General features: G+C 37.7%; 2 protein-coding genes across 3 annotated transcripts; both read left to right on the forward strand.

The window, feature by feature from the left end:
• Positions 1 to 11,646: 11,646 nt before the first annotated feature.
• LOC145996355 (uncharacterized) lies at positions 11,647 to 163,092 on the forward strand. Its single transcript, XM_083132787.1, has 34 exons — positions 11,647 to 11,704; positions 14,764 to 14,882; positions 22,778 to 22,896; positions 31,849 to 32,026; positions 34,612 to 34,776; positions 40,654 to 40,800; positions 41,236 to 41,445; positions 43,556 to 43,623; positions 45,047 to 45,338; positions 48,596 to 48,851; positions 54,435 to 54,607; positions 56,046 to 56,185; positions 61,287 to 61,532; positions 62,710 to 62,941; positions 64,110 to 64,241; positions 74,926 to 75,138; positions 83,329 to 83,486; positions 91,098 to 91,283; positions 95,492 to 95,650; positions 105,279 to 105,407; positions 106,696 to 106,835; positions 107,555 to 107,698; positions 109,450 to 109,591; positions 122,613 to 122,745; positions 124,796 to 124,989; positions 125,819 to 125,984; positions 128,172 to 128,281; positions 129,535 to 129,798; positions 131,687 to 131,822; positions 136,459 to 136,675; positions 142,689 to 142,933; positions 144,180 to 144,353; positions 151,222 to 151,437; positions 162,797 to 163,092. The coding sequence occupies exons 2-34, from the start codon at positions 14,805 to 14,807 to the stop codon at positions 162,947 to 162,949; spliced, it is 5,715 nt and encodes a 1,904-aa protein (XP_082988913.1). The 5' UTR covers positions 11,647 to 11,704; positions 14,764 to 14,804; the 3' UTR covers positions 162,950 to 163,092.
• Positions 163,093 to 167,831: 4,739 nt separating this feature from the next.
• On the forward strand, positions 167,832 to 226,707 carry LOC145996361 (inactive pancreatic lipase-related protein 1-like). 2 transcript variants are annotated; one of them, XM_083132797.1, is made up of 9 exons: positions 167,832 to 167,901; positions 197,023 to 197,148; positions 203,514 to 203,776; positions 217,864 to 218,104; positions 219,454 to 219,687; positions 220,687 to 220,932; positions 223,121 to 223,235; positions 224,348 to 224,542; positions 226,527 to 226,707. In XM_083132797.1, the coding sequence occupies exons 1-9, from the start codon at positions 167,865 to 167,867 to the stop codon at positions 226,618 to 226,620; spliced, it is 1,551 nt and encodes a 516-aa protein (XP_082988923.1). In that variant the 5' UTR covers positions 167,832 to 167,864; the 3' UTR covers positions 226,621 to 226,707. The 2 variants fall into 2 exon arrangements, with proteins under 2 accessions (XP_082988923.1, XP_082988920.1); XM_083132794.1 differs by lacking the exon at positions 167,832 to 167,901 and adding an exon at positions 180,507 to 180,626.
• The last annotated feature ends 4,665 nt before the right edge of the window (positions 226,708 to 231,372 follow it).

Consider the following 231,372-nt stretch of genomic DNA (forward strand, 5'->3'; position numbering starts at 1 on the left):
AGGAACACCTTCCGCCTCTCCTGAATAATATAAATATGTGAACACTTATATAATTAAGACTTATTATGACTTATGTACCAACAAGAAGCATAAATAAAATTCATGCAAGTCTTCACATATTATTTTATTCCAGTTCATGATCATCAGTTATACATACAATCTTCCTGTTTTGTACTTTATTTATTCTATATTTGGTACAGAGTCTGAAGAAGACTTTGCTAGAAGGTTGAAGCGTAACGTTTAGTTTATGTTTTAAAATAAAATTAATTCTGCCTTGGTCAGCATATTGAATTTTTCGTTATCATGGAAACAAGGCTTAATGGTGTTACCATTTGAAAGATAAATATTTGCTATTTCACATAGACCTTAAATGCATTCGCAGTGGCGGCGATTACGGGGGGAAGTTGCCCCCACTTTTGCCTCCGCACCTTATCTACCATGGGAAAGTAAACTGTCCTCGCCCCCCTTTCTTTCAGCTTTGGAACCCAATCGTCTCCACTACTATGCAGTTGCTTGCCTTCGAGAAGTTTGGGTGCAGTTTTACTCTACCAATGCCTTCGTGAATCATCTTCTTTCCAGGAGGGTAGTGTTTTGTCCAGCATTTCTCGGAAAATCTTCATGCGGAACTTCTTGTGCTGGCCTTCCAACTTGTCAGGGTGAAGGAACCTTTGAAAATCACAATTGTTACTGATACATCGGTATCGATATCGGCTCAGACCTATTTAAAATCCTTTTTGAAATAATGCACAACATTTATTTCTTGAATGTCATATTTTCTCAAATCAACAAATCACACTCTATAAAGGTTTTCAACGTTTAAAAATGCCATTTCCTATATCTCTCTCTTCCCTTCTATCAGAATTATCTCCTCCATTAATATGGCTTCTCTATGCATATGCTCGAAAATGTAAGCTTGAATTATGACTTTTATATAATCGCATATGATACTGGTGAACTAGTGACTAATTTCAGAAGGAAAACATTAATACAAATTCAATAGCAGAAACGATGTCCAAAGTCGACAGGTTTTTGTTGACAGGGTCATGATAAAGAAGAAGAAGAATTAATACTGTCAACAATGAAAATGTCCACAGCAAAAATATATTGAAAACTGTTCCAGTGCCATTGGTACTATGACAGAATAACGAACCTCTTTTTACAATTGTACTTTACATAATAACTTGTTGAGTAAATCAGTAGATACGTGAAAGGATGGAGATGTAACACTAACACCATCTCTAAAATAAAAGAAGTATTACATCCTACTCTTGCACGTAGTTATTTGGCAAAATTCGACATTGCCACCAGGTGGCTCTGATATCGCAGACGAAACAGCGCATCCTAACCTTGGATTGGAGTGTTAAATTATCCATATACTTCTAATAACCTTGAAATTATCCATTTCATCCTCTACTTCAGAAGGATTGTTCGGATTCTAACGGCTCAACATTATTAAGAAAGCTTAACATATTTAATACTGGGATTATCGGAACTATATTGCATATGCTGTATATGAATACATAATGCAGCTATCAAGATCGTCTACTCCACGGAAACAATCGGTTGGAAATGTATCCAAAATGTTATCTTATACTAGATTTAAATCGCTTGCGTCATCTAGAACAACCATTTCTCACGATGAGGACGAAGAAAGCGATGATGAAGATGAGTTTATTGGTGGTGCATCTAATTGGACTAACGTTGTATTTACTCCATTTAATCCAATCTGGCAAGCACTAATTACCTTTACGTGTGTCATTAAAATTTTGTACATAGCTTCCCATTCTGTATCTGTTAGTGAAGAAGGTTCTCTTTTCTCGACTTCAGGAATATATATTGGGCTTTTGTGTGAATCCATATATTTGATAGATTTTGTGCTGTGTGTGCTTCACTATAACTGGACTTCAGTGCAAATTACGAGGGAATTTGAACCTAGAAACGTTATACATTTAATTATCGATGGTATATCTTTAATTCCCCTGCCTTACATATTAGGAACTAAGTTACCACCAACTTCAAGAGAGGCGAGAGTTGCACGTTTGTTCGCGGCATGGTTACCATCTATAAGAGTATATCGAATTTTGGACTACTTCCGTAAGTAAAATAACTTGAATTTTATTACGTACTTATATTTATAATTGTTTGCAAATGGTGTCAGAGTTGAGGGGCACATATTGGATTGATTGTTTGATTTGGTGTTTTAAGTCCACTTTATGCACAGTAAGGCTAATCGGGACTGGACCTGCAGTTTAAAGTGGGATCCGAACTACTAAGTGCTTCCATCAGGTATCGAACCCGGCACCCCTTGATTGCATATATTGGAATAACTCCATCAGTCCAAGAGGGGTTGGATGCCAGCCATCGTTAGATACAATACAAAGCTTTCAAGGTTGATTATGGAAGCACTTTTTCTGCTGATTTTCCCCCCAAGTGAGTCATACAAATTACCGTTGGAGCCTTTGGCCTCCCAAAAGGAATATTCATAGTACTTTTAGCATCTTCGGTTGCAATACCATTATGCTGCAAAAAATAAGTCATGAATCCCGTGAAAGAGGAAAATGTTCGAATTTTTTATCTAATCGAACTCTGAACAATAATAATAATGAATTATACCGTATACTCTGAAAGTCCTGCTACTTCTGGTTAGCTATACGTTGGTTCGGAGTACTTTTTCATCTGGGTGCTAAAGGATACTTTTGGTTAAAAAATAAAGCTTATAGTAGCCTACTTTTTTGACGAGATACAGCTAATTTCTTCAATGCATTAATGCATTGACAGTTAATACGTAGGCTATATGAAGGTCAGTACGCCTATAACACTAACAACTAGTTAGGTCCAGCCAGGCCTGCAAAAACATTAGGTAGGCAGGGCCTAACTTGAATTCCATCTTTGAACATACCCAAGCCTAGTCGCAAGAGTAAAATGGCCGTCTTGCAATTGGCGCCTACAAAAATGATTGTGATCAATGATCATCTTCCACGACATCTAAAATTAGCTGCCACCTCCTGAGACGCTAGAAATCTTCAACCTGTTTCCCGCGAGAGAAGGTCGTTAAGCCGCCACTGACTTAAGGATACAAATACTCTACATTAAATAAGTTGTCAACAATCCAATGTCATTTAAGGTCTTATTCGCTGCATTTCAGGATATAATTAACGTCCATAGTAAGGGAAATCAGGAATATTCTGCAACTTATACAAGAAATGAAAAGGGGTCCTGGGTTCGAATTCCCTGTCTGGGCATGGCTGTTCTTTGTGAGTGTCCCTTCATAAATTTTATCACAAAATCACCAGGTTTCGAAATGCACCAGAGCTTACCGGAACCAAGTTCTGGTTCGCGAATATCTGGAACCTTCCCTTTTCGTCTCTTCAGAAATGGCAACGGACCGTTCCGATTTGTTTAATTTTATAATTTCTAAGATATTTAATTAATTTACCTTTTAACAAAATTGTTAATACTCTTTAACAGTATATTATAGCATTCATGTAAGCTTCCCCGCTACGTGGAGATGGTTCTTGCAGCGAGGGAGCTTGGTAGGATATGATGGAGTCTATGGCTTTGTGGCTTATAATTTTCGATTTTATATTTTTTTATTTGTTAATTATTGCTATTTATCGTATCTTGGGGATTCGATTATTCTGACCAATTAGCTCAACAGAAAATTTCAGGTCAGTCAAAAATCCATTACCTGATCATACGCAAATTAACAATATGGAAATATCTTTCACTTCCACAAATTGATTCTTTTAATAAGTATTATTAAAACACACTGTTCAGGATATGTACATAAGTAAAAAGTGATTCCCCTGTTGGGCGAAATGACTACAGTCCACTATTTCTCTCTGTTGAAATTGTAAAAAGGAAAGAAAATTGCAGAAGATTCATGTCCAATGTATTATTATTTGATGTTGATGTAAATATTTTAATATTATCTATTATTAATTGTAATACAGCGTATCATTTCACTAGTCGTTATCTCGTCTCTCTAGTAACCGGAGATAAAAATTACAACATCATGTTAACTAATGTACAGCGTTCCGCTTCGTGAAAATTTCCATTTCGAGCCCTGATCATCACTTATCCTCAACTTCGAGATTAGCCAAAAGTAGTATAAATGCGACAATAAATACCAAAAAATCAAATCAAGAAATGAAATGGAACGTTCGGCCCTAAGAAATAGGGATGCCTGAATTTTTGCCTGATTAACTTCAAGTTAAAGTACATATATGGTATACGTCTTTGTGCTATTTCATTGTCCGTATCTAAACTGAAGAGGTAGAAAAACGACGTTAAATAACCAGGGGCGCCGACTTGTCAAAACTATTGGGTGGGCTCTGATCACTGAAATAAATGAACAGCCTCCGTTTTTTTAAAAATAAAAATTACGTCTTCGTATAGCAGTTTTTAAGCAGCTATATATAATATTCGTCATGCAAATGAAATGTAACATGAAAAACGTGTGTCTGCTCATTTGTTTTTTAGATAACAATTAACATTTTTATTTAAAAGTAGGCTATGTATTTACATTAAGAGGCCAACATAACAGTTTTATGCCGGCCTCGGTAGCCGAGCGTGTTTTGTAGTCGGCTCAACTCGCTTTGATCCGGAGGTCTCGGGTTCGAGTCCCGGCGAGGGCATGGGTATGTTTTAATGTCCGCAACAGACTTGAAAAGAAAGGACATGTAACGGGTGCAAAGAACCTTAGTGTTGACGTACCCATAAAAATAGTGAATATTTATAATATTTAACAGTTTTATTTAATTATTTACATAAATGCTAACACAAATCGCAGGCAAATAGTTTTACGTTTTTGTTCATGCTACAATATTTTACTTTTTAAATTTAATTTTGCAGTAATAAATAAACACATAGCACGCCGTGCTTTAGCAATAATGCCTTTGATCATAGCCGTTCCCGCTTTCGCAATACAGACTTTTCATAAGCTTTCTTTGCGTACTTTACTGCAAGCTAGTGTTAAATAAACTCAGACTTTAGAATTATTTTCCCCTTATTTTTTGGACTAGACGAAGAGATTTCGAGGATAACTAAGTATCGTACATATCAATATTGCCTGAAAGTCGTGTTTACGACCTCAAATTGTTCAGAATTCACTAAACAACATACTGGTATAACAGTGGCGTGCGGTGACATTTAAACTAGGGTACGCAACATGGGCCAACCGAATTGAATTATGGGGGCCAGAACCCCCCCCCCCCCTGGCTATCATGTTATTCAGAAAATAACTTTTTTCTACAATTTTATAATGGGAAATTTCTCATCCTTGTATCAATATCCAAATGTAACGAGGTAAAATATATGTATGATATTTTATATTCGCAAATATATTCTGATGTAGGTACGTAGAGCCCAACAATTCAACTTTGATTATTTCCTTCATGCAGTGCGATGAACATTGAACGGGAAGGAAATGGCACAATCATTTTCCGTCCTTTCAAATTTCATGTAATAAATTAGATAAATCTCAGTATCCTCTACTATTACACAACACCTTTCGCAGAGGAAACCAACGAATAAGACCAACAATAAAGTTTCACTGTTTTTCTACTCAGTCAATCACTCTGTAGAGATATTTTTTCTTCTTGTCAAAAATCAAAATGCCTAATATACTGCTTACCATCCTTCACAACTCCTGCCTGAAACAATTTTTCCAAATCAGGAACAGACCTTCCATTTCGGATTGTTTACACTTTTTTCGTAAATTCCGAAAATCCCTTCTCCAGTATGTCATCAATAACTCCCGGTCCCCCTATTTTATCACTTCACAGCACCGACAAACAATAGAGATCCTGTAATGTAAATAATATGAACGAAACACTCGCTGCAAATTTCACACGACAGAAGAAAGCAAAAGTCAACCTCGCACGGTACGTTGTGTCCGGTCCCGCTATGCCCGAAAACCAGGCGTTCTTGAGGACGAATGAATCGGAGTTGCCAGTCGACAAAGTATTTTGTAGAAGGGAGATAATTAAGGACAAGCAGAAAATACGTCAGCATACATCCCAGAACACTTCAAAAGCTAAACTACCGTACATCACTTTGCAATGTCTGGCGGGAGGGAGGGGGAGCTCATTCGAATCCCATTGTAAGCATTGTGTTTTATTATGTATTTCTTTTATCATTCATTCATATCGTCGGGTCAACAATCAACACCCATGCTATGGAACTCAAAGGAAATGTTGATCCCGAAAGGAGATAAACAGATACTTTCATAATCTGAGAATTGTGCGAAACTTGCAAATTGTTCACATATTTTCCCCTCGACACAGTGGCAGTCCATTCTGGTCTTCACCTCCCTATACGAAAAAAAACTTGCTAGCGTAACTTTAACCTCACATAAATATTTTATATGTGATAGTTTACGCGTATATTAAATATGATCTTCCACCACTACATATTCTTGCCCTCCTGTCTGATTCCTGCATCACTTTTTATAATGTATTTTTATTGCAACCCAACAGTGATGTATCTACACGTGGCTGCTAAATGCTAGTAAGCTAAGTATTTCAGAAAAAAATATGTTGACTACTGTCAACACTGCATACGCTGTCAAAATCTTGGGTACCCTCGAAGTTTAGAACCGGGAAAGAAGTGGGAGAGAGGGAAGCGCGGGCAGACCCAAACACGTGGCCGGGGCTGATATGAGCCAATGGGGTTACCTTCCGAATTTCTAGGGTACCAAGCAGAAGAAACAGCGTCTTTCTGCGGAAATCGACAGGGACGCGGATCGGGTGGTTGCCGAAGTCTCAATCGGGATCATTCGGGACTGCCTTCAGGAAGGCAGCAGCGTGTTCGTGCGGAAATCGGAATTTCTTGCAGTGGAACTGCTTTCGGAGCGATAATTGTTGAATTTTCATGTTCGGGGAAGACGAAAAAATGTTTATTTTTTCTTACTGTGTTGTGGGTACGCAGTGCGTACCTTGCGTATCCTGAATGCACGCCGCTGTGGTATAATGGACATTTCCACTCAATTTTCTTTACAACAATTTTAAAAACTACACCCTGGAAAAATGACCCCTGCAAGTTCTCACGTTTCTCTGCGTCCAGTTTAAGGCAGAAAAGAGACTTCAAAAGTTGCGAGGCTAGCGTTGCGCTGAAAACACGCCGCCGCCATGTTACTACGTCACTCCTTAGGGAGAGCTCGTTTGTCGTCTGCTTCGAGCGTCCAGTTCCGGATGGGTAGCCCACGGTGAGCGAACACGTGCAGCAGTTTTACAAATCTGTACCGATTTAAATAATGGAAGAAGGAGCGATAGGAGAAAGGAAAGCTATGCTTTGTAATGATCATTCTTCTATAAAATATCCGTGCTGCTCACGTGCAAGATAAATGAAAGGGTTCAGCTGCGTGTGTGTTCTCAGGCCATGCGAAAAATATTGCTTATAAAATTGATTGCTGACCAGTCACTCAAAAATATTTTTTAAACTTATATTTATCGATATTTACCGTAACCTATGTAGTGCAAAATAGGAATTTTCACATTCTTCAATTTATTTATAAAGCCTATTTAACTTTCTTTTCCATAAAGCAATTTCAGTTTGTGTTCCATTTCTGTTGCGCAAATTATGATCAAATATTTTTGTGCAGATAAGAGAAAATACACTGAGAAGATTACATTAGTTGCACAGTACATATCTATACTTAGTTTATCTATAATTATTACAAGGAAATAATGTGTAAAACCATGGGCGTATTTAAGGGGGATTCAACGGGTCCAACACCCCTCTTTTTTTTTTGTTCACTAAAATTACCAGTTTCCTTGTTCTATCCGCTTGTTCATAAAAAAATCCTTCGGACTTATTTCATTCTCTTTAATTAGAAACGTATAGGACGGGAAGGAAATTTCGTAATTCCACACACCAGATGGGACTGCAGACCAATATCTGCAATTTCCTGATAGTTTCGGAATTTCTGCATTGAGACTATCAAATGAGTTATTTTTCCCCCTCGAATCATATTAAAGAAATTTGGTTCTTAAAAACGTAGTGACACAAGATGAACAAAAAAGTATCAATACTTCGTGACTACAAACACACAACTTTGTCGGGTCCAACATCCCCTCCCCCCATGCTCCCCAACACGCTTCCGGCCAGCAGTGTCCTGGATTTTCACTTACGAGATAAAGCAACCCTAATCATACCAAAAGTTGATCCATCCCTACCCCCCGTGAACTATATATACACGTCCATGTGTATAACAATATCCCATACTGAAATGGTACGATATAATTATTTTGAATTTTTTACTGCGAAAAAAGCCGCCTCATCTCGTTACCCCGAACGCATTAATTGGTTGGTTCACAACTTTACCACTAAGGATCCTATCGAGACGAGACGAGACATGGCAGCCTTGGTCTCGTTCTCGTTGAGAGTTGTAAATGTCTGTCTCGTGTTTATTTGTAAATGTCTCATTGACAGTCTCGTCTCAATTTATAAACATCCCTCTCGGTTTTGGAGGGAAATTCTCGTTCTCGTCTCAAGTCTAGAAAAATATAGAATTAACAACGTATGCAGAGGCTTATCATTATAAATACAAAAAAAACCTTTCTTAATATTTATTATTATTATTATTATTATTATTATTATTATTATTATTATTATTATTATTATTATTATTTGACTCCTCGTTTCGACGGTACAGCCCTCGAAAACTAAATATTATCCTGCTTATATATGCAAACCAAACTGCAGATTCAGAATTACCAGGAATGAACTGGCGTTGTAATTATTATACACAAAATTCATGATTTATCTGAGGAAGTCGCATGTTCCAGGTTTGACTCTCGACCTGGGCATGACTGTTTCCTTGTGAGTGACATTTCATTGAACTGGAAATTGTTACATGGGAGGATGTTTGCTCGAGACTTTGGGGACAGCTAGGGGGATGCTTCTATTGTTAATGTTAGTGTTGCTCACGAGACGAGGCATGTTCCGTCTCGTCTCATAAAAGGAGATGGAACAAGTGAATGTTTTCGAAATGAGATGGGACAGAAGAAAAAGTTCGTCGCTTATCATGGCTGGTTGGGTGATACTTAGATTGTGCAGTTGGTGGTAGTGTGTGTGTGTGGGGGGGGGGGGTGTACTCCTGCACCCCGACTTCGAATACAGCTTGTAGTTATTCATCTTCACTGTAGCGATTAGCCAAAAGTGGGAAGAAATGTGATGTTAGAGATGATACATAATAAATTAACCCTGCGTTCTCATAGTTGCGGTTAAACAAAGTGAACGGAAAAGCGACGTAAAAGTAGGCTAAATACAAAAATTTGCAATATATATATTAACTGAAGAAAACTGTCATTTACTGCAGAAATTTAAAAACTCACCGTACCTTTTTATACCGTATCACCTCTTATATTGCAGAAATTGGTGTGTAAACCAGTGTGTTCTAAAAGTATTATCTTAAAATTTGTGAAGAAAATATTATGACGAAAATAACTGTAATTCCAGAAAAGGCATTCCTATAAGATTAAGTTCTTGCCACTCAGAACTAACCTATGTATTCGCAATGAACAAGGCTGTTCACGTGTTCAGCCATTGACTGTTACAAGGTTTGCTTTGTCACCCTAATGGGAAAACCCTCTATCGAGTGGCTGAATTATAGTAAATACTACTATACTGCTAAGGCATAATTCATCTCCAAGAAATGGAGCACAGATTTTTGCACTGGAAGTTGTAAGATACTTGTTTTACACAGTAAGAAGTGAATTTTCTGTCGCTTCCGCGGCTCATGCTAAGTTGACGGGACGAGCAGAAGCCCCGCCTGCACGCATTTCTAAGTGTTGACGTCAGAGGACCTCCTGTCTGTGGAGAGGACGTTTTCAAATCCGTGACGTAGTAGGTGAATTTCAGCGGAGTTTGAAGGCGTGTTTCTCGAGAACCGAAACAAATATCGCCGAGATATTTTGCACATCTCATGTTTGTATCATTTTCTGTAAAATAAATGGATTTAAAACGTTTTTCATGTCAAAGTGGAAATGTCCATTGTCATATCACCTCGTTATTTTGAAACTCTTTTTAGTAAAAATGTTAACAATACTCATAATTATATACTTAGTATATAGTAATAAGCAGTGGCGTGCGGTGCTAAATCAGGCAGGGGAACAGGTGACCTGCACTTGCCCCCTCCCCTCCCATACCTGTCGTAATATAATACAGTAAACCAAGTAAAATTCAACCCTTGTTGAAATGAACCAAATAAACATACGAAACATATGTTAAAAATTTTCAGAAGTGACATACATGAAGCACGTTAAAATTATGAAAATACCAATGTTAACGTAAATATGATATAATGTAAACAAAACATTAAAAACAAAATTGTTGATGCGCAACAAAGGAAAAATTAATAAAAGCAATTTATGATTGATCAGAAAAAAAATGTTTTGTCGAAACCTGTTTCATCTCTCCATTTGTAGATTAAGTTGACTTTTTTTTTTACTAGAGTTGAGCATTGTAATTCAAACGTCCTTAATGCAATAATGGCAATCAGATGGCCGAGTTTTTTCATGACGTCCGCTAGATTTGTAGAAATTGTGACAAAATCCGAACTGTTCCAAACTCCCTCTCGGGAACAAACAAGGACAACAAAAATTTGCCACTGGAAGAGTATCCAGTTAATCATTTTACAGAGTTGTAGTAACTTGTTTGAAAATGCCTTGTGTACGATTTCGTTTTAGTTTCTAATTAGGTTAGGATAGGTGTATGTCTGCTGTCTTTTCTGTAAAGTTCAATGTACTAAAAGCTTTCGTCTTCAGCCGGTCGATCATACAACATTTGCAACATTCGATTTCTTGTCCTGCGCTGCGCTTGTCTTGCTTTGCTGGTGGAACAGGTGGATTAGGAAACTATAGACTTACTACACTCCAAACTATCACTACGACGCAATTAAGCTTTAGCACATATCAAAAACTCGAAGGAAAACGAATTCGCTATGTCTCTCATAGGGAACAGCTTGAGAGCTCAGGTTCCGCGTTCCGCGGTGGGAAGTGGGAAGTGGCTCCATGAGGATCGTTTACCTTCGCGCGTGGTCGGAAATACTCGGCGTCAGAGTAGAGGGTGGGACCACGAGGGTAGGTGAAGTAAACAAACTTCCAGTCAGGGTGAAAGTTTTTCTTCGGAGTGTTGATTTCGGAAGAAAGAAGTGTTCTTATTATGTTATTATAGATAATAGCTAAAAAGGGCGATAAGTAGAAGGGAACAGCCTGTTCCCTCTGTTCCATGGAGGGACCGCCACTGGTAATAAGTCATGTGTTTTGCTGTCTCCGTTCATAGCACCCCCCCACAAAGTTAATGGCTTAGCGGTCTTCTCAGTCCCACAAATTTGATGGTCTAGAACATTTCAAATGTGTATTTAAAGTTAAGTTCATGTTGCACAATTCAGAGTAAACTTTACAAGAGAAGCAAAATAATACATTAGATCCTTTTAAGCAAAATTATTTGAGGGGGCTCTGCCCCCACATCATTAACATTGGGGAGGGCTCGAGCCCCGCCAAGCCCCATGGAGTCGGCGCCTATGTAAATAACTAAAGCAGCAAAATACAGGCGCATCTCTAAGTGATATTGCGATTTTCTCGGTTGGATACACTAGCGTGACGTATGTGATGTGATCAGCTGATCCATTACCACCTGACCGGCAAGCTGCAAACACATGTTCCGGCAGGTTTTTGGATTTGGACAAATTTTAATAAAGGTAAAGTTTTGTCTCATTGTATCTACCCTTTCATGAATAAGATTTGATGCTAAAGCAAATTAAATGCACAGTGATACGTCTTTGTATTGTAGTATCATAAAATATAATGTAATTTTTGTACTACAGGGAGTGTGTAGGTAAGTTTAGTGTACGTGACAAGTTCGTGCCCGGTAAGAGTAATGGAATAGTTGGACATTAGAATTGCTTTGTTTTGCATTTAACAATGTATACATTACCTTGAATCGAAGATAAATGGATTATAATGTTAAATTAAAAAGTGTCAAATCCAGAAGGTACGGTGGAAGGGGCGAATTTCGGTCGGGTACCTCACCTCACCGAGAATCAACACTTTCACTTTTGTATGCAAACAGTAATGTTCTAGAGATTGGAGCATTGTCTTGCCAAAAATAGGTGTCCAGGGCATAGATAGATGGAATATTATTGTATGTCTTCATCATAATCCCTTTCATTGCCAGTAAACTGAACGATCAGCGAGTAAATTGGATATACAAAGAAAACAATAAACTGTTATCTCAAGGGATCTCGAGTTTGATTCCATTTAATGTACAATTCCGATCAGCCTATCATGAGCATATATTGGACTTTAATAAAATTTAAAAAATATTCTCGAGCCTGCTAAACTTGGTGATAAAGGACAGAAGATTTGAGTCCAAAAATATTCAACATCATAATACGGAAAAGCTGGTAGTTGGGAAGGGCAATCGCCCTCCCTGTGAATCCGCGGCTGATTAAAATACAGCATAATGTCTGTACTCTTATGTAAAAATAACTAATTAATGATGCTCCCTATAACTGGAATCATGGTGTCATGCCAGACGAAAAATGTTTTCTGATAGCTTTACTAAAGAAAATAAAAACTGTATTGGTCATATCAACCACTATACCATACTGTTACCCAACACATCTACTGTATCAGTCTGTTATATATCATATAGAATTGGTAAGCAAAATCAAATTTATGAAAGAAAATATATTTAAAACTAATTTCTGTTTTGCAAATTCTTGTTTATCAGGGTGCATAAAGTTGCTTATTAGGTTTGGAATGACTTGAGATGACCGGACCCCTCCGATTTTCTTCATATTTGGCATACTCACTAATTGAGGCCTCCTAATCACGAATCTGAAGTTAAAATTTGTTGGAAGCGTCTAGAAATTGCAAAATAAGCGAAAATAAGGCGTTAGTTTTCGGAATGGGAACAGTCTATTTTCGCGAAATTTTTTGTTTCACAAACAAATATATATATTCCTGATACTAGCACGACACCAAATTTTAACTATGTTTGCCTAACCTAACCACGTGCCAATGGTTCGTGGGGCTAGTGTCAATGGTTCGCAATTATTTGCAATTTCTAGATCCTGATACTACCACGACACCAAATTTTAACTATGTTTGCCTAACCTAACCGAAACTAACCTAACTACGTGCCAATGGTTCGTGTAGCTAGCGCCAATGGTTCGTGAGGCTAGCACCAATGGTTCGCAATTTCTAGACGTTCCCGACAAATTTTAACTTCAGATTCGTGATTAGGAGGCCTCAATTAGTGACTATGTCAAATATGAAGAAAATCGGAGAGGGGTCCGGTCATCTCAAGTCATACCATAATTACAGCTGCCATTACATCAAGTTCACCTAACCCTTCAAGAAACAATTATTCCAATTCCCAAGTCCTTTCGAAGGTTGGTTGATTTTTCAGAACTTTGTATCAGTCTTTGTTGGATTCGAGATTCTCAACATGATTACCAATGAATATCAATGTTAAACAATATTAATGACAAGAAATGCTGACATACCAAGAGCAAGGTTAAAGAAGAAGTTCGTAACTGGTATTATACGTCTGTGAGACTGAACAGCCAATTTGCTGCAATGCCACACAAGGCCTGTTAAATGAAACGTGTTAACATAACAGTTTTCACAACTAAAACAATACCTTAAGATTTCAATTTGAATAAGGGGTAATGGTGGTATATGCCGAATACCCTCTGGTTAGTTAACCTTATTAATACAGTATATTTTCTGCTACAAGGGATGTACCTTCTAAGCTCCACGACAGGTTAAGTTTGCAGTAACTTTTCGTATATATAGACCCAAATGTACACGCAGAATATAGTTCCGCTGTAATACTGCTGATTTTCTCACTGCCTGTGACATGAACAGCTAGACAGTTGAGGCAAGACTGGCACAGGAGATGCTGAGCGCTGTTTTCTCGTGGATTAATACATAAAACCTGCTGCAAACTTAACCTGTCGCAGAACTTAGTTGCATTTAGTTTATTTATGTAATTTGGGAACATAATGTTGAGAAGGCCCACCAGTTCATCAGTTTCAGTTTCAAAAATACATAAATATATGGCTGGAAAACTACCATGGTGCACATGACACTAATTCAAGAGTTCGTGTAAAACGTTCTTGTGACAAGTGTGGTGACGTATCAAAAGAGGCACTTTGTAGTGTTTTCAAGTACTTTAGCTTTTATGTGAAAATGCAATCATTGAGCTGTGGATGTCATATTATTTTGCAAGATGCCTCTCTTGTGCCAGTCATGAGTACATCGTATAATCAATAGTATTCTACAATTAATGGCAATTTTTGGTAGAAGTTAAATGATTTCATCCATATATTTAATGAAAACATAATCAGAAGTTAATGAAACATGGTCTCCAATTTACGTTTCACGAAACTTAGCACATAACTTCTGAAAATTTTGAGACTGACACTGCTAACGAGGCTCTGGCGTCTGGCAAGTATAATTCTCTGGACTTGTGTTGTGTGCTGTCGGTAAGTGTTTGTGAGTGCCCCTCCATCTATTTCATATTTCATCTTATGACCATTCATCCTCATTTTTGCAATAGCCAAAACTGGCAAGAAGGAGAAGTAAAATGAATCATTTATTCATTCAGTTTGAGTGGGACTCTTTTGTACTTAACAAAATCTGTTTTCATATCACAGAATTAGACAGTAGTGTTTCATAGTAGATGCAAAATTATGCTTGAATGAAACATTTTCATGGAATATGCTACAAAGTTTGTAATTTGTTTTAGGAACACTACATGATGGAAGTGTTGGCTCCGACAGAGTTGTCATGATAGCCATTGAGTATTTTACAAACCTTATATTAATAATATGTGTAATGGCCAATATTTGGATTTATATAAAATTGGTAAGTTGTCATAGTATTTATTTCTTTGTTTTGAATAATTTACTGCCTACCAACTTAATTTTTAATATACAAAAGAAAAGTAGCATATTTATAAACTTTAGGATACAATTTTGAAAATGTTCTTGTACCCAGCACCCGGTATGCTTATGAGGAAGTTAAGAATTATGCACTATTATTAGAGCTGAACTAATAACCACTTTGAATAAATACCCATATTAGTTATATTCTCACCAATTCCTACTGATAGTGATGCTTGAAAATTGTAACAATTAAAAGTTCTTAAAATTATTGAGTAATATTAGTAGGTGTGGAATATTCAAATATTCCACTACAAGTATAAGAATCAATTTACCAGAGTTTTGCTTACATCAGAATATTAAAATGGGTAATTCCATGTCAAATCAACAAAGATAATATAAATTTTGGAATTTGATGTCGTGGATTTGGCTAATTTTTGGTATACATGTTTCTTATCTGAAATATAGAAATTTTTATTTTTCATGTTGCCGGTTTTTGAGTTTTTGAATATTGAGAATTGATAAAATTGCCCAAAAACCACTCACTGCTGAAACTTTAAATACAATGTGCAAGAGACCTGTTTCAACTACAGGGCTGGGCATGGTCTCATTTTAAAGCTTATGAAGAGGGTTTTTCAAAATTTTATTTTACATTTTCCAAAAAGACTAAATTAAAAAAAAAAAACAACATATATTGGTACACATCTACTGAAGGTTCAGTCAAAATTTCAAGGTGGTAACTCTTGGGTATCTTATGAAAAGTGAATTCCTTTCAAGACCATGCAATGATTTAAGTTGACATATTTTACATACCTAACCACATTATAAATACAGAAGCATACATACCAAGAAACTGCTTAGTGATACAGAAAGTCTTCTTTGATAAAATGTATGATTTCTGTGTCATCTCCTCTTGCTTCAGCTGGTATGTTCTGCCGGTGGCTGTTACAGGGCCCACTTTGCAAAGGACTGTGTGTCTTGGGATTTTAAGAACATCTGGTTGCCTTGGATAACTAAATGACTGTGCTGGACCACAAGGATGCAAGAAAGACATGTGCACTTCATGTTCTACACCATCTTTCGAAAGTACACATCCCACCCACCAATTGGCATCATACGCACATGCTACAAAACCTGTGATGTGTTCAAAGGGTACATTTTCAACATCTGCATAAACTTTAACACAATAGCCCCATCTAGTTAGCTGCACTTTTTAACACTCAGTGCAGTGCAGGTGTATCCAGTGTCAGAGTGGTGCAAGGAAATTACGTTCAACCAACTAGACGGAAAGCGGTGTTTGAGTTCAGAAGATTCAAGAAATGCCTTTCTGCTACTTTAAACAGTCATTTGATTAGTTAGAACATACCACGTGACTATACACCAAACATACACCGGTCCGAAAGGTGGTGCAGACACCAAATACACTACTTGACTCGAAATCAGTGAACTAGACGACTCGGTGTTGCACCGTGCAACCAACCAGACGCTTTGGTGCAAACAGAGTCAAAGCGAGTCAAAAAGTGCAGCCAACTAGACGGAGCTATTGTACCAAAGTTTCTTCAGATGCAGAAAACACTTTAGTCTCCACTTTTTTGTGCTTACTGGTATGAATGCATGAAACCTCTTGAGTCCCTGTTACAGCTACAGCTTCACCAAACCGTGTCTGTAAAAGTCTCTCTTCTTCCAAAATATTTGTCATTTGTCACATAAAAGAAAGTTATTGATGGAATGTTCTCCTTTCCCCACTCAAATAGCTGGAGTGGTGTCATGATTGGGTTTGAAAGAGGATTCGGGAGACTAGGTTTGGCTGCCAGCCTCTTTACTGTACCTCCAACACCATCACACACTCCCTTACCATGTGCTGTTGCATAAAAGTTCCACTCAGCCGCAATGCCATTGGAATCTCTATGATGGTTGCACAAATTTGCAAAGTTTTTGCCGTTCTTATATTGCGCTGTTGAACCATCAGAGAAGTAATATACTTTCTGTAAGTTTTGCAGACAATCAATTTTCAAGAAATCTGAAAGCTTTCTTTGGAAAACATGGACAAGAACTGTTGTGAATCAAGCCGTCTGAAATGAAGACATAACTCTGTATGTTTTAGAATATCTTAATTGTCCTTAAAATATTCTACAAATGGATGAACTGTTCCCATTGAGTTGTTCCAGTGGAACCCTTGTACTTCATTCTGCACAATAAATGAGTAATTCTCAGCAAAATCACGTCACCACAGCTTCATCATGAACTAGAGAACTTTTCTTTTCAGAAAAATGTACTGATTGCTGTTTGGCTATAAAACCGTGTCTCTTGAGGTTGATCAACTGATTTGAAAAAATCTTGAACAAAATCCTCTGTGGATTTAGTAATTGTCTCAAAAGAACAGCAATCCACTGCTTGTAGGTTATATTTTCAATCATCTCTTCCTCAAGGCTTATTAGAAAGGCTTCCTTGAAATTAATTATGCTGGGACGAATCACACTCATCTAGAAAACACTCTGTTGTGCTACCCTACACATTATTTTTTGAAAGACAATCTAGGTATTTTTTAATGGATTTTCATGTCTTGGGAGAGTTATTTTATTTAAGTGAGCTCCAGTTATCATTTAACGTTTTGAGGAGTGGTACAAACACATACAGTGTGGGTACTTCTGGCTCCTGCTATTATGCAACTCTTTGGTCTCAATTCTACAAATTTTGAAAACCCAAACTTATGTAGATCAAAAACTATTTTACGTAGAGAGCTCAAATTGGTTTCATTCTCTTCAGCTTTTAATGAGCTTTAATTTGAACATGACTGTTGTGATGTGAATATTGCTTATGTATTTATAATGTGGTTAGGTATGTAAAATATGTTAACTTAAATCATCGCATTGTCACTTTTCATATGATACCAAAGAGATACCACCTTGAAATTTTGACTGAACCTTCAGTAGATTTGTACCAATATGTGTAAAATGTTTGACAATATTTGAAAATTTCGTTTTTTGGAAATTGTAAAATAAAATTTGGAAAACTTTTTCAAAATTTGTCTTTCGCAAAAAACCAAGCATGTTGTATATCAAATGAAAGCCCTCTTCATAAGCTCTAAAATGAGACCATTCCCAGTCCTGTAGTTGAAACAGGTCTCTTGCAATATTTAAAGTTTAAGCGGTGAGAGGTTTTTGGGCAGTTTTGTCAATTTTCAAATTTCAATAACTCAAAAACTGTTAACATGAAAAATAAAAATAAAATATTTTCTATATTTCAGATAAGAAACATGTATACCAAAATTTAGCCAAATCCATGACATGAAAGGTTTATGCACTGCTTGATTTGATATAGAATTACCCAAATACATGTTATGAAATCGTAACATACAGTTTTTAACACAATGTTCGTGCAAGATAAATTGAAACTTATTTTGCATAATTTCCAAGATAGACTCCACAAAAGTACCACATGGCATTTTTGCAGAACCCAAAATACCAGAAAAGTAAAGGCTGCTACTCGTAAATAATTTCAGATACTGATTCTACTGCTATTGAGCTATTATGAATATCAAGTAACCAGAACCGTTGGGCCAACTAGACTTTTATGTGGGATAGATTGGGTTTACTTTGGTTGGCAAATTGAAGTTGGTCTTATGTTAGGCCAACAGTTGTTGCCAATCCATGGAAAAGTGAGTCAAAATCAGTTTTAAAAACTACTTTCACCTATTAAGACCACACTGTAGAGAATGCTGTATATTCTAGAGGTATTCTCGTGAAAGTGGTTCATTATATATATACATAAAATAAATAATGCTATGTGCAGACTAAATTCCCTGAAATGTGCGAAACTAAGTAAACTCTCTAGAAAGTGTTTTGTAATACCACAAGAAGGTACCTTAAAAACGGTGAGTTATCATTTGTACAAGAAAGTGTTGTGTAAATTTTTATTTGACACAAATAATTTGTGCTAAAGTTTATATATTTGGCTTCTCAATAAAGTATACATATATATCACAACACAAACCTATCTATACTGTACTTTACAGTACGTTGACCCAACATAAGGAACACACGTTAGCTTGGCAGCCACATTACAACTTTCTCTTTGCAGAGGCAATGTTTCCAGAATAGACGATGTAAAACTCAATGCTACTTTGACATTTTATCATTAACAGTGTATGTAGAAAAAAATGTAAAAGAAGATATCACATGCAACATTTTTAATATGAGTAGTAAATAGGTGGAAATCATTGTGATGTTTGGTTGGTGTTTGCCTTCTGCTTCCGTACTGTGCGCCTGCTCTGTGGGTGACGTTCGAGCTGACACCTGGTGGGAAAAGTGGCAACCGTACTGCAAGGAGACATGTAGATTTGGACGACTTTGAAGGCACACGGAAGAGAACGGGATGGAGTGCTTGCCAATTTGGACACTACCTTACATTTGGCCAATCATTTTTACTTTTAGTACGGTTGGCTGAACATTGGTCCAAACACTTTTGGTTACTTGGGACACCAGTAATGTCAGTATCGGCTAAGCCCTAAGTTTTATGGATAATGACACAGCTGCAGTTTGTTTACTCTTATTTTCTTTGTACTTTACTGTACTGATATATAATGAGCTTCCCACTCTAAAACTCCAGTGTTTAGTTTATTAAGCTAAGGATGGTAAAGAATGAATTTATCTTGCCCAGGACAGGGACAGGTGGAAAATTTGTGTTGTTGCAGATGTTAGGTTTTGGGTTTAGGATAGTCCAAAATGTTGATTGGGACTGAACCTACAGTTGAAAGTGGGATCCAAACTTCAAACTACACTTGGTATCAAATTCCTTGATTACACAGTGACTACATTACCACCACACAGTGGCGGATCCAGAAGTCTCAGTTGGGAGGGGCAAATTTGAGTCGAATACCTCGTCTCATAGAGAATCAATTCAAAGCTACTTTTGGATTATTTTGCATAAACAATTTGTAGTACTGTAAACAGGAACCAAGGTTTTGTTAATTAGAGTATTATTTTCCAAAAATAAGGTCCATGGCTGGAATAGATGGTTATTATTGTAAATCGTTGTCCAGTGACGTGCGGTGACGTCGACACTTAGGGTATCAATCAGTGGCTTACTCAAGGAGGCTTGAAGGGGATCAGCCCCTGCCTTTTGGGCCCAGTATTCCTAAAAAAAAGTACGTCAAAGTCGGGAAAAGATTGCAAATTGAGGAATGACTACTAAAAAAGGATACATGCAACTCCTTTTTCGAAAATAAAGATTTTTTTTTATTTGACTACTGAGCCAGAAATCCCAGGTTTCAATACCAGCCTGTCCACAGGTGTTATTTGTGTGTGTCCCTTCATCAATTTTATCGTATCATCTTCACGATTAGCCAAAAGTGGCAGAAAAGCAAAGTAAAATAAACCAAATCAAACAATTATTGGTTCGATGTGATTTTTGTTACTTAGCGTTGCTTTTTGCCACATGGTGATACGATAAAATTGGTGAAGGGACACACACAAAGAATACCCATGTCTGAATTTAATCCCTGAACCCGTACTGTCGTAGCGAGTTGTGATAACCACTCCCCCACGGATGTCTGCCGACAACAAAGGCGAGAGAAAAGCACTAACCATTTGGATACGTGGGTATCGGTAAAGCAAACTGCATTTTTCCTCAGTGCTATTTTCCAATTGGATTTTTGAAACACCATCTTTGTACGTACATGATTAATGTTGTTTAAAAAAAATTGCATTGCTGATTTCCCTAATTCCTCCATCTCACGATGTCGTTACTGAAGTATCCGGGTTCGAGCCCTGGCCTGTGGCCTGTGCATGTGTGTTTCTCTTGTATCCACCCTTCACCCGTTTAGTTGAATCTACGTTCATTGTCATGGCAGGAATTAGGTAAAGTGATGGAAGTGTGGGGCATTACCCCCCACCCCCTCTATGCCTTCATGGCATGGTGCTAAGCACAGGGGAGCACTTTACCTTTTTTTTTTTTAAATGGAAGAGCAATGTTAAAAAAAATACAAATAATTTCTTCCCAGTGCATCTGCAGAAGACTGCAAAATCAGGAGTCCAGAGTTCTCTGTTCACGATTGTCCCTCATGAATCCGTGAACTCATTAGCTACTTATCGCTATTAAATCTATACAGCTAGGAAAAAAGTGATGGGAGGTGGCAAAAAATCAATATATTAAAGTGGGATAAACTGGTAACAAAATACTCTTTTTTGTAGTTTCTTCAATAGTATTCATTTGGTTTCTTAAGTTCTGGGATACATTTTTCATTCCAAATTATTTCATTATTCAGTTGACAGTACAACACACAGGAACAAGAATTCACCCTTGTCATGGGTTCGAATCCCGGCCTGGACATGGATGTTCTTTGTAAGGTCCCTTCATCAATTTCGTCAAATCATCACTCATCCTCATTTCCGCGATAACTAAATGTGGCAGGAAAGCGAAGTAAAATAAACCAAACCAAGAATAAGAACGCACGTTCTCTTGCCCAAATAAATACATCCATATTTATGACCATTTAGCTAACCCATTTTTTTTATTGGAGGCCAAGAGATTAGTATATTTAAATGAAACACTACTAAGACGAGAGCGAGAGAGAGCATTAACAAATATTTGTTATATCTTCCGTATTTGGAAAAAATGAAAGAAAGCATAACATTTCCAAATATTTTTGTCTGGACGTAATACATTCCTATTTCATAAACAATAAAACTATATTTTTACATCCCACATTACAAATTATAAAACGTGTGTAAATTTGTGGTGTAAATACAGAAAACATAAGTACTACAGAAATTTCTGCCCTCAGTTCTTCAGAGGATTTATAAAGGAACCGAAGGGAAACCAATCCCCTATCTGTTCCTATAGGAGATAGACTGGGGTACCATAAACCACGACCTTTCAACCATTGTAGCTGGGGTTAAGGGTAAAGGGAGGTAGAGGCAGAAATCTTCCCTTTCCCTTCTGGTGGCTGTTTCTACCTGAAACTGGTGAGGTGGAGGAAAACCCAGCTAGAGTAGCCCCTTCCAGTCTTTCCCACAGATCTCACTGAGGGACGAGAAGCACGTGAAAAAAGAAGTGTTGTATGTGAACTGTGGCTTCAACAAGACAATAAATATTGTGATTTGAAAATAATTAGAGATGTGAGATTGATTGATCTATTTCTGCTAGACTAGCTACTCCTCAGTGCACGTCACTGTCGTTGTCATACTTCCTCCCATTAGTACAGTAAATTGAAGGATCAGATATAAGGATTAAAGTGAATAAACAAAGAAAACAAAAACGTGTTACTCCAAAGAGTATCTGGTTGTATACCCTTTTGAGGCATATTGCACAATGGTTCTGATCCAAATTTAAACTGTAGGTCCAGTTCCGATTGACCTATCATGAGCATAAAGTACACTTAAATCAGGCTTTAAGAAATATTCTCGAGTCTGGTGATCACACAAAACATTAGAATCTTTATATGTAGGCTATATAAAATGGATCCCCCTTTAAAGTGTAGGTCGTCCGATTAGTCTTACTGTGCATAAAGTGGACTTAAAACACCAAATCAATCAATCAATCCTGTTGTTTTGACCATAACATTTATCAGATTTCAAATAAATGGCTGAAGAAGTGAGTGCATGTTCTCTCAAAACATTACATAAAATAAACTACTTGCTTATAACAGCTGTACATTAAAAGATAAACACTGAACTCTCCTTTAGTGAATATGAAACTTGACGTTTCAGTCTGTAAATTAAGTAAAAAAGAAAATAAATTTCATCAATATGTAAATATCTCTAGTGTGGTATATCTACAATCTGATTAATATATGAATTACATAACAAATAACATTTCAGCAATGCAAATAGTAGATATATGCCCAACTAATAATGGTTTAAAATAATTCCCTTGCAGGTGTCTGGTAAAGCTAGTTGGTTCAGCACTGCAGAAGGCCTGCACCTGCATGTAAATGACACATCCAATTGGAACATTATAAGTGTTTTATATATGCTAGAAGCTCTGGGCAGTAATGGGTAAGCAGTCTTAACGTAACAAAGGAAACATATTCTAGTTTTGGTATGATGTACACTATATGACCATAAGTCACTGGACAGCCCTGTGCTCTATATGAACTTGCCCAGTATGACATCAACGCACATGACCAACACTATATACCTGAAGGCACAAATACAAGAACACACTAAACCCTGCTATGGCTTAAGTTGGCAGCAGGTTTTATGTTTTAACCCATGTAAGAACGGCGCTCAGCATCTCCTGTGCCAGTCTTGCCTCAACCGCTGAGTTGTTCATATCATAGACAGTGAGAAAATGGGCAGTTTTGCAGCGGAACTATTTTCTGCATGCACTTTTGGGTCTATATATGTGAAAAGTTGCTGCAAACTTAACCTGTCATGAGGCTTAGATGCCTTTGCTGTTACAATGAGCAAACAGAGAGAGTTGTGTGCTTTTAAAAGGGTCATTATCGCTGGGGCCCATAAATTTGGGCATTCCATCAGATTTCTCAGCAATTAAATGTGTGCTGGTTCACTTAGCAGTTTAATCATCAATTTGAAACGTCATGGAAGCACTGAACTCAACCATCACTCTGGTAGGCGAAATACACTAACTGATTGGGACCAGCAAACTCTGGAACGTGTTGTGTGAAACAGTCATCGGGCAGCCTTATCAATGGTTGCAGAGGATTTTTGTCATAGCTCAAGTACAGAGGCCAGTGAAAGAACTATCCACCGGGAGATGATAGAACTTGGTTTTTCTGGTCATGCTGTTGCTAAGAAGCCATTTATCACATGCACCAATGCCCAATGTCATTTGGAGTGGTGCAAACAACGCTATCATTGGACTATGGAGCAGTGGAAAAAGGTCTTATGGAGTAATGAGTCATGGTACACTTCGCAACATCTTATTTGACCGCCCCGAAAGAATTCTAGGTCCCGAAATCGTAAACTTAGCAACATTGCACTTCAGCTCCAGGTGAGAGTAGCCAACTTTGAGTAGGTCCTTCCACTAGACGAAAAACGCTGCGGTGATAGGTTTTCAATTTAACACTTTCCATGAACTTAGAAACTATAAACAGCTATTATAATACACAATCAAACAGAAATAATAAATTGGAAAAATAACCTTGAAGGATATTTACGATTCTGCTTGCTCGACTTGAAATTTGGGGGGTTTGAAACACTGAATAGAGTTTTTCTCCACCTGGAGGAAATTGCCATCAAGTTTGTGCAGGAAGATGCAAATTTGTGAGGAGTTTATGCGACATTTAATTTACAATACCTTGCATAGTATCGAACAGTTCTCAAAAACATATATTTTACACGACTTGTCGAGAAAATGTGCTTGAAACACAGGAAGGTGGGAGTCTTCATAAACGTCAACATGTTTTTAAGGGAATAACGTCATTAAGTTAACATAGAGCAGTTGGTTAGGCGCTGCTATCCATTTTTTTTATCAAGCGTGAAAGGTTGCGGGTTCGAATCCCACCCTGTCCTATTTCTTTTTTCTTTTGTTTGCTGAACAGATACCGTTGATATTAGAATATTTTAAAAAAATGAATCCGATGCACACTTGAGGGACGTCCCTTCTGCGCATATTTCCCCTTCGAAGTTGGAGATTTCCAGGATTTAAATTTAAAACTTTTCTTTTTAGTTATTGTTCATATGTTGTGTTAACACACACATCATGTTTAATTCACAAATCACATATATGTATTCAGGATGCAAAATGTAATGTTATTTAAGTTATGTATTGTTTGTTCTTCACTGACACCTAAAATATTGATTATTTGATTTCGATATACTAAAAAAAGATATACAGTTATGTTAAGTAGTGATGTAGTGCAGTACTGCAATGAAGGAGAGCATTTAATGAGTTCAAATTGCTAAGATTGGTAATTTTATGTCTGTTCCTTCGTAATGACTGTTGTCAATCCCCTCACCACCATCTTACCATGCGTCTAAAACTAATAGTAAATCGCTAATTAACATAAATAAATTGTTATTGCGATGAAGGCCGATTCGTTAAGAAACTACTAATAAGTATTTATATAGTGAGTGACAAACAAAAAATTCAAAACCTCATAATGATCGTTAATTCCTCACTGCTTTGTATCTAATATGTTTGTCTTCTTTGAACAGAAAGTACGAGTATCAGATATAACAAATTTTCCGCACTAATTTTGCAATATTCGAAACCACCATTACAGACTTAGCTCTATGTAACTTGATTCTGCGCATTCCACGTGGCATGTGACTTCCTCCTATCATCGAAATAACTTTCTCTTACTATTTCCTTTCCTCTCGTGATATACAGAGACCAATGTTAACTTCTTACCACGGTGGATAAACTTTACACCCAACGATATACTCCTGAAAAAACCCTGCCTAGGTGGAGAATCGAACCTACGACCTCCCTCGTAGGATTCAAGCACGCTACCTCTTCTCCAGGTAGCTCATGTTAAAATTTGCTACCAGTTTAAAGAAACCAATTCACACATAATGTCATATCTATAATTTCCTCATGGCAATTTTCATGAGGAAACGAATTCAGATAAAATCGAAAACGCTGAAAGGGAAAAATGATGAACATGTCGATTGGCATTTTGTCATATTTTGTAAATTGTGTAAAAATTCCGTGTTTTGAACAAGCAATCGTTTAGTTACGAAGTATTTTGTTGTTTGTTTAAAGTAGGAACAGGAGAGCGAAAAGGAGTCATTTGAACCAGACCATGTTTGACAAGAAACTTCAGCTTTTTTCCAAAGACTGTATGCAAAGAAAGAGGAACGTATGAAATATAAAATATGTGTGAAATTAAAACAATGGAAACCTTGAAAGATAATACTAACGAACTTCAAACTATGAAAAACATATTTTCGTGGTGGAAAACTCCAAGTCATTTTCGAAATATGATGTTTTTCTTTATTATGAAGTGGAGATATGGGACGATACGATCCCTCAGCAAGAAAATTTTAAGTAAGCTACCTCCAACTCTTTCAATGGTCATAATTACTAATTAGGGTCCGGAAGTTGATGAAAAATCAACTTTTTTTCTGAGCCTTAAAAACAATGCTAAACCTGATATCATGTCCTTTTCCCTTCAGTTACAGCTGGAAAACACTTTCTATTTTACTTTTTTTTTTTTTTTTTTTTTTTCATTTTTCGGCCTTTTTTGGCTTTTCCTTTATTTGTCAGTATTTTTAACAGTTTTTGTTGCTTTTGATTTGATTTGATTTGATTTAGTTTATTTTACTTCGCGTTTTGTGCCTCTTGGCTAATTTGCAAAGATGGGGATGAGTGATGAAATGATGAAATTGATGAATGGACATTCACAAACAACCAAGCCCGACCGGGATTCGAACCCGGGACCCTTGGCGTTGCAGCGCGATATGCTAACCACTCGGCCACAGGGTCGGGCAGTTTTTGTTGCATTTTTACTTATTTTTGAGGTTTATTTTTCTCCTCCTCTGTTGTTTCGTGCATTTTAAATGCATTTACTAGTAAAAGTTACATATTTAGATTTCTTGACATGGTCCTTTTAGCAAATTCACCATGAATCGAAAATACGGTCAATGGAAAAGCATAATGTTATTCTTAACTGAAATGTTTGGCAATGGATTAAAATACTTTGTGTGAAGATCTACTTTGAGGTTCTTTTTCTGGACACTATTATCGCTTTAATCTGTAGTTTTAAAGTAAAATTAGTCACAATATTAAATGCAATTACACTCTGGTGTACGTGAAACAGAAATCTATTTTCGGATGGTGGCCGACTACAGTATCTTAGAAGGCCCACTCTGAAAGGAGATGAATTGGTTGATTTGGTGTTTTAAGTCAACTTTATGCATAGTAAGGCTAATCGGGACTGGACTTACAGTTTAAAATGGGATCCAAACCGAGTGCATAAAATAACGTGAACCGTGTGGTGTAGGGGGATCGTTTGCTTATGGAATGGAAGGTCATAGGTTCAAACCTACTTCTTTGCAAAATCTTTTTCGGGAAGTAAACGGCTTTGGACGAGAATGCTTATCTACTTTTCTTGGATATTTCCGTTGATATTTATGCATTTCCGGATGGAGAAAGTTGACATGTAAGTTCTCCCTCCCCCCACCTTGCCCCATCAGTTTTGAAACCCAATTGCCGCCCCTGAGCATGCATCGCATAAATATTTACAGTAATATCATATAATATTAATAACCACTGCGCGACAGCCCTATGAGAGCCTTGGCTTACCTACCGACTGCTGGTCTCCCTCCCACACTGTTCCTCCGTCACCTGTTATAGCGTGGAGATCTTAGACCAGTATTGGGGTGACGGGGGGTCAGCCTGACGAACCACCAGCCGTTGTAGGTCTTCTCGACCGGGTTACCGCTCACTCATTCGGAGCTCCCCAATTTCCTCATGATGGTGGGTTGCCACCGGCACTATACGTAGGCCAAATAAATTCAGAGCCGGATTCGAACCTACGCAATCCCGCAGCGAACGATCTCAAGATGAGTGAACGCCTTAACCCGCTTGGCTACGGAGGAGGACGATATAATATTATATTACGTTATTATAACACTTTTACTCGGTAAATAAAAAGGAAAAAATAATAAGGAAAGGGTGGGATTTGAACCTACGATGTTTCGATCTTGACGAAAACAGTAAAAAAATGAAAGTGCTGTCATCTAACCAACTACTCCAGGAGATTGCTAACAGAAACATTAGTAAAACACGTTAATCTCAGTTGAAGCAATATTGTGCCGGAGTTTCGAACCATTTTTCGCCAAGAACCAAGGAAAAGACACACTTTGCAGAATCGTTTGGTGTTGTGCAAGGTATCTTTACTAAACATTTCGCATAAAATCATCATAAATTTGCCTTCTTGCATTCAAATATGACCGCAATTCTTTCCAGGTGGATGAGAACCTGTTCAGTGTTTCACAATGCACATTCATTTTCCTATTTTCAAATTCAGAACTAAGAATCTTGAAATATTTTCAACATTCGTATTTCTGTCTTCTCATATATTTTATTACTGCTTTAGGGTATCTTTACTTTATGGAATGTGAAAGAATGAAAAAAAAAAATCACGAGCGTTTTCATTCAGGAAGAAGAAATGTTGCAAAGTTGGCTGCTCTTAGTTGGCTCTGAAGCGCTATGCTGCCAAATTTACGAATTCCGGACTTTGAAATTTTTCAGGGCGGTCAAATAAGATGTTGCGAAGTGTACATGATCTAGCAGTTGAATGGACGTGTGTGGATCTGGTGGATGCCTGGGCATTTGCCAGAGTAACTTGTGTCGACAGTGAAATTTGGTGGTGGCGAGGTAATGTTCTAGGGCTGTTTTTCTTGGTTTGGACTTGAACCCTTAGTTTTAATCGATGGGCCAATGGCCTCTGGCTTGTACCAATTCATTTTAGAAAGCATCATGCTACCCACATTCGATCCCCGGCCGGTTCAAATCCGGGAACTTTTCTAACGATGGAAGCGGCCCCGGCGCTCACCCAGCGTCAAATAACATGGGTACCTGGGGGAAACCCTGGGGGGTAAAGGCGGTCAGGGGCGTGATGCTGATCACATCACCCCCACTCACGACCGGATCAAGAAAGTGTGAGGCGTTACCCCCACACCCCCTATACGCCTTCATGGCATGGTGCTATGCACAGGGGAACACTTTACTTTTTGCTTTTTTACCCACAGTGTGACAACAGTTTGGAATAGACCCTTTTGTGTATGAACATTAAAATGCTCCTGCCTACACAGCAAGGTCAATTGAATTGTGGTTTGAAGAAAATCAGGTGGAAGTGATTAACTGGCCTACCCAAAGCCCCAACTTGAACACAAACATCTTTGGGATGAGTTGGACCATCAGTTGCACGTCAGATCCACTTGACCAACAAATACACTTCAGCTATGCTACAGGAAGAATGAAAACACATTCTGCCAGCAGTCTACCAGGACTTAATGGTGAGCTTACCCCGAAAGGTAAATGCTGTAATAACAGTAAAGGAAGGTCCAATATCCTATTAAAAACATGGTTGGTGCTTTCGGAACAAATACCAATGGGTATCCGATGACTTTTGGTTACGTAGTGCACTTGTCAGTATTAATCTTGTGAAAAAAAACCATGTACACGTTCCTTTATGTTCTCATGATTTGGTAATGCATTTATTTGCTAACATTGATTTTTCAGCCGACCTCCATGGCAGAGTTATTAGCAAGGTGCACGACAATGCCTCAGGTCCCAGGTTCAAATCCTGGCCTGGGCATAGGTGTCACTTCATACATTTTTCATCATATCATCACTCATCCCCATATTTGCGATAGCCAAAAATGGCAGAAAAGCAAAATTATTCAAACAATCAATCAGTCAATGATTATTTTTTTGTATGCATAGGTGAAGCAGAAACAGTTAAACATTTTTGGCCCTTTCGTCAGCATGTTAGTAGAGAGAAGAGTGAGTGTTTGCAAGAGAGGCATAGTTTGAAACCACCTATTGTGCTACTGTAATACAGCATGTGCTTAGGCGACTTTTGAAATTGAAATATTTTAGCAAACTAAAGTACAGGGCATCTGACTAACATGCGAGAGACCCGGGTTCGATCCCCGGTGGGAAGAACCGGGATTTTTTCCACCTGTTCAAGTTGCTGGGTGGCCCCTGGAGCCCATCCAGCATCGTATAAAGTGGGTACCTGGAGGAAACTCTGGGGGGTAAAGGCAGCCAGGGGCATGATGCTGATCACATCACCCCCACCTTCGTCCATGATCAAGAAAGTGTGGGGCCTTAACTCCACACCCCATATATGCCTTCATGGCATGGAGCATAGCACAGGGGAGTACGTTACCTTTTTTTAAGTATACTGCATTGGGTTGAATCATTTTGGACTACTGCATCTACGAGATGATTTTGGCAGATGTAATTGATTATCTCACTGACATTGGCAATGAGCAGAATGGCAAGGATTCTGCTGTTATGCCTCTTTTCAATCAGTGCAGTGGACTCCATGCGGTTTGAGGGCAGTGGTGTGCTCAGGATTTTTGAAAGGGAGGTGTTACTTATACTTTCTTGTAGCCCTCCTTTTGCCATGTTTTCCTGCAGTTGACATTATTTTTTTAGGAATACTGGGCCAAAGGGGAGGGTTATGACCCCCACCAATCCCCCATTTGGCATGCCACTGTAGACAGTTGGTTTTAGCAAATTGTCACCCTGAATATTCAATTCGACATTTTTCTTGTATGTATGCATTGCTTGCATTGTAGAATAATTTCTCTTATAGTCTAGGGTTGTTTATGGTCCCAAATGCAGATAAGCATTCATTGGTCAAATGGGAGGACAATATAATGATGTTGCAGAAAACACCAGAGTTACATTTACAATTTCCATCCAGAGTCAGGATTGCCAGAACATTCAATCAATAAGGGTATAGATTTCAGCAACGTGCAAATTATAGCCAAATCATCCAATTATTGGGACCATGTTATGAGAGAATGAATGGGAAAAAGCATGTGGCTCGAACAGCCTGGCTAGTGAATAATCAACCAAAAACGTCGAAGTGACACACGGCTCCTGATAGGTCTGCCATCTACACTGGGAACCTCTGTATACATACCAGTACATATAAACCGGGTTTAAGATCAGCACTGCACTTGTACTTCGGAAGCTTCGAAACCTTTTCTGAACTCAAGTTGTTAGCCTGAGATAATATGTTCTTGCTTTCTAGTAGTTACTTTATTTGAATAATAAGGAATTTTTTGTTAGCTAGGTTTTGTAGTGCAAATGCACACCCCAAGTAACCACAACCGTTTAGCCAATGTCAGATTTTATATGGGAAAGGTTGGCTTTATGTTGCTTGGCAAATTGACGTTGGTCTTAAGTTGGGCAAATGCTGGTTGCCAACATTTACCCAATCATGGAAAAGTGAGTCAAAATCAGTTTTAAAAACAACTTTCTCATGTTAAGACAACTTTCAAGAGTATGCTGTAAATTCTAGTGTAAAATAAATGACATGTAACTTTTTTTTTCAAATATTTCAGTCAGCACATACTGGAAATATATTTTTAGTGAAAGTAGAAGCTATTTTTAACTTGCAGTCATTCACTAGTCCTTTGTCAGCCACCATGGATGAAAAATGTGTTGGGAATTGATTACATTTGCCCTCACAATAAATTATATATGTATCAGAACACAAACCTATATATACTTTAGTTTTCAATACATTGGGCCAACATTGGAACCACGGCCAAAATTGCCATTGCCCAACAGTATGTTCTTACGTTTGGCCAACTATTTCCAGTACGTTGACCCAACTACTTTTGGTTACTTGCACACACACACACACACACACACACACACACACATCACACTCACACTCACTCTCTCTCTCTCTCTCTCTCTCTCTCTCTCTCTCTCTCTCACACACACACACACACACACTCTCTCTCTCACACACACACACACACTCTCTCTCTCTCTCTCTCTCTCTCTCTCTCTCTCTCTCTCTCTCTCTCTCTCTCACTCACTCACTCACTCACTCACTCACTCACTCACTCACTCACTCACTCACTCACTCACTCACTCACTCACTCACTCACTCACTCACTCACTCACTCACTCACTCACTCACTCACTCACTCACTCACTCACTCACTCACTCACTCACTCACTCACTCACTCTCTCTCTCTCTCTCTCTCTCTCTCTCTCTCTCTCTCTCTCTCTCTCTCTCTCTCTCTCTCTCTCTCTCTCTCTCTCTCTCTCTCTCTCTCTCTCTCTCTCTCTCTCTCTCTCTCTCTCTCTCTCTCACACTCTCACACTCTCACACTCTCACACTCTCACTCTCACTCTCACTCTCACTCACTCACTCACTCTCACTCACTCTCTCCCTCCCACTAACAAAATAGCAAAGATGAGGAGGGCCTTTGTGCAATTCAACAGCTAGATGAGATTGATTTAGTACAACCAATTTGATATTTATTTTCTTTTACAGACGGAGTGATGTATATCCAGTCACCAATATTGAGCAGATCATCACTGCAATTGCCAGCATCTTAGGAATTGTTATATTCACAGGAATTCTGAGTGGGGAGATGATCTTTGCTTACATTCATCGCTACAGGCAATTTTCCGAATTTCAATTGAAAATCGTGATTATAGAGAAGCAATTGGTACGTAGGTTGGGATGCATACATATGCATTAGCAAGCAATTTGTCCATTGCCATTTTAATTCATGGGGTTTTATGAGATTTAGAATTTCAAGAATTGAAACAAGATGCTAATGAATTGATTGACAATCTCTGCACTGCATTAGTCATTACTAGAGCCTGGAAGTTCCAGCATTTATTTTGGTTAAATAGGCAGGCAAAAAGGCATTTATAGTGTGGAAAAGAAATGCTGAAAGCAAGAAATAGGCACAACAAACCGAAAAAAGTAGCAAATTCCAAGTCACTTACGTCTAATTTGATTCAAAAAGTTAATATCTACATGGAAATAACGTTTTTACTTTTGTTTGTTGCCTTGATTGCACATAAGCACTTTTTTTCTCTACATTCATAGAAAGCCATCTGTCAGAAAGAATGCTTTTTCATAACAGAAAATGATCAATGTAATTGGAGCATACATGAAACAGGCTGTTTTAACTGGATTCATATCGTCAAGAAAATAATTCCCACCTTTAAGAATATCACAAATTGTTTTCAATTTTTCCGAGTTCATGTTTGTACTTTTCTGCAACTGCTAACCTCTTTTCTCCCAGAACTTCCGTCAGCTGCTGCATCGATTCCTCGAATACTTTCATTGATACTATAAGAGTTTCACCTTTTTTTCCAGCTTTGTAATTGTCTCTGGCAACACCAAAATGTGCTAATATGTAATGTTTTTGAAAGAAAAAAAAAAGTTATATACAATTAGGGGAAAAAAAATATTCTAAAATTTCATTGAAAATGGAAAAAAAGGGGCATTAAAATTGAAAATAGGAAGTAGGGTCAAAATAGGCAAAATGAAAAAGCTTCTAAAACATTAGCAACAACATAAAAGTATATGAAAAAAAATGCAGTAGGAAATAAAAGGCATTTTGCCCAAATTACGGGCTCTAGTTATGTTTCTCTTTCTCTCTCGCCCTCTCTTGACCTCTCTTCTTCTCTCTCCTCCTTTTTCTCTCTGCGAAAGGGGGAGGGAGAGAGAGAGAGAGAATGATAGAAGAGAAATGGAATGGAAGTGGGGGGATACTATTCCTTAGAAACTTAAAGGATGTAAGAGAAATGAAGGAAAATTGTACTGGACAGTTTGCCTGGTAATATATATGCATTCCGCTGAAGAAATATATTGCAGAAGCATTTTTAACCATCCACCACATGCACCGTGGAGTGAGAATTCGCAACTAAGAAATTTTGTTTTATAAAGTGTATTAAAACATGTTTGAGAGGAGGCCTTCTTAGTAGCTTCCTCCTCTACTCTTACGAAGGTACTGGGACAGCTGACAGCAATGAACATTCAGTCCATAGTTGGCAGTGAGTCGATTAGTTTGAAAGTGGAGTGATGCTCTGCGCGCTTGTGCCTCTGTGTATTTAATATTGCCGAATCTCGCTCCGTGTCTGTTCTACTGTGATTTGATTTATCTAATCTACAAATCATTAGTTTTATTGGTTTTATATAGAAATTTTGATTCCTAAAAAATATAGCTTCAGGAGCCATCAAAGCAACTTCTGGTCCACTTACATGTTAATGTTTCGCTTTGTACCTTTTTTTAGTTCGTCTTAATTTTCTAATCACTTTATGTTTAGATATGTACGTATGGGACACATTGTATGCAGTGAATGTGTAACAAGATGCAAAGGGTGGAAATGGACTGTCACTCAGATAATAATCAGTAAAATAATTTAGTTGGTCCATTTTTGTCAATATCCTGCACTTTATTAATTTGTACTATTACTATAATAGTATTACTATTGTTGCTATCATGATAATTATTAGTAGTATTACTTGTATTTAGTCTTTTCCAAATATTAATTTATATTTTATGCATAAGAAAAAAAACTTCATTGTAATATTTACTGAAAAGAGAAGGGTTAAATCAATAAATTTGTATACAAAATGTAATTACTGTGTAAATGAAAAATGTACAGCCCAAACATGTGAAATATGTAACGAAATATTTAAATATATCTTTTGCCTTCATGGCATGGTGCAAAGCACAGGGGAACACTTTACTTACTTTACTTTGACCTTTTTTATGTTCAAAGGTACATATTTTCATGAATATTAACAACATAATATATAACAAGAATATTGTAAGTACAGATGCAGAGAAACACTCCGTGCACGTGTATCATTGCATGACATGTTATAACTACTGTACACCAAGGGTGTAGTTTTGTTTTTGGGTGGGGCCTAATTTTTGATTAAAGAAAATGTGTTAGAAAATTGTTATTGGAAATAATACTGCAATAACCAATTGTAACATACCTATTACTCTGCATATTATGTGTAACTTCTGTGTGTGTAAAATACTATTTTTTTTTTTTACCAGAACTATCGAAAACTTGTCACCTGGTATTCTTCTGTAGCTTATCAGTCAGCACAGTAGTTGTCTACAAGTTTTATAACACACTTTTAACATTGTGGACTGATGATTCCATGTGAAAAAACTTAAATATGTTGCTAGAATGATGGTAATGATTTCAATAACATTACGAACTCTATAATGCATCTCTCAAACGTTAAAATTTTATCATAACTTTTTTACTCCAACAGCGCCAATGGAACATTGTACAAGAAGTCTATCAAGACATCATGGACTACTACTTGATGTTATGGGAAAAGAGATCTGGTGTTGTAAGTGCGCCATTTTTGGGACGTCTGCCATTATCTTTTCAAAAAGAAATAGCTTTGGACATGTACTGGGATGTCTTCAGACATGTAAGTGTAATACAGTGTTATTTGCAATTTATTTATTTTTTGGAAGTTGCTTTGTATCCCTAGATGTAGCATAAGTGATGCAGTAGGAAAGTTTTTTATAGATAGTTCTACCGGGTGTCCGAGAAGTCTTTGTATGAAAACAAAAATTAACTGTATCCGCTATATGCAACATAGACATGAAAAAATGGTACCAAAATGTTCGGAAACTATTCAAGTTTTATTGGCAATAGGAAAGAAATCAATAAATCTCCACGTGAGCACCCTTGGTAGCACGGAGTACATCTAGTCGAAATTCAACTTTTCGCCATGCATTAGCCAACATCAAAGGAGGGATTGATGTGATGACTTGGGTTATCCGTTGTTGCAGAGTTGCAAGATCGGATGCAGGAGTTCTGTAGACATTGTCTTTCACATAACTCCATAGAAAAAATCTAAAGGGGTTATGTCTGGAGATCGTTCAGGCCACGCCGTCGGTCCATCTCGACCAATCCATTTTCCAGGAAATGTCTGTTCAAGGTAGGAACGAACCTCCAGACTCCAATGTGGCGGTGCACCGTCTTGTTGAAAGATAACATCTGGGTGGTATTCTAGCAATTGAGGAACAGCAAACAATTGCAACATGTCGAGATACACTCCAGATGTTACGGTGTCCTCACGGAAAAAGAATGGTTCGATTATTCTGTCATGCAGTAGCGTGCACCAAACATTCACCTTCGGGTTGCCCATGGTCGACTTCCTCACCTCATGAGGGGGCTCTTTACCCCAGATACGCACGATGTTTGAAATTGTCTCTGCACTGTTTTTTGTGACCTGCTCTCGTGAAACCACAGGACACACTCAGCCTTTTTCTGATTTGTGTACATTTCCGGTTTGCTGGACACTGACACTGCTACACTACTGCAACGGTACAGAAATCTGAAACAAAAAAAACTTGAATAGTTTCCGAACATTTTGGTACTATTTTTTCATGTCTATGTTGCATATAGCGGATACAGTTAATTTTTGTTTTCATACAAACACTTCTTGGACATCCGGTATTTTTCACATAAATATGAGGTGCATTTCAGAAAAAACAGTAATATGTGTCTCAGCACTGTATTAGTGGTTACCAACACGTACGTATCCATAATTTTTCACCACAGACACCATAATTTTCCCAGTACTTTTCGGTACTGTGGACAGAGTTCAATTATTTTATGAAACTTTGGATAGTACTTCTAAAAAAATTATAGCTTTGATATTATGGTTTTTCCCTGCTAAAAAAGTTCTAAACTTTGATTTTTGTTGAAAAGCGAATATCAATTTAGGCCTTAAATTTCAGCCATTTGCATTGGAGATAGTAAAAAATGTACAGGACATAAAATGAAAAACAACATGTAGATTAAATATATTTTGTGAAAACCTAGTGCACGCTTTTGGGAGAGGGGATTGCCCCCATCACCCTCCCTGTGGGCCAAAAAGCTTGGTTTGTAATTTCTACAGGGTGGGAACCTCTCCTGTGTGTTAACCCCTCATGCAGGGAACTTTTCAGGCACTTGTTTTTCAAATTGTAATTGCAATTAAAATGAAAGAAGATGATGAAATTGGTTTTGTTTATTTGCAGTGGAACCTCAATTTTACGTTTTTCAGGGGACCAGTTTGAAAGAACTTAAAATGTGGGAAAATGTAAAATCGAGGAAATTTTTATAACATTTTGCTATGTTGGGACCATCAAGATTGAATGTATAATACAGGAAAGTGTAAATTCAAAATGTAAAAATTGGGGTTCCACTGTCTTTTTTTTTTTTTGGACAGAATGACTGGACTTAGCGGGGGTGAAATTTATACATTTTACCTCTTAATAATAGAGGTTTAAAAAGGAAGAAGAAGAAAATTGAAATTTTGTGCAAAGATTCATATTCGATACCCCATATAGCCAGTAGAATAGACCAAAATGAATGGGAAAAAAATGTAGTAAGTAGCAGTGGTATGCTCCTACAGCCATGTAATATTAATGTTGAAATACATAGATTCTTTTTGGAGAACATAAGAGACTTGACTTACTTGACTTAATTCCTGTTGTTCCCTGTGGAACATAGGGCATCAACAAAGCATCTCCACCTGGTCCTACTGACGGCAATTCTCTTCACTGCATTCCAGCTCTTTCCTTCCTCCAAGGCCTCAGTGTGAACAGATCTTCGCCACGTCTGTCTAGGCCTCCCTCTTTTCCTTCTTCCCTGCGGGTTCCAGTCTAGTGCCTCTCTCTCAACAGCCTCATTTTCCTTCCTCAATGTATGCCCTATCCAATTACATTTTCGCCGCTTTATTTGTATGGACACCTCGGTTTCTCCAGATTTTCTCCAAAGTTCTTGGTTTTGAATCACTTCTGGCCAAAAGATATTCAAAATTTTTCTCAGGCAGCGATTGATGAAGGTCTGTAATTTAGAGGTAATCGTTTTTGTTACTTTCCATGTCTCAAACCCATTCAACAGTACAGACTTAACATTACTTCGAAAAATACGAAGTTTGGTCTTCATAGATATCTTCTTGTTTTTCCATACTGGATAGAGCCTCACAAAGGTACCATTTGCTTTTTGGATTCGTTGAGAAACATCCTGTGCAGCCCCTCCGTCTTTTGCCACCACACTACCCAGGTAAGTAAAGCTATCCACATTTTCAATAATCTCTTCACCAATATTAAACGGGTCTGTTTTTGTGGAGTTAATCCTCAGTGCCTTGGTCTTCTTGGAGTTAATTACGAGTCCTGCTTTTTTTGCACTTTCTATCAGATCTGCTAGTTTCGTTTGCATATCACCATGTCCTTCAGATAAGAAGCACAAATCGTCTGTAAAATCAAGGTCTTCTAGTCTGTTATTCAATCCCCATTGGATACCACGTCTTTTCCCTCCTATTACATTTCGCATCACTGCATCGATCACGATCAGGAACATTGCCTCACTCCAGACTGCACATCTATTGGTTCAGATACACAGCCTTCATGTATAACTCTACATGTATAATCACGATAAGTTTCTCGGATAAGATCAAGAATTTTTGTGGGCACTCCATATCGTTTCACTTCCTTCCACATTGCATTTCTGTTGACAGAGTCAAATGCTTTCTCGAAGTCAACGAAAACTGTATAGAGACGAGATGACCATTTTATACATTGCTCCAAAATTATCCGCAAGGTGTTAATTTGATCAATACAGGAGCGATTTGGTCGAAACCCTGCCTGTTCTCTTCTGAGTCTCAAGTTAACATGCTCCTTAATTCTGTTTAGGATAACTCTAGTGAAGATCTTACTCGGAATGGAGAGAAGTGCTATACCTCTCCAGTTGTCACACTTTGATGTATCCCCTTTTTTCGGTAGCTTCACCAACAGGCCACTCCTCCAGTCCTTAGGCATCACTCCCTCTATCCATTTCTTCTCAAATAAGGGCTGCAACATATTTGCTGTGGTGTTTATATCACTTTTCAGCACTTCCGGTGGTATGTTGTCGACACCAGCTGCTTTACAATTACGTACCTCTCTCAGAGCCTGTTTAATCTCTCCTACTGTTGGAACATCCGTCCTAATTCTTACACTGGGGCCAACATCACCATCATTATCATCTTCATCTTCCCCCTGGTCTATCTGAGCATCCGCAGAGCGATTAAGGGTTGCAGAGAAGTGCTCCTTCCAACGTTTCAGTTGGTCCTCAGTATTCGTAAGGAGGGTACCATCTTTACTTCTCACTGGTCGATTTCTCTGCATCTGTTTCCTTGACAGAACTTTTGTGATGTTGTATAGTTCTTTAAGATTCCTCTTTTTTGCTGCTTCCTCCGCCTGCTGAGACAGATTGTCTACCCAATTTCTTTGATCCCTACGAACACTACTCTTTACTTCTCGATCCTTCTCTGTATACTTTGTTTGCAATTCTACCTTCCTTGCCCTTGTCCTGCTTGAGTTCATTGCCTCCTTAATTACTTTTCGCTCATTAATCCTTTCCCAGGTCTGCAGAGACATCCAATCTTTTTTCCTCCTATCCTTGAAGCCCAGAACCTTTTCACTTACTTCTGCGAAGGCAGATCGAATTTTTGTCCATTCTCTTTCAATTGTTTCATTCTGCTCACTTTCATCGGTCAATACTTGGAACCGATTTCTCAGTTCAATCCTGAAGGTTTCCTTGAGATTCTTATCCTTCAACTTACTAACATCATACCGCTTCCTTGTCTGTTCCATTCTCTTCTTCTGAGCATGAATTTTCATTTTAAAGTTAGCCACTACCAAATGATGCTCACTCCCAATGTCCGCACCTCTCTTGTTTCTTACATCCTGTAGCGAACGTCGCCACCTCCGTCCAATTGCCACGTGGTCTATCTGGTTTTCTGTTCTATGGTCTGGTGATACCCACGTTACCTTATGGCATTTCTTGTGAGGAAATATAGTACCACCAATAACTAATTCATGGCTAGTACAAAAGTCCACAAAAAGTTGTCCATTCTCATTTCGCTCTCCTAAACCATGTTTACCAATGACGTGCTCAAGGCCTTCGTTGTCATGCCCAAGCTTTGCGTTTAAATCTCCTCCAATTATTATGATATCCTTCCTTTTTTGCTTCTTTATTGTTTCATTGAGCTGCCTATAAAACTCTTGTTTATCTTCAGGCTCTGCTACTTCTGTGGGTGCATAACACTGTATCATAATGATGTTTCTGATATTGGTTTTGAAATGTGCCACAATTATCCTCGCATATACCATTGAATAAGGCTCCTTTTTGCTTCCTTGTCCATCAATATACCCACACCATCACGGCTCACACCTTCACCCTCAGGTCTTCCGGAATATATGAATGTAACTCCTTCATGGGTATTTACCTCTCCAAACTCTGACCATCTGACTTCACTTATACCTAGGATGCTCAGACAGTAGCTCTTCATGCAGGCCACTGCCTGCCGTAGTTTTCCACTCTCCCGCAGGGTTCTTACATTCCATATTCCAATTCTCGTTGTCCTTTTCAGGCCAAATGTCGTCGTCTTAGAATCAGTTCGGCTTCCTCTTGTTGATGTTTCTTTAATAGTGTGATTTAAAGTGTGCGGGTTATTGGCCCACAGCACCCGATCTTGGTGATGGGGCTGCCACCTGAGCCTCCAAGCAGGCTAATTTTCTGTCGGGGTATTTTCCCCTAGTCTTTTAGGATCCCTCCTCCACAAGACAGTGGCTTTTTCTCATATTTATACTCGATGAGAATGAGTGCCTCTTCCGCCAGCTATGCCGTTCCAAAGGTCTCCTTCTCCGCCATAGTTGCCGTTGAGGTCTTCACCGTAACCCTGGCAAGGGGCCCTTACAAGGTACTACCAGCCAGTGCCAGCTGGCCCAAGGTTTTTTAAAAAGAGGTGTTTCTCCTCGTTTCTCCTCCTGATTCCTGGTTCTTCTGCCTCCTTCGCAGTTGAGATGGCCATCCATCTTCTTCCGCCATTGGAGTCGTTGACCAGTAGGTTGCTTCTTAGTCTGACTCTTTACCACTAGCCTGCCCAGCATGGGAGACCCTACCAGTAGCTATGCTACCGCTGGTATAGCCTAGTGGATCATCAGAGTACGCAAGCCCCACCACCAACTACAAGGTCATGCAACCACTAGGTGGGGGAACATAAGAGACACAACTGCATTATTATCTTTGTAGTTTTCAAGAAATAACATGTTAATTGCTACAATGTGGTGGTTTTGTTTGAAATCAAGTGTCCAAAAGTGCATAATTTGGGTGGTTTCTTTGAAAACAGGTCAGCTAAAGGTTAAAGTTTTAATTGTGTTTGTGCTGTACATTTTATTTTTACTTTTTTGGTAGTTATTCCACCATGTGGTAACAGGTGTATTTTACAATTCAAATATATTAATATCCATATTGTCTCTTTCAGTCACATCTTTTCAAGTTTCTGGATACATCAATCCTCAGGTCCATTGCACTTTACATGGTACCAGTTTTCTTTCTACCTGGAGACATTGTATACCACCAGGATGAGCTTCGCACTAAGCTGGTGTACATTGTTTCAGGAGTTTTGCAGGTGAGTTTATTAACTACATAGGTTAGCAGTTTGATGGCAAATTGGTAATGTTGTAATCAAGGGATCCCGGGTTTTTGGTTCCTGGTGGAGTCACATTGTGCAGTTGTTTGGATCCTATTTAAACTGTAGGCCCAGTAGTATAAAGTAGACTTAAATTTTGATAGTGAACAGCCCAGTCAATATTTAAGGAAGCAGTAATAGCCATAATCCTCCAAAACACTCAAATTATTCTTGGTCTCATCTGTAACTAAACCTTGGCATTGGCAAAAACTTGCATGCACTCACTCTCCATATTTGTCCATCCATGTCAACTACCGGTGTTTCAGTAACTGCCAGGATGTAAAACAATAAGATATTTTACATCCAAAGTTGCAGTTGAGATTTCACATTACTTAACACAGCATGTATTATATATTCTTCATTTGTGTATTTTAGGTATTTTCAGAAGATGACGATGAAACTCCCCTTGTGTCCTTTTCTGGTGGAACCTGCTTGGGCGAATTCTCTCTCTTCCTAAGCACACCAAGCAAGACAGTCGTGAAATGTGCAGTGTATTGTGAAGTTAGGATAATGTATAGAAATAGCTTTGCACAAATGATGAGTGCGGATAAAAAAAATGCTAAAAAATTTCAAGAGCATTATCAGGTAATTAATATAAATGTTTTCCTCCATAGAAGTGCATAGGTAGAAGAAAATAGTGAATGTGAGGGACTTTGAATTTTTAATGTTTCTTTCTCTCTCTCTCTCTTTATTATTTTGATCACTTGTGAGAATTGCTGGTGGAGAGTTCCATCTACATGCATCACTTCGGTCTTAACATTCAAATAGTTCACTTATCACATTTTTTGGTATCCCATACTCATTAAGTATCTGATGTAGCTATTTTTTATGCTTTGTGCTCTCTTTTTCTCTTTTATAGCTTTCCGTCATCCCTCATGAAACCATTTTTGTCATTGCTTCTTACTCTCTTTGATCGCTTTTTAAAATAATTTTTGTATCCTTTCCATTCACTTTCCACTGTTCCATCTTTCAGTTTTTTCTAATAAAGCCCTCACTCTAAATGAATATTCATTTTGCAGGACTTGTTGTTCAAGTGAGCATTTGTGTGACCTAGTTTTAAAAGCAGGACAATTCTGGGCAAACTTAAATGCTATGTCACTAACTGTACCAGAGATATAAAAGCAATTACAGTACAATAATCTTTAGAGGAAATCAGCCTTGTTCACCACACTGATCTTACCTCACTATTACAGTAGTCCATGATATGAATTTGTTTCAATCAAGAAAATGGCTTTCGGTAAATACGAGGCATATTTTTAAAGTAAGTTCCATTTTGCAATTAGGCCGCTGTAGCGCTGCACTCACCGTTTTGCACATGCTCGCTGAGGACCTGCATATATGGGCTTGCCACAGACGGCAGTACGAAACTGTTCATCCGAGTAGACAGTTGTTCAGGTGTGGTTACAATGCCTCAGACGATTGAAAGTCCCGCAGAGTGTGAACTATGCGCTGTTATTCGTTTTCTAAGTGCAAGAGATGTGAAATCTGTTGAAATCCATCGACAGATTGCAGAAGTGTATGGAGACAATGTTATGAGCGATAGCGTCGTAGAAAGATGGGTGAGGGCATTTAAAGAGGGCCGTACAAACGTGCACGACGAGGGACGAAGTGGGCAACCGTCCGTCATTAACGATGACCTGGTGCAGCAAGTTGATGAAAAAGTGCACTAAAACAGCGCTTTACGTTTCATCTTTTTCTACGGAGTTTCTGGAAGTGTCACGCAGTGTTCTGTACGAAATTGTGACAGTATGCTTAAATTACCGGTAATTGTGTTCACGGTGGGTACTAAAAATACTAAAAAGTCTGTCTGAGTTACACAAAACCAAATGGTTAGCCATTGCTTTGACTTTCCTCGAGAGGTACAGTGCTGAAGGCAATCAGTTGTTGAGCCAAATTGTCACTGGTGACGAGACATGGGTGTCTCATGTTACACCGGAATCAAAACAACAGTCCATAGAATGGAGGCATTCAACATCACCCAAGAAAGTGAAGTTGAAGCAAACAGTTTCAGCCTGAAAAATCATGTGCATGGCATTTTGGGATCGTTGCTTGTGGATTTTTTGCCTCGGTGTGACACAATAAATGCTGCGACATATTGTGAGACCTTGGATAAACTGCGTCATGCAATCCAAAACAAAAGGCACGGCATGCTCAGTAAAGGGATCGTATTGCTTCACGGCAATGCTCGTCAACATGCGGTGCATCGAACCCAAGATCACATTGCGTCATTTGGTTGGGAACAAATTGATCATCCTCCCTATAGCCCTGACCTAACACCTAGTGACTATAACTTGCTCCTGCACTTAAAGAAGCACCTTGCCGGTCAGCGCTTTAATGCAGATGATGACATGAAAATGGCAGTGCAGCAGTGGTTATCATATCAGGCAGCCGATTTCTATGAAGATGGCATTCAGAAGCTGGTCGTACGATACGATAAGTGCCTTAATGTAGGTGGAGGGTAGATGTAGGCCCAGGGTTTAATGTAAAAATAAAATTATTAAAACATGTGTCCTTGTGTTTATGTAATATCAAAACGGTAAAAATATGCCTCTTAGTTTTTCCTGGTTGAAAGTATTCATAGATAATGCATGTGAGTTTCTACACCTAAATCAAAAATATTGCCATGCTTGTGAAGAGTTAAATTAGATTTAGATGGCAAATCAATATTGTTACAATAATTGAATCTTTCTTTCAGCACCGGCTTGAAAATGCTAGAAAAATGATGAGTATTGCAGAAGGTGATTTGAAGGAAAAACTAAAGATGTAAGTATGCATCAATATACCAGACTTTTGCTTCAGAATACTCAATAATTACATAATATTATTAAAGTACTTGTTATGTAATCACAAAATACAGTTTTTCACACAATCGTGGTGCATAATCAATAGAAAGTTTGAATTTTGCATAACTTCCAGGATAATTAGAATCTGCGAAAGTGTTTTGGAAAATGCCGGAAAGGTATCAGCCGGAATTGGTAAATAAAATCCAACCGATACTTTCCGATAACATTTGTATCGGCCAATATTGATACACAGGGGTATGCATATTTCGTTTTTGACGTAAACCTGAAATGCGAAATAACTCATTCTAATGTTAATTTTTAATGTTTCTGAAAGGCTTGAGGTGCATTTTCCTACCCTGTTTTGTCACGAAATGATGCGAAATGAACTGCAAAATGTGAATTAGACTCTTAAACACGAAATTTAGAGTTTATTTACCGTGAATATCCTGAATTATCCTGTGAGTTATTCAATTCACGGAAAATTGATTAATTCTGCTGAAAATATTTGAGATCCCTTTATACAGAAATAAACTTAATACTCTGGTAACTACATAAATGTGCTATTAGAAGGGTTGTTTATTTTGTAATAAGTGCAGTTTTTAAATCAAATTCTGGATTATGTTCACAATTTTAAAACCAAAGTGTAATTTTTATATATTGCTTTTCACCGAAATTTTATTTTATTTACAGCTTTTGAACCTGAAATTTACTCTTTTTTTTTATGCCGAAATTTTGCTATTTTATTTACCAAATAATATGTGCCTCTAGAATACATCGCCATCAGTTCAGCCCTATGCATAATGTGTATGTATAAAATGTACACTTCATAGGTTATCATCACCATTCTTCAGTTTTCAGTCTGTGGCTTCATTGAACACCTCCATCCTCTGATTCCTCTTTCCAATATGTTCAATTCTGTCTTTCCACCCACATGTTGGTCTGCATGCTCTTGCTTGCTGTCTTTCTGACCCCATCCTCTTTATATGTCGGAACTTTTGGACTCTGTAACAAGGTGGAATGAGAAATTTTGTGTTTGAAATTAGCAGTCACAAGTTAAACTTTTACAAACAATTAGATCTATATTCAAACTTGTATTTAAAAACCAGAAATTTGTATTTAAAAAACAGAAATGTAGAAACTAGTTAAATCAATGTAAACTACAACAATCCAACTGAAAGAAACAGCAATAGATTTTGTTAACTTCCATACTAACAGCAACAGAATGGTACAAATGTTATGCTGCCTTTGAGTCTCATAGGTCTTTGGTAATTAATGTGAATCACAAGCAAACTTGACAACACTTTTCATAATTTTTTGTAATGTCAGGAGTCCCTTTCTTATAAGAGAAATCTAGAATTTATAATTTCAAATGCTATTTAACTGACACCACGTGCTTATTACAGAAAAAAGAGAATCAGGCAGGCAAAGCTGAGGGAGAGCTCAGCAGGAAAAGAAGAATCAGAATCGGAGAGTGAATCTGAAGAGGAGGAGTGGGATGCCTACGACAGAGGAGACACTCCTCAAATGAAAGCCATCAATTGGATGGAAGATGCCTTGAGTGATTTGTCTGTTAAAACGCATGGAATACATGAAGTTACTGAAACTGAACCTGTACCGCAATTGGATGAAGTGGTGCTTGAGAAAGACCCTCGACTTTTTACGTCACTGTATCTTGATTTATACGTTTTAAGTGAGGTAAGTTTTTAGGTGTACTTTTTTGTCATGGTTGATGTAAAGTACAGTTTAACTATGGTTATTGTCAAGCATAAAAGAAGAACATTATAAAAAAACAAAGTCTCTACTTCTAATAGTTTGGAAGGGATTTCAATTTCAAATCTAAAATCTGTCAACTTCTCATCATTTGATGCTATATATTGAATGAAAAGGAGGGCCAGAAGGGCTATGCAACAAATGAACAGGGGCTGCAATAACATTTGGGATCAGCCAAGCAATTGAATATGATTCTATTTCACACAAATATGTAATAATAATAATTATAGCTACAATTATGTTGCAATATATATATGTAAGTTTGAACCTTCAATACAAAGAGCCTAGTGTATAACATTACTCTTAAGTGTGGTTTACCACCATGAACAACACCAAACCACCGTACCTTACAATTACCTTCAGGGCACTTGGATCGAACTTCCCAACAAGTAGCTTAGGCTTCCGTAGAGCATGCGAAGGATGTACAACTAACATAATCTAAACGAACACTGAAATGAAAGGTGGCACACACAATTTGATCTTTAATACCTTTACGACTGAACCGGCACTGTCATGATCAATAAAAGGGTTTACCTCTCTCGTGTAGTAGATCTATCCAAATAGCATGTCCACAGACTTGCACACACAGAATGTCTATTTAACTGGTTACAATAAGTTCACTCTGAATAGCATCTCCCTGTTCTCGAGATCGTTAGAGTGCAAACTGAGTCTTCTCCTCCGCTAAATCACACACCGACTCTCTCTTGTTCGACCTCCGCTCAACAATTTCTCTCTAGGTATAGAAACCGACTGTCCTCTCTCCAAAACAATGACACCTCTTAACCTCTCTCCCCTGCTCCAAGTGCTCATTCATTCCCCTCAATTAACTCCTCTCTTCTCCTTTTACCATTCAAGGCTTCCAACAATGCACAATACCTCCTACCTTAGTTGACACATTCTTAATTTTCTGCCAGCTGTAGAATGACTGAACTATTCAGGAATGCTATTTGAAAGCATTAAGAACCTTTATGATTGTGTAGTTGTTGTTCCTGTTGGTATTATGTAATAATTGAAGCTTAAATATTTCCCTTTTAAGTTTGTAGACACTTGGTCAATTTAAATATATATGCTGAATATAGTATTTGAAGTGTTGGGTGCCATTGCCTTGATGAAGGATTATTTTATGTAAGGCAGCACCTTCCCAGTCTACCCCCCAGGCTTGATGAAACATCATCCACTTAGGAATTTTCACTTCGAGCATGTCAACTATTAAGAAATCAACTGCCGCAGCCTTGAAGTGTAAAATGTTAGCTGAGAGGATGCTTGGACAAGCTTTGAGGTTAGCTAGTGGGATGCTTCTATGCTTTTACATGGTGATAGACAGTTAGGGCAATGTTTTGCGAAAATTAGCTATCTGTGGATACTATCCTCTTCATCCACCTTCACTTCAAGCACTGAACTACCCAAATATGTAAATGTACTTGTGGACTGTTCTATCACTTCTTTAATTTTATATCAAGAAGATATTTAATATATTTGCAAGAAATTGTAGGTTATAACTAGTTCACTGGAAAATTTCCGTCGTCTGTCAGCTTCAATCGGAAACTAATGAGAGTACCTTTTTTGATTGCAAGAATTTAATCTTCTTTTTTCTGCTTCCAGGAGTTGTGTTTCATATATTTGTTAGGCGTTGCAAGATTGAAGCATAATATTTGAAAATAATTGAAAGAGAAATTGTAAGCAAAAGTCACTACAGGGCTACGGTCTTAACCCGGCCCCTGTGGCAGAGTGGTTAGCACATCATGCTACAACACCAGGGTTCCTGGGTTCGAATCCTTGTCTGGGAATGGATGTTTGTGAGTGTCCATTCATCAATTCCATCATATAATCACTCATCCCCATCTTTGCAAATTAGCCAAAAGTGGCACAAGAAGTGAAGTAAAACATAGCAAATCAATTAATCAATCAATCTAAGCCCCTATCACTGGAAATAAACAACCACGTATTCATGAAAACACACATGGCTGTATTTCAAGCGTATAAAACCCCTACGGGTTTTTGGGATCGAACTTAGGCTGTGCCAGCCTAAAGCAACTCGCTTGTACGAGAGGTACTTTTTGTATGTAAGAAGTAAGGAAAACATGAACAACATTCACTGTTTAACACTTCTATGGACTGGACATGGCAGGGTCATGATAATAATAGAAAGGATGTTCGTTTATCTGTAGATTCCTGTTTAGATGATCGTCCACTGATTCGGATGATAAGGCACGGTCCTGAAATAAAATGTCTTTAGGTCGCGCAACTCCCCACTTCTAACTCTAGCATAGCCCCGATATTCAATTTATAACTTTAGGACCACAACTGAGTACTCTCTAACTTTCGGACTACAACTGAGAGGGAGATATGTTAACAAGATCTATTTAAAGGGGATTCAAATTTCCAATCGTTAAAGCCGTTGGACCAGTTCCATCCTGTCGTTAATCGTGCTTTTTGCATAAGGCTGACGTTAGGTTAGTTCAACTGATTTCCTGTCTGTTCTCGTGTCAGCGGAGTTTTAAAGATCCACTGAAGGTTTCCGGTGATTATAATATGCTTGTAATAATTTACTTCCAGCGCTTCAGCCAGATCCCTTGGTGAAGTGATTAGTATATTGTGCTATGATGCTAGGGGTCCCAGGTTCGAGTCATGCCTTTGGAGTGCTACGCAACAAAGAAAATACAATCCAAAGAGAATGAAAACAAGTTAAAACTTTTCATAAATATCTGAAAGTTTATTTCAAAATACTTGGGAAACTTGGAAAAGGCAGGAATTTTTGGAGTTTTAAAGATCCACTGAAGGTTTCCGGTGATTATAATATGCTTGTAATAATTTACTTCCAGCGCTTCAGCCAGATCCCTTGGTGAAGTGATTAGTATATTGTGCTATGATGCTAGGGGTCCCAGGTTCGAGTCATGCCTTTGGAGTGCTACGCAACAAAGAAAATACAATCCAAAGAGAATGAAAACAAGTTAAAACTTTTCATAAATATCTGAAAGTTTATTTCAAAATACTTGGGAAACTTGGAAAAGGCAGGAATTTTTGGTGAAATGTGTGGAATCCCTGTAATAAACAAACCGAATTTTCACTGCATTTTTACATCTATCATGTAATGACAGTGTATGCAGGAACAGTAGTATAAAACTGTACATGTGTAAAAAAAAAAAAAAAAAAAAATCCTAACAATTATTTATATTTTGTAGGAAGTGAAATTAAGGACAGACAAAGTATGGTTGAAAACCACGTGGCCATGGATATTTCAGCCAAATTCACCATATCTTCAGGCTTGGAACAGTATTATAACGCTTATTTGTACTGTTAGCTGTATCCTGTACCCATACTATATATGTACACAGACTGAATTTCCTGCATGGCTGCAGAGAACAGAGTCTCTCTTTACTTTGACTTTCATAGTTCACCTGTACATAGAGATCAGCACAGCAGTGAAAGTCAGAGAAGGTAATTATTTTGTAAAGCTAATTGAAAATCTCAAATTGAATGTTTGTTGATATAGAAACATATCTTTAGGAGGTAAAATATAATGTGAAGTTCTGAAATTACTTGGTAGCAGTGACAAGCATGGTCTTAAGGAGAAGGCAAGGGATATTTTAATAAATCATGCAGTACTTAACATTAGATTCTCTGAAAAAGGGAGGGTTGTAACTTATACCATCCAATTGCCACAGTTTTCATAGGAAAGAAGGGACATTACAAGTAATGATGATAACAATGACAATGTTGATGATGATCATCATCATCCCCAAACTTCTCGCTCAACAACCAAACCCTGAAACTAACAGAAAAGTGACACCAGCCTCATTGCTCACATTTTTGTTCATGGGGGAGTTAAAGAACTGACTTGAATCTTACAATTAAATTTAGAAATTAAGGTACTCACGTTTTCCACGAAGCTGTTTTACATTATTTTCTATTAATTTTGGTAGCCACTGCCACCATCCTCGTTGGAATTAGTTGTGTTGTTGCTTGGCACGTTTCTGTTGTTTTTTTCCTAAATCACTGCTAGGTGTGCTGCTGTCGCCTGTATGTCTGCGTATGTGTCGTCTGCTGTTCACCGATGTTAATTACTGCAGTAACGGAAGCCAGGCGTGGTGTGCCTGACCACTATCTATGTTCAGTTCATGGTTGTAATGCATGATGGCATGTGTTTCTTTGATTTTTGTGTCTATGAGAGTGTGCACTTTGTATTTGACATGTACTTTCTCAATTTTATGGTTGTGGAATTCGATATGCGTGGCAAGTCCGGTGGTGGGTTGGGCAGTTTTTGCATTTGATAGGTGCTGCTGAATTATCTCACTGATGGGCCTGATGGATCTGCCGATGTAGTGAGCCTTGCACTCGCATTCAGCATCATAGATGCCTGTATTGTTGAGGGGGGTGAGGAAGTACCGTTTATGTTTAGTTGGTCAACTATTTTGGAGGTTGGTTTGTGTGCTATTTGGATGTTCTAGGGGCAGAGGACTTTGGTAAGGTGGTTGGATGTGGTAGGATTGTAGGGAAAGGCAAACAAACCACTTGGTTTTGTTACTGGGATCTGGTTGCGATGGTGGAGCGGGTTGTGTTGATGGTGCAGGTTGTCTGACTTGGATTTCAGCTTTGCTGCACCGTATAAAGTCTAAATTAGGGGATCGTTGATGGGCTATGACAGCCTTTAGCCACTATCTTACTAAGCGAGAGGAACGTTGTAAGAAAAAGGGGGTAGCTCTGAAGAGCAACGTCGACACTCAAACTGCAAGGGGACTAGCCCCGTGAAATAAGAACACACTGACATGTATTTAAAAACACTACCTTTGACTGAACAGGCAGGGGGAGGAAAGACATAAGGAATGTTCGTTACCTGAAGTACTGCGGCAATCTCTTCTCCGCTGGTCCTTGTTGTGATGTGGCCCTACTCTGTAAGAAAACGGACAAGGGAGCAACCAGGCTCCAAACTCTGCACTTTCGTAGATCGATATTCTAAACAATAACTTTAACTTCCCGATCATTCATCTGCTCCTTTTTCTAAACTTATGATGCCTGTGGAGCTCTCTCGCGATAACCGGATTCAACGTAAACTGAAAACAACTAGAAACTGAGTTCTTTTGTAACTACTTCATCTGACTGAAAACGGAAGACAACTAAGATTGATATTTTCTCACGCAACCTATTTAAATGAAATTCGAACTATCGGCCGTTACGACGGTTGCTTCGATTGCATCCTTTGGCAACGGCAATTCTGAGGAAGAATGCTGATTCCTGATTTCATTTTCTAACTCAATGTCAGCGGAAGGATGCTGTGACGATGAGCTTTTAAGAAGCTCTTTTTCAATGCTCCAGCGGGACCCTTTTTATAACGTGATTAGCTTATTTATTTATGATGCCCGGGTCCTAGGTTCGATTCACGTCTGCGGCGTGATACAGCACCATGTGGAGAGAGTTGACATTCAGTATATCCCATGTTTTAGTGCCAGTTCCATGATGGTTGCTATCTCGTCCTTCAGGTCTTCTTCTCTGGAACAGTAGGAGAAGGCTCTTCGGAAGAAGTTTAGCCATACGTTGGCCTTTTGCTTGGGTGGATGGTTGGATAGTACATGGGTATATTGGTTGCCTGCATCTGGTTTTCTGAAAACTGTGGTTGTGAATTTGTTGCCCCTGTGGCTGATGGTGAGATCCAAGAAATTGATTTTGCCCTGCTTTTCATGTTCTATGGTGAATTTTAGTCTGGGGTGGATGCTATCTAGTTTTTCCAACAACAGGTTGATCTCTTCGGGTTTTTTTGTATATGACTATGGTGTCGTCAGCGTATCGTCCATATCTGATGAATTTGAGTTCCGGAGTTTGGAGTATGCTTTTTTCAGGCAAATGCATTACTATGTTTGCTATGGGAGCCGATAGTGGATTTCCCATGGCAAGGCCTTCAGATTGCTTATAGAAATTATTTTCAAATTGAAAATAATTGTGTCTTAAGCACATTTCTAGCAAATTGGCAGTTTCAGCTATTTCCAGTGCGGGGACTTTGTTTATGGTCAGCCACCTTTCAACTGATGTTAGGGCTAGGTCTATGGGTATTGAATTATACTGTCTACTATGTCAATGCTTGCACTATGGATGTTATCAGGTTTTTGGCATCGGCTCTGTTGCAAAATACATATGAGAGCTTGTGGTTGAATTGAGATATTTTGTTTTGAAGCCAGTTGGTAAGATGTATGGTAGGGTGGTTGAAGCCAGCTATTATGAGGCGCATGAAAATTCCTGGTTTATGTATTTTGTGGATGCCATAAGCAATGGCAGGTGGCGATTTAGGGAAAAAACAACAGAAACGTGCCAAGCAACAACACAACGTATTCCAACGAGGATGGTGGCAGTGGCTACCGAAATTAATAGAAATTAATGTAAAACAACTTCGCGGAAAACGTGAGTACCTTAATTATCTATTACAGTGTCTCTCATTCCCATAGCATGAATTAAATTTAGAAATTAAGCTTTCATCTTTACAAGAGGTAGAAAATTCACCTGTTCATTTTCTAATAATATATCGTGTTAATAAATATTCTATTTCAAGTTAGATAACATTTAGGACTTAACAATTGTGCTATTTGCAGATCTCAAAATTGAAATTATGGAAAATTCAAAGTTGTGTGCGAAAAAGTGAATTTTGTGTATTTTAATATTCTGATGTAATTCTTGAATATTTTCTTGGTAAATTGATGTTTATAATTGGAGTGGAATAAATTACACACTAATATTAATCAGTATTTTGAATAACTTTTAATTTATTATAATTGTCAAGCATCGGTATCAGTTGGAATTTACAAGAGTATTGGCATCTATTTGGATATCGGTTGAAAGTGTTATCATCCAAGTCCTAATAAAAATGTTATTTTTTGTCATGTATATTCAACAGTGTTGAAGACATATTTATTTATTATAAATATATTTATATATTTATTATATGCATATTTATTAGAATACTAGCTGCTTCCCGGACTTGCCCAGAGACAGGAAAATAATGAATTCTAACTATAGTGTAAAATGTTACTCATTTTATTTACAGATATTTAAAAGTATAAGTACAGTATACAAATTATAAAGCAAAATCTTTTACAAATTCACTATAATATTAATTTAACTCAAAACTTGATTATAAACAACATTTTTAGTTTCACCTCCAAGAGCAAGAATAAATCAATTGAACGGCATTGGGAGTGTCACTATTCATCTTAGCAACCCCGAAAGCTGTATTTTCCACACTAATATCGGTAGTTTTCGATTATTTTTACATGTCACCCCTTCCCACTCCCACCCCTGGGAGTGCCAGGGGTGTCTTATCCCCACAGTATTTCTTTCCAGATTGTAAGTCATATGTGTACCAGGTTTGGTTGAAATTGCTTCAGGCGTTCGAGAGTTAGGTCATTTTTGACATTTTGCTTTTCACCCCCTCTCACCCCCCATGCTGATAGGTGATGAACTTGGAGTTGAACGGCATTGGGAGTGTCACTATTCATCTTAGCGACCCCGAAAACTATGGATTTCACGCTAATATCGGTCATCTTTTATTATTTTTACACAGGCCCGTAGCCAGACAGGGGCCAGGGGGGCTGAGCCCCCCCTGGCACTGAGGTCAGCCACTTTGACATTAGGTAAAACTATTTTGTGTAATTTGTTTGCAGTGAAAAGTGAAAATGTAGACAGCAGATACTAATTTGCTCACAACTTTGGTGAAGGATACATTCAGGAAGCACGAACAGCAGCTATTACATTTGTACATCTTATTTATAAGAAGTCTTAAGTAGCAGCAAGTATTTAGGAGATTCTCTTCTCTAGACTTCAGAAAGTTTATTCACAGGGGAGCTTCTTTATCTGTACCTTCGGGGTGTGAGGGGTGACCTTCCATGTAGTACACCCAAATGTCAACCTCACTTCCACATAGTACACCCTGGACTGCTTTTTGCAGACTAACGAGGCTCTGGTGACTGGCACTGTGGCCAGTATAATTCTGTGTGTTGTCCTGTTTGTTGTCCTTATGTGTGTTGAGTGCCTCAGCTTTTAGCCAGTCAGAATATTTTAAGATTTTAGTTATGCGACACTATAGTTATGGTATAACTATGTTATGGTAAGGGGCTGGACCCCGCATAACGTGACAGGTGCAAAATAGCCAAAGTGCTGATGCACCCAACATTTTAAATTAAAATTCAATCAAATTATCTGTACCTTCGATGCCCCTGTTGCGACCTCCCATTTATACAGAAATCTGTGACTTCAATGTCATTATGCAAATTCCCTCCGCATCTGCGTCAAAGGTTAGCAGCTCCCAAGTTTTGGGAAAAAAGGGGAGTTTTATTGTTTCGGCCGGGAAGTGTAATGTACGCTAGGCACTATGATTGAATATTGTCCATCTTTTCTTGTGTAATATAAATATCTGTATCAAACGTAGTATGGAGTGTGTAGTAAGGGATGATTTCAGTAGCAGCCAATTAACACCTGAAGTGATATTTTAAAAGATATAGAAAAATGTAGTATTTGTGGGATATTTCTAAACTTTATGTTACTTAATGACCCTCTCCCCTCCCACACACATAATTTACCTTCATTTAACAGTTAAACTTTTGAAAAATGGACTTGATTTACAAAGCTCCCTGATAACCCGTGAGCCCCCCTGGAGATCAATTCTGGCTACGGGCCTGTTTTTACATGTCACCCCATTCCCACCCCACCCCTAGGGGTGCCAGGGGTGTGTCACCCCCACAGTATTTCTATGCAGATTGTAAGTCATAATGTGTACCAAGTTTGGTTGAAATTGCTCCAGGCATTCAAGAGTATGCCGGAACATATATATATATATATATATATATAGAGAGAGAGAGAGAGAGAGAGAGATTAAATCATTATTGTGTGGTTTCAAAAGTTATTTAAAAGTACACCGAAAAGTAAAAAATGAGTGTGAACCATGCTATAGAAGTTGTATCCATTTACTTTGAACTAGCAATTCAGTGAAGACTTAACTTTTAAGAGATGACAATTGAGATTTTTATATTTACTTTGCAGATATAATTACAACTATTAAGGATATTGCCTTGTACAGAATTAAAGAATTTGAATTTATAACTATCTCCCTTTCTATAATCCCTTTCAACATGTTCCTGTTTTTTGTGAGCAAGAACCAATCTTTTCAGTATTCATCACTGCTGAGTATTAACAAGTTTCTCAGAATTACCAAGGTAAGTTTTTGACGTAGAATATTGAGAAAATCAAATCAAATCCATGTGATATAATTTTTCTCCAAAATAATGTAGAATTGTCACACGCGGGCTAAATGATAGACATTTTCAAAGGTTCGAGATTCGAAACTTGGTCAATTATCGATGTGTCATTGTGTTTACCAATCCCATTTCATCAGCTCATTATTCATCTTCATTGTCAGGATAAGTTCAAAAGGTAAACAGGCCATGTAAAATAACCATTTCAGAAATATTCATTTTTTAAAAAATATTGTTTTATTTAAAAAGCAGATATGTATGTCTTTATTCAAACGTTAGTTCCTTGTAGTCCAGAGATCCTAGGTTAGATTCCATGTGTGATGAGAGGGGGTCAACTCCAAGAAAAGAAAATCCATGTACACATGGTGGGGGCACAATTCAGTACTTTGGATCCCACTTTAAACTGTCAGTCCTGATCAGTAGGGATGCACGATATCGGAAATTTGATATCGCGATATAGCGTCACAGATGATACAATAATTTTTTCTGTATCGTGATATTGGCGATATATCATCCACAATATATATCACCAAATATCATGACAGTATATCGCTGACACAATATATATTACTAAAATATTGTGACGATATATCACCAACATGATATATATTACCAAAATATAGTGATGATATATCGTCTAGTTATTGCCTGGACGATATTTTTTTAATATCGCAATATTTCGTCTGAACGATATATCACCCAACACCACTGATCAGCCTATTTATGCATAAAAGTGGACTAAATGATCTTTACCAAACTTTTGTCGAACATTAGGTACTCATATCTTGAATGCATAACATGTTATGTTGTTATTTTGTATTGCTTTTCTGCCACTTTTGGCCAATCGCGTTTATGGAAATGAAATATGATTAGGTGAGATTGATGGGGAGAAACAAAGAATGAGCCACCAAGGTGGCTCGTGACATGTTAATCACAAGCATTACACATTATAAGAGCTAGTCTGAGACAGCATATGTACAATAAATTATTTTATCTAACTAGTTCAGTTGGTATTAGTTCTCTCAATTGCAGAAAGATGGCATTCGTCTGTTTATGGCACCAACAGTTCATAAAGTGTGATATCAAGATGCCTGAAATAAACAAACATGCACAGAATTTAAGTTGCAGAACATGTGGAGATGCCAGAGTTGGCGTTTTTGTTTTAAGTCTACTTTATGCACAGATAGGCTAATCAGGTCTGGACCTACAGTTTAAAGTGGGATCCATACAACTATGTGCGTTCACCAAGTATCGAGGTGACTGCATTAGCACTACATCGGAGATGCCAGAGTTTGGCATATCTGAGTAGAACGTATTAACGTTAAGGACCTGTATTAGTTTCTTAGTTGACTGTACATTTTAATTTGGTTTATGTTAGTTTTTTTTCCTTTGATTTCAGATAGTAGAGTTCTTCCAAGTAAAAGAATCTAAACTAGATGAACGTATCCAGTACATTAGGATGTGGAAATATATTTTGCTTATTACTTATCTTACATACATATTTGGTGTAATTCTGTACATGGAAGCTTGCCTCTATGAGTAAGTACAAATACATTTGTTTGTCTACAGTTCTGTATTCAATCAAAAAAGTTTTTATCATTCTTCTGCTTTGTGTATTCATGTCATCTGTATATTTTTGCCTACATACAAAATTGAGTGAGGATGGGAAGTATGGGTTGTTTCTATATGTGTGTGAAAGTTACCGTGTGACCTATTTGAGACCAGAATTTGTTGTTGCATTAATGGCTGATGTGTAGAGGGATGCAAATTTTGTTTTTGATGGAAACACAAAATGTGAGATAACACACTGTAATGTTCTTTTCTCACGTTTTTCAAAGGTGTGAGGTACATTTTCCTACCATGCTTGTCACTAAATGATGAGAACTGAACTGCAAAGTGTGAAAAAAAACAAAAAAAAACTCCAACACAAAATACACCCCTTATTTACGAACATGGCACTTTCTGAAGTCTGAATTATCCTGAGAGTTATTTAAGAATGGACTCCTTAATGCACGAATAAACTTAATATTTGGATAACTGAATAAATGTGTTGTTAGAAGGAAAATGTTTACTTTTTGAAATAAGTGAATTTTTATAATCAAATTTAGGGTTATACATATTCACCATTTTAACACCGAAATGCCATTTTATGTATGGTGTTTGACCCCAAAATGTACCAGTTTTGTACTGAAATCTTTATCTTTTATTCACCACAAATATGTGGCTGTACTGAGATGTAAGCGGTTTCTGGCATAAAGGTTTCGGTGGATAATGGGTGGATAATTACTACCTGGTAAAAGGTAAAAAAAAAAAAAAAGGTAGAGTGTTCCCCTGTGCTTAGCACCACACCATGAAGGCATATAGGGGGTGTGGGGTAACGCCCCACACTTTCTTGATCCGGTCATGAGTGAGGGTGATGTGATCAGCATCACGCCCCTGACCACCTTTACCCCTCCCCCCAGGGTTTCCCCCCAGGTACCCATGTTATTCGACGCTGGGTGTGCGCTGGGGCCACTTCCATCGTTAGAAAAGTTCCCGGATTTGAACCGGCCGGGGATCGAACCCGGGACCTTGAGCATGGTAGTCAGACGCGTTACTACCTGGTAGCAATCATTAAAGTGGATGCCAACAGTGATATCAAGGCTTTGAGTGTAAGAGCTGTGATAACATTACCCTTCCTTCCCAAACACACATGCTATGAACAACAGAATATATGTAAATATACTATGTATATTTAGAGAAAAAGGAAAAATAAATTGTGAATGCAAATTTTACAAAACCAGGTATTTACAAAACCAGGATACCTGCACGACGTCTGTCCAAAAATAAACCAAATCTTTGAAACAGCACACCAGTGTATCAATGCTTGCTATTCTGCTACTGCGTAGTGGGATTCTTTATACAGATAATATTCCATTTGTTACATCACTCTACATTATTTTATTTCCAGTCTGTGTGTGTTAACTTACATAAATCCATGCTTGTGGAGATTATCCAAGACTGGCAAAGAAAAAGTTGCTGCTACACCATGACAATGACATGTCAACGCATAACACAACTGTTGTACCCCCCCCCCCCTCTTTCCAGTCCCATGGACTTCTTCGGGTTCCGAGGATGAGCTGAAGGATGCCGTTTTCAGATGATAAAAGAGATTAAAGTAATTTCCTACAGGACCTGCAGGCTATTTCACAAAATGCATTTCAACAATAGAAGAAACAATTGAAACTGTGTGTTAACAGTGGAGAACTCTGTAAAAGACCCTAGAGCATATTGTGAACCTTGTAAGATAGTCGGACACTGTTAAAGTTCCCTGTAAAATCCTCTGCAGCATTGTGATCCCTGTAAGATAGTCAGACTTGGAAATGTATCAACTGCTATTGGCAATTAAATTTGAACCTATTCTTGCTGATAGTAGTACATAAACTTAAATTGATGTCATTACCACTAATTCCTTCTAGACAATGACTATTGATAACATAACAGTTTATTATCAAAATGTAAGGGGGCTTAACACAAAGACTCGAGAATTTTATGTAAACAATATTGCAAATGGCTATGACATAGTTATTATTACAGAAACCTAAAATTCCTAAAACTCAGAAATATAAAAGCAGCCCATTAAGTAGAACGTGTGATTTGTATAATACGCTTTCAATTAATAACCAGGCCTTCGATTTATCATTGCCATTTAAACTACGTATATAAAAAAATAATTGAATAAGAATTATGACAACAAATACACTGTAATCATCTAGTTATCACTATTTTTTCCAATATTTTCCATTATATTCTATAATTATATATCTATAGGTATTTAATATCTGTAATTATTGCACAAGTCTTTGTTCTTGTATGGTGAAAGACAAGAGAAAAAAACAGATTGTTTAATTTCATTATTGATTACGTAATTGATTACTTGTATTATCAGTTGATGTATGTTTATATATTTGCTAATTGTATTGTTTTCTTTGTTTTTTTTTCTGTGTAATACATCCTTCCGTCTGTAATTGGAGGTTTACCTCTGTTGAGAGCAGTAAATAAATAAATAAATAAATAAATAAAAGTGCAATATCGACTTGGCTAAAATGTTATTTTGTTTAAGTTGGGTTCTTAAATAATATTGATGATAAAAAGTGTGTTGGAACTGTATGGAACTTTTGCTGATACTGATAATTATCAATATAAATTTTTTCCAATGCAGATAACCAATATTATACAGATTTGATGTAAAATTTCAGATGCATACGTTCCTTGAAAAACTTGAATTGTTTATTCACCACCTCAATTAATGTGTGTAACTAACCGATTGCAGTGAGTTTTACCTCTGAACCAGAAACTATATATTTAGATAGTTTTTTCTGATTAATTTTGAAGGGTCACTGCCTTCATTCACTAAGGGTATGGCACCTGGAGTGGATAAAATTGGGACCTCAAAATTATACATTTATATTAATAATAACAACAAACAATTGGCAGAAATTTGCACTAAATTACAGGCATGCATATATATATATATATATATATATATATATATAATGGATAAAAGCAAGGAGGGCCAAAAGGGCTAAGTAAAAATCAAATAAGGTAAAAGGAAACACTCACCGGACAGTAGGAAAATTCAAAATTTTCCTACTGTCCGGTGAGTGTTTCCTTTTACCTTATTTGATTTATATATATATATATATATATATATATATATATATATATATATATATATATACACACACACACACACACACACACACACTAATGATGAAGGAGACAGTAAACACTTACCACACGGAGAGAAATTACTAAGAGAAGAGGAACGCCGATCTTTCTTCTTCAACTTGAAAATGCGACATAGATCGCGAAATATAGAATAATTTCTCTTCGTGTGGTAAGTGTTTACTGTCTCCTTCATCATTAGTGTTTATCCGCCCTTCTGGCACCTTTTCTGATCCTATTCCTGTGTTATACAGGATCCGGCGGAATGAATAGCCTGATTTGAGTCACGTAGTACAGCGTCGCTGTTGCGCCTGCGCAACGACGTGTGTGCGAGCTGCATTGAGGAAGGACTGCCATTTGTAAATATGGCCTTGTGGAGTTCGGAACATCGAGCATTCGCTGTTGAGGCATATTTAAAAAATAACGAGTCTCCAATCACCGTGCAGCGACTCTTTCGTCGCCATTTCCAGGTGGGCCGACATCAGATCGTCCCGGATCATAGGACGATTGTACGGTGGGCGCAACAATTCAGGACTAATGCATCGTGTGCAAAAAAGAAAAGCCCGGGGCGACCAAAGAGACAACGGACCCAGGAGCGAGTGAAGGAGGCCCGTCAAGCACTGATCCGAAGTCCTCTGCGTTCTGCTGCCAGACATGCCTTGGCGCTAGGAATGTCAGATTGTTCCCTGCGGCGCATCATCCATGAAGACCTCCACTTCCACCCCTACAAAATGCAGGTCGCACAGAAACTAATCGAACAAAATAAACATGCCTGACGAACCTTTGCGTTGCGTTGCTTGGAACTTTTAACAGTCGAGCCGCAGATGCGAAACAACATACTGATGTTGGATGAGGCTCATTTTGATCTGCTCGGTGGTGTCAATAAACAGACTTACAGATACTGGTCGCCACTTAATCCTTGTTGGCTTCATGAGCAACCCCTGCACAGTGAACGTGTGACGGTGTGGTGCGGTGTGGCATAGTTTGGCATCATCGGTCCATATTTTTTTGAGGATCTTCATGGACGTGCGGTAACAGTTAATAGCGATCGCTATGTCCAAATGTTACATGACTTCCTCCTTCCAAGGGTGAACAACGACATATGGTTCCAACAGGACGGGGCAACAGCCCACACGGCCCGCAGGTCCATGACTGTCTTGCGGCGTCATTTTCCTCGTCGATTGATTTCCCGATTTGGGGACATTCATTGGCCATAACGGTCGACCGATTTGACTGCCACTGACTTCTTTTTGTGGGGCTACCTAAAAAGTCAAGTGTACGCTACACGTCCTCATACCGTGGCTGAACTGAAGGCAAGGATACGTACAGCTGTGGAGGCGATCCCATTGGACATGCTGGAGCGGGTGATGTGAGCTTTCGTTCGCCGCCTGGAGGAATGCGCTAACGTGATGGCGACCATCTGTCGGGCGTTATCTTCAAAACCAAGTAAAATGGCATATATGGTATGTAATGGCATCTATTATTCTTAGTTTTCAATGTGTGTTTCAATAAATTATTCGATTTGTTTCGACGTTCTGTCCTTTTTATATCCTACTATTCATTCTGCCGGACCCTATATATATATATATATATATATATATATATATATATATATAAAAAATTCAAAGAAGCTAAAAGGAAACAAAAAGGAAAAATTTAAAATTTTTCTACTGTCCGGTAAGTGTTTCCTTTTACCTTCTTTGATTTTTACTTAGCCCTTTTGGCCCTCCTTGCTTATCCATATATATATATATATATATATATATATATATATATATATATATATATCAGATGGGTAATTTTACAGACAAACCATATGCCTATATTGGGCAATGCCAATAAAGTAATAAAGTAGTTAGTGATTAATCTGCCCCATCACTAAAAAGTAGTCCAATCCATTTCACTTAAGTATGTTCATATTTCTTTGTTACAGGAAATGCAATCCAGATAGTTGGTATGGTGTCATAAGTACACACTTAAAAGAGAGGTTGCATTCAGCTTTTGTAGTATCTGTCTACTATGCCTCTACATTGGTATTTGGAACTGGAATTCGAAACATAAGGCCCATTACTCTAAGAGATATTGAACTTGCTGGTGTCTGCAATACTGTTGGCGTAGTATTGTTGGTGTTTTGCACCACTGAATTTACAGCAACCCATATTTTGAGAGGAAGCAACAAGTAAGTATTAGGGGTTGTAGATTGAGCAGTCAGTTTTGTAAAAGTCGTTCAGAGCTAATTTTCTAGCTTGTTTAGCATGACTACGATGTATAGTAAAAATATTTCTGTGTGAAATGTCTCCAGATTTGTCATTTGAAGTTCATTGTAGACTGCAGGATGAGTCCTGATTGGCCAACGAGGTTCTGGCACCTGGATCCACAGCCAGGATAACCCTCTGTGGAGTTGTGTAGTCCTGTGTTCTGTTCTTGTGTGTGCTGAGTGTCCCTTAGCAGCCTCAAATTTTAATAGGTAAGAGATTTTATCCTCGGAAACAGTATAGTTTCAAAAATAGGAATTGTAGCTTTCCTGGCAACGGGATTCGAACACGTGTTCTTGGTTTACCAGCCAGGTTAAGTCTATGTTGGCTTCCAATGTTTCTAATGCATACATTGCTCTCGTCATCAGGGAATATAGAAATGGAGACAAGTATAGGGATAAATATACACTTGTTCAAGTATCGTTTCAGTTCTTGTTAAGTAATGATTGAATTAACTAGTTTTAAAAATTGGGTGAGGAATTTTTAACAGATTTTATTTTATTGTTAGGGGCCTGTCCTCATGTACATGTCAGTAGTACCAACCAAAACACTGCTAACATTTGATTTATATTTGCCCAAACTGTGTATTTACTTAATTTTAAAAGCAATCTAAAGTTTTTCTAAAGTTAAGTCAATGCAGTAATAAAGGTAAAGTGTTCCCCTGTGCATAGCACCATGCCATGAAGGCGTATAGGGGGTGTGGGGGTAACGCCCCACACTTTCTTGATCCGGTCGTGAGTGGGGGTGATGTGATCAGCATCACGCCCCTGACCGCCTTTACCCCCCAGGGTTTCCCCCAGGTACCCATGTTATTCGACGCTGGGTGGGCGCCGGGGCCACTTCCATCGTTAGAAAAGTTCCCGGATTTGAACCGGCCGGGGATCGAACCCGGGACCTTTAGCATGGTAATCAGGCGCGTTACCGACTGAGCCACCGCGAGAGATGATAATATGAGATGCTCATTTTCAAATATCATATGGAACTGTGGTTTTAGTTCTGAGCTGCCCCTTTGCATTGTGTTTCATTTAAAAAAAAACTACTTTGCAGCATTCATTACCATATTAAAGGAAAAAGAAACACCTTATTTCTTTCCTTCTTCAGAGCAAAATATCAAGCACAGATGGAGAAAATGAATGCATTTGTCGACAAATTAATTGGCAATCCACTTCTGAAGAGGAAACTAAACAATTTTCTGGAATCTCAGTGGCAGTACAACAAGGCATACTCATTCCTGAGAGGTGAAAGTTTATTCAAGGATGCAACTTCTGACCTTCAAAAGGACTTGCGAACAGACTACATAATTCCGCAGTTAAAGTTGGTACCGCTTTTCCAGGTATGTGACGAAACTTTTTTTGGTGATTAAAGATTGTCTGATTTTTTCTTTATCTTCAGGAAAAGGCTAGTGGAGAGGTCTTTTATAGAGTAAACTGTCCTCAGAGCTGTGTGTCAGAGACCATGATTTACAAGGAATCTGGATCTAGCTAACAGTGGTGACTGCTAAAAAAGCAAGGAAGTTAGCGTCCCTCTACTAAATGCTTTTTATTCATGATTAGCTGAAGAAACTAGATATATGTACTACGAGACCTTAACTGTTTCTTTCAGTCTGGCAATTATGGGTTTGATTTTAAGAAATTCCAGAAAATTAGGACTTTTTGTTTTTGTTTGCATTGCTTAGTTTTTTCCCCTCAACAGCTGAGGACAGCAGTGGTATTTCTTCAAAGTGTGGTCTTTTGCTGTGCTGCCTTGCAAATTTCAAGACAATTGTCGATAACTGAATTCAGTAACATTGATATATGCTTTTCTTACAGGTGCATTATTCATTTAAAATTTTCCCCCAAGTAGTACAATGATTAATCGCAGATTAATTGGTATTCTATCGGTAGCAGCCGATATTGACATATCGATGTATAGGTAAAATTACTGATAATTTTATCGATTCGATATACCTATAAATATCCTCTAAATTAGGGCAATATTCTGCCATTTTGTTATAATTTTTATGGATAATCTCCATACCCTATTTTTTTAAAAAAGTAAATATCTAAATATAGTTTGTCTTTTTCAGTGCAGTCACCTTATAACATACATTTATTAAAGAGATCAATTAATCATTCGGCTTAAGGACACTTTGGAATTTTATATTTGATCAGTAAAATATTGGTTATCGGAATCGCTAAATATTATGTCAGTACTTTATTGTTATCGTCTAAAATTTCCTCTCTGCCCATCCCTACTTCTATATTTTGATCTCAATTATCAGTTTCTTAGAAAGTAAGTAGAATTATATAGGGTGTTCAAACTAAAAGTACACTATGGATATTAATTTATTTAATTGGTGGTATTCCTTTAGGCTGAATGCCCTACATAAGGATAATTGAGCATTGGTAAAATATAAAGACAGACAAAGATTCCACAGCACTCAGACATCTGCTGAGAGGTGAAAATTATTTACTGTAATTATAGGTATCCACACCACATATATTTCTTTGTATCTTTTCAAGGATCTTGATGAAGCTCTTCTTGGTCGAATTGCATCTGTTGCAGACACCTTGATTGTGGCTCCAAACAGGATTATTTCCTACAATGGGAAAATAATCAGAGATATGTATATTATTAAAAGTGGATATTGTTGGGTAAGTTTATTCTTGCTTCCTCTCACAAAACATTTATGCTTTCAACTCACTTTTTTTTCAAGTTTGAGAAATTTCAGTGATACTCATTGAGCATGGTCTAGTCGGTATGGTATGTCTGCCATTGCTGGAGACCAAGGTGTGGATTTTCTGTCAGTACCTAAAGAAACATCTTCAGGGTGCATACACACAGAGAATTCCTGCAATTATGCACGAATTCTGAGTGAACTTTTCCTGTAGACTTAAAAAATTTAAACTTTTATTAATCCAAATCCTCATTGAATTTATACATATTTATAAATGCTTTGATGCAAGTCTTTCACAGTTTAGCATTTTTTTATCGAGGAAGGAAGAAAAAGATGTGTGGAAAATAAAACTGAATTCTCTCAACCTGTTTACTTTGTTAGTGTTCTTTGCAGAATATTCTATCTAACAGACAAGGTAAAAACTTATGAAGATGATTAGGTAAATTTTAGTTTGAAATTCTTTTACAATTAACAATTTGGTAGATTAGTAAATCCAGGAGTTTGCAAGTCTGAGTATGTGAAATTGCAAATGTAAACTCTGCACCTTAAATTAATATATACCATTTATTTGAATTGAATTAGAATTTTTGGATGCATTGGAATCACACATACCCTTTATATTAATATATTTGTGTGTGGGTGGTGAGAGGCGGTAATGCGTAAGGTTGAAATCAGTGGCAGCCGCTCATAAGAACAATATGGACGCTGCATTGCCGTGTGTAACCACAAGTGAACAGACATTACATTAACATCTACATTTTCGCATTATCTACATTGCAAATATTTCGTTCCTTGCAGATCGTTGGGTAGTCAGTTTTGTATTCTTTTTATCCCCCTATAGTTGTGAAATTTGCAGGTGACTGAGGGAATGCGAGACTTGGCTCTTGCAGAGAGAGAAATCTGACAGGGTGCCGCTCTCCACGCACATGCGCTTTACGTCCCTGTCAACATTCTCTGGCAAGGAGCAAGGCGAGGCAGCTGGAAGAATAACATGCTTAGTCGTCCGAAATCCCAGCCCCTACTGAAGCTGTCCTCTCTTCCCGGAGAAATGTAAACAATGAAGAGTTGCCAGAAGCAAGTACGAAAAAATACCAACAGTTGGTAACAGTTTGGGAAAAAAATCCTTATTCCATAAACTTATTCACTCATTGACATTAGCGTAGAGTAATAAACAAAGCAATTTTCAACGAGGAAGAAATAAATTATCAGCAACTGAAAAAATACAGGTTTGTTTGATTTTTGTTATTTAGTGTCGCTTTTCTGCCACTTTTGGCTAATCTTGATGATGAGGATGTGTGATGTGATGTGTTGTGTTGTAACCACTCTACTACTGAACTACTGAAGTTGGCTACTGATTCTTGTTACTTGTTACTTGCAAAGTTATCAATCACACACATTTGTTTTTTAATGGCCGCGGTGGCTCAGTCGGTAACGCGTCTGACTACCATGCTCAAGGTCCCGGGTTCGATCCCCGGCCGGTTCAAATCCGGGAACTTTTCTAACGGTGGAAGCGGCCCCGGCGCCTACCCAGCGTCGAATAACATGGGTACCTGGGGGAAACCCTGGGGGGTAAAGGCGGTCAGGGGCGTGATGCTGATCACATCACCCCCACTCACGACCGGATCAAGAAAGTGTGGGGCGTTACCCCCACACCCCCTATACGCCTTCATGGCGTGGTGCTATGCACTGGGGAACACTTTACTTTTTACTTTACTTTTTTACACATTTGTTTTTATTTTTATGTGTGTTCAGTGGAAAGTGCATTTGGATTACAATTATGTAGCCTGCATCATGTAGATCTAAAATATATGTTTTGATTAGCATGTTACTAAAAATTCCTGAAAATGTGGTATAGTTGTCTGGTAACTTCCCTTTTGTATTTCTTTTCCTCTGTTAGTTAAGTTAGAAAATGCTACGATGGCTAACTGCTAGCATTCTACTTCTTCCATCTTTCACGATGCTTTTAATACTGTTAAATGAAAAGTGCTGCTAAGGTGAAAAACATTATATTTGATGAGAAACGAATGTCACAATTTATCATGTTGGCTGTTAAATAAATTAGAAATTTGCCATTGCTTGTCGACTGAATATCGCCCCTCCAGTGTGGTTCGCCACTGGTTGAAATAGAGAAAACATCTGCTTGTATACTTGAATTTTTGGAAAGTTTGCCTTGAAAACTGGGAATTATATTTGAATTTTGTCATGGTCCTAGAGTGGCCACCCTGCTCTTATCAATGAGTACACTGGGGAAATGGTAGCCCAGAGTGTGATTCTGATAACAACAACTCCGCCATGGTCAAGATTAGTAGTGCCAACTTTTGAGAAACATTGGATGGGCTGAACTCTGAGATTTCATAATTTTATGCTATATAATATGTCATAAATATGGCTGAGGGTTTGCCCTAAATGCCTTTCTTTGTTCCTTGGCCAGACAATGTAGGCTTTTACATTTAAAAACCATTTCAATTCCTGTGAGGAATGCATGCATTTTATAGTGGACGTTTTTGCCTGTTTTACTACAATTGCATATTTCCAAAGTAACTGCTTTTTGAGTGCCTAATCCAGGAAAAAATGAAATATCGGTCAATGTTCATCACTTTTACTGACTATTCTGTATTGGTGCTCTTTTTTGCCTACCTATTTTGAGTATTTTTAGTGCCTACCATTCCTCATTCTGGTTATAAGCCCATATGCTAACTTGCTTTACTAATTGCAATGTGACCACAGATAGTATGAGCGAAAAAAAACGCCCACAATAGAAAATGTCAAAGCCCAAATCTGCACGATGTGACAAGGTGGAGCAGTGTAGCAAACCTCACATGCGAGAAAGTAGCATAGCCAGTACATCAAAGTCTTGGTGATGCTACAAAACATATGTAATTGATGTATTTATTTGAAAATAATTAAACAATTGATAAATTTCGCAACATATTCTTTGCTCCTGCATCATTCCTCAACATTGCTATTGCTGCAGATATCTTCTGAAATTGTGAATATGTGAAAGATTCGTATGTTGGTTCCAAAAAATGATAAAATATATTCTTTTCAACTTGATAAACATAACTTGCTTAATTTTTGCATAAAATGAATATTGAAAAAAAATATACACAAACATGTGCGCACACAAACACGCAACCATAAAACACACACATTTGTCTCCAAGAGACATTTTCGCCCAAACGAATCAGTGATTCTGAACGAATACACGCTTTATTGCACCGACAAGCTTCCTGAGGGTCGTCGTGCTCACGGTGGTGTAGCAATTGGTGTTCGTGACTCCATCCACTCGATAGCACTCTTTCTCACCAACCTCCTCCAAGCTGTCCCCTTGCGAGTTCATCTACCACAGCCAATATCTCTGTGTTGTGTATACATCACAAGGAACGAGCGATTCTCTCTTGAGGACTTTCTTTCAGTATTCGAACAACTACCGTCTCCTGTGGTTCTTTTGGGCGATTTTAATTCTTATCGTTTGTGGGGCTCCATTCGTACAGAGCCCCGGGGTCAAATTGTAGATCAATTCCGTGAGGCATCAGGTTTAGCGTTGTTGAATGATTGATCTCCCACATATTTCAGTCTGTCCTCAGGCACATACTCTGCTTTGGACTTGTCCTACCACCTCTTGAAGTGTCCACACTGATCTCTGTGGGAGCGATCATTTCCCTCTTCTACTCAACTTCGAACATCTCCAGCGCTCTCCTGAAAAACTCTCTCACTGGCATCTCAGTCGAGCTGACTGGGGTGCCCTTCAGTCTGCAGTGGATCTTAATGCCAATCTTGCGTCGACTTTGCAAGCAATTGATGCCCTTGATATCTTCGTGTCACGCATCCTCGATTCTGCATGTGCCTCAATTCCACATCCCAGTGGACCTGCAAGGTGACGCCCAGTCCCCTGGTGGATTGCGGAGATCAGTGCAGCCATCAAGGATATTAATCGTGCCCTAGATCAGTTCAACAGGAACCACAGTACTGCAAACCTCGAGCAGTTCTGCATCAAGCGTGCCCGTCGACTCATTCGAGCCAGTAAGAAGGCATGCTGGGTCCAATACGTGTCTTCCCTGACCCTGCCGTTTGGACCAAAGTACATCACATCCAGGGGGTTGCATCGACTCCTCTTGAGTGCTCTGGAGCACGACAGGACTTTGTATACATATACTGGAGACATAGCAAACATCCTGGCCATTCAGTTTTCTGAAGCTTCCAGTTCGGAAAATTACCAGCCACATTTCCGTCTTGAGAAGGACCGTATGGAACGACACATCCTCTAGTTTTTCGAAGTCATAACACCGAGCCATACAACTCTCAATTCACCGAAAGGGAGTTCGAACAGGCACTTCAGGATTCGAAGAACACAGCTCCTGGAGTGGACAGGATCCATTATGAGATGTTTCGTCATCTACCCAGTAGAGCTAAGCTTTTCCTTCTTACGGTGTTTAACAGACTTTGGGTGGAGGATCTATTCCCACTTTTCTGGAAGGAGGCAATTATTGTTCCTATCCTAAAACCAGGCAAAGAGTGCACCACAGCTTCTAGTTACAGGCTGATCGCCTTAACTAGCTGTGTATGCAAGCTAATGGAGCGCATGGTCAACAAGCGTCTCACTTGGTTTTTGCAGGAAAACATTGATAAGCAATTTTCAATGTGGTTTTCGCTGCAACTGTTCCACGTTGGACCATCTGGTTCAGCTGGAAACACATATTCAGGATGCATTTTTCAATAAGGAACATTTAGTTGCAGTTTTCTTTGACCTCCTAAAGGCCTATGACACAACGTGGCACTTTTGTATCATCAAGCAACTTTATTCAGAACTTGTTATCAGATCGTTCTTTCTGTGTACGTGTTGGGAACTTCTTTTCGGACCTTCATGAACAAGAGAACGGTGTCCCGCAGGGCAGCATACTTAGTGTGACTCTGTTTGCCATAGCAGTGAACAATGTTATGGCAAACATTCTTGCCCCTGTACATGGTCTCCTATGTAGACGACCTCACGATCTTTTGTTGCTCACAGAATCTCACGTCAGCTTCTCGTCAACTCCAACTGAAGATAAACCATTTGGTTAAATGGTCTTCCCAAACAGGTTTTACCTTCTCATCTGAGAAATCCGTGTGTGTGCACTTTTGTCATCAGCGTACATGTCATTTTGATCCTGACCTGTTCTCCCTGGGCCTCATTTTCAACAAGAAATTAACATGGCTACTTCACCTTCACCATTTAAAGTTCTCTTGTCTTAGAGTTCTCAATCTTTTACGCATTTTAGCTCATAATTCTTGGGGTGCTGATAGGATGGTACTGTTTCGCCTGTACCTTGCACTCATTAGGTCGAAACTCGATTACGGATGTGTTGTGTATTCTTCTGTCTGCCCATCTAGACTTCGCATCCTAGACACTGTCCATCATGCTGGTATTCGTATGTGCTCTGGTGCCTTCCGTACTAGTCCAGTCACCAGTTTGTATGTAGAAGCACCCGAGCCGTTGCTGTCTCTGCGAAGACAGCGGCTGGCAGTGAACTACTTCATCCATCTTCGCTCGATGCCTTCACATCTTTCATATCACACCATGTCAGATCAGAGTAGGCTGGCAAGACCATTTGGTGTTCGTGCAGATGAGATCCTGTCAGCACTTGGTGTTGACAGTGATCTTCCTGGCATCTCTCCACTCATTCCGCCTCTCCCAACTTGGGAGTTTCCTGCACTCTCGATCGATTTCTCTCTGACCGCCCTTCCAAAGGCAGAAACACCAATGGTTGTATACCAGCAGCGGTTTTTAGAGCTTCGCACGAAGCACCCAAATTTTAATGTATTTTATACGGATGGGTCCCTAGCTACTTGGGCATCCAGGGGGAACGAAACAGCTGATGCTGCTAAGTCTGCTGAAGCAGATGGCTACGTTCTCGTCCACCTTTTGCCAGCCAGGGACCTGCAGAATTTGCTTCGTTGTTCCCTTCTTGACACTTGGCAGACAGACTGGGATAAGGAAACTGGGAACAAGCTTCATGCTATCAAGCCCACCATAGGTGCTTGGCGTTCCTCGTCCCGTCCATCTCGTTGAAAAGAAGTTATTCTTATACGCCTGCGTATAGAACACAATCATCTAACGCATGGCCACTCGCTGAAAGGGCTGGGTCCTCCGTTGTGTCGTGTTTGTAACGTTATTTTAAGTCTTCGGCATATTCTTATTGAATGTGCCGAATTTGCTATTCTCAGAGAGACTTTTAATCTTCCCAGCTGTTTGTCATCCCTGTTGGGTGATAACGACAGTGTTTTATCCAACGATTTTAGTTTTATGCGAAGAGCTGGTCTCTTCCACCGTCTGCGAGGAAGTTTATAATACCTTCTGACTTTTTAATGTGTTATGCTTGTTTTGTGCATGGCTTTTTACAACCTTGTACTTTCGCAAGGTGCTTTTTACACCCCTTGTTTTAATCCCTTAAGTCAGAGTTTTAGTTAAGGGGTTATTTCCCCGAATACATTGAAGGGTGCAGAATGGCCTTAAGTGCCGACGCACCCAAAATTTTAATTCAATTCAATTCAACTAGTTACAGGGTGATGTGTGGTCAGCATGACGAATCCCCAGTCTTTGTTGTAGGTTTCCATGACCTTGTTACGCTACTCATTCGTAGCTCCCAAATTTCCTCACAATGCTGGGTGGCCGCAGGTTTCATACACAGGACAAAAGCTCAGGAGAAAAGTTGTTACCCTTGTCCCAGGAGACTCTCTCATAGCTGGAGCCCAAAGCATGATGTCTTAGAATGGCCACAGTGTGAGATGCATTTTTAGTACAGGGTGTATCATAGGAAACAGACTGTTTTCAAATGGAGGATTCGAAACAAAGAGAGGGTAAAGATGAAAGTAGGGTGACATTAAACTCGCTCGGCCATGCCATTTTCGGATCGGTTCAGCTGGGCTCGGCTCGGCTCAGCATGGCAACAGTACATGCAATGTCAGTTGAGGATATTTGTCGAAAATGTCGAGCATGTTCCTGGCAAAACCTGAACATTGTTGATAATCTTCTTCAGGTAACTTCTGCACGATCACAAGTTTGTACGGATGGTTATTCACAAATCCTTGTGAGAGTTTAGCCAACCTGAAGAGCTGCTGTGTTTCAATACTAGACTTGCCAATTTTTATGAAACTGTCGTATGCGAACACACACTCAAATGTCCACGGTGCCGTGACTGGAACAGTCCAGCCGACCCGAAAATGGCAAGGCCTAACCAGTTCAATGCCACCCTACTTTCATCTCTACCCCCTCTCCCTGCTTCAAATTCCCCATTTGAAAACCGTCCATTTCCCACGATGCACCCTGTATATATGAAATGTTTATTGATACCGATAAAATTTACCAACGGATCTGATATGAAATTTGCATATGTTCAAAAAGAACATGACTAATTCATTCACCTTAATACAAGTAACCAGACACCTGCATGGTCAAGAATGAAACCACCTTCTTGGTATTGATGTTGACTCTTAAAGGTACACAAGGTACTCTTTCCACATCCACAAACACAGACAGAAAGAGAGGAGGGGGAATGAAAGAAGAGTATCGGTGACCATTCCTGGTTATAGTGCTAATTGTTTGTCAGGATCTTTCCAAGCAACATGGATGAAATAGTAATTTCCTAGTTTTTATATTTAGTAAGCGTAACTTTGTTCCGCACCACGGCTATGTGGTCTAAGTTGCAAGCTTGGGGCTCCAGCTTTGGAACATGCGAAGGTTTGAGTCTCCTGGGGGAATTGTAACAAAGTTCTCTGAGATTTCAGCCTTTGTATTGGACCTGTAAGCACCCACCATCGTGAGGAAATTTGGAAGCTGTGAATGAGTACCATAACCAGGTAATAGTAAACCTACAACAACTGGGGGTTCGTTGTGCTGATCACGCATCACCCTGTAACTGGATGGATGATCTCCCACCTCATGTGGGAGTGAGGCCAGCAGTCGGTATGTAGTCACTGACCCTCATGGGCTGTTATGCCATGTACTGTTATTATTATAATAAGCGTAACTTTAAAATGGTCTTTACAAGTCTCCTTTATTAGGAAGGTTTCATAAATTGTCTTACTAACATTAAGATTATATTGTGTATGTTAAGATTAAATAAAAGTATAATTCAGTCTAAAATAACAGGTGAAGAAGTACATTTATAGGCAATCAAAAACAAATAGTAAGTGTCAGTGAGTCCCCCACAATTTAAAACGTCTTTTTTGTCTTCATCCGTCCATCTGGAAAATGGTGTCTGCAACAAATTACACACTAAGTCATTTACTGGGTTCATTGTACAAACCACAGCTCAACACATGAACACAACACACGATAGGAAACGCGAAACACACACGCAGAACAAGATCTCGCGAGAACGCAACGATTTTGCCACAACCACTGGATGCAATGTTTTCTGTCGATGAGAGAACTGCTGCACCTAGATGGTGACACCCGTTCAATTCCAACGCTAGGTGACATCACCGTTGCCATGACAACCGGCTAAAGTCTTCCGCAGGGGGCGTCTGCTCTTGGTTTGTTTATGCTACGATGAACTCTTCACGTGCGTAGCGCCGTGCGGTGTATTATTTGAGTATTATCATGTGTGTTCTGCTGGGAAATAGTTTAATTTAACAAGCAAATGAAAAATGTCAATATTAATTTGAAAATTAGGTGAAAGCATCTGCACTTGTTGCACTTGGCCAGCTGCCACTGGTGTAATTGTAATTATTGTTAATCGGAAATTAGTCTTTATACGTATTTTTTAGAGTTGCTGCCACACACCATTGATCTTACCATTTGATCTTTCTGATTAAATGCTCCCCTATCACCAACATTACATGACAATATAAATGCTAGAGTTATAATCATTGCTTAATTCTAAAAAATAAAATTCCAAATACCAGGGCGAGTCAAAAATTCGTTCGTTTTTTCACATGGACATTGATACTGGAGGCACAAAGTGTGACATCGGACTTATTCGGCAAAGTATAGGGCATTCTGTTGTATGGTCTTCTGCTAACGTTCCATGAGAGCCACGATCCCACGATGATACCATTCGGCTAGTTTCGAGGCCAATAGCTCACGCACCCATTTCCACAGCATCCAACGTGTCGAGCTGTCGTCCTTGCAGGTAATGCTCGAGAGAGGGAAATAAATGGTAATCAGATGGTATGAGATCAGGGCTGTACAGGGGATGAGGCAACACTTCAGTTCTCTCCATGTGCTGTAGTTTCTGGGTAATAATTCGTGACCAGTGACATGGGGCGTTATCGACCTGCAACAATACTCTCTTCAGATGCATCAATGTTGGGTACTTCTGGAGCATAACATCATGGATCCGCTGCAGTTGTACAGCGTAAAGGTTCCCATCAACAGCACGACCCTCTGGCATGAGTTCCCAGAACACTGGACCATCATAATTCCACTATATGCACAACATGGCCTTCTTTTCAAACCACCGTCTTTAAACAAGTGTCGTTGCTTCTTGCTGTGGCTGCAACCACTGCTTACCACCGGCAGAATATCGTGACAATTCGACTAAAACCTGTCTTCCCATGGATTTTGCAGCAATTGTTGAGAGATCAAGACTCGTCATTCAGCCTGTGTGGGGAACAAGTCAAGGCTGTCAAGAGACAAAACCCATTTGGTGAAGGGAGCAAACCACAGTTCTTTGGGGAGATCCAACTTGTCGTGCCAGTTGCCGTGTACTGATGCTTGCATCAACTGTCATGTGCCGTGGCAAGGCATCTGAATCCATGGCACCCGGTCTCCCACATCGGATCATGTCTTTCACACTCAAGACGAGAACCGCTTGAACCATTTCTGTGCTGTCCTAATGTCCACTGTGTCCTTGCCTTCCACCACACAAATTTTGCTCGTAGCACTCTCAGGTTTCACCCCTTTTTTTCAATAATGTCATAAGATACACACTGCGAATTTGTCTACCTCCATGGCAAACCATCGTAATTGCACTGTGCCTTGTTGAAATCCATTGTACCTGTGTGAATGTATGTACCAGGTGGCGTGCTTGTTACATGTCCACCGTGAGGTGCTCACTTGGCTTTTCAGGCTTTTTCTCCGGCTTCACTGTTTCCCATGTGAAAAAATGAACAAACTATTGACTCAACCTGGTACAGATATAACAAGTGCGCTTTTTCCTACTAGAAATCAGGGTTTAAGGGGTGATACTTTCCAAAGACAACCAAATGTTAACCTCCCTCCCATGTAGTACACCCTGGACTGCAGTTTGCAGACTAGCAAGACTGGTGTCTGGACTCTCAGACAGCATAATCCTCCCTGGTGCTTGTATTGTGTCGTCCACATGTGATTGTACACTCCTGTTCAGATAAAGTGGCACATACTTCAACTGTTCAACCCTATACGAAGTGCCACTTTATGTGAACTGGAGTGTACCTTCATCCTTATCTTATCTCCATTAATCTTCATCTTCCCAATTAGTCCAAAGTGGCAGAAAAGCAAGAGAAATAAACTAACTCAGTCAATCAATTCTACTAGAAATCATGTCAACTTATGCATGTAATATTGCAATGTGTAAAACCCTACCTTTTAGTATACGCATTTAATTTTCTTATCTTTAATATCCTCATGGTATTTGCAATCCTTCTTTTTCGCATTAGGTGTGCTTAAGTGTAGTATTGCTTGTTGTTGGCTATTGCAGATGGAAATCATGTACAAGAACAACATTAGAGAAGAGAGATACCTTGGTCCTGGCACTCACTTCAATGTCTTGGAAATGATTTTTGAGTTGCCAGGGTTCACCAGCGTGTGGACCAAGACACACTGTGAGATGTTGAGGATCAGTTACAGCCATCTGACCTCCTGCTCTTCCACTTTCCTGCACGAGCTGGAGGAAGTTGTGCATTATTTCAAGGTACTGTATGACAAGGTAGTAAATGTTCGGTTGATGGTGGGGTTCCGAGCAGAAATTCAAATACAAAAAGTTTTATGATCAAATATATGCCTAAACACATGATTCTCACTTCAAATTGTTTGAAAGCAAGATATTATTTTTTCTGGGAGTTGCGTCCCAATAATGTATTCCATACGGATCTCCATGGGTGGCAGAGGGTAAAAAATTGTAGCGGTTGGAAAAACAACTACATCTGAAATAAAATAAGCGAGAAGAAATATGCGTAGCCAATGGTGAAATAATTAAAAAGCTAACATGATAAGTTAGTAGAAGCTGTAGGCGAGTGGTTAGTGTTACGGCTTCACATTCTGAAGGATGCATGTTCAAGCCTGGTTAGGGAAGTTTTTTTTTTTTGTTTTTTTTTAATTAATTGCCAATGGGGCTCCAACATGTGTGTATTTGAATCTGTATTTAGATAGTAAACTTTTAATTGTGTAACCACAGATTCCCGAATACATGGGATGCGGGAAGTGCACACCACATGCATTTTTAATCCATGATTTCACCTGGTAATTTCAAAAACACCTTAGATTTTACCTTCTTAATAAAGTCTTCTTACACTTGTGGACCAAACATAGAGAGAGCTGTCAGATCATACCCACTTTCACTGTGTCTACAACTTGCATGCCTCTATATTTTAAACTAAAGATGATTTCGAGTTTGTTGACACAAGTTTGCATTGTCACCTAATGTTTAATTTAATCTGTATCAAAAGACAGATTGTTCTGGAATCCTAGAATATGGATACGTCGTAAGTTTGTAGAGGGGCAGGAGTGGTTAGGTGATGAAGTTTTTACAGTTCTTAAAGAACGTTTGTATGTAGTTAGGGACTGATGAGTGCAATGATACAAAGTTGATATCTTCTTCGCACACTGCACTTGTTCAACACCTAAAACTACATAATTTTTCAAGGTATTAAGTAACATAAATCATTTATTATTTTAATAGAAACTGAAGGAATATAATATCACTTTATGATATGATAGCTTGACACTGGGCTACCAACAATTCCAACATTAACGTTTACGTCTGTGTATGGATTTAGAGGCTAGATTTGATAGCGTAGCTACATCAGTCAACCACTACGCAAAGAATATAGTCCATGCAAACACTAGTTTTATTGTTTTTATTATTACATTTATTTTATTCATGTTTTATGGTTTCAATTTTATTAAAGTAGTTTTGTATTGAGCAGTTTCTATTTGCAATTTGTATTAAGAAAAAAACCATTTGTCATCAAATATGCAATAAATATTTCACAGACTTACATTAGTTGGCATTATATCATTTAAAAAAAAAGCTGTAGGGGAGAATCAAACCGGGGACCCTTTATTTGGTGAGCAAATATCATAGTGACTGGACCACACCGTCTTTCTTGATCTAATGCTTTGATTCATGTGTTGAAACCATATTGTGCTATTTTATCTAATATTTATAGAAAGTATTTCTAACAAAATATTACAATTAAATTGACGTTTCAAAACTACGAAACATTATGTTTTCTTGTTAACTCTAAATATTGAAAACGATTGAATTTAGAATTTGGTCACAGACAGGATAGCCCATGTCGTGAATGATTCAACAGTCTTACCTACAGAGCTGAGCAAGCACAGTTCTATGATTGGCAAGCTTCGTAATCTCTGCCTGAGACCACAATTCACAGTCAACGCGAAGGTTCTCTCAGCAGTATGACATCATCCTTGGTTGATTTACAATGGCTTGCCAAGGAATTTGTAAACTAGATATATGGGTTGTCATCGTTGTTTCTATTGTTTTAAAAAGAGAAAAACAATCAATTCATGCTTTACCTCGCAGTTATGCCACAAAGGGTTAAGATTTTCACCAATATCTCTCTGTCCCACCCTATTGTTTCCTGTAGGAAGCAATTTAGTTGTGGAAATGCCACATGGAAAAACACATCTCAAGTGGTGTCGATGAGTAATAAGACTTATCAGAAGTGTTTTCATATTCTCCCTCTTATAAATGTCCAAAATCAATAATTCTACTAAATGGAAAATCTGTTCTTCAAGAGATTTGAACCTGCGATCTTCAGACAACTGGGCCAGCTCTTTATCATTATATCACTCGATCAAACCAAGTTGAAAAATTGTCTTAAGAGTTGTCAGCAATCTTGCAAACTTTGTTAACATACCTGCCGTTTGTCACTAGTTTATTTTTACAAGCTGAAATAGAATTGAGGTCTGCCACTCAGAACTAGACTTCTGTGGTAACTTATTCTCTCCCGTCAACTTTAATGTGACAAATTTCATGAATTGTAAATGTTAAGTGGCCACTCTTTGGCAAAAAGAAAAAGTCACTTCACCTACAGTGAATGAGAGGTATTATGTACATGTAATCAGTTTTCCTCATACAGTCGGAAGTCTGATAGAAAAGAAAGGCATTTTCAAATTGCACTTGTTAATAATAGTAACAATGGATATATTGTTTTGTAATTTGAGCATGTCATACCTTCATATGAATACAAGTAAACAAAAAAGACAAAACTGAAGCAACATGTGAAGTTTTGAAGAAATGGCACGTTAACTGTTGCCACATGGAGGTGGTAAAAGCTACCAGTCATCTGCCAAATATATAAAGGAGTTTTTTGATTTTTTACTACTTGATAAAGACATTTTTTGAGCATAGGCTTATAGTCTAATCTGTAGTGAACAAACCGAGGTATGGCTTTTAGCTACCATTCGTAGTTTCTGAAATATTAATTTTTATTTTAGACATTACAGAATATTAAATTTCTTGCTGAAAATGCATTTGGCATTAGTGCAAATATGAGGAAAAACAGCCTCTGCATATAAGGGTTAATGAATGTAATTTTTATCAATTTTGCCTATGATAAAGAAATTGTGTATTTACAGGGTGGCGACAGACTGGAAAACCGGGAAAAGTCAGGGAATTTGAGGTGAGAAAAAAAGTCAGGGAAATGTCAGGGAATATCGTCTTCATTGACTTCGAACACTCTTTTGACGAAAATTGTTATAACTCAGGCACTATGGGAGCAATGTACTTCAGATAACTTTTGTTTTGCAGCTAAAACATCATAGCATGCAACCGTGTACAATTCAGAATGCCAAACCGAGGAAGGAGGTTTGGGGGGCGCGACCTCCGAATTTCAATGAAAAAAACATAAAAATCTGGAGGTTGGCCCCTCTTCTCCCACTATTTGGGAAGAAGGCGCGAACTTTAGTATTCTTTTCAAAGAATGGACATTTCTCAAGAGAATGAAACATGTTTCATATTTCTTGGGTGTCATACAAGTTGAATAATAAGCCAAAATGTGATTTTTTTTTTGATTTTTTAAAATTTTTTTTTTACGAAAAATAGGTAATTAGCATTTTTGGAGGAAAATTTTTATAACTCGGGGTTACTATGGGAGCAATCTACTTCGGATAAGCTTTGTTTTGCAGCAAAAACATCATAGCATGCAACCGTGTACAATTAAGATCGCCGAACCGAGGAAGGGGGTTTGGGGGCGTTACCACCGAATTTCAATAAAGAAACAAAAATCTGGAGTTTGCCCCCCCCCCTCTCTCGCTGGCAAGTGCATGCTCCCAACCTCAAATTTACTGCAACACTAGTATTGCAATGAAATTAACGCCACTCTCTGTCCTGTCTGTTTAAACTCATGAGAGATGGTCATTAATCTCTCACTGAGTAAGATTAATGTCCAATATTATGAAATAAAATACTAATAATAAATACGTAAATATTTTAATATCATATTTACTCGAATCATTCAATCATAAAAGCAAATCACATTCTTCAAGAATTGACTTTTCTCTGCCAGCCCTGCTAAATTTTCACTTTCCATCTACTGATTTATACGAGGGGTGACCAGAAAGTAATTTCCGATTGATTTCTCGCAAACGCCAAAACCGTGAAAAATGGTAATTGCTGCGAAGTTATGTTTAGGAATGTGCAGTGATGTCTGGACACATTTTTCGCCCTTTCTAAATATCGAAATAATGCGAATTTGGCATAAAATGCGAATTGTTGGCGTTTTTAGCAATTTTTTAAAGAAATGTCCTAAAACAACGAAAAATTTCATGAAATTCAACATTCTTGTCTTTTCTAGGCCATGTTTGTATACATAGAACATGCAAGTTTTCGAACATTTTACTCAAGAGTAAACTATAGGGTTATACGTACATGGAATAATTCCGACAGCCACATTAAATCATGTATTTCCCACAATTTTTTCAACTTCTATCAAAACAATTTGCATCACAGAGCAAAGTGGCGGGGTTCTAACAGGAGATCGAGTGTGTATCTACTATCTACTGTTTTGAATTACCAAGCTAAGTGCGCTCCATCGGAATTTGTCGAGCGAGTAATAATGTAGCTCAGTCGTTAGGGCGTCTGACTACTATGCAAGACCCGGGGTCGATCCTCTGTGGGGGAGAACCGGGATGTTTTGCACCTATTCAAACTGCTCCGGCACCCACCCAGCATCATATGAAGCTGGTACCTTGAGGAAACTTTGAGGGATAAAGGTAGCCAGGAGCGTGGTGCTGATCACATCACCCCCACCTTTAGCCGTGATCAAGAAAGTGTGGGGCCCTAACTCCACACCCTTATACACCTTCATGAAAAAGTGCAGGGGAGCACTTTTCTTTTACTTCCTGAAAAATCTGTTCCAACATATCAAACTGTCACGAAAATACGTAGACCATGTGATCTACAATTTAAAATAATCGTTTAAATGCACAATGGAGTATTAAGTTTCAGTATATTTGGCAGATAAATGTTCTAAAACAAAAACGCGAATTTTGGGAAACGTAATACTGACAAGTCAAAAAAAGGTAAAGGTAAAGTGCTCCCCTGTGCATAGCACCATGCCATGAAGGCGTATAGGGGGTGTGGGGGTAACGCCCCACACTTTCTTGATCCGGTCGTGAGCGGTGGTGATGTGATCAGCATCACGCCCCTGACCGCCTTTACCCCCCAGGGTTTCCCCCAGGTACCCATGTTATTCGACGCTGGGTGTGCGCCGGGGCCGCTTCCATCGTTAGAAAAGTTCCCAGATTTGAACCGGCCGGGGATTGAACCTGGGACCTTTAGAATGGTAGTCAGACGTGTTACCGACTGAGCCACCAGATAATGCTAATTTTTGGTGCCATAATATATCAGTATCTGTCACGTGAGATTGATTGATTTTAATTTTTTGGGTGCGTCGCTACTTATGGTCATTACGCACTCTTCAGTATAAACAGGGAAAATTCCATTATCTAAAATCCTTACCTTAAAATTAAAAAAAAGCAGTATGGAAAATAACTGTCCCAAAAGAACTTTCAAGATACCAAACTCTCACGAAGAGGCGTAAGCCATGTGACTTGCAATTTGAAACAGTAGTTCAAAAACACCATGGAGGAATAATTTCAGATATTTGCCAGAAAATGCGCTAAAATGAAAATGTGAATTTTGAGAAAAATAACACCGTATAGTAAAAAATAAAAAATAAGAAAATAATACACCAATTTGAAAAAAAATAACAAAATATCAAGGTCCCTACTGAATAGGCATAAATAAAACTAGAATATCAGTTGTAATTTATTGCATTAGTAACAGTGAGTCTTAACCTAATTTTCGGCATAATCACCACCATTATTCTGGCATTTGTAGTAGCATGGCACTAAATTTTGTATGCCCATGGTATGTGTGTCGGACAGCAAAGACTGGAACTATCTCTACCGCAGTGTAGCTGTCAAATCCTTGCCCTGCCAGAAACCTTTTTAGTGTAATGTACCGACTTTCATCTCTTTGTTTAAGGCCAGGGCTGTACAGGGAGTGGTCCAAGATCTCTCACCTGAAGTGATGCAAAGAGCCCGTGTGTACTCAGCTGTATGGGGTTGTGCACATTTGATTGGCCTTCCATGAATTGTCTGAACCATCGTCTGACCATACACGATGTCCGGCTGCACACCTCACACAATTGCTGGTGGCTCTGTGCCAAATTCTGAGTGTGCATTGTAGGCTAGTCTCGGTGGGAGACTGTATGATAGCTGCAATCGTTAACCTAGAACTGTCCTAAAACGGCTGCATTTCAACTGTACCAGATTACAGCTACATGCCACTTCTTCCTGCCTGCATGGGTGTGTGTCTATCTCTGACCACCAGTGCTGCGTATAGGCACCATTGGAGCTTTTTCAGGATGCCTCTCATATATGAACTTTCAGAAGCTTTTATTAATAGTGTTTTCCTGTTTTAATGTATGGTTAGCTAAATCAGGTACCTATACAATGCAATTCTATATATTCCTTGCGTTAAATTTCTAATACCTACATACCCTTTTCGTCAGCATTAATGGTATAACTGCATGTTGTCAGTTTCACAGTACTTCACTTGGATATACTGTACTGATAATGTAAGGAAATATGACACTTTATTTTGTTCGATTCAATTGTTTCACTTATATGCAAGAGTTAAGTTGTTTGCTTTACAGAGAAGAGAGCTTTATGCATTGAAAAATGAGTCTGCACTCATGGTTCTTGCAAGCAGAGGGTTCCAAACCTCAGTGGAAATATCAACATATAATACCGAGAATGTATAAGGAGACTGATAAATTACAAATTGTATTTCTTAATCAATCACTCTTCACTCTAATTTCATTTACTCGTAACTTTAAAAATAATCAAGTATTTTATTTTCAACTTACTGCGTATGACAAAATTCCGTAATTCTTCCCTAGCTTGTGAATTCTAATAATTTTCCAAATTCACTATTTTGCAGTTTGAATTCAAATCATAGAGAATAGAGAAATTGAGTCAATTTCATAGAAGATAATATTGGTACTTAACAAATCTATACCTGGATCTGTATGAGTTTATTATTTCAATTTGCAAAAACATCGATTTAGTTTAGTTTGTAATTGTCAGGGAAAAATGTAAATTTTGTCCTGGAAAAGTCAGGGAATTTCATTTCTGCTTGTTTGTAGCCACCCTGATTTAGAAAATTATAATTCAAATCATATTTATTAGGGATGGGACCGATTAATCGGTACTCTATCGGTATCGGCCGATATAGGCATATTGGCATATCGGTAAATTTACCGATTATTTTACCAATCCGATATATCGAAAAATATCTCATAATTTAGTGCAAAATTCTGCCATTTTATTGTAATTTTTATGGATAATCTCGATGCCCTACTTTCTAAAAAAGTAATTGTCTAAATATTCAACTTCTTCTGCACTGCAGTCACCTCGAAACACACATTTATTAAGGAGATCAATGAACATTTCAGGTTCTTCAAGGACCATTTCTAATTTTATATCGGATCGGTAGAATATCGGTTATCGGTATCGGTAAATTTTATATCTGTACTTTATCGGTATCGGCCAAAATTTCATGTCGGCCCATCCCTAATATTTATCTTCATAAAAAAGAATAACAAGACTGATATACAGAAGAACATGAAAATCAGCAGAAATACAAAACATTTCCTGCAGAGTACTTCAATTGCATTTACCACCCTAACTACGAACGATATACTGATGCTGAAAAAAATCAATTGAATGATCTTTAATCAGCTGTAACCCTCGTCCTAAGTTTAATTTGTCTTTAAAGTTATGACATTTGTAAATCCACATATATATGGTGAATAAGAGATCAAGATTTCGGTAAAAATAAACTGGGCATATTTTGGAATCAAAAGCAGTATATAGAATGTCATTTTGGTGCTAAAATGGTGAATATAACCCTAAATTTGATTTTAGAAACTGTACATATTACACAAAATAAACATTTCCCTTCTAATAGTACATTTAGGTAGTTGTCATACTATTAAGTTTATACCTGTGATTCTCTAATATTTGCAGCAGTATTAATAAATTTTCCAAGATTTGGAAAACTCTCAGGATAATTGAAACTTCAGAAAGTGCTGCGTCAGTAAATGAGGGAGTGTATTTTGTGTTTTAAGAGCTTATTTTGTATTTTGCAGTTCATTTTGCTTCATTTTGTCATGAAGCATGTTAGGAAAATGCACATCACATCTTTCAAAAACTTGAAAAATGAACATTAGAGAGTTATTTCACATTTTGCATTTCCATCAAAAATGAAATATGCATGCCTGTAGGCATTTGCTATGTTCTAGTATTAAACAGCCTTTTATTCATACATGTATTATGTCTTTTGTAGGATCCTACAGTTTTCCGTGGCACACTTTCGAAAGAGGTGAAAATGGTGCTGCATGATAAAAAATTTAAGAGAAAATCGTTTGCATCATTTTGGGCAACACAAGAACAAATGTACAAGAAACCTTTTGAGAAATATGGTGCCAAGTCTAGTTGGTTGCGGTATGTTTCTCGGTGCTTATGTAAAATATGTTGTTTATTCTAAACTGCAAATATTTGCAATATTCAGTGTCTTTAAGGAATTTTTAAAGATTAAATGTGACGCAAGTACTGTACATTAAAAATTCAAGAATAACTTGCATGATTAATTTTTACAGTAGGGGAACAATGTGTCTGAAAAGTAAAATTCTGAATTATCTAAATTCTCTGCAGTAAAGCAGATTTAGAAGCTTTTAGGAGCTTTTTATATATTTTTTAGGGCTTAGCTGATTAGATACTAATGCACCACTATTAACCAATGCCAGTTAATAATAATAATAATAATAATAAATTTTGTTTATTCAGCGGGCGAGGTTCAGCCAAGGGCTGCTCTGCCAGTATTACAGCCTTAGATGCCTCCAATCTTCTTTATATTTTGCTCTTTCATTCCAGCCTTGCACTTTCATTGTTTTGAGCTCTTTTTTTGACATCAGATTCTCTCTGGTTTTGTTTGCCTTTTTTCCTCCAGAAATATAATAAATTAAAAAATACAACAATCAGTGTGCTGTTTATAAATAAATAATCATGATGTGTTATAGCTTCAGTGAAATACTTAAGTTCTAATGTAGGTTGAAAAGTTGAATAACTTGAAAAGTGTTGAATCATGTAAGATTATAGGTATAAGTTCAAGGAGAGAGTAGCTGAGACCTGCTTATGGTGGTTAGTGCCATAAAACATAAAAAAGTAAATACAACTCCCATGAGGACAATGTTGTTGTGTATAGTATATGGAAATTGGGCTTGATATCAACTTTACTTTGTTTTTATTATTTCTCTTGTAGTTTATGGATTTTACAAGCACATAAACACAGTAAGTTAATGTATCATTTCAGAAGAACATATGCTTCCTTAATCAGACATTTATTAAATGTAGACCAGAGTGTGAAATCACTGCAGATTGGTGGGGAAGGGGGAGTGCCGGATTATTGAGAGGGTCGGAAATTATGTACTATAAACAGCTATGTCCAGTTCTTCATTGTCACTCTTTCGCATAACCTTCCATTTCCCCAACTCGCTATCCATTTGGGATGCGTACTGTCGAATAACTTCTTCTTTCTTCTTGATGTCATAAATAGTTGCTCGTCCAACACCGTACTCAATATCAATGGCTTTCTGTGAAGAGCCTCGGTTCAACTTATCTAAAATTTCGAGTTTCTGCTTGAGGTCAAGCGTAACGTATTCCCTTTTAGAAACCATATTATGTACTGAACTTTACTGTAATAAAGTCACAATTTCAAATACTGTAGGTATGTATAGCATTGTTTAACATTTTTAACTAACAACATTGTTGAACATGATAATTCATTGTTGTGTGCGTCATTTCTGCTTCAGTGACTACAGGCCGGATGTGGGCCGGACTATTGAGGGCCGGATTAGCGAGAGTCTAGTGTGTGTGTGTGTGTATATATATATATGTATATATACACACAGGGTGTTTCAGAGCGACCCAGACACTACCTTCTTCTCGAGAACGGGAGATTGTATCAAGTTGAAACAAAAAAAATGCACCACTAAGTTGGGCCCAAAGAATCCGTAGAAAGTATTTGCAACAGCCCGAAAGCCACCCTTTGTGGTTTTAGTGGATGGCACATGCCCTGTTTGTGTGATTTTCAAATGGGAAGGGCATGTTTGGAATGCAGATTCAGAAAAAATACGATTGTCATATGAAACATTTGTCTGTACCACCTACCGTTTTTAGTGTAGAAAATGGTTTTGCAAAAAAAGGAAGGTGAGCCAAATCGATTATACCGAGCTTAACAATTAAGATAAGTGCAGCACCATAACAGTTTCGGAAAGTGCAGGACACAAGCTTTCCAACGATATGCCACATGATGACTGCGGGACTAAAAAAGGATGAAACCGCATTACCCAAAAAAGGGAGTCTAAAGTTAGGGAAGAACTCGAAAATTTCAAATGGCAAGGGGGGGGGGGTCGAGTAATACTTCGTCTTAAAGGTCACAGAAAATGCGAAAAGGATGCGAACATGATTTTGTAATCCACTGACCGGTTTCAAAATGGCGAGAGACGGACATATAAAGTGTTCTTACGGGACACCTTACCTGTGTGAATGTTCGTCGGTTTCTGCATCGACATTTCTGTGGTAGGTGGACCCGTAGAATTACCTATTATGTGGCCTCCACACTCTCCAGACCTCAACCCACTAGGCTTTCATTTGTGGGGACATTTAAAGGCCCTTGTGTATGCAACATCGGTGCATGATGCTGAGAGTCTTCATGTCCGTATTATGGACGGAATGCGATATGAAACTGAATTCTCCAGGGATTCATAATGGTGTGAATGTGTATGCAACGGTGGGTTGCTACATGTGTCTGTGCACATGGCGGACATTTTGAGCATTTCTTGTGAACGTGTTTGTCTGTTACCTGCAGGTCTGGTGTGCAGTGTTCTGCTATGGGGTGTTGTGTGATGTAGTAGCATACAAACTGTAACGTGTCAATAAAGTGTTTCCTGACTACGATGTGTTTCTCGAACCCCCCCATATCACCTGGGGTCTGTCATGTCTCCCACCATGTTTCCCGCCAGTTGAGGTATGTGGGGTATGTGGCATCTGACAGCTTTTTCGACATTCCACACTAAACCGCTTTTGCCTCATACACAGTGTGCAGTGTTTTTGAAAATGTGCTCTAACGCGTCAATGACGCATTTCCGGACCCTTCATATAACATTATTTCATCGTCTCCATGTGAGGAATATGTCCCCCAAGTATTGACATACATTTATGTTACACCCTGTATATTATGCCATTAAATAAAAATGTGTCAATTTTGAAATCAAATTATATTATAAAATATTCAATATGTTATATCGACTGTCCTTCATTCAAAATTCGATTGCAATTGAAGTTTTTAATATACAACTAATGCTCTGATCAATGATTTGCGTGACTAAAGGGAAGGGACAAAAATTAATAGATATTAAGAAGATAAAAGTTTCCTCTATAAAATTCACATCTAAATGCTATTACATGTTAATATGTTTATGTACTTTGTGGTAGCAGACGAAAGGCGATGAGATATGGAGAAGAAATAAGTCGGACTAATTTCTGTGTTCTGGAGATTGCTGGGTTCAGTGTCCTTACAGATGAGGTTCTTTGTTGTCCGTACTCTGTGTATGTTTTCGATATTATCCCAGTAGAGTATATTTGACTCCAAAACAAATTGTTTATGTTTATTGTTAGAACAAAATCTTTCCGCCTGGAAAAGTTTCGTGGGGGGAATTCCCCCTGGGATTTCGCACCCTTATGTAGACCCAAGAACAGTTTTTTAATCTCACATCATTAAGGAGAAGCATGTGATTAAAAACAGAGCTTTGAAAGAGTAACAGGAGAGAGAGATTTAAATGTGCATGAGACTTCGTTCATTGCAGATGAACACTGGAAGGAATTACAGTGGAACCTCGATTTCACGTTTTTCATGGGATCAAGCTGAGGCAACTTAAAATGCATGAAAATGTCAAATCGAAACTTTTATAACATTTTGCTATGTTGAGACCATGAAGAATAATAACGTCAACTGCTACAATTGGTTATGGATTTGCCTTTACCTTGCAATAAACAAGAGATTATTTTCTCGCAACTTCCAGCCACTAACATATATCTTTCTAATTAATAAATCAGCTGAATCACTTAACGTGATTATTTGTACAGCCCATGATAAAAGTACAGTGCCACATTTCAACCTGGTGGTGGAAAATTGAACTTTTATTTTTGATCACCATCCTCTTCCCCATGGTCTGCATAGTGCATTCACCAAATTTCAGAGTTCTATGATGCCTCAAACAGGCTACAGAGGGCTCTGAGTTGGGTAAGTTTAATTCTGGCCACTCGGTATAATTTGGGAAAATGTTAAATCTGCGAACTTAAAGGAATTGGGGTTCCACTGTAAATAACTCACTATGGATTTCTTTTGTCACAAGTGGGATAAGGCACCACCTTTGAAATTTCCAGGAGAAGACACAAGAATCTTTGTAAAAAGATGATGATTTTGAATCACCTAATGATATTTGGGATCCATAATTAAAATTTGATAAGATCTTAATTTAAATCAATAATAATATAGTAATAAATCAGAATGTTTGTAACCCAGTTAAGTTGTTATCTTTGAATGTTCATGTTATTGAGAATACTCAATGTTCTTTGTCAAATTTATCCCATTGTTGTAACTAGGGCTTGGAAGTTGATGACCTAAAGAATCTAAAAGAAAATGACCTTAAAATTATTTAAAAATTACCTAAAATGGCAAAAAATGACATAATAATTTTGGCTTGTAAAATTAAAACTTGATTTTTCACAAATTACAAATTAGTAGTTGAATAATTTGATAAAACCCATTGTTTGGTGGTTTTAAACTACTAAAGCAAAGGGTGGTGGGGGGGAACAATTAAGTGTGAATGTAGTTTTCTTTACTTTTAAAAATAGACCACAAAGTCTTTCTGTGTAAGTCGTTCACTTCCTTTCAGAGTAGGCCTTGCATGATACTGTAGTCGGCCAGCATTACAGTTGTGTTTCGTGTACATCTGATTATAATTCTTTAAATACCGTGATTAATTTCACTTTAAAACCATGATTAGAGCGATAGTAGTGGCCAGAAAGGGAACCTCAAAGTAGACTTTATTCAAAGTATTTAAGTTTGTGTGAGCGAAAATAAATTTACCTCAATTATTATCTAATCCATTGCCAAACATTTCAGTTAAAAATAATATTGTGCTTTTCCATTGACCATATTTTCGATTAATGATGAACAGCAGCAGTGCCAGGATGAATTATCTAGGGGTGCTGAGGGGGTGCGGAATGAAATTTTGGGTGTGTGACGTTGAGAATAAAGATGACCTAAATATGCATGCATGTTTTAGCCCCTAAATCAAATATCAATCAACTTTTAGTAGGCATCTATGATCATATGCTAATGAAACTGAAGACTGCGATTTGCTTCATTTTTGCCTGAGTTTAGCACAACAATGACGATTGGAAATTCGAAAAGAACAGTTTGTTCAAGGATGGCCAGTGACATATATGGATGACTGGGAGATTTTTCCATGGAGAGGCAAGCAAGGCATTTTTCCATGGAGACTGGTCGAGGTATATTTTCCTCCCTAATAGTGTGCTGACTGTCTCTAAAAAAAATCCTTCAGTTTGTAGCTACCATGTTCCTGCAAAGGTCTTATAAAAATTAAGATAAAATTAAGATATATGACTGTGACTGAGATGTAGGCTACAATTTTAGATTGACATCCATTGTTTTAAGTCCATTTTATGCACATATAGGCTAATCGGGACTGAACCTACAGTTTAAAGTGGGATATGAACCACATTGTACCTCCACTGGGTATCAAACCCGGGATCCCTTGATTACCAGGAAACCAATTGTGGTACAAAATTCAGTTATTAATCAAATGTCAAATATGTTGTACAGGTGACAACAACTGCTGAGTGTTCAGTCTGTGTGGTCTGTGTGCGTTGGATAAAATAAATAAATCGCTACTATGCAACCTAAAGTTCTGCAATTTGAAAAAGAAAATAACACAATACAAAATAATGAAGTCACTATCATGTAATTATCAATTCGTTTTCTTTTTGGACTGCTTCACTTTTCGAAAATGTTCTGTTGCTTTGTTACCCCTGTTTTCACATGCGTTTGTTTACATACACATACCCTAGCTTCCGCCTGCCCCGATGCTGTGGTGTCAGGACAAAACTCAAAGTGCACACTTCTTAGTTAAAATCCCTTTAACATTTCTTCGTGAATTTTTGGCCTCTTTGCAAGAAACAGTCTTTGAAAAAGACTGAAATGGTATGTTTACAAATAGAGTGAATTAACAAGGAAACTACCATCACGATACATTTCGCGTTAAATAATTTCCCGAGAACGACCTGATGATACTTGAAAGCAACTGAAACTTTTGTTCCAATGCGACTTGAAGAAAAGAGGAAGAACAAGGAGGCAGACAATAAACCGTGTATCAACAGTGCAAAGGAAAACATACAACTGACCATGATCTATATACATTTATCGAAAATCACAAACAGACTACTTGAAACACACGAAGAAATAATTCTTAACAACAATTCTGAAGAAATAAGTGGTCGCGGTGGCTCAGTCGGTAACGCATCTGACTACCATGCTAAAGGTCCCGGGTTCGATCCCCGGCCGGTTCAAATCCGGGAACTTATTCTAACGGAAGCGGCCCCGGCGCCCACCCAGCGTCGAATAACATGGGTACCTGAGGAAACCTGGGGGGTAAAGGTGGTCAGGAGCGTGATGCTGATCACATCACCCCCACTCACGACAGGATCAAGAAAGTGTGGGGTGTTACCCCCACACCCCCTATACGCCTTCATGGCGTGGTGCTAAGCACACAGGGGAACACTTTACTTTTACTTTTTTTTTTTAATTCTGAATAAATAAAGACAAAAGCCGCTGATCTTTATAGACTGCCGCCAGTACAGGAAATTAAATGTGGTATCTCTTTGAGAGTAGGATCAATGCTTGCCTGTTGTAAATAATAACAGCAGTCTCACTATAGTACGTAACATTCGGGCCTCAATATGACAACAACATGACATAATATGACACTGTAAGAGGTAATATTTTTGGTAGAATATAGTTTTTGGATAGGGGGTGCGGAAGAAAATTAAGGGGTGTGTAAGCGCTTCCCTGGCACCGCCCCTGATGATGAACTTGATAAAAGGAGCATGTCGAGAAATATGAATGTGTAAGTTATGCTAGAAAATGCATTTAACTAAACAACAAAGGAGGAGGAAATAAACCCCAAAATTGAAGAAACTTGCAAAAAAAAAAATCTGCAACATATACTGAAAAATGACCTGATAGCTGAAAAAGGCTGAAAAATGCAAAAAAAAATATAAAAAAAATAAAAAAATAAATTGCAAAATAGAGACAATGTTTTCTGGTTCTAACTGAAGGGAAACGTACTGATATAAAGCATTGTTTTCAAGGCTCAAAAAAAAATGACTTTTTATCAACTTCCAAACTCTAGTTATAACTATAACATTAATCAAACAAAATAAATGTCTGATGAAGGGAGTGTGTGTTCTCCACATACGTTACAACAAAAATTGGCTTTATATGCTTGTAAGGACTGTTAACTACAATAGAAATAAAAAGGAAACAACCATCCTTTAACCTGTTTCAGTTATGACTTTTTGAATAAATCTTTAATTTTGAAAAATTGCTAAGATATTCGAAATTCTTAAAAATTACATCTGTTTATAATTCCAGAGCATTGAAGTGAATCGTTATGTGGTTTGCGTTTACCATTGTTCTATTTTCCATCACATGTGTCTAGACAACAGCAAAAGCAAACCACATGAAGATTCACTTGGATACTCTGGAAGCAATTATAAACATATGTAATTGTTCTGAATTTCGAATATGGTAGCTGTTTTTTAAATGAAAGAAATTTTCAAAAAGGTACTTGTCAAGGACCATATGACAGGAGTAAGAAAACATTTAATGATTAATTTCTAAATTCCATCAAAATTTGAAGCAATATTTATCAGATTTATTTGAATATGCACTGGGTTTTCAACTTACAGATTCCTGTTACTGAAGTGGACCATTCTTCCTAGTGGAATATTTATCATATGCTGGGAAGTATCGCGCATTATAATAGCCACAGTTTCAACGATATATTACTTAAGTTTTTACCATGTGGAAGGGACACTAGAACCAACTTTTTATGTGTGGTTCCTTATATTTGATACCCTGGCTTTCGTTGACATGTAAGTCAATACAGTGTCCATAAATTTTATGTTTAAACAAATTAGTTCTGTTGTCATTTTAAGCCTTTATTGTTGTTCATAAATTATGTGGTATAATAAGCTCTTTGCTTAAGAGAGTGGGAGGTGCAGATTGTTTATTGTGTGGTGGCAATAAGAGACAAACTGTCTGAGAAACTGAATTTTTCAAGAATCATAACTGAAGACAATCTACACGCTATAAGTTAACAACAAACGGTGTAGAAAGGTATGAGATGAAGGTCATTTTTCGTATTGATGGCCATATGCAAGCAAGTTAAATCTGCATTTTAGAGGAGACTTGCATATCAAGTTGACAGGGCCCTCATTGGCTGAGCCAATACACGCATGTTTGTTATCTCAGACATCACCTTATGATATGTTACTGGGAACCCACTCAATGACCTCCCACGTATTAACAAAATTAAAAATGAACATTGAATCATGAATTTATTTGTGGTGCCCATAGACCCAAACAATACAGCTAACTCTGATTGTTGATACATAATTATAAGTTCACTGACAGAAATGAACAAGAGCGGATCTTTCTATTCAGTGCTCACCTCAAGGAATTTCCAATTCAAATTTTTTCCTTCGTGACCCACGTCTGTTTCGTAAATTGATACTTTCATATCCTACCACTGTTGAATTTATTGGATTTATATGCAAAATTTCAGGAGCACAATCCCTCTTTAACCCCCTGGGTTGTAGGGGCAGCAACTATGCCACTGTAACCCTCGATTTCCATTAAAATCACAGAAGGCTGATCGGGCTATATCCGACTGATTTGGCAATGCTGCTGCCACATGTGTAGTTGCGCCAGAACCTTGAAACCGGCCTTGAAACAAGTGTTGTGTCTGAGCTTGCAGTTGCCAGAGCATTGTGTTCATGCTAGTGAAATGCAGGTGAAAATTAACTGTTATTGGGAAGGGTACATCGTGGCTCTTCTCCACAAACATTTTTCATACAACCGAATAGTGAAACAATGTTGGGAAAATAGTTTAACCATCGAAGTGACAACATCTAAAGATATCATGGCCAGGCATATACAAATGGTGCTCATGCAGAAACATTCGCCAACAAAAGGGACCCATTCGAGGTTGCCAGCGAAAGTGTCGCCTGAGGTGCTTCGTGGAATTTGGTGAATTGCAGTCCAGCAGGGGCATGTTGTGCCCGCGACATTAAGGTAGGCTCTGAACCAGTGGCAGTGATTAGGGAAAGGGCAACTGTCTCCCACTGCACTATGCTAAACCTTATTACCAAGGGAAAGTAAACTGTCCTTGTCTTCCCACCAGTTTTGGAACCTGAACTGTAACAACACAAATTACCGAGATATGTTGTGTTTTGTGATGGACGTCCGCAGGATTTTTTCCAGGGGACAAAGGAGGCATATTTTCCCCCATAATAGTAATACCTCCTCAAAAAACACTGTTTCAGTCTGAAATTATCATGTTTCTTCAATGCTCTTATAATAATTAATATAAATTACTGTGACTGAAATGAAATTATGTTTGAAATATAGACTTTTCAGGTAGAAATTCATTTTCCAGGGGGGGGGGGCAAGGCATGCCCTTCCCCCCTTCTTTCCGGACGTTCATCATCATAGAATTGGTTCATGAGATTATTCAAGCAACCTTAACTCTACACATTCCGTTCATTAGAAAACAATAAGCATGGCCAGCAAAATAATTTACTGAGTTTACAGCTACCTACTAACCAATCAGTCATTTCATATTAATGTTCTGAACATTAAAATATCGAAAGTATTACCTTCCCTTTTCTTTACGTAAAAATTTCAAATTTGGAAGTGCTGGCACAGGTCTCCCTGTATTTATAATATCACGTTTCTCACTAAAAGTGCAATATCCAAATGGTTTCTTCAACACATCATCAATTAAAAATGCACTTTCTGCGATTGCAAAACAATATATTTCATTGTAAATACACAGAGAGAGCAATACATAAAATAAGAGAGTAGTATCCCGTCACACTAAGGCTAGCATGGTGCACGTACCGTTGTCTACAATGCATTCAATGGAGAAGCGCAGCGAGCTCACAATGCATGCACCAACTGGCCAATGCAACTAGGTAAAGCATGTTTGTACGCTCACTACAGGGCCAGTAGATTATCAATGAATCTATACTCACTGTAGAGCCCCGGGTCCGATACAGGCTGCGCTTCCAAGGCTTGCAAGCCGTCGTGACATGAAGTGACATGGATGGATATGTTTTTTTTTCTATCGCTTGCGTGTGCTACAATATTACATACACTTATCATTATTTTACCTGGGTAGGCGGAGCTTACCTAGCCTACCCAGAATGCATGCCACTGCAGTCCAGGAGAATCCACCACCCCAATGTTTCATGGTCCAGAGATCAATGTGGCACAGTCCACTGTCAGCGACATCATTCGTCGCCATCTTGGCCTGCGATGCGTATGTAAGGGCCAGGTTCACAACCTCCTCCTGTGCAACATTGAAGAAGGAAAGACCAACTGCCACAAATTGTACGAAAGACACTTTGTGGGGTCAAAATGGAAGAGAGTTGTTACATTGGATGAGGGCTACATTTATCTCATGCGTAATGCTAACATTAAGGCAATTACGTACCGTGACACCTCTGGCAAGGGACGTACTGAGTGTTACTACCAGTGCCAAGAAAGTTTCCCACAGGAAATCATGATTGTCGCCGGATACGGTTACTAGGGGAAGTTGGAGATACGTAAGGTGGAGAAAAACATAAAGGTGAATACTGCCTACTTCCATGAATTCATTATGGCCCCAATCTATTGGACAGACATACCTCGTTTGTACGGAGCCAACAGGTCTGGATCCACATGGACAAAGCATCCAGCCACAATGCTAGACCATCCCTCTGGTTTTATCAGGACATGGAGCAAGAAACAGGAATCCATGTTATTCCCTTTCATGACATTCCTGTTGAAAGCTCTGATGCCAGTCCAATGGATTTCTGCGTATTTGGACTGTTAAAAGAACGCAACATCGCCACCCCCGCAACCTCACTGGGCTATGGAAAGCTTGTAAGGAGGAATGGGATGGAATTCCTACGCATGTGCTTCAATAGTTTGTTGCAGTGAAAATTGTGATGTCGGGCAATAGTCCATAATGCTGGTGGTCCCATAGAACACAGCCGGTGGTGGTGGCATGGCTTTTCATAGGGTAAACAAGCTTTACATATGGTCGCATATAATCCGATCAACCTCTGTATTGAATTGGAGGAGTTTTCAATTTTGTCAGTTATAGAAACAACCCAGAACTCTCAGCTCTATGTTGAGAGCCCAACCCAACCATCAAACCATTTCACACAACTTTAATTTCTACTGTTGTGACATCTGATTTGAACAAAATTCTACATGTTTACCAAGAATATCACCATTTCAATGAGAACCTTTTAATGTTAATCATTCACATTCTACATGACAAAAAAAAAAGGGAAAAAAGAAACGAAAGTGTTATAAAAGTATTTTGGTTAACTTTTTTTTGGGCCAGCCTGTATTAAAAGCATGTCAAGTTAAGATTCCACTGTGCTCTTATGATCAACAGCCACAATTATTTCTTTTGTTACTTTTTTGTAGGTAAGAGATCCCAGGTTTGATTCCAGTAGGCACACATATTGGTTGTTCAAATCTTGCTAGCACCTTGTTAACTTTTCTGTGCATAAAGTTGACTTCAACCATATTTGCTAATCAACTACTATTTTTTTTAAAGTCCGTAAAGTCATCCTAATGTTTATAATGCTAAAAAACTAGATCTGCGTTTGCTGCCGAGTTTTTGTAATAATTTCGTGGCACTGTAATCCTATTTTTTATTACAACTACTGGTGTCTGCATAACAGAAGTGAAGATTCTATGAATGCACGAGGATTTCTAACCAGATCTAAGTTTTCATAGTTAAGAGCAGATCTATTCTATTAATTGTTACTGAGACGGGCCCAGAATTTGTAGTTTGAGTTATTTTTAATAGTTCAACCGAGTCTTAAAGTGAGACTACATATTTATTTTGTTGTGTACTATATATTTATGTTGTTGTTAAAGTATGTTTAGACAATTTCAATGTCAGAATATTTTAATTAAATTCATTTTCTTTGTGAGGTGTTCTCTTGCATTTTGTAAACACAAATGTGGTGTTTGAAATAGCACTTTCCATTTTGTAAAAACTTATATTTTATTTCAGGTATTTAAGATTGCATGTGGGATACTACAATGAGAAGAAAATTCTTGTCACCCATCCACTTTTTACTGCAAAATATTATTTGACACATTCTTTTGTTGTGGATTTCATAGCCTCATTTCCTTTTGAAATATTTCGACCTATTTTATCTTCGTATATGAGGTAAGGCTAGTACAATACGTAATTTTTAAGTTTATTTATTTATTATTGTTATTTTATTTGGAGACTACAATGTTTGTCCTTTAAGACAAATTTTCCTCTTCTTTAGAAAAACTGCTATTGTATTCCAAAACTGGAAAAATTACATATTCAGAATTCCTTCTAGAGCATTCATGTGAATCTTCATGTAGTTTGCTTTATCTGTTGTCTACATTTTATCAATTTTTAATAGACTTACATAACTACGAAACTATTAAGAATATCTAGGCAATGGTGAAATAAAACCACATGAAGTTTCATGTGAATGCTCGAGAAGGAATTCTAAACGTATGCAATTTTTCAGATTTTGGAGTATCAGAGCTTTTTTGGAAGGAGAGGAAAGCTTGAAACAGTTGCATTGACGTCGGCCAACGATCCAGCCGAGCCTTAACCCTAGCTTATCCGTGCCATACAAGAAACTTACTTTCCTGAGGGGACCCCTTAGAACCCACACTTTTTTTAATCACCAAAATTCATGAAATCATTCTGTTACTGTATCACTGCTCCCTTTGTTGTTTATATAGGTGCAGTTATGTAATAATTACAAAAAATATAATCATTAATAGCAAACAAGAACCAATTATTTACTGGGTTTAACACATTTTTTATCATTCACAAGAAGAAAAAATATATTAATTTTGGGTCAATGCTTTCTTTTTGTTTATATAAGTGTAGTTACGTAGTAATTATAATAATTTTAAAAATTACCATCATTAATAAATAATTGATTTATTGATTTGCTTTATTTTTTGTGCCACTTTTGGTTAATTTGCAAAGATGGGGATGAGTGATGACATGATGAAATTGATGAATGGACACTCACAAACATCCATGCCCAGGCCGGGATTCGAACCCGGGACTCCTGGCATTGTAGTGCAATGTGCTAACACTCCACCACGGGGGCCAGCCAGGAACAAATTGTTCACTGTCACTTGCATGATTGTTGTGTGGGAGCACAAGTCTAAAAAGAAAGGTGGGTGTCAGATAGGCCCACTACATCAATTTTGCCCTGTATGTACATTACCTTTGTTTTTGTGAGCAACAGTACTACAGAAACATTGGGAGGGTATTCCCAATGATTCTGTAGTACTTTTGTGAAACAATGTAAAAGATCAAGAGATGGTGGGCATGGCAGATCTCTTCCTCCTTCAGGTAAGCTAGAGTTAATCTATTTATGACAATAAAATTAATATATTGTCTTAATTAGATTTGAAATGGTTAGGCTAAGTTCAGAGTTTCACATTTGTACAATAATAATAATAATAATAATAATAGTTTTGGTCATATGATTACTCCAGATTTATTCATATAATGCAATTAAATGTGTCTGAAATTACTATTTGAACTAATTTTAATAAATATGATGTTTAAAATAAACCAATTTGTATATAGGGCAAAATTAGCAAATTGTGCAATACTTTGAATTCATATTTATAACTGTTATTTTTTGACTGATATCAAAAAACAATGTCTTCAAACATATGTGTTCTTTCAAAGAAGCAAGATAAGAAACGTTCAGATTTATATTTAAATTTATTGAAATTGTATACATTTGCATTATATTGCATCAAGGTTTATATACAAAGGTCAACTCTTTAAGATTGTTCAGTGTATAAGTACTATCTCATTCTTGGTATTTTGTAACAACATTCAAAAAACGGTAATTGTAATTGCTAGATAAGTATATTGTGGAATAGAATAGAATAGAAATGTTTTTATTTACTACAGAGCGAGGTTCAGCCTTGGGCTGCTCTGCCACCTAACTCTGGTAATTAAAGGTTACAATGCATATATTTATAATACTAAAATCAAATATTTAACATTAATAAATTTGACATAAATGAAAAAATATTTATAAATTTTTAAGAGAATTCAATGACATACATTTATACACACATACATACACGTGTACATACACAATTTCCAAATCGAGATTAAAATAACATGCACACAATTTGAAATATTTGCTGTGTCAGATAAGTGTTGGCAAAATACACGGTTTTATTTGGTTCTTGTTGTTGCTTAGTTTTTGCAATAAAAATAATAGAACTCGTTCTTTGAATCTTTTGGGTGATGTAGCAGATGAAACATAATTGGGAAGAGCATTCCAAACCTTTGCAGACCAGAGGGAGAAGGAGCCTTTGAAACTGACAGCAGAATGGCATGGAATGTTGATTTTTTGCTGAGCTCTCGTATTGTATGAATGTATTGATTTTCTAAGTGTCAGTTTCTTGTGGAGATAGCTAGGTGTTTGCAATTGTAATACCTTATATACTAATGAACATTGATGCAGAAGACATCGCCTAGACATGTTAAGAATTTTGTGTGAATTGAGCAAGGGTAAGATATGCTCATTTTTCCTGATCGTGAGAACGTAAGAAATGAAGTAATTGTGTATTTTTTGTATTCAGTTCGATATTTTACGTTGTAAATTTGTGCCATACACATCACAATAATCAAAAATAGGATATATTAAGAGTTTCGATGAGATATAATTTTGTTTCTCTAGTAAAAAGTATCTTCTCCTATAGAGTGATCTCATTCTTGTTAATGCTTTTGTGCACTGCCCTGTGATATGTGCTGACCAGGAAAGATTTGGATCGAAAGTAAGACCTAGATTTTTAACCGTTGATGTTTTGGTTTTTAATTTTGTTGTTAATTGTGTGATAGTTTATTTGTTCAAGATAATAGTTAGAGCCTAGAATTGTGTATATGCATTTCTTCGGGTTAATTGCGAGCCCATTTGCAGTGAGCCACTTGTTAAGGGCATGTAAATCATTGTTTAGGTTCTCTATCTTATTTAATAAATCTGATGGTGATGACGATATCATCATCTGTGTGTCATCCACGTAACAATGTATATTTCAATGGCAGATGGTTTTCGATATATTAGCAACAAATAAGGTGTATAAAAGGGGGGCCAGAATGGAGCCTTGGAGGATTCCTCCATTTAATGTTATTGGTGATGATGCGGTGTGAGCAGGGTAAAAAACACTTGTCTTTTTTCCTGTAGATATGATTGAAACCAGTGTATCGCAGGCTTCGAGAAACTGTAGTATTTCATCTTTGCTAGGAGAAGGTTATGATGGACAAGATCGAAAGTTTTGGAAAGGTCTAGTAATACTAGTATAGTTAGTTTTTATCGTTTATCGAACGCAGAAATATTGCCCATGACAGATAATGCAATGGTTGTGCTATGAGAAGCATGGAAACCTGATTGAGAATCAGGTAAGATTTTATATTTTGCAATGTAATATTTTAATTGTAGAGATACTATCTTTTCTGTGACTTTTGAAAATATTGATAGAACGCTGATTGGTCTTAAATTGCTTAGAGAGGTTAATGTCTGCTTTTTTGGGGAGCTCAATAACTCAATCTTCTTTCCATGCATTTGGAAATGGGCTGGTTTTCAGAGAGAAATTTATAATGTGTGTGAGTACCGGAAGTATGAAGGGAAGGGCCAGTTTAAGCATTATGCATGTAATGTTGTCCACTCCTGCAGCATTTGATTGGATGCTGTATACTGCCTCTCCATCGTTTCGAAGTAGTTCTCTGAGAAATATTTACACTCCTTTGCAATAATGCTGTTGTCTTGAGGAACTCTGTCATACACATTTGCAAAATGTTGATTAATTTCAGAAGGACTGCTGAGATGAGGTGAAAGTTCTCTCGCTTTCAGTTTGTTACCGATGCCAATAGTTTTCAGGCTATTCCACATATTCTTTGAATTTTTCTTATTGTTTTTTACAATAAAAGAAAACTTAAGCCTTTTTCTCTTGTTGCATAACAGAGGTGGTAAAATTTCTTAATCTTTTATATTTGTCTCAATGTAAAGTTAATTTGCTTCGCACCATTCCTCAGTTTCATGAGCAGCTAAGGTTACCACAGTGCTGGCTCGTTCGTCACCCTAACCGTTCATGATGGGATGTGAACGTTAAACAGGTTCACGAGATTTTTCTCAAGAAATTATATTTTAGAATCGACGTTTCCAAGTTTAAACATTTCACTCCAATTGATGTTTGCAGCATCTAGACTAAAATTTTCAGATTTAAATTTCTTAAAATTGCGGTATGTATTGTACTTGGCTATATACCTGGGTTTTGTGCAATGCAGTGACACGCTCGTCAAACAGTGGTATGAAGTTCCGATTGGTCTCGCAATTTCGAAAGAAGATACAATGTTGGAGTTGTCAACAATTATTAAATCTAACAATGTTTTGGAAGATTTGGTTATTCTAGTGGATTTATCAATCATTTGTGTTAAACTATATGATTTAATAATATCTTTAAGAAACAGAGTCTCCACTTTTTGTGACCTGAGCATATTGCAATTATAATCACTTAGCATAAGGAATGTACACGGGCATAGTTATCTAATAATTTTTTCCATGATGGTGAGATTTGTATAGGCTACATTCGGTGGATGGTAAAACGTGCAAATACTAAGCATTAAATCACTTATACTAACTTTCATGTTAATATATTCAATATCATTGGCTTCGGATGGTTAGAAGTCAACGAATTTTACTGCCAGCACCGAGCAGGTACATATGGCAATGCCCCTGCCTTCTTTGTTATTTGTCATTACGGAAAACCGAGTAACCGGGGATGTTGATTTAGTTCATATTGTTATATATATTGCAAAATAGCTGTAACAGAGCAAATATGTACATTTACTTAACAAACATCAAGGCTGTTAAGTACTTGGTGACCAAAATATTAAAAAAAATTAAAAAAAATTGAAGAGCACACATGCTAAAAAATCTTTCTGGAACTAATCACTCTGATACTAGTGGTCTGTGAAACTAAGAAATATCATGATGGAAAAAGGATAAGTACAAATGTAGCAATTTGTGATGGCCTCATATTTGCACAATTATTGATGTTTTTAAAAGATTAGACTTTGCAATTTAATCATAAATAGGTTGCCTAAGCTATATAGAAGCCTTTTTCCTCATAACTGGATCTTGAAAGAACTTTGATCATGGCATAATTTTTCAAAAAGATTGGAAAGTTGAGGAATGGCACTAACATGTATAAAAATGCCATATTGAATTTGAAGCAGTTAATTTATATCTGCTTTCATCTACAATAACAAGCAAACTTATAAGTGATTCAGTACCTCAAATGAATACTTTGAGGAATTTTACATAAAGTGACACCAGGCACGGTTGGCCCTATAGCGCACAGGAGCAGTGAACCCCCAGTAATGTACAGTATTCACTTCAAGAATGGACAATAAACAATATCTTTACCTTTTCGCAAAAAATCCTATATAATATGTAATAAGTAATGTCTTTGAAGGTGCAACATGACAAATTCTTTTGCTGCGAAAGAAAATCCACCATCCAGCCATGCTGGTGCAAATTCCCAGTTGAACCCCCACAGAACAACTCCTGCCATGGTGAAATAGGCAGAAGCTCGAGGTAGGAATAGGGCAAAATACATGGAAACGGATACTCCCGAACCTTCGTCTCAGGCAAACGGACATGCGCAGTTCATGCTCTCGCAGAACGAATCGTCCTCGTGGGCTGCAGCCAAAGAGTTACCTGCCTTCTCCCTTGGAGTGCTGCCCTATGAACTTCAAGTTTGAAGCCGATATGTGACATATTCAATCTTATCTTTGTATCACTTTTGTGCCAAATATATTACACTAACTGCAAGCTTGTGACAGTGATGAATGAGTAACAATGACTGAAAACTGGAATTACAGAAGATGAATTAAAATAAAGGCAAAATAATTCGTGCATGCCTTTCACTTCAGGTACGTGAAAGTAACAGACCCTGTCAAAAAAAAAGGTAAAGTGTTCCCCAGTGCATAGCACCACGCCATGAAGGCGTATAGGGGGTGTGGGGGTAACGCCCCACACTTTCTTGATCCGGTCGTGAGTGTGGGTGATGTGATCAGCATCACGCCCCTGACCGCCTTTACCCCCCAGGGTTTCCCCCAGGTACCCATGTTATTCGACACTGGGTGGGCGCCGGAGCCGCTTCCATCGTTAGAAAAGTTCCCGGATTTGAACCGGCCGGGGATCGAACCCGGGACCTTGAGCATGGTAGTCAGACGCGTTACCGACTGAGCCTGTCTGTGTCTAATTTTTTTTTTTTAATTTTTGAAGTGCTTGGATAGTCGTTAAAAAATATTAAATGATGTTTAGAGTGAAGCCAACAGAGATTCCGTAAACAAGCCACCCGAACCTCTGAGGGTAGTCCACCCATGTACTGCGTTGCCACAATCCGAAACACGGCGACGAGTGGAACTTTCCATGCTCGGATACAGAGGGTCCGAGCATGATGTTTGTTGGAGCTAAATGAAGAGATACGGAATTACATGAGAGGGTATTTGGAGACGTGGCCAATGGAAATATTCCACCCTAGAAACCTGCTGACTTCGGGTACGGAAATTCTGCACTTCCGTTCCGTATATACACCATTTGATTTGAATAGAAGCAGACAACAAAAATTCTGTTGTTGCATTTCCCTGTGTCTCAATGGGCGATATGCTTTACAAAGAAAATATTTTGTAAGCCAAATAACATTATTTTTATGTAGTAAATTTCGCATTATGTTATATAATGACAGGGTGGCGACAGACCTGGAAAAGTCAGGGAATTATCAGGGAATTTTGTCTTGATTGACAAATGTTTCATTGTAGGACTGTAGATGCAATGTGATGCAATGAACCTGTCAGACATTTGATTCTGAAGAAGTCGTAATAAGCACTGCACTTACACAGGAAATAATCTTGCCAGCCTTTGGCATTAAATTTTAGGTCTCTATTGATTTTTCACTTTTTGTCTACTGTTATTGAATTTAACAGGCTGAAGCTTTATACGAGAATGGTCCAGAAAGTACATTCCATTTAGCCATAAATTAAAACTCAAACTTCGGTAATCATTGACATTTGGATTAAAATTAATGTCTTATTGGGAATGTAAACACACACACACGGAAAAACCAATTCCTTGTTCATTCTGCATAAAGCATCCCCAGGCTTATGAAAAGCTATTTTGACAAAATATCACCCAAAGGTATTAATCAAGTAACATTGAAAAATCTGTTAGCTAAGTTGTTATTCGGTTTCTGAAGTAAATCTTTGTTACTCATGCGGGAGAAGTGATACACGTATGGTTAGATGAACACATGCACTGAGGTAACAAATAGTTTACATTTTGTAGAATGCGATTTTGGACACAAGGAATTCATCGAAATTGATCACTATACCCGGTAATTCATTTCTTTTTCACAGACGACTTGGGTTATATGCCATGACCTTTTCGAAAGCGTTCAAATGTCAACCTCTATCCTGCGCAATATACCCTGGAAACTTTAATCTTGCAGGCGAACGAGTCTCTGGCACCTGGAACCACAGTCAAAATAATAATTTGTGGGGAGTTGTATTTGCGTGTATTTGTTCCCCCCCCCCCCACCCTTTCATCACTCATCTAACCACCATTGAACCTCATTGTCGCCGTTAGCCAAAATTAGCAGAACAGTGACTTTACATAGAACAAATCAGTCAAATCAGCAACAACTCACTCTCTCAAAAGTGGAGTTTCATTAGTTCATACCACTTCAAAAGTTGAGGTATTGTTGTATCAAGGCAGCTAACTCCGTGAACAATAATGTTTTCCGAAAGTTTCAAATATTTGTATCTGGCAATACACCCTCTTAAATGAATGCATCTTCTATGGTGATGATAACACGTTCCCTGCGAGTTATTTCTGTATATTTCTTTCTCCAATGGCATATAATGCCTTATAATGAAGAGGTTCTGGCTTCTACTGCCCCCTCCCCTGGTGCAAGCATATTGCACACTGGTTTCGACAACTCCACTTTAAACTGTAGGTTTAGTCCTGATTAGCCTATCTGAGCATAAAATTCGACTTAAAAATAAATAAACAAAGTTTTCTTATGGATACTTCGTGATATACCTTTTCTTCTTTACTTCATCTGCATCTACAGATTCTGTTGACCTTTTCGGCTAAACCTCTGATGCTTTTAAAGTTCAAACCATTCTCATCGTAATTGATTAGTTCTCTGACGCCCTCAAAATAAAGCTCTCCTTCCAACCCCTTCTTTTAATTCTACGTAAGTTAATCACAAGAAAAATTGCATGATTACATAACTGATAGGCAAAATTTATGTGTGGAACTAGGATTTGGAAATAGAATTGGCCACGCATTATCAATTCAATAATTCTGTTGTGTTTTCCAAATCCACATAACTGTTACATCAAAATTAATATACCTAGGTATTGTAGTGATTATTGTGATTGCTTCTTATTAGTATTTATTAGTAGAACGAATACAAAGTTGTTATTTTGTATACCATGTAGATATTTGAAAATGACAGGTATGTAAAATATATAAATATAAAAATTGTAATGAAATAAAAAAAAAAAACACTTCTGGAATTTCAATGTAGACCTAATTAAAAAGTCGAAATAATTTATTGTGTTGCTGGAGGAAGCAACGCAGATGTTTTTATTTGTTTATTTAGAGATTATGTTAATCATACGCAGGCTGGGATTTATATATGCGATGACCCGGAGCTTACAACACCAAGACCCCACCCCAATCCCCTCCAAAGTTTCAGTTATAACTTTTCACCAAGCTACATGAGGTGGTTACTTATACGTATTTCTACATTTTTCATCACATCCGAAGTACCTAAGTTTTTCTTTATGTGGTACTTTTCAAAGCATTTTTTTCCTAAGTAAAGGCCCAGAGCTGCAGCCCTCAAGCTCACCCTAAATCCTGATCTCATGTTGACCATACCCTGCATAATATTGCACCTCCTAAGACCACTAGCTGCTTCTAATCATAGAAGTATTCAATTGGTCATAGTTTTCTTGTTTCAAGATCTCTAGTAATTCCTTTTGCTTTCTAATGACAAAGTTAAATCAGATTTTTATTGGATGATGATATGCGAACACTTCTAGTATAAATAATATTCATTAGTAAAATATACATGTAATGAACACCAGAATACACTTATTTATTGCAACATTCACATATCTCTAAGTATATGTACTTAGTGAATTTGATTGGGTGGGCAATCAGGTGGGCACAGAAATTGTTAGGTTGGCGCTTGCCCACCCGTGCTCACCCCTGTCGCCGTCCCTGGAGAAAGGCTTAGAAGAGTGAGAAATTACAAAATTTCTTCATTAAAAACAACTAATTTACTTTAATCTAATTTAGTCATAACATGAAAATTAATAAAATATTTTATTTAAGCCTGCTTGCAAATGATAAAAGCCCTGTAAGTCCTTCCTTAGCTTGTGAATTGTAATATTTCTTCAAATTCAGTATTTTTAAGAACAAATATAAATCAGAGAAATTAAGTCAATTTCTTGTAAGCTAATATAGATACTTAATACAGTCCATACCTGAAAGCTGTATGAGTTTATTTTCCATGTACAAGTACGTGGATTTAGTTAAAAATTGTCAGGGAAAAAATGCAAAATTTGTCCTGAAAAAGTCGGGGAATTTCATTTCTGCTTGTCTGTAGCCACCCTGAATGAGATGGTTGAATTATGAGATTGAATTTAGCCAAAAATATAAATCAGCAATTGTAATGAACTCTTTCAGTGCTTCCACCGTAAGTACCATAAAGGGTTATGTGTCTGTTATTCGATTGCTGCAGATGTACCGATTGATAGGATTCTACAACATCATGAGCAAGAATATAAAGAAGGCTGGATACATATTATTTGTCAGGTATGTGATCAAAGTTCATGCTTTCATAAACGTGTACAGTCCACGGCAGAAGTAATAGTATGCAAATTACCCATCAGCATGTTTGTTCAATCTGTTTTCCACAATGTAAGGTAATGAATTGAAATAAAAATGCCATTGTTTAAGTACGAGCACAATTCCTATTACTACAACCACAGGATGTAGCATTAAAAATAGAATAAAACAGAATGAAAGTAGTAGAAATGGGAAAGATAATCGGTAGTCTATCGGTATCAGCCAATATAGGCATATTGGTGTATTACCAATAATTTTACGGATCCGTTGTATGTGTATCTATAAATATCATACAATTAGTGCAATATTGTATATTGTTATAATTTTATGATATAAACATAGAATCTCCATTCAGTAATTTTTTAAAAGTAAATGTCTAAATAAGCAGCTTTTTTCCATTGGAGTCATCTTATAACATACATATAATCACGTTCTTCAAGGACACTTGGAATTTTATATCAGATAGGTAGATTATAAGATTTTTTTATGTTCTATAAAACACATTGGGAGTTGCAGTTGTCCAGTTCGTATTACGTCTGACTGCCACTCAGGAAACAAGTTTTTGATTTCTAGAATGGTTGCTTTAAGGTGCAAAATTTATTGACTGTCTCACATAGAGCAACTCCGGGGCTCACCTGGCCTCTAAGAACCGGATACCTGGGAGGTGAGAGCTGCCAGTGTGTGGTGCTGATCACACCACCTCAATTATTGCAGATATTGAGAATGTGTGGAGCCAACCTTTACTTTCCCTATGTGCCTTCATGGTAAGGTGCAATGCAAAGCAAATAATTACCCCCAACTGTGACAAAATGTGAAAATTTCCAATTTCATTGATGCTGTGAATATATTTTTCCCATTTAGTGTTCAGTTGATTTTATTTGCATGTGGCCTGGAATGGGAAATTGTGATAAGATGAACTATTGTGTATAAATTCATAAGTATGTCAATAGTATGCAATGCAGTCTTGATTACATGTCTTTTAGCGGCCAAAGAGCTTACAATGCAAGAAATGTGAAATTAAAGAAAATTTTATAATGCATACATTCATCGAGGTCAGACACATAACTGTACAATGTAGGAAAATATAAAATATGAATTCCATTGCATTAAGTACTTTTCCTAGTTGTGGGACAGTTAATAGTATTTTACAATAATTGGAATAGTTTTGCATATTGAGATGAAAACTACAAATACAACTAAGTGAATGTAAAAATTGCTTGACAATGCTGTTATTTCTTCATTTTTATTTTCACAGGTTGCTCTATCTATTTTTTCTTACTTTGATGTTCTGTTATGGCATTGGAAGTATTTTATTGGTGGAAACATGTAACTTTTGGGTTGGTGAGGAAGGAATATACTGTGAATGCAAGAATAACACCTGGTTTACAGTATCAGGTGAGTTACAGAAAACTAAAAGATTTTAAATTAAATTTGGGTTTAAAAAAATTGAAACTGTGAGAAACTTGGTCCCTTACATTAAAAGAGGAACATAAGAGTATTTGAAAATAAAATCCTCAGAAAAATATTTGGGCCTATAAGGAGTCAGGTGAGTGAAGAGGGTTACATAATTTAGAACTGCATAATTTGTATTCATGTCCAGATATTATTAGAATAATTAAATCAAGAAGACTTATGTGGGCAGGCCATGTGGCATGTATGGGAGAGGAAAGAAGAGCTTATAGGATTCTTGTTGGGAAACCTGATGGCAAGAAACCAGTAGGAAGGCCAAGACGAAGATGGAGGGTAACATTGAGATGGACATAATAAAGGAAATCGGTTAGGATGGAAAAGATTGGATTCATCTTGCCCAGGATAGGGACAGATGGAAGGCTTGTGTTGCTGCAGTCATAAACCTTCAGGTTTAAGAATGCTAGAGAGTTAGTTAGTTAATAATAGGGATTTAACTAATCAGTTGATAGTGATTAAGGCCTAACAATGCAACATAATTTTGTTGGCAGCTTTACTACCTTAATATTTCTATGAATATATTATAATTGATTGATTGATTTGTTTTGTTTTTTTACTTTGCATTTCTACCACTTTTGGTTAATCGTGAAGATGGTGAGTGATGATATGATAAAATATATTCATTTATATATATATTTTTATTCCAGCATATAAAGATACTGTTGATGCCTTAAGATGTAGAATTGTGGCTACCTATTTCGTAATTGGATTGATGGTCAGGAACTTAAAGGGAAATTTCTTTGCAAATAGTTCTGAAGAAATGGTGTGGATAATTTTGCTCTCTATATGTGGTAAGTACACTTTCCATCCATTACGCAAACATTTTTTTTTGGAAGGGGGGAGATAAGTTAGTCAACTCCATATATTTTCAGGCACTTTCTTCTCTGTTTAAGATTTTCCTGCAAACCAAGACTCAAAATTTACACATTTGCTTGGAAAAGAGAGAAAGTGAGTTCAACCTTAATCTCTGGTTATAATTGAATATTATGTAATAGAAAATATTAAAAATATATAAATAACTCATAGCACAACAGCACTTGAGAGCCAGGGTCTACCTAACTGTTGGCCTCACTCCCACATGCCTCAGCAGAAGTGGGTGATTATACAACCAGTTACTGGGTGAAGTGTGGTCAGTATGATGAAATCCACCCCCCCCCCTCTCCAGTCGTCGTAGGTTTCCATGACCAGGTTACGCTACTCATTTGTAGCTCCCCAATTTCCTCATGTTGGTGGGTGGCCACAAGTCCCATTCGCTGGCTGAAAACAAGTGTCTCGAACCAGCATGGACCAAGCCCAAAGCCTGATGCCTTGGACTGCACAATGTTCCATACTGTTTATTTTTTTACTCCAGCTACAAGTTAATTCAGATTATACCATGATTATTCTGGCATGTGGCGTAAGAAGTTTCAATTCAACTTCTGTTGCTGTTTTGGTATAACTATAATTTTTCATGTTCTTCATGATGTCCTATCAACTCTGAAATCAGACAGTTTCAATTGCATCTTCAGTTTTGCAGACAGAAATTATAAAAAGGAACATCTGGAGATTAGTAAATGTGGAGAACTCTGTATTTGGGCCAAGAAATACTGATTCAATTAAATAAAAATGGGTTCCAGACTGATAAAGATTCATCTGTCAGTGGCACAGGTCTCATGGATCCAGCTTCTTGTGCTCAAATCATCCATTAAAATCACATGTGCAGAACCACCATTGGCAGTTTCTTATACTGACAGTCTTCTATCATCAAATGCACATCTGGATTTCAGCTTGTTGATGGCGTAACTGGAATGTTGGTTGCAGTCAACCAAAGTTAGGCCACTTTTGAACCAGTTTGAATTGGTTAAACCATTCTATATCTAAGTATGGTTGCCAGACTTCTTGGCTTTCCAGGACAGTTCTGGTTTTAATTGAATTCACTGTCCTGAAAAATGCATTCTGGATGCTTCTTATTCCCAGTTTAGTGTTTTTAAATTATATGTTTTCCATTCAATATTTCTTCTTCTCCTTCCTACGATTTTGAAGTTGGCAAAACTACACCATTGTTAAAACTTAAAACTTTGTCACAATAATTACTTTTCAGCTATGTTAATTTTCAAGTATAAAACATTAAAATTAGCTATTACTCACAAGGTGTTAAAAATTTATGCTCAGCTTAATGATTTTTTATTAGTAAGGTATGGTGTAATGTTCTGTTCTTCAGTATGTTATTTGAAAATGTATAACTCGTAGGAAATATCTGATATTCCTTACTTATAATAAAATGAAGTTACTAGAATACTTTTTTTTGTATCTTGCAATCCTGTATGTACGTACCCCCATGAAATCTTTGTCAAATATCCATGGAATATTTTGAATTGTTCAGCTTGGGACACATTCCATATTTACTCAATTGTAATATTTATTTTTGCAAGAAATGCAGAGTCTATAATAATTCAGAGTCTAATAATAATAAGTAAATTGTATTATATAAGTTGATCTAATTAATAATGATTATTGATTTCATGTGAGAATTGAACTTGATCAATACTTGGTCTTTCCACAGGTTATATTTATCAGATGATCCTGGTCGCAAATGTTGTGTCTTGTATATCAAGAGGTGCTAGTCCACTTCAAGTGTACCAGGAAAAAATGAAGCGCCTAGTTGGATTTATGAATTCTGAGAAAGTGCAACTCTCTTTATCTAGGTGAATAGAATGTGTTCATTTTTATTAAAATTTTGAAGTGTTATCTTTGATTTCCAACTTTCTTAGCAGTGGCAAGAGTATGTGATAATTACAGAAATCCAAACATGTATCCTAGTACCATTTTTTCAAGAAATAATTTGGTACCCTCAACACATATATAGTCTGCTTGGTGACCAAGTACGTTAGTGGTAGATCTCGAATTCCAAAGTTCCTGGCTTCAAGTCTCAACCTGGATATGGGTATTCTTTGTGAGTGTTCTTTTGTCAAATTTCATCTTTTCACTTATTTTCATCATTGCAATTAGCCAAAAGTAACAAGTAAAAAGAAAATATTTTGTAGAATTCTGTCACACACAAGCTGCTACATTTATGGGGATGAGGTATCTTCTTTAGTCCAAAAAATGCCACACAACTTTTTCACAGTCTCGGCTTCCTGGAATTTATGCAAAATGTGTAATTTTAATTAATTATATAGCAATATGTGGCAGAGACAATTTCAGTTAAGCCGAGCCTGGTAGATTATTTGAGTGTAGTATAAATATTTATAAATATTCTGAACACCCTTAAATACAACCTTTGTCAGAAAAGTTCCAGGACTGAGCTCGTAAAAAATAATTTATTCAACTTAGGAGCTAATGGTCCTAGGTTTTATCAAAATAGTCCCCTCGGCTATATATGCACAGCTGCCACCATTTCTGGAGGTCGCGTGGAAGCAAGCAGGGAAAGCTTCATCTAGGATGCTTTTCAGCACATCTGTCACAAAACTGTTTGGATTGCTACCAATATCTTCATGATACTTCCCTTTCAGCGGTGTTTGCACACGGGGAGACAAAAAATAATAACACGGTAACTGGTCGGGTAAATATGGGGGATGTGGTAGAGCAGAGATACAATGTTTGGCTAGATATTCCTGGACTGATAAAGCAGTATGTGACCTTGCATTGTCGTGCAATAAGAACCACTGCCCAGATGCCCACAAATCAGGATGGCGCTGCAGAATTGCTTGACACAAATGTTTCAGGTCTTCAATATAAAGGTTTTTGTTTATTGTTTGTCCTTTAGGCAGATATTCATGGTGCACCAAACCTTTAGCATGAAAAAACGGGATCAACATTGTCTTTGGATCATCTTGCATTCAATCTCTGCCCTTCCGAAACCTTTTGTGTCATTCAAAGATACAGCTTCTCGATAATGCCTTGTCACCAAATGCTTGCTGTATCATATTCCATGTTTCACTAGGGGTTTCCCAGCTTAACACAAAACTTAATGTTAACACTCTGCTCGGAATGCACATCCATCACAACACTTGTGTAACTTCCAACTAAATGCGCCAACAAGCCAAACAGTGGGCTGCTAAGCACAGACCTGTCACATAGTGTGTTTACATGGAAACACTTCCAAGGCCATTTCTATTCAGAACACATATCAGGTGACTGCATAACACCCATTTCTTGTGTTTGAATATCGCAGGTAAAGAATAAAAAAATCAGTCCTGGAACTTTTCTGACGAAGGTTATAGTTGCAATATTCAATATTCAATACTATTGGTATTAGTGGGAATCTGTATTGGAAGATCTAAAGGTGTTGTTCTAAATGGCATGATTGCACTGACAGATGAGTTAGATATAGATTAAGTTTTGCATATCACCTCTCCTAGGATAGTGATTTGGTTGATAGAGCAAGACCATTAACTCAACATTATTGAAATAGTGTAAATGAATCAGGAATATGAACAGAGAGGTCTGACCTCTGTTTTCATCTGCACGCAAAATATATTACACGAGTCAAACGAAAACATTAAAAGTCCATTAAAAATAGTAGGGCAGACTGTATACAGCTCAAATTTAGCTTAGTTCACTGGAAAGGGTGTGATCACGCGTGTATTCCATTTGTCAACACAAAATTGACTCATACATTGTGTATGTTCACTTGAGTTATGTACAGTAATATCGTGGATGCACTACGTAACATTGAAGTATGTGGATAATAAATATACTTCCACTGTGGGTTTTCTTGTGTTATAGTGTGATACACACACGTTCACTGAGTGATAAATATTAATCACTTGCGTAATTGCAGAGAAGGTGTTCGTTGAACAGGATAATTTTTGGAGCACTGTGATAATATTTAATACATTTACATGTAAGGTAATCTGGGACGTGTAAATTGCACTGTTTTGATGGGGTAATGTGACCTTAATTTGGATGGGTCGACACACTTTCTGGAACACACTGTATGTAATTTGTAGAACAAAACCACAGTTCTTCATTCTCTTCTGCTTTCTTCTTTCTTCTGTTCTCCTTTTCTTATTCTTCTTTTCTTATTATTCCTTTCTTCTTATTCTTCTTTTCTTCTTATACTGGAACAGTGATTGGGGAAAGGGACTGTAGAAACGTAGTCTGTTCTGGGGATTTTCTTCGTGTGGAGAATTGTGGAAAATTTTGTTGCTGGAACTTAGTAACTCCAGCGACTATCATCATGAACAAAAGGGAAGGAATTGCAGGATTCTTCCGTTAAGTTGGGCTACTTTGTTGCATGTAATGGGAACTGGAGCTAGAGTGCTGGCGTACATGGCTGTTGCATGCTGTTTTCCTGGGGAGCTAAACCATCGGAATGCGTACGGATTTGGGTTCGAATCCCGTTCTCCTCGCTGGTGATTGACGAAACTGCTGCATGTTGATTTCCAAGTAGATACGCTGGGAAAATCCTTTTCCTGTTGATAGCTCTTGACTTGTGTGACATGTAGACAGACATAAGGTAAAAGGATAAATTGTAATTTCTTAGACAGGAAATGAGGAAAGGAGTGTTGATCTAGACTTATTAGTTCAAATATTGAAGTTCCAATGCTTGCCATTCCTCGTATGAACATTTATAATTTACCATGATAATACAAATGAAAAGGACTAATAACCATTAGAATAATAAAATATATAGATAAGCTTATGATATGTCAGTTTTTTCACATTTATTTGAAAATTCATAAAGAATACCAATGAAATCTGTATTAAAAATGTGTATTAAAATTATCAAAACTATTACATTGTTTCCCTCATGCTATGATAAATGTCTTGTTGTTGAATTTATTTAATGACATGCTTAAAAGTGCTAATTTGTGAGCTTTGAAAACATCGTAACGATTGGTCACGGTGCGTATTTGTGACGGGTGTCACAGCTGATCCAAATACACTTGTTAATACGTATTGATTACCCCTTATGCATGAAGTGATGCTGTTGTGTCCTGAATTTGACTTGCTTGCTTATTTTAAAACCTTAAAATCTCTGCCACGCTGAAAATTATGAAAATTGTTGAACATTGAGATGGAAATTTATATTAATTGTTCTTAAAGTGCCCGCCAATGGACGTAAAAGATGTAAAATTACCAGATTTTTACGGGAAGGCAGTGTTTTTACAGAAAAGCAACGTTGAAGAAAGGGGAGGGGGTTGCCGTCCTTGTGTGCCCCCTTAAAAAAGGTTTAGTCTTGGGTGATCTGACAACTAGAGTTAAATGTAATCAACATTGCCACACAATAATTACTTAAATTGCCGTAGATAGTGATTAAATCATTCTAAAATTCCTAATTTATTCTTTCTGAAACATCATTTTGTTTAAGAAAAAACTCGCTTAAGTTATGAAGAATAACAGAGGAAATATCCCTTGGTGTTATATATATATATATATATATATATATATATATATATATATATATATATATGCAGTGATTCTAATAGTGTTGCCGTTTATGAACATTCTTTCGTGCATGTATTAATGCTCCCTTTGCGTGAACGCAAGAGCTTTTCATAAAGACAGTTCTCCGAATTTGAACATTAATATTGGCAACACTTTTAAAATCTGGCATGACTGTGCCACATAAAGAATTTGCTGAATTGTGTTTTCATCCTGTGTCTTGCTGTTGAGGAAATACATGTCTCCAGAGATTGAAGTTATCCGCTTGTCGCTAGGTAATCTGATGGGCGGAGAGCACGGGTTGTAAAGCAGCTTACATTGCAAATTCTGGGTCCGGCCGCTTCAAGATGAAGATAAATCTGCCTTTTTAACGAAGGCAGGGTTTTCGTTCCGTAGCTGTGCCAACAATTTCCAAAGATGGCCGACGGTACCCGAAGATCTTTGCCTTATGGCCTGCGCGAGCGGAGGATTATAGCTAGGTTCGCTATTATTTTCACCTACAGATCGATCTGAATTTGCTCTGATAATTGCCATTGTTTCCGGAGCATTTTTCTTTTTCTCCTAACTGTACAAAAGAAGGGGGAGGGGGTACATTGACATAAAGATGGGATGATTGTTGCAGAGTTTAATCTACGTTGTCGTACTGAAGAAAAGTAATTTTTAGGTTCGTTAAATATGTCTTCATTACTTTCTTTGTTTGTTAGAACAGGCCTAGTGCTTTTGCAATGAAAATAACATGTTAACATAAATAAAATGATGAAAACCGCTAAAATGAATCCCATAAAGATATTATGGGGATATTTAAAAGATTCTTTTAACAATTCTAGGAAGGATGAGGCTTTAACATGTAAGAGAAAACAATTTATGATTAATAAAAATCCTAAAATTTGCATTGTTATTTGGTAATTGAGCTATTTCCCTACTAACTAAATGTTGTTGCGGCTGCCTTACTTTGTACTTAAACTTTACAATTGTTGTTTGCAAGGTACTGGTACGGGTTTGTGGAGAGGTGAAAGAACTTATTTGAGCTCGCCCATCTGAGAAGTAAAGAAAATTGTTCTATAATTATGCAACGATTACTAATGTCACAAAAAATGGAGAATGTGTTCTCTCTTGTCATTTTTAGATATGCTTAGCATATTGTTGTAAAATTATAACTAAAACCAAGAGTGGTTCAAACTTCATCATTTTGCCAATAGCAAAATGTTAAACTTTTCGATTTTTGGGACGTCATCCAAAACCGAAAATTCGTATCATTTACGCCTGCGATTGTTTGTCGCTTCTTTCTCATTTTCTTGTTTTCCATGGAAAATACATTATAACTACCTTGGTTCTCTCTTTTCCTGTAAGCTAAAATTTTTGTGACAATCTTATGCTGGTATATTTTGTACCAGTGGGAGTGTATTTCATCGCATTTTAAGTAATTTGATTACTTTTTAATAAATTGAAGCCTTACAAAAAAAATATATTTTAAGCACTTTTGATATTAGAATTTGAGACCTGTTGTTCGAGCGTTATTCTTCTTATCTTAATGACCTGTTTCTTCCTGTGTATTCTCTTCTTCCTCTTCTTCCTCAACGTTTTCGTTCTCATCGCCAGATCAGTCATCCGGGGGAGGGGTAATACTCCTTTAGCCGTTGAATCACTATAGAATCAATAATGGCCTTGCCTTGTTTATTTTTGAACTGGATCCTGTATGTATTGGGATTTTCCTGTTCAAGGCTTGTCCCTGGTCCCTTAAAAAGTCCATTGAAGCACTTAGTGGTCCCGATTCTTTGATTAGCATCATATATCAATACTTTGTCTCCTGGTGCAAAGTGGATATTCTTTCTTTTCCGATCGTAGTACTTTTTGAGATTCTGGTGTCTCTTTTGTAAATTTTCGGCTGCTGCTGTTCTGACTTTTTCCAGTACTCGAAATCTAACTTCGTTTGCTACGTTCTGGCATGGACTGTTGTTATGTAAAGCCTGTTCCCATGGTAATCTTGATTTAAAGCCGTGCAACAAGTAGAATGAATAAAAACGCAAAGTTTTGATATTTTGTGACTTTATAGCTGTATACCATTGGCTGTAAGTAATCGGACCAGTTTGTGTGATTTGAGCTAACATAGTGCTTCATCATGCTTTGTAAAACACCATTATTTACTTCCTGTAGGCCTAATAAATTGTGCTGTGCAACAGGGGCGAACTTGACCTTTATTCCCAATTCTTCATTTAATTCCTGGAATAGTTTTGAGGTGAAACTAGAAACTCTGTCTGTGTAAAGTTCACTTAAGGTACCATAGCGTAGTATTATTTCGTCGTATAAAAATCCTGCTGCTGTACTATAGTGGGACCACAAGCAAAACAACCTGCGCAGGCTCGCAACTCCTGTGCACCATACTCCCGTGAGGAAGGGCAGGCAAGAGTGGACCATTCTTCCTTATGGCCCGAACTGAAGGGAAGAAGGGAATGCTGCACGGGGACTTTTCGTCCAAGGTTCTTTTCCTTGTGGTCGATCTATAGCTGAAGTATCGGCTACAGCCTTTGCTATCATCATGTCCCGAAGTCTGTGGCGGCGATAATATAATGGTGGTGTAATTCTCCCAATGCTGGAAAAGGTCCTGAGAAGTCTATTGCAATGTGCTGGAATAGCCTTTGTGGTGGAAATGTACATAATTCTCTATATGGAAATCCTGTGATTCGTTTATTTTGCTGACAAGTGATGCATTCTCTTATCTTCTTTTGGATGAATTGCTTCATATCCGGGAAATACACTCTTCCTAGAGCGATGCTGTATGTTTTGCTAAACCCTAAGTGAGCTCCTCCAATTGGCGAACTGTGCATGGTTTCGATGATTTGGCCTCGCAGCGATTTTGGGATACAAAAGAGCTTCTTTGTACTGCAACCTAGTCTGTGCTGTCTGTACAATAGTTCGTCTTCCAATAAATGAAGATAGACTTGTCTTTGAACTGAGAGGGGGGTTCGTACCCCTCCTCCCCATTTTCCTGGTCTTCCAAAACTTTGATAATTGGGCCGAAAAAGGAGTCCTCGTGCTGGTGTTTGGCCACATCTACAATGTCGTCCCAAAGTAGTAGGGTCCTGGGTTCGTGCAGCTGTCCTTCGGTGTCGTCATCCTCAGGGCTATTTCCACACTCTCGACTAAGTGGGCCAGCGATGTTCGAAATGACACCCTATCAAAAAGAAATGAAAAGATTTAAACGCATACAAAATTGCTGTCAATTCTTGTTCGATAACACTTAGGTTTTTCTTGCTATCGCTGAGTATTCTGCTGCAATAGCTAACTGGCTGGTATTCTCCTTGTGCATTGGGCTGGATGAGCACGCCACTGACCGCATGTGAACTAGCATTCGTAAAAACTTTGTTTTTTTTTCTTCTGACTGTAAGGATGTAGAACGGGAGCCAAAATTAATGCTTCTTTTAGTTGTTCAAAGGCGGATTGTTGTTCCGGGGCCCCAAATGAACTTTTAGCCTTTACTAACCATTTTTTTTAATGGCTTAGCGATGTCTGAAAAGTGTTTGATGTATTTCCTTACATATGAGCATAGTCCAAGGAACATTCTAATTTTCTTGGTAGTAGTTGGAATCCTGTAGTTTTTTATTGATGATACGAGGGACTTTCCGAAAGTAAGTTTCGTCATTTTTTTCACAGGGAAGCTTTATTACAAACAGAAGAATACAATATCATAACAAAATACAATCTGTTGGCTATTTTCCCACATAGTCGCCACCGACATTGATAGATTTGTCGTACCGTGAAATCAATTTCAAGAAACCCTCCTGGTAAAAATCGGTGCCCAGCGATTTAAGGAAGTTCTTCACAGCCTGTTGCACTTCTTCATTGCTTCCGAAGTGACGTCCCGATAGTGCTGACTTCAATGCAGGAAAAAGGTGGAAGTCTGATGGGACAAGATTGGGGCTGTAGGCTGAGGGATTCAATCTCTTCCATCCCAGACGATGAATGTGTTCTGCAGAGACCCTTGCTGTGTGGGGTCTTGCATTGTCGTCCAAGAACAAAACACCTCGACCCAAGAGCCCTGGTCTCTTACGTTGAATGGTGGACTTCAGTTTGCTTAGTGTGTTTCAATAGCGTGCCGCACTTCCATTTGTGATGTTTACAGCACACGTCTTTCTGCCCTACTGGTTTGCACGTTGGTCTGTTTCTTATCTCTATTCTTCGGTACTCTGCGCATGCACCATCGCTCCACTGCTCTCACTCCTCCCATCGTGAATTCAAGAAAGATTGTATTTTGTTATGGCAATGTGTTTTCTCACTTTGTAATACAGCTTCCTTGTGAAAAAATTACGAAACTTACTTTCGGAATGTCCCTCGTATTATATTATCTGAAATTCGATATCCCTGGTGGCCCACACTGTGGCCAAGCGCTACTACATCGCTGTAGGCAAAACTACATTTCTCATAATTGAGCTTTAAACCTGTCTTCTGTAAGCAAATATACATTTGTTCTAGAGTCGTCAGCATTTCTTCAAACGTGCTAGAAAATGTAAATATGTCATCTACATAAAAGGTGAAATTACTTGTATCTAGGCCGGATCACGTGAACTGAACACATCTTGTCATTGCCGATGATGACGTAACATGCCCCATGGGACAGAAGCTCATTACAAATTGACCTTTGGATGGTATAGTAAAAGCGGTATACTGCTTAGAATCGTCCGATAATGGTATCAGAAAATAGCCCGATTTTAAATCTGCCGTACAGTAATACAGTTTGCCGCCCATATTGTGAAGAATTTCAGAAATGTTCGGTATCGCTATGGCATCGACCACAAACCTTGCATTAAGAGCCCTAAGGTCCTGCACCATTCTATATTTACCATTCTTCTTAACAAGTATGATGGGAGAGTTAAAAGGTGACGTAGCTGGACTTATAACGCCATTTTCCAAAAGAGAGTGTATTTGTTCATTTATTTTTGAACGCAAATGTACTGGAATTGGGTATGATGGAACATTAAATTCAGAATCGTCTTTAAGTCTAATTTTATGGGTATAATGTGGGGCCTGTCCAATGTCCTGATCTGCCCATGCAAAAATATTTATGTACTTTTCTAATAATTTTAAAAGTTGCTCTTTCTGAGAAGGTTCTAGTGCTGGATTTATATCCAGTTTACTTATGTCCGGCACTGTACTGGGTTCAGTTCTGGATTCCTTAACTACATTAACCTGAGCACTTTCATAATTTCTATCCTCACTTGAATTGGGGCTTTCCCAATTTTCAGCTGTACCAATGCATGCCCCTTTTCTGATTATGACATTATAATTATTAGGATTCATGATCCAAACTAAAGGTGATTTTGTATTCATGACAGCTCTGGGCACTTATAACCCAGCTTTTGCCTGTAATTGCAAATCTGGTTGTATAAAGCTTAATTTTTTTGTCATTTAAATTTACAAGTTCTACTGGTACACACAAGTGAGTCCTGGGTTTGACTCTAATTTTCTTAAAAACGATTTATTCCGGCACTAGAGCAGTACTCATCAGATTCGCAACTTTTACAGACACATCGAAGATTTTCTTGTGTTCATTTCTAATTTGGTTTTGCGGAGGTGTTCCAAATCGTGAGCCGATTTTTGTTATAGTCTAATGTTGGTTTTTGGCCCCTAAAAAAATCATTGGCAGAGGCATGTTTAAAATTGTGATCATTTATAGAATAGGTGATGATAACAATTTCTTTAATGTGAGATGATTTGACACCCCCCGAATAGCTGTGTTAATTTTGAAGTGTTTCGCCTCTGGAGGTACACCCTTATCACTGGAAACACTGACTTCCGATCGACTGTCCACAAGAAATCTTCGATTCTGTCCACTTACGCATGCATTTATATGTATATATGTCTTGTTGGGGAAAAGTAGAGACCGTTATTTGTTTGCTATCGGCCACTACACATTGGTCTCTGTAATGTGTAGTTATGATTGGTTTAAATTGTCCCTATTTTGCAAACCTGTATCTTCTGTGCAATTTGGATAATTACACACCCTGCTGCGCTGCGTTTCACATCGCTCGCTCTGCTCTCCTCTGCCTTGCGGCGAAGAAGATGAAAATCCATGAGGATATTTTCCGTGCCAACACCCCTGTGTGCGTTGGTTGTAATATCTATCGCAATTTTCAAAGTTCGGCCTGTAATTTCTTGGTCCTCTATAGTAATTTGTTCTTCTGTATTAACCCGGTATGCCCCCCTGGTCATAGTTATTTCTCTGAAATTCACCTCTATTTGTACTTTCTCTATTATGGTTCTGGATTTCTGAATCAGTGCTAATTTGCTTTACCTGTTTTTCAATGACTTGATTTAGTTTTACAGTGAGGCTGGCCAATTGCACTTCTAGTCTGGTTTCTTGAAGCTGGACTACTGGGTTCGATGTTTTTTGTTTGCGTTGTTTTTAACTGCTCGACTTCATCTTGCAAGGACTTCACTCTTACATTCAAATCTAGATTAGCCTGTGTATATGCTGAATCGCAAGTTCCAGCACTCATCCCTTGAAATTTGATATACTGCTGTGGCATGCATGTTGCGGCATGCATGCATGCCGCCGGAAGGAAAAAATAAACTCTCCTTCTGTGCTTTGCACGCAATCTCTTGCAATTTACATTGCCTCATTAAATATTGTACCTTCTCGAATGCTTTTAAATCCGAGCAATTCGGGCACTGATCCATAACCCTTGTTATATGTTTCCCTTATGTAATCAGGTAACAAACTCTGACTTATGTGTTTTATCTGCTTATGCATTGGCATATTAGGATCTAATTTTACAAGCAAAAGTTGTTTGTCTCTAACATAATTAGAAACTGGCTCGTTCTCACGATGTAGTCTATATCTAATTTGCTCCTCTATTTGGAGTTTGTCTAACGACCCAGTGAATTGCTCGCGAAGTTTGGTCTTTAAAACCTCATAGGTGCTGTCTCGATTTCCCTGTACTTGAGACCAAATTTCATGCCATCTTAAAGCTGGTCCACCCAACAAAGCTGGTAACATTTCTAATTTCTTTACGTTATCCCAGCCACTTAAAATGGTTAGGCTCTCAAATTTGTCCAAAATTTAGAAATATCTTCCCCTACTACACCCTGAAATTGCATACTTTCTAGCATCATAGGGTGAACAAAGTGTGAAAGAGCCATGCTCCTAATTGGGTTTGTGGGTGAATTACGAGCTAAGGTTCCAGTCTCAGGGCTGATCCCGGGAGACACAATTGGGGATGAGTTATCTTTGTTATTGTTAAATTGCTGTTCAAAGAGCTTTGTGAGTGGTCTGGTATTTATTGAGCTGCGTTTGCTTATGGCCGTGGAGCTTGCGCTAGAACTGCTTTGATCTAAATTAAAATTTTCACTTCTTTCGGCCAATCTAATCATTTGGTTAAGAGTTTCATTAAGTTCATCCTCTGAGCTAGAACTCGACATTTTTCATAGCAAGAATAATTTTCCCTGACCTTTAGCATAAAAAAGCAACCTCTTGCTGCCTTATGAATTCACTATTTTAAATGCGTACGTAAACAGTTATTGATTTAACATTTTATCATAAGTTTCATCCTTTCTTGTCCTGATTAAGCATAAAAAAAATATGACTGATATCCTGCAAAAATGGTATGATGATTCTAGATTCTTAATTTTCATTTATTTCAAATTGAATGAAAATTCCAGCATCTCCATCCACGTAACGAACTGTGAGGTTCGTGGGATCAAACCAAGAATCTTAACCATTATGCTTGGGTGATGTAGTTTTCTCACTCATTCATCCTCACTGGTGAGCACTCGCTCTTGGCAGATAACTTAATGGTAATGGGCAAGAGGTTACTTTTCATACATGGAAATAGCACAACACTGAACATTTGGATTTATATCTTCAAGTTTAGATCAACATGGTTAGAGAAGGATATTACCTGTCTATTCAATGATGAATAGTTCCTCGGAGAAGACTCTTAGAATCGCGCTATACAAGCTTGCTCAAACTCCCTGATCTTTCTCGTTCCTCAATCCAAAGCAAAAGACCCCATGTCGCCCGCTACTCTCTAACTTATCCTTTCCTTTGACTCCCTGGTTATTGCTCCCTAATACCAGTTGATCAGCAACTTAATTCCAATCAACCAGGAGGATTAATTTAATACTGACATAGCATTCTTTGAATGCTTGAGAGAGTAACGGCCGACGAAGGAGGTTATTGCTTCTGGCTTGCTACATTTCTCGTATCAGGGGAACCTGTTACGATATCAACTGTTACTTACAACATGACCTCAAAGCTGCAACACCAATCAAGTGAGCTTCAAAACACCATTTTAGTCATTCTAAAGATGGCACCTCCTATACACAGTTGCACCAGTGAAGAGTTCTTGCCCTCTGCCAGCCTAAAATTTACATACATTTCTCGGCAAATTCAATTCAATATCTCTGTGCATGCTTACCACACCAACAAGTTTACTAATGGAGGAGAAAGTTCGATAATGGCCTTAATTCGCAGGCAGATGGGTGGAAAGGCCTTCGCAGTGGCTCATAAGTAGACCTCGGATTTTAGTTTTTTAACTTATTATTTTCTTTATAAGTATATAAGAAATAATAAGTTATGTCAGCGTTTTGTTAATAAACTCGACAACTGCTGAAGTTTTATAATTCCTAAAAAAAACATTTTGCTTGTTAGAACCTATTTTAGGTTTATGCACCTAAATCAAGCCTTTTTTGTAGGTTTTTATATATTTTTGAAGGTTTTACAGGATTTTTATGTCACACAGAGGCATTTGTTTTGATTGGTCACGAAAAAATTCAATGACGAACGTGTTTGAAACTATACCTAATGAGCATTTTTCAGGAATTTTGAACTATTTTAAGTTTTTTTGAACCTACTTCAGGAATTTTCGAACCTAACTTAGATGTTTAGGACCTATTTTAGGATTTTTAGAACCTATTTTAGGATTTTTCTAACTTATTTTAGGATTTTTTGAGCCTATTTTAGGAACCTAAAAGCACACTTTTTAGAACCTAAAAATCCAAGGTCTACTCATAAGTGACTGCACTTGGACCTCAAAGACGTATTCTTCTTAATGTAAACAGGCACTAACTCGAAGTTGAAAATAAATGTAGATCAGCAATAGGTCTGTGCTAAAATGCAGCAAACTAGTGCAACCCTACATACAGAAATCTACTATATGAGAAACGAAAATGAATTAAGGTTTTCATTTGACTCTCCCTTTTAATACTATACTAATATTCATGTTGCTTTGTGTGGTGTTTCCTGTTTGTTGGTTCTCAATTTCATATACTTATTAGCCCTTCCTGCTCTCTTTCCTTTTTGAAATTTATATCCGTTGTAAATTTTTTGAATTCTTGCAGAGAAATCATAATGTACTTTGAAAGCATGTGGATGTCTAAACGTGGAAGTGTTGTTGCAGATATCGTTAGTGTGATGCCTCGAATCATGCAAGAAGAATTGACATTCTATTTGTACGAGTCGTCTATAAGAAAGGTAAATAGGGACCGTGTACTATCATCTATAGTAAAATAAACAAAAGTGTGACATTTAACTAAAATTACAGTCATTCTAATACCAGAGAGACCATTTTCATTTTTGTTAGTTTTATCAAATTCAGATAAATATATGGTGTAAGAACTTGAAATATTTATAAATTTGATAACCTGGAATTTTATCTTGGTACAGGTGTCACCCAGATTGCAAACATGGTTATGTATTTGCAAAATTTGTTTGAGACATTCTAGAAATAAGATAGAAGGTTACACCTTTACAGTAACATTGGTATTGTTAAGTGGCTTCTAATTTAGGTCCTAGCAGCCTTTTTTTTTTAGAAATTGTGGATTAGATGGGATATTTCTATGTATTGTATGATAAGAGGTTCTTGTAGTTCATCAAGGGAGCTGTCTCACTGACTGAGTGAGTTTATATTGGTTCGCAAAGCTTGCCATTGAAGGTTCCAAATGTGAACTGTGGCCTGGACAAGTTCTTTCTTTGTGTGTGCCCCTTCATCAGTTTCTTCTAAACATTCATCCCCATTGGTGCGATTAGCCTAAAGATATAGGCATCAGTATGCGTAAGTGACCAAATTTGCTTTTTTCCCACATGAAACAAATCTAACCTCTCGCCTTCATCAATAACTAGGCAAGAGATACTCTGCGAGAGCATGTGTAAATTGTTGTGTGGAAATCCTCAGTGATAAAGTAACGGGGCCTCCCCGATGGCATAGTTGTAACTTCATTGTCTTGTAATAAAGTGGTCCCATATTTGATACCCGGTGGAGGCACATAGTGGTTTGGATCTCACTTTAAACTGTAGGTCCAATCCCGATAAAGTGGACTTAAAATAAAAATTCAAACAAACCATAACAAAGTAGCACAAATGTGCTGAGTGCATTGTGCATCGAAAGTTAATTATGATGTTTTAGATATTTAAGTAGAATTTTAAATATTATGATACAATACACCTATTTTCTACCTTCCTTGTAAAATTATGATGGTATCTCAAATATATGTATTTTAGGTGCAACCGCCTCAGCAGATGGTTCTCCCTCCACCTTCTATCCAAAATTGTTTTGCATGACTGCATTCAATTCATCTCAATGAAAGAATGTAGATTTCCAATTTCCTCCCTATTCATTGCTCTTCTTCTTACACATGTTACATCATAAATATGTTCTTTGATGGGACATTTCAGGAGAACATATGTTCACTTTATCAGTCATTTATTTGTAGTGATCAATGTTAAATATTGTGTTTCAATGGTTGGAACCACTGCAAATCAGAAAAGAATGCTACAAAATAAGTAATAGTGTAAATAAGAATTATTCAGAACTTGTTGGATTAGTCAACAGTGTCCAAGAAGCACCTCTTTGATGGCACAGTGGTAGCTTCGTCACCTTGTAATCAAGGGGTCCCAGGTTCGATTCCAGGTGGAGGCACATAGTGGTTTGGATCCCACTTTAAACTGTAGATCCAGCCTAGATTCGGCTTACTGTGTATAAAGTGGACTTAAAACACCACTTCAATCAAAAATAGTGTCAAAAAAGTGAATAAATAGCAAGAATACAAATTCATGAAAACAAAGGGGATATTTCAACATACCCACACAGGGCAACCCACTTTTTCTTAAATATACCAGGCAGCATGCAGTTTAAGAATATAGCTAGGTGCACTGCAAGCATTAATGGGGGTGTAAATTCCTGAAAACAAGGCACTCAAGTGTCAATCTCACTTCCGCTTCGTACACTCTGAACTGCATTTTGCAGGCTAACGAGTCTTTGGTATCTGGACTCTCAGCCAGTATAATCAATGTGGTGCTTGTGCTGTGTCCTGTCACGTTAATTCATGATTTTCCTACAATGTACATTCCATCTTCTAGATCCCAATACACCAAAATGTTATAAGGCAAAAGGAGCAGAAAAGCAAGTCAAATAAATCGGTTAATTCATGAGAAATGCAGTTGCCAACCACAAGAACATTTTATGCTGACTGTACAACATTTATTGTAGCTGTCCACTATTATTTAACATTTTATATTGTTGCAGGTACCTTTCTTTGCAGATGCAAGTGAACCTTTTATGCGTTTGGTTGCAAGTCAGTGCAAGGAAAAATTTTATGTGAAGGATTGTATTATAGCTAAATGCAACGATATTCAGTGTTCACTGTACGTAGTGGATCAGGGGCAAGTTGATGTCATAGCAGCAGATGGAAAATATATGTGCACTTTAACACATGGGAGGTAAAGATAATTTAAGATAATATCATAGTTACGTAGCAGTGGACTAATGTGGCATTTTTGGCACTACTGATTGGATATAAAATTATTAGAGTTGAGCTGATACCTAAGCCCATTGGTCGATACCAGTGGTATTATCAAAAAGTATGAAAGGAAATGTAATTACTGATACCATCCGATTCTTCTGCAGTCTTAGGTATCTTGTGGGATCTACAAAATGTTACGTGACACTTTCGCAGAGTTTAAATACCCTGAACATTATGCAAACTGCATAACTTTCATTAATTTACATCAGTATTATGTGGAAAGATTTTATTTAGTGACTTAAGTAACTTCTATTTTAATATTCTGATTATCTTATATGAGAATATGAATATTTTAATGTAAAACTGGCAGATTCATATTGTATAGTTGCAATGGAATACTTGCATATTAAAGTTTATGTATATTTTAGACATTTTTAAATTCTTACAGTGCTTAAGTATCAGTGTCAGTGGGAATCTGTATGATTATTGGCATCAGTGGCAGTAACGTCACTCTCATCTTGTACCCATTAAAATGAGAGCAACCTTAGTTCTCAAAAGCTTGTAACCCCTGCCAGATCTCATCTGGGCGATAGCCTGAGAGAATCGTTTCACCGTGATTTCCTGTTTACCAATTGCTATGAACATTACATAGTAAAATTATTATTAACACTAGGAAAATACTGAAAATAGAACTTCCTCAGAGTCCAATGCATATTAAAAAGAAACCATCCAGAATTCCTACCCAATATTTGGAATGCTACTGATAGTTTGGAAATATTTGTTAAATATTAATTTCTTCCTTACAGTCTCATAGGAAACATCCATGCAGAAAGTACTTCAAGACGAGGGGTGACGTTAAAAGCAAGGTCTCATTGCATATTGCTAGAGATGCCAGATAAGGTATACACCCAAGTATTCAAGTATGATCCCCATGTGAGGTTGCTATTTAAAAGCCATTCTCCATTGTCTTGTGTAAGTATGTTGAAGTATGATTCTGTTAAAATTAGGTCTGAATTAATCACTTGTACATTTTGTAGTTCAGGCACCCTGGGAAAATATGTAAAATATGAAATTTTCAATAATTCAGTACCAATATTATGTGACAAAATGGGATTTTGTGATTAAATAACAGGGGTTTTAAGTTTCCAATTGTTCGTTATGTGAATGCATGAATATTTTGAAGTAAGAGATGGGACATTTTAATGGTAATGGCTCTTATCGTGGGAAGTCTGTCTATGCATTTATGAATCTTGCCATCAATCACAAGCCGCCCCCCTTGGTGGAGTGGTTAGCACATCGTGCTACGACCCCAGGGGTCCCGGGTTTGAATCCCAGCCTGGGCATGTATGTTTGTGAGTGTCCATTCATCAATCTCATCATATTATCACTCATCCCCATCTTCGCAAATTAGCCAAAAGTGGCACAAAAAGCGAAGTAAAATAAACCAAATAAAAAAATCCAAAACCAATCACAAGACACCGCTGCTCCTGTGTCACTTTCCTCAATGTGCACCTCTCTGATCACTTCCTTTCCTTTTGTCATCTCAAAATACATCCAACTTATTTAATTTCAGCCACGTTAACCCTGAGAGTGAGCAGAGATTCTATTCAAGAATCTCGTATGGCAGAGTGGTTAGCAAAGCATGCTACGATGCCAGGGGTCCCAGGTTTGAATCCCATCCTGGTCATGGGTGTTCTTTGCGAGTGTCCCTTCATCAATTTCATCATATCACAATTAGTCAGAAGTGGCAGAAAAGTGCATTAAAAGAAACTGAATCAATCAAAATCTTCCAAGGGCCTCCCCCATGGCGCAGTGGTAGCGTCATTACCTTGTAATCGAGGGGTCCCGGCTTCGATACCCGGTGGAGGCACAAGTGGTTCGGATCCCACTTTAAACTGTAGGTCCAGTCCCGATTAGCCTCACTGTGCATAAAGTGGACTTAAAACACCAACTCAAAATCTTCAAGAATCTCCTTATCATTTGCATATTGTGAGAATTGTACCTGTATAGACCCATATTTTTTACTGATCCTATACAAGGGGAGGCCAAAACGTTCTTACCCTCACTATGCTCCAAATTCCTAAGGAGCTGAAATGTCATCCACTGATTCTTCCTTCTTCACATATCCACCTTCTATGGTTGCACACTTCTACAGAACAGTTGTGTAATACCAGCTTTGTAGAAGTTTGCAGAATTGATGGAAAAACATTTTCTACTTCAGTAATGACCTCACTATTATCTTTTAGATGTCTTCCCTGTAAGTGGTTCTTCAATTTTGGAAAGAGGTAGAAATCAGGAAGTGGAATGTCAGGTGAATATGGTGGATGGTGCAAAGGTTCATAACCGCAACTGAGAACAGGAGTGACTGTGTGCAGCATGGTGTGCACGTGCAGCAACACACCTTTTGATAGCAAACTTCATCTTTTTCCTTGAAGCATTCTGTAACTTTTGAAGCAAGTCCCTGTAGTATGCTGCTGTTATCACAACCCCTTTTTGTAAGTAATCAGTCAATATCACACCAATGTGGTCCCAAAACACAGACAACATGACCTTGATGGATGACTTTTAGCCTTTTTGGTAGTGGATGATGAAGAATGGGTCGATGTTTTGCTCATTTCTTTAGTTTCAGGATCAAACAGATATATCCAGTTTCATCTATGGTCTCCCTCCTATTTGTTTACATAGTATATAAGTAGGTTGTTAATTTTTAATGATTTGATAGAAAAAATTCTCCCCCCCCTTTGCCCAACTGATGCATGTGCTTATGAAACATATAATAAGATTATTTTAGTGTTTTAATTCTTTATATTATTTGAAGATGCAATAAGGATATCAGAACTACAGTGTATGATAGGACCATGACTTCTGAAATGTTACGTTCATAAAAAAAAGCGTTTGCATGACAACAATAAACATGTTATATAAGTTTTGACTACACATTGATATTATAATACAAATTAATATAAAATATACCAGAATGAAAGCTACATTAGATGTAATTCCCCAGATATACGAGCATATTTTACTGCAGCCATAATAATTAGCAGTAACAACAGGAATTAAAGGATTTAGATGAATTGCTATGAAGGAAGTTATTAGAAATTATCTCTGTGTGCCTAGATATTTATTTATTACAATTTAATAATTGAATAATTACAGGATTACATTCAGTCTGAGGAGTCATCGTACATAACAGAAACAGAACTTGATGTGGTTTCATCCAGTGATTTTGAGCTTCAGTTAACACATTTTCAATATGCAGTAGAGAGGTATAGTATCTCATTTAGTTATATATATCTGTAATAATAATAATAATAATAATAATAATAATAATAAAAACTACATGATGCTATCACTGGATTAATTTTCTGCATAAACTACATATTTGTAACAATAGTGCTTCTGTGTGTTAACTGAATTTCAGAAGAGATCTCTTGTGTATTGAACTATGTTGTGAAGATGAAGATAGGGCTCCATGCATTCTTGATCTTTGTCATAACAGAAGGGGTGTGATCAGCACAATATTTGAGATCACACAACCTAGGAATCAAACCCGTGTTTTCTGCATATCAGTCACATCCTCTACCAATTGGACTACTGAAGCTCTGCCAATTTATCAGCATTGGTAAAACTTTAGTAGCTTTAGCTTATGGTACTAGAAGATGACTTGATAGCTCTGTGATAGGGTATTTACATTTGGAGTAAATTGTCAAATAACATTTCAGTAAGTTACAATATTATATTTGAAAAAAAGTTTCATTCTGTGATAATGTTTCAGGGTGTCGACCAGTCTGGGAATCCTGGAAAAGTCAGGAATTTACTTTTTCCGGAAAAGTCACAGTAACTGTTTTTCTTTTTAAAAAAATGTAGTAGTGCATTAGAAGGTTTTTGAACAAAGAAGGATAGGACAACCAAGAAATTTTTAATTTGTTGTGGATAAACTATACTTCAGTTTGGTATACTGAGTATTGCCGGTAGTTACAGTAGAAATTTTGTATTAAGTACTCCAGGAAAAGGAGCCATGTTTTGAATTAATAGAAATTACTACTTTAAGTGGCTATTGGGATTTGACACTTTCTTCTTGCAATTTTTGGGTTGTGTAGGTTTAAGACATATATTACAAAATTTTACTACAATTTTATTATTTTTTATTGTTATTTTTTGTATAAAAAATAGAATCTTCATTAACCTAAGTCCATATGTTAAAGCTCATCCCTGACTCATATCAAACAGTCAATTTCTGTTAAGTTTACCTTCTCATTATTACTTATAACAAGTGAATATTCTAATAACTTGGTTAAGTGGGGTTCTAATGGTGTTGCTCCGTTAAAATATAGTGACATTCTTGCACACATGTTTAAATACAAAATTTGTCCTAATGAATTTGTCCAGAAAAGTCAGGGAATTTTGTTATGAAATGGTAGACACCCTGAGTTTATGATGGTTTTTGCATTTGCGGGAAAGTAGTGAAGGAGAACCTGTTCGTTTTATGTACATTTATGAGGTTTTTCTAATCTTTCAGGATTAGGAAAGTCTATTATTGGGTATGCAACCATCAGAGCAGAGCATTCAAAGTATGGAGTTTCATAAGTGATCTCTTTCTTGCATATATAAGTACAGTTATTTTCATGGCACACCCAGCATTCAGAACTAGTGAGTTTGAATACTATTCAGTTGCATACATAATAGACAGTATGTATTTACTAAAAATTTATGTTTCACTTCGAACTTCATATGAAGATGAGAGTGGGGAAGTTATCACTGATATTAGGAAAATCCGCCATAGGTAAGTTTTTGAGAATTTGCAACGCTCAATTTTGGTATAGCTTAATCAGATACCCATACTCTTGTATTCCCACCAATACCAATGCTTGAAAATCGTAACAATTAAAAATTGTTCAAAATATTGATTAATATTAGTGGGTGAATATTCAGTTCCAATTTTAAGTATTTTAAGCATCCATTTACTAGAGATGTACTTCAAAATATTCAAGAATTATGTCAGATTATTAAAATACATGGTATGTAATAACTAGATGCATGCATGTTTCATTTTTGACGAAAACACAAAATGTGAAATAACACATTGTAACGTTAATTTTGAATGTTTCTGAAAGGTGTGAGGCACATTTTCCTACCCTGTTTTGTCACGAAATGATGCGAAATGAACTGTAAAATGCGAAATAGACTCTTAAACACGAAATTTAGAGTTTATTTACAGACGCGACACTTTCTGAAGTTTGAATTATCCTGTGAGTTATGCAATTCACGGAAAATTGATTAATTCTGCTGTAAATATTTGAGAAACAAGAATGGACCCTTAATACAGGAATAAACGTAATACTGTACTCTGGTAACTACATAAATGTGCTATTAGAAGAGTTATGTTTATTTTGTAATAAGCGCAGTTTTTAAATCAAATTTAGGATTATGTTCACAATTTTAAAACCAAAATGTCGTTTTTATATACCGCTTTTGGTCAGATTTTTCACCCCTATAACACTGAAATTGTATTATACTTACTGCTTTTGAACCCAAAATTGACTCTGGTTTTGTACCGAAATTTTGCTTTTTTTATTTACCAAAAATATGTGCCTCTAGCAGTGGCGGCGATTGGGTTCCTAAACTGGGGGGAGGGGGGAAACAGTTTACTTTCCCTTGATACACAAGGTCTAGCATAGTGTGAAAGTAAAGTGGCAAAAAGTGGAGGGCAACTGCCTCCTCCCCCAATTGCTGCCACTGGCCTCTAGTAATAACAAACTACAGCTTTTCACATAATATTGGTGAGAAATTATTAGGAATTTCAAAATTTGCATAACTTCTAGGATAAGTAGAGACTGTGAAAGCACCTTGCAGCATTTTTGCAGGGCTCGAAAAGTATGGACCAGTATCTGTAAATAAAATTGAACCCATACTTGCTGATAAGGATGGGACAGATTAATCGATACTCTATTGGTTGATATAGGGATATCGGTAAAATTACCAATCCAATATATCTATAAATATCTTGTAGTTCAAAATTTGCCATTTTGTTATAATTTTTATGGATAATCTTCATGCCCTACTTTTTTAAAAAGTAAAAAAAAGGGAAAAGTGTACCCCTGTGCTTAACACCATGCCATGAAGGCGTATAGGGGGTGTTGGGGGTAATGCCCCATGTCTAAATATGCAACTTCTTTTGCCACAGTCCCTTGGAAACACATTTATTCAGAAGGTCAATGAACCATTCAGGCTCTTCAAGGATCATTTGGAATTGTATATCGTATCGGTAGAATATCAGTTATCTGTATCGGTGAAAGTTTTTATATCGGCCCATCCCTACTTTCTGATATTGGTTGAAACTTTGGTATTCGTATCGGCTAAGCCCTAGTGAGGATATCACTAGTAGTGGGTAGCATTTTGGAACATTGAGCACTACCAATCTTAGGCAGTTCAGAATTGGCAACACTTAAGATTTTTTTTGTCGTTTACTTTCTTTAGGACTGACCCGAAACTGATAGCAATGCTCTTACATATTCCATATGCCGATACTGGGAAACTGAACTATTTTAAAATGGTTCAGAATGTGTATTTGTAAATTTTAATACACAGGTTTTAATTGTAACCATGTCCTATCAATCTATCAGAGTTTTGATACATAATTTTGTGTGTACTTTGTTTGTTTCTCATGATAGATACATCAAGGACCCAACAGGATTTGCAGTGGACCTTCTGTCTGTGCTGCCTTTTGAAGGCTTGGCCCCGTTGTTTCCGAGGAAATTGATGATGTCGTTAGCTGCCATGTTAATGAGCAATCGGTTAATTCGCGTTGTAAGTGCATTATCTCCAAACAAAAGTTCATATTGTTCATAGATCTAGATTTATTATTGGAATTCCCTCTGGGGTAAACACACATTTTTTCCCCTCATTAAATTCACAGGCATGGATTTAATGGGTGGGGTGTTGGTATATATGGGCAGGAGTAGAAAAATACGGGATGCCCAGTTGCCATGGTAACAGAAAATTTTCACTTGGCAACTGAATTTTTACATTAAGTTAAAAAAATAATATATTTTTAATAATTAGAGTTTGCTTACGGAAATTTTCATTTTTTTTAATTAACAAGTACAGTATGTGTTTTTTAATGTTAGTGTGTTTTCTGTATATCATGTATCATTAAATCCATATATCATGTATCATTAAATCCAAATAATTAACATGCCATTTAGGAAGGTTACTTTTAATCCAGTCATGTTTTTAAGATCACGTGTCGTAGCTTATCTTAGTTAGTCCATGGCTTTCTTTGCCCGTATTTGAAAAAAAGAAAAAGACTTGGTGCTGAGACAAAAGGGCTGGTGCCTGAATTACAGGGCCGGTGGAAGGGGGCCAAACTGTGCCACCGCCCAGAGTGGCAAATTTTCAGGGTGGCAAAATTTGAAAGAAATAAAATGAAACCTATTGAAAACTTGAAAGTTATATTAAATATATAATGTAATATAATATAATATAACTTGGAAGTTAATATATGCCAACCCACCATTTTGAAGGAACATATCAGTAGTATCACTATAAAACCACTCAGTGCCACAAATTGGGAAAACAGATTCCACGTAATGTAATGAGCAAATATCTTCAAAACATTAATCTACGATGTGTTAGATGATTTCTTGCAAACATATCAGCGCTTTGAAAAAAGCATGAGTGATGAAAAATTTCAAAGTTTCTTAGACGCCACTTGGCAGCCTGGTAGGGCCTTCCTCCCTCCATTCGTGGAGGTGTCTGCGGTTGAAGAGAAAGAATTGGCATCAAATTTAGATATAGATGATCCAAAGATAGGAAACACTGTACAGGGCCGAAATCGAAAGAAGCAGTAGTTTCCGTATGATGTAACTGCTGATCCACAAAACCAGTACAAAGTTGATTTTTATTACCAGGTCCTAGACGATTATTTTAGCTCTAAGAGAAAGATTTGAGCAGCTTAAACATCATACTGATTTTATGCATTAAATAGCATTATACGGATGAGAATATTACATGCAAAGGTAAAGGTAAAGTTCCCTGTGCATATAGCACCATGTCATGAAGTTACATTTAGGGGGTGATGTGATCAGCACCACTCTCCAGCCACCTATACCTATACCTCCCAGGGTTGCCCACAGGTAATTAATTTGAGGCTGGGTGAACCCCAGAGCTACTTTATGTGGGGACAAAGCAGGAAAGAATTCAGACCTTACATCACCCATGCGGGAGATCCGGGAATATTACATTATAAAGATCCAATCATATATCACATACCTACAACGGTAAACATATGAAGTCAAGCCTTCATCTTTCCTAATACTTGTTCATACATTTAAGAGAGAGAGAGTTTTCATAAAAATATAATAATATAAAATTAGTGTCGCTTTTTTCAAAATTTCACTGTGGTCGAGCGAGATATCGTTTTGTGCTTAATAATAATATTGAAATAGTGTAACAAGTCTCATTATTTATTTTATAGTTTGATGTTTTACTTAGAAATATATTTATTTTTCAATTTCCCGTTGCTGGGTAATGACAGTTGAAAGGGAGAGGCGTCTGCCGCCACCACCAATCGCGGCAAAATGACTAGCGCCGGCCCTGCTGAATTATTTTTAGTTTTGTCTACCTCTGTATATGGGTACCCTATATCATAGTCGGAAGGCACTTTTTGTCCCCTAATTTCATCCAAAGGAGCAGATATAATATATATTTACATGTATAGAATATTGTTTTATCAATCTTGTCTCCCTGAAATTCTTTGGAAGTTGGTACTACTTCTAAAAGGTAAAGGTAAAGTGCTCCCCTGTGCTTAGCACCACACCATGAAACTATATGTACATCATTTGTCATAAATTTAGAGTGCAAATTGTCTAGTTATGAATCTAGTAGGAAGGTTCAGATGCTCTGCCAGTCTTATTGCACACAATAAACAATGATCCTGGCCCAATATTATATTCTATGCGAAAATTCGATTTAAGAAATATATAGTGGGTCAGTTATGACACAAATCAAACTGGAAATTATTTGAGGCGAGCACTGAATAGAAAGGCCCACTCTTGTTTACTGCTGGTGAACTTAGAAGATGCATCAACAGAGTTAGCTGTATTTCACGAGTCTGGACACCGCAAATAGTTTCAGGATTCAAGTGTTTATTTTTGTCATTATAAGTTTTTAATGTGAGCAGATGATCTAGTGGATTCCTAGTATTATGATGATGTCTGCAATAATAAGCAGAAAGATACTGGCTTAGCCAGAGGGGCCTGGGCTACTTGAAATGTTGGTTCTATCAGAAATGCCAAGTTAACTTACTGACTCACAGTTGGCCATCAATAGGGGAAAAGACACTCATCTTGTTGTGGTATACTATATGTACATCATTTGTCATAAATTTAGAGTGCAAAATTGTCTAGTTATGAATCTAGTAGGAAGGTTCAGATGCTCTGCCAGTCTTATTGCACACAATAAACAATGAAGCTTGTAATTCATGAACTTGTCCGTTAATACTAATTTTAGGTGTGGTATTTAAAATGTAACTTCCCACCTAATACAAAGGCTGTAGCAGAGAAGGTGAGACAGATTTTTTCCTGGCTTGGCAACACTGCCTATGGTTTCGACACCAGTCGTGTTGTGTAGGATGACTCATTCTGTTTCCGTAGCAAGTTGTCACATGTTGCGAAACCACTTTAGTGAGCAACTGTGTTGATTTACATGGAACGTGTTTCGTTTATTCCTCCAGGTTTTTGTATATAACATTGCTTTTCGCGATGAGTATTCAAGATGAACAGCAACATGCCATAAAATTTTGTTGGCGTTTAGGGAAAAGTGCTGCGGAAACATATGCAATGTTTCAACAGGCATATGCCGATCAAGACAGACTGAGTAGAGCCACAGTATTACCAAGGAGTCATTGAGACTCTGCGCCAGCACGTAGCAAAAAAAGAGACCGCATTTGAAGAACTCCTTCATATTGCACCACAATAACGCACGCCCGCATACCGCACGGGCTTTTCAGGATTACGCGACGAACAGAAAAATTGAAATTTTCCCACATCCAGCATACAGCCCGGACCTTGCAGCCTGCGACTTTTGGCTATTTCCACTTTTAAAGGCCGCTTTACGTGTCGTCATTTCATGATGAACAAAGAAGTGATCACCGCAGCGCAAATTTTCTTCAGTTTGTTACCTGACGGTGAATTTTCAAAGACATTCACAAAGTGGCAGGAGCATATGGACGCTTGCTTAGCTGTCAATGGTGCCTATTTTGAAAAAGATGTACGTCTACTCGATATGGCTGATTCTGAATAAAAATTTTGTGGTTTGTAATTTTTTTTTTGTTTCATTTTCATGATTCTTGGAGGGGTCCATGTACATGCTTGTCTTTTAACTGCTACACAGTCAAGACTTTTTGACCTATTGCTCTCATTTTGGTATCAATCGGCAGCTAATGAACTAAATTTTCACCCTAGTCCATTTGCTAGCCAATGGAGGTCGCTGTTTTCCTATACAGGAATTAGTCTCACCTTCTCTGCGACAGCCTTTGTATTTCCAAAAACCCAAGCCTCTTTTCATATCCAAGAGCTAAAATAAATTTCCCAAATGTCCACACTTGTTATTTGTTGCACTTTATTTTCAATTCTTACCGAAATATTCTCCATTTTTAAGCAAACATTATTTGTAATAAATTGAAAATGCTGTTAATTTTATTTTTGTAATGTCTAATGAGCATTGAAGTGTAAAAAAAAATGTCTTTGGTATTTGGTCTCTGTTAATTACATAATTTGTTAACTGAGTTTCCAACTTGGTATTAGGAACAAATTGCACCTAAGTGTCTACAGTGGTTCCGGCCAAAGAATGGACTTGGAAATTATATTTTTGTTCTTTCTGTCGAAAGCCATGGAGGGCCACATGAACCGCTGAACCAATCGGTTTTGTCCAGTTGCTGGTGAGGAGGAATTCTCGTGGTATTCTGCAGTGCCAAGTTTTTCGTTTGGGGTCGTTTTTGAAACAGGTGGCCAAGCACGACGAAGCCTAATGGTTGCCGCGAATGGGACTCCGATTCCCTGCCTCTCCCTGAAATGTGAGCAAAGGGGGCATGTTGACAAGAAGAGGTGTCGTGTATGACTGGACAAAAATCAGGAATGTAACAACCTGTTGCAACACTGCTTTTCACTCCTTGAACTGGAGGCAGAAAGTCTGGGTTTCCTCAAGTCAATTCTTGGGCCGGGCAGACTTTAGGTCCAGATTTGAACATTGACATTCAATAATAGTCACCTGGGTCCTCAACATATCTACCATGTTGAGTGGTACTGGAGGTGTCCATACTCTGGTTAGTCTCCATGAGGCATTAATCGCGAGGCAAGAAAACCTGGTTGTAGATTGGGTCTAATTGGGTGCTGAATTTAAGACATGTCTGTAATAAATTACACATACATTGTGTTCATTACAGGTATATATGTACAAGTATTTCAAAAACAACATGGGGAAATTAAACGTGAATATTTTATTCCTGAAATGCTGTAGTGCGTGTGTTTGGATATCGCTTCTTATCGAGTTCTGCGCTCTCTTGTGGTTTGTACCAAAGACTCGAAACTATCCTTATGAGTGTGATGAAGTGTACTTGGACACTCATTATTTCAAGCATAACACAGACATCTACAAACCAAGTAAGTGGTTCTTTACTTAACCCTTTACCTGCCAATGTTCCCAATTGGGAACATCAACTAATTTTCAATTTAAAACTATACTGAAATTTTTTTTTTCAAAGTTTTCTTGTTTCATCTATTAATTTAGGGTGTATATTTACTATTAACAACATTTAATTAATATTTTCATTATTATCGTCTGGATAGTATACTATGAAATTACACAAAAATGGTTAAAATTGCATTCATAACATTATATATTTTTTATTTACACCCTAATAAATTACTTTTTTCTACTCTGTACAATATCGGGCAGAACATAATGCTAGTATTACATGAAATGTATTAGAATGGGTTTTTCATTGATTTCTATTAGTCTGGACCTAAGTATATTACCATGTTCCCAAATGGGAACATTGGCGTTTTGCATGAACAATGGTTACAGACAACAAATAACTCGCACAAAAAACTGAAGAGAAATTTTCCTCTCACAGTTTTGAGGCAAGATTGTTTTGTAACTTGATCAACAATGGAAATAAAATCATGCTTATTGAGGGCTACAAGTACATTTGAAATAATTGTTTTTACATTGTTTGTATAACAAATATCCCAGCGTGTTTTGTGCCACGTTCTGTTAGCTGCTTCTGTTGATTTATGCCGTCTCGTTGTTATAAAATTCAGTCTTTCAACAACATTTGTACGAACAACATGGCATCGAATCGTTTCCTAACATTGGAAGCAACTTTTCAGTATTTGAATGAAATTTTAGATGACGATACTGAAGACATTGGAGATGTAGTGGATATTTGTCAGTTGCCTCCAGAAGAAACTGCAGATCTTACCGATGAGGAAAAAATTGATGACAATGTTTTGGAAGAAGTGGTTCCTTCAGATGTGTGTGGTGAATTGGTTGTCACAACTAACGTGGAACAATCTACTCCGGAGTCTCTTCAGCCAACCACATCAAGAAAGGCTAAAGGGGCATCAAGTAAACAGGTAGGACATCCTTCGTGGAAGAAGTCTACGGTTATAGAAAACAATTCGCTCCATTGCGATGATTCATTTCAGTGCTTATCCGACAAACACCCAGAATTACTGTCGCTGGAACCTATTGAGTTGTTTCATAAAATTTTACCAGAGACATACCTCGAGCATCTCTCTTCAATGACATGCCTATATGTAGCTCAAAAGGGCAAAATTGTGTCGTTCACCAAACATGACATAGCTCAGTTCTTTGGTTTGCTTCTAATCAGCGGTTATCACAATGTTCCAAGGGAAGATATGTACTGGTCAACAGCAGAAGACGTGACTGTACTGATTGTCCCAACTGCGATGACCAGGCAGAAGTTTCGGGATATAAAGAAATATTTCCACGTTATGGACAATACTCAATTGAAACAAGGTGATAAACTTGGAAAAATTTCACCATTATATGAAGAGCTAAACAACAATCTTCAGCAATATGGAATTTTTCATAAACAACTCAGCATCGACGAATCAATGGTTCCCTATTATGGGCATCATTCTTGCAAGATGTTCATAAAGGGAAAACCGATTCGTTTCGGTTTCAAAATCTGGACTCTTAGTTCAAGTGATATGGATATCCTTATGTTATGAAAATCTATCAAGGAAAGGAAGAAGATGAATCTAACTCACCACTTGGGACTAGAGTGGTGATAGCCTTATTGAATTTTGTCACTAATCCTCTGCAAGTTGAAGTTTTCTTTGATAATTTCTTTACCTCATACACATTGCTGAAAGAGCTTAAAATAAAGGGGTTCAAAGCAATAGGTACAGTACGAGAAGGAAGGACTGGTAGATGTCCCTTGGTACCCACAAATGAAATGAAGAAAAAGAAAAGAGGAGAGTTTGACTTTCGATGTGATGGTCATATTTACATGTGTAGATGGAATGATAATTCCGTAGTCACCTTGGCATACAACTACCACACACACTTGAAATTAGGAACAGCAAAGTGGTACTCTCGCCAATCAAAGAAGAGGATTGATGTCCCTGAACCTCACTTAGTATGAAAGTACAATAAAGGAATGGGGGGGCATCGATGTCTTTGACCGTATGCTGTCCAGCTACAGACCTCAGCTGCGAGGGAAAAAATGGTGGTGGAATTTATTTTCCAATGCTTTGAATGTGGCAGTTGTTGCAGCCTGGAAAATTCACCAAGAACTTCATGGGAAGAGTTCAAAGAATCACTTGGAATTTCGAAGAGAAGTAGCTACCGTCCTCATTCACAAAAATCCATGAACATCTTCGAGGCCAGGACCACGATTTGAAATCCCAGGGTCTGTGAGGAAAACAGATGATCGTTTTCTGATTGAGGCAGGACAAGGAAGGTGTGCATTTTGCCAAAAGAAAAAATGCTCGCCTACAATGTCGCGAGTGTGCAAGAAATATGCATTTGCACTGCTTCCCAGCTTTCCATGGCTTATCACCAGTTCAGGACATTCTGTGTGTGTGTGTGTATTTTTTTTTTATTTTCAAATGTGTAAACTACATACATTTAAAATTTGGTATTGCTACATTTTTAATAAAACAAATCCTTTTCTCCTTGAGTAAAATTGCACAATGATGTTTTCTCATTTTTATACAATTATGTTATCCTATTATTATTTGTATTAGTATTTTGTGTTTTGAAGGTTGTAATGTTGTCTCACTCTCTGTAAGCTTATATGTAATATTTCTGTACATTTACTATGCTAATATATAAACGGAAAACATGCTGGTCCAGTTGAATTATAATTAGAAAACTCTGTAATAATACTTCACATGAAACGCCAATGTTCCCAATTGGGAACACTCCAGTTTACATATAGAGAAAATAAAAAATAACAATTTTTTTTAATAATTCTCTTTAATGTACACCAAAGAGAGACAAATTACTGATCAACTCATTAATTTCAAATCCAAAGACAATTCGGCGTGTAAAAGGTTAATTTTTAAATGATAATTACATTCTCTTTGATAGTCAAGTTTGTCCTATAGGGAAATAAAATGAAATAGTACAAATTATTTGGAATCGGACAGATAAATTGTTTCTCTGATTGCTGATAGTTTTACAAATCTATCTATTTAAATATCCTGCAATTTTGTGGCAGAATCTATTATTTCATTGTTATTTTTGTGAATTTGAAGGCATAATTCAGTGAAGAAGAGAGAGATACATCTGAACTTTTGTTGTAATTTGGTGACCTCCCCGATGGCATAGTGGTAACTTCTAGGGATGCATGATATTGGAAATTTGATATCGCGATATATCATCATAGACGATATATTTTTCCATATTGTGATATCGGCAATATATCTTCTCCATGATATAGATCACAAAATATCATAACTATATATTGCCAACACAATATATATCGCCAAAATATGATTATATATCACCAACATGATATACCGCGTGAGGCACCTAAAAGTACCACCTGAAATAGCGAAGAAACCCGAAACAGTAACGATGTGAGGTTTGCGGGAAACAATAATATCAAATGGGGCTCGTAAATCGGAGGTATAGGGTGGGTCGAAAAATATCGACAAATGGGGCATCTGGAGCAAAGTCATATTTTTTTTAATGGAACGATATACAATAACATGCATAATATAAAAGAGCACACGCAGAGAAACACAACGCCGTTGGTCTCATGCATCTACTGCACATAGGAACGAAGATATGGCCATGTGAAAATATGTAAACAAACTAACAAGTGGCCCACTTGTATTTGGGAGTACTTCGAAGGACAGTAAGGTAGGTTTCATTAAGAATTCGTCTACTTTCGATATTCAGGATCATTCACCGAACTTTATTGTCAGAGGTTGTATATTGCCAAAATATCATGACACTATATCGTCTAGTTTATATAATAGCCTGGATGATATTTTTTTCAATATCGTGATATATCATCTGGACGATGTATTGCCCAACATAACTAATCTCATTGACTTGTAATCAAGGGGTCCCAGATTCAATACCTGTTGGTTCATATCCAAATTTACGTTGTAGGTCGACTCGTGATTAGTCTATCTGTGCATAAATAGGACTTAAAACAATAATTCACATTCATAATTCAGTGGTACAGTAAACATATAAATTTAGCAGTTTCTTTTTCTAAAATGAAGCCTATTTCATTCGCCCAGTTAAATACTGGAGTGTTCAAAAAAATGTATACACACACTTTAAAATGGAATAGCTGTTATATTATTGTCAGTATTACAACAATACGAAGGGAAAAGTTACAGCATAGACACAGTTTCTGCATGCAATTACAATAAGTACTCAAACTGCAAACCACCAGCCTGGAAACACCTTTGCACACGATGCTGTACATTCCTGATGACATGTTCCAGAGTAGCCACAGGGATTGCTGATCATCCCTTATGCATATCCAGCACTGTTCCTTCCCTTTCAAACTTATCGTGCAAACAAGGAATGCTTAGACATGTTGGCAGTTCAGTTCCATATTCCTGTCTCCATTGTTGTTGCACTTCATAGACATTCCCGAACTTCCAATACCACTTCAGAATGTTTTTTCGCACCTTGAGTGACAGTGATGTTTGCATACACTTTCACAACTTATTCCACTGCATCGCGTTGCGCATTGCATTGTGCAGCGCATCGCGTCGCTAAATGCTAACACTATCTGTTGCTGTTTCTGAACAATAGTACTACATGTTGAACCCGTAGCCAACACGAATTGAAGCGTATCGCATGTATGACATGCTTTAAAGTGTGTATACATTTTTTTGAGCACCCCGGTACATTAGTAAGGAAGTGAAAAACACCAGCTTCTACATGGAACATTTGCAATTTTATATCAGAGTTAAATTTTATATTTGTGTTTTGTTGTATTGGCATAATTTTCATATTGGTCAGTTTCTACAATTTATCCATTTTATAGATTAGAGCTGCAAGAAACCACATCAATATTTAGAACTGTCATGAGTAAACTTACTGCTTCTTATCATTGTATGCAATATGAATGTACACCGTAGAGGGTTCTGCTAAGGCACCCGAAAGTTAACCTCTCTTTCACTTTTTTTATGCTTGTAACAACTGTAGACTACAAGAGAAATAATTCTCTTTCACACAGTACATTCCGGTAACTGCTTCTTGCAGGCTAATGAGGCTCTGGCACGTGGGCCCACGACCAGAATGATCCTCTGCGGGGCTCATGTTGTGTGCTGTCCATTTTTGTTGTGAATGTCCTTTCATCAATTTTATCTTATCACCATTCATCCTCATCTTCGCGATTAGCCAAAAATGGCAGAAAAGCAAAGTAAAATAAATCGCCAGAAATTTTTTTGCAAGGTGGTGTTAGACCATTGATAAAACTTGAATAGTAGAAATAATAGGAATAATTGTTGCTATAATGCTTAAGATTATTGTTATAAAATAAATATTATCAACTGATAAATAAAATAATTTCATTTCAATTTTATTATTATTAGTATTATATTCTACTCGATCCACCAGTAAATATCAAACACTACTATTTTTTTAATATTATTTTTAAATTTCATAGTTAGTATACTGAAACACAGAGTTATTCTATTTTGCTATTAACTTTTGCACACCTTGTTCTAGAAAAAGCTTAAAACGTTATGGAGACATTTTAGTAATAGTGTTTGTGTTGTGTGAGTGCTGATACAAAACTCTAATTTTTGGAATTTTGAAAACTGTGAAACTATTTATTGTTTGGTTTAAATGGTAGAATATGAAAACATAATGTGGTTACTCTATTGTATACAATGCTTTCGATTTAATGCATTTTTCTCCATTATTCTGTTCAAATACAAAGTAATTGAACTGTATTTGTGTTGTTAACAATAAAAATTACAAGCTTTCTGTTCTTTTGTAACTTGAAATGAACCATACTAATTTCCAAGTGGGAGGGATGAATGGACCAGTTCAAACCCCCCTCCTTCCGACTGCCATGACTAACACACACCATCAAAAGGTTTTTGTTTTTGTATTTATGTATATCATTTTTTAATAACATAATAAACATTATTTTCTTTCCAGATCTGTATAGAGCTGAGCAAAACAGCGAGTGCTTTTTCTTGTCAGTAATCAACATAGTGAACATTCTCTCCAGTAGTATATACTCAGACCTGTTGCCGTTTGAAACTTGGGAACTAATATACACCATAGTAATGTTTATTGTGTTCAGATTAGCTCTCGTAGTGCTTATTGCAATCATTACCTCCATTCTTGAGGCTGCTATGGACACAAAGGCCAGATATGAGAGTCACATAAGCATGCTTCTGGTAAGTATAAACAAAATGTTAATATTAAAAACCAAACTGCATTGTATAAAAGCTTTTGACCTGTTAAACAACTTGTTCATTGATATGATACATGGAGAAGTTTGTCCTTATTTGTTAACGGATAGTAGTTGTATTCAGAATATTATTTAGTATCTTCAGATGCTACTTGCAAAATAAAAATGTTTGAAGGAGATTTGTTAAATATGCATTTCTTTATCTGTTGATCAAGTTAGTAAGTATTCGCTTGTGGTTGCACATATTATTTGGATATTTTATTTAACTTGTGCTCCATGAATATTTTATATGGGCATCTCGTTTCTTTAGTTCTTCAGCAGGATTCCTACTGAACCATGGAAAACTATGGGAAATAGGTTTAGACTTAATAATGTCAGGGAAATTGACTTAGAACAAAAACAAACTCAGAAAATTGAAAATATATTTAAAACGTTACAGAGTTTAAATATTTTACAGTGAATATTTATTTTTTTACATATTTGTCAACAGTAGTTGGCTACAGCAAGTGTCTGTAAGAAGAGGTGGGAGACCTGCGTTACAGGGTGATGAACCCCCAGTCGTTGTTGTAGGTTTCCATGACCAGGTTACGCTACTCACTCGTAGCTCCCCAATTCCCTCACAATGGTGGGTGGCCACCCATCCCATACACAGGCCGATATCTCAGGGGAAATGTTGTTACACTTTCCTCAGGAGATTGGAACCAGCAGCCATCTCGTAGCATGAGCCGAAAGCCTGATGCCTTAGACAGCATGACCACAGTGTGGACAAAAAGTAAATAAAATAAAAAGCTTTACATTTCCACACAAGAATATAGTGTAAACTGAGGACAAGTAAGTTAAATACATTACCCAGTAATTCTAAAACCTTAAGTCAGGAAATTTGAGTAGGCAAAACGAGTGGGAAGCATGTATTGGGCAAATTTTTCATACTTGTACATTTGTACAAATCTCGATTTTACTTTTTTCAGGGGATGAAGCTAAAAAAAAAGGAAAATGTGGAAAAATGTAAAATGGAGGAAAGTTTTGTAACAATTTTCAGTTGGGACCTTCAATAGTGAATGTATAATGTGGGAAAATGCAAAATCCGGGAACATAAAATCAGGCAATTAAAACATTTGTTCACAAGTAACATGGAATTGTTATAACTTTATACAAATAAGTAGCTATATTTTACCATGTTTGCAATATGAATCAAAACATAACACTGTATATCGGTGTGCTTTCATTTTCAGAAATATCTGAAAGACCGTGATTTGTCTCCAGCGTTGGTAAAGAACGTGTGGAAGTATCTACAGCTGCTATGGATGAGGCAGAAAGGTGAATTCTACCCACAGCTGATGTCCGAAGCTCCTGACAATTTACAGATGGAATTGAAGTACAGGATTTATGGGAAACTGTTGCAAAAGGTAAGAGACTAAATAACTCTCTAAACATGTGATATTGCTACATATAGTACATTTTAAGTGGCTTACCCAGGTATTTTGTATGGGAGAGGAGAGTTCAGTCTTACTTTCATAAAAAGGTAAAGTAAAGGGAAAGTGCTCCCCTGTGCTTTGCACCATGAAGGCGTATAGGGGGTGTGGAGTTAGGGCCCCACACTTTCTAGATCACGGCCGCAGGTGGGGGTGATGTGATCAGCACCATGTCCCTGGCTGCCTTTACCCCCCAGAGTTTCCTCCAGGTACTTTATACAGTACTGGGTGGGCACCGGAGCTGCTTGAACAGGTGGAAAAAATCCCGGTTCTCCCCCACCAGGGATCGAACCTGGGTCTCTCGCATGGTAGTCAGATGCCCTAACAACAGAGCTATCGTGGCTCTGTCTTACCTTCATAAAAATAAAAAAAAATATGTAAAGTTACAGCATATTTATAGAAATGTCAGATTGGTAAAATTAATGGCAATTTTACTGATAAATTGATACATACTCATATATGCTTTATCAGTATCACCAATTAATCTTCTCCATCCACAATACAGTGTGTCCGAGAAAAAATATACCAATAAAGAATTTAAATAACTCAACAATCGTTAACGATAGAAATGTCAAATAACGTTTATTTGGAAGAGGGAAGAAAGGAATTTTTTTTACTACCAGAAGGGAAAAAAATCGTAACATAATTAAGTGCATGCGCGGCTTTGTTCGTGAGTAGTCTGTACAATGGCGCAGTTTACTGTTCGTCAGAAAGTTGAGTGCTGCTTTTGGTTTGCAGAATTGAAGTCTCCTGTAACGGTACAAAGAAGATTCCGGCAACAATATGGACAGGAAGCACCAGAACGTCATTACATTGTTAAATGGCATAAACAATTGCTGGAAACAGGGTCTTTGTTGAGGAAGAAAGGTAGTGGTCGGAAGCGTGTGAGTGAGGATAAAGTGGTTGCAGTTCAGGAAGCTTTCCAGAGAAGCCCGCGTAAATCTGTGAGACGTGCTAGTTCTCAACTTCAAATTCCACGTTCTACTGTGCATGATATCATACATAAAAGGTTAAGGCTTAGAGCCTACAAGTTACAGCTTGTTCAGAAACTAAAGTGCAGTGATAAACCCGCTAGGTTTGATTATGCTAGTGAAGTGCTATCACTCATTGATGATGACAGTGAATTCCTGACATGCATAACATTTTCAGATGACGGTACCTTCCACATTTCCGGAAAAGTGCATAGGCATAACTAGAATATGGGGTGAGCAGAATCCCCATGCAATTGTTGAACATGAACGCGAAAGCCCCAAGTTGAATGTGTGGTGTGGTTTGACACGAGATTCCATAATTGGGCCCTTTTTCTTTGAGGAAGCTACAGTTACAGGTGCAAGTTACCTGCAAATGTTGCAACAGTATGCTGTACCTCGTATACCTCATGGGTACATGTTTCAGCAGCATGCCCCTCCCCCACATTATGCCCGTTGTGTTACTAACTTCCTTAATAACAATTTAGCTGAGAATTGGATTGGGAGGGGTGGACCCATTAAATGGCCACCACGGTCACCAGACTTGCCTTCTTTGGACTTTTTCCTTTGGGGTTATGTGAAGACTATGGTTTACAAAACACCTGTGCAAGACCTCAATGATCTCCGTGAAAGAATTATTGATGCATGTGGCTCTGTCACTCATCAAATGTTGAAGAACACTTGGATGGAGGTTGAGTACCGCCTTGATGTTTGTAGGGCCACCAAAGGAGCACACACTGAGATCTACTAAGGTGAAATTTTTTTCTTGTTCTTTGGTTAAAAAAAATTCTATGATTTTCTATTCCAAATAAACGTTATTTGACATTTCTGTCGTTAACGATTGCTGAGTTATTTAAATTCTTTATTCGTATATTTTTTCTCGGACACACTGTACATGCCAAAATTACCCTCCGAGTGTCAAGTTGAGGAATCATGCTCACACATTACATTTCCTCTGATGCTCACTCTTTAGTTCTTAAGCCACATGAGAAGTGCTTAGGGTGAACTTTCTGATGTACAGAGTGTCCGAAAAGTCACGCAACCCGGTGTTTACGACCGTATAACGGAATAGCGAAACGGAATGAGAAGAAATGCTTTCTGTCAAGAGAATGCCCTGTACATTCGGAAAATTTAGAGAGACAAACATATGTAAGAACATGCATGTTTTAATAACAAATAAGCAAAGTGTTGCCAAAGGCGGAAAAAAAATATTTGCAAATCGTGTGTATTGATGCACAGAACCCATTGAGGTAAATTATCGCAACATTTCACAATACCAACGAACAATTTGGATGGCCATCTAATGAATTTGACAGAAAAAGAACTTTGACGAAGTTTCAAAAACATTGCAGACGGGAATAAATGGGCTGTTCCAAAAATCGATGTTTTCACAATATTACGCAGGACACTGGCAACACTGTTGGTGTCACGTGTCACTAACAGATGTGTTTTACCTCAGGCTATCACACTAAGGCACTTTTAACGACAAAGGAGAAAGTTGGTTATTCTCGAACATATGCAATAAATTACATACACCTTGCAACCCTGAAATGTGGGTACAGAAGAACATGTATCAATTGTTATGTGTTCTGTACCTTAGGTGGTTGCTGTTTGTCGCGAACGGCATTCCAGATTGTGTCTACTTATGCTGACATCGTGTGTGTGTTTTCAAAATGCCATATTCTACACAGAAAAGAGTGTTTATTGTTGATGAATATATCCGAACATCGTCATATTCTCGCGTAAGAGATGCATTTAGGGATACCCACATTTCAGGGTTGCAAGGTGTATGTAATTTATTGCATATGTTCGAGAATAACCAACTTTCTCCTTTGTCGTTAAAAGTGCCTTAGTGTGATAGCCTGAGGTAAAACACATCTGTTAGTGACATGTGACACCAACAGTGTTGCCAGTGTCCTGCGTAATATTGTGAAAACATCGATTTTTGGAACAGCCCATTTATTCCCGTCTGCAATGTTTTTGAAACTTCGTCAAAGTTCTTTTTCTGTCAAATTCATTAGATGGCCATCCAAATTGTTCGTTGGTATTGTGAAATGTTGCGATAATTTACCTCAATGGGTTCTGTGCATCAATACACACGATTTGCAAATATTTTTTTTCCGCCTTTGGCAACACTTTGCTTATTTGTTATTAAAACATGCATGTTCTTACATATGTTTGTCTCTCTAAATTTTCCGAATGTACAGGGCATTCTCTTGACAGAAAGCGTTTCTTCTCATTCCGTTTCGCTATTCCGTTATACGGTCGTAAACACCGGGTTGCGTGACTTTTCGGACACTCTGTACAATGAAATTTTAGTGCTCAATATGTACATGTGCTACTTCACTTGTCATGTGTATTTGAAGTCTAAAGTTTGTAATTCTCAGTTAGAGAAAACACAATTTTGAGGACAAGTTGTAGTCATAGGCACTGACTCCATGGGGCTTGGGGGGGGGGGGGGCTCGAGCCCCCTCCAATGTTAATGATGATGGGGCAGAGCCCTTCAAATAATTTTGCTTAAGAGGATCTAATGTATTATTTTGCTTCTCTTGTAAAGTTTACTCTGTATTGTGCCACATGAACTTAACTTTAAATGCACATTTGAAATGTTCTAGGCCATCAACTTTGGGGGGGCTATGACTGGAGACAGCAAAACACATGACTCATTACTATATACTACATAAGTATATAATTATGACTATTGTTAACATTTTTACTAAAAAGAGTTTCAAAATAACGAGGTAATATGACAATTATACCAGTATGTTGTTTAGTGAATTCTGAACAATTTGAGGTCGTAAACACGACTTTCAGGCAATATTGATATGTACGATATTTAGTTATCCTCGAAATCTCTTCCTCTAGTCCAAAGAATAAGGGGAAAATAATTATAAAGTCTTTGAGTTTATTTAACACTGATTTTCAGTAAAGTACGCAAGGAAAGCTTATGAAAGGTCTGTATTGCGAAAGCGGGAATGGCTATAATCAAATGCATTATTGCTAAAGCACGGCATGCTTTGCATTCTTTTATTATTGCAAAATGAAATTTAAGAAGTAAAATATTGTAGCAAGAACAAAAAAGTAAAACCATTTTCCTGCGATTTGCATTAGCATGTATGTAAATAATTAAGTAAAATGGTTAAATATTGTAAATATTCGTTATTTTTATGGATATGTCAACACTAAGCTTATTTGCATTTGTCACATGTCCTTTCTTTACAAGTCTGTTGCGGACATTAACTCTCCATAACCCGTGCGTGCCGCCTTTTTTAAAATTTTGAATTATTCTCCTTATCAGTGCAAGAAAGGTCTGGAAAACACTAGAAATTTATCTACACAATTCCCACGAAAACATAGAGGCGTTCGAACTTTTTTTCTGGCATTTTTCAGCTGTTTACATGCCTCAAAAGTGACGGGTCCCCCTTAAGTGGCACTCAATACTGTGGGAGGGAACGTTTCCTTTCCTATCTAAATCATAGCACTCCAGCCATGAATTTGGCGGATATAAGAAAAATGAAACAACGGTACGTTGTTCGAAATGCAAAAATTAATTGTATGCAGAAACCATTGCAGTACCCATACAAAATGTTGGAGTTGTCAAAATGTATTGAAAAGTGACAATATTGGTTCCATTTTATTTGAGTTTGTATATCTCTTTTCACGTATATCTTGTAAAACAAGAAGAAACATATTGAGATTTGAGATTTAAAAATTCTAATATTTTGTAAGTATCTTCGAGTTGTACTTTACTCATTTGATTATTTGATTGCTTTTCAGCGAGTCAGCAAGATTTTGACTGACAATTTTGGAACAAATTGTTCCTTTCTAAGCCCATATAAGTTGTATGATTTCAATTCATTTTGAAAAATATGTTGAACGTTTTTGAAAACTACATTGAAAATTTTGTGAATGATGAGTTCATTTTTTAGTTCCTTTATTATGACAAAATTTTAATTACGCGTATTTTGGGAATAATATTTGGTGCATTTGCTTCAAGAGTCTAAGCGTGTACTGTGTCTTTTCCTCTAATGTTTTTAGTTTTAGTTTAGCTAATAAAAATGTCCGCATGCGGGACATGTGTGCTACTATGAGGGTGGGGATGACGGAGGGTTAAAACACACCCATTCCCTCGCTGGGACTCGAACCCAAGACCTCCTGATCAAAGCGAGTTGAGTCAACCACCCAACATGCTCAGCTACCGAGGCAGGCATAAAACTGTTAGGTTGGCCTCTTAATGTAAATACATACCCTACATTTCAATAAAAATGTTAATTGTTATCTAAAAAAATAAATGAGCAGACACACAAGACATAAAAAGACTTTGAAACATTTTCTAAACGTTTTTCGTGTTACATTTCATTTGCATGAGGAATATAATAGCTGCTTAAAAACTGCTATACGAAGACGTAATTTTTATTTTTAAAAAAGGGAGGGAGTGAGTCATTGATTCATTTATTTCAGTGATCAGAGCCTCTCCAATAATTTTGACAAGTCGGCGCCCCTGATTGTAGTCTTATGATAAATGTGTATACTTAAAATTTGTCTGTCACTGGAAGTACAGTGAAACCCCGATTTTACATTTTCCCACATTACACATTAAATTTTGATGGTCTCAATGAAGGACAATGTAATAAAATTTTCCTCAATTTTATATTTTCCCCCATTTTGAATTTTTTCAGCTTGGTCAACTGAAAAACGTATTATCGAGGTTCCACTGTATATACAAATATCAGGATATCAATGTCCTGGAAAAATCAGGAAAACAAACCTGTGAGGAAAAAAATACCTGGAATTGTGCAAATATGCCCCAAAGCCTGGAAATTTGCCGGGACTTTGAATAAAAATACAACTTCTTTCTTGAAGCAGCTTCTTGATGGGGTATTATATAAGAAATGTTTTTAATAGTTTATTAAATAAACTTTATTCTCCTGAATAGCAATTTTAGTTTAACACTTGAAAAAAATAGGTATAAACATGTTAAGGTACCACAAAGTGATTCGGAAAATTAATTTAAAATTGGTTGGAAAATCTGGAAGTCAGAGGATTTCTTTTGCCAAAACTAGTGAGAACCTTCAATATTTTAACTTTTAAGGTTGAATATGATCACAAAAATTTCTTTGGACAACATGAATGTTTGATATTTTTAAACCCATGATATTTGCGATTCTATCTTTATACTAGTGCTGTCAAAATCATTCAATACTTGTTCATGTTGTTCAAAGGAATTTTCATGTTCATATGTGGTCACTTCTCATGTTAAAAATTAAATTAAAATTAACACCAAAATACTGTTTTAAAAACAAACTGAAAAATATTTTTGAACCTGATCACATTTTTGGACCAAAAGTGGCATATAAAATGGCATTTTGGTGTTATTAGTGTGTTACTGTTATTCCTGTATAATGAAGTCCATTTTTTACAGCAGAAATTAATTTTCCATGATTTTGCATAACTCGCAGGATAATTCCAACCTCAGGAAGTGTGTCAGTAAATAAACTCAGAATTTTGTACTGAAGAGTTTATTTTGCATAATTTTATGACAAAACATGGTAGGAAAATGCACCTTACACCTTTCAAAACCAAGAAAAAATGAACATTACAGAATGTTATTTCATATTTCTGTCAAAAACTAAATATGCATTTCTGTAGAAATCCTTTTTCCCTTTCATTTATTTTCAAAAAACAATTTTAGGTTTGCTAAAAATATAGGATTTGACAGCACTAGTTCTTACACTCACGCAATGTGAGGCTGTCAACAGGTATAGAGTAAGTTAAGTGCTGGTTCCTTCAGTTGCAAAGGTTATACACATTTTGTTTCCTTTTTTTGGTATCAGAATCCCACATTTAAAGATCTGCATATTGACCTCATTCGGCAACTCTGTCTGAAGCTTGAGCGGACAGTTTACTTCCCTGGAAACTGCATAGTGAAGGAAGGAGACCTCGATAGTCGCTGCTACTTCATTCACCATGGTGAAGTGGAAGTCATGGAACGTCTAGCCGACACTGAAATTGTTAAAGAGGTCCTTGGGGAAGACGAAGCTTTTGGCATAGTAAGTACAACAAAAATTATAATTGTCTGTGTTATGACATGCCTTGCTGTACTATTGTTCGATGTTGAAATTTCAATCTGAGTAAATTAAACTGGGAATGTCTTGAACAATTTGTTGCATGAGAACCACAGGAACATGACTCAAAAAATGCAGTTTTCAGTTTTGTTTAAATAAATTCCTGTGAAGAACTGTCTTTGAAGTCAGTAATGGCGGCTGGTCGCTAGTGCGTAACGTTTGTGCTCCCGAAATAACGTAAACAACTGCAGTAAATTAACATTCTAATGGTCAAACTACTATTGTAAGGTGAGATTAATATCTGAGAAGTGCATTTGCAAATAACACGCCTTCGGTTTATTACTTTGTGCCTTGTATTGTACTATTTTCTAATTCACCGTTCAGTATGGCACCGAAGAAATCTGGAAAGAACCAGGGATCACCGAACAGCGTAAGCAGTGTTTCCAACTTCAACAACGTAGAATTTGTGAAACGTGTTTGTGAAGAAGTGAAGATTGCTGTGCAGGCACCTGAAATGATGAAAATTATGGTGGACTCGATAGTCGAGGCAGTGACAAAATCAGTGCTTCAAAGTCTGGAGGAAACACTAAACTTTAACGTTGAAGAAATGCACAGCATGAAGGATGAACTGAAGAAGAAGGATGAGCAACTCCGAGGGCTCAGGGACAAATTGGACGACTTAGAGCAGTACCAGAGGAGGAACTCCATCCGGATATTCGGTATTCCCGAAACTTCCAACGAGAATACCGATAACAAAGCAACCGCCTTGTTTGAAGAGCAACTGGGCATCAAAATCCAGCATGGTGATATTTGCAGAAGCCACAGGGTAGGAGGACAGAAGAACGGAGGTAAGCCAAGAGCCATTCTTGTTAAATTTACTAGTTACCGTGCGAGAGCAAGTGTGTTTCGAAATAAAAGGAAACTGAAGGGTTCTAATATCAGCATCACAGAAGATCTCTGCCGCGCACGTCTCGAGCTTCTGAAACTGGCTACGAGCAAATACCATTACAAGAACTGTTGGACCCAAGATGGGAATATCGTGATAAACATTGGAAACGTGAAGCACTTCATCACTTGCAGAAAGCAATTAGATGAACTTTGAACGCTTACCGGGAAGATATGAGTGATCTGTACTTTATCATTTTTTAAAATCTCTTTTACCTTTCATAACATAACATTTAAATTTCACATTACTCTTATAATTTTTATTTATCGGGAACACATTTAGTCTTAAGTTGTAGCTTCTAAATGTTTGAGTTCCTCTTTTCTTTGATATATACGTGTTTTGCTTCTTTTATTATTGTTTACTACTTTCAATATTTTAATCGCAACTGCATAATTTTACAGTTTAGTTTCGTAAATGTGAGATACGTTCTTGTACATAAGCAAAGTTTAATTGTTAGTAAATCAAAAAAACATATTCATAAGTTTCTAATGATCAAAAGTACCGTAAAAAGCAGAAAACTTTTATTTGTATTTGTATTTGTAACCTTTATGCATCTGCGGATAAATGTAGTGAGTTTGCAACCTCTCTCTGCTCTGCAACCCTCCAGAAGTTACTTCTACCGTTATGCCTCTAACAGAACCTACCACCCCCCTTGAAATGAACTCCACTGCTCTAGGGCATGTCCTCCGTCGGCCTCTCGCCGATGACAAAAGAACCGGCTGCTCCCTGGGTCTCAAAATAGCAAATGTAAACGTCAGGTCATTATTCCCCAAACTTCAGGAAATATGCATCGAAATTACAGAGAAACAGATTGACATTCTTGTCATAACAGAAACGTGGTTAACTTGCAATATAATGGATAATGCATTGAAAATTCCAGGTTATGACTTAATACGCTCTGATCGCCATTACAGCATGGGTGGGGGTGTCTGCATATACGCACGGGAGGGACTAAAACTGCATCCGTTCTCTTTCGAAATCGAAGGAGAGTTTGACGTTGAGTACCTTTCAGCTACGGTTGAAATAAAAAAGGAACGTCTCGGTATTTGTGCCGTATACAGGCCTAAGCGTATTCCATATACACAGTTGTCAATTTTAGAAGATATATTGACCGAAATGTATCCCTTAGTTAATGACCTTGTTATAGCTGGAGATTTCAACATTAATTTCTTACATCCAGACTGTGCTGACGTCGTTTACATTCAAAATTTGTTTAATCAATTTCAATTAACGCAAATAATCAATAAACCGACCAGAATAACCTCCACGACTAAGTCATTAATTGATCTGACGTTTGTCAGCAACATGCAAAATGTAATCCAACATGGTGTCGGTGAGCCAGTCAGCAATAGCGATCATAGAATGACCCACGTTGTACTTGCGTATACCAAACCAGAAAGCGTGAACAGAATTATATACCACAGAAAATACGGTGATATTGATTATGATAAATTCGTGAAGGATGCAGAAAAAATTAACTGGGGAAAAATATATAACACCGATAACTTGAATATGAAAGTAGAGTATTTCAATGTCAACTTACTTGATCTCTTTGACAAGCACGCGCCAGTCCGTAAAACACGAGTTCGTAACAAACGTATGCCGTGGATTACATCGAATGTGAAGCTGTTGATGAAACTAAGGGACAATGCGTTTCGTAAATTCAAGCGAATCGGAACTGAATCTGCATGGAAAGAATACAAAGAATTGAGAAATTTCACGACATCCGTTATTCGGCAAGAAAAAAAGTGTTATTTTGAGCATAACATCAATAAAACACCAAGACAACCAAAGCATTTATGGAAGCAGCTGAAATCTGTAGGCATTGGCTCAAATAAAAATGATCTCCCCTCCACGTTTGACAATGCGAACGAGATAAATGAACACTTTATTAATTCAATTGATAGTCTAAATATCGACCAACGTCTGATATCTCAAGAATGTTTAAAATTTAGTAACCAAAAGTTTAATAATATGCTTCCCGAATTTGCTTTTAAAAAAAGTGGATGGCTATACTGTAAGAAAATGTTTGTACGAAATCAAGTCTACTGCTATTGGTGCAGATGGAATATCAACTAAAATGCTGAAGTTATCGCTACCTTTTATTTTGCCTATTATCATACATATTATTAACTTTTCGCTCGAGAAATCCGTATTTCCCAGGAAATGGAAAAGAAGCTTTGATAACACCACTCCCTAAGACGACCCGACCAACTAATGTAAACGACCTTCGACCTATTAGTGTTCTGCCTGTGTGTTCAAAACTACTAGAAAAAATAATCTATAAACAGACATTTAGCTTCATTGCCCAAAACAATATTCTTCCACCCTCACAGTCAGGATTTCGGCCGGCACACAGCACTGCTATGGCTTTGCTGAAAGTCACAAATGACATCCTCCAGGCTATGGATAAGAAATTCCTCACTGCATTAATATTATTGGACCTGTCCAAGGCATTTGATACGGTACAACATAAATTACTGCTCAGTAAACTGAAATATTACAGTTTTTCACAATCTACCCTTAACTGGTATTTTTCATATCTAAGTAACCGAAATCAACGTGTAAAACTGTCGCCTACTTTATTATCTAATAAATTATATATTTCATCTGGTGTTCCACAAGGATCTATACTAGGTCCCTTATTGTTTACGATTTATATTGCAGACCTACCCTCAGTTGTCAAATACTGTAACGTACATTCATATGCTGATGACACTCAACTAACCAAATCATTCAATCCAACAGAAATTGCTAGAAGTATTAAATACATAAGTAATGATTTGGGTGCGATAAAAACATGGTGTGATGCAAATGGCGTTAAAATTAATGCTAATAAGTCATGTTATACATTTATTGGAACTCGAAATGCTATTGGTTCGGTCGAGCACACTAATACAACAATTACAATAAATGATGATGTCATACCTAGAGCTCAAGTAGTTAAGTCTTGGACTGATATTTGACACTCGTCTATCATGGAATGAGCATATTAGCCGCCAAATCAATAAATCATTTGGAACACTTAGATTCTTGTTTAAATTTAACAAACTATTATCTTCAGAAATCAAGCAGCACTTATATACACTTATACACTTATATATCCATTTCTCGACTATTGTGACGTAGTGTATAGAATAAATAAAACTTTACAAGCAAAGATTCAAAAATGCCAAAATTCGTGCATGCGGTTCATATTTTGCATCCCGAGACGTGAACATATTTTACCTTCCATAAATAATAAGAATATCCTCAATATGTACCGTAGGCGGCTACTGCATACATATTGCCTTATACATAAAATTATTACATCTGGCAAGCTGTCATATCTGGCAGACATGTTGATCCCTCACACCAGTATTCACAGCCACCATACAAGAAATAATTTCAAATTTAACCTTCCACTCTGCAACACACAGGCATATCATTCGTCGTTTTCATATTCTGCTGCAAAAATATGGAGTGCCCTACCTAAGACCATGTCGAGCATATCTAAAATAGAATCTTTCCGAAATGAAGTAAAGAATTTTCTTTTGGCAGAGCAGAGATTGTGTTCAAATACTATGATGTAACTTGTATGTTTATGTTATGTATTTTGCCTACATGTTTTTATTTTTACTTATTTTTCATTCATTTTATTTTATTTTTATGTAGTTGTCTTTTCACAATTTTTGTATCATTTTATTCATACATTTATTACAATTATTTTATCAATAGATTTTGTAACCAAATCATACAGTTTATTGTACACTGTATTAATACTGTAATAACATATGTATAAGAAATGTAAATTTAAATGTAATCGATGACACGGGTTAGAAAGAATTTGAATTTGAATTGACATGGACGTCCAGAAGGGGGGAGGGGGGTTGACTTTTCCCTGGAAAATGAAGGTTCACCTAAAAAGTATAATATTTCACACATAATTTCATTTGTCACAGCAATTTTATGTTAATAAGGGTGTTGAAGGAACATGATCATTTCAGACTGAAGCAGTGTTTTTTTAGGTGGCGACACTATTATGGAGGAAAATATGCCTCCTTTGCCCCCCCCCCCCTGGAAAAAATCCTGCGGACGTCCATGATTCCACTTCTAATCCTTAGCCGCAACGTTTCTCCAAAATAATCCAGAGGTAAAAGAAGCGTTAGAGCGTAAAATTCCAATTAAATGCTTCATAAACTTGACCCTGATTAACTGCACAATCAAGGAGCAGCTTTATCAATATAATTCTGGGATAATTTCCATCCATCTACGGGACGAAAATTCTCAATTTACTGACCTTTTTAAGAGTCGGGCATATTCCATAGAATACATTATTTTGTCTCTTCTGTAAATTTGAAAAAATGGAGTTATGTCCTTGTTCTTACATGATGAATTACTGTACGTTTTCGGTAAGAAATTTTAAAATGTGCAGCATCTTTTTTCTAAGACAAAACACATTGTTGCATATGTAACTTGAGGAGATCAATGAAGTTTTTAGGTTTGTCACAAATTTTTACCATTTTTATATCAGATTGGTGGGCTCTTGCATAGCCAAATCATTGGTACTCTTGCCTTTGATATGAGCAGTCCTGTGTTCGATCCCTTCTGGGAGTTCTGAAAATTTTTGTTCATCCAGCATTGTGGACAGTGACAGCACCAGGATATAAAAACACCATGTATATTTGGACTGAAAGAACATATATTTATATAGGGTGTATACAAATTGGAGTTTTAAGCATGTGTATTTTCTCTGATATTCGATAAAATAATGAATCATGCCTGAAATGGAAGAGTAACCAACGTTGCAACTGTTCAATGTGGGAGCTTTTTGTGATGTGCCACACATCCAGCCAGTAGTCCATTTGTTCCCACACCGAGGTTAGCATGTCTGGTGAAATCGACTCTACTGCTGCCATGATCCTTCATCTCAATTCAGGTAGGTTGGCAGGTAGTGGTGGCACATAGACATAATCTTACGTAACCTTACAAAAAGAAATCACAAGGGGTGAGGTAGGGAGGCCTTGGAGGCCACTGGAAAAGAGACATGTCATCCTGACCACGACAACAGATCCAGCATTCAACCATTCCCGCACTTCGTTAAGAAAGTGAGGAAGTGCGCTGTCTTGTTGCCAAATGATGTTCTGTTGTTCATGCTCCAGCTCAGAAAAGAGCCAATTCTGGAGCATGTCTAGATATGCAATCCCTGTGACAGTTTTTTTTTCATGAAGAAGAAAGGTTCATACTTGTTTGGGTGTTGCACAGAAAACTTTAACTTTTGGTGAATCCCTTTTGTGCCGCAGTGTTTCCTGTAGATTCTGTGTCCCAAATATGGACGTTATGTGTATTTACTTTTCCGCTAAGACGAAATGTGGATTTGTCACTGAAAATCACACAACTAAAAGTCGTCACCTTCCTCATCAGCATTTGTTTGCAGAAGTTGGTACGGGCCACATGATCTGCAGGCTTTAGGGCCTATAGCAGCTGCAAGTGGTACAGTATCAGTTGGAGTTGTTTTCTTAACACTTTCACTGTCATGGTTGGCATAGTTCTCGACTTGCCTGCCGTACAGATTTCCTAGGACTCCTCACAAAATCTGCTCTGATGCATTCCATGTTCTCATCTGACTCACACGGTCGTCCGGTGTTCCTACCCTTAAACAGGCACCCCTTTGTCTGGGATTGGTTATACCACCTACAGATGTTGTTGTCATTGGGGGCGTTACATGGAAATCTTCACAGATAGGCCCGTTGAACTGTAATCACTGAATTACAGGTCACGAATTTGAAGACAAAAAGCCTTATGCTCGGTAGTTGCTGCCATCTTTACAACTGGTGCTGTCATGAGGCAGAGTCAGGAAACAAATTTAGGCATGTAGAATCGAAACTTCTCTTTCATCACATGTAGGAGACAGCCAGCTGGGGTTACTTACATAACCATACGAAACACTTAAAACTTGATATTCATTTGTGTACACCCTGTATATTTTTTGTTTGTTTGCCGAGAGGTGATTTCATGCACTGACCATGTGTTGCCCAATGAAAAGCCACTTGGCTTGACTCTCTCTTAAGTCTGTTGCACTATGGAGTTTAGTTTGTATCAGATTGTTACATTATCAGTTATTTTCATGTGTAAATTTAAAAATGGCAGATATGAGACTTTTTTTTTTTAAAAAAAAGCAGGTAGGTACACATGTACACATGATGTAATGCACCACAAAGCCAGAGATCCCAGATTCAAAACCTGCATCATTGTGATTAACACAAGAAGTGGGAAAGTGATGTAAATTAACCTAGATAAAAAGCAGTGTCTGTAAAGTTACTTTAAAAAGTAATTAACTCTAGAACACACTATCCCAGGGGTTCCCAATTTTTTTTATTTCACGGCACCCTTAGTGTTTCAAAATTTTCCCACGGCACCCAGGTCAGAATGTAGGCCTATCTAAAACTTGCAACAGGGACACCCAGATGGCACAGTGGTAGTAGTGTCATCACATTGTAATCAAGGGGTCCTGGGTTCAATACCCGGTGGAGGCACATAGTGGTTTAGATCCCACTTTAAACTATAGGTCCAGTCCCGATTAGCCTTATTGTGCATAAAGTTGACTTAAAAGACCAAATCAATAATCAACACTTGCAATGCTCATTTAGTGTGGTTAGGTTGCTTACCTTAAGTTAAAAAAATAAACACATTTCAAATTCAGAAACATTTTACACGTAAAAAGCACTAAATAAGCACATATTTAGAACAACCATATCATTTCAGTGAAAATATTCAAACATTTTTCGGGGTGCCCCTGTAAGCCATCTACGGTGCACCAGGGAACCACAGTGCACACTTTGGGAACCACTGCACTAAACCTTACTGAGGAACCTGTTCACTACTGTCTGCTATTTTTTACGATGGTACTTTATTATTTATTTTTGGTATCTACAAGACAATTTGTGATTTTCAAAACTAAATTTGTGAAGACACCCAAATGTCGACCTTTTTCCATGTAGTACATCCTGGACTGCATTTTGCAGGCTAACGAGAATCTGGCGCCTGTTCCTGCAGCCAATATAATCCTCCATAGGGTTTGTGTTCTGTCCATATTTGTTTTGTGATTGTACCGTCATCCACTTTATCTCATCACAATTTATTACAATCTTTGCAATTAGCTAAAAAGTGGCAGAAGAACGAAGTAAAATAAAACAAATTAATCAATCAAAACTAAATATTTTTTTCTCATGTGTACTTAGTATTGCAAGTCAAAATATATTTTTGTTAGTTTCTCAATTACGTATAAATTTTTATTCACAATTGTTCTTAGTTACCAAAGCTCCAGAAATGCAAAATTTAAGGTCCAAAATATAACATCGGAAAACTGGTTAGAAAAAAATATTTTGCAAATTACACTTCTTCTTTGCAATAACTCTGATAATACAGAAGTGCTGTCTAATATACAAAATGTAAAATCTTTTTCGTAATTATCACTTAGATTTTAAATTGAAGTTACGAGGGCAAATCGAAAAGTCTTTGTCCCTATTTTTTTTTCGGCCGAAATATTAATCTGATTGAGAAACCGAGATATACATTCAATGCAATACTCAATACGTCCACATTGTATGAGCAGCGAAGTGTTATTCGTTTTCTATGGAGCAAGAGATGAATGCCCATTGAGATCATTAGGGAAATGCAGCCGACATATGGGGACAAGTGTCTTGCTTTGAGAAGTGTGCGGTGGTGGTGGTGGTGTCAGTTTGAAAATGGCCGAGAAGACCTTCATGCAATGAGTGGTCATCCTCATCTGCCTCAGATAATGTCCTTCAGATGCACATGCTGATCCACTTTCACCATTGCGTCCACGCGGGCAATGTTTTCCGTTGTGTTTACGATATCGTTCACGAATCCTTGGGGTATCCTGGCAGGACAGAGGTTCATTGGCGATGACGAAACAAAGACCGCTGTCTGGAGTTGGTTCCACGATCAACCGGCCGAATTCTACAACAGCGGCATCTCCAAATTAGTGGTGCGATGGGACAAATGCCTGAACCGCTGTGGTGACTATGTGGAAAGATAGTGCAAGGTACATAGAACAATTCCTATATTTTGATTTCCCTGCATGTTTATTATTTCAGCTGAAAAAAATTGGGGAAAAGACTTTTCGATTTGCCCTCGTACAACAAAAGTATTACTTTTTTCTAAATTGTTTTTAGAAGTGTTATTTTCCTTTCCTCAATCACGATTGATTAAGTTTGTTTATTTTACATTGTTTTTCTTACACTTTTGTTAATCACAACGATAGGAATAATTGGTAAAAAAGATGAGACGAATGAAGAGAGAATCACACACATGAGTGGTAACATCGTTGCCTTGAAATCAAGGGGTTCCAGGTTTGATACCTGGTGGAGGTAATAGTGATTTGGATCCTACTTTAAACTGCAGACCAGTCCAGATTAGTCTATTTGTGCATAAAGTGGACTTATAAACAGTGGCGAAGCGTGGTGTCGCTGGAAGGGTAGGCACAGGCGTGTGAGTTCGTGTTGTTATGGGTGCAACTTTTTTAAAATATAAAAATTATAACCTTTAACGTTATTTTTGAAAATGTAACAACATGTCCTTGCCAACGTTCCTGAATAGTAACGCTTGATGTGTGGTAACTCGTAAATCGTATTTCTTGATTTTATTGTAAATTGATGCTTTAGGTGTCATTCGAGTGGCAGTCCTCAATGTTCCGATGCCTCTTCTTTCTTCCTATGCCCGGTAATAGGCTTTTATGCTTGTTTTTGTAGCATTCCAGAGTAATACAAGGCATTATTCCCCTTGCTCACTTCGCGCTCACAACAATGAAATCCGACCCCCGTATCGGAGTGGTTAGCACATCGCGCAACGATGCCAGGGGTCCTGGGTTCGAATCTCGGCCTGCGCATGGGTATTTCTGGTCAATTTCATCATATCAACACTCTTCCCCATCTTCGCAAATTAGCGAAAAGTGGTACAAAAAGCGAAGTAAAAAAAATCAATCAAAGAATAAAAAATAAATGAGCGGAAAGAAAAAACAAGATAAAATATAACAAAAAACAACAACGCAACAGGAGTAAATCGAGGAACTAACGAAAACGTTGAACACTGAGATAGAAACATTTTTCTCGCCCTCGGAACAAGTTGTCTTTGCCATCCTACCCTCACCTTCCCTTTCCCCTCGTTGGACACCCCGCGCTGGACAGAAACAGATGTGAAGCCCAACATCCCAATCAGGAAAAGTGTGCTGATTAAACTCTTAAATTTTGCTAAATTCAACTAAATTGTGCTCGGATGACTTAGGTCTTAAGTTCATTTTATGCATCTATCTGTATTTTGGGGACAGTTGTGATGTGAACATGCGTTGTTGATTAGTTAAACAATATTAGTAATTTACTCCATTAAATTAGTTACAATGGTTTAACCAATATAATTGGTTCAATATGACGCTTGAAAAAGTTTGAGAAAATTGGACGACTACAAAAGGCGGCGGCTTGTTTTATCTGTGACCCCAACTTTCTAGCAATTTCCTTCAATAAAATGTTCCTCGTGAGCTAAGTAAGGAAAGATAAAGAAAAGAAGACGGTGGACCAGATGTAGCTGGATCGGCATGCTACCTTTTGTTTGAAACAAATAAGATTTGCGATTTTATTTAAATTTATTTTTTTCAAAACATATTCCTCTGAATTCAATTTATCTGTCTCTCAGGGGCGCATGTTTATAGATGATGCTATATTTTACCATTATTCCAAACACAGGGTGCTAGGTGCCAATGAAGTTCAAATTATACTACGTTTAGTACAATTATGCTAGGGTTGGGATCACTGCGTGAGGCCGGACTCACTGTGTCCGTTTCGGTCGGACGCGCCCCTGAAATTATGCTTTCCCGCATGAATCACATAGAATGTTATGGAACCAGCTGAGGCCCTCGGAGAAGTGGCTCAACATGCGATGATATAGTCTCTGGCAGGGATGGAGATTTGTGGAAATTATCGTAAGGCCTAGCTTTCTTGTATTAAAAAGCCTAGCTTTCTTGTATTAAGGCGTCGTTTAATTAAATTATAAGTAATAAAATATAGCCAATGATATTAGGGTAGGCCCGGCCTCCGGGCCTCTTATGATGCTTCGCCACTGCTTATAAAACTCCCACACATGGAGACACAAAACAAACCCCGAAACAGGATTATACTGGCTGTGTCCAGGTGCTAGAGCCTCGTTAATTTGCAAAAATTCATCCCAGTGTGTATTTTATGGAAGAGAATTTGACAACTGAGTGCTTTCATAATATGTGATCCACATATTATTCAGTTTCTTCACATCACAATGCTATTATAGTTACCAGTATTTCTAATATGACAGTGTTGTGATACCATTAAGATACTAATTGATATTGCTTATTAATATTTTGTTTTGCAGGTTCAAGCATATTTTGCAGACAGGCGACATGACAACACAATTCGAGCTAAAACATTTGTCGACATTTTGATTTTGAAACAGTCAGACTGGAAGTTCTTCTTGCAGTTTTTTTCTGAAGATAGAAAAAGGCTTGAGCATATTATTGGTGAATAGGCTCTCCATTGAATAACTATAATTCCATACAAATTTGGATTCTTGAAGTTTTTGATAAGTTGAGATTTTTTTACCTGGTATGTTGAATGTCAAAGATATCTTGAACTGTTTAACGTACAGAGTAAAGTGCATCTGAATTTGAATCCTGAATTATTTTTATGGATCTATTTGATTTTAGTTTTATTGTATTTAGTTTTATGAATTTATAAGTAAGAATTTTCCTATGGCTGAGCCAATACCACTTTGAACCGATACCCCAGAGGCTATCTAGGCTACCTGCAAAGCCCCGACTCAGAAGACAAGAAAAATCAGTCTGAAAATGTGCATAAAATTGTTCATTTTAGTAACAAGATTGGGAGTTGGCACACTTATTTCTTACGAGTTGGCAATCTTGCTCACTTTCTTTGAATGCGGAAGGAGTCCCGTGAATTTAGCATGGTGGTAATCTAGTATGAATGCCGTCAGTGTTGCAAACCCTCTGTTCTCAGTGTGGAATCTTCACAGGAACGGAAAATTTTGGAGCGAGGAAAGAGGAAATGGGTTGCTTATGACAGGGAAATTCCCCCTCTGGGCCAAGAACATAATTTGCAGATTATTAGGACAAGAGGGAGAGGCCGATGACCTCTTCAAAGAACCAGAGTAGATCCGGGGGTGAGGGAAAGTTGGGGAGTTTGTTGGCTGCCTGAGTATGGTTATGACCACCTAAAAATACCCAAACTGACAAAGGCCCACCCAAGGTACTCAGTTCTACAGTGGAAATGCATTGGGTTCATTTCCTTGGTGCACAATATGAGTGACATGTGCTGTGTTGTGTAGTGAACTAAAATGAGTGACATGATTAACGAGCAATTTACTCGGCTTACGTATGAGGATAAGCTTCAAATCATTGTTGAATTTTTGTTTTAAATCAACTTTGTGTACAGAGAGAGAGATCTGGACCTCTAGTTTAATGTGGGATCCGAACTACTATGTGCCTTTACTAAGTATTGAACTCGGGACCATTTCGTTTCAAGGCCACGACGTTGCCACTATGCTGACGAGGAGGAACCAAGCTTCAACTCATGAAGATATGTAGGTCTCAGACACTCCAAAAGTATTCAAGGTAAGAAGTTTGTTATATATTTTATTCTCGCGTCTAGGCCTACATAAATATTTCACAATATCTTATCACTTAAAAAAAAAAAAACTGCACCCCCTCCACACAAGCAAATTTTTGTCCATTCGAACATTATGATGTAGTGAGACAGCCCAGATTCTGTACCCAGTATACACCACTGTGATACCCATACGGATGCCAATACTCTTGACTGATTCCCGCCAGTACTGATGCTTGAAAATTGTAACAATTAATAATTGTTCATAGTATTAATTAATATTAGTGGGAGTATTTCATTCCAATTATATGAATCAATTTACCAGAGTTTTGCATCAAAATATAAAAAAATTACATCAGAGTATTAAAACATCTGTTACATAATCAAAAAAATATGATTTCGTCACACAATATTGGTGCAAAGTGAAATGGAAACTTCGATTTTGCATAATTTCCAGGATAATTAGACTCCAGGTGTTGTGTGGCATTTTGGTGGACCTCACAAAAGACCAAAATGCAGGAGAGGTATCAGCTGGTATTGATAAATAAAATCCAATCAATATTTTTTGATACTACTGGTATCGGCTCAGTCCTATTTCCAGCTCCAGCCGAAATACATTTTTTCAGGGCAGGTGCTCTTCATAATGTCCTCGATAGTGGAAGAAATCTAGGCTGTTTGGAAAAAGCACTAAAAAAATGTATTTTTACAGCTTTTCGCTTTCTGTAGCTCTTGAGCTTTGGCCAAAATCCTCGAAATAAAGAAGTCTCGAGACTTTAACAATGGCTTTCTCTTAACGTTCGTGTGTGCCAAAGTGGATAAGAAATAAGAATACATGGTATTTCATTCATTCCCAAGGACAGCACTAAATCTATACTTGAGCGTAGCAATGCGTAACTAACGCCTTTGGGTACTCGTTCCTGGACTTTCTTTTGCAAATCCGCTAAATGCCCTGACATAACTTCCGACCCGTCATAAGTTTGAGCAATAATAAATTTATCCTCCAGTTTCTACTTATTGACAATTTTTACATGAACAAATAACCCGTCAGATATACAATCGGTACTCACATCAGTAAAACCAATAAACCCTCCTCTTTACGCACAGATCTCAAGACAGTTGACAATTGAGACCTACTGTTAACTTAGCATTAAATAGTTCGTCTAACACAATTGAAAGAAAGTATGATTTTTTAATTAATTTAATTTTTTTCACTCACGACATCACTAATTGCGTGTATTAGACAGGGCCGGATTAAGGTGGGTGCTATTGATGCTGCAGCATTAGGCCCATTCCTGAAATAGGCCCAGATGAAGAGAGACGAAAATTTTCCGAAAGCTGAACAGTTTTCTTTTGCTATATCAACCTGAAAATAAATCTTAGTATTAAATTTGGAGCCCCAATTTCGGACGCCTAGACACGGCGTTACTTATTATGCAGTTACTATTATTCTTTGCGCTGTGACGTAAGTATAACGTCGTTGTGTTTATTGTTCATCGAAGATTTCAAGCATCAGGCCCAATTTCGTCTTAATCCGGCCCTGGTATTAGATCATTGCATTACATGCTTTACGATGATGGAAATAGCACTCGGAAAATATTTTAACCCTGATGACGTCAGAGAGACCTGCCGGAAACATGGGAGCTGAATAAAAAGGCCTTTTATGACCAGACCTTCAAGCGGTTCGGGTGTCTTCCGAGCAGGTAGAGAGATTCGCACATTTTCTGTGATGACCTGGGCCAGCGAAACACCATTGCCTTCAATAGGAAACGTAGCGCGAGTGTTGGCCATGGGGAATAGTAGGTGGGCTCTCATTTCGATGCGCTAAACTTAGCGAATCCCTTGCGAATTTCTAGCCGTTTCATGGTGTCACTTGGCTTATTTCACACAAATATGAGAATATTCTGACTTATTTTTTTACTTCTTCTTTAAAATATTTAAAATGCAATATTTTTATTATTTTGCTAAGTCATCGCCGCATCTGCCTGTGGAGACAAGAGCGATCATCAAAAAGATGATGTTCAAAACAAACAATGTAGGTCTATGTAGCAAGTAATAACAAGGCTACTCGTCCAGTATTCCACAATCTGTTGTGATATCCTGTAAAAGTTTGATGTTTTCTTTTAGCTGAGGTATTTTTGGCGTAATGAAGTACGGGGTGGCCATTATGTATTTCCAACATTACAAAGGTCTATTACAATTACAGCTTCATGGTTTGTGGAAAACAAAGAGAAACTCACAAGTCACAAAGTTTATTTACAATGCCAATACACTCCACAAGTGTCCCTTTTGTCGCCTGCAGAACAACTAAGCTATTCAAATTTGGACCATGTTTGCAACTCTCCTTGGGTGACACTAGCAACGTCAGTTATCCTTATTCAAATTGTCCACAGATTAGGTACACGTTTTGCATACATTCTGCCCTTGACATAACCCCACAGGAAAATGTCGAAGAAGGTTATGTCGGACCGTTGCACCCAATTCCCCTGTCAGGAAAACGTCATTTTCGGTTCCAGCGATAGCAACTCAGCCTCTACATGGAAAACGGGAAAAACTTTTTAAGTTTCTCTTTCTTTTGCCACAAGTCATCCAGCTATAACTGTTATACTGTAGTTTCTTTGTAATGTTGGAAAGACTTTATGGCCATCCTGTACATCGAGGGAAAACAATACCCTATCAGCCCCCAATAGTGTGTACTCTATGCTATAGGAAATAGACTGAACTACCTAAAACCACGGCCCTAGAACTATTGCAACCATCGACTGCTTTGAGGCGAGCGGATAGGAAGTATGAAAGGAAAGAGAACGAAAAAAAAGATCAGATTCAATAACTAATGATGATGATAATAATATTAATGGTAGTAGTAATAAGTTCTCCCGATAGTTTGCCTTGTGTACTGTCCGCTTGCGTCAATCGGGACCATCGATGAAAGTGCGCATGCACAAAGTAGACGAGTCCACTTTCAAAATAGGGGAGACGGGAGACGGCTGTAAGTGGAACTAGCAAGGAAATCAGATTCAGTGAAAAGCGTCCTGACTAAAAATTTAAATTTCAAAATATAGTTAAGTTGCTTTAGTTAAAAAGCGAGCGATAGCAAGCAGCCAAAAGCATAGAAACGTAATATTGGTTTGAAGCCTACTCCCCTTTTGCGATTAGATTCGTCCACTTGAGCTAGCAAGGAGTCTCGGGTTCGATTCCCTATTGCACATTGCAGTGGTTCAAATACCACTTTAAACGTTGGGTCTGGTACCGATTAGCCTATGTGGGCATAAAAATCAAACTTTGACTAATAATAATAACAATTTTACGCAGTGCCATGGCAGTTTGTGGCATTTCTCTAGTTATTATTATCAACATTAAAATTCCATATTTTATTCACAGTTAGAAGAGGACGGTTTTTATGATTCGTTCCGAATAGTTTTGTCATTTAAGCTGCAGGTATAAATTGCATTTTTACTCCTCTGCTAATCTTACACACATTAGATGAAACTTTATATGGGTCAAGCGTAGATGGCGTTCCGAATCCGGTTACAAAATGGTAGGAGGTGTTGAAATTTGAAGTAGGCAAAGCGACCAAAGATGACATAACCATTCTTCATCGCCGGCTCACGTACGAAGATGGTTACTGGTTACCACCTAACTGGCAGCATGTACGAACGTGTGTTTGCGTATTCCAATCAGCATCACGTTGAAAGGAGCCATTGTGGGACACGAACGATTTTTGCTTCGAAACCAAACATTCAGTCGCAAGCCGAACCTTTAAGGTGTTATGTTGCTCGGAAGAACGTGCGTGTTGGTTTCGTCTTTTAAACATTGACGTGGCAATGAATATTCTGAGAGCACTTGGGATGTATATTGCAGGTTAGTCGTTTTTAGTGTTCGGAACAGGAAAGGGGGGGGATTATAAAATTTGGGCCCCTAGGCTATCCTTTGGATCCTGCCGACATTATTAGGCCTACTATTGTTATTATCTTGGTACTTCACTTCCATTAATTGCATGCTTTGTATTAATAAACTTGTAAAGTTTAACATATAGACACATCTGATTGAAAACTATTAAACGTTATTTTGGTTTATAAGGTCCACTTGCACTGTGTATTTCGCCACACAACTCTAATAGCGCACACGCACCAAAGGAAAAGAAACCGACACTACATTTCGGTAGCCACACTGGCCTCAAACTGAGAATCAAGGATGTTGATTTCAACCGTCAATATCCTTCCACTTGATTTTCAATTGTTGGCATTCAAAATGTTTACATTCTTGTCGTCGAGGAATAATTATTTTTATTCGAGCAGTTACGTGATCTCTGAAGAATAGGGTTATAATGTAAGAAGTTATTTGAACGCTAGAAACTCTTTTCCTCAACTTTCTTTCATGAAATAAGCAAGTAAAGGACTTGACACGTTGTTTTATTTTGCTATTATCAAAATATTAAGGAATTTTAATAGTCGATGGTCATTGTCGCTTCTGCTCCTTCAGCATCTCGATAGTCTAGTGGTAACACCCTCCCCGTAACTTCTAGTTACTTTCCGTTGGAAGTTTTCTTGCAAAATAATCACACACAATCAATGATCAAATAATTGTTGATTGATTGATCTGTTTTATTTTTCTTAGCTTTTCTTATCAATTAATTGTAATAAAATAAATATATGAAGACTTAGGCCACATGTGTTTATTCATGGTTCCGGGTCAAAATATAAGTCTTCGTGTATTTATATTATTACAACACATAAATAAAGGAACAAGGACTCAGCTACGCTTAAATGATTTTAATTCGAAAAATCGCCCGTATGCCTGTCACGGTGCTTTGCATGGGGTGGTATCATTTCCACAAATGATGTACAATACAGTACAAATGTACAGTACCTGTTTCTTTCCCTTTCATTCCAAAACTCAAAGAGATCCACTCCATCGACAATGACTTCTTTCGAGTTAGATTACGACATTCTAAATGAGTGCAGAAAGCACTGAAGTCTTCGTGCGAAATTATAAATAACGAATTACAATAAAGCGTGGGTGTTCTACATTTAGCACAGGTGATTCTACGAAAATCCTTTCACCTTAGCATCCAAAGAAGGCACATAGTTGGAAACAGAGTTGCTAAATTTATCTCTTCCCGCATGTTACAGACTTTCAAGTTTAAAATTTAAGTGTTGTAAAATAACTGTAAACTGTAAAAGTTATTTCCATTATAATAAAGTAACTCTGTTACAGTTACAGCTAATTACTTTTAAAAGTAGCTATACTTGCAGTTAGCATTCCTCAAGAAAAGTAACTGTTACTGTAACTGTGTTAAACTAGTTACTTCCAACTGTGGAAGTTACTTGCCAACGATAAATGTTCGACGTTGACCTATCGAATGGCTCCCCCGTATCCCTGACCTTGCACTTCTTACTTTTTAGTGTGGAAGTCATTTAAAGTTCATTGCGCATGCGCATAAAGAATAACACTACATGTTCATCGAGAATACTGGTCGACATGGGTTTCGATGTCTCGCAGATGACAGTTCTCTCTGAATAATTTCAGCATGCTGATTCCAAAAATGAAATCAAATTTTTCCAATCACGTGAGAATTTTTCACAATTTTACAATCAAATTATGATATTCGCCATTACAATACATTTATTACATAACGCAACTGAAGATAAATTTCGAGTGTTTCCTAATCAATAAGTGATTGTGGAAGTATTTTGGTTGCTGATGACGGAAATGACATCCACTTTCCCCCATCACGTCAGGATTTTTCACAATTTCGCAATCAAAATTCTCATTTTCGTGAGATCGAATGCAAGTGTCAAAACCTGTCCGAAATCAGGCTCGTTGCTTAATTCAACACGAACACGTAACACCTGTTTGTCGTCTCGTTCCTTTTACTGAATCCTAAGAAGGCCAACATTAATATTCGTGAGAACAGGGGAGAGAATGAATTTCTTAGTAATAATATATATCTTGCACCCAGTTGGATCTCAACGAAATAGGATTCAATTAACACTAAAAAAGAAAAGAGTTTGTACAGTATGAATGTCACGTGCTGGCAAATACTTGGTATATTCGACCAGTAATAAAAAGAACAATAAACTTGACGTTTGTCTACTTCTTAAAGGCTACACTATACTCTATTCCAGAAGTTTGTGGAGCTTGCGAACGAAAACAAGAACACCAATGACTCCTTCATTACAAGAGGTGAAAAGCCACCGCAGCTACCAGCCGTTGCAGCAGCGAACACTGCTTTGCTTTGCCCATTCGCTTTCTCCCCTTTTGTACTGTTATGCGAAGCGTTGCTGCACAGACTCCTGGGACGGAGTATAGTTAATCTGAGTTGGAAGGGAATAAGCCTTCAACTTAACACTCAGTGGCGGACAGCCTTTATCTTCTTTCCACTGTGTTCCTTGGTTTTTGTCTGGGGCTGATCGCATTAATTTTAGATATCACAGGGAAGAATAATGTGAGAATTGTCTTTACAATCGTGACATCTTTGTCGGAAGTGAGGTTCCTCCTAACCCGTAGAACGTCATAATAGTAATACACAAAGAACCGAATTGGAAACTTAGGAAAATCAAAGAAGCGGCCTTCGCAGCAATGACCAATAATCCTATAAGTCCTCCCAGGATAGAATTCAAGGAAATACACGTACCTTGTCACAGGGATGTTGGAAATGTTATCCTCGTGTATCCACACATTTATGGAATGTTTTTAGGAAATTTCCATTTACACGCAACAGTTCAGCTTCTGACATTGCTCCAGTGTCTCTCCTGATATTCTTCTTCAGTTCTTCTAACATGTTGGGGTTTGTTGCATAGACTATATTTTGTTGTAATGTGTACGTATGTGACATTATTAAAACTATAGCAAAACACAAATAACACTTCGAACACTAAACACTTAATAAACACTTGATAAGACAATAGAAAATCACAAGAACACTTGTAACACGTAAACACTTTAAAAATACAACTGGAATGAAATCGCAAAGTTACTGAAATGGAATGGGGTTAACAAATTCACAAGTTATGCGCAAAGCCATGTGTTTCAGTTGCCACTCTGGCGCCGCGAACTGTTAGGAAACTAAAGCGCCATTTTAGCGTGTCTTGTTACCAAAGCTCCGCGAAATTAAAAAAGAAACAAAAAAAACAAAAAACGCCAGATATGTGTGGATGCACGAGGACCAGGGGCGCCGACTTGTCAAAATTATTGGGGGGGGGGGGGCTCTGACCACTGAAATAAATGAATGAATGACTCACTCCCTCCCTTTTTTTTTAAAAAAAAAAAAACGTCTTCGTATAGCAGTTTTTGACATTTTTATTGGAAAGTATGTATTTACATTAAGAGGCCAACCTAACAGTTTTATGCCGGCCTCGGTAGCCGAACGTGATGTGTGGTCGACTCGAACCCGAGACCTCTGGATCAAAGCGAGTTGAGTCCCGGCGAGGGCATGGGTGTTTTAATGTCCGCATCAGACATATGACGGGTTGCAAATAACCTTAGTGTTGTTAGTATTTACAATATTTAACAGTTTTATTTAATTATTTACATAAATGCTAACACAAATCGCAGGGAAATAGTTTTACTTTTTTGTTCTTGCTACAATATTTTACTTTTTAAATTTAATTTTGCAATAATAAAAAAACAAATAGCATGTACACTAAGATATAAAGTGACATACACAACAAAAACATATGAACATGATTTAAAAATAAAGCAAAAGTTGCTCTACGCACTGGGTTATTTTTTTATGAACTCATTAACGAGCGGTCTCAGGTCCAAATTATCAAGCACAGTTTGATGTATGTGGAGTACCGCTAAACTGCTTAGTCTCTTCTGCCCCATTGTAAATCTCAATTATGTCTTCAGTCGGCGAATAGCACTGAATGACCTTTCGGCTGTGGCTGTCGTCACTGGCACAGTGCGGAGGACCATCATGAATTTGGCAACTTCAGGCAGAAACTCCTGGAGGGTGCTGTCTTCCAAAAGAAACTTCCTTATGTCACGCATGGTAGTTGGAACCACTTTCTTCTGTTTGGCGATATCACAAAGCATGGACATGTGTAAGGAGAGCCTATCGGCATCCAAATCTTGGCGAAAGAATTCTCGCGTTTGCTGAAAGTTTGTTGTGCAACTTTTCACAGCTGAGATGCATTCTTTCTCTACGGCTGTTACTTTTTGTAGTCCTGTAGATTCATGTCCTTGTTTAACACATGATTTTGCTGTGTCACACACGTCAGTGTATATCGATTTATAATACTATTTTGGAGTGTAGAACTTGTGAGGTTTGGCAGCATCAGGTTTTTCAAGTCTCTTAGGGACGTGACTTTGCCGGGGCAATTCTGGCTCATCAACGAGGCTGGGTTTGCCCTCTGTGCATTTCTGCCAGAACTGCTCAAAACCCATTCGCTTTTCTTGAAAGATGTCAGTCAAGTATTTTAGTTTTGATTCCACTTCTGTAGCACCAATGCATGGAGACTGAATCTTACAGTTTACCTCTTCTATTGGGCCCATCACGAGGCAGTAGAGGGAGAGAAAGAAAAATGTCTTGAAGTGAAGCACTGTCTCCAGGTATCCAGCATATTTTGATGCTGCGTCAGTAGAATCTTCTTCAGAAAATTTCTCAAAAAAATTGAGAAGGTTTTCATAGTTCCTTAAGATCTGTTGCATACTGGAAGCTCTCAACGTCCACCGGCGAGGGAAAAGTGGTCGCAGTCCAGTATGGCCATCCTTCTCATTCACATCAATAATATTCCTAAATATTTGCATTCTTTTAGGGAATTCCCAAACAGTCTTTAACAGGTCGGTGGCTAAATTAATTATGTCTCTGATTAATATATGTATAATAGTAAATAATAATTAGCCTATATACTTAGTATATAGTAATAAGTCATGTCTTTTGCTGTCTCCGGTCATAGCCCCCCCCCCCCCAAAGTTGATGGTTTAGCGGTATCAGCCTCCTAAAGTTGATGGTCTAGAACATTTCAAATGTGTATTTAAAGTTAAGTTCATGTTCCACAATTCAGAGTAAACTTTACAAGAGAAGCAAAATAATACATTAGATCCTCTTAAGCAAAATTATTTGAGGGGCTCTGCCCCCACATCGTTGACATTGGGGGGGGGGGGGCTCGAGCCCCCCCCCAAGCCCCATGGAGTCGCCGCCTATGACGAGGACAACATTTCCATCATCCCCCGTGACAATTAACGTGCTTATTTTGAATGTAATTGTAACTGTAATTCTGAGAACTTGAAGTCATTTCAAAGCCTACGGTTTCCATAGAGTAGATATTCACGTGATTTGACCGGAGTTTCCGTCTGGCCGGGCGCCAAGCGAGCCGCCGACAGGCGCACAAGGGACACAAAAATGCACTGTTCCCTCTCCTCAGAAAATAGAAATAGTAGCATAAGAAGACCAAAAAATAGTATAGAATTCCGGAGGAACTGGTTAGCGCACCGCAAATAACAGGTTTGTCGTAGGTTCGATGCCCACAACCGACAAAAGAAATTTCTTCACCTGAAGACGAGAGAAGAAGTACTATCTCGAACCGTATTGTTAGAATAAGTGTAGCTAAAAGCACTAGACAATGGATAACGCCCAATTAACATTGCATGCTATTGTAGAACCATTGTCACTAACATTCAGAGAATTAATCGATTACATCACTAAGACAGTGAATATGGCGCATTCCAGGCCCATTATAGCAATTTTCCTGAAGGCGAGGAAATGGAATTCTCTGGCAATTATCCCTTTCTGACCAGCATAGATTTGTCAAGTGCACTTACATAATAGCCATGCAGCGTTGTCTACGGAATGTTATGATAATTGCACAGATATTCCGCATGCTAATGGCATTCACTCTTTACTGTACGTACGCGTGAAAGTTCATCGTTTATAATAATACGTTACGCACTGGAGGCGGATATTTGAATGCTGTGTTGTTTAAGTGAACTTCAGTTCACGATGTTTGCAAAAAATGGTGTAATTGGAATGAGCTATTTGTTGAAACAAGCTACCATTCAGGTCGCAAAATACGAATTTGGTCATTTTCTATCACACTCCTAGAAGAATTCGTTGCAGTCTCTCTAACATACAAATGTCGTAGGATACAGTACTTATCTGATGAGTAGCAAAGTAGAAGCACCAGTAGTAATTTGTAAAAACTTATCTGCCTTGGGGCGGGGGGGGGGGGTAGAGAATTCACTCTTCTGTAAATGTATAAATGCATCACTGAAAATTGTTCATATACCACACGTGATGTTACTGGTGCCGACTTTAGCACAAACCTTCTCCATATTGTAAATTTAAATATTAAACAGTGTTTTGTCACGTACTATAATTCATCCAGATTTTCTTCTCAAGATCGAGTTGTAATAGCCTACATCTTTGAACTTTTTCTCCACTTTAGGCTCTTGTTTATTTGTTTGAATTGGTTTATTTTTCTTTGCTCTTCTCCCATATTTGGCTAATCTGGAAGATGAGGATGATATGATGAAATTAATGAAGGGATGCTCACAAAGAACACTCATTCCCAGACCGAGATTCGAACCCAGGGCACCTGTTGCCCCAGCGCGCTGCGCTAATGACAGCGGGGGTCTGAGTTAACGGGGTATAATACCGTATAATATCACCATAGAGTTTGAGATATAAGTTCACTTTTAAGCACAGATTGGCTAATCGTGACTGGACCTACAGTTTAAAGTATGACCCGAACCACTATGTGGCTCCATCGGATATCGAACACGGGACCGACAGCATTATAACCAGCCTCATTCGATCCTAGATAATTTCCAAGAAGAAGATATATTTTACATGAATTACTTTCCTTGAGTGTTCTATCATATATTGCACATTTTTGAATTGTGTACAGTTGTTGTTTAACTTCTTTTACGCATATAGCAACGACAAGATTGAATGATGATTAGAAAGAGGATACATAATAGAATCTTAGGCCTGGGCATGATTTGAACCCTCAGCTTTCCTCCGGGGAATATTACGAGTGGATCACTCATTAGAGTCGACATTTTCGTTGAACGTAAGCGTATTCTGAGCACGAAAGCAAATCACATTTTTCCAAGACAGAGAAAAAACTCGAATATTTTGTCGGGAATTCTGTGCCACCAAGAATGCTAGTTCATGTGATCTCAATTTGTTTTTGCTTCGACAGTAAGAAATACATGATTATGTACGGGATAATTCGATGACTATTTTGTTGCAAGTTTTTCTCGATGTGACAGGAGAGATTTCTGGATGTTATGTAAGTTGCAACTTAGCCGACACACATTTAAAACTTACAAATTAAAATTCGTGTGTGTGTCATGAGGACAAAACCACACACATACACACAAACATAAACAAACGCAATAGCTTACTAACTAACGCGTGATTTTAAACTGCATAACTTGTAGGTCTGCTTAACAAAATTTGTAACAAAATAGTACACAATTGTTCAAAGTCAACTTACGTCCTTTGTAATTTATCTTGCGGGGTGTAAGGGGTGACTCTTTCTCAAGACTCAAATGTCAACCTCACTCCCACGTAGTACACCCTGGACTGCATTTTGCAGGCTAACGAGACTCTGGCGTCTGGACACATGGCAAGTATAAAACTCTATGAGACATGTGTTGTGCTGTTGTAAAAAATATATAAGAAAGAGTATTCTTGCCAAAATGTGTAGACTATATGATAGAGATAACATTTATAATATTACAAATAAAACATCCACTATCCATAGGAATCATATTAATTATACAAATGAGCATCTTGTCGTCATACCAGTTGCCAAAATCTTGATTAGTGTGCAATTGTTAGATTTCAGCTAGAAAAAGATGTCGAGATAGTTCATGTAGAATTAGACATATTTTTAAGGAGGCGGAAAATCCATCTACACTGCCTTCCAAAAGTTAAGCACGCAATGCAAATTTTCGAAAGCGTATTTGAATTTGAGTGGCTGAAAATCGCTGAGGATGTAGATGTCAGTTTTATGTGTAGCTTCCTTTTTGTAAGTAGAGAGTATAACGGTCAAATACTGAGTAACAGGTAATTAATCTAATTGCCCGTTATTAGGAATTAATTGCAATTGGTAATATTAAAATCCGTCCGAATAAAGGTGTCTAGCGACTGTCTTAGCCAACACTAACTTGCTCAACCACCGTTTTTCGCCCGAATTCGGATTTACATGCATTCTTATGGGGAATAGCAGGAAAAATACAACTTCTAAACCAATGGACCGAATTGGATGAGATTTTAACCAGCGGAAGACCACATCTTGAAAGTACTGATTCCAAGATTTGAGCCTAATCAGAACAGAACTACGGGAGTTATGAATTATTAAAGATTCATCGCTGAATTGAATGGGAGACGCTACCCTACTGAGTTGGCCTTGCTTTCCGTGACTGACACAATAGAGGAGGATTTAGCCTAATCTCTGCGCGAGGGGCTGCTACCAGAGGTTAAGGACTGGAGTGAGCGTTGACCAGGATAGGAGGACAACGGTTAAAGCACCAGAAACAATAAATTGACACCTAAACATAGAGGGTAGAGCGTCACCACGTTCAAATCTTGAATAAAAGGGATGATTTGGAATAGCGAGAGACAGTTTTGCCTAGAATCGCCACCGGAGTGTGAGCTACGCGCGACCTAGCTGCGAGTCGCAATCAGACCCATGGTCTGGACTTGTTTTTCCTTGAGTGAGTGTTTTAGAGCCATGGAGTAGAGCAGAGTAGAACCAGGGGGTCGTTTTCCCCCTCGCCGTCAACGCATCCGTGCATATACGTGTGGTTATGTGAGAATAACGCCAGACACGTCCACCTGTGTCAATCGTCCGAAACAACGTCCTAAGTAGTAAAAGTTAATAACATTTCATGTCCATGTGAAACCGCGAATGGCTCATCGCGTATGTTCATCTCATCGCCCAAGCCACGTATCTGTACTTACGAGTGACCGCGAAGAACTGACCCATTATTGCGCAAGTTGTCGTGTGGAGTCGACAGTGTACGTGTACCGTCCTGGACGTCCCTGCGAAGTGAACGAGTGAAGCCAGGATCCGATGATGCCAGATGGAGCTGCCGACTGATCCACTTTCGCCAACCAGGATAACCGCGAAGTGCAACACTGGAGAGCGGATGTCTTCCAGAACTGTAGGACCACTTTCACCCAACCCAGGTCAGAGAGAATGCAGCGAAGGTAAGATCCAACCATGTGCGTGTGTGAGAGAGATGACGCCAATCTACCGCGAATCTGCGTAAATCAAATCATTGCATAACTTAAATCAGTGCTATGGCATCCCTAGACATCGTTATTCCGGCGGAGTAATCAATGTTACAGATCAGAGTTTATGTTAACAGCAAACGATAGTTCATTGAATATATTTATACCTTCAGAAAAGATAAAAGGGGTTCGCACGAGGAACAATTATTCACTTTATACTTAAAATCCTAAACGGTAAATTGTAAACGGCGATGCAGCCAAGAAATATCATGAGTAGGCTATAGTCAAAGTATTAATGAATCTAACCTTTGTAATTGTCATATTGTCGCGATATGCCATGGAATGTGTGCATGAATGAGAGAGAGAGAGAATGAGGGCAAGATGTAGTGTTTGTTTATCTGTGCTTTAATATATGTGTATATTCAGAACCACCGTAGCATTATGTCACGTCATTTCAGGTGCATGAATCAAATCCTCCTAGGTTTATTCTCGGTAACTCCGACTGTAGGCACTTATCCTGACCGTATTATAATTCATGTGATGTTTAATCGTGATGGATTTCGTGTAAGAATCATCACACTTTCGTTGAAGACGCCAGCATTCAGAAGGGTTTGAGGTGCATTTGAAAGCTGATACGAAGTGTTTATAACTTTTGTAGAATTATTTTTGATAATGTTCATGTTTCTATGGCTGAAAGAAGACGAATGACAGATAGTGAGCGCTGGCGTGCTGTCGGACGCATTGAAGCAGGACAGTCAATCAAAGATGTCGCTATTTTCTTTGGCGTTGATCATTCGGTAATTTCTCGATTATGGAAACAATTCCAAACAAGTCAAACAGTTGTCCGGAGACCTGTGCCCGGTCGTCCAAGGGTTACCGCCTCCTCTGATGATCGATATATTGCTATAGTAGCCAAGCGGAATCGACGAGCGACCTCCACAACTGTTACATCCATGGTTGCAGCGGCACTTGGTAAGACAACATCTTCCAGTACTGTGCGCCGATGGCTCCACATGAAGAGATTGTACGCCCGAGTACCACGTGTTTGTGTTGCACTAACCGTCCAAGCCAGAGGGGCTAGATTAAAGAGTTGTTGTCTACATGTCAATTGGACTGTCTCAGATTGGTGCAACGTCCTGTTCACGAACGAGTCGAGATTTGCCCTGGAATCAGATGATAAGCGTGTAAGATCTGGAGAGAACGATGAACACGCAATCAGGCCAAGAACATCATCGAACATCACGCATTCAGAGGTGGCAGCGTCATGGTGTGGGCTGGAATTTCAATGGGATATCACACAGAGCTGCACATCTTTAAAGGTGGTTCTGTGACGGCTGCGCGGTATCGGGATGAAGTCCTAGACCACATTGTGAGACTCTACGCTGCAGGAGTTGATCCTGATTTCCTCCTTATGGACGATAATGCCCGTCCCCATCGAGCCAACATTGTTGACGAGTACCTGGAAAGTGAGGGCATTTCTCGTATGGAGTGGCCGGCGTATTCCCCCGACCTTAATCCTATTGAAAATATTTGGGATGCCCTCGGGCGTGCTGTCTCTGCACGTTTACCTCCTCCAGCCAGTCTCAGAGAGTTGGAAACTGCCTTAATGGAGGAATGGCCATTGCTCGCATTTGCGATGGTTGATCACCTCATTGAAATCAGGAACAATCGTTGTAAAGTTTATGTGAAGGTTCGGGGTGGTCACATACCATATTACTGTACGTTTTGTTTGGTTTGTTTGCCTTTTAAACATCATTATGTTAATTGACCCAAATGTGACGTCATCATATAACTTACGAAAAGTAAATATTTTGTTTCATCTTTGCACACAATTCTTGTTTTGTTTAATGCATAAACACATTTTGTACATTCATGTGAAATTTTGTGTTAATCAAAGCTTAAGCGTATTTAGAAATTGACATGTCCCTGTCGGCACCTTGGTCAGTATATGACAAAGTTATTGCACGAATAAATTAAAATTAAACTACCATAATGTTCTCGTATAAATATGTCCACAGTTTAGTCAGTATGCTACAAATGCTTTGCACGAGTAAATTAAACTGCCTTCTCGTTGTACCAGTAAATTAAACAAACATAAACAGACATAAATTTCCAGTTTAAATTTGTCTACAGCTTAGTCAGTATATCTGTTACAAATGTATTGCACGAGTAAATTAAACTGCACCCCTTCTCTATCGTTTAAACATTCCCAAAAACATCATGAACATGAAGGTTGTGATGCTAGATACTGCTGTCGAAATGAACAAAATTTTTGTTCTCCATGGAACTTATTGCAATTTCTCGCAAAGAAACGTGAGCACAAATGTAACGTTAACATTTTATTTAACTACTAATCAGTCCATATGTTCTAAACGGCTTCGGGCCACGATACGCTGCTAGAAACTGCATTATTTTAACATTTGGCTCTCCATATCTTGAATTTATTTATACTCGAAACGGTGCGAAAACTTCTTAATAATGGGAACGCAGCTGTAAAACCTGATTCTCAGGTTCTTAGCCAAGGATCCACTGCATGCATTTGATGGAGTAACTCCCGCAGCCATGTTACAACCTGACGCAAGTTCTGAACCGCATGTTTGCTCAGCCATGCGAATCCGTACAGCGCACACTTCGTTGTAACGCTTAATATAAAACTAATTTGTTCGTTAGACCCAATTTCCTTGAGAGTAAAGATCAGAGGCAAGTTTTTTATGACGCGCACAACAATTGAAAACGCCGCTCTGTTAAAATAGACCATGAGAATGCTTTCTTCAAGTCGAGAACTCAGGAGAATTACGCATGATGATAGCTGAAAGTGACATATACGGTACGCAGGTCAATGTACGTGATACAGTTTTCGTTTGTCGTTGTCGAAGCTGAGAGGTTTGCGTAACAGAAGCTGCTAATTTGTGACCTTTACGGTATTATAACAATACAGCGTGAATGTTGTCCACGACGTTTGGGGTAGGAACTGCAGTAAGTTCAACACTCTACCATTATCTGTGAGGAACGAACATGGTGCAAATTTAAGTGTGCGAGAAAAAACCGCCAAAAATATGAATTTCCGCGCACACCTGTGATCGTCACGTGTTTTACAACACAAGAAATGCAGAAGCTGTGGAAAAAAGAATAAAAACAAGGTCACTTACGCAACGTTTCGGGAGGCGGCAAGTAGATTCAAGTTCCGATTCATGTCCCTGAGGATCTGAGCATTCTAGGTTACACAGTGGCAACCTCTGGAGAAAGGAAATCGACGCCGAGCCGCATGCCTCTTCAAGAACAGTCGTTGCCACACAACGCGTCAGGATGCTTTGGCGAATAGCGGCGAGTCTGCTGGTGGGGCGTTTCTTTGGCGACCTGATGGCGGCCGGGAGGAACCAAACTGGAAGATCGGGTGAGTGAGTGATCTTCGATTTGTCACATTACCAGAATACGTCGTGCCGAGAAAACTCTGAAAACCAGTTTCGGGGCAATAAAAATATGGATTGCGGTAATTATGTACATATTTTTGTTGCTAATTGCTACGTACTTGTAATAACTTGTATTGCTGACTTTCTACAATATCTGGTTTGGTTATTTTGCTTTTCAGAGTCAGAATTGTTGCAGATAGGCAACCCAAACTTTGCCGTAAGTATCGAACTTCATAGCAGCTAAGGATATGCTTGCCTATTGAGCAGATTCTCAACGGCGGATACTTTTAAGTGGAGACCAAGGGTTTATCTACAATTTTCCATTCAGGGAGGCGTGAGTTCGTATTCAGAGCCAAAATAACCAAAGTTTGGGCCTATATGAAATATTTTAGGGGTGTTGAGGAATTTTTTGGAGGGGCGTTAGGAATGTGTGGATGTACTGTATCTCTGGTGGAGAAGTCAGAATTTGGTTTGGGGGCTTTTAAGGGCGGACTAAATATTTTGAAGCGGGTTTTGCTTCGGTGGCCAAAGTTGCTAAGATGATATTTTTACCCTCTTCTTTTTTCTATCTCTCTTTTTCTACATTTCTTCTTCCTCTGCATCTCTATTTTTGTTTGCCTCTTTCTCCTTTTATCTTACGTTCTCTACTTTTCTTTCTTACTTTCTTCTTCTGTTACTACATGACTATTTCTCTTTCTAGGAAGATTTCCCCACTCTTTCTGTTTATATCTTCCTTTCGCTTTCTTTCTTTCGTCATCTATTTCCTTCTTTCTCTTTCTTCCTCTGTTTCTGTTACTATGTTTTCCTCCTTCTCTCTATTTGTATTTTTCTTTTGCTCACTTTCTTTCGTTGTCTGCTTCACTTTCTTTCTTTCTGTTTCTTTTGCTTTCTTTCTTTCTCTTTATCACTATATCTTTCTCTATGCATCTCTCCTCTATATCCATCTCTCTTTTTCTGTTTGTCTTTTCTTTTCCCTTTTACTCCTCTATTCTCTTACTTTCTTTCTCTGGTTCTGTTTTACTTTATCTTTTCTTATAGTTTACCTCTGTCTCTCTGTTTTTATCTTTCTTTTGCTGTCTTTCGTTCTCTATTTCACTGTCTTTCACTCTCTATTTCTTTTGCTTTCTTTATTCCTCTGCTACTCTATCATTATATATCTCTCTATGTATCTCTTCTCTATTTCTCTCTAGCTCTCTCTTTCTTTTCCCTCTTAGTCTTCTATTTCTCTTTCTTTCTCCGTTTCCATTTTCTTTCTCCTTTCGTCTGTTTCTGTATCACTATATCTCATTCTGTATCTTTTCCTCTCTTTCACTCCCTCTAAACTTCTGTTTACATCAGATTCTTGGACTGCTACAAATGTTTCTCAAAGCCGCCTCCGAGGAATAGTCATGGAAACGCGCTATGAAACCAGAGGCCCGGGTTTCGAACTCTGGTTAAGAGGCATGGACGTACAAATGTGTTTGTCATCTACTCCATCAGTTTATCATTCATTCGCATCGTCGCGATTAACCCCAAGATGTAGATAAGCGACGTAAAAATAATCCAAAATGGAAATAATCCTGATTGTGGGTCTAAGAATACGGGCAGGAAATCGAACTTGAAATATTTAGTCAACCACAAGACAAGTAGCGGTTTAACTTACATTTTGCGTATTCGCCGCCACCGGGCATCCAACCTGGGACCCTTTGATTACAAGACGATGCCATCCGGAAATCCAGACATAATGTATAATTCTCCAAGAAGTGCTGCTGTTTTAACCATTGCCAACCAACTGCCTTCCTAAATGGAGGAGTGGGTGGGGAGGCTATAATTTTACATCACTATGGATTCAAAGATATTCATCCCTCTAATAGCATGCATAAAAAAGTCGAGCAGTAAAAACTTTATTAAAATGAGTTTATGTCATCTTTGGTCACTCATTTCTTGAGATAGAATATCTTGCACCTACTGCCGGCTCGGTGGCCGAGTGCGTTAAGAGGTCGAGCCTCGACATCGTCATCAAAGCTCCCGTGTTCGAGTCCCGGCCTGTGCATGGATGTTCTTTGTGAATGTCTATTCATCAACATCATATAATCATCATTCATCCTCATCGTCGCAATTATGTGGTAGAAAAAGGGACGCTAATATGAAGAAAATACAAATACTTGTATCCTACTGTATTCTGTTCAAATCAACCTCTCTAAACTTTAAAAGTGAAATTATATGAATAAATGCTTCGGACATAGAAAGTTTACTGAAAATTTTCTAATAAAACTTGTTAAATGAGTATGATTCTAAAGGGCCAAGGGCAAGAAGTACTCTGCCCATTTTGGGATAATATCCCCCTTCTAAAAGAACACCAAGCGCAAGGCATAAACATGCCCGTAAAACCTCCAAGGAGTCCGTGTCAAGGTTACGTGGACAACAACAACGAATTGGCCAGTGACTGACAGTTCGTAATGACGGCATAATTCACTTGCACACACAAAAATCCAGGGCTGTTGTATAATATCCGATGTCCTGCTTTCTTAACTTCGGCAATTTCAGCACTTTTTTTTCTCTCCCCAAATCGAATCCTAAACCAACTTTCACCACTACATACGGTAAACGACAAGATTCACACTCTACAACTTTATGTAATATGCGCGGCGAATAGCTTAGTAGCCAAACACGGTGTCCCAAAAGACCCTTGGGATTAGCCCCGCGGTTAGATATTTTGGCACCCTATGCAGGATTGTGGTTAGACGCCCCCATCTCTCTCCCCCTGTACAACCAAGCACATGTTTGTACCGTGTGTGCCATGGTTTGTAATATTACATCCTACAAATTTTGAAATGAGGGAACAAAGAAAAACTCGTTAAAAACTAATATAGGTTACGTTTATGTTTCGTAGTTTGCATTTCTCACTTTAAAAATGTTTAACACATTAAGAAATATTTCAGTTATGTCTTAGTGCCCGAAGAACATCTTTAAAAACATACTATTACAACTACTATGGGAAACAGAAAATTTCAGCAGTGTGCCACCAGAATGTACCTCTGCCAAGTGTAAATTTCCCCATCGCATATTCGAGACATTGCATGCATTGCATGCTAGTGTAGATCCGCTGTCACTAACGTTCAGAGAATAAGTATTAAGATAACTTATAAGTTATAAGTGGGACGTGAAGGTTTAGTTCTATTTTTCCCTGAATTTCCATGTTATTTGTTTACTGCAATTCGGTGATATTTTTCGCGGTTTAGGGCAAAATTCGGTGTTATTAATTTTAAATCGGTTTTATTTTTACATGCATTTTTACTGTTCCTTCTATGCTTAAGATTTTCACATTGTTTTAGTTCTGGAAATTTGAGCCAAATTTTAGTTTTAATGACAAAAAAATATGGCTTACCTTTGTGAGAAATGACCAAATATTTCTTCTATTTGGAAAACTATTTCATCTCATCAGCCACTAAATATGAAATGTTTATTGAATGAAAACAACCAAATCTTTGAACACAATCATACACATCACATTTCTTTAACAATGACAAAAAGTCCCCTCTGCGACAGTTTTGTGTACACACACACGTACACCCCCCCGCCAGGGACGGCGCGACGGGTGGGCGAGGGTGGGCAAGCGCTCACCCATAAATTCCTCTGCCCACCCAATCAAAATTCAAGACGTAATTGTTTAGGAAAATATGAATGCTTCAATAAGAAAAAGTAATTTATTGTCTTGACTCCGTGCACATTTTTCTTATGAATATTGTTCCCTCTAGAAAGAGTTACAAATTATCCTCTAAGAAGATTCGCTCATTCACTGTTTTTGGATTTACATCACCGAGTTCGAAAATGAAAATAGTTAGAAAATATGTTCATGAATAATACCTGTCAAATGTATCTCTTATTTAAAACTTGAAACATGATCTAGTTAATTCTTCTATGGCTAGAAGTAGTGCAATATCTGGCTAGAGCCAAAGTGCGCGTTTTCCGAGGTGAAGAGTGCAAAATCAAACAGAATGGAACAAATATCTTCAAACAATCAAACACGTAAATAAAAACACGTTACTTCCATATGGTATGAAAAAGAACTTCGAGGCTTCCTTATCCTAGCGATTTGGGTAGTGGGTGTTTTACTTCGATAGTATGATAATAATCAGAGGGTGGCAACTTTATATAAACATTTTGGGGGAGGGGGTAAGATTGAGAGCAATATATTTCTATATAGAAAATGTACATAGTCTACTTCTTGAGAAATTTGGAGGGCAGAAAGTGTTCTCCCCCCTAAAGTCGACGCCTATGGTGATGTGATAATTGTAAATAAATGAAACTTTCTCCAATAGTTTCAAAGCGCTACGAACAAGAGAAGAATTGCTACGTAACTATCATGATCAAATGTGATGAATTGTTTGGTCTAAATGAATTTCCACAATACATTATGTAAAAGTATCTGGTAGCTTCGTCGCCCGCAAGCGTCATTAAAATGTTAATGTGGCCCGCACTGTCTGACGAGTGTAAGACCCCTGCTTTAAGTTCTGACGCACCACAAATTCAAATACAATTTTTTTGTAACTTGAAATGAGGAATGCCTATTGGACCCCCTCTGACTATTACAGATATTAATAAAAATAACATTTCCACAGAAATTCACGATGACATCGCAGAGGCATGAGAATCACCAACCACTCTCCGAACATTAAATATTTAGCCTGGTTCCAATCATCATCATCAAGATGAGAGACCTTGCCAAGGCTTTTCCACGTGTTTCCTTGACCCATTTCCTGATCGTTTCCTCATCCAGCCCTGCAGGCAGAGCACTCGAGGCACCGGTAATGAGAGACGTTGACGGGAAATGACCTTGGCTCATGCGTCACACGTAACAACAAACTGGAGCAGCGAAACTTCTCTCTGAAACAAGTGTGGTTACGCTTGTCGCAAATTGCCGCCACGCTCCGAACAGCCGTGTTGGAACATTTCACATCGAGTATCCGCCCAACCCCCCCTCCCCTTCCTCCAAAGTCCTGCATACGCCAGTTGTTGCAATGTGCATGGACTAGCTTTACCTTTACCTTACAATCGTTTAACACTCATTATCACGGTGGATAAAAATCATGATTTTTATTTAAAATAATATTTTTTGTTGATTTTTTATTTTTTTAAAAAAAACATGCTTAAAATTGCTTGCATGGGTTTTGGCACCATGCACATAGATATATGTTTTTTATAGAAAGGCTTTTTCTAGTAAATGGCCCTGTAAAATATTTGAACAGTTTGATTAAAGCAAATAAAAAATATACGTAAACATACATTTTTTCTGTTTCCGATACTGTAACTACTATGGAAATGTTTGTTGAGTTTGTTAATGAAACTAATAATAATTTCAATAACTTTTCGTCCAGTGAAACTAAAACATTCTGGATGTACTCTATAATTGTAACTTAAAATATTAACTTAAATATTTTTATAGTCTTTGTACCTGAATTTTGGAGATTTTTTTAATGATAGTTCGAAAAATATCAGCTGCCATGTTTATTTACAGTTTAATGATATTGACACTATTTATGGTTTAACATGATTAGTATATTTTGTATAATTTTCTACACAAAATGTCCATAAATGCCCATAAAATTATTGCATTTTATATCAAGAGAAATCCTGTGTTTACATTTCCTTTCTTATGAGTTTCACACCATCAGTACATATATTTTATTTCCTTTATTTTCCTATCTTAGAGCCTAATAATCACCATTAAATGATTACGAGAGTAATGTACTTTCACCAAAAGTGTTTCCGATATCTACAAAATCCTTATGTACATCATTCTATAAATTATTTATTTAGAGACTTAAATCACTTATTATGCTTATTATGTTTATTCCTGCAAGTTCACAGGCTATAATTGTCCCCTAAAACATTCTCAGTTGCTATTCTGTGTTCATTTACACGCAAATGTTCAATTATCCGTTTATTCAGTGTGCAAGAGAGTCCCTGGATGTATGGCTGTGACTTCACCGTCATATATCCAGGGCAGTGGCGTGCCCAAGGAGTAGTTAGTTGGGGTCATAACAGTGGCGGCTCGTGGTCTGACTTGATGGGTGTGCACTTCAACATCGCTTCCAGAAGAAGTGTTTTATAACCCTCTTAAATACTCGCGCTTTTTTTTTTGCGTCCATAATGATGCTAAATGTATTGGTAACCTAAGTTATAAACACCTTTTAATGAAAAATAAGGCTATAGGAGAGTTTTATTTCATAAAAAATATTAATTTTTACAAATTTGAAATACCGCGTCGAACTTTCCGTCGATCACGAAAAGAGCGATGCTATTGGATATATAGCTAATTCAACATTCGATAACCTGACAAAATCACTATAAACACAGAAATGCCGATCTGCAATGCAAAATATTTAGTAAAAACCTTTCCCCCTCGCTCCACTGATAAATGTGAACAAGAATAATTACATTTGCATACATGAAACAAGCAGGATCGGGCTACTACCCAGGGCGCCAAACCGGGGCATCCTCCTTGATTAGAGCCAAATCCTAAGCGTGAGTTTATTCTTTAGTCCACTTTATGCACAGAAAAGCAAAAAGAGACAGACGATCTACAATTTAAAGAGGGGTCCGAACCACTATGTGCCTCTACCGGCTGCGTGGCTAATTGTTTTAAAAAGAGTTGAATTCATTGTTGACAAGAATTAATTGAAGCTACTGCTGAATAACTTAATAAGTATATTGCAAAATTATCTAAGCTAGGAGATTATTGTTGTTTTGATGTAATTATGTAGGTATAAAATAAACACATACCTACAATACACGTGTTCTTTAACAGCATTATAGTATTTTTAGAATAAGGCTATTATTCTTTGTCATTAAAACCTTAAATATATAACATGGTTATGATTTATATTGGAGGAATGTGGAAAGTAGGAGGAGCCAAAATTCCATCTCGCCCAGGTGAAAATTTTATCTGAGCCACTCCTGCAAACAAGGTAGCCGATCCAACGACCACATGCAGAAAATCAGTTGTAATCTATCTAGCAGTTGTTTATTTCTAACGACCGACTGACCAAACCAACAAACTCAAGCGAAATCAAGAGAATAAATAAAAAAATATTAAAGAAAATGACAGTACTCACTCAGTCCACACTACCCTTCTTCGTACTTCATAATTTGTCTTTCCCTTCCGCTTTATCTGTCTTATTACTGCAGTCGCTGGCGTGATTTGTACGAGTAGCTAACTTCCCTCCAAATACAGTATTCAACAACGTTAAATATTACATATCTGCTTTCGCTATGTACAGTTTCCCCTTTCATCATGCTCACTTTGCAATGAAAGAGGAACGAGCTGTTGATAGCGTAACAATTTTGCCATACAATGAAAAGAGCTGACTGGTCCATGTCTCCCCCCACTCCCCCCTGCCTGAGTGGGTGGATAATTCTACTACAGCGCCACAAGAACAGTTTATTTTGGCCAAGCAAAGGCAATGCAATACATTGTTTAAAGCACGCGTTTCACTTTCAGTTGTCCTCCCCTCCCCCCTGTCTTCTTCCTTGCCCTTGTCATGCTCGGAACAGGGTGAGCTAAGATATCATAGAAATGTCCCTTTAAAAAAAAAATAATAATAATAAAAAAACTCGAATTACGGTAATGTGTGTGCTGCCTCTACTCCGCCACACGATCTCGAATGGAATGGGATTGCTACACTGCTGTATCGTGAACACAGCACTAGCAGTGCGAGTTTATCCCATAATACCGCGATCTAGAAGAGCAAATCCCTTCTATTTTCTTGCGTGCTGCAAACAGCGGCCAACGAGCACCCGGCGACTTGTGTTCCGAGCGAACGTATCTCAGCGGCAGGCACTGGTAATGCGAAACCGATGGGGCGATTGGGCTTCGGAACGTTTGATATTTTGAAGGAGATAGTGTACAGTGAATAAGTATAATAAAAAATAATTGCATTGCAGATTTATTTGGGTGTGCACGTGCGAATGTGCGAATAGGCAGAAGCCGCTACTGGGTCATAACCTCCCCTTTGCCCCAGTATTCCTAAAAAGAAAGAACATCAAAGACAGGAAAAGATGGCAAAGTTAGGACTGGCTACTAAAAGACGCATGCCAATGTTTCTGTATAAAGCGGCTCTGTGGCTCACTCAGCCTCTAATTAATGTGTATCAGGGTGCAACCTTAGAGCGAGAAGGAGTAAAGGGAGCCGGAGCACTATCCCTAGGAGCAAGAATATGAGAGGGCCCTAATTCCAAAACCCTATGTGTCCTCATGTCCCTGCGGAACAACGTTTAATGATTGATTGATTGGTTTTGTTAATTTTACTTCGCTCTTCTGCCACTTTTGGCTAATCGCGAAGACGAAGATGAGTGATGATACAAATGAATTGATGAAGGGACACTCACAAAAAACCATGCCCAGGCCAGGAATCGAGCTCTGGAACCCTGGCGTCGTTGCGCGCTGTAATATCCACTCCGCCACAGAGACCAGAGGAACATTGTTTAAAACCAAGGGCGTATTTTGGGGTGGTGCTCCAGGGGTATTCTGGACCCCTCTTAAAGACTTACTTAAATCAAGAAAAGAATAATCAAAATATAATTGTTTAGTATTTGTTGTATAATCCTTTCTTATTTCCGCCGAATTAATTGAGAGCATAGTGCTTTGAATGACAGTAGCAAAGAAATAATATGCATCAAATATTAATCAGGAACTTCTCATTCTATACTTTTCGTCAACTGAATCTTCTTTTTTTTTCGTTATTCAATAAATATTCAATTAATTTTCTTTTTGGCATCAATTTTCTACCCAGGACAGTTGTTTTATTCAAAATTTTGGCAATATTAACAAACACGTAAGCTAGATAATGAACACTGTCATTTTACCTATTCATGTAATAATAATAATGCAATATTTATGAATTTACATATTATTATGAATAGGCATATAAAATTAATATTATTATTTCTGAGACAGTTGGTTTGGAGCCCCCCCCCCTCCGTAATATTTCTAGATACGTGCTTGTTTGAAACTAGACTTGATACTAACTAACTAACTCTCTAGCCTTCTTAAACCCGAAGGTTCATGGCTGCAGCAACACAGGCCTTCCATCTGTCCCTATCTTGAGCAAGATCTATATACTCTTTTCCATCCGTACCGATTTCCCTTAGGTCCATCTCGACGTTGTCCCTCCATCTTCGTCTTGGCCTTCCTACTGGTCTCTTACCATCAGGTTTCCCAACAAGAATCCTGAAAACTCCTCTTTCCTCTCCCATTCGTGCCACATGGCCTGCCCACCTAAGTCTTCTTGATTTAATTATTCTAATAATGTCTGGACATGAATACAAATTATGTAGTTCTAAATTATGTAACCTTCTCCACTCACCTGTCTCCTCATCCCTTTTAGGTCCAAATATTTTCCTAAGGATCTTATTTTCAAATACTCTCAATTTATGTTCCTCTTTCAATGTAAGGGACCAAGTTTCACACCCATATAATACTACAGGCAAAATTACGGTTTTGTATATTTTAACTTTTAGATTCTTAGATATTAAACGAGAAGACAAAAGTTTATGAAGAGAGAAGTAACATGCATTTCCTGAATTAAGCCTACTTTTTATTTCCTCTTTAATATAATTTTCATTTGTTAATATTACTCCTAAGTATTTGAATTTGGAAACTGTTTCAAACGAGTTGTTATCAATAATTAGATTTTGATTATTACCTAACACTTGGTTTCGGCCTGTAAGCATATATTTAGTTTTCTCTTTGTTAACTTCCAAACCTATCTCTTTAGCAGTTTTGAAAAATATTTTAGCATTATTCTTAATTGTATTCACATCATCCCCCAGTAAGTCTACATCATCTGCATATGCTAACAACTGAGTCACACCATTTAATTTTAGTCCTTCTTTAGTTTCTTTTACCTTCCTTACAGCATATTCTAAGGCAAAATTAAAGAGCAATGGAGATAATGCATCTCCTTGTTTTAACCCATCATGAATTGTAAATTTGTCAGACATATTAATACCCACACGAATTTTACTTTCTGTTTCACTGGTGCATATTTTTATCATACTAACAAGCTTCTTAGGTATTCCAAACTCTACTAATATATTATATAATTTATCTCTTTTGACCGAATCATATGCTTTTTTGAAATCAATGAATAGCTGATGGACATTTTGATTATATTCCCACTTTTTTTCAAGTGTCTGTCTGATGTGAAAAATTTGATCTGTAGTTGATCTGTTGTGTTTAAATCCACATTGATAATCACCTATAATTTCATTAGCATATGGGGTTAGTCTTGTTAAAAGAATGTTAGATAATATTTTATATGTTGTTGAGAGTAGAGAAATTCCACGGTAATTATTGCAGTTCATTTTATCACCTTTTTTAAACACAGGAACAATTATGGATTCTTTCCACTGTTGAGGGATTTCTTCTTTATTCCATATTAAACAAATTAATTTATGAATTTGACAAATTAATGAATTTCCACCATATTTAATTAACTCAGCTGGTATTAAATCAATGCCAGGTGCTTTGTTATTCTTTAGCCTTTTAATAGCATCTTTAACTTCAGTCAAGTTAGGTTCTGGGACTAAAGGTTCTGCTGTGTGTACTTCATTCACTTCTGATTTATCTCCTACATGGACATTTAAAAGGTCATTAAAGTAGTTCTTCCATCTATTTAGAATATCGCTTGGGTCAGCTAGAAAACCATCAATATTGCTATCTTGCCCAATGGCGCAGGAAAGGGGAAGGGGTACATCACCCCTTAAATCCTTTAACCGGAATTGTATTACAACCTCTTTATATAATTTGACAGGCAATAGATACTGCAGTTCAAAAGGTCTTGTTTTTGGAAGCTAAACGCAAAAAGGTTTTTTAATTGTTATTTACACAGTATCTCCCTATCCAAAAGATTTCAAGACACCGTATGCTTATTACACTGCCTGGTGACGGTGCTAATATCCTCACTTTGATTTGTGCTCTTGGAAAACTTTAATAAGGAAGTACAACTGTTTTAAATTAGTGCAAACTTAGAGCTTATCTGTTCCTTAGCTGGACATATTTGTGGGGGGGGGGGGGGAGATTCCACTTAATTGTTGTTCACAGAACACGCCGTAGTCCATATGATATACCAACTCAGAACAGTTTTTATGTTCAATACACTTCGATATATTCACTGCAGAAACCTGTTAAAAGCTATATTGAAAAAACAATCAAATTTCTTAAAAAATCAATTTTTTAATTTTTTATTATTTTTTTTATTATTGACAGTACAAGGTTATTCAATTAATTGATTAATTGAGTTGGTGTTTTAAGTCCACTTTATGCACAGTAAGGCTAATCGGAACTGGACCTACAGTTTAAAGTGGGATTCGAACCACTATCTTACTCCAGCGGGTATCGAACCCAGGACTCCTTGATTACGGGACGACGACGATACCACAGCACCATCAGGACCACAAGATTATTCAAATTTTATTTTCAAAATTGAGAGCTATGTGACCTGTTCTAAAACGAAATGGCACATAATGCTCTCTCTCTCTCTCTCTGTACCCTCATATCAGAAGAAGTTCCTGCGCCACTGATCATGCCCATTATACCTTATTTTACACCGCGTCGGTTGAGTGAAAGCGAGCGCATATTGGATTATTATGTCAAGATTGTCCCTTCAGTGAAGGTTTACAGCAGTGGAAGTGAGGTAGGCAAGTTAGAAGTGTGGGATTCTTTCGTGGTCTTCCAGTGACGTAACAGCGTAGAGTGCCGTTAACCCAGTTCGCAGTTGGCAGGAACAGAGGGGAGAGTGTCATCAACCGCACGACACGTACGGCAACCGAGAAGGAAAAGCGCATTGTTTCCATCCACACCACGCGTAACTTGTGGTTTCTGCATTCGAAACAGCTATGGGAACCTACCACCGACGTCATAAAACATAGAAAGGACTTCATGAGAGAAGTACATAGCAATGGAAAATATAATGGAGTTGCGAGCACTGATAGCGGAAACTACAATACTTTACTAAACATAATTTCGAATGTCTAAAATTTCTTTATCATTCTTCACATCCCTGTCTCCATTTCCTCATTCGCTTATAAAATGAATCATAAATTAGGGGGGTACATATTTTATATCATTAATATTCTTAATTTCATTTGAAGTTATGGGCCCAGGTGCTGAAAATTTTGGTTTAAAACTTTCATATTTTATCTCTAATATTTTATCTCTTGGTTTATTTAGTTCATTTGACGTCGCATTTCTGTCAAGTTTGGTTAATTGCGACGATGGAGATGAATGGTGAGACGATGAAATGGATGAAGGGACAATCATACACATACATGGACGACACAACGCAATTCCTACAGAGGATTACACTACACTGACTGTGAGTCCATGCGCAAGAGCCTCGTTTGCCTGCAATATTGCTGTGGGGCGGTGGAGGCCCGTAGTTGTTCGGATCCCACTTTAAACTGTAGATTCAGTCCCGATTAGCCTATCGGTTCATAAAGTGGATTTAAAACAACAAAACCCTGTAATGCAACTGAAAGCAACTGTGAATAAACGATGAATTATTTTTTAAAATTATTCGAGCCAATTTTTTTTGTTTACTAAATAACTAACTAACTCTCTAGCATTCTTGAACCCGAAGGTTCATGGCTGCAGCAACACAGGCCTTCCATCTGTCCCTATCCTGAGCAAAATCTATTTTAGGTCCATCTCAACATTATCCCTCCATCTTCGTCTTGGTCTTCCTACTGGTCTCTTACCATCAGGTTTCCCAACAACAATCCTGTAAACTCCTCTTTCCTCTTCCATTCGTGCCACATTGCCTACCCATCTAAGTCTTCTTGATTTAATCATTCTAATAATATCTGGACATGAATACAAATTATGTACTTCTAAATTATGTAGCCTTCTCCACTCACCTGTCTCCTCATCCCTTTTAGGCCCAAATATTTTCCTAAGTATCTTATTTTCAAATACTCTCAATTTATGTTCCTCTTTCAATGTAAAGGACCAAGTCTCTTTTGTTTACTTAAAGTTAATTTTAGAAAGTAGATTGTTAAACTTCAAATTGATTATAGAATTCTCCACCAGTTTGGCAAGTTTTCACGGACAGGTTTTCTTTATTACTAGCAAAAAGAATACTAATAGTATTTTCAGAAGATAGAAACAAGTTATACGCATTCATGTAATTGTCCTTCCTGTACTTAAAAAACATTTACTAATATTTTTCCTTTGTTTTTCTGCCTTGGAACAACTGTTTTGCAGATCTTGTCATAAGGGTTTTCCAAGATCAAACTCACCCACAGGGAACCCTGTTACATCATTAAGCAAGTGTGGCTAAGATAGAATTTTAAAGGCTAATCTTGGGTTAAAGAGATTACTTCATATTACGAGTCTACAAGCCTAGGTTTATCATCAACGGCTTGACTTTGGTGCTATCAATCGGTATAAGAAACTTTACTTTTTATAATTATAAACAACCTTGTAGACCTAAATTCCTGTCAAGTGTTTCATGGCTGCAATGAAGCAACGCTACCACAATTTTTTTGTGTGCGTTCGTTTAACCGGAGTTTAAATATTGCATCATTCAAATGGCAGCACGTATAGCGCACACGTGAGGTAGGTTCGGGTAATTTATTACCATGAACGTTTTCTTCTTTCTCTTTTTTTCATTGAGATCTACTTATGTATATCATGTGTGAATACGTGACTTTTTCTAACTATATTGCCTCCAGAATTCGTGCAACTTATCGATTCACGTTCAAAATTCAACCCTCCATTTCCATGTCACAAAGTTGTCGTTACATGTCCTGCATTTCAAAACGGCATACACGTTTTTGTACTCTGGTAAAACAAACTGTCCCTGCCACACTTCTATAAATAATGACAAGAAAACCTGCTATATATGAACTTGCAACACAATTAACAAAAAAGCGACCTACATATTTTGTATAAAATATCTTTCATTATGTAACATCGTTTAATGGTATGTCGTACTCTTGACAAACGCGACTTCTTCCTCAAATGAGTGGCTACTTTTTAAACATTAGTTAAGAATATTTAAACTGTAGAACTAGTTAGGCTATACCTAAATCAATGTACAGTGGGATCCATGAGTATTACCCTGCAAATTGTCCATCACCGTGTTCGCGCACTTTATTTGACCTAATAAGAGCTTCAAGAATTAAAAGAAAACTCAAAACAAGCTGCTGACAACTTCTGCACCAGCATACATAAAAATCCATCGCTTAAAAACACATAGGATGTAAGAGAAATATTAATGAAAATAGTCATGGACAATTTGCACGGTAATACTCATGGATCCCACTGTTCTCCCAATAATACGAGAGTTAGGCAGATTCAAAATTATGATAGTAACGATTTCTCCCCTACATTACATTTCAACTATACTTGTGAAAATAAAAGTCGCACGCATTTCACCCAACCTCTTAACCTCCTAGGTTAACATTTTATCAAAACACGCATAAACTCAAGAACTTGAAAACAACAAGAAATCATGACCTACCTTCTTTCGTCGATGTTGTTAGGTCTCGCTTGAACCGCAACACAACTTCTGGGATACGAGGTAATCAGTTACATCAGCTGGACGTGTTTTTTAATGTATGTCGTCCAATATGCAGATTGTTGTGAACAATTATTCCTGCGAATGAAAACATATATATTATACGTATTTAAAAATTAATGAGAATTTGAAGTTCTATATACTAGGTACAGTGGATTCTTTTTAATTCTAACTCCAAGGGAACACGAAGTAGTTCGAATTATCCAAAATTCGAATTAACATAAACATGACGTCATTAACGATGGTTTCAAGGGGGAATAAACTTCTGTTTGAATTACCTAGTAATTCGAATTATCCAAGTTCGAATTAATCAGACCACTGTATATACGAGTAAACAAAATGGAAGCTTATGTATAAAGTGGATATATCCGATTCTTCAATTACAACGAGAAAATAAATCTTAAGTTGAACGTGCACACAATATTCTCTTGCAGCATATTTTCCTTGGTAATTGCGTTTCCTAGATTTTCTTGCATGCATTACTGATCCATTGTTGTTGAGTACATATTGTTATTCTTTTTCTCGTATTAATTCTAATTTTTCAAGTCAACACATGATATCTTGATTGATTGATTGATTTGGTGTTTTAAGTCCACTTTATGCACAGTAAGGCTAATCGGTACCGGAACTACTGCTTAAAGTGGGATCCGAACAAGTATGTGCCTCCAACGGGTATCGAACCCGGGATTCCTTGATTACAAGGCAACGACGATACCACTGCGCCATAGGATACATGACATCTGGCTACATAAAAACTGAAGTGTCAAGACCAAATAAATTTAGCGTATCCATTTTCAAAATTGTTTTGCTGAGTAACTCCTTCAGGCGTTGAAATAAAAATGAAACAGTTACTAAAGCCATCTCACAATATTTAGAAATAAAAATCAGTGCACTTCGATATTGGTTGAATGGATCTTGTGCAGAACGTCTGGTTTCGAATTGACTATCATGCCACCAAAGGAGTTTACTAACAGTAACAATATAGAATAGGGAAGTTATAAGTGTAACATTATGTAAGGACGTATTTAGATGGGGATCCAGGGGGTCTGTGCCCCGCCGATAAACTTACCAAGTTCTAAAATTAAATAATCAAAAAATATGTGAACATTTCTTGTATAATCGAGGGTTAATATTTCCGCAGAACTTGTACGAAGGCAAGGATTAGCTTGGAATCAGACGGCTTTTAATTGACAGTCCCTAAGATGATTTTTGCACACTACTACGTACTTGTAATAATATGCACAAAATATTAAACTGGGACTTACTCAACTGGACATAATATCCCTTCCAGTCTATTTAATAAATATTCGATTTTTTATTTTTGACATTAATTTCCTTTGCGGGTGAGTTGTTTTTATACAAATTTTAGCGATTTTAACCACACGTAAGCTTGGTAACGATAACATGCTGTTATATCTCTATTCTTCTACGGTATTTTTACTTATTCATATAATAAAAACAATAGCAATATTTTTAATGTACTTATTTTAAGAAATATTATGAATAGATCTATTAATTATATTAATGTGTTATAATTATAAACGTTTATATTATAATTATTATTATAAGTAAGACACTTAGTTCGGACCCCACCAGAAATTTCTACGAGTAGATACGTACTTGACCCTGTGTATCACCGATTGCGCAATCGAGTAAAAATGAGAAGTTGAATTTTCCAATAAACGTATGTCCTTGTTATAGAGTTCCCAACGGCTTTTTCAATCACATATGCTATTTGTACATAACATTGTTAATTTGGTTAACAATGTTTGAGGATGAGCATCTTGTTCATTGCGATTTTGCTTGTTCTTTTTCAGCTCTGCTCGCAGATTACATCCCAGACGATGACAGAAACGTATCCTTCGTAAGGCACCGAGCTTTCGACAGAAGAGACAGGTACCCCAATGCGTCGAAGGAGGAGGAAACAAGTTTAAGTTGCTTCGGTAAATATTTAATTCATTATGACTTATGACTATAACATTATTTGAACGTAAGAAGTAGTTTTCTTTAGTCATTTTCTTTGCAAGGAAGCTTCGAATCCGACCCACGTGGAATACAGGTATAGTTATCGTCAAAATAGAGTAAGGGTACAGTAAAAATAATGTTTGAGTTTAAGTCCACTTATGCACGCAGAGGCTAACTGGGAATAGACCTACAGTTTAAAGTGGGATGCGCCGAATCACTATGTGCCTCCACCGGGATCGAACCTAGACACCTTGATTACTACGCCTGTGTAGCGCTACTAAAATAATGTAGACAAATAAATATTGAATATGACCCAGCCACTGAATTGACAGGTCTGTGAGAAGAAATGTTACACATTCTAAATTCCAGTCTTGACATGAGTGATGTTTGTGAATGTCCCTTCATGAGTTTCATCAAAATATCACCCACCCTCTTCGTCAGGATTAGCCAAAAGTAGTACAAAACCAGCGCTAATTAACAAAAATCAAACAAATAGAGTGGGGATTAGGCCTAACCTGCTCATTTTCTAATAAATTATTGTAAATAATGATTCATTTAATTTATAATTACAAGAAACTTGAAGAAGTATGTAAAGAACACAAGTGTAGAGTACAGAACCAGTTCTCAATGTATTAACTATCAATAATGACACACCCTGAATAGATATAATGGCCATGTTCAAAGTATTTTTCCATTGCTCTTGATAATATTGCCTAAAGTATATGCACTGTGCTCTTTTAGACCAGCGAATGCCAAGATGGCTGACCTGAATATCCCAAACGGTGACAGCGCGGAGGGCAAAACCAATTTTAGTGCAGCAGAAGCAAACTGGTACTAAATCCTGCGTGATGGCAATTTTGTATATCTTGCTCCAGGCGTTTATATTACGTAATGAGCTGTTGAGCAAATTAAGAATCAATTGATACATGGCGCACCAAGTGGGACGTTCTGAGTAGATGAAAGTTTCTGTCGTCTAAAGAAGCGAGGAGAAGTGTTTGCTTTGCAAAGTTTACTGCCTCATCGTCAAATCACTCCAAAATGTCAGTTGGCTGAAGACGGTGGCTGAAATTAGCACGATGTTTGCGCTCATGGTTTGTGTGCTTGTATGCCGCGGGGTTAGGTTCATATACTAGTAGCACACTTGTTAAACACACGCCAACTATGGGAGTGAAATGATGTTTCATGTTCAAAGAAAGTTTACTGAGAATCTCGTTCTTGTCATTGAGTTGCTGCAAGTACAGCGGGAAGCAATACTATTTCGTGGGAGTTTTGATTGATTAATTTAGCTTATTTCACTTCGCTTTTCTGCCACTTTTGGCTAATCGCAAAGATGAGAATAAAAGGTGACAAGATGAGGTAGACGAACAGACGATCGCAAACATACAGGGACGATAGCCCCACAGAGGATTATACTGACAGAGTCCAGACGCCAGAGTCTCGCTAATCTGCAAAATGCAGTCCACGGTGTGCTAACGAGGCTCTGGCGTCTGAACCCAGTCAGTATATCCGGAACTTACATCCTGTCCACGGAGGCCCGTACCCATGATTTTTTTGAGGGAGGGGCCAGACCGAAAATTGGTTTATATATATATATATACATATACGTGTGTATATATATATGTATGTATGTATGCATGTATGTGTATGTATGTATATTGTGGAATGAAACAAGGGAGACATAATAAAACTCAATTTCCAAGCCATCCATCAGAACTCGTCAGTCGTAACAAATAACATTCCTCTGCAAGATTAGCAATGCCGTAGGAAACGTACAACATTCCTAATTCACTGCCGGGTAAGACGGCTGAAATAAACAAGTAAACAGTCACTGACCCAGGAAATTTTGAGAAGGGATCAGTTGCACGCAGAAGCTAAGAGCGATAACAGAAGTTCCAGAAGAGGTCGGCCGGTACAGAACGCTGCGACGAGCGCCGAGGAGGACCGTAAGGGCAACAGCTACACTGCATCGTCCCACACGGCAGCCAGCCTTGTTCTCCGGGCCGACGCGGTCAGCCGCCCGTTTCGTACCGAGAGGTCGGCGCTCTTCATCTTCGTCGCAGCGAGTCCTGCACAGGACCCCATCGCAGCACCCGGACAGTCTGAGTCCGCACGGACATCCTTCGCCGCGACCCAGTCTCCGTCGCCAAGTTTCCTGACGTGCCGTTGTCTCGAGCACGAACCGACAGACCGACACGCCGCGAGGAGTCACAGCCGCCAGCGCCCAGTCAGCCTGCAACGCCACAGTATACGGAGAACTGTTGGGCTTACTTCTCGTCCCGAACGCCACAGTACACGGAAGAACTGTTGGGCATACTTCTTATCCCGGACACCACAAAATCGGAAGATTGTGGGCATCACAGCACGAGGCCGAACCAGGACATCAACACCGGACTAACTGACCGAGAGGTGAATTGGGCAGCACTCAACATCCCTTGTGTCCTTCCACGCTACTGGCTAGGGGTTGATAAGGGAGATTGTAGGGGGACCTTAAACCTGAATCCTCTTGCTCTATTATCTGGGTCCTACTGCATTCACGGTAAGATCTCACGTAACAGCGAAGATCCGGTGAATGCATCATGGTGGAGTTGCTTTGGGCTATTTTGTAATTATGTACACTTCTGTACAAATTACCCACAAATTGTTTTTCAATTAGAGTCCCCAAATTCAATTTTATGTTGTACACGACCACACCCCAGCAAAATCAATCAAACTCATCCCTCAGTGTTTGGCATAGATGCACATATTGTGATAGTTTTGTACCCGACTATACGGCCCACAGTAACTGCCATGTACTGCAAGGTACAATTCAAATTTTGCAAAAATCTCTCATTAAGGTGAGCCCATAAAAATTGTAAAAAATAGAAAAATAAGGCATACCGTTCATTAAGAAGCACCCCCCTCATATCCTGAGCCTAACGAATGAACACATCACTACATGACGTCTTAGATCAATCACTCGATGAAATTTTAGAACTAGCTTCAGCAATACATAACCCTATCCGCACCCTACTCCTTACTCGCTCACAAGCAGCAGCTACCTACCCCCAATTCCTAAACAGCCAAGAAACACACAGGCGAAGAAGAAAAAACCCACTAAACAGTACCCCAGACCTCCCTGGACCAAAAAACACATCTAACATGACTATGCACATCCATGCGAACCTATATCCCCCCACATTTTCTGGTCAAATCCCTTCTCAAGTTGAGGAATTCTTCTTGAAATTTGATAGTGTTGCGAGTGCCCTTAACTGGACTAGTGATCAAAGTAAAGAAATGCTCCCTCTTTTCTTATCAGATGTTGCACTAATGTTTTTTAATGACATGAAAATACGACCCACATTTGCTACACTCACAATCAAGCAAATAAAAGATGAGATGACTACACTATTCAGAGGTAGTTACACCCCTTCACAACCCACGCACATACTAATAGAAACGCGTCAGACTTTGCAACAGCCAGCATTTGATTACATGATCAAGAAGAAGCATCTTGTACTCCAATTCTTTCCGCAAGCCACAAACGAGCAAGTAATGGCTTACGTCACATCAGGCTTGCTTAGTAAACACAATCAGGCCATAGCAGATAGGCATTTTAACAGTACATCCGAACTCATTACCTTTTTACAGAACAATGAGAGACAGGAATCCCCTATCCAACCACGTAAACACGAAGATTTGTGTTGTGTATGATTTTATTTATATATTGAATTTTTGTGATTTTAATTGATTTCTTGATTTTTTTTAAAAAAGCATGCTTAAAATTCCTTGTATGTTTTTGGCACCGTACGTATAGATATATTTTCTTTTATAGGAATGTTTTTTCTGGTAAACGGTCCTATATAATATTTGAACAGTTTGATTAAAGCAAATAAAAATTACATGTAGATACACATTTTTTCTGTTTCTGATACTGTACATATAAATCTACTATGGAAATGTTTGTTGAGTCTGTTAATGACAAACACATTCATTTATGCAAGAACAAAATTGAAATATTTACAAATTTGAAAAATCGTCTATGTTATTTTCGTAGTTTTTTTTATAGGTAAACATTTAAATATTTCATGGATCGAGGGGGGCCATGGCCCCTCCCTGGGTACGGGCCTGTGTCCATGTATGCGTATAATTTACCTTCCAGCAACTTAATCTTATCATCATTCATCCTTATTGTTACGATTATCCAAAATTGACAGAAATGCGACAAAGTAAATCAATCAACAGAACTGATCAAAATTAAATTATTGAAATAATGCGTCACTTTTACGCCTTGTGCCAACCTAATTATTTATAGTGATTTCATAAACATTTGTTGCATTTGATGATATTTGTTCTCAAGTATCTCTTTTTATACAATATTTTAACTGTGTTGTCATCAATATATTCACAAATTCCCACAAGCAAATGAGCATATTTTATAGGTAGCCTTTGAGTCGAATTAACAACGAGTGACTGATCCGCGTAAGTTAAGCACAGTTAGACTTGAAAGATTCTGCTTCACCGTCAGTAATAACTTTTTGGTAATGATCCCAAATATAAAGAAATTTGGAATGTATGTCATAGGATCATTTTGAAAGTATTTTCACATATTATCTCTACCATTCATAGATGTCTAAAAACTAACAATAAATCGTTAATATCATAATAATAAACAGTGATCGTTCCACCCCTTTTATGTCTAAAAAAAGGTTATTCACTCCTGACATATAAAAGAAGCAATCACCAGGTGTTGCCACCTCGATAGCCGAACGCTTTGTGATCGCCTCATGTTATCATCGCCGAAGGTCCAGAGTTCGAATCGCGACTTGTGGCATGGTTGTTCCTTTGTGAGTGTCCATCATCTAATCATCATTCATCCTCATCGTCACGATTAGCCAAAATTGCATAAAAGCGACGTAAAATACGATAAATACATATCGAGGTAGTCCAAAGTAACGGTAAACCTTCATGAACCAGGGGGGGGGCTTAAAAAGGTCATCTTTGCCACACCAGAGAATATCATAAACGTGTTTCACTTATAAAGTTGGGGACATTGACCGTTAAAAGAAATATCAACGTATTACCAATAGGCCATCATTCCATATCAACACCCTCTTATAAGAAGGCCTACACAGACTTTCCTTGTTTAAATGCAAAGTCATCATTCGTAGTTCATAGATCTCCACACGATATGAGCATCACAGTTGCAAATGTGTGGTACAAGGGCGGAAAAATAGTTTTTGAAGTTAATATCGCATACAGTGTGCGTGATTGCTGATATCGTGTTGCGATTCGAGCCCTACAAATTGTGACGCTCCTTTCTGAATCAGGATTACTACGTCACGATAACCTGCCCAATCTCTGTGCACGGTGAGGTTAAGAGACTTTCCTTAAATTATGGCTCCACAGAGCCTTTTTTAGGACGTGGTGGCAGAAATGAAAACGTTACTTCTTACCTTATATGCAAGGTTTATTGAAACCTTATTAATATTAACACAATGTCATTATTAACATTCACGACATACAATCTCAATAAATAATTCTCCCAAAATTCGCTCTCCCTAAACTAGTTTCTACTCCTACATCGTTTTTTATTCTGTGTCATCACCACCAGTTTTCTTCGATACTGGCCCAATAATATATTTCTTCGTTGCTAGATACGGGAGCTTTCGGAAATATGGTCAGTTTCTGGTGTAAATGTCCCGAGATCATGGACAATTTCTTTGTCGACACCACAAGGGCGTAGTCGATAGTTTTATCTACTTGTGTCAGGTGATTGCCAAGGATTGACGACTAATACATTTTATCCTGCCATGAAGGGGAAAATAAGGAAATCCAAACCGCGACAGTTGCGGAGAGGACTAAAATAACAAATAATATTCTGCCATGTCATCACTCATCAGTAATGAAAATAAAGAGTCAGAGCCCAACAAGAGCTGACACTCAAATACAAACACAACCCGCCAAGATACTGACTTGACTTGACCAATAGTCTGATTTTGCTGAAACTTGCGGCATTTAAAAATTAAGATTTAGTTGTTTTTTTTAATGTAAATTCTATAACTGTGAATTCAACAATAGCACAAACAACAACAGTAAACAAGTAACACGTGATATAAAATAAACAAGGCGTAACAAAATGATGACGTACCCTGTACACAAAGTCTCTCTGCATCGGGCCTTATTATAAGAAGGCATCGCCCATATCCAGCTTCGTTGTTCATCAGGTGCAAACCAAACTTTCCAAAAGGCCATTACGTCATGGCAACACGGTTCAAGTTCAGTTAGGAAGCTTGCCCTTCTAGAGTACAAAATGAAGGTCAAGGTTTGTGTACTTTCGCTTCTTTCACTTTGTAATAACCGGCAGGTTTCGTCTCGTGCTTTCACTCTGCGGAGAAGAGGTACCGCTCGAGGATGAAGGCCATCCCACTGGAGGTGATGGAGACCAGGTTCTTCCTCTTCACCCGCTTCAACCCCCAGGAGGGGCAGATCATCCCCTACGACGACAGGGTGGCTCTGGAGAGGAGCAACTTCGATCCAAAGCGGCCGACAAAGTTCATCATTCACGGGTGGAGGGCGTCCATCACTGACCCGAGGCCCATGTTCAACAAAAATGCATTTCTTAAGCAGGTAAGTCGCCAGACACCATGGCCGTGTGTATGTATGTATGTGTGTATACATGTATGACTGTGTCTGTGTGTGTGTGTGTGTATCTGCAACATAAGCGTAACTTGGTGCAGCCTCCCCGATGGCGTAGTGGTAACGTCGTCACCTTGTAATCAAGGGATTCCGGGTTCGATACCTGGTGGAGGCACATAGTTGTTCGGATCGCACTTTAAACTGTAGGTCCACATCTTGATTATCCTATCTGTGCATAAAGTGGACTTAAAAACAACAAATCTATTTGCAATCAGGCAATGTAACTTGGTGGAGTGTTTGAGAAGGTACCCAAAATTAATTGATTTGGTTTATTGATTTGGTGCCGTACAATGTGATGGGTGCTAATGTGGTGACGCAACCACAGTTTGAATTTCAATCATTCAAACGTTTGGGGGAGAGGGTCAGATCATGAATCTGAGGCCTACAAAGATTAACAAAACTACAGTTAACTTGTAAATTTTAATAAAACTGAAAATTTGGGGGGTGACCTCCTTGCTTTCCAAGTTACGCTTATAACGCATTACAATGTTCTGTGAAGACACACAGAGGAATGTGAATGTCACGCCCCATACATTCCTGATTGATTGAGTTCGTGTTTTAAGCCCACTTTATCCACAGTAAGGCTAATCGGGACTAGACCTACAGTTTAAAGTGGGATCAGAATCACTATGTGCCTCCACCGGGTATCGAACCCGGGACCCCTTGATTCCTGATTAGGCCTCTCTTGCACAGGTGATGCGAACGATACCATGCTCCGCCCACCTTTATCTCCCAGGGTTGCCCCCAGTTATCCATTTATCAGAGGCTGGTGAACCCCAGAGCTGAATTATGCAGGGACATGGATGGAAAAATTCACCTTACGGGAATCGGACCTGGGTATGCCGCGTGGCATCCAGACGTCCTAGTGACTGGATCACCAGGTTATTGTCACACACATACACAGATCCCCACTCTACTGAAACTACACTTTTTAAACTATAGTAGATCAAGAAATATTTTAGTCTGAGTTATCATTTAAGTGATAGATTACCTTGTAATCAAAGGGTGTCGGGTTTGGTCCCTAGTGGAGGCACAATGCATAGTAGTTCGGATCCCACTTTAAACTACGTACATGCCAAGTTCCTATTAGTCTATCTGAGCATAAAAGTGGACTCACAATAGACATAGACAAAACAATCTGCCTTGTTAGATTATTTCTCCTGTTTTCTCGTAGCTTTAAAATCTTGCCAACAATGACGGCGCCATTTGACGAACATATTTAATATACGCGTATGCCTAAAGACTATACAAAATACATATTTGGGCTAAAATAGCATTTACTGACCTAGCTTATTATAGGCGGGACGGGGACTGGAGGTGAAAATTAGAACTATTTTTTTCGGCAGCATTTGCTTCCCCACGAAGCTCCATAGCCTCTATACCATGTTTCACAGCAATCCGCCCCATCGAACGGCCTGCAGATGGCTCTGATTAGGGCAACTTTAATTGTGAACACCCGATATAACTTGCCGTACCATCAGGATCGTATTGTGAAAAAATGATTGTCCCAAGGCCGTTTACAGATTGCGGTCCATTATTTTCTTCAAGTGAACTAAACTCTGTCTCGGGAGTCTCTGTAGCAAGCGAACGAAAACAAGTCCTCTGCGCAAGTAGTGACTCGAGAGGACTCGAGCAATGAACCCGCGAGATGAAAGCGATTGCATGGAGGAACCAACGCGTTTGCAGAAGCGCACACTTCTTCGCTCCGCCCACCCGCTTTCTCACCCTTTTTCACGGCGGCGTTGCTCCGCAGACTCCTGGAACATAGTTATAGTCATAACCACTTCAATTTTTTTAAGACAATGAGGAAACCCTCCCCGCCTGCAAAGCGTTAAAACCTGCTGTAACTTAAGGAATTTTATTCATTGAGCTATTCTTTATTGAAGAGAAGGGGTGTTTGTGACAGAAGTGGTAGTTTTAGTAAAAATTTAACTCGTACGCTGAACAGAATTCCACGAACAATTGGTTCAATTCTGATATTTGCCATACCTTTTTCTCCTCTAGGTTCTAGGTTAATGTCGACTATGAGGATGGATTAGGTGAAATAAATGAAACCGGGACTCATAATCCAGAACATCAGCGGGCTGGATCGTGAATCACTAGCTCTATTTAAATATGTTCTCTCGGACTTTGGAGAAGCTTCGAAGATATCAAGAGTCATGGGCGCAGTGAAGGGGGGAGGGTGTTATGGGGTCCAGAACCCCTTTCTGGACACATCTTCCTTGAAGAAAAAAAAAAAGAAGTCAATATAAGCTCCATTTTTCTACTCATAATGGCAAGCAGAGTGCGTTTTCGGCAGCTGAACGCTTCCCCTTAAAAAGTTTGTGGGTACTCATATGTCAAGAGCTAACGCTATTTTCATTTTCACACACGGACACCCAGTAATGACGTCATAAAAGCGTAAGAACATTTTATGAATGGAGATAGTCACATTACATGGATCCCTAAATATCGTATATAAATGCCTGTTTGGGGTCAGATGTATTTCATCCAACATGCTTTTCTTTACTTGTCTGTTGGGAATAAGGGGACAGGTTATTTGGTTGAGGAGGGCCTTTCACCCCCCTGCTTCTCCTAAAGGAGCTTTCAGGCCGAAGCGACAGGTAGGGGCTCACACCGAAGTGACACGCGACACGGTTTCTTTCGCTGTATAAGGAAGCATTCACTGAACATGCGCGAACATGATGCACGACATTGAAAAAATGGACCAGTTCGTGCAACTCGTCGTGTCGCTTCGATTCGAAGGTTCGCATCGATCACTGAGGGTTTGCTTCCAAGCGACACTTGGCGCTTGGGAACGAGCGAATCAAGAGTAATGTTTCACACCGTAGCGGCATGATAGGCCGCACAAGCGGTGGTAAATTCCCCTAGCGTCAGGTGTCGCTTGTTTCTTCGGTGTGAAATCTCCCTTCAAACTCCCTCAAAAGATCGAACTTGTTTTTATTATTAGATCATTGACCACTTTTACCTTGTCCCATGTAGGTTCTGTCCCAATTAATCTAACTCTAGGGGTAACGAAACGGTAGAAATAATTGAAAATCCAAGCAGTTTCTTGCAGCACGGTAATGTCGAAAGTGTCGGAGGGTCGTAAATCTCTTATCAATGACCGACACGCTATTATTAGGCGAGAGTGTGATTAGATCTCAGGTGCAGGCGCCATTAGCATCTTACAACACACCGTATAATTATTAAGTAGGATAACGCCCTAATGAGGAGAATGTTGGAGGTGAACCGTTAATACTCCTGTGTGATTATTGTGAACGGAAACTGCAAACTATTCATAGAGCAACTTTCTCTTCACGATTTACGGCTTCAGGATCCTTTAGGGTTCTATGGTGTAGAGGCATTCAGTATTCTCACTCTAACACACTGGTTTTATTTAGTTAAGTACGCAAAGTGTATTTTGCTGCAGAGAGAGAGAGAGAGAGAGAGAGAGAGAGAGAGAGAGAGAGAGAGAGAGAGAGATGGAGAATAAAACATTGCGAACTGGAGGACAGAGAAGATAGTGAAAGAACGACAGAGAAAATAAAACATGTCAAAAGAGAGAGGTAGAGGAAGGAAAAGAGGGAGAGAGAGGAACAGAAACAGGAGAGAGGAAGAAAAGACAGAGAAAAAGAAAAGAGGGGAGAGAGGAAGAAAATAGGAAGAGTGGAACATTGATAACTAGAGAGAAACAAAGGAGCGATCGAAAGAACGAAAAATTAAAACATGGTGTGTGTGATATATACTCGTATATATATATATACAGGATGTCGCAAAACTCTTTCAACAACGCTTCGGTGCTGGTAGATATAAAAACAAGTAACTTTTCCGTATAAAGTTTACCTCGAAAGCGCTTAGTTTCTGCGCTATAAGCGCTTAAAGTCTATCCTGTACGTATGCAACCCAACAAAGCAAACGCTTGCTCTGACATAACTAGCAGGGGCGCGTGGCAGGGTTGCCACTAGCGTTCCTCGTTAAGAGAGACGACTTAAAAGCAACAACTTGGGAGTCTGGCCTGAGCAAAATCCAAAATATTAGTGGTACTTGCGATGTTGTAAGAAGCATTGACAGTATTTATAAACTGACCAAAACAAATAATGGGCAGACTGAAATTCAAGATTACTCATTCTAAAATATCTCCATAATTGATTGATTGATTTGGTTTATTTCAATTCGCTTTTCTGCCACCTTTGGCTAATCGCGAAGATGAGGATGATATGATGAAATAACAAATGACACCAGGACTCGAACCCGGGTTATTACAATTTATTTGAAAATTATTCCTATCTGTGCTAGCGTTATTGCTAATCGTGTTTGTCTCATAAGGAAATAATTGCGAGGCTCTTTTAATTTAATGATTGATTGATTCATTGCTGGATTGATTTGCTTTATTTTACTTAGCTGTTTGTGCCACTTTTGGCTAATTTACGAAGATGGTGATGAGTGATGATATGAATAAATTGATGAATATACACTCACAAACATACATGCCCAAGCCGGGATTCGAACCCAAGATCCCTAGCTTATTTTAGAAAACAGTGGCAATCTATAAATTTTACTGACAACTGATATGCATGTAAGAAAAATTATGTGTTTTAAAAATTGGTGTCAAGAAAATTCCAACGATTATTTGCAATACTAGGAACATGCGAATTAAAAACTCCCCCCTCTCTCTCTCTCTATCTCTTTCTCTCCACTCAAACTGGTTAATCTCGAAAGCTCTATTAAAGAAGTTGTAGGAAGAAATTAATATTTCATTGAAAGGAATTACATTGAGTTCGGTGCATACTTACTGCCTGTACTAGTTTGTTCTGCACTTCACGATATCGTTTGATATTGGTACATCAAGAGAAATCCTCGTGATTTACACTCTTTTCATGTGTGCGAATTAGTTTCCTCATTTTGTGTCTTTGCTTTGCATTCTTATCATGGAACGTGAAAAAAAATAATCAAAAGGAAACCATTGAGTACACGTCATAAATTGTACATATTTATCATTCATTGTAGCAACTTGATATCAACATCGAAATGTAAGAGTAATATTTTCCGAAGGCACCAAAATGTCAACTTTTAGTTCACCCTGGAAACAACGTTTTGTAGCAAACGAGCGAGATTCTGACATCTAGATGAATTTCCGGAATAATTCTTGTGAATTTATATTATTCTCATTGTACGTAATTTTCCTGCACTTTCGGGCAAATAGTAAATACGAGGACAAAAGATCCGGTGACATTTTTGTCCAGGTCGGAACTCGTGTCCGGAACATTCGGTAGAGAGAGATCATGTGTTGATCACTAAACGTACTCAGTCACCGAAGTGGCTCAAGAATATTCATCTGCCGGACATTTTTCTTTCTTTTCAGCCTGCTTTTTATAACGAACTCGATTTGCAATAGCGCTAGTTCACAATTTTCTAATAAATAAATTGTAATAACATTACAGTCTGCTTGTTCGAAACGAGACCTCAAACACATCATGCTTACATTTGTTCGTTCGTGGATTTCCTCTATCTCACGTGTTCTTTGCAATTGTTGATATTGCATGATACACGAAACACTCCGTGGTGATGTGGTTAGCACAGCTCGCTACGGCGCCAGGTGTCTCGGGTTTAAATCCTGGTCTAGACATTGGTGTCATTTGTTATTTCATCATATCATCCTCATCTTCGCGATTAGCCAAAGGTGGCAGAAAAGCGAATTAAAATAAACCAAATCAATCAATCAATTATGGAGATATTTTAGAATGAGTAATCTTGAATTTCAGTCTGCCCATTATTTGTCTTGGTCAGTTTATAAATACTGTCAATGCTTCTTACAACATCGCAAGTACCATTAATGTTTTGGATTTTGCTCAGGGAAGACTACCAAGACGTTGTTTTTAAGTCGTCTCTCTTAACGAGGAACGCTAGTGGCAACCCTGCCATGCGCCCCTGCTGGTTATGTCAGAGCAAGCGTTTGCTGTGTTGGGTTGCATACGTACAGGATAGACTTTAAGCGCTTATAGCGCAGAAACTAAGCGCTTTCGAGGTAAAATTTATAGGGAAAAGTTACTTGTTTTGTGATATCTACCAGCTCCCAAGCGTTGTTGAAAGAGTTTTGCGACACCCTGTATATATATATATATATATATATATATATATATATATATATATATATATATATATATATATATATATACAGGGTGTTTCTAAAGGTCGTTTACAACGCTTGGGAGGTGATTCCTCACACGAAAACAAGCAAAAGTCTAAGTTCCATTTTTACGACTGAGGCTTCGTTTCCGAGATAGGAGCCCCGCAAAAGGTGACAAAGTGAACGTCACACCTGACTGGGACGAATAATATAACAGATAGAGAGGCGGTTCCAAGGGAATCATAAAGGAATCGTATGTGCTCAGTGCGGAAGTCACTATAAAAAGTTCACTGCACGCATGCGCAATGGAGTCCTTAAAGGAATTGGGGATTTCCAGCAAGAACAATACATGGAAAGGGTATGTAACGCAGCAAGAAGGACCGTGACAATGAGAAATGCGTTCAAGACAACACATCCCGACATCAAACATCAAAACATGAGCACCGAACACAAAATCCGAAAAGTTGAGCACGGTTGCATACCCCAGTTACACGCGAGGAATGAACGAATCATGTCATGTGGCATACGAGAGACACATGTACTCCACCAGGAGGAGGGAAAGAAAAACACAATATCAGATGATTGCGACAACGTGTATTTTTACACGCGACAACTACGTAATATCCCCCCCACACACAACAAACAACAAATGCTACAATATCTTACGCACAGACAGTCCGTGTCACTGTACACCAACTGAAGATGTCACTTTCACCACACAAAGGGGGTGGGGAGCAATACCAAGAGTGTTCTCACTGAGATTTGCCGAGGGCAATAATCACAGACGGTTTTCAAAATGTCTGCCGTTTACTTCTACGCAGAGATGACAGCGACGAATCAAGAAATATCGAGTACGAGCAAACAAGCCACGTGTATCTGCTACCGTCGCGGCGGCGACGTTGATGCGAGCAACGAGGTCCTCAGCTGATGTGACAGGTGTGTCGTATACGAGGGTTTTCATTTCTCCCCAGAAGAAAAAATCGAGTTGAGATCTGGCGACCTCGGTGGCCAAGGCACAGGCTCATCCCTACCAATGAACCTATTGCGAAACACGTCATGCAGGAAATGTCGTACATTACAATCGAAATGAGCTGGTGCACCATCGTGTTGGTACCACATTTCTTGCCGCAGTGCCAAAGGTACGGTCTCCAACAGTTCAGGCAGAACCTCACTAAGAAATGCATGATACGTGCGACCATTCAGGCGAACAGAGAGAATGTATGGTCCAATTAAATGATCATGTACTATCCCGCACCACACATTCACTGAAAACCTGTGCTGGTGATGGGCCACAAAAAATGCATGTGGGTTGTCAAAGTCCCATACATGACTGTTTCTACTATTGAAGACATCCATCCTGGTGAAAATGGCTTCATCTGTCCACAATACGTTTGCCCCGAAGTGAGGGTTTGTGTCCAGCTGATGCAACAACCATTGGCAAAACTCCATACGAGGGCGAAAGTCACGAGGTAACAGTTCTTGTACTTTCTGCAGTTTAAGAGGGTGCATTCCTTCCTCTGACAACACTCGCCAAACATTCACATGAGACGTGTTTCGTGCCCGAGCGAGCACTCGCGTACTGGTGCCAGGATGTTCTGCGACCGCTGTTAACACATCTTCTGCAAACTGATGTGTACGTACACTTCGGGGTCTTCCAACTTCTTGCCGCGGTGGTAACACTGACCCTGTTTCACGCAGTCGACTGTACACTACCTGAAAGAAGGTGTGAGACGGTAAACGTCTATGTGGAAAGCGTTCTCCATAAAGACGCCTTGCCTCACGGCTATTACCACGTGCCTCCCCATACATGAGATGCATGTGTGCTAGCTGCTGGGTCGTATACGCAGCCGTCTGTGTAATAGGGAGCTGGAACTGCAAAGTATCGTTTTTGTTTAACACTGACACACTGCACAAATTGGCCGTATCACCGTACGAACACCACAGACCAATTGTTGCGATACTTGACTTGCCCACTCCACCACGTCAACTTCTTTCAATACAACATACTAGTACTCTTCAATGCGTATGACAACCTAGAGCGAACTGCTGATCATATCCCAGCACCTGCAACACGACTGGAACGACTGCCGGAGAGAACCAACCCTTCGAGCTCCTCTCGCGAGTACAGCAGTCATGAAGGCCAAACGTAGACTACGAGAGCCAGACTTGCCTGCACAGCGTTTCCAAAACTGGTCTCTTTTACGTCACAATGATCGCGTGCGAACACTTTTGGTATTGCTCCCAACCCCCTTTGTGTGGTGAAAGTGACATCTTCAGTTGGTGTACAGTGACACGGACTGTCTGTGCATAAGACATTGTAGTATTTGTTGTTTGTTGTGTGTGTGTGTGTGGGGGGGGATATTACGTAGTTGTCGCGTGTAAAAATACACGTTGTCGCAATCATCTGATATTGTGTTTTTCTTTCCCTCCTCCTGCCCGACCCTGTGGCCGAGTGGTTAGCACATCGCGCTGCGACGCCAAGGGTCCCGGGTTCGAATCCCGGTCGGGTATGGTTGTTTGTGAATGTCCATTTTCATAAATTTCATCACTCATCCCCATCTTCGCAAATTAGCCAAGAGGCACAAAACGCGAAGTAAAATAAACTAAATCAATCAATCAATCAATCTTTCCCTCCTCCTGGTGGAGTAATGTGTCTCTCGTATGCCACATGACATGATTCGTTCATTCCTCGCGTGTAACTGGGGTATGCAACCGTGCTCAACTTTTCGGATTTTGTGTTCGGTGCTCATGTTTTGATGTTTGATGTCGGGATGTGTTGTCTTGAACGCATTTCTCATTGTCACGGTCCTTCTTGCTGCGTTACATACCTTTTCCATGCATTGTTCTTGCTGGAAATCCTCAATTCCTTTGAGGACTCCATTGCGCATGCGTGCAGTGAACTTTTCATAGTGACTTCCGCACTGAGCACATACGATTCCTTTATGATTCCCTTGGAACCGCCTCTCTATATGTGATAGTATTCGTCATAGTCAGGTGTGACGTTCACTTTGTCACCTTTTGCGAGGCTCCTATCTCGAAAACGAAGCCTCAGTCGTAAAAATGGAACTTAGACTTTTTGCTTGTTTTCGTGTGAGGAATCACCTCCCAAGCGTTGTAAACGACCTTTAGAAACACCCTGTATATATATATATATATATATATATATATATATATATATATATATAGAGAGAGAGAGAGAGAGAGAGAGAGCGAGAGAGATTGAGAGAATAACACATCTGGAAAGAGAGAGGGAAGGAGGGATAGAGGGTGAGACAGAAGGGAAAAAGAGAAAAAGCTGGAAGGGCAGAAAGAGTAAGGGAGAGAGAGAGAACGAACAACAGAGAAGTCAGTATCTATAGAGAGATAGAAAAAGGAAAGATTCATTGATTGACTTGGTGTTTTAAGTTCACTTTATACACAGTAAGGCTAATTTGCACTGGACTTACCGTTTAAAGTGGGATCCAAATCACTATGTGCCTCCACCAGATATCGAACCTGGGACCCCTTGATTACAAGGCGACGACGCTACCACTACGCCATCGGGGATCCCCAGAGAGAGAAGAGAGAGAGAGAGAGAGAGAGAAGAGAGAGAGAGAGAAGAGAGAGAGAGAGAGAGAGAAAGAGACAGACAGACAGACAGCGACAGAGACCCTTGGATATATATGTAAATGGATCAATGCATGTCAAATCAGGCAGGAGTTGACCCTCATAGTCACCGATTTTGATGATATTTGGTACACATCTTTGCTTTGCTCCAAAACCGATACCTTTGAAAGGATTTTGCTGAAATATGATTATTACGAATTATATGAGGGTTGTTCAAAATGCCATTTTTGAGCAACATGCTCTTTTCAATTAAGCATATCTCGGGAACGAATGAATATATAGAATTGTTCTTGAGCTCGTTGTAAAGACGGTTGCATGTTAAGAGATGGTCAAATGTTGAAACTTAGTAAAATTTGAATACACTGTTCAAATGTTCAAATTTCAAGTTTAAACAGCTCAAAACACCCCCAATCGATTTTTCTCATTTTTGGATATTTCTAACTACCATCCTTCCTCTTCATACTGAGAAAGTTTTGATATAAGGAAGAAAAATGAGATTGAAATTTGTCCTGCATCAGCAATGAACTGAGCTGTAGCGTCCCTATGATGAGACTTTTCATTTGTGTCGCACTAAAGGATATATATACTTAATGTTCACGGACAGATGATATTTCACTTGATAATTGGCTTCATTTTGTGCTGTTATTGCTAATTTATACGTTACTGTTTCCATGTTTTTTAGCCACATTCGTGGAGACGAGATGTGGGCGTGTTGCGAAAACTTCTGTGTCAGCCATTAAAAATGAAGGGGGAAAAACGACGAATGTCGGCAATGTCTGAGAAAAAAATCATTACTTATAATATTTTATGAGAATAACTGCGAGTTAGAACCAATGGCGGCGATTAGGGGGACTTGGGGCAATTATCCCCAACTTTTTGTCATTCGTGTGCCTCGCACTATGGAGTCTTAATGCAAAGTCTTGTCTAATAAGAAAATTAACTGCCCATTCCCTCCATCCCCCAAGGTTCGTCACCCAATCACCGCTACTAGTTAGCAGTATAATATTGGGTAATGTTTGTTAGAAGTTTTAATTGAAATTTTAGATGAACTGAATACTATTTTTATATTTATGAAGTTACTGGACAAATAACAATTATACAAATTTTATTGCTTGAGACCTCATTTCGAGATGTTGGAATGACCTCTAATTTATACAACTGAAAATGTAAGAAGGTAACCATCAACATAACTTTCAACACACAGTTATTCTCACAAAATGCCTAAAAAATGAGTTTTTCACAAAATAATAGTTTATTATTTTTAAAATAGACTTTTTTATTTAGTGTAAAAGTTTACACTATTTGGAGCATTTCTGAGAAAACCAGACATTGATAGATGTCACCGTTCCCGAGATATATCAAACCAAAGTATCCAATACAGCGGACTTCTTTCAACATGGAGGATCTCCTCGATGGCGAAGTGGTCCTCCGTGGCGAAGTGGTTAGCAGACCGCGCTACAACGCCAGTGGTTCTGGGTTCGAGTCCCGGGTAAGGCATGGGTATTTGTGTTCGTCCAGTTGATAAGAAAGAAAGAAAAATGTAAGAATTGAAAAGTGTAAAAGTGAGAAATAGAGTGAATGGTGGGGGATACCTCCGCGTAAAAGGTATTTCCTTTATATATAAAAAAAGTGGTAGCCTCGTTGCCTTGCAATCAAGGGGTCCCGGGTTCGATGCCCGATGGTGGCACATAGTAGTTTGGATACCACTCTAAACTGTAGGTCTAGTCTCGATTTGCCTTACTGTGCATAAAGTGGACTTAAAACAACAAATCAAATCTTTTCAACATTGGAGGCATCAGCACGCACATAGCGATTGGCTCCTCGACTGAAAATACCTTAAATGGCATAACAATTATAATACCAAGCTCTTGCTTTTATAAAAAAGCTTTAACAATTCGTCAATTAGGGACTTAGCCGCTGGACAGTAATGAAGATGGTGGGTACTAGGTCCTCTATTTGGAGACACATCTTATGGCGATTCTTTGATTAAATACATTAAAACTTATATAAATTTAACGCTTATAAATTAGGTTATAATTTTTATTCCGAATAATTTTCTGTCGCATAATTTATTCGAAAGTTACAATGGAGAAACTTCTAAAAGTACAGAGAGACTTGCTTTTTTTAGATGATTTCTTACATAACGTGAAAACCACTTACATTATTGAACAACGAAACATTACCTTTCCTTCAGTCCATCTAATGAGGATCAAAAATTTAATATAAAATAACTGCTTAGATATAGGCCAGTAACTAAGAGTCTGTGAATCCGATTCTTGAGGGGAAGCACAGGGGAGAAGGGCGTCAACTTTTGAGCTTGTACTTCTAGTACTGGTCTAACAACTGACCAGAATTACGGAATTACAGTGGAGCGAGTTGCTAAATATTTTAGCTATTTTGAAACACCGACCGATTTCGATTTCTGTATTCCCATCAATCGTTGTTTTTCCCCCTTCATTTTTATGGCTGACACAGGAGTTTTCACAACACTCCCACATCTCGTCCCCACGAATGCGGCTAAAAACATAGAAACAATAACGTATAAATTAGCAATAACGGCACAAAATGAAACCAATTATCAAGTGGAATATCATCTGTCCGTGAACAGTAAGTAGGCTATATATATCCTTTAGCACGACACAAATGAAAAGTCTCATCAAGGGACGCTGCAACTCAGTTCATTGCTGATGCAGGACAAATTTCAATCTCATTTTTCTCCCTTATATCTAAAAACACCTCTGTAAAACTTTCTCAGTATGAAGAGGAAGGATGGTAGTTAAAAATATCCAAAAATGAAAAAAATCGATTGGTGTGTTTTGAGCTGTTCAAACTTGAAATTTGAACATTTGAACAATGTGTTCAAATTTTACTAAGTCTCAACATTTGATAATCTCAAAATATGCAACCGTCTTTCCTCTTTACAACGAGCTCAAGAACGCTTCTACGTATATCTTCATTCGTTCCCGAGATATTCTTAATTGAAAAGAGTATGTTGCTCAAAAATGAAATTTTGAACAACCCTCATATAATTCGTAATAATCATATTTCAGCAAAATCCTTTCAAAGGTATCGGTTTTGGAGCAAATCAAAGCTGTGTACCAAATATCATCAAAATCGGTGACTATGAGGATCAACTCCTCCTGCCTGATTTGACATGGAATGACTCATATTGTATAGTTGCTTTAAGGTCCATATTGTTTTTCACACCCTTACCAACGTACAACCTTCTTCGCCTTTTATTGTCGTATCAATAATATAACACTGCATACCATTACTAACAATTATGTTTCTTAACACTTCATACAGCCATAATTTGAGCAAGCTTGATGAATTGTTCCTTATGGCATTTTCTCGAATACTTTGGACTAACATAATATGCAAACACTAATTTCGCTTCTGATTCAAAATTCACATTCAAGACTTGACCCACACACCCTTAGCACTACCCAAAATTCCCTTACAAAACCTTTTTACAAAGGAAAATTTACAGGCCCATAGCCAAGGTTAGGGATGCTGAAGCCTAGGTGGCTATGCACGGCGCACTCCATTCCAAGATTCATTTATTTGAAAAACAACAACAAAGTCTGTATATGTGACGGATTGATTGATTTAGTTGATGTTTTAAGTCCACTTTATGCACAGTAAGGCTAATCGGGACTGGACCTACAGCTTAAAGTGGGATCCGAACGACAATGTGCCTCCACCGGGATCGAATCCGGGACCCCTTGATCACAAAGCGACGATGCTACCACTGCGCCATCGGAGAGGCCCTGAATATGCGAAGAAGAAATTTACACTTGGCAGAGGTATATTCTTGTAACACAATACTGGAATTTTAGTAGTTTAAAGATGTTCTTCAGGCACTAAGACATCACTGAAATATTCTTAAATATGCTAAACTTTTTGTAAATCGGAAATGCAAACTATGAAATGCACATGTAATTATATTTCGTTGCACTAATGGCTAAACACGAATGTGCTAAATCTTACTTTTGAGATAAAGCTATTTTAACTTTCAAGGTACCGGAAAAAAAGCAGGTTTTACATTTGGATAAATATTGCCATCGGTGAAATATGTCCGTAGTTATGGCCGTTTATTACGTTATATTAGTTAGCATAGGAATCTATCAACAAAGAAGTAGCCAGAAAATGCCCTAGGCGAGAAAGTTAATTTGCACATTCGCCATTTTGGTATTAGGTCCTATTGGCTTTTTCATTATCTTTGTTATTCTTGTTACAATTTCATTTCAAATTGTGATCCATAACATTATTTCTCAGTAATAATATTTTTTTTCTTCTTCAGGGAGATGTGAACGTTGTGTTAGTTGATTGGGGAAGAGCAAGCGCTGCGTATTCCTATTTCCTGGGCGTTGTATACACGCATCTAGTGGCCAACCAGGTAGCTACGCTGATCCAAATAATGATAAAGTTTGGATCATCACCCAAGCAGTTTCACTTGGTTGGGTCAAGCATGGGAGCTCAAATGGCAGGCTTTGTTGGCGAAGCTCTCATTTCAAACGGATACAAACTTGGTCAAATTACAGGTATAAATTGCTGTCGGCAAATTTTGTTGATTATATATAACTTTGTGTCTGATAGATTAATTTATTCCACCCACAAACTTTGTAAATTTGCAACAATTTCAAAACTAACATTACATAATCGAAATCGGAATAATGATTCTGAATGTCAATCTAGCTGCCGATAATTCAATGTTACTTATTTTGTAACAAATGTGATGGTTCACTGTATTATCCTGGCAGGAAAACTGAAGACTGGTGGCGGGGGGATAAGGACAGTTCACTTTTTCCTTGGCAGACAAGGCTTTGTATAGAGTGAGGGGGGCAACTGCCCCCTAATTGCCACAAGCTATCACTGCATGAGTGTAGGGGACTAGTTGGAAGTGTGGAGGAACTAGAATTTCGTTAGAACAGAGTTCCTACCTGCTGGGAAAGACAGGAAAATTGACCTTTCTAGAAGAAATGAATATGTAGTTAATTTTTGTTCTTTTATTTTGAAAAAGATTGAATACATTTCATTGAAAGTACAGTTTAATACTTAAAACTTGGTTATAGGCATGTGAAATCACTACATAATGACATGAAAATTTATTTCAAACTTGCTCTAAAAACCTGGAAAAAGTCAGGGTATTTGTTTGCCAAAAGTGTGTATTGAACCATGATTGAAAGTTTTCTTGGGTGAGTTCTAGAGATTTTACAGTTTACTGTCTCTGAATCTTCTCCAGAACTCATCTGATCAGGCCGTTAAATTGACAGAACAGCTGCATTATATGTGAGCAGCTTCAACTCATATTTCATTTCATCTATATGTTTGGAAGGATTTCAGATTTATGGCAATTCATGTTCAAAGTTATCACGTTGGGGAAACTTAAAAGTTTTCAAATGTGCACCTCAACCTTTGGCACTCTATATGAACTAAACGTAATTACTCATCACTGCAGTGAAAGAGTTAACAATGGCAACACTGATTAAAAACATTATTTTTGTTCACTATTTCATCTAAACAGCACGTAATTTCTTATTACAAATAGTCATATTTCAAAAACGTTTTGTGTATATCATCAGACCTAATGAATTTAAATTACATTGTGTTAAATGAGATGACTGACGGTTTATTTTTGCCAAAACATATGACCTCACAGTAACCAGGTCTGATTCAACACAATGTACACATAATTCATAGACTATGATCTTCTTTCATATTGTTATATTTTACTTATGAGCCTCATAATAATTGAACGTCCATGAGTAAAAATGCAAAATAAAGAAATATTCCTTTGCAACATTATGTAAAACTTTTAAATGTTTACAACAAAACTTTACTAGAACAGGAAATATCTTCTATTCCAGACATTTCTTAAATATATTTTTAGGTTTGGATCCATCAAGCCCTTTCTTCCAAGGATTCGCAATACCAAAAGGCATTGGCTTGGACAAGACAGACGCTGATTTTGTGGAAGTGATCCATTCAAATGGCGGATCGATAGTTACCGGCCATTACGGTGTTGGAGGCAGACTTGGCCACGTTGACTACTACCCAAATGGAGGACAGAATCAACCAGGCTGCAAGGATCCATTAACGATTTGGGGAGCAGTTCACAACATATGTAAGTGTAATTTCAACAGAAAGTGCCTGAATTGGGGAGCAGGGATAATTTGCGTAAACATCACCCTACCTTCTCCCGGCAAGGATTATTTACGTAAACGTCACCCTACGTTCTCTCAGCAAGGATAACCTTGCGTAAACATCACCCTACACTACTGGCGTATGCAAAGGGGGAGTTGATGGTGCTACAGCCTCTCCCGAAATTTTGAGTAAAACATCATTTTCAAATGAGAGCAATAAAGAACCCAGGATAAACCAAAATGGTAACTGCCAACTCCCTTTATAATGACCTACAGTTGTATCGCAACTATGTGATATCTACTTTTACTGTTCCATCCCCTTCCGAAAAAATCCTGAGTACTTACTACTTTATTTTCACCCTGATGAACCAAGCAAGTATACTTAATCTCAATGTTTTACCAAGCATGCCTACACCATACAGGAATTTCCACTTCAAATTCAAACGCACGTCACAGATCACACCAAATGAATATGCTTGTATATTTGAGCCATAAAGTTAAGATATATACGAATTTATTTCCAAATTTTGCATTATCATATGACTATCCTAATCCTTCTATCTAGTGCATTTCTTTGATTGTTCTTTCAAAGCTCTAGTGTTATAACTTTTTTCCTAGCTCCACACTTGAGTGTTCACTCACATGTATCTTATATTTGCACTAGATAATTGACAGCATTGCTTTGTATGTGCATAGGCAGTCTTACTTTGAGTTTCAATCATTTTTTTCCATGCTATAACAACATTAACAATACTTCTCCTTTACTTTATTGATGCTTTTAAGATCTCTTACATGATCATTGGTATTCATCTTTCTGCACTATTGTATAAGACATTATAAACACTCAATATACCATTGCTTGTTGTTTTGTTTATTTAATTTATTTACAAATATGCATGGTATAGTAAGTAATGTAAATTTTAATTTCTTTCTGATATTTTTGTGTTAATTTAAAAACATATATTTTTTCTTTCAAACAGATTACGACACTGAAGCAATATGTAGCCACAAACGAGCGTGGGATATGTACATCGAGTCAATAACATCCGAGTGTCGATTTGTTGGCTTTCCTTGCAACAATCTCAGAGATTTTGACAGAGATTTTGTGTTTGGAAAGTGCTTCTCCTGCTGGAACCAGTTCTGTGGAAAAATTGGCCACAGATCAAAGCATTTTTCAGAAAGAGGGCCATTGTACTTGGTGACGAGGTCAAGCAGTCCTTTCTGCGGTAAATATCACAACTTGTTTCAATTTTATGCTAGGAAATTCAAACCTTTTGAAACTCGTTAACCACCTGATAATATACTAGAAGCAAAAACCGCATGTGTAGTTCAATACCAAAATAAGAAACAACATAAATGTCAGTATCACCAGTCATTCTTACTATTATCTACAAAATTGTTAACACAGGATATTTGTTAACATATTGATTGAAGCCTACTTCAACCCAGAGTACCTCTGTTTCCAAAACGCTTTTAACATACTGCACTATTTTATTGCAAAATAACTTATAGTCTGTTATTTCTCCTATTCACATTATATTATTTCAAGTAACTCATTCATCATTATAGTTTGAAATTTATTTCTGGAAACATTGTTTTCACACTTCTGATTTTCCCATATCAATTTATGTTCACCTGAAAATGAATAGTATTTAAATAATACATGCGTGTTTAAAATTGCCTTCGGTTACACAGAAAATCTGGTAACAGCAGTGGCGGCCGCAAACCCCGAAATGCAGGGGGAGGGGGCGAGATGTTCTCTCAGTGCTCCTGAAATGTCATAGTTCCAGAAATTCAACATATAATAGTATCGCTTATTAAAAAAAAATCGATTTACGAAACATGGAATACTCAATCTTTCTTTTTCATGTCGGTGAACTTAGAATACGTATCAACAGAGTTAGCTGGATTGCACGAGTCAATGGACACCTCAAATAACTTCAGGACTCTTTTATTCTTTATTTTAATGTCTGGTAGATGGACGAGTGGGTTCCTGGTAACATACATATATGAGCAGGGCCGCACCGCTCAGCCGCAGGGACTCGTGCAACTTGACATGTGGTTCTCCTACGAAACGCTGAATTATCTTATTTTCTCGCAGATGGCCATCAATAGAAAGAATCTCTCATGTCATACCTTTATAGCTACGTAGTTTTTTGTAAACTTGTAGAGTGTAAATTCTCTACAGTTATGTATATAGTAGGATTCAGTTGCTTAGCCAGTCGATCCTTATTGCTACAGAATAATCAATCAAACTTGGTAATTCATTAACTTTTACCACTAATATTAGTTTCACATGTGGTATTTCAAATGTAACTTCCTACCAAATATTTTCAAGGGAGTCCCAAGCTTCTTCATATTCAAATAAGACCTGTGTTGCAGGTTATTTTAGATTTTTAGCTATGAGGTGAGGGGGCAATTATCCACTTGCCATAAAAGCCACCTCTTTTGTCGCGCAGGATATACAGTGTATGAGTTAAATGCCGCCATTTTTTGGAGGGATTTTGTGAAGTTAATTTCTCTCCCTTGTTGAAATTTTGTGGACATCTCTGTCGAATCATTTTATCCTTTCTAGTGTGTTATGATTTTGTGACATACAGTGCTAGAAGTGGAAATTCCTAGCTGCGCGTTTGATTGTTCGAGTTTGGAGATAGAAGGAAGGAACAGTGTGGATAAACATGGAGAAAAGGAAGTAGGTGGGGGATGTTTGTAGAAATTATCCTAGCTGGGGGGATGCTTTATGTAAATTTTGTTAACTGCTGGGATAACATCCCCCTTCCTCTCCCTAAGCACTTCCAGCACTATTAAGTACAGGTCTGCATGAGGAAGTCTAAGAAATGTATATTCGGTGGTATATAGAAAAAATGGCATCGTCAAAATTATGATTAATAATATCGAGGTCCATTAGCACCAAAATTAAACACAGTGTCCGTGTGGCTACAACGTTTTTGGGGGCCCAGTCCTTCTGATAGGCCTTTCATTGTGTGCCAAATTTTCAATGAATAGAGCCTCAGTGCCACTTATCACTCAAGACTGGAATCTGCGGTTATTTCATCCTTGCAGATTCTAATTGACCTTGTGATCTTGGATCAACACCGTCAATCTACAGGTTCATTTAAACCTACACAACTGAAATGTTAGAACTAGCTAACTATTGTACGCCTAGTGTCCCGGGTTCGAATCCCGCTCGGGCTTGGTTGGTTGTGAATGTCCATTCATCACTTTCATCATTTCATCACTCATCCCCATCTTCGCAAATTAACCAAGAGGCACAAAACGCGAAGTAAAATAAACTAAATCAATAAATCAACCAGGCAAGAACATGTCAGCTAAATCCACAATGTATATACTTTATCTGTATGTAAATTTCTGTTCTCTCTAACATTGTACTGTAACGTTATGAATTTTTTTCAGGTGACCAGCTAAGAGCAACAATAGATATTTCTGACAGAACAACAACAACAAAAGGTGAAATACATTTACAACTCGAAGCTAATGGAACAACTGTCAATTTCGATATGAGTAAAGAGTGAGTATTCGCATAGAATCTGTGTGGGATTATATTAACAGTATACTGTAACCGTAGAAGAGAAATGGTGGATGAACCTCTTTGCATGAGTTCATATAATTTTATAAGTAGCAATTTTAAATTGACCTAGCTATATGAAATAACATGTGGCACATAGATGATATTTCATAAATGAATTGTTAAGTTATGTGAAAATTGTGGCTTAACCATGGATCAAACTTAGGATCTTTAGTATTTCATAGTCATCATATGGCTAGTTCAGTTGAATTATTTCCCTAGATAGCAGAGATGACAATAGTATTCATATGTCTATGTAAGTAGCCAATGACAATGAGACGTTGCAGTGTACATGAAGGGGAAATAAAATCTTTCACAAAGATATACATGCCAGAGTTGATTTTGCACATTTGTTATTGTGGGTGTTGGATCTTTGTAGCAATTTACATTTTTTTTTCTTACAGGGGTATGGCGCTCATAAAACGTTTAAAACTACGAATAAGCACAAAACAGAATTTACTCTGAGGGGCAAATCCACTTAGTTAAACCTATTCAAAAATCTTGGGTTTCACAGTGTTCTTTCTATCTCTTAAACTCCCCTTCCCCGATCTTCCATCAACAATCCTTTTAAGGAGAGTTTTCCATTTTTGTTTGTGAATACTTCATTGATGACAATCACAAAACATAAACTTCCTTACTTACAGCCACTTTTATCCAGTGAATCTGAATCAACTCTTCAGAATTAGGAATAAATGAGAGACCAATGAATATACAAGGTGAAATAGCTTGGTGAACAGAATATATGAGTATATCTAGCAGTATCTTTTTACTCTCATGATACAAATCAAACCTTACTTTATAATACAGTATGTATGCAGTTGAAGCATTCTAAACAATTTGAGAGTGTACATCACTTTATGTGTGTATGTTTACATTCGTGTGAAAGGTGGAACGGAGTAGTCAGGTTCCTTAAGCTCCTATGTGAAAATATTACAATACAAAGCAAACAAAATTTTTGGTTAACCAAGATAATTTAGATTAAGTTTAATCGTGTACAATTAATAGAATATAAAATTTTGGTGAAAGTTATTACATGAATTTATACTTTTTTCTAGAGTCGACAGCATTGTTGAAGGTGGTAAAATGATTAGCAGGGTAATTGCGGTTAAATTTGGGACACTGAAGGCTGCAGAAATCATGCAGTTTCTTGAAGGAACAATATCATTCATCCCTCACTCTTCCGTGTCACATCTCGGATCCCAACACATCTACCTCAACACAGTTGCAATCACAGACCAGAATGGTAAAGGGTAAGTTTTGGAGCACAAGCTCAATTCCCATTTTAATTTTTTTTAGAATTTCTTATTTTATATCTTGTGATGCAATGCAATGAAAGGAAAATATATTCACGTGTATAATTTTATAAGTACAGAACACTGATTGGAAGTAACAAGTTATTTGTAGCACGGAAATAACAGTTACTGTTTTCATGCATCATACTTTGTGATAACACTATTAATCTTTGTTTCCATGTTTAATAAAACACTCAAAATGCTGACCAAGGCCGAATTTATTGTAAAATAACACACTATAAACGTGACGTTTCAATCTTATAGCAATGTCTTCCTCAGACTCTGAACCAAAATAAAATTGTTTTAAATTTGGTTCAGAGTCTAAGGAAGACCTTGCTATAAGATTGAAACGTCACGTTTATAGTGTCATTTACAATTCGGCGTTGGTCAGCATTTTGAATGCTTTGTGAGTTATATCTCGCCTAGATTAAATTAACGTACAATTAATTATAAAATAACTGTAATTGTAACTGAATTATTTTTATGCAAAAATGCTGTAATTGTAATACAGTTGCTATTAAACTTAACATTGTGAGCAACATATTAGAGGTACTAAGAAACGTCAAATTAATCAAAATATATGTATTTAAAAAGAGTACGATATTTTTCTGGATACTCCCATTGCCAACAGGATACCTACTCCATAGTAGTTGTTTGTGGGAAGTTAATTTTACCGGTACTTATAATTTCAATCTTAATATCATGGAATTAAAAATAACACACTTCAGCCCGGTAGCTAGATATTTTGGTGTCCCCTCCCCTTCCGCAAAACCAAGCACCAACATTTTATGTGCGTCCTTCAATATTTCCTTCTTATGGCATGGCTTGTGATATTTGCATCCTACAAATTTTGAAATGAGAAAAAGGATACTAATTAAAAATAACATAAGTTAGATTTAAAGATTCATAGTTTGCATTTCTGATTTAAAAAAAGTTTAGCACATTTAGGAATATTTCAGTTATATCTTACAAGGGGAGGCTACGGCTTGGGAAATTGACTTTGAGTCGGGACTTCGTGGAGTGGTGGGGTACCCTATAGCTATTTATATGCAAAGGTACTAGTGCTCACTAGCCACAGCCATTTCTGAGAAAAAGCGCTACAAAATTTCGGGCATTTCAAGCGCGCCTCAAGATATTGGCCGTCTGTATGCACAGGTAGGCTAATCGGTTGTGGACCTACAGTTTAAAGTAGGATTCGAAGCACTATGTGCCTTCACTGGGTATCGAACCCTGAACCCTTGATTACAAGGCGACGAAGTTTTCACTACGCACTGATATATTTGCGGCTTTTTTTGAATATCTCGAAAAATCTGCACATTATACACTCCTCACAAAACGTTTGAAATATTGTTATATTAGGCACAACAGGTTTGGAATATTATTATATTATGCAATAGGTGATATGCACGGTGGCATATGTCGGTGAAAGGACGAGAACGTCCACCAGACAGATACCATGTGTTGTTGGATTCCAAGGTCGTGTCTACCACCTATTGTCTAATATAACAATATTCCAAACTATTTGTGAGGAGTGTATTTTCAATGTTACATCTCAAATGCTTACAGATATTCTGTGCCCCTAGCAGGAAAATATTCTAGATACGTGCATGTTCTCTATCCAGTAATGTTTGTGTAGATGGCAAGGTGTACTGCAATCACTATTGTTATCCTACATTGTCATATACCCGCTCCAAAAAAAAAAACATAGTTTGAGCTATTGTAAATCATTGGTTATTATTATCATTATTATTATTACTCACTCAGAACCACTTTAGTTCAACTTTCTAAAGTTGTCCTCTATATAAACTGTTGACAATGATATTAGTTGTTTCTACTAACATCTTATCTATACAAGGCCATATTATTTCAATTTAATTAATAAGGTTTACTGTATTCACACATTCTATTATTATCTGTAATGCTTGATTTTTATTTCTTACAGATGGTACTTCTGTGGTTCAGACACGTTTTTAGAGGACAAGGGAAATTCTGCGAGCAACAACATCACAATTTCACTGCAACCGTCCCCATGTTGATTTCATCTCAGCATTGTGTTTATACTTAGATGCCATAAATTTCATAATCATCCTTTGTTTTCATTGTAAATACTCATTTTTATCAACAACCTGTTAATATTCAAATAAAAAATTGTGAATAAATTCAGTGTTATATTTCATAAAGCTCATGTTAATGTTTTACACATGCCACAAATGAATTTTAACAAAATCATGAGTTTCAGATGAACTGTGACACAATCAGTGTTCGAAATGGGAGGGGCGCTATTCCCAGTTAAGAATTTTTTTATGGAGCATACCCCCGGTTACATAATTTGCATAAATATCCCCACTGCCACGGTTTTGTCGTCATGTTGACCCATACGAGCATCCTCTCCACATATCCCCAAACTCGACCAAATATCCCACAGCTAGCAATTCCCATTTCGAGCCCTAAATTCAATGTACAGCAAATAGATTTCGCTGTATTTTATCTTGAAATACAAAACGCGCTAAAATATACCTTTTAAGGATGTAAATCTCTCAGGGTAAAGATGTAAATCTTAAAATCCCAAGCAGAAAGTTTGCGAGTTAGTAACTTTTATTTCACTGGTACTATTTTCATTGTCTTCGTGCTGTCTATTGCAAGGTAAAACACATGCAAATATTATGAATTCTTGGTAGAATAGGGCTATAAAATAATTTAGAATTACTCTTATTTTTTTACAAACCAAAGTCTCATTTATAGTCATTTCGACCCGTTTGGGGACTGGTTACTTAATTTTATACAACAAGATGCAAGGGGACGTCCACAGATTTTTTCCAGCGAGAGGGAAACAATGTATTTTTATCAGGCGGGTAAACTAGGCATGTTACTCCGTAATAATGTTGCCCTCTCAGAAAACATCACTTGAGTTTGAAATTATCACGTTCCTACATCCCTATTATAATAATGGATGTAAATTACTGTGACTGAAATCAACTCATACGAGGTGTGAAATAATAGGTACTTTTATGTCAACATTTTCCACAATCTTTCAAGTCGAATGCTAACAATAACAAATTAATTTGCCTTCTGCTGGTGTTCGGTGTACAGCTATCGTTAGGGGTGGACACGCGTCCTGCACCATAATGACAAAATGCATTACGTTTGTGAAATATATTTGGTGAATTAGACAGCATGTCTTCCTCAATAATTCACGACAGCAACGCTTATGCTAGGGTGCCAGCTATCTTTCCCATCTTTTCATGATGGGTTAAAACAAGGAGATGCATTATCTCCATTGCTCTTTGATTTTGCCTTAGAATATGCTGTTAGGAAGGTTAAAGAAACTAAAGAAGGACTAAAATTAAATGGTGTGACTCGGTTGTTAGCATATGCAGATGATGTAGACTTACTGGGGGATGATGTGAATACAATTAAGAATAATGCTAAAATATTTTTCAAAACTGCTAAAGAGATAGGTTTGGAAGTTAACAAAGAGAAAACTAAATATATGCTTACAGGCCAAAACCAAGTGTTAGGTAATAATCAAAATCTAATTATTGATAACAACTCGTTTGAACCAGTTTCCAAATTCAAATACTTAGGAGTAATATTAATTTATTTCTCTCCACCCATGCAATTATATACATACATACATACACACACTTTATATATAGTCTAGTGTGGTTGGGATTGTCTTGTGTAGTAGTTGTGCTGTCTAGTGTGTTTGTGTTTATTTTGTGTAGTAGTAATGCTGTCGAATGTGTTTCTGTTTGTCTTGTGTAGTATCGGTGGTGTGTATGTATGTGTCTTCTGTTGTAATTGTGCTGTCTAGTATGTTTGTCTTGCCTTGCGTAGTAGTTGTGTTGTCTAATTTGTTTGTGTTTGTCTTGTGTAGTAGTTGTGGTGTGTAGTTTGTTTGTGTTTATATTGTGTAGTAGTTATGGGGTGTTTGTGTTTATATTGTGTTATAGTTGTGATGTGTTTGTGTGTGTCTTGTGTAGTAGTTGTGCTATCTAATGTGTTTGTGTTCATCTTGTGCAGTAATTGTGCTGTCTAATGTGTTTGTGTTTATCTTGTGTAGTAGTTCCTCCATTCATATTGGGGGTTAGGCGTAGAGCTGACAACTCTGCACTGTAAAAAGCCATGTCAAGAATCAGCAATATAAGGCCATGGATGTTCCCAAGGTAAAATATTCCGGAGGTAAAAATAGTCCCCCGTTCGGATCTCCGGGTGGGGACTACTTTGGGAGGTCCCTGGACTAAGGATAAGATCTACATTAGGAATAAGGATATTAAATTAGGCACCTGGAATGTTCTGAGCCTTTACCGGCCTGGTGCATTTCAGTGTACAGTTAATTTGATACTTAAGTATAAATTAGATGTAGTAGCTGTCCAGGAAGTTAGGTGGCCAGGAGAAGGGAATTGTAAAACTAAAAATTATACTTTTTTTCTATGGTGGTACTGAAAATCATAATTTTGGAACAGGCTTTTTTATAAATAATAGAATTATCTCGGCTCTTAAAACAGTAGAATTTATTAATGATAGGATATCATATGCAGTTTTACAGGGTAGGTGGTGTAAAATTATTTTAATAAACATACATGCACCAACGGAAGATAAAGATGATAATACTAAAGATGATTTTTATACAGAGTTAGAACAGGTCTTTGATAAATTTTCTCAGTATGATATGAAAATTCTGTTAGGTGACTGTAATGCACAGATTGGCAAAGAAGAGACATTTAAACCTACGATTGGTAAAGAAAGTCTTCATGAATTAAGTAATGATAATGGTATAAGATTGATTACTTTTGCAACCTCAAAGAATTTAATTGTGAAAAGTACCACTTTTAAACATAAAGATATCCATAAATATACCTGGTCTTCTCCAGATGGTAAAACTCATAATCAGATAGATCATATTCTCATTGATAAGAGAAGACATACTAGTATAATTGACGTTCGTACACATAGAGGTGCTGACTGTGCCAGTGACCATTATTTAGTAATTGCTAAATTAAGAGAAAGACTCTCAGTGTTAAATCATAAGCAACAAAATCTAAAAGTTCTAAAATTTGATACAGGAAAGTTTACTGATGAAAGAATTAAGAAAGATTACCAAATTAAACTGTCAAATAGATTTGATGTTTTGCAGGATTTAAATGATGATGAAAATATAAATGAAACAGACGTAAATAAGAATTGGGAGCACATACGTAATGCAATAGAATCAGCAGCTAAAGAAAGTATAGGATACCATAAACCGAGAAAAAGTAAGCCATGGTTTGATAATGAATGTCATAATCTAATAGAAATAAGAAATCAGGCTAGACTTAGGTGGTTAAATAACTCTGATGATACAAATCTAAACAATTATAATAGAATAAAGCGAGAAGTTAACCGAACGTTTAGAAGTAAAAAAAGAGATTACTTGAAAAGCAAAATTAACGAAATTGAAACAAACAGCAAAAATAAAAGTATCAGAGATTTATATAAAGGTGTAAATGAGTTTAGAAAGGGGTGGCAACCTAAAGTAAACTTGATAAAAGATAAAGACGGTGATTTTCTTGCTGACCCAAGCGATATTCTAAATAGATGGAAGAACTACTTTAATGACCTTTTAAATGTCCATGTAGGAGATAAATCAGTAGTGAATGAAGTACACACAGCAGAACCTTTAGTTCCAGAACCTAACTTGACTGAAGTTAAAGATGCTATTAAAAGGCTAAAGAATAACAAAGCACCTGACATTGATTTAATACCAGCTGAGTTAATTAAATATGGTGGAAATTCATTAATATGTCAAATTCATAAATTAATTTGTTTAATATGGAATAAAGAAGAAATCCCTCAACAGTGGAAAGAATCCATAATTGTCCCTGTGTTTAAAAAAGGTGATAAAATGAACTGCAATAATTACCGTGGAATTTCTCTACTCTCACCAACATATAAAATATTATCTAACATTCTTTTAACAAGACTAACCCCATATGCTAATGAAATTATAGGTGATTATCAATGTGGATTTAAACGTAACAGATCAACTACAGATCAAATTTTTCACATCAGACAGACACTTGAAAAAAAGTGGGAATATAATCAAAATGTCCATCAACTATTCATTGATTTCAAAAAAGCATATGATTCGGTCAAAAGAGATAAATTATATAATATATTAGTAGAGTTTGGAATACCTAAGAAGCTTGTTAGTATGATAAAAATATGCACCAGTGAAACAGAAAGTAAAATTCGTGTGGGTATTAATATGTCTGACAAATTTACAATCCATGATGGGTTAAAACAAGGAGATGCATTATCTCCATTGCTCTTTAATTTTGCCTTAGAATATGCTGTTAGGAAGGTAAAAGAAACTAAAGAAGGACTAAAATTAAATGGTGTGACTCAGTTGTTAGCATATGCAGATGATGTAGACTTACTGGGGGATGATGTGAATACAATTAAGAATAATGCTAAAATATTTTTCAAAACTGCTAAAGAGATAGGTTTGGAAGTTAACAAAGAGAAAACTAAATATATGCTTACAGGCCGAAACCAAGTGTTAGGTAATAATCAAAATCTAATTATTGATAACAACTCGTTTGAAACAGTTTCCAAATTCAAATACTTAGGAGTAATATTAACAAATGAAAATTATATTAAAGAGGAAATAAAAAGTAGGCTTAATTCAGGAAATGCATGTTACTTCTCTCTTCATAAACTTTTGTCTTCTCGTTTAATATCTAAGAAACTAAAAGTTAAAATATACAAAACAGTAATTTTGCCTGTAGTATTATATGGATGTGAAA

The sequence above is a fragment of the Lepisma saccharinum genome, chromosome 1 (assembly GCF_977018435.1).
Source record: "Lepisma saccharinum chromosome 1, izLepSacc3.1, whole genome shotgun sequence".
NCBI lineage: Eukaryota > Metazoa > Arthropoda > Insecta > Zygentoma > Lepismatidae > Lepisma > Lepisma saccharinum.

Coding starts and splice junctions, on each gene's coding strand:
- LOC145996355 (XM_083132787.1), top strand. CDS start 14,805: ATGATAGCCATTGAGTATTTTACAAACCTTATATTAATAATATGTGTA. Junction 45,339..48,595: donor ATTTATACGTTTTAAGTGAG/GTAAGTTTTTAG, acceptor TATATTTTGTAG/GAAGTGAAATTAAGGACAGA. Junction 91,284..95,491: donor ACCCTGGCTTTCGTTGACAT/GTAAGTCAATAC, acceptor ATTTTATTTCAG/GTATTTAAGATTGCATGTGG.
- LOC145996361 (XM_083132794.1), top strand. CDS start 180,539: ATGCTTTGGCGAATAGCGGCGAGTCTGCTGGTGGGGCGTTTCTTTGGC. Junction 203,777..217,863: donor AAAATGCATTTCTTAAGCAG/GTAAGTCGCCAG, acceptor TTTCTTCTTCAG/GGAGATGTGAACGTTGTGTT. Junction 219,688..220,686: donor GGGAGCAGTTCACAACATAT/GTAAGTGTAATT, acceptor TCTTTCAAACAG/ATTACGACACTGAAGCAATA.